The sequence below is a fragment of the Somniosus microcephalus genome, chromosome 14 (assembly GCF_052327205.1).
Source record: "Somniosus microcephalus isolate GS21.2 chromosome 14, FLI_Smic_1.0, whole genome shotgun sequence".
In the NCBI taxonomy this organism is placed as follows: Eukaryota; Metazoa; Chordata; class Chondrichthyes; order Squaliformes; family Somniosidae; genus Somniosus; species Somniosus microcephalus.
Window position 1 is genome coordinate 6962807 of NC_141000.1, and position 238685 is coordinate 7201491.

The 238685-nt window shown below is 43.7% G+C and overlaps 2 protein-coding genes across 3 annotated transcripts; one reads left to right on the forward strand and one right to left on the reverse strand.

Moving 5' to 3' along the window:
• The first annotated feature begins 17665 nt into the window (after positions 1 to 17665).
• On the forward strand, positions 17666 to 131747 carry scaf4a (SR-related CTD-associated factor 4a). The gene is made up of 20 exons (XM_086006188.1): positions 17666 to 17949; positions 62958 to 63041; positions 78732 to 78776; positions 78917 to 79078; positions 79818 to 79959; positions 81450 to 81589; positions 82237 to 82386; positions 82612 to 82706; positions 83050 to 83170; positions 85225 to 85380; positions 85465 to 85556; positions 87901 to 88091; positions 88463 to 88563; positions 91941 to 92054; positions 95094 to 95250; positions 96497 to 96612; positions 98627 to 98789; positions 107336 to 107434; positions 115887 to 115949; positions 129169 to 131747. The coding sequence occupies exons 1-20, from the start codon at positions 17920 to 17922 to the stop codon at positions 130026 to 130028; spliced, it is 3081 nt and encodes a 1026-aa protein (XP_085862314.1). The 5' UTR covers positions 17666 to 17919; the 3' UTR covers positions 130029 to 131747.
• On the reverse strand, positions 80332 to 228425 carry LOC147107301 (superoxide dismutase [Cu-Zn]-like). 2 transcript variants are annotated; one of them, XM_086006189.1, is made up of 5 exons: positions 228222 to 228406; positions 225865 to 225961; positions 198362 to 198431; positions 176970 to 177087; positions 164459 to 165304 (listed from the first exon to the last, which is right to left on the reverse strand). In XM_086006189.1, exons 1-5 carry the CDS (start codon positions 228294 to 228296, stop codon positions 165188 to 165190), a joined length of 477 nt encoding a protein of 158 aa, XP_085862315.1. In that variant the 5' UTR covers positions 228297 to 228406; the 3' UTR covers positions 164459 to 165187. The 2 variants fall into 2 exon arrangements, with proteins under 2 accessions (XP_085862316.1, XP_085862315.1); XM_086006190.1 differs by lacking the exons at positions 164459 to 165304; positions 176970 to 177087 and adding an exon at positions 80332 to 80628 and having other exon boundaries at positions 228222 to 228425.
• Between the last annotated feature and the right edge of the window lie 10260 nt (positions 228426 to 238685).

Consider the following 238685-nt stretch of genomic DNA (forward strand, 5'->3'; position numbering starts at 1 on the left):
CGGAGGATCCAACAGCCAGTCTGTGATCTCTACAATGGAGATGTCGGGGACTACGGCTCCACAGCGGCTGAAGGCTGTAGAGAGAAACAAAGGTAAGTTAGCATTTTCTAACACTTTACACTCATCTCACATACTTACCACTCCACACTTGCACCCACCACTCACCTCTACATCACACTTTCAGACCCCTCCGACCCCGGTAGACCTCCTATTCACCTCCTACACCCCGGTGGGGTTCCCCCAGGTTGGGAAGGCCGCACTTCAGAACGAAAAATGGGGATAATCCTATTTTCTGCCTGTTAGCTACCTGTTAACAGGCAGTTAATAGGCTTTAATCCCTTCCCGCCTCCAAGGAGACGGGACCCGGGGCAGGACAGCTTCCTGCCTCCTGGCAAGATGGCATGGAGGCGGGTTGGGGATGGGTTGGGCACCCACCCCCAAATTCTGCCATTTTCCTGGAAATCCTGCCTCCAAACAGGGCTGGCAAAATCCAGCCCTATGTGACAGCACTGCTATGGGATTCCTGTGATTTTCCATCACTGCTGTTTAGTAGCCTGGAGAATCCTGGGAGTTGGCAGCACTGCAGTGGAGTCTCTGGGGCTTTGTAGCATGGGGAAAGGGGTTTCTGGGGATTGGTAGTGCTGAGGATAGTCCTGAGGTTTGGCAGCATTGGGAAGGGGACCTTAGAGCTTGGATCACTGAGGGCAGGCGATGTAGTTTGGTTGCACTGTGATGGGGGAGGCCAGATTTGGCAGAATTCAAGGGTTGAATGTGGAGTCTGGTAGCATGGGGAGAGGGTTCCAGGGTCTGGGTGCACTGAAGAGAATTTGGAAACAAGTTTGTCGGAGAGATCCCCAGCTATACTGAAGTAAGTGTTTTTTGACTGGAAAATAAATTAGTGTTTTCAGACACTAACACTAAATAAGCAGATGACTGCTTTAATAAATATAAAGTATTAATACATAGTCTCCCATGAAAAAACTTGTTTTTTGTGTCAAAAATTATCTCATAAAACATTCAAAAGTTCATAATTTTTAATATTTCCATGCAAGTGCTGGGGTGTGGGAATGGAGCAGATACACACCTCTCCAGTCAAAAAATTAATTTGTTTTTTCCCTCAGGCACTATAACTATATAAACAATTTTTATGTAATGAGAATTTTTGTGCCAGAAGTTTGTCTAGCTGCTGTGTGACATCCTTCACCCTGGCACCAGGACGGCAGTAGATAATGTGGGAGTTATGGTCATGCCGCAAAGCCTGATTTTAAGCATTCTATATATGCTACTGATTATGGAATCCTCTATTACAACTTTCTTCATCTTCTCCTTTTAAATTTTCCCTTCCACGCCTTGGGTATCCCCCTTCACCACTGCCACACGGTTGAATTGGACTATTTACCCCCAAGTCACTGTTGCTGTCCTCCTCGTTGTAGTGATCAATAGCATGTCATTCTATAGTGGACACTAGGTGGAGCCGTAGAGCTGTATATAGCTGTATGTATAAGACTACACTACCCAGCTATATATATATATTAAGATTAATCTTTGAGTACAATGTAAAGCTTTGAAAATGTGTTGACTGTTTTGAAAATGTTTATGTTTATAGAGCACTAACAAAAGTGTTACTGATATTATCTTTATTGTTTTCTTGAAAGTTGATTGATATTGATTTTGTTAAACCTCAAAGAAAGGGGGATGTAGTGATCAATAGCATGTCATTCTATAGTGGACACTAGGTGGAGCCGTAGAGCTGTATATAGCTGTATGTATAAGACTACACTACCCAGCTATATATATATATTAAGACTACATTACCCATGAGGCTAGGCTACCCACAAGGCAGCAGTCAAGATGGAAGCCTCTACAAGATGCTGTACAAGTCCACATGTGCTCAATAAAAGTAACTAGCAAAAGCTAGCTGTGTTCATAATAAGAATGTCTAGTTATTAATGAACATAACACTCGTAGTCATCCAAAACCATGTAGTTGTTGGACAGCATCCAGATTCTGGGAGATCCCATACATGTTGTCTCTTTCTGCTCTCCCTGTGGCTAGGAACTGCTCCTGTTCTCTCCCTAAACTCTCTTCTATCTGTTTGTCTCTGTGTGGTGACCACCCTCTGGGGCATGTGATCCAGAAACTTGTCCTCTTGGAATGTTGCTAGGTGCGGAGAGTTGGTCCTTAAGCTCAGCAATCTTATGCTAGCGAGACTGCATCCTTTAGTGCCTGGTGCAGATATATGTCCCTCGGGTATTTAGTGGATCCAAGCTACCCTACATTTTACATTCTGCAAACATCCTGAGGGCCCCCTGCCATTCCATTGCAACTGAAAAGAAAATGTTTACTCATTGGCTTCCTATAAAATCCAAAGTCTGAAGCGGTCCAAATTCTGACTAATAAAAAGCAAAATTCAGCAAATCTGAAATATAAACAGAAAAAGATGTCACTATGGAAACCTGCATACATCCTAGCTCTGCTTGATTTTCGTGGGATACGTTGAACACTCTTTGTTCCAGTCTTACTCGGGCCTCCTTCCTCACCACTTTTTCAACAACAACAACAACTTGTATTTACATAGTGCCTTTAACACAGTAAAACATTCCAAGGCACTTCACAGGAGTGTTATCAAATAAGGTTTGACACCAAGCCACTTAAGGAGATATTAGGACAGATGGCCAAAAGTTTGGTTAAAGAGGTAGGTTTTAAGGAGTGTCTTAAAGGAGGAGAGAGAGGCAGAGAGGTTTAGGGAAGGAATTTCAGAGCTTAGGGCCTAGGCAGCTGAAGGGACAACCGCCAATGGTGGAGCGATTAAAATCGAGGATGCACAAGAGGCCAGAATTGGAGGAGCGCAGAGATCTTGGAGGGTTGTAGGGCTGGAGGAGGTTACAGAGATTGGGAGAGGCAAGACCATGGAGGGATTTGAAAACAAGGATGAGAATTTTAAAATGGAGACATTGCCGGACGGGAGCCAATGTAGGTTAGCGATGGGTGAATGGGACTTGATGCAAGTTAGGATTACATTGATGACACTGTCAGTGCTTTCACTTGCTCTTGCCTTGATCTAGAAAATATTATTAACTATGCTTCAATTTCCATTCACCCCTTGTCCTTATGTGGCCCATCTCAAACTCTTCTCTTCCCTTCCTGGACTTCCTTCTCTCTATGGACTTTCCACAGACATCTAATACAAGCCCACTGCCTGTCACAACTACCTGGATTATACTTTTTCTGATCCTATCTCCTTTAAGGACTTCATTCCTTTCTATCAGTTTCTCTGTCTTCATCACCACCGTACACATCAGAGTTTCTGAAAGGTCCCCCTTTTTTCTCAAAGATTCCTCTTTGCCATGGTAGACAGGATCCTTGACCTGCCCTGTCCCATTTCCCATGCCTCTGCTTTCAAGTCATTCCACCACTCTCACAACAGGGTCTCATTTATTCTGACGTACCACCCCATCTAGTCTCCACATTCACCAGATCATCTTCGGCCATTTCCACCACCTCCAATATGATCCCACCACCAAACACACCTACTCCTCCTCTCCCTTCCTCTTTCTGCTTTCCAAAGGACCTTGCCCTCCGTGACACCTTGGTTCACTGTTTCACCATCCCGACCGCCTGCTGTTGTTCCCTTGACCTTCCTATGCAAATGTGGAAGATGCAACTTTTGTACACTCACCTTCTCCCGCACTATTATGCAGGGTCACTGTCGCAATGAAGTTCAACACAATCTCAAGGAACAGCGCCTTATCTTTGTATTAGGCACTTTACAGTCCTCTGACATTAAAAGGTGTAGAACAGCATGTTATGTTCATAAATAAATAGACATTTTTATCATGAACAGCTAGCTTGTGCTAGTCATTTATTCAGCCATGTTGACTTGTATACAGTAGCCATGTTGACTCTCTCGACCAGTGCCTCATGTTAAACAAGACAACCCATATAGATGTAGCCCACTACTAAAACATACAGCTACACCTAGTGTACCATTCTAGAATGACATATTACTGCATATCATTACATCCCCCTTCCTTTGAGGTTAAACAAAATCAATATCAATCAACTTTCAAGAAAAACAATAAAGATGATATCAGTAACACTTTTGTTAGTGCTCTATAAACCTTCGAATGAACTTGGTTTTTTTTACATAATGACACAAACATTTTTTTAAAAATCTTCACAACAGTCAACACATCTTCAAAGCTTTACTTTATGAACTCTAAGCTTTTCATTCTTTTATTATAGTTTTCTTTGTACTCAAAGATTAAGTCTATCAGGCTTTTTTACTTCACGTGTGGATCTTCTCGGCACAGGTAAGTCTGATGTGTTTGCATGAGAGCCTGTATGTGTGTTTGTGTTAGATTGTTCTGGTGGTGAGTGACAAGATTCAGTTGCGGCATTGTCATCGATTTGCTCTTAGATAATTTCTTGTGTTTTCAGGAGGGAACGGTGGTTCCTCCTGAGAATCTGTCCTTCCTCAGTTCTAACAGTGTATGACCTTGGTCCTACTTCCTCAAGAACTGTAGCTTTCCTGTTCCATGCATTTGGATCCTCAACCTGACAACATCATCCCTTGTCAATGGTTTCAGAGTTTTGGATGACTTGTCATCGTGTGATTTCTGTTTCAGCTTTAACAGTTGAAGTCTCTTGTCTCAGTTCCTTACTCTGCTTTTCTTTTGCACAGCAGGGTAGCGTGGTACGCAACTTGCGACCCATTAGGAGTTCAGCAGGTGAAGAACCACAGTCTAAAGGGGAGGCTCGGTAGCTCAGCAGGGCGAGATAAGGATCAGACTTGCTTTCTGTTGCTTTCTTCAGTAGCTGTTTGAGAACTTGAACACCTTTCTCTGCCTTACCATTCGACTGAGCATACAGAGGACTGGATGTGATGTGCTGAAAGTCATAATGTGCTGCAAACTGTTGCCACTCCTTACAGTTGAAGCACAGACCATTGTCGCTAATGGCAATCCTGGGAATCCCATGTCTGGCGAAGATGGATTTAACATGCATTATGACACTGCTTGCTGATGTGCTTGAGAGCAGCGCCATCTCAGGATAGTTAGAATAGTAGTCAATCACTAATAGATAGTCTTTACCATTCAAATGAAAAAGGTCCATACCAACCTTTTGCCATGGTGCTGTTGGTAAGTCAGCTACTATCATTGGTTCCTTTGCTTGTTTGTTTTGGTGTTTCTGACATGTCTCACATTTGCCTATCATGTTCTCAATGTCCTTATTTATGCCAGGCCAATAAACAGTGTCTCTTGCTCTCCTTTTGCATTTTTCAATTCCGAGGTGTCCTTCATGAATCCTTTTGAGCATGTCTCGACGTATAGCCTGTGGAATGACTATTCTGTTCTGTCTTAGTAATAGTCCACTTGCGACACTCAACTCTGACCTGATGTGATAGTACTTTGGACAGGAACCTTTTGACCAACCATGATGAATGCTCTCTATTACTGTTTGTAACACTGTATCTTTTACTGTTTCTTCTGCTATTTGCTTTGATTTTGTGTCTGACACGGGCAGCGCAGCAGTGACCATACTCACATGAACATCCACGTCTTCCTCAGTAGAGCTCACATGACTCATTGTGGGTGCTCGGGATAGTGCATCTGCTAACACTATGTGTTTGCCTGGTGTGTAGATCAGTTCAAAGTCATATCTTTGCAGCTTCATCATGAGTCGTTGAATCCTTGGAGACATCTCATTCAGGTTTTTTTTTACGATGGCAACCAGTGGGCAGTGGTCTGTCTCAACTGTGAAGGTGGGAAGTCCATTTATGTAGCCATGGAACTTTTCTAGTCCAACTACCAAGCCTAGACATTCCTTTTCAATCTGGGTGTATCGACACTCAGAATCAGTCATAGACCTGGAGGCATAGGCAACAGGCTTCCAATCTTCACCCTCTGCTTGTAGCAAGACAGCGCCTAGGCCATCTTTTGATGCATCCGTTGACACTTTGATTCTCCTTGTTGGGTCAAAGAAGGTGAGTACAGGTGTGGTTGTCAGCACTGTTTTGAGGTTCATCCACTCTTGTTCATGTCTTTCTGTCCATGCAAACTCATTTGTTTTATGTAGCAGGTCTCGCAGACAGGCTGTCTTGGTTGACAAGTTAGGAATGAACTTTCCAATGAAGTTTATCATCCCCATGATGCGTAGCACTCCTTTTTTGTCAGTGGGTCGGGGCATGTTGAGTATGGCGTTTACTTTTTCCATATCTGGCTCTATTCCTTTACCAGATAGATTATCTCCTAGGAAAGTGACTTCCTGGACGCCAAACTGACACTTGGCTTTGTTGAGCTTCAGTCCATTCCGGCGTATGCTCTGTAGCACTTTAGTCAGTCTCTCATTGTGTTCTTTCAATGTGGAGCCCCAGATGATGATGTCATCAACATAGACCCGAACTCCTTCCAGACCTTCAATTATGTGTTCCATTGCTCTATGAAAGATTTCAGATGCAGATATTATCCCGAAAGGCATTCTGAGGAAACAATACCTGCCAAATGGTGTGTTGAAGGTACAGTATTTGGTGCTTTCTTCATCCAGTTTTAGTTGCCAAAATCCTTGTGAGGCATCGCGCTTTGTGAAGTATCTGGCACCTGACATTTCACTGGTGATTTCTTCTCGCTTGGGAATCTGGTAGTGTTCACGTTTTATGTTTGCATTTAAGTCCTTTGGATCCATGCATACTCTTAGATCATTGTTCTTTTTCTTTACACATAGCATGGAGTTAACCCAGTCTGTTGGCTCTTCGACTTTCCTGATGACTCGTAGTGTGGTCATTCTGTCCTGTTCTTTCTTGAGCCGGTCACGCAGGGGTGCTGGAACTCTCCGTGGAGCATGTACCACTGGCTGAGCATCCTCCTTTAGCTGGATCTTGTAAGTGAATGGTAGAACTCCAAATCTTTTGAACACATCCTGGAAATTACTCATTACAGAATCCACTGAGTCATCTGGTCTGCTTATGGCACAGTTTATACGGTAGACTCTCTTGACCAGTTCTAAGTCCTCACAAGCTTTGTCACCTAGTAGTGAATCAAGTCCTTCAGCCACAACAGAAAACATGAGATGATGCACTTTGTCTTTGACTGTCACTTTAAGTCTGCATACACCTAAGCTATCTATTTTCTGTCCATTATAGTTCTTCAGTAGTACTGACTTTTTCTGTATTTTGGGCTTTTCTTTCATATTTTTAACGTCACTCATACTGATTAAGTTTGCTTTTGCCCCAGTGTCTAGTTTCAATGTAACTAATGCTCCATTTACCTGCAGTGTCCTCTTTTACTGCATTAACCTTATGTTCAGCATTGTCCATTCCTGAGGGCTGCACATTTTCTGTATCCTTTTCTATATTGTCACATGACACCATTCCTACAAAAAATGTCTCACTTAAATCAGTGTCCTCTTTTACTGCATTAACTTTATGTTCTTTCTTTGTTTTTACTTTTGAAAAGCATTGTTTGGCAAAATGATTCTTTCCATTACATTTTGTGCACATTTTCCCAAATGCTGGGCATTGTCTTGACTGGTGCTGGTAACCACAGCATTTACAATTGAAAGTTCCATCCTCCGATTGCTTTGCATTCCTGTTCTGCCCACGTTTCTTCCCCTTGCAGGACACAGCACCGACAGCTGCACTGTCACTCACTACAGTCGCACCATTATTAATTTCACTGAAAGTCTTTGCGTGCTGCTGAGCTAGCTCACTGGCATGGCATATTTTCACAGCATCCTCCTATGTTAGTTCGGTTTCTCTCAACAGACGTTCCCTGACCTTTTTATCATGAATACCAAACACAATCTGGTCACGAATCATGGCTGATTTCAGTTCAGAGAAATTACATGTCTGTGCTTTCAGTTTCAGATCAGTCACAAAGCTAACAAAAGTCTCATTTTGCTGCTGTGTCCGTGAACGGAACACGTACCTCTCATAGGTCTCGTTCTTTTTGGGAGAACAATGTGTATCAAACTTCTTTAGCACATCGTCCATTTTTTCTCTGTCCTCCTCTTGATCAAATACAAACGTATTAAATACCTCTATCACCTGCGGGCCTGCAACCGTGAGCAGCAACGCTATTTTCCTTGCATCTGGCTTCGTACCGAACCCGATGGCGGCAATGTAGAGTTCGAATTGTTGTTTGAAAGTCCGCCAATTGCAGTCGACATTCCCCGTGAGTTTCAAACCCTCCGGTGGCTTCAAATTCTCCATGTCGCGTTTCGCAATATTCAGCAGATATTACCACTCCTTGTACCACGTTATGTTCATAAATAAATAGACGTTTTTATCATGAACAGCTAGCTTGTGCTAGTCATTTATTCAGCCATGTTGACTTGTATACAGTAGCCATGTTGACTCTTTCGACCAATGCCTCGTGTTAAACAAGACAACCCATATAGATGTAGCCCACTACTAAAACATACAGCTAAACCTAGTGTACCATTCTAGAATGACATGTTACTGCATATCATTACACAGCAGAGAGAATTAGGGGTTCAGATGCACAAATCTTTAAACGTGGGAGATAAATTGATAAAACCATTAAAAAATGCATAAAGTATCCTAGGTTTTATAAATAGGGGCAAGGAGTACAAAAGCAAAGAGGAAATTCCAAACCTGTACAAATTATTGATTAGGTTGCAGTTATAATATTGTGACCAGTTATGGGCACCTTACTTTAGGAAGGAGATGGTGCAGAAGAGATTTACTAAGATAATACTGGATGGGAGGCTTTAGTTATTAGGAAAGACTAGAGAAATCGTGCCTCTTTTCACTAAAACAGAAAAGATTGAGAGCTGATAGAGGTGTTCAAAATTATGAAGGATTTTGAGAAGGTAAATATGAATTTACCATTTCCACTGATCACTGAGTAAGTAACCAGAGGGTGTAAATTTAAGATCATCACCAAAATAATAAAGGTAAAGGTTAAGAGAAACTTCTTTATATGGGAGGTTGTTAGAACATGAAATGCTTTACCAGAAACAGCTGTCGAAGTGGAGTTCATAATAATGTTTAAAAGTGAAGTGAATATTTTAAAAGAAAAATGTAAAAGGGTGTGGGAAAAGGCTGGGAACTAAGTGGATAGCGCTTTTAGAGAGCTGCCCTTCACTGTGCTGCAGATTTTTATGGCCTGGATTTTACAGTCAGTGGCAAAGGAATGGCACTTGCCGTTCACTACGCTGACTGCTGCCCACAGAATTTTTACGGGCTTTTGAGTGGAGACTTGCTGTCATCGGGCGTCTGATCCAGCGCGGTGCCCTCTACAGGGGATCTGTGATCAGGACAAGCAACAGCGTGACTCTTCAACCAATCAGATTGAAGAATCCTCACTGAGACACACAGGGCTCAATTTTGTCAATGGGGAGCTTTTGGAGGCGGGACTCCCACTTTTTGGGTTGTAGTCCCACCTCCATTGACTTGTGGCCAACCCACGCTATTTTCCCCTGATTGACCTTGTTAAGCCCACCCAGCAGGCTCAGCAGGCCAATTAAGGGACACCTGGTTACTGGTGACGTCAGCGATAGACATTTCATCTGTCAAGAGCTTTTGACAGATGAAAAATCAGCGTTTGACAGCTCTGTGAAGCTGTCAAACACTGACAATCTGTCTTCTAACTTGAGTTCTTCTACTCAGACTCAGTTAGAGAGCTCTCATAGAAACATAGAAACATAGAAGATAGGAGCAGGAGTAGGCCATTCGGCCCCTCGAGCCTGCACCGCCATTCAATGAGGTCATGGCTGATCATCCAAACTCAGTACCCTGTCCCTGCCTTCTCCCCATATCCCTTGATCCCTTTAGCCTTAAGAAATATATCTAACTCCTTCTTGAATATATTTAATGAATTGGCCTCAACTGCCTTCTGTGGTAGAGAATTCCACAGGTTCACCACTCTCTGGGTGATGAAATTCCTCCTCATCTCTGTCCTAAATGGCTTACCCCTTATCCTTAGACTGTGACCCCTGGTTCTGGACTCCCCCGCCATCAGGAACATCCTTCCTGCATCTAGTCTGTCTAGTCCTGTTAGAATTTTATAAGTTTCAATGAGAGCCCCTCTCATTCTTCTAAACTCCAGCGACTATAAGCTCAATCGACCCAATCTCTCCTCAAACGTCATTCCTGCCATCCCAGGCATCAGTTTGGTGAATCTTCGCTGCACTCCCTCCATGGCAAGAACATCCTTCCTCAGATAAGGCGACCAAAACTGCACACAATACTCAAGGTGTGGTCTCACCAAGGCCCTGTACAACTGCAGCAAGACATCCTTGTTCCTGTACTTGAATCCTCTCGCTACGAAGGCCAACATACCATTTGCCTTCTTAACTGTCTGCTGCACCTGCATGCTTACCGTCAGCGACTGGTGCACAAGGACACTCAGATCTTGTTGCACTTCCCCTTCTCCCAATCTATTGCCAGACCAGAAAGCAGAGGCTGCAGCTTTTGGCAGTTCAGCGGCCATTCTGCTTTCTGTGCCGGTGACCTGAGGGACTCCCGAGAACTGAAGGAAGGAAGCCTGCAGGAGAAAGTAAAGGTAAGTAAAACTTATTAAAACACTTTACACTTACCTCTGCACACATGCACCTGCACAACGGACATCTCGAACCCTCCAACTCCTGCAGACTGAAGGCCCACCTCACTAACTTGGCGTGGTTCGGAGCCGTCGGACAGCCCACACATCAGGGCTAAAAATAGGGATTAGGAAAAAAAGTGCCTGTTAACTACCTGTTAACAGGCAGTTAATTGGCACTAATCGCCTTCCCGCCTCGGGGAGGCGACTCCCAGCACAGGTCGGGTACCCGCTTCCTGGGAAACGGGCATGGAGGCGGGTTGGGGGCGGGATATGTTCCTGCCCCCCGATTCTGCAATTTTCCCACCACTCCCGCCTCCAAACCCGCCTCCTCGGGGCTTGGAAAATCGAACCCACAGAGTCTAAACCAGGAATTATAAACCAGGGATTATAAATTAGATTTAAATTATGTACAGAAAGCAAAATAAAGATTGGGAAAGAAAGCTGGGATGAAGAGAGAGAGATAAAGAGACAGACAGAAAAAGTAAAAATAATTATTTTAATTTTCTTTTTAAATCTCCAACGCGAATTAAATTTTGAAGGAACAAGACTCCACACTTTTTGGGGCAGAGAGGTTGTTTGGCAGTAATTATGACTGATCACGCTGTTAAAAATTCACTTACACCTGAGTGCACCAGCCCTAGCATTTTCTGGCATGTTTAATGGGTAACTAGTGGGAAAGTATGCAACTTCACGCCCTTACATTGATTTCAATGCCAAGTCTATCGACGAGCTACTGGAGGAGCAGAGTAACTCGCACCGCAACTTCCAGATTTCTGCGTTTAACTGCACATGTGTGTACTCTGGAAGTTTCTACCTGATTTACTCCATAACAACAGTGAGCACTGTTAGCCTCACTTGTTCTCAACGTAAAACCTGGGCCTATGTTTCTATGATTCTATTGTTCTGTGATAGTACATAGTCTAAGGGTTAAGTGAATTATTTGAATGTAAAGTGTGAAACAATAAACACATTTCAGATTTCTCATTCAAATGGATTAAAGAAAACAAAGTCGTGACTAATACGAAGCGTAAGCTAAGGGCTCATACAGTTTTGAACCGCAGATTCAAGTTCTGAGGTACTAATTTTGAGGAATGGAAACCAGTTTTCAACTCCAATTGGCACTGTGTTTGGGCAAGTGCTGCTAGTGTGAAAACCAGCTAGCAATGGAACTTACATGGAAAGAATAGATAAGTTGATATTTCAGCTATATACACCCTTTCACCAGAACTGATGAAGGGTGAGCTGTACACTTAAAATGTCAACTTATTTGTTCCCTCCACAGATACGTTTGCAACTTTTGGCTTTTTTTTTTGGAACTTACCTGTTCATGTGTAATGTATTTTAAATATAAATAAGGACGGTTAAAGTCAGTTTCTATTCCAATTTAAAAACCTGGGTTCTTTTCAAGTTTTACTTTTTTGGGGGGGATGGGGGGGGAGAAGGAAATCAGTGGGGGAAAAACTGGACCCAGAAGCTAGGGTAAATTAGGAGAAAATCAGTAGAATCCAGTTTTTAAAAAAAATTTCAACATCGCTAAAACTAAATAAACTAGCAATGGACTTTAAACATAGGTACAGTTAAGCTAACTGACAACTCACAATTATTTACACAGTTCACGGGCACCACCTTTATGGGACTCACCAGGCTCTCACCTAGCCCCTAAGTCTTTTTTTTATTAAATGGAGATTCGAAGAACCTATTTTTATTGTTGTGGCTCCAAGTGTGATGTGCCAACCTGATTTTTTGGTAAGAAAACAATCGGAATTTTTCCTCCCTCAAGTTCAAGGTGAAATCGGTTCTCACTGATCCACCAGTCCAAATAAAATCCAGGAATTTATCAGTAGAAATCTGTTTTAAAAAAAATGATTTTAATGATCTCTAAATATAAAAGAAAAACATTTATTAATAAATATTTTGGAAAAACTTGTAATCCCTATTGAAAAAAATCAGCTATATTTTAGTAAAATGGGACAGAAAACCAGTTCTGATGAAGGGTCATCGACCCGAAACGTTAACTCGTAAGAACATAAGACGTAGGAGCAGGAGTAGGCCATTCGGCCCCTCGAGCCTGCTCCACCATTCAATAAGATCATGGCTGATCTGATCTTGGCCTCAACTCCACTTCCCTGCCCGCTCCCCATAACCCTTGACTCCCTTACCATTCAAAAATCTGTCTATCTCCACCTTAACTATATTCAATGACCCAGCCTCCACAGCTCTCTGGGGAAGAGAATTCCAAAGATTCACGACCCTCTGAGAGAAGAAATTCCTCCTCATTTCCGTTTTAAATGGGTGCCCCCTTATTCTGAAATTATGCCCCCTAGTTCTAGATTCCCCCACGAGGGGAAACATCCTCTCTGCATCTACCCTGTCAAGCCCCTTCAGAATCTTAGATGTTTCAATAAGATCCCCTCTCATTCTTCTAAACTCCAATGAGTATAGGCCCAACCTGCTCAACCTTTCTTCATAAGTCAACCCTTTCATCTCCGGAATCAACCTCGTGACCCTTCTCTGAACTGCCTCCAATGCAAGTATATTGTTCCTTAAATAAGGAGACCAAAACTGTACGCAGTACTTCAGGTGTGGTCTCACCAACACCCTGTATAGTTGTAACAGGACTTCCCTACTTTTATACTCTTTCCCCCTTTGCAATAAAGGCCAACATTTACCTTCCTAATTACTTGCTGTACCCGCAGGCTAACTTTTTGTGATTCATGTACAAGGACCCCTAGATCCCTCTGTACCTCAGCATTTTGTAATCTCTCCCCATTTAAAAAATAATTTGCTTTTTTATTTTTCCTACCAAAGTGGATAAACTCACATTTTCCCACATTATACTCCATCTGCCAGATTCCTGCCCACTCACTTAGCCTATCTATATCCTTTTGGAGATTCTTTGGAGATTCAAAAAAGGTGGTAGAGAGTAAACGGGGAATTACAGACCGGTAAGCCTGACATCGGTAGTGGGGAAAATGCTAGAGCCCATTATAAAAGATGTAATAGCAGAGCACTTGGAAAACAGTGACAGGATCGGACAAAGTCAACATGGATTTACAAAAGGTAAATCGTGCTTGACTAATCTACTGGAATTTTTTGAGGATGTAACTGGTAAAATAGATAAGGGAGAACCAGTGGATGTGGTGTATTTGGAATTTCAAAAGGCTTTCGATAAGGTCCCGCTTAAGAGATTAGCGTGTAAAGTTAAGGCACATGGGATTGGGGGTATTGACTTGGATAGAGAACTGGTTGGCAGACAGAAAGCAAAGAGTTGGAATAAACGGGTCTTTTTCCGAGTGGCAGGCAGTGACTAGTGGGGTACCACAGGGATCAGTCCTTGGACCCCAGCTATTCACAATATATATTAATGATCTAGATGAGGGAACTAGATGTAATATCTCCAAGTTTGCAGACGACACAAAGCTGGGTGGGCATGTGTGCTGTGAGGAGGATGCCGAGAAACTCCAGTATGATTTGGACAGGTTGGGTGATTGGGCAGAAGCAGAGCAGATGCAATATAACGTGGATAAATGCGAGGTTATTCACTTTGGTGTCAAAAACAGGAAGGCAGATTATTATCTGAATGGCAATAGATTGGGAGAAGGGGAAGTGCAACGAGACCTGGGTGTCCTTGTGCACCAGTCGCTGAAGGTAAGCATGCAGATGCAGCAGGCGGTTAAGAAGGCAAATGGTATGTTGGCCTTCATAGCGAGAGGGTTTGAGTACAGGAACAAGGATGTCTTGCTGCAGCTGTACAGGGCCTTGGTGAGACCACATCTTGAGTATTGTGTGCAGTTTTATCTGAGGAAGGATGTTCTTGCCATGGAGGGAGTGCAACGAAGATTCACCAGGCTGATACCTGGGATGGCAGGAATGACGTATGAGGAGAGATTGGGTCGATTGGGCTTATACTCGCTGGAGTTTAGAAGAATGAGAGGGGATCTCATTGAAACTTATAAAATTCTAACAGGACTAGACAGACTAGATGCAGGAAGGATGTTCCTGATGGTCGGGGAGTCCAGAACCAGGGGTCATAGTCTAGGGATAAGGGGTAAGCCATTTAGTACAGAGATGAGGAGGAATGTCTTCACCCAGAGAGTGGTGAACCTGTGGAATTCTCTACCACAGAAGGCAGTAGAGGCCAATACATTAAATATATTCAAGAAGGAGTTGGATATATTTCTTAAGGCTAAAGGGATCAAGGGATATGGAGAGTAGGCAGGAACGGGGTACTGAATTTGGATGATCAGCCATGATCTCATTGAATGGCAGAGCAGGCTCGAGGGACCAAATGGCCTACTCCTGCTCCTATCTTCCATGTTTCTATGTTTTCTATGACCTCCACACAATTTGCTTTCCCACCTATCTTTGTATCGTCAGCAAATTTGGCTACATTACACTCGGTCCCTTCATCCAAGTCATTAATATAGATTGTAAATAGTTGAGGCCCCAGCACTGATCCCTGCAGCACCCCACTAGTTACAGTTTGCCAACCTGAGCTGAAAATGACCCATTTATCCCGACTGTCTGTTTTCTGTTAGTTAGCCAATCCTCTATCCACGCTAATATATTACCCCCAACCTCGTGAGCTCTTATCTTGTGAATTAACCTTTTATGTGGCACCTTATCGAATGCTTTCTGGAAATCCAAATACACGACATCTACTGCTTCCCCTTTATCCACCCTGCTCGTTACATCCTCATAGAACTCCAGCAAATTTGTCAACATGATTTCCCTTTCATAAAACCATGCTGACTCTGCTTGACTATATTATGATTTTCTAAATGTCCTGCTATCACTTCCTTAATGATGGACTCCAGCATTTTCCCAATGACAGATGTTAGGCTAACTGGTCGATAGTTGCCTGGTTTCTGTCTCCTTCCTTTCTTAAATAGGGACGTTACATTTGCAGTTTTCCAGTCTGCTGGGACCTCTCCAGAATCCAGGGAATTTTGGTAGATTACAACCAATGCATCCACTATCTCTGCAGCCACCTCTTTTAAGACTCTAGGATGCAGGCCATCGGGTCCAGGGGACTTGTCCACCTTTAGTCCCATTAGTTTGTCTAGTACTTTCTCTCTAGTGATAGTGATTGGTTTAAGTTTACCCCCCCCCCCCCAATAGCCCCTTGATTATCCATTATTGGGGTGCTTTTAGTGTCTTCCACCGATACAAAATATTTGTTCAAAGTCTCTGCCATTTCCCTGTTTCCCATTATTAATTCCCCAGACTCTTCCTTTAGGGGACCAACGTTTAATTTAGCTACTCTCTTCCTTTTTATGTACCTGTAGAAGATCTTACTGTCTGTTTTTATATTTCTTGCTGGCTTAGGACATTTTTTTAGTTGTCCTTTGCTGGTTTTTAAAAATTTCCCAATCCTCTGGCCTTCCACTATTCTTTGCAACATTGTATGCTTTTGTTTTCAATTTAATACCATTACTTCCTTAGTTAGCCATGACTGGTTCATCCTTCTCTTAGAGTCTTTCTTTCTCTTTGGAATATATCTTTGCTGAGAGTTATGAAATATCTCCTTAAATGTTTGCCACTGCTTTTCTACAGTCTTACCCTGTAATATATTTTTCCAGTCCACTTTAATCAAATCTGCCTTCATACCTTTGTAATTACCTTTATTTAAGTTCAGGACACTGGTTTGTGACCTAGCTTTCTCACCCTCAATCTGAATTTGAAATTCTACCATGCTATGATCACTCTTCCCAAGAGGATCCTTCACTTTAAGATCATTAATTAATCCAGCCTCATTACACATTACCAGATCTAAAATGGTCTGGTTGTTTCCACAATGTATTGTTCCAAGAAACCATCCCTTATATACTCTAAGAACTCTTCCTCAAGTCTACCTTTGCCAATTTGCTTTGTCCAATCGATATGAAGATTAAAATCTCCCATGATTATAGCTGTACCTTTCTTACAAGCTTCTATTATTTCTTGATTTATACTCTGTCCTACAGTGTGGCTACTGTTTGGGGGCCTGCAGACCGCTCCCACCAGTGACTTCTTACCCTTATTATTTCTTATCTCCACCCAAACTTCTAAGCAATATAATTTCCTCATTACCGCACTGATCTCATCCCTTATTAACAGAGCTACACCACCTCCTTTTCCTTTCTGCCTGCCCTTACGAAATGGCAAAGACCCCTGAATATTCAGTCCCCAGCCTTGAAACTCTGTTTCTCTCGTACCAGATGCCTGACCTGCTGAGTATTACATAGAAACATAGAAGATAGGAGCAGGAGTAGGTCTTTTGGCCCCTCGAGCCTGCTCCGCCATTTAATGAGATCATGGCTGATCATCTGAATTCAGTACCCTGTCCCTGCCTTCTCCCCATCATTTTAGTTTCAATGAGATCCCCTCTCATTCTTCTAAACTCTAGTGAATATAAGCCTAATCGACCCAATCTCTCCTCATACGTCATTCCTGCCATCCCAGGTATCAGGTATTTCCAGCATTTTTTTTTAATTTCAGAAAGACAGTCAGTTAGAAGATTGAGAGGGGATCTCATCGAAACCTATAAAATTCTGTCAGGTCTGGATAGACTAGATGCAGGAAGGATGTTTCTGATGGCCGGGGAGTCCAGAACCAGGGGTCATAGTCTAAGGATAAGGGGTAAGCCATTTAGGACTGAAATGAGGAGGAATTTCTTCACCCAGAGAGTGGTGAACCTGTGGAATTCGCTGCCACAGAGGGCAGTGGAGGCTAGTTTGTTAAATATATTCAAGAAAGAGTTGGATATATTTCTTGAGGCTAAAGGGATCAAGGGATATGGGGAAAAGGCAGGGGCAAGGTACTGAATTTGGATGATCAGCCATGATCACATTGAATGGCGGAGCAGGCTCGAAGGGCCGAATGGCCTACTCCTGCTCCTATCTTCTATGTTTCTATGAAATCAGGAAGTTAACTGTCGGAGGCATTCTTTTTTTTAAAGTTTGGAAGGCAATTTGGAGTTATTGTGACAACAAAGTGCATATATTCTGTTTGACACAGAATGCCAATGGCAGGTTGTGCAGTGCAGGACTGAACTGGACTGGGCGTGCTCGCTCTCTCTCTCTGCGCCCGGCGGGCACGGTTGCCGGCCACGCGCACGTTTTTTTTTGGCCGGGCGCGCGCTTGCCCCGGACGTCCTCCCACAAGCCTGTGCGGCGGTGTTGTACAGCCGCCGCCATGTTGATTGAGGCGCGCGTGGAGTGGAGGTGAGCGGCGAGCGGGAGCCCAGCGAGCGAGCGAGAGGGACCGGCCTCAGCCTCAGCCCCTCAAAAAAAAAACAGCGCAGCCGACCCCCCTCCGAGGGAGAGGGAGAGAGAGAGCGAGAGAGAGCAGAGCACGGCGACACCCGGACACCATGGAAGCCGTCAACGCCTTTAACGACGAGGTGAGTGAGAGCAGAAGCGGCTCAGCTGGCCTTTTTTCCTCCACACCCCCCCCCCCCCCCCCCGCCTTCTCTTTCCTCCTCTTCCAGCTGCAAGGTCTGTAATGGAATCGGGGGCGAAAAATGTCAGTCGGCGACCGCCCGAGCCGGTCTCGCCAACAGCCCACACCAGACCCGCACTAGGCCTGGAGAACCCGCCGCTGCCGAGGAGGCTGTGCAGCCCCGATATGTGTTTAAAAAATCAGAAGATGGAGGCGGCTGGATGAGCGCGGCGCGCTATGGCGGGCCTGGGCCTGGTCTGCGGCGGTCGCGATATTCGCTTGGCGCTCCTGTGTCTCACTCCAGCCCGGCCCCTGGGGGGTGGTGTGTGTAGGGGGGGACTCGGGCTGGGACCGGGTTACGGGGCAAGGGGTGAGGTTTGCAATGCGGGATTGCAGACGAGCCGACTGCCCGCGGGGAGAGGGGGGGATTCTTTTGTGATGTCCTGGTTTTTTTTGGTGGCGAAATCCTGGGGCCAAGTTGAGTAATTGTCAGGCCTAGGAGCGAGGACAATGCCCCGGCTCCGTGTGTGTGCTCGCAGGACGCTGGATTCCGAGCCTGCCGTTTGCCCGCGGGAGCGTCGCGTCAAATCACTTCATCGGCCCTTAGTCGCATTTTTTTAAATAGCGCTTTTTTAATAAATAGTAAAACCAGCAGTGTTTTTATTCAGTTGGTTTGGTCTTCTACCATTTATACCTTTTTGTTAGTCAGTAAGGCTTCAAACGCGTCGTTGTTTGAATGCTGAATTACTGCATTATGTCCAGTAACACATTTCTGATCTCGCATTGTCATTAATCAATAGTATTTAGTCGGAATGCAAGAACCTTTTCATTAAAAAATCAGAACTTTACCGTGTAATTTTTACATTTATTTTACTGGAAAAAAACAGTTTTGACAATTGAGGAAGAGACGAAATATATTGAAATTTATAGTTTAAAATAGGGAACAACATCAAAGCATTATTTTTAAGTTGGCAATAAGTCTGCGCTTAAATGATCTGAGCAGCACTATTATTGAGGGGGAAAGGCTGGATATTCAAAAGTGCTTCTGCCAGATCATTTTTCCCTAATTGAAATTATTTTAACAGTAAGGTGGTATGGGTGGCTTACAATTATTTGTATTAGTGATCAGTGTATAGGTTTGGTAGTAAGCTGGTACAATAACATGGATGGACTAATGCATATTAAATCAGTACTTGCACTAAGCTGAGTTGAAATGCATTGGGAGGACTGATTTTTTTTTTTAAATCAATAGAAAAAGTTCTACTAGGTAAACTTATCAGTATTACCTATTTCATACTTGATATTCACTCCCACTCCAAAACATAAATTTGAATATAGTGGGTATGAAAGGAACACTCCAAATTGTATAGATAGAAAACTAAGACTTTTAAGATTACCGAATCGTCTAAATATACATTTCCTTTTTTGCTGCTCAAAATTAAGTTTTTAATTTGCTATGTTTGGATTAAGTGTGCTGTGATTATTGCTAGAACTGCTTCATCAGATGTATCTTGCTGCAAATTAAGCAGAACAATAGTAGATGAAATTTAATGCAGAAAAGTGTAAAGTGCTGCATAAGGGAAGGGAAAATAGACAACACACATACTTAATGAATGGTGTTGAAGCTAAGGAAGAAGCAGAGAGAGACCTAGGAGTCTTGGTAGACTTGACATTAAACATGTCCAACCAATGCAGAGCAGCAATCAACAAAGCCAATTGGATGTTGAACTAACTAGCCAAAACAGTAAACTATGTCAGAGGAGGTTATAATCAAATTTGATTGTGCTCCAGTCAGACTGCACCTTGATATTGCATTCCAGTCCTGATCACTAAGAAATGAGATGTTCAAGTGCTAGAGGCAGTGCAAATAAGAGCTACTAGGCTGATAACAACTGCTTGTATTTATATAGCGCCTTTAATGTAGCAAAACGTCCCAAGGTGCTTCACGGAGTGTTATCACCAAGCCACATGACCAAAAGCTTGATCAAAGAGGTAGATTTTAAAGAGCATCTTAAAGGAAGAAAGAGGGGCGGAGAGGTTTAGGGAGGGAATTTCAGCACTTTAGGGCCTTAGCAACTGAAGGGACAGCCAGCAATGGTGGAGCGATTTAAAAAGAGGCCAGAATTGAAGGAGAGCCGATATCTTGGATTGTAGGGCTGGAGAAGATAAGAGATAGGGAGGGGCGAGGCCATGGAGGGATTTGAAAACAAGGATGAGCTTAACTGGGAGCCAATGTAGGTCAGCGAGCACAGGGGGTGATGAGTGAATGGGACTGTGTGAGAGTTAGGACACAGGCAGCAGAGTTTTGGACGACCTCAAGTTTACGGAGGATAGAAAATGGGGGGCAACCAGGAGTACGTTGGAATAGTAAAGTCTAGAGGTAAGAAAGGCATGGGTTTCAGCAGCAGATGAACTGAGGCAGGGGCGAAGTCGGGCGATGTTACGGAGGTGCAAATAGGTGGTCTTAGGTTGCGAACAGTCTGGTTCAGCCTCTGACAGTTGCCAAGGAGAGTGATTGAGTCGGTGGCTAGGGAATGGAGTTTGTGGTGGGGACCGAAGACTATGGCTTCGGCTTTCCCAATATTTAGTTGGAGGAATTTTCTGTTCATCCAGTACGGGATCTCGAACGAGCCGTGTGACAATTTAGAGACAGCAGAGGGGTCGAGAGAGGTGGTGGCGAGGTAGAGCTGGATGTCATCATGCGAATACTGACGCTGTGCTTTCGGATGATGTCGTTGAGGGGCAGCATACACATGAGAAATAGGATGGGGTGAAGGATTGATCCTTGAGGGACACTCGGGAGCGGGTGATAATCTGGTGTGAGTGGCCTGGGTTATGAGGAAAGACTGGATGAGTTTGAAATGAAGCATCAGAGAGAGAATCTTTTTATAAAGGTATATTAAGAATAAGGGTATAGAAAAGGTTAACGTGAAATTTTACTTCAAATTAAATTAGGGGACTGATGTACAAAATAGTAAAAGGGAAGTTTAGATCTGATCAGAAAAAAAGTGTTCGTGGACTAACCTTCAAGATGGAGTTGTGGAGGCAAACACCATGGAAATAGTTAATTGTTTAATGTTAAAGTGGTGGGGTGTTCAGGTCCCTCTATAGAAAAACTAAGATGGGCCGAATGGCCTTCCTCATTCGTAATTGTGAAAATGGTTCTATGGTGTATTGTGCCTTGAAGTCATTCCATGTCAGTTGAAAGGATGGCAAGCCACTGGAGCATCATCGGACTGCCATTTTGAGGGTATTCAATGAGATCCCATTGCTGGTATTCACTGAAGGTGTGATCTACACTCAACTTTCTCAAACATTTTGAGCAGCTTTGTTCTTAAAGCTTTTTGACACAGGCTTGTACTGTTGCTTTAAAGTAGTGCTGATATGACTGTCATAATGAATCCTTTTTTCAATTCAGTGTCTTATAGCTCTATCCAAGGTGCCAACAACTGCCTCCTGACATTACTTTAAAGGGAGAAACTCCATGAGTTTTTCTCTGTTTTAACACTGTTTTGCTCTTGTTCGTGGTAGATCTCCTCTCATCAGTCTTAGTTTGGAGTTTCAACACTGCAGCACCACAGATGTTTTTCACCTATATCCATGCTGTGGCTTCAAGGAAATTCCTGATTTAGCGATTGGGGACGGGAGAGGGGACTTTCTATTCAGCATGTGCCATCCGTTTTCTACTGTTCATGTGCAGGAACTGCTGGGATTTCAGATTGACGCAGTTTGGCTTGCAGTTGCGCGGAGGCCTTACACTTGGGTCTGCTGTTAGGGGATTCAGACTTCCCAGAAAAAGATTAGAGAGAGAATTGTAAACAAGTGGGATTTACTATTTTGTTATCTCTCTTGTTTCTTTGTTCCTTACTAGGGCTGTAGTTTCACTGTACCTTTTATTGAGTGGTTTCATGAATGCTCTGTCTACCAATGAAACGTTAATCCGTGACAAAATTAACAGTCACTTGGCCAAGTGTGGATTAATTAAGGAAAGCCAGCACGGATTTGTTAAAGGCAAATCGTGTTTAACTTGAGTTTTTTTGAAGAGGTAACAGAGGGTTGATGAGGGCAATGCAGTTGACGTGGTGAACATGGACTTCCAAAAGGCGTTTGATAAAAGTGCCACATAATAGGCTTGCCAGCAAAGTTGAAGCCCATGGGATAAAAGGGACAGTGGTAGTATAGATATGAAATTGGCTAAGTGACAGGAAACATAGCGGTAGTGAACGGTTGTTTATCGGATTGGAGGAAGGTGCACAGTGGTGTTCCCCAGGGGTTGGAATTTGCAGATGACACAAAACTTGGAAGTATTGTGAGGATGATAGACAGGCCGGTGGAATAGGCGGACATGTGGCAGATGAAATTTTAATGCAGAAAAGTGCGAAGTGATGCATTTTGGTAGGAAGAATGAGGAGAGGCAATATAAACTAAAGGGTGCAATTCTGAAAGGGGGTGCATGAACAGTGACACCCCCGGGAGTATATGCACAAATTGTTGAAGGTGGCAGGGCAGGTTGAGAAAGCGGTTAAAAAAGCATATGGGATCCTGGGCTTCATAACTAGAGGCACAGAATACAAAAGCAAGGAAGTTATGATGCGCCTTTATAAAACACTGGTTTTGCTTCAACTGGAGTATTGTGTCCAATTCTGGGCACTGCACTTTAGGAAGGATGTGAAGGCCTTAGAGGGTGCAGAAAAGATTTACAAGAATGGTTCCAGGGATGAGGGACTTCAGTTACGTGAATAGACCGGAGAAGCTGGGGTTGTTCTCCTTAGAGGAGATTTGATCGAGGTGCTCAAAATCATGAGGGGTCTAGACAGTAGAAAGAAAGCAACTGTTCCCATTGGCGGAAGGGTTGCGAACCAGAGGACACAGATTTAAGGACATTGGCAGAAGAACCAAAGGCGACATGAGGAAAAACTTTTTACGCAGCGAGTGGTTAGGCCTGAAAGGGTGGTGGAAGCAGATTCAAATGTGGCTTTCAAACCGGAATTGGATAAGTACCTGAAGGCAAAAAAAATGACAGGGTTTTGGGAAAGGGTGAGGGAGTGAGACTAGCTGAAGTGCTCTTGCAGAGAGCCGGCACGGGCTCGATGGGCCGAATCGCCGCCTCCTGCGCTGTAACCATTCTATGATTCTATCTATGTATATAACCCATCACCTGGTGCCAGTGGTAGTGATCAAGTAGATATGAGAAACGGTGGTGGTAAGGGAGGAAAAGGCAGAAAGACTATATATCTACTCGGATGTATGCAAATCCCAGTTGTATATTAATTCCTCACAGTTGTATACCACTGGGACTTGCATGCAATCAGTAATTTAACATTGAAGATTATGTAAAGAAATTAAGGTTTGAAGGGAGTGTTTAGATAAAAGTATGAATGACTGACTGTCTTAATTGCAAATGAATTAGACATTAAGGACCTAGATGATTGCACTATTTGACAGAATTAAATTGAGTTTTGTGGTGTTTTGAAATACGATGACCACATTTTAAAATTTGTGACTGTTAGCTGAATTTTATACGCGATACTGATTTGGACACCATTGGAGAACTGCCCATTATTGGAATAATATTGGAGCTATGAAAAGGGTACAGTGAAAGTTCTATACAATTATTCCAGGAATTAGATATTGGTTGTGAAGAAATGCTTGAAAAATTGAGGCTTTTTCAATGAAAGAGGTTAAGATGATCTAATGGAGGTTTGTAAAAAAAAATTGAGATGGTAACTAGTGGAAGATTGTTTCTCCTGACTAGTGAATCTATAACACGTGAGCATAGATTTAGGATTATTGCTGGAAGAACAAAGCAGGATGTTAGACTTATTTCTCAGAACATTATTGAAACATGGACTGCTTCACTGCAAATGTCCATTGAGGCAGAGACGGGAAGAATTTAAAAGGATAAGAAAGGGCAGGGGAATGGAATTAGAATAGTCAGAGCACCAGTGTATGCATGATGGACCAAATTACTTCCTTCTGCGCTGTAAATTTATGACTTTTGTATGTGTAAACATAGGGTTGCAAAATTCTGGGAATTTTTAAAAGGAAACATTCCATGGGAATTTATGGGAATTTTGAGTTTTTTTGCACACTTATGGTTTTTGTCTCTGACCCTTATATTATCTTTGTCGTCAAAATAGACATGCTGTTCCATACAAATAAAAACAGGCTTTCAAAACTTTATTTAGGTTATAATTTTGAACTTTATTGAACCCCCACAAAAAAGACCCATCTAAAATAAAATAAAAAGAGCGTCAGCTTATTTAGCCTGTAATTTGTCCTTATTTTGTCCCTTTGAGTCTTCTACTCATGAGTCTTCTACTCCTCATTGCTCCTCCTGATTCTCTGACTCTGGCTCTGACGTGTCCATTTCCTCCTCTGTGTCAGTGTCTAGCTGTGTGGTGGACACTTCTGTATCTGGCTCAATAAGTTGTAGGTTCGCCTGGATAGCCACCAGTTTCTCCACTCTCCTTGTTAGTCAGCCTGTTGCGCACCTTTGTATGCGTATTCCCAAAAAGTGACCAGTTTCGTTCAGAGGCCGCTGATGAAGGTGGGATTTGGAGTATCACCGATGCAATAGGTGACAGGGCCTCAGATGCACAAAGTCCCTTCCACCAGGTATGTGCACTGATATGCTTACATGATTCCCATATCCCATCCCCATTCCAAAGACCTTGCTTGGTAGAGAACTTTGCCAGACTTCCCAGAACTTTGCCCACATCCAGATTGAGATGGTGTGAGGGGGTAGAAATCACACTGTAAGCGCTGTTGATCTGTTCTCCAGAAAGTATTGGTCTCCCAACATGCTTTGGGTCCAGCATGTATGCTGCAGCATGAATCGGCTTGACACAAAATTCTTGACGCGTCTGTATGAATTGAACAATTGCCTTCTCCTCTGCTTTGAGCAGCAGGGATGTGGGTAGGGCAATGCTGATTTGTTCTTTTAAATCAGTAAAAAGCCTGAGAACATCTGACAAGACAGCGTCATCTCCTTCAATCTGAGCAATTGCAGATGCTACTGGTGAGAGTAGTTTAAGGCTGCTAACCACTCTCTCCCAAAACACATCATCCAGCAGTATTTTCTTGATGGTGGTTTCCATATCCCCAGACTGGGATATTGCCATTTCTTGCAGCGACTCCTTACCCTCCAGAAGGCTGTTGTACATTATGACAACACTACCCCATCTAGTGTTGTTGGGCAGCTTCAGTGTGGTGTTCTTGTTCTTTGTCATTTGCTTGGAGTTGTAGGTTGCTGCAACTACCTGTTTTCCCCTGACATACTTAAAAACTTGCTTGGCGCTCTTGTACAGTGCTTCCATGGTTCTCAAACCCATGATGTCCTTGAGCAGGTTAAGCCCATGAGCTGCGCACCCAATAGACGTAATATGAGGGTAGGCCTCCTCCACTTGAGCCCAAGCAGCCTTCATATTCGTAGCATTGTCAGTAACTACTGCAGAGACCTTTTGTGATCCAAGATCGTTCATGGCCGCTTTCAGCTCATCAGCAATGTATGTGTCTGTTGTCCTTCGTGTCTGTGCTCTTGAAGAACACTGGGAGAGGAGTGGAGACGATGTAGTTTATGATGCCCTCCCCTCGTACATTTGACCACCCATCTGAGATAACTGCAACACAGTCTGCCATCGCTATCGTTTCTTTGAGCTTTCCTTGGACTTTGTTATACTCAGCCTCCAGCAAATAAGTAGACAAAGCATGTCTGGTGGGAGGATAGTATGCAGGGCGAATAACATTGAAAAATCTCTTCCAGTACACATTGGCTGTGAGCATGAGGGGTGAGCCTGTTGCATGTACAGCTCGAGCAAGGCACTCATCTGCATTCTTCTGGCTATGGTTATCCATTGTATCAAAGAACCTTCCAAGTGGGCCAGGAGTTGCTGATGATAAGGAGCCTGATGCTGAATGAGAACCATCATCTTCTTGAATGGAAGCAGAGGAACTCTGGGCTGACTGCTGTGAGCTTTGAGTGAAGTTGTTGCATTTGGATAAATGCTGCTGCATCTTTGTGGCATTCTTAACATATGGCTTTCTACAGTCTTTCCATCTTTAATGCCTGGGGTAAAATGCTTCCACACATCCGACGGTAAACGTGGCATTGTTCTATGCACAGAAATAAAGGGCATTCATCTCTGTGTCGAACTGCGGTCGATCAGCAGGATTGCAACAGGGTGAGTACATTTTTGCTGATGCTCCATGTGATGGAAGCATGACCTGTACACACACGACGCTACATCACCAATAGTGTATTATTTTGTATATTTTAAATTGAAGGACAACAGAGTTCAACAAGTAACTGGTTTATTTGGTATAAAGTCTGATTTACTTACTGCATCATCACAACATCAGCAGAAAACAAAATGACTTCCCTCAGGACCCCTAACCTGGTTCTTAAAAAAACTATAGCAGTCTTACAGATGCCTGCAGGCCAATCACAATTAGATATGCAAATATTGCAAATAGAGGGAGCTAATCGCTCATCCAACCAATCAGGACACATTTGTTCACAGTCACACACAAAACTTGTAATTATTAAAACAAGTCAAGTAAGAAGATAAACATATATTGATTAAGAAATTCCTTAATTAAGATTCCATCTCTGTTAGTAATTTTAAGAGAGGACCTGTGGGGGGAAAAAAAAGAAATACAAAAAAAACTATTATGCTAGCATGTGCTTTTTTGGGCAAAATTCCCAAGCTAAACTTCCCGTGGAAAATTTCTGGAAATTTACCGGAAACTTTCCACCCCTTTGCAACCCTATGTAAACATGCATCATGGCCATTGTGGGTTGCAGTTTTTAAAGGTAAGGGATGAAGACAATTGACACAGATTGCCAGTGAAAGTTTTTTAAAATAGTTTAATGACGCTGTATTTTTTTTAATTTGTTGTCGGGGTGGGGCTGATCTAGCAATACTGCATTTATTGTCCATCCGTAGTTTCCTTGAGAAGGTGATGGCGGTCCTTCTCCGTGAATCATTGCGGTCCTTTTGCTTATGGTTCTCAGCAACAATGAAGGAACAGAGATGTGTTACATCAGAATGGTGCATTTCTGCTCTTTTCGATGGTAGAGATTGCAAGGGAGGGAGGTGCTATCAAAGTAGCTTTGGGCAGTTATGTATTCTGAAGCTTGTACATACTGCAGCCACAGTGCACCGATGATGAGGGGTAAATATTGAATTCCGTGACGGGGATGCCAAGAAAGTGATCTGCTCTGCTCTTGTGTGTTGTAACTACACCCATCCGTCACACTCCTGATTTGAATCTTGTTGGTGGAGATATTTTGAGGAATTAGGAAGTGAGCCACTTGGCACAAAGTGCCCAGCATCTGTGGTGCTCTTGTAGCTACGGTAATGATATGGCTGAATCAGTTAAGCTTCTGGTAAATAGTTATCCCCAAGATGTTGATGTTGGGGGACTAGGTAATAGTGATGCTGTTGATGGTCGGGGAAAATGGTTTAGCTTTCAGTTGTTTGAGATGATCATTGGTGTTTGTGATGTGATTGTTATCTGTTGTTGTGAATTGAGCTGAACACTGGAATCATCTGCAAACAACCCCACTCATGACCTTATGGTGAAGGGGAGATCTTTGAAGCAGCTGAACATGGTTTGGCAAAGATGGGATGTGGGGGTTCTGGGGCATGAGCATCAATGTACTGAGTTCCTGATTTTCACTGTCTTGCAGTGTGCAGGTGCTGAGATCAGGTGATTCACTGCAGGGAGAGAATGCCGTTCCAACCTACTCTTTACAGATTGGCATCCCTTCCTTCCCGTTGTATTCTGACCCTCTTGTGATAAAGGCCAACATTCCATGAGCCTTTCTGGTTGATTTTTGTACCCGTGCACTAGCTTTTAGTCATTTGAGTATCTGAACACCCAAATCCCATTGCTCCTCTGCAGTTCCTAGTCTCTCGCCATTAAGAAAATATTCCAATATGTCTTTATCAGATCCAAAGTGGATGACCTCTTGCTTCCCCACAATGAGCAAGACAGTTTAGCCCACTTGCTTAATCTGTCTGTCCTTTGTAACTTTCTGCACCCATCAACACAACTTACTGTGCCTCCTAACTTAGTGTCGTCTGCAAACTTGGACATACAACTCCATTCACAGAATCACAGAAACCCCACAGTGCAGATAGAGGCCATTTCGGCCCATCGAGCCTGCACCGACACATATCCCACCCGATTCATTCAAGTCATAATATATAGTGAAAAGCTGAGACCCTGGTGCAGATCCCTGGGGAACACCACTTGTCACATTCTGCCAATCAGAGAATGTTCCCTCTCTCTACCTCCCAACCAATTACCAACCCATGTCACAAGATTACCTCTTCCCATGTGCTTTCATTTTTGAAAATTCCTCGTGCTGAACCTTATCAGGTGTTTTAGGAAAATCCATGTAGACAACATCCATAGATACTCCCCTATCATCATGCTTGTGATCTTCTCAAAAAAGATTAGTCAGACAAGACCGACCCTTCACAATCCACGCTGACTCAGGATGGTCAGCTCATACTTGTCCATGTGATCTATTCCAGTAACTTTCCAATAACTGATGTTAAACTGACTGGGCTGTAGTTACCTGATTTCTCCCCCTCCCTTCTTAAGTAATGGTGATTTTTGCAACCCATTGACACAATTCCTACAAACACACGAACAATGACGGACAGGTAAAGATCCTCTGGTCCATTGAGCCTGTCCCACACAAACTTGCGTATTACAATATATACTCTCCACCCCACCCGAAACCATGTGATCTCCTGGGAGAGGCAAAAAATCAGATAGAAAACCCAGGCCAATTTGGGGGGGGGGGGGGGGGGGGGGGGTGGAATCTGGGAAATTTCTCTCCAACTCATCAAGGCGATCGCAATTAGTCCAGGAGAGATCTCTGCCCCTGAATTCCCTGCAGTACAGGTAGGCAGGCTATCCTTTATCCGCACTTCCGAAAACCTCTTAAAAACCTAAAGTTTTTTCGTGGAGCGTAAGTCGTGTGCACAACATGACCCGAGTGGCGCCAAACATGACAGGAGTGGTCCGGGAGCTCTGCCTTTCCCTGTGAGCAGGGCAGAGGGTCACAGAGTTCCCTCCTGGGTAGGAGATTGCAGGCCGAGCCGGGCAGTGTGTAGGAGGTACCGGGAGAGTGAACCCAACAATACAGCGGCCCGTCCGATAGCTGCAGCGGCCCGTCCAATAGTCTTTTCTTTCCCCCCCCCCCCCCCCCCGACCTGATTTGCGGGCCAGCTTAGTGTAGGAGTCAGCCGATATCCGGCTTTCCCACAACTGGCGGTGCAGTCGAGCCCCAGACCCCCGCTAAGTCAAGGAATTCAGATACGGAGCAGGGGGAGCCGGAAACCTCGCTTTAACGGCAGAAATCAGCAGCCGTTTTGTTCGGTTTTTTTTCTTCCCCTAGCTTTTTTTTAAACAGTCAGGCTGTGGAAAGAGTCTCTGTAGCTTAGCAACAGCTTCAGAGAGGCTTCCAAGGCAGGGCCCGAGTGTTTACAAGCTGTTGCTAAGCAACAGTGTTTGTTGTCAGATACGGAGATGAAAACCTTCTGAAATCCGAAAACCGAAACACAGCTGGTCCCAAGGTTTTCGGATAAAGGATAGTCTACCTGTACCTACCTTCTGCAAGAGGTGATCTCCGCCCTAGCCAGAAACCGGTCCAGCTCCCGCTTGAAGGAATTCAGCGAATCAGCATCCACCGCATGAGACTGCAGCCTGTTCCAGAGGTCCACTGTTCTCTGGGAAAAGAACCACCTCCTACATCTAGCGAGCATTGGAAAAATATGACTCTGCATTTGCAATTTCTTCCCCTATTTCTTTTAATATCCTGGGGTGGAAACCAGCAGGTCACCAAATTGATTCCCTTTCAAAAGTTTGCACTAAAAGCCAAGTCCTGGGGTGCATGCACATCATTACTAATGATGCCATTGCATATGTTCCATTTTATACTTAATCATGCAATGTACATGACATTCCTAGAGTGAGGTGTGCTCATCTGGGGGGGGATCCATTGAGAGAAGGAAAATTATGTTTTTTGAAGGTGAGAAACAGGCAGAAACCTGGGAGTTCATGGGTGGAAATTTTGTTAAAACAATTTTAACGGTCTCTAACTGTATTACACACTCTGGTGTCCACACGTGACATGATGAAAATGTTCATGTCAGTATGTGAAATAAAATGGATTTGCACTTGATAGGTGATAATTTTATCAAAGCAATTTCAGTTGCACTTTCTAACTTCATTTTTTATCTTTGTATGTGTTTCTGCAGGTTTTCTTATCTTGCCCCTCTTTTCCTGAAGGCAGGGATTCATGCTGGGCGCAGTTCCATCAGTGGTAGTGGCTCTCCAGGGGCTTGGTGCCCTCCACTCCTTTGTCATAATATTCTTCATGTTTGAGTCTGAATAGTGAGCTTGGTAGGCTGATTGATCTTGAGGTATTGGAGGAGGGCGTAACTTACTGAGCTTGGCCCTGTTTCTCTCCTAGCACACGTTAATGTGCACTTCAGCAAGTGTTTTGATTAGTCTGAGGAGATCAGAGGCCAAGTGTGGCAATACACTGCAACCGTAGTTTACTGAGATTGGCTAGTTGAAGCTAGGATCTTGCTAGTGTGAATGATTGAGAATCTCATCATTGCATTTACCCACAGGCATTGGGATAGTGAATCCTTCATGTCTTTTCCCTCTACTTTAAAGCTTTCTACCAAAGTCTATTCCAATAATAGCACTTTGTTTGACAACAGAGCCTATAAGACACATCTCGCCCAATGGAAGTTTTTGTTCCACTGACATTTTTTTTTAGTATGCTTCCAATATTTGTGCTGGCATCGAATTAGGAATTCCTTAATGGAAGTAGTGCAGCAGATTCTGCTGAGACGAGAAGTGTGCTGAAATAGACCAAAGAGGACATTTGTGGCCCATTGGCTCTTGTCAGGGTGGAATCCCTAGTCACTGATGTTCGACAGGACTAGAGGCAGACAAGCAAGCATAGTTACTTAATTTTGAAAGCGGCATTAAATCTGTCCATGTCGACCAAAGGTTAAAATGGTGCAGCCTATTCTATGGGTTAGATTGGGCCATAATAACTTGATAAGAATAAATCAGCTTGGATTTAGGAGAAAATCCTGCCTGGCAAACCTTGACATCTTTGAGGACATATTAACATTCCCTTTTCAGTACAACTTAATTTCACTTTCAGAAAGCTTTTGGCAAGAATCTACATGAAAGAATTCTAATGAGCCAAAGGTAAAACATGGAACTGGGCACAAAGCCGGTTGTAAAATACTGAACTTGGGCATTTGAGATTTGTAATGTCAGATGGGAGGGTGTGGTGTTAAGTGCTTAAGTGCAGTCCTATGGAGTTCAGTAAATGCATATCGGGAAGAACTTTAATCAAAGAACAATGTGTTTGGAATAATGTGTCAAATGGGCTGACAAACATTTGGGTTGTTCAAAATACAGTTCCAGGATATGATGGGAAAATACTAGTTGAATTTTGATGGCTCATGGTTTATTCTTTTTCCTGACTTAGAGAGTGACTTACCTTACCCCCAATCCCATGTGCTTTATCTTTGCACGCTAATCTCTTATGCGGGACCTTATCGAAAGCCTTCTGAAAGTCCAAATACACCACATCCACTGGTTCTCCCTTATCTATTCTACCAGTTACATCCTCAAAATTGAGCATAATACTTACTAGTACCATCTAGCCAGTCATTGTATAGAGAGAACTGGTTGGCAGATAGGAAGCAAAGAGTTGGAATAAATGGGTCTTTTTCCTAGAGGCAGGCAGTGACTAGTGGGGTACGGCAGGGATCGGTGCAAGGACCCCAGCTTATATATATATAATCTAGACAAGGGAACTAGATGTAATATCTCCAAGTTTGCAGACGATACAAAGCTGGGTGGGCGTGTGTGCTGTGAGGAGGATACAGAGAAACTCCAGTATGATTTGGACAGGTTGGGTGATTGGGCAGATGCATGGCAAATGCAGTACAGGAAACTTTTGATTTACCGGCACCTAAATAACTGGAAATCTCGGTTAACCGGCAAAATTCAGGAGTAGGTTCAGGTAAGTTTTACTTCATATTGTACTTGCCTTCCTCGATCTGTTGCTGTGCAAGGGTGTGGCTGCAGCTGTTGCTAAGCTACAGAGACGCTTGGAACTTGTGGCCACTGTTCTGCACCTGTTGCTAAGTAACAGGGTTTATTGCTTTATATGAAGCTCTCCGCTCTCCGTATCTTTTACTATAGCTTTCGGTTATCTGGAATTTTTGATGAACCGGCACCACGTCTGTCCCGTCGGTGCCGGATTTTTAAAAAGTTTCCTGTATAATGTGGATAAATGCGAGGTTATCCACTTCGGTGGCAAAAACAGGAAGACAGATTATTATCTGAACGGCAATAGATTGGGAAAAGGGGGAAGTGCAACGAGACCTGGGTGTCCTTGTGCACCAGTTGCTGAAAGTAAGCATGCAGGTGCAGCAGGTGGTTCAGGAGGCAAATGGTATGTTGGCCTTCATAGCGAGAGGATTTGGGTACAGGAGCAAGGATGTCTTGCTGCAGTTGTACAGGGCCTTGGTGAGACCACACCTTGAGTATTGTGTGCAGTTTTGGTTGCCTTATCTGAGGAAGGATGTTCTTGCCATGGAGAGAGTGCAGCGAAGATTCACCAGACTGATGCCTGGGATGACAGGAATGACGTATGAGGAGAGATTGGGTCGATTAGGCTTATATTCGCTAGAGTTTAGAAGAATGAGAGGAGATCTCATTGAAACTTATAAAATTCTAACAGGACTAGACAGACTAGATGCAGGAAGGATGTTCCTGATGGCGGGGGAGCCCAGAACCAGGGGTCACTGTCTCAGAATAAGGGTGTGGAGATGCCGGAGTTGGACTGGGGTGGACAAATGTAAGAAGTCACACAACACCAGGTTATAGTCCAACAGCTTTATTTGAAATCACAAGCTTTCGGAGCGCTGCTCCTTCGTCAGGTGAAGTGGAGAAATGCCTAAAGACACCGCTTATATAGTCAGAGAATCATGTCAGATGTTTACAGGTAATGTTTCCAACTGCCATTTATCACACCTCGGTAGAGAGATAATCACAGCAATCAAAGGTGTGAATGGTGCCCAAACAGGTCAGTCAGGAAAACATTACATCAAAGAACAATGAGGTGGGGTCACAAGGGGTCAAATATTGCAGATGCTGGGGTCTGTATGAAAAACAAAAAAACAGACAAAAAACATTTTTTTTGCTGGAAATCACAGCAGGTCTGGCCGCATCTGTGTAGAGAGAACAAGCCAATGTCGACTCGAGTCTGGATGACCCTGCGTCAGGTGGGGTTACATGTAGCGTGACATGAACCCAAGATCTCGGTTGAGGCCGTCCTCATGGGTGCGGAACTTGGCTATCAGTTTCTGCTCGACGATTTTGCGTTGTGTGTCTCGAAGGCCGCCTTCCTGACTGACCTGTTTGGACACCATTCACACCTTTGATTGCTGTGATTCCCTCTGCCGAGGTGTGATAAATGGCAGTTGGAAACATTACCTGTAAACATCTGACATGATTCTCTGACTATATAAGCTGTGTCTTTAGGCATTTCTCAACTTCACCTGACGAAGGAGCAGCGCTTCGAAAGCTTGTGATTTCACATAAAGCTGTTGGACTATAACCTGGTGTGTGACTTCTTCCATCAGAATAAGGGGTAAGCCATTTAGGACTGAGATGAGGAGGAATTTCTTCACCGAGAGAGTGGTGAACCTGTGGAATTCTCTGCCACACAGGGCAGTTGAGGCCAATTCATTAAATATATTCAAGAAGGAGTTAGATATATTTCTTGAGGCTAAAGGGATATGGGGAGAAAGCAGGGACAGGGTGTCATGAATCTTATCATGACTCATGAAGTAACAATGGGTGGCCAGCTGGTGGCACCATCCAAGGAGTATAAATACTTGGGCGTGGGCCCAGCTTGCTCAGGGTGTTTCTCTAACCAGGAACTAGTGATGTAACTAGAAATCTCATGGGTTTGAAACAGTTGATTAAAGCCTTGAATTTGGATGCTCAGCCATGATCTCATTGAATGGCAGAACAGGTTCGAGGGGCCGAATGGCCTACTCCTGCTCCCATCTTCCATGTTTCTATGAAAGCCATTTCTGCTGGTTTTCCACTTCTAAACTTCCGAGCTTCCAGACATGATTTGGCTCTTCCCACAATCCGCCTGCCAAGTCCTCAGCCATCCAATTTTAATACATTTGAACGCGGGCCAGTGGAACTGTAGCCCCAAAGGGTACTGAATTTGGATGATCAGCCATGATCTCATTAAATGGCGGAGCAGGCTCGAGGGGCTGAATGGCCTACTCCTATCTTCTATGTTTTATGTAGTCATCTTTCCATTTAAGACATATACTGAGCAAGGTACAGAAAAGTGTACCCAGAATGATTCCAAGTTTAAAGGCAGTGACCTCTGAGGAGAGATTAACAAGTTTGGCCTTTACAGTCCAGAGAGTAGCAGTTGGGGGTGAACACAGATTATCACTTCAAACCCTGATTATTGCCTCAAATATGCCAAGGAAATAGGACCAGAGGGAGGATAAATGGAAATGTGAAAAGTAAACTTAAAAATGCATATCGGGAAGAACTTTAATCAAAGAACAATGTGTTTGAAATAATGTGTCAAATGGGCTGACAAACATTTGGGTTGTTCCAAATACAGTTACAGGATATGATGGGAAAATACGAGTTGAGTTTTGATGGCTCATATGGCTTATTCTTTTTCCTGACTTGGAGAGTGACTCTAAAGGATATTTCTTTTCACTTACAATCCAGCCTGCTAACGTCCAGTTTAAATGTTATCTACCAACGAGGCAGCAGTGTTTTCTCTTTGTAAAACTTCAAGGACCCTAACATTCAAATAGGACAATCTGGCCGTATAAACTGAGTTGTCTGTGCTTTGAGCTGAATTGCCAGTGCAGTCCTGCACGTGGCCCAAGAGCTGCAGTTTGGACATCTGAATTAAATTACAGATTTTGTTTTCACAAACCTATGTCTGGAGAGAGCATTCTGAGCTACTTAACACTAAGATGAAGTTCTGGTGACTACAGATCTGTCGGTGAAGATATTGCAGTGTTAACTAAGGCTAACTGTTCCTTAGTTTTAATTTTAGCCATGTGATATTTTGTGTATAAAATTAATGCACTGGATTAAAAATTAAAGAAACATTAACTGAAAAGATTATTTAGTGAAAATTTTGCACCAACACAATTTAGTGATGAGTGTCTTCAAACTTCATTAACATTTTTGAGCATGAAAAGTTGCTTACAATTGTCTAAAATGGATGTTGGGAGAGTGATTTTTGGCACGCAGTTTCACTTAAGTACCTACGATAACTTGATACGAGAAACCATTTATAGTATGCTATATAATTTTGGGACAAGGAAGGTAACTGATTAAGGATAAATGATGCAGGATGTGAGATGTAATATGTTGAAATTTAATTTGGTTTAATTTGAGGACGGAAAGAGCGAGGAATGGGGATCGGATTTGATTTTCTTACTGGGAAATACAACCTCTATTCTGGAGAACCCAGGGTAATTTTTAAACGATTGATTTTGTTTTCGATGAGCAGTTGGGTCAGATGATGTCGTCTGCTAGAGCTTTGATTTTGTGATTTATAACTGAAACCTAAAGTAAGATTACAGCTACGTATTGCTTGAAATACTAGCAGATCTCCTGTGACATTGCTCACAAAGCCAAAAGTTACATTGTTCCAAGAGAGTGGATGGGTGTGGGAATAGAACGATGCAGCTCTCCACTGAGGGAATTTGGAAAGATGTTTGGAAGAGATCTGCTCACAGTGAAGGAAGCGACTTTTGATTGGTTCATGGAAAACATGGGTAAGTTTTCTGACTGCTGCTTGAATTGGCAGTTGTGTTGTAGCTAATCTGTACTCCATGTGAACAGGGCTCCCCGCCACATGTGGGCATTGATGAATTTGCCCTTTAGTATTCTCCTTACCCACTGCAGGTAGATAAATAATTTTGTTCCCCCTCGTACCACAGTTACATAAATAAATCTCTAACGGGTGGGGGAGAAGATTTTTTTTTAACCTAGGGTATCAAATGGGCATTCTCTCCCATCTGTTTAAGATGCAGCTTTTTATGCTGAGTACCAAGAAATAAAAAATGTAAAAGATTAAGCTATTTTGCATCTTTACCAAATAACCCTACAACAGTGTTTGTGTCACTGAACATAAGAAAGCCTTGCATTTCTATAGCGCCTTTCACAACCTCAAGACGTCCCAAAGCGCTTTACCGCCAATGAAGTACTTTTTGACGTGTAGTCGCTGTTGTAAAGTAGGAAACACGGCAGCCAATTTGCGAACAGCAGGCACCCACAAACAGCTGTGATAATGACCAGATAATCTGTTTTAGTGATGTTGATTGAGGGATTAAATATTGGCCAGGACACTGGGGATTATTCCACTGCTCTTCTTCAAAGTAGTGTCATAGGATCTTTCACATCCACCTGAGAGCAGAATGGGTCTCGGTTTTGCATCTCATCCGAAAGACAGCACCTCCGACAGTGCAGCACTCCCTCAGTACTGCACTGGAATGTCTGCTTTGATTTTTGTACTCCAGTCTCTGGAGTGGGACTTGGACCCACAACCTTCCGATTCAGAGGAACATAAAATATAGGAGCAGGAGTAGGCCATATGACCCCTCGAGCCTGCTTCACCATTCAATAAGATCATGGCTGATTTCTACCTCACTCCACTTTCCTGCCTTATCCCCGTATCCCTTGATTTCCTTAGTGTCTAAATAGCTATCGATCTCAGTCTTGAATATACTCAACGACTGAGCAGCCACAGCCCTCCTGGGGTAGAGAATTCCAAAGATTCACAACCCACTGAGTGAAGAAATTTATCCTCATCTCGGTCCTAAATGACTGACCCCTTATTCTGAAGGTTCTGCTTACATAAATATGTTTGAATTGAAAACTAAAAATCCTGGCAATGCTCAGCAGGTCAGTTAGCATCTGTGAAGAGAACAGATATGATCCCTTTTCCCGTTTTCTCTTTCCCACACGGCAGCTGTCTCTCACTCTGCCAGCGCATTTCACACCTCATCTAGAGCCATCCTTCGTCTCTTTACTTGTCCTATCACCATCTCGTCTCGTCTTAATGTCTCTTCTTCCCTTTGGTTCTTTCATCCCCTCCCCCATTTCCCAGTCCCCGAACTGGCCTTTTAATCTGTTTCATTTCCTGCCTTTTTTCTCAGTTCTGACGAAGGGTTTCGACCTGAAACGTTGACTCGGTTTCTCTCTCCACGGATGTTGCCTGGCCTGCTGAGTTTCTCCAGCGTTTTCTGTTGTTGTTTCGGATTTCCAGCACCCGCAGTATTTTGCTTTCAGATGTAGTTCTAAACTGGACAAGGGGTCTGCATCTGACATGTTGACAAAACTGTTCTTGCCACAGGCGGTGACTGACCTGAGCGCTTCCAGCATTTTCTTTTTTTTTAGTTTTTCCAGCATCTGTGCTTTTTTTGCTTTTTGTTTGACTTCAAGGCTTTCTTTCAGAATCCCCCTACAGACTTGAATAATACAGTTCTACCTTCCCCCCCCCCCCCGAATTTAATTTTTCTGAGTCACTTATGAAATACAGATGTTATCATTTAGGATACATTGCCAGATCTATAAAATATTAAGAATTTTGCATCTGCATGCATTTCTTATCTACAAAACAGTCAGGTTTATGTCACATTTTTGTCATCTTTTCATTGTAAATTCTTGTGCCACATTTATAATAATTCCTGTAATGACACCTTCCTGCCAGTAGTGGTGCTGTAGTGTTCAGTTTTGCATCTGCCAGCTCCTCAATCTGTGTCCGCGAAACTCCTGCACTCCAACCAACTCTGCTTCCCAAGTTGCCTTCGGTTTTGCTATTTAGTTATAAGTAGTAATACAAAATCAAAGTATTATAAAAATAAGCACAATATATGGTTTAGAAATGAGAACTGAATTGTATCTGCATGCCCTGGTCCCCAATTATCTCCTACCGTTTAAGCTCACCTAGCTAAAGATGACACCTGGTCTTGACTCCCTATGTGCAATGCCATGGGAGATCAACTAGAATAAATAAAAATTAATAATGGAAAGATGTCAAACTGCACAGGTTTGTTTCTCATGTATAACACGGCAGATTTGCTAAAACAGCTCCCTGAATAGAAACATAGAAGATAGGAGCAGGAGTAGGCCATTCGGCCCCTCGAGCCTGCTCTGCCATTCAGTGAGATCATGGCTGATCATCCAAATTCAGTACCCTGTCCCTGCCTTCTCCCCATACTCCTTGATCCCTTTAGCCTTGAGAAATATATCCAGCTCCTTCTTGAATATATTTAATGAATTGGCCTCTACTGCCTTCTGTGGTAGAGAATTCCACAGGTTCACCACTCTCTGGGTGAAGAAATTCCTCCTCATTTCTGTCCTAAATGGCCTACCCCTTATCCTTAGACTGTGACCCCTGGTTCTGTCCCACTGTCTGTGTGGAGTTTGCACATTCTCCCCGTGTTTGCGCGGGTTTCCTCCGGGTGCTCCGGTTTCCTCCCACAGTCCAAAGATGTGCGGGTTAGGTTGACTGGCCATGATCAAAAAAATTGGCCCTTAGTGTTAGGGGGGATTAAATACGTGGGGTTACGGGGTTAGGGCTTGGGTGGGATGGCTGTCGGTGTAGGGACCGGGTGTTAGGGTTTGGATGATCAGCCATGATCTCGTTGAATGGCGGAGCAGGCTCGAAGGGCCGAATGGCCTACTCCTGCTCCTATCTTCTATGTTTCTTCTATGTTTCTATGTTCTGGACTCTCCGACCATCGGGAACATCCTTCCAGCATCTAGTCTGTCTAGTCCTGTCAGAATTTTATAAGTTTCAATGAGCTCCCCCCTCATTCTTCTAAACTCCAGCGAGTATAAGCCCAATCGACCCAATCTCTCCTCATACGTCATTCCTGCCATCCCAGGTATCAGCCTGGTGAATCTTCGCTGAACTCCCTCCATGGCAAGAACATCCTTCCTCAGATAAGGCGACCAAAACTGCACACAATACTCCAGATGTGGTCTCACCAAGGCCCTGTACAACTGCAGCAAGACATCCTTGTTCCTGTACTCAAACCCTCTCGCTACGAAGGCCAACATACCATTTGCCTTCTTAACCGCCTGCTGCACCTGCATGCTTACCTTCAGCGACTGGTGCACAAGGACACCCAGGTCTCGTTGCACTTCCCCTTCTCCCAATCTATTGCCATTCAGATAATAATCTGCCTTCCTGTTTGCTACCAATGTATGTTATTTTTCAGCAAAATTACTCCCAAAAAGGTGAATTCATGTTTTACCTTATTTTAATGATCTCTCTGGTAATTTTAGTTCAGTAATTTAAAGTAATAAAAAGGAAGGAACAGGGCCCACCAGTAACAAATTTTAGCACACTATGAACTGCTAGTCTTGCTATTAATCACAACACTTTTTGGACTTGCAGCTTTATTTCTTGTTGAGTCTCTTCTGTTAACAACGATAGTTGTAGAAGCCACATTAACTGAAGCCTCGAGGTTCTTGGAGAGAGACAAGCATCCAATGCAAAAAGTTTGACATTTTAAACACAGAAAATGCTGTTACATTGATTAATTTAATTGTAAATTTTGCATTTTTAATGCATTGTTACAAATAATTTCCATCAGTAAGTCCTCAGCTTAGTGAAGGAACCCAAAGGATGTTTAAAATATTTTTGAAACAACTTCAGTGGCTTGCTTTCTATTTGTTATTGATAGCTGTTTGCTGACTGCCTATTTTTGATTTGTAGTTCATAGTTTTTCATGCTCTTCCATTTTCATTTGTACATTCCCTGTTCAATTATGATTTGCTTTTAGTACAGTCTCCACCGCATATAGTGGTTTCGTGCTAACAGTTTTTCTCACTATCAGTGGCTGGTAAAACTATCTGAATGAAACTGCTCGTAGTCTCCATTTTCTGAATGCCTCTTGTAGTTAACAATGCGAATAGCTGATTGAAGCTTCCTGAAGTCTCCACTTGCAACTACCTCCCGTAGTTGTTTACAGTGCAAACAGCTGCTTTAAACTGCACGAAATAGCTGGTGCTCTTGATATTTTTTTAAGCGGCGCATTTGTAATTGCCACCTATGGTAATGACATAGTTAGTGCCATTTGTCCGATTTATAAGTGGCTGTCTGTGATGAGCGCGGATGGTGTGAGTGGTGGGCCTCTATTTGAGGCTCCTACTTTTGAAATTCTGTACCACACTCCACTTTGCTCCATCTCTGGCACCTCCCCACCCACTGTGCGCTATTCCCCAGCTTAGAACAGCTTATGCTAAATATTGTAAGCATGGTCTAGACCTAGACCTCGAGTTACTCGTGAGATTAGCTCGTATACAGTTCTCTCTTGTGTGTATCTGTTGCCCCTCAAAGGTGTCACCAATGTTATACTTGCCACCTGTGACTCTAGTATCACATTGATAATAAAATAGTGATAAATCATATCTGAACAGGTAGCAGAATTACCTATTTAACAACTAAACTGGTATGAAAACCACCTTTCAAGAACTACCAGGAACGTGACCAAGCTACCAATAAAACAACTAATGAAGAGAAATGGAACCAATGATTCTTTTGAAATTCCTTTTTAGGCATCTTGTTTGTCAGTGACCTAAGGACATATCGTAAAAATGTTTCTAGTGCAATAAACTCAGAAATTACACAATTACAACAAAATCATTAAACTGACCTATACACTTGCTTTTTCTGTGTTTGAAATCTCCAACACTTCCCTCTGTCCTCTCATGTACCTCTGACTTGAAATCATGAGAGTTACTTGAATGCAGAGGCCTGAACAGGTGGCAGATTACATGCCCTGGAATGCACCAGTCTGATTCTGTGCAAGCTTGGAAGACAATACTACCATAATGTAGCTAAAGATTGCCTTAGTGAAAGAAACGATGCCATGTTTTGGGACACAAATGTGCATAACATGCCAGTTTTATAAAATTAAGTATTTTGAACCGCAGCGTTGGAGGAGGATGATGTGGTCAACTGTATCGAAAGCTGAGGGTTGGCACTTGACTTGCTGCTTGCTTTTGTCAGTACCGGAGTAGATCATTAGTTGAATCGCCTTATTTCTTTCCAAGTGTGGTCTAACCAAGGTTCTTTCCAAGTTTAACATAACTTCTCTGCTTTGCAATTATATCCCTCTAGGAATGAACTCGTGCTTTGCTTGCTTTTTTTTAATGCCCTTATTAACCTGCGTCGCTACTTTGTGATCTGTGTATTTGTACCCCCGGATCTCTCTCTCCCTCTACCCCATTTAGATACTTATTTTCTAAGGAGTATGTGGCCTCCTTATTCCTACCAAAATGCATTACCTTGCACTCTTCTATATTGAAGTTCACTTGCCAATTACAAGCCCATTCTGCAAGTTTATTAATGTCTTCCTGTATTTTGTCTCAGTCCTCCATTAACTACACTCCCCAATTTGGTGCCATCTGCTAATTTTGAAATTGTAGTTTAACGTCTCATCCAAAAGATGGCACCTCCAACAGTGCAGCAGTCCTTCAGTGCCGCACCGGAGTGTCCGCCTAGAGTTTGTCAAATGTTTTGTAATTTCTGATGCTTCCCTGGAATCATGTCTGCCAGCTGCAACATCATCTTCCTTTTTTATAGAAAATTATTCACTCTGATAATTCAGTAATAGTTTTTCCTAAAGAAATCGAAGATCCTTTTTGTTGCTGGAAATGCTGACCAAAGCACACAAATTAAAAAGATAAATTTCCACAGTTATCTCATTCTTTGTTATATTGTTATTCATTTAGTTACAATGGACATTTCTCCAATACGTATTACTATTCTGGCTAAGGACTCTTGAGGATTATTTTGGCTGACTGGATTGACATAACCGATCTCCTGTTAACTCTTATGTGGAGATGTAGCTCTGGCTTTTCAATTCTTTTTGAACCTCGGCAGTTATAAGTTACTGGTACTTGGCGTGTATATTGTATAATTTATTACTCTCAATTTATAAGGAACCAGATCATGTTAACTCAGTGGCCTAAATATGTAACAAAGTACTCTGAATGGAGGAAGAAAAAGACCTGCGAATCATTCGTTGTAGATGAAATGAAGTATGGTTGAGGAATACAGTGAAAGGAATTGATTTATTGCAGGAGCTTGTCTTTCAACATAAAAACTATGTACAGGTCCAGAAATTGTTCCTGAAATGCAGAATACTTCACGGTAGTATGCTGGTGTTAACTGGCCTTTCACATTCTTACTAAGTGTTATTTAGAAATATATGTAAGCAGAGCATTGGGTTTATTCAATTCCTGGAAAAAGTGCAATGTTTGAGTGATTAAGTTGTGTGAGTTTAACCTTCCTTGCTGGATTGGATGAAGATTTTGAACACATCCTCTTGATTCCTATTGTGCTGTAAAATATTGGTAAGTTACTGACTATTGATCTATTATGAATACTTATGCTATACGACCATAGCTTTACATATTGCTATTTAAAACAATCATGAGAGAAAACAAGGGAAAATGCCCTGGTTTCATAGGTGTCATGACAGAAGTTTCAACTGACTTTTTTGGCCTACAACTCTCATTGTTGAAAAGTTTCAACCATCCCAAATAGAATATATGATGGCCAGCAGTGAGAGAGACTTTTCCTGATCAGTGCGCTAACCAAAACTTCACTTGTGACTTCAGTACTTGAGATTTACTTTCTCAGCTTCATTTGTGGGAATGCATGGATTGCACATCCCGCTCCATAATTTATTGTCTTCTACATTGCACTTGAAGGTCTTTGCTTCTCACAAGATTGAGAAGATCATGTAAGGTCTTGGTTCACTTCTTTGTCAGCATTACACACATGTTCTTTCTGAATGTTAAATATGATTGAGAGTCTTGCAAAGCAGTTGTTTTAATGAAAAGGGTGATTAAAAATGTGACCCAAGTGTTGAGTTCTGAAAAGGGAGATTTATTTTAATAATCACCAATCTTCTTGCTTCAGTATCCTTCTCCTAAAATTCTGTATTTATCGTGGCACACAGGGATTGAATTTGTCCCACAGTTTGATCCTTTTTGCCATTACAGGTAATGGAATTTAGACTACAGTCATCGGGGGCACAGAACAGAACTACTTTGAGGATCATTCTTGTTTACGCGATCTTGCAATGGACTTGAAGTCAAGTTATGCTATTGCTACCTGCTGATACTGCATTGGCATGCATGCACCATGCTAGCATGCTCAGATTCTTATAAGGAACAAGCACTTAATGCAATTGATAGCCATTGTAAACCATGCAGCTGCATTAACTTTGCCTGTACGGATTTAAATCCTGCTCTCATTGTTAGCATTTTTTAATTTACTTGTGGGATGTGGGCATCGCTGGCAAGGTCAGCATTTATTGTCCATTCCTATTGCTCTTGAGAAGGTGGTGTTGAGCTGCCGCCTTGAACTGCTGCAGTCCGTGTGGTGAAGGTACTCCCGCAGTGCTGTTAGGTAGGGAGTTCCAGGATTTTGACCCGGCGATGATGAATGAATGGTGATATATTTCCAAGTCAAGGTGGTGTGTCTTGGAGGCGGTGGTGTTCCCATGCGCCTGCTTTCTTTGTCCTAGGTAGTAGAGGTCACGGGTTTGGGAGGTGCTGTCGAAGAAGCCTTGGTGAGTTGCTGCAGTGCATCTTGTAGATGGTACATGGTGCGCTAGTGGTGAAAGGAATGAATGTTTAAGGTGGTGGATGGGGTGCCAATCAAGTGGGGTGCTTTGTCCTGGATGGTGTTGAGCTTCTTGTGTTGTTGGAACTGCACTCATCCAGACAAGTGGGGAGTCACACTCCTGACTTGTGCCTTGTAGATGGTGGAAAGGCTTTGGGGAGTCTGGAGCATCGTTCCCGCTAGCCATGCAGCTGTCTGCAGGTCCCATGCAGGCTGGTCACCGGCTTTTCAATGAGAGATTTCGGGCATGCGCAAAATCTTGAATGGGCCAGGCACCCCAAAAAAATAGGGGCTACATTGGTCAGGAGGTGGGTCACTCGCCGCAGAATACCCAACCTCTGACCTGCTTTTATAGCCACAGTATTTATGTGGCTGGTCCAGATAAGTTTCTAGTCAGTGGTGGTCCCCTGGATGTTGATGGGGGAATCGACAGTGGTAATGCCATTGAATATCATGAGGAGGTGGTTAGAATTTCTCTTGGAGATGGTCATTGCCTGGCACTTGTAACATGTAAATGTTACTTGCCACTTACCAGCCCAAGCCTGAATGTTGTCCAGGTCTTGCTACGGACTGCTTCATTATTTGAGGAGTTGCGAATGGAACTGAACACTGCAATCATCAGCTAACATCCCCACTTCTGACCTTATGATTGAGAATATCGGAATGCCCAAGGGGATGATTGGAGTCTACCGCTTGATGCATTACTAGTTAATCATTGGCATCTGTTAAATTACTTTCCTTGAATTTAAGTAGAAAGTATAAAATCATAGGCTTTCCTACATATTAGAGCCTTTGATCTTTTGGATTTGGATACAAGTATTTTATTGTCAGTTGAGTGAATGTTGTGGCATATAGTCAGACCGATTCCTGTTTACTACACTTAAGCTTTTTCCAACACAGAATAATGTCTGCTAAGAAAACAGTATTGCCATGTTGATTTAGGCTTAATAACATTTTCAATTTTTTTAGCTGCCATGGCTGAAATCTATGGTTGTAAGCAGCTTGCTGACCCAAGACTACAGTAAACCTGATTCTGCTTCAGTTTTGATGATCAATGAAGCAGTCACTAGTTCACTATTAAGGTGTTGAGATGTTAATCATACTTTTTTCCCATAACTTGATGAGGTAAGATATTGCCTTTTATGTTTGATAGTTAGGAGCCAATGGGACTGTTAACTCTTTTCTGATCGAGTATTTCCATCAATGTATGTGCAGGATTCTGCTTTCAGTGCAGAACAGCACCGAGCCACCGATATTCCTTGATGTTGCTAGCTTGCATTGCTCTAAAGTAGCTATTGATGTTGCCAGAATCTACAATATAAAAGCAGCAAAATGCATACATTTGAATCCAACGCATTCCTGGTGAATAACTACTTCCATTGTATCCAATTGGGAAATGCATTGAATTAGCCAGTGAGATTTCTTGAATTTTAACACATGACTGTTTTTGGACTACAAATGATTTGAAAGAAGCCCTTTGTAACTAGGTGGTTATAAATCTCACTAATCTTGCAACTACATTTTATACTGGCCAGTGATGGGTACAGCATTTGTTCAACTAAATGGTACACAAGATACGGTGAAACCATCGGTCTGTCCCTGAAAATGTGCTATTTAGATCTATCCCTTTGTTCCTCACAGCTGGTGAATAGTAATTGAGGATTGGTATTATCCCTTAAAGTTTTGCAGGTTTTTCATTAGACTATAATCAGTTGTCATTTAATACAGATAGATATTCTTGCACTAATTCACTGAAGATGTATTAGCTGGGATCCAATCTTTTCTCGCTATATGTCTCCTTTTATTTATACTAGAAGGTAAAATCCCTCTCAATCCCTGGGTTTTTAAATTGGCAATATAAACCAATTTTAATAGTTATTTACATTTATATAGAACTCAATGAAACTGTTGCGCTAAATAAATGTGTATATTTATATGTATACAAAAAGGTAGTTCTGCTTCTATCTACCTGTATAGAGTGACCATGTCAGGCCTAAAGTTTGTGGGATCTTCTGAACTGCTGCCCACTGTTCTTGGCCTGCAACACGCCATTCCTGCTCTATACTGACACTGGCGACCCCTTCATCTAAATCAATTTTGTCCTTGTCAACCCCCCACTGCTCCCTATTCCCAGCTGCACAGGACCTATTGCCAGTTTTAAAACTACTTTTCAGTACTATGCACTTGCACTGTTTTAGCCTACTGTAATAAGCATTTGAGCACGCCTTGTCAGTCACACTTCGGATGTCATGCATTCTCCAATGTAACTGTGTCTCAAAAAAGTACAAGGAAACAAAGGCAATCTTTTGCAATGTTCAAAAAAAACCTCGAGACAGAAAATACTAGAACTAACATGTCTTGCTGACTCTCAATTCATCTTCCTACAAACAAAATCAGGACTCTGCAAGTTAATTGCTATTCAGGCTGTAGATCAAAGTGTTCATTTAATATCAATTTGGCTTGTACCCATAAAGAGATATACACCTACATAACAGAATAAAACATGGCCTAGAAAGTCGATGGTGTTGCACCCTTTTTCAGGCGCAAAGTAGGTGCCTGAGCATCCAATATGGTGGGCCTTATGCATTACGTGCTGGAAGTGTGCCGACTGCTGTATTGGAAAAGACACAAAAAGAGGTATCCAGGGTCTGCCCTGAACTAGGCAGGCTGCATTCAGGAAAACGTGGTCGACATGCAGCCTAATTAGTAGTCCTTAAAGGGACTTCTGGAGCCCACCACCAAAGAAGTAAATTTAAAAAAAAAGTTGTGGAGCCAGGAGCAGCAGGTGTGCTTTTCCTGGATTCACTGCTGCACTTGAAGATCATTACTGGCCCCATCCTGATTGCTTTCTCCCTTCCCAGGACCTATCTGAAGGCTGTTGTATGTGACAGTGTCCCGAAATTGATCATCTCATCGTCGGTGAGCTGCCTGGGGGAAGCCCAGCAAGCGTGTAGATGAGCCCCACGACCCAATGTAGGGTGTGCACAGAAGCAGTTTCAATTCTAAGTGTGAATTTATAATGGCAAAGCTGGCAGGAAGCTTTTTAATATATTGTAGATAGATGCAGGTGGGGGTGGCTTGGGAGGGTTGGATGTCACATTAAATCAGCGTGGCACATTAAATCTGCTGATGGGAACAGAAAAGCGCAGAATGTTATGCTCATCATTCACTTAAATAAGCAAATTATATTCAAGTTGCTGCATTTATTTTTTTTTGATCCAACTGAATATATAGCTTGTAGAAAGTTATTTTTGGGGGGGGTGGGGGGGGAAGCTTACCCATAAAATTAGCTATTATGTGTTTGAAATGCATCTAAGACGTTTCTCTCTCACAGATCTTCACCTGTCTGAAGCCTGGATTTGAGTTCTGCTCCATTCCCAGATCCCTTTGAGAAGAGGCTTCAACATTAGACTCCCAGAATCTGTGTCACTTTGTGAATATTGTTTTAATAAACTCCATCTCCCAAATTATAATTGCTTTATTCTCAATCTAACACCGCGAGAGACAAGGAATTATAAAAGCGAAGTCATGGACAGTCTTGCTGTCCATCATAATATTCTGATGCTTTAAAGACCCACTTTGATTCTTACATTGAACAAACAAATGTATTCCAAAATTTCTGGTTGGAAATCAGACCCACGGGAATATTAATTTCAACAGCTGCCTTTGCAGTAGCCCAGTGTCCCCGCCACTATTAAAACAGGCAAGTCATATAAGGCCCTACTTCTCGAGGTCTACGGGCTATAATTTGAAAATTTTGTACCCTGCAACTCCATGTGCCCCAGCTGTACTTTACTACGCAGCACAACTCCCTCTGTGTTCTGCTCCCCTACTTGGAATAGGGCTACATCTAGGCACTGTGACCATGCCAAAGATTACCCATGAATAATGGCACAGGGGAATTGGTTGATCTACAAAAAAAAAAGCTTTGGTTTGTCCCAGCCATCACAGCCTAGCTGCTTTCTGTTCCATTGCACCGCAGAACTTCCTGAGTTTGACTGCAGCCAGCAATATATGCACAGTTGATCAATGCAAATGGGCATTTGAAATGGGAGGAAAGTAAACAATGAAACAGCTGTTAAACCCCACAACACAGTTTCATGCTAACATTGGATTAAAATATTTCATCAGATGAATTAAATTCCATCAGAAGGAAAACTGGAGCCCAGTAGTCCCAATCATAACCTTCCTGAACTGGTTGTAGGTCCAGCAACCCCTTATTATCTCCCATTTTGCATCCCCCTCCTTACTCCCAGACCCAAATATCCCTAAATCCTTCCATTTCCTCATTACCACCACCCCCTGCAACTGCATAACATCTGACTCTCTCATTGAGTGACGCCAAGAGATCCACCAGTATTTGTGTCCTAAAGATGGTCAGTGAGCACTGAGTATTAATAAACTAATGTTTAAAAATAATGGAATGAGTTTCATTTGCATATTTAGCGATTTGATACACATTGCAGCTCGATTCCCAGCAGTCCATGCAAAAAGCAATTCAGACTTGGTATTTCTGTTGCCTGTTTTGTTTTCTTACTGAATACTCATGACTATCTTCACACTTCTACTGTTGAGCAGGTTGACTGCTTAAAAAGGCCATTCTCCAAAGACAGAATTGTGACTTTTTAAAAAGGCCAAATTACAGGAAACTTTGTGCTATCCGGCACCGACGGGACCGAGCTGTTGCCGTCCCATCAAAACTGCCGGACAAACCAGCGCTAATGTTGAAACATACGGAGATTTTGAGCTCCGTATCTGGCAACAAACCCTGTTGCTTAGCAACAGCTTCTAAACAGTCGGCCGTACCTTGCAAGCGTCTCTAGCTTAGCAACAGCTTCAGCGAGACCTTGCAGAGCCTGACTGGTGGGGGAAAAAAAGCAACGAAAAGAAAAAAAACCTAACGAAGCGGCTCCTGATTTTTGCTGGTGGCTCGAGCATTCCGGACAGTTAACCTCCGGATAAACCAAAGTTTCCTGTAATTTTAAATTTGGCCTGTATATAAAGTTGTATAGTTTTATTACATGGATTTTTATTGTTCCACAGGTCTGAGACATCGAAAATCATGAAAACATTGGTTATCGCTTTTTAAATGTGTAGTTTTCTCGAGATTTTCTGCAGGTTTTTATTTCCGGTCTTGCTGATGGCTAAACATCACCCTTCACATCACCTAAATGGTCAATTTATTTGACCACGAGCTGTAATTATAGCCTAACATTGAACAAGATTGAATCTGATAGAATTGATTTAACCATGATGTTTTTTCTGCATTGCCATGAATAGAGATGGTTTTGTACATAGGTTTTGATCCCAAATGGATTTGATCTAAACAGAGTTGAATTTTAAGTGCTCTCTCCCCTCGGGTGTTTGTGCGCTGGTTGCCACGAGGCACCAGTTACTAAGTTGTTATTTTAAATATATATTGTGGAATTTTCCCTACCATTTTAAATATTATTCAATTGAAGGAAGTGCACCTGAAATTGATCAGAAGATTCCAGAAAGCCCAGATATGATCAATGGACCTTCCCAGTTTGCAGAAAGCATAAATAAAATTTACCAATGCCAAGACATGAGGCCTGTGCAGTACTGATTTTACTGTTACTAAATATGTGCAAGCTGTGCTTTCTTGAAATACCCATGTTGCTTTTGGTGTGCTCCCTATATATGGATTGTATTCATTTATATCACATTTAACATGGTTATACAATGTAAAATCCAGTTACTCTTATTTAAGGCCATGTAACACTATGAACTTTTAACATTTTTAATACAGTATAAATTTCTCATTTTAATTCATTTTGGTTAAATATATCACAAACAATAAGATGGGCACGACGGTTTGAAAATTTCACATTGAGCCCATTGTCCTTAATATAATTGCTATGGACATACTAATTTGCTCTGGCCACCCTAGCTAAATTGCTAGTTATAGTGAAATTTTACTTGTGCACTTCCAATGGCCAACTACTTACTTTCCAAGGTGTTATGGAAAATTCATGGGCTTATTGCCACTGATAATCACCTACCGCTAACTGACATAGGTAGTTAACTGAAGTTAAATTTGGCTTGAATTTTTCTTGAACTACAGCCATAATGTGTATAAGATAACCGTGACATTCTGGGGATGGGGGCTAGGGAAAGATTATTTCTGATGAGATGAAAGAATTTGCAAGAGCTTCTGGTGCATGATAGCTTTCAGTAAATGTTTGTTTTAGCCACTGCATTGAATACAAAGTTCAGATCCTAAATCTGCTCAATCCATACCAAATTACTTTAAGAGGAAATTCATTCTGCTGAATACTAGCATCTTAGATATTAAGGGATCTCCCTGTGAACCTTCTGTCATCCATTGTTGCTGTTTTGTGCTTTTAAACTGCTGCTCAGAGTGCCTAGGAGCAGACATTTTGTGTGACCGTTTCTCTGCATGGATTGAAAATGCTCACAACCCTCTATTCTCTTAAGACTGAGGTGGACATCTATAATGCAGAGTAAGGGTTTGTGCATAAAATAACTGCTTTATTGGTCTCTGTTGGATGCCTTTCCATTATTAGCCTGGTGCTACAATTCCAGCACAGCATCTTGTCACTTCTATTTGGTACTACATTCAGTTTCCTGATTGAGAACTGTAAATATCACCAAAGGTATGATTGGCAGCACTGAGATTCAGACGGTTGGGTGCTGAGCTTGAACTACCTTCACCGAACCCAGGCTGTTGACATGAAGGCCAGTAATTTAATACTAATATATTGACATTTTTAAACTTGTATGGTACTTTCTAATGTGCTTGACGTATTTTTGCATGATCTGTGTTGCTAAACAAAATTGGATTACTTAGAAAAAAACAAGAGGTGGCGGGTTGACTCTAAACTGTTAAAATGATCAGATATCTGCTTATGACTATCCATTTTACAAAATATGTGCTTGCCTAATTAGTGCCATTTGCCGGAGTTCTATGATTAATTAATTCGTTTGAATTAAATTAAGTTTGAAAAGTTGAGGAATAATCTTGCTGATGAAACTGCAGCATTGCTGCAGTCTGCTGTTTGTTGCTTCCCTTTTCAATTAAAACATCATTTGAAAAATACAAACTGAAAAATGGTTGCAGAAACAAAAGTATGTGTGAAGGACCGAGTTGTGTTGTATACCATAATTCTTGAAATTTGCGATCCCGTGCAGCTGGCCAAACTAATATTGTTGGATTTTATAAATTGTGTATGCAACAAGAGAATATCAAGTGACAGTAAAAAGGTACGGCACAAATATTTGGAAATTGCTACGAGAATAGGGTTTTTAATTGCTAGTATGTTTGCAATTTTACTCTATGGTTCGAGATACTGTATAGCCGTTAACCAGCCACTCGGGTATGAAGGACATGGCCACGAATGTGGTGACAGTGATTAATTTAGGCTCTAGGGTACCTTGGATTGACTTGCTGGATGAAGGAAGGGACCTTCTTCGCTCTGAACATGACCAAATACTCAGCTGGATGAGCATCAAAAACATGTGTTTGACAGAATATAATCTTTTACAATAAACAAATGTAAGATAACTGCAGATGAGTTTTTTTTTAAATTATGTCCTAGTGTGTTGTACAGTTCTATTACATGGCATGGTTTTTGGAGACTGATGGTTTATATTGCTATCGTTTTATATTGATTTCCTGACATTCCTGTAAATCTTTGTATGGTCTTATTTTGCATGACACTGTATGAATTGGTGGTTTAAAATAAAAAGTTAAAATCATTCTGCTGTCTTTATTTAAACAATCTACTGAAGATGCAATATACTCTTAAGCAGTTATGCCAAAAAGGTATGTCTTACGATCACATGCAAAATTAGATAGATAAGTACTTATTTTTCTTGGGGTAAGCATGTCTTGTTAGCACTATTTATTTGAGATGTGATAGTTGGTTCTAGTTGATGCTTAGTTTCACAGCAGTTCAAATGCTAGTAGGCTAAACTGCTTGACCCTATATTTCTCAACATCAAATTATATTAATGGGCTTCCTTTTTAAAAAAATTACTTTTTTTAAATTCAGCTGCATGGTAATCTAATAGATTGATTTAGCAACGCAACCACAGTTGAATTTTCTTTAAATACAATAAATTTACATTGGTGCTGAGCCACTCATGGTGCATTCTACATGGAAGTTATTGGTATCAGATTGTAAACATTTTAATCCATTTTTTATAGTTTATTATTTAACATACAAAAGAATACGGACAAGAAAATACCTACTGGTCCATCCATTAAGTGCGTTATCACTATTTCACATTGTGGTTATTAAACTGAAAAAAATGTGGTTCCCATCGGAATTGAACAACAGTAGCAATTTTCACATTTGATAACCCATATTTAAACACGTGCTGTAACAGCCTTTTCGAACCATACAAAATCATGCTATTAAAGATGTTTTTATAGTTTCTTTAAGATGAGCGATATGACTTAGCAGTTATGGCAAGTGGCTAGGAATCTTTTAGAGCTCTCTCTTATATATTTATATATAATAATGACTTGACGGTTTTGATTATCAGGCTCTAAATATCTTTATTTCCATATAAGTGTCTTAAAGGAATATTTAAGACCCATTTCTTCCTAATCGACTACTGACTTGTGTCCATTGTATATACAGTATCCTGAAGTAAATTTTGCAGCGTAAAAAATTCCAATAATTTGAATTAAACTGTAAATAGCACAGTAAAGTGGGAATTTGGTACAAAAAATTAAATTCAGATCATTTGAATTGAGTTTCAATTAAGAGTAACAGAGTAGAGTGCTGATTGCCAATCCTTTGCATGAACTTTATACATAAACATGGAATGCACTGGTCAGTGCCTGCATGAGGAGCGTCCATAATATCTTTGTGAAATTCATGTGGCCAAGTGATTGACACTGCAGTGTCATCTCTGGGTTCAGGGCAGTGATTATAAAACCACCTAGGTTTACTTCTGTTGCATTATCTGAACCTGTTGATGGGATTACTTACAATTTCTCCAAATATCCACTCATTTCTACCTGGATATTTTACAGAAATTGTGTTTTTGGGCAATGGAAAAAAGAAAATGTAATGATGTCTGCAGGATGATTTGAAAATTAGTACACTACTACATGAGCTGGTGGATATCAAGATCATTATTGAAAACTTATGGTACTGCCAACAGATGTTTAGCTGTTATTTTTCTGGTCATTGTGGTTAAACACAGATTTAAATAGTCACATGCATCACAAATGCTTGAAGTTTTGATTCTGCTGGTTAATGTATTAACTGATTTCAAGAAGGATTTCAGCACCAAAACACTGCATACTTTGCTCCCAGAATGCTGAGTTATGTGGTCTGAATGTCTACTTTCTATTTTTTATTAATGTATGCAAGTTTATTGCCCTGTATTTCTTGAACATTGTCATGTATGCAATTCATCAGAACATTTAGATAAGGATCCTGCAATGTTTTTACCAAACATTTGACTTCTAATGTCACACCCCATTGCTTTCTCACTTGTGGAGTCAACTCACCTGAATGAGATTGTGTTTATTTTGGCGAAAGAATACTTGTGCGAATATCAAAACTAGGAATATGGGGTGAATTCTAGATGAATATGGTAAGTGCACATTGCTTTTTAATGTGTATGTGCACAAGTGGTAGCTAGTGCAGGACAAACTTAGGAATACATACAGTTTTGTTAGCCCACTATAAGCACCTTCTATTCTACATATAAAGTCAGTATTTTCCGGGCAGTATCATGGGTTTGTGAAATCTTTTGAATATTGAAAGCTAAAAAGTATGTAGGTATTCTGGGAGGGGAAATTGATCACTGCAACTCACCTAAACGAAGTAGCAGCAGGCACATTCTAATATGTTGATGTTTATGATGTTGGAAGTATGAAAGATTTGCATGTAGCTTGTTGGCAAGGTATTGTAGTATGAAAAGATACCTGGAAATTTTTATGTTAAATTACTGGGGACTAAAATAATTACTTTGAAGTTAGAAACTTTTTCCTAATGTCAAGTACCATTAATTGAAGTTTTGAACTAGGGAGGCTCGCTATCAGACTTCTGCGATACAAAATGTAGAGGGCAACTGGAATGGATTTTAGATAAAAGTTGAAACCTGCAAGAAGGCCGTTGTATGGTAATAGGCACAAAACATTGTTTAAACTTTTTTTTAAAGAATCCAATACAGTAATTAACTGCTGCAGTAGTGAAAATGTTTCAATATTAATGGGTGTGTCGGTGTAAAATTTGGAACTAAATTTTGATCCTTACAAATGTTAATATTACATACTAATTAATTATATGTTTAATAGAATAATCAGTTCAGCAATGAAGTTGTAAATGTGTGTGTTTTCTGTTAAATAGAAGCTTTAATTAAAATTGAAATGGTTGCGGGATGGGCTAAGAACTTTTGGAGAACGCTGCTTTCTATGCGAAAGATGAAGTTTTAATGCCATGGACCTTTTTGAAAACAAAGTGACTACTTCAGAGTACACCTGCACTACATCATTAGTTTGGATTGTGGCTGGGGGAAAGAAAGCACACTTGAGAGCGACTACACTAATAGCATTAAGTACTATTTAATTCTCACATATCTAGAGTACTAAGCAATCCTAAATAAGTGTTTGCTCCCAGAAATACTGCTATTTAGTCCTTTATGAACTAAGTGGTGACCAAAGTTTTGTTTTGTGCATACATATTTACATACAAGATTGTCAGTGGTTATGATTACATTGAGTAACACCTATAATACTCTTAACAAGATCATCCATTTTCTTTGTTTTGAAATCTACATCACAACTTGCATGCCTAAGTCACTGCATGGATGTAATATTGTATGGGGTACTGTCAGATGCTGGGCTCCTCAGGAACCTGTAAAATAACATTTACAAAATTGTGCTTTCAGCAGCTGTTAATGGTATGCTTTGTAGGAATTGATGAGTTCTTGGCACATCAATAAAAGATGTATTTAATTTGAGATGCATTCATTGCATTTTGCACATACAATTTATATGTCTCTTTTTTTAAATGATAAAATAAAGAAAGGCATTAATTTCTGCTGGTTTCTTCTCCGTTTGGAGGAGCTGAGAATGTACATGTACCTTTCAAAATTCTTCAGCAAAAAAAAATCCTGACATTAGGATGTATATTTACAGCATTTAGATCTTGTGGCTTTATGGGACGTGCCAAAATACACCCCAGTTCACCTCAGCAGCAGACAATACATTGAGAGTTGGATGATATAATGTGACTGTGCTTATAAAATAGCATTCTCTGACTTAACTGAACAATGCCAATAGTGATGATAATATGTTCCAACTGATCTGCATTTGGAGGTGAGACTCTGGCTTAAAGCTCTCCTAAACAGTGAGATAGTGGATATGCTACATAGGCAATAAAATATTTTTGTTCCACATTTGGCAAAGCTTATGACGTGACCGACAAGTGAGTTATGATCGTCCTCATGACTAAGAACTAACTGATATTTTGCTGTTTTCAATATTGCATTCTGTTTATAAATCTTGGGTAGTCTTTGAACATTCCAGTTTAAAACTTAATTTCAATGACCGCTTGGATCAGTGCGGAGGATGTTTTAATCCTGTAGGTCAGGTATGTCCAACCTGAGCCCTGGCAATCCTGCCCTCGTAACCCAAGCAGCTTAGTCTTATTTGTGCTTAGATTTTGTATTTTCTAGTTTGTTCTGTTTGAATCTTGTGCCCTGAAGGTTTGGAACAGGCTGTTTTTAGTGCTGTTGCCCAGTTGGCTAAATGAAATTGGGTTCAAACTTTTAACCGGCTCCCAAAGCTCCATGGTACGCACCTATTTGCCCATGAAAACAAAAAGGTTGGACACCTTGCTCTAGGGTATTTCATGTGAGATGTTTCTTGATTCTTCAAAGGGTAGATGGCACTACCTTGAAAACTCCCCAACATAAATAATAAATGTATTGGTCACCAATAGTGTCACATCTTCCCTTGATTCACAAAGTTATTAGCTGTGACAGACTCCTCTGGGTGTTTAGTGATGAGTGTTGAGGTGTGGTATGGAGCCACACAGGATAAAAATTAAAGGTTTGTCACTGGTTAGCTGATCCCAATGGTGCACTATTGGAGGCTGTGGAAATGGCTTCAGTGTCTCCAGGCCAGCTCGGTGCAAAGACTGATGTTCCTGCTCATCACTATCCGGTGACCCTGGTTGAAAGTGTACACGGGTGGGCTTAACTGAAGAGGATGAAGCACAAATGTGACTTCACCCCTCCCCTGCTGGCGCACTCCCTATGCCTGTTCATGGAGAATGCCACCTTGGGTAAGAGATGGGAGAGCTGGCAGCACTTCTGAAGCAGTACCCTAGCATGAGCCATCTCTGAGGGGAGGGAGAATTCAGAATTATTAGCTGTATAAATGGAGCAGTGAAAAGCTTTTTTGTTGTTTGTCATAGACTGCTTAACATAGCAGACCATAGATGCAGCGCAAGTTGTAAAGTACCAGAAAAGTTGAACATTAGTTTTGTACATTTCATATATTGGGCAGTGTGCTAACACAGATTCAGGTTAGTGTGCTTCCTGGTGACACAGCAAGTGTGGAAATGTCATTTTATTTCTATAGTTGCCAAACTGCATAATTTTAGTGTAAAAATCCAATTTACTACAACACCGCTCAAGTTAAGGATGGATATTCATGTCGGAATTATAGGATCAGACAATTATTGGTGTCTCCCTTTTTTCGGTGGGTAAAATTACCATTTACTCCATTTGAGATATAACATGAAATTTTATGCAACATTCCTACTTTTAATATTTAATATTCATTGGGTATACAACATTTTAAAATAGCTCATTTACTCTTACAAATTAACAAACACCAATTGCAAAGATTAGAATTTAGACCCTTTGAGATATTGGAACCTGAAAGAGATTTTCAATAAAAGGAATAGCTCATTTACTCATGATGCTTCTCCATATTATCTCACCACAATAAATGTCTTGTGACTTTGTCACTTAAGTTATGTACTGTTAAGTATGGGCATAAAAACACAATCTTCCACAGTTACCATTCATTTTATCCTAACAATACTTGTATATGGAGAAATACAGGAAATATAAAACTCTAATTTCCATGGCCATGTCATCACAGGACAAATTCACCTGATTTTCTTGAGCTACAAAAATATGAAAAACCCTGATTTGGAAGGGGGGGATTAATTTGAGAGACTGATCATAACTCACCTTATCACGATCACGTGTAGCGATAGATATATTAAATGGCTTGCAATAATCGTGCATCTGAATTTACTGAAATAATTTCTACCCATGTGTGCCGACTATGAAATTTGCACTGGAAATGTAGTGCTCCAAGTTTAATGCTACAACTTTGAGAAGCTGCACGTTTAACTACAAATGGACTTCCTGCAATTCTGTACCCGAGGATGTGGTTTATACACCCTACTCTGAGACTGCTATCTGACTACTGAGCCAGTGATGGAGAAAAATGGAAATGGAGCAAAACACAGAAAACCAGAAGATGAAACACACAAAAAAAAACACAAGTAAATAAGGCACAGTAGCAAGCTATAAAACAATGCCATCTTTATATTTCTTACTTCACTATAGAATTGAAAGATGCCAGTTATTTTTATGCTGTAATTTATTACTTTAAAAAAGTTTTTGTGGGAATTAGCCACAACTCTTGGACATGGACTATACAAATACACACAAACCTTTCCAGACTTAGTTTAGGTATAACGGGCACTGCTAACTAGCTTTATTATTACATTAATGTGAAATAGCTCAGGCATTTTTGTCAAACCCTTTAATATGTTTCATGTTTTGCAACATTTCTATAATGTTTCATTTCTATAACTTTAACATTTTCATTGAATTTTTAGTCTTGTATTTCAGTCTTGTATTTCACCAAAAGTGGGGCAGAGAAGAGTAGATTTAAGTAATGGCACCCCTGTCCATGATACTGATTTATCTTCAATATATAATGCCCCATTGAATGATCTTAACCATGCTTTGTGTCTCCTTTCTACATTGTGAATTACTTTGCAAATCACCACACTATATCCATGTAACTGCAGCGTGCCCCTCAATAGCTTAAAAATCCTTTACTGGAATTTAGCTCAACAGTCCATCTGTTGAACTAAAATCCAGTGATGCATTTTTAACCTGTTGAACAGAGGATTAAAATGACCATGCTTGTATCATTCACATATCTAGATTGCACATTTAACAACTGTGCTTGATTATCTCCAAACATGCCACGAGTTTCTCAAATTATACTTTATAGTATATAAAAAAATGGTGAGGGGACATCACAATCAGACACCTGCATATCCTCACTTTCAGAACAAAATGTTTTGTGAAGTTTAATCAAACTCAGTAAAGGATATTTGGTTGGTTAATTTCAATAAATTGGAGATTTTATCAGGATTTAATCAAGTCTCGATGCAGGAATTGTTTAGCATTAGCATGGTAGGAATTGAACACAAGAAAATATAATTAATTTCGTTGTCGAAGCATATTTAACTGCACTTTCAAACTAATGATTTTTTAAAAAGCACTAGTGTGAAAGTAATTTTTTCCCGTAAGTGTAGGTAGGAAAGTACCATAAATATATTTGCAAATAACACACTGATCACAAATGCGATAGTTTTATAGGTACACTTAAGTCCAACGCAGTAGCTGTCTGCATAGCCAGTTATATTGTGATTCTGTCCAAAACTAAATTTTATCTTAAATTGAAAAAAGATTGTATTCCTGGTCCCTCTCCTCCCCCACCCCATCCAGTACCTTTTTTGATGTGAAGGGAGATAAGGGTATGCTGTATGCCACCCATCTATATAGACTTGCAGATGTTTTTCAGGTGACTTGTGGATACAGGGTCAAATGTAGTAGGATCACTTGCATCTTTTTATGATGGGGGAAAATAGTTCAGAGGTATGAGACCATCTCCACTACCCATACATCTTGATGGTAGGTTAGGCTTGGTAATGAAGCTGCATGGCATAAAGTAGAAGAGAAATATAGAAGTTGGTTGGAGGAATATTGCCAAGGGAATTGTACAGACTTATGCTGCTTGGATTCTCTTCCCCGCCGCCCGCCTTGAAAAATATGCAAGCACGTTGGCCTGTGGTGTGATGGCTGCATTGTTAGGCTATTGGCAGAGTGCAAAGCTTTTTTAAATTTACACCCCTCTAATACATTTTGACACGTACTTAACCAGCTCTCTCCAATTTGTTGATCAAACCAGCCCATCAGTCTCCCTTGGAAGACCATTACATACGTTCACCAACCTCTGCAAAGTAATTAAATCACCTTCCCTGTTTTAACTCTGAAGCTGTGCCATCTTGTTGTGGAATTTGTTATCTTCGATAAATCCTTTAGGGTCTGGAATACTTTACATTGAAAAGGCAGCTCGGGGTGATCTTAAACAGCTTCTGCAGCCTCTCCTTACAACTCGGGTGCTTAATCCCACTATCAAAGGACTATTAGTCCTTTGCATTATCTCCAAAGCATAGATGTCTTTCTCATGATACTATGACCTGACTCGGAATCACTTCTTGAGATTTATCCTATGTTCCTCTGGCTATACAGTTCCGGATCTTATTTGCTGTCTTTACTGTGGCTGTACCCCAAAATCCATCTCTTGTGTTGTGCCTGTAGAATATCATTTTGTTGTATTGTCCCTGTTTATTATACGTTATCAATCTCATGATTTTGCACATTAAATGGCACCTGTAACTTGTCCGACCCCCCCCCCCCCCCCCCCCCCCAATCTAATCAAGTACTTATGTATTTGATAAGCTTGTTCCCTGTTGCTCGCAGTCCCTCCCAGTTTGGTATAATCTGCAAACTAGGAAAATGTTCCTGTTCCCACTTCCAAGTCACTTATGTACATTGTAAGCAACAACAGCCCCAACACTGATGCCTGAAGTGACTCAAGTTGCCTCCTGTGCCAATACAACCACCGTTTGCTTCTTCTGCATCAACTAATTTTTGACCCATTTCAGAAACGTGCCACCTATGTGACATTGTAAATATATTAAAAATCTTAAAAGCCTGTGTGTGCTTACTGTCAACTTTTACATTATAAATTCCTATGACTACATCTCTGATGAAAACTTCCCATTTAAACTTGTCACGTTGTAATTACACTCTTTCCTCCAACCCAACACCCCACCCCCCTCTTCCAGCAGCAGGAAGGTGTAATTACAATGTGATCAGTTTATATTTGCAGTTTCCATTCTAAATGTGCATATGGCAATTTATAATGGAAATGTATAACCATGACAATGCATTTAAAATGGGGACTGAATTACGTCAGTACACCTTGGTCCCTTTATTCCCTGGTCTCCAACCCTGCTTCACTTGAAGATTATACATGGTCTTGACTTCTTATGTACAGTGCCTTGGGAAATTTACTTCAAAGTATTAAAAAGGCAGGGAAAAAAATGATAGTTTTGCTGGTTTTTCTGACCTTGATAACCAGACCTTTTCTCATTTAGCATCATCTGACCTCATTGTGCCCCTGTTTAATCCACTTCCCTACAAAGCATACCTGAGCAACAACCTTAAAAGGGATGGGCCAGGTTATACATAACTCCAACTCCGTAGGTAAATATTGCAACCGTTCCCTAGACCCCAGATTACCCATGAGCAAGGCCCACTTCATAATTGTAAGTTGTTGATGAAATGAAGAACATCAATAATGTCCTAATTCCAAGCAGCAGGGATCTCTCATCTTTTGACATTGCAGCAAATCCAATTCCATATCAAAAGTACCAATATAAATATATTTTAAATTTATATTTATTTGGAGAATGTATTAGGAAATGTTTAGCATTTTTATAAGAGTAGAAATTAGCAGAGGCTCTGCTGATGGCTCAATGAATAAAGGCACAGCATGGTATAGGACAAAACCCCACACGTCAGGTGGTCGCCGGGTGGACTAGTGAGCTGTATTGTTGGCCAATCTCTGCTGGGGCACCAATTGGGGCGCTACAGTTTGTCTCCACTGTGGGGCAGGAATTGGCCAGTGTTGTCATTTCTGCTTAATTTGATTGCTACTGAGATTTGGATGTTGGGTGAGAACAAGATTGGGCTCCGCTCTGATGCCCTCCATAGTCTTAAGGAATGGTCCTAGAAATATGCACATTTTGCAATTTAGTGCTTTAATCCTTGTACATATATACATTTTAATGTGTAAAACTGTTTGAATAGATTAAAAACTTTGGGTGTGATGAACTAAATGCTAAATGGTGTATACATCTAAACTAATTATCACACCTTTTGGTTATAATGGTAAATTCCTTTGCTAATGGTTCCTTGAATTACTACTTGCTCTTTAGTTTCTCTTTTGAAATTCAACACCATAATACTTCGTTTTAGTTCAATCATTTTGCTATTGATTCATTACCAATACATAGATCGGTTCAGATAGTTAATGGTTGAGTATTTAACCATTTACTGAGTGTGATTGAGTAATCTTGAGATTAATATTTGAGAACCAAGTACATTATATAGTGTAAACATGTACTTTGAAATTCATTTTGTGCTGTACATGCATATTCTATAGGTTATACAGATATCTGTTACTTGGTTAACCTGCTTGCAGAACACCAAACTGATGACAATTTACCATAAAGTATTGTCACTTGGCTTTGAGTTTTTTTCATATACAAAACCACAATGTAAAATATGTCACAATCATAATATCAGTTATGTATGGTAAAATTCTGCTTTAGAACTTAAGTCTCACATTTTAAGATTAAATTACCTGTCCTCCTTCCCTGAGATCACATGTCTTGTTTTGTCTTTGCAACTGTAAATTCAATTTCCTTTGGAGAAAATTCATTGACAATACAGTATTTTCTTACTGAAATTAGAAGGGTGTGGTTGGTTTTGCCTAATCTGTTCATTTAGTAGAATCTTAGAAATTAATTCTTGAGATCTATCTTTTTCTTTGGGAAATTTATATAAAAGTCTTAAGCTCTGCAGTTTTTACAGCCACGTGTTGGGACAATTGACCAATAATGCGGTTGATAGACTGGCTAGATTTTTGTTTTGTTATAATTGTACATGAAGGAGAGAGATTTTGGATACGACTGCCTAAGGATATGATGGAGAAGATCATTTATTATACTTTGGTTTCAATTATCTAAGTGCTTGAATTATGTCAATCTTATAAGTGACAAAGTGTAAACGTAATAGAGGTGCTTTCTTTAGAAAAACAGTTGAAGGGAACTACATGCTGCTACATGAAATCTACGCAATGGTGTTTTTTTACGTTAGCTGAAAACAAATGTTTTCAATTCCATTTAGTTAGGAGTCATAGTATTGAGGCTTGTTGCCTTTGTTTGCAACTGGCTGATTATCAACATTGTAGAGTGCTATTGGACTCTTGACCTGTCCCTAGCCATGTGATTAATGACTGCAAATGTAAATCAAGCAAACTTTATATTACTGTTAGTAAGTAAATGGTATTCCGGCCTTCATAAACCTTACTGCAAACTGAAGGATCTACTTTCATGGTAAAAAGGTGAATGCTGAGCGGGGGTTTACGAACATACGAATTAGGAGCAGGAGTAGGCCACTTGGCCCTTCGAGCCTGCTCCGCTATTCAATAAGATCATGGCTGATCCGATTGCTCCACATTCCTGCCTACCCCCGATAACTTTTCACTCCCTTGCTTACCAAGAATCTATCTACCTCTGCCTTAAAAATATTCAAAGACTCTGCTTCCACCGCCCTCTAAGGAAGAGAATTCCAAAGACTCACGACCCTCTGTGAGAAAACATTTCTCCTCATCTCTTTTAATTTTAAGCTTCCCCTACCTGTTACTTGATTTAATAACTGACCTAGTGGATATGTCTTTTGAAAGTAATGGTATTGTTCTGCAACTGAAATACTGGCTAGGTTTATGAGAATTTGCCATTTTTCACTTTGCAAGAGGTGCAGGAAGGTTGTCCTTTGATAGAAATTTTCTGAAATGTAAGCTGCTTTGCACTGTTTGTCTTTCTCACCTGTAGTATATAAATTATGGAAACAGTGGCCATGCAGTATGGTGTTAATTAACGCAGAAAGACACTATTCCTAGTGCTTGATTATGGGGTGCTCCTGTTTGTAAGGTTCTAGTGGTAACCTAAAAGGAAGTTGAGTTTAATCAACCATACTAATGGTGTTTTTCTTGTACATTTCAGCTCTTTTCTTTGATGGAACTGAAGCCACCCATTTCTCGGGCAAAGATGATCCTTATTACTAAAGCTGCCATCAAAGCTATAAAGGTAGGAAAATCACACATGTTTTGCTTCATTTTATTCCTGCCTTTGTTTTTGCTCCTCCCCTCTGTGTATCCCTTTCCAATTCTGGCGTAGACTCGGAGAAATGGATTGTGTAAACATGAGGTTCTGTTCTCTTTCCCCCCCCCCACCACAACTAATTCAACTAAGTACTCGAGGAAATTTGCTGAGGAATAGAGCATTTTTTATTACATTATACTCTGAACCTACCATGGATAAGTTAAAGAAACGGTGAAGTTTGCAACTAGGAAAAGCCCAAGAATGGTTCAGCTGGATCTTGAGAGTTTGCATTAGCGTGTTTCTAATTAACATTAATGACTTGCATGTAACTGGTCTAATTCTCAGATAATATCAAACTAGGCCATGGGTCGAGGGGCAAATCAATTTGAAGAGACAGCCAAGGATTTACAAAATGGGTTATACGCAAGTGAATGAGCCAATGCCGTTCTATATATTCCATGAATGATGTTTAAGTAGTTAAAGGTGAACTTGAACATTTTGAAGGACATTAAACCTGGTGTTTAACATGTACCATCACTGCAGAGCAGCATTCAACAAAGAAAACCTAACCTGGAGACATATAGTGAAAACAAAGTACAAGTTGGAGAAAGTTTATGTTACTACTATACATTGCTCTGATCAGACCCTACTATGAGTACTGTGTCAGTTCTGATCACAGAGCTACAATGGAAACATTCAAGCCCAAAAGCTAGTGGACAGAAGATTTGCAATGCACCAGAGGACTGAGTTGTGGGGAAGTCTAGAAAAACTTGGCGTTTTCAGCATTGAAATGACTGGTCCGATAAAGCATATAATAGGGTTATATAAATAAATAGTATATAAAAGATAAGTCCGAAACACTACATTGGTGTAGATTACAGTACGACAATTGGATACAAGTTTAAATTGTTCAAAGGGAAATTTAGAACTTATAGCAATTTTTCCTGATATTGGACTGATCAACACGTGCAATAGACTTCTGAACAGGGTCTTGGAAGCAAAAACAACATGGAAGCATTTAAGAAACCATTGGATGCTGTAGTAGGAGAAGTATCCGTACCTTCTTTCTGGATGAATAAGCTAGGGTGAGGCGCATGATCTTGATTATCAGTATTGACCTTGTGATCTCTTGCATCGTTATTGGAAATCATCTGCATTAGTTCAGTTCTTTTTTTCCTCACACTCGACCTCAGTTATGAACACACAGTCCATGCGATTAAGCATGCAAAAAACTTGCAGAATAGTTTTTAATAAACAAAATCGCCATACTTCCAGTTTCCAAGAACCTATGAAAGTTTATGGCTGATTCTCCTTTTAAGTCCTCTAGTTGGATAGATTGCAATTGCAGTAATATAAAGCGGAACCTTGATGATGGTACTGCATCACATCAGAGAGATGTGTGACAGCTTCAGCCAGAAAACATTTGATGGCGCTATCAGAACCCATCCTTTGTGCAGACATTTGAACGCTGGCTGTTACCTTGCTCACGTGTACAAATACAAAATAATTTTTCTTTATGTTTGTTCTCTGGATGTGGGCATCGCTGGCAAGGCCACATTTATCCAAAGAAGGTAACAGGCCTTATCTTTGAACTGCTGCATTCCTTTTGGTGATGGTGTTGGGCAGGGAATTCCAGAATATTGAACTGGTGACTATGAAGGAATAACGATAAATGTCCAAGTCAGGATGGTGTGTGACTTGGAAGAGAACTTGGAGGTGATGGTGTTCCCACGATGTTGCTGCTCTTGTCCTTTTCGATGGTAGACATTGCTGTGGAGCTGAACTGGACTAGTCATATCAACAGAGTGCTGTCGAAGTAATCTTGGTGAGTTGCTACAGTGCATTGTGTAGATACTGCAGCTACGTATTGCCCTGTGGCAGGTCACCAATCAAGTAAGCTGCTCTGTCCTGGGCGGCATTGAGCTTCTTGCGTGTTGTCATGACTCCGCCCATCCAGGCGAGTGATGAATATTCCATCACACTCCTAACTTGAGCCTTGTACACGGTGGCTAGGCTTTGAGGGGTCAGGGGGTGAATGTACATCAAAGAGTACCCAGCTCTACCCTGCAGTTGTAGCCATGGTATTGATATGGCTGGCCCAGTCCAGCTTCTGGTCAGTAGTGACTCTCAAGATGTTGGTGGTGGGTTTTCAGCAAAAGTGTGCTGTCAGAGTCAACAGGGACATGGCTAGACTTTCCCTTGTTCAAGGTGGTCATTAATTGGCACTTGGGTGACGCGAATGTTACCTGCTACTTGTTAGACCAAGTCTGGATGTTACCCAGGTTCTGCTGCAGACTGGCATATGCTGCTTCATTATCAGAGGAGTTGTGAATGGAGCTGAACACTGGAATTGTCACCAAGCAACTCCAAACCTGACCTAATGATAGAGGGACAGTCATTGGTGAAGCAGCTGAAGATGGTTGGGCTCAGGACGCTTCCCAGAAGAACTCCTGCAGTGATGTCCTGGGGTTGTGATGACTGGCCTGTGACAACCACAGCCATCTTCCTTTTAGTCAGATGATGCCAACCACTGGAGAGTTTTTCCTTTGAGCTCCGTGATCTTCAACTTGGCTAAGGCTCCTTGGTGCCAAACTACCTTGATGTCAAGAACAACTACTCCCTCACTTGTAGGGTTGCAAAGGGGTGGAAAGTTTCCGGTAAATTTCCGGAAATTTTCCACGGGAAGTTTAGCTTGGGAATTTTGCCCAAAAAAGCACATGCTAGCATAATATTGTTTTTTTTTGTATTTCTTTCTTTTTTTTTCCACAGGTCCTCTCTTAAAATTACTAACAGAGATGGAATCTTAATTATTAAGGAATTTCTTAATCAATATATGTTTATCTTCTTACTTGACTTGTTTTAATAATTACAAGTTTTGTGTGTGACTGTGAACAAATGTGTCCTGATTGGTTGGATGAGCGATCAGCTCCCTCTATTTGTAATATTTGCATATCGAATTGTGATTGGCCTGCAGGCATCTGTAAGACTGCTATAGTTTTTTTAAGATCCAGGTTAGGGGTCCTGAGGGAAGTCATTTTGTTTTCTGCTGATGTTGTGATGATGCAGTAAGTAAATCAGACTTTATATCAAGTAAACCAGTTACTTGTTGAACTCTGTTGTCCTTCAATTTAAAATATACAAAATAATACACTATTGGTGATGTAGCGTCGTGTGTGTACAGGTCATGCTTCCATCACATGGAGGATCAACAAAAATGTACTCGCCCTGTTGCAATCGTGCTGATAGACCGCAGTTCGACACAGAGATGAATGCCCTTTATTTCTCTGCATAGAACAATGCCACGTTTACCGTCGGATGTGTGGAAGCATTTTACCCCAGGCATTAAAGATGGAAAGACTGTAGAAAGCCATATGTTAAGAATGCCACAAAGATGCAGCAGCATTTATCCAAATGCAACAACTTCACTCAAAGCTCACAGCAGTCAGCCCAGAGTTCCTCTGCTTCCATTCAAGAAGATGATGGTTCTCATTCAGCATCAGGCTCCTTATCATCAGCAACTCCTGGCCCACTTGGAAGGTTCTTTGATACAATGGATAACCATAGCCAGAAGAATGCAGATGAGTGCCTTGCTCGAGCTGTATATGCAACAAGCTCACCCCTCATGCTCAGCCAATGTGTACTGGAAGAGATTTTTCAATGTTATTCGCCCTGCATACTGTCCTCCCACCAGACATGCTTTGTCTACTTATTTGCTGGAGGCTGAGTATAACAGAGTCCAAGGAAAGCTCAAAGAAAGGATAGCGAAGGACAACAGACACACAGGCACATACATTGCTGATGAGCTGAAAGCGGTCATCAACGATCTTGGATCACAAAAGGTCTTTGCAGTAGTTACTGACAATGCTGCGAATATGAAGGCTGCTTGGGCTCAAGTGGAGGAGGCTTACCCTCATATTACGTCTATTGGGTGCGCAGCTCATGGGCTTAACCTGCTCCTCAAGGACATCATGGGTTTGAGAACCATGGAAGCACTGTACAAGAGAGCCAAACAAGTTGTTAAGTATGTCAGGGGAAAACAGGTAGTTGCAGCAACCTACAACTCCAAGCAAATGACAAAGAACAAGAACACCACACTGAAGCTGCCCAACAACACTAGATGGGGTGGTGTCATAATGTACAACAGCCTTCTGGAGGGTAAGGAGTCGCTGCAAGAAATGGCAATATCCCAGTCTGGGGATATGGAAACCACCATCAAGAAAATACTGCTGGATGATGTGTTTTGGGAGAGAGTGGTTAGCAGCCTTAAACTACTCTCACCAGTAGCATCTGCAATTGCTCAGATTGAAGGAGATGACGCTGTCTTGTCAGATGTTCTCAGGCTTTTTACTGATTTAAAAGAACAAATCAGCATTGCCCTACCCACATCCCTGCTGCTCAAAGCAGAGGAGAAGGCAATTGTTCAATTCATACAGACGCGTCAAGAATTTTGTGTCAAGCCGATTCATGCTGCAGCATACATGCTGGACCCAAAGCATGTTGGGAGACCAATACTTTCTGGAGAACAGATCAACAGCGCTTACAGTGTGATTTCTACCCTCTCACACCATCTCAATCTGGATGTGGGCAAAGTTCTGGGAAGTCTGGCAAAGTTCTCTACCAAGCAAGGTCTTTGGAATGGGGATGGGATATGGGAATCATGCAAGCATATCAGTGCACATACCTGGTGGAAGGGACTTTGTGCGTCTGAGGCCCTGTCACCTATTGCATCGGTGATACTCCAAATCCCACCTTCATCAGCGGCCTCTGAACGAAACTGGTCACTTTTTGGGAATACGCATACAAAGGTGCGCAACAGGCTGACTAATGAGAGTGGAGAAACTGGTGGCTATCCGGGCGAACCTACAACTTATTGAGCCAGATACAGAAGTGTCCACCACACAGCTAGACACTGACACAGAGGAGGAAATGGACACGTCAGAGCCAGAGTCAGAGAATCAGGAGGAGCAATGAGGAGTAGAAGACTCAAAAGGGACAAAATAAGGACAAATTACAGGCTAAAAATAAGCTGACGCTCTTTTTATTTTATTTTAGATGGGTCTTTTTTGTGGGGGTTCAATAAAGTTCAAAATTATAACCTAAATAAAGTTTTGAAAGCCTGTTTTTATTTGTATGGAACAGTATGTCTATTTTGACGACAAAGATAATATAAGGGTCAGAGACAAAAACTCTAAATTCCCGAAAATTCCCATGGAAAGTTTCCTCTTTTAAAAATTCCCAGAATTTTGCAACCCTACTCACTTGTCCTCTGGCATTTAGCTCTTGCATCCATGTTTGGATCAAGGCTGTTAGGAGGTCTGGAGCGGAATGGTTATGACTGAATCTGAACTGAGCGTCAGTGAGAGGTTACTGGTGAGTAAGTGTCGCTTGATGGTACCATTGATGACTCTTTCCATCACTACTGATGATTGGGAGGAGGCTGATGGGGATATAATTGGTTGGGCTAGATTTATCGTTTTTTGTGCGGCTAGAACATACCTGGGCAATCTTTCACATTGTTGGGTAGATACCAATGTCATAACTGTATGGAATAACCTGGCTAAGGGAGCAGCTGGCTCTGGTGTATAGGTCTTCAGCATTACAGCCAGGGTGTTGTCAGGGCCCATAGCCTTTTCTGTGTCCAGTGCACTTAGCTACTTAATAGCATCAAGTGGCGTGAACTGAATTGGCTGGACATTGGTGTCTATGATGGTGGAGATCTCTGGAGGAGGCCAAATAGGATCATCCACTCAACTCATTTGGTTGAAGACACTTGCAAACACTTTAGCCGTATCTCTCTGCTTACATGCTGGGCTCCAGCATGCTTCATGAGCCTCGTCCTTTTGTTAGTTAGCTGCTTGTCCACCAGCATTCTTGACTGGATGTGGTAAGTTTACGGAGCTTTGCTCTGATCTATTGATTGTGGTTGTGGGGATTGCTTAGCTCTCTATAGCCTACTCCTTTTGGTGTTTAGTATGCAGGTTACCCAGTGTAGTAGTTTCACTAGCTTCCTACCTTATTCTAAGGTAGGCCTGGTGCTACTCCTGCATTGAACCAGGGTTGATGATCTGGATTGTTGGTGATCATGAAGTAAGGGATGTGCCAGGCCATGAAGTTACAGATTGTGGTGGTAACCATTTTTGTTGCTGTCCCATAGCGCTTCATGGATACCCAGTTTTGAGCTGCTAGATCTGTTCTTAGTCTGTCCCACTTAGCACAGTGTGTCACACTACACAATAGAGGATGTCCTCACAGCGGAGACAAGACTATGTGGTGGTCACTTCTACCAAGCGGACTGAAATTTCTACAACAGTTCGGTTAGTGAGGATGAGATTAAGTCAGTTACTTCCTCATGTTGGTTCTCATCACATGATGTAGTCCCAGTCTGCCAGCTTGGTCCTTCAGTGCCGACCCACTCTTGTGGTGGACATTGAAATCCCCCACCCAGAATACATTCTGTGTCCTTGCTTCCCTCAGAGCTTCTTCTAAGGGATGTTCAACATGGGATGGGTAATGAATCATAATTTGAGAGGTGATCAGCGGGTGTTTTTCTTGACCTTGTTTTACTTTAAGCCATGAGACCTCATGGGGTCCGGAGTCAATGTTAAGGGTACCCAGGGTCACTCATGTCACTGTGTCCCACCACTAGAATATTGTTGGAGAAGTTTGAGATGTTTACTGATAGATAGTCATACATACAGAATCCTATGATGGGTTGTTTCCTGGAGGACTTTGCTTTAGTCTTATCCTGATACGATGCCTGGGTCATTGCCAAAAAGAACTTTGTAGTGTAGGGCAATTCAGAGGGTATTAAAAGTCAACCATGTAGTGCAGCACTGCAGTCGCATGTAGGCCAACCTGGGTAGAGGTGAATAGACAATCTGGAAGCTTTCATGATTTTTCTAGTGCTAGTCCACAAATTACAAGATTTATTGAATTCAGTTTCATAATTAGCCATGGTGAAATTTAAACTCATGACCTCTGGGTTGCTCGTCCAGTACCATAGTCACTAGGCTACCATACCCATAGGTATCTCTACTTTCTGGATGTCTTGCATGGAGAATGAAAATAAGATCTTCAGGGAACAGTGATTTGGAAACGGCCCACTGCTTAAAAAATCCATGACACGATGTCAGCTGAAGTTGAAAACCTTTATAAACCTTAATAAAACTCCAAAAGATTGTGAGAAAGTGCTAAAGAGGCATTTTGAAAGCAAATCGGAATTTGCTTGGAGGTGATTAGCATAGCATAAAACAGGAGTTTGCATTGGTGCATCCACTAGGTCGTTAGCTGTTTACTTTAGCTATATCAGATGGACCTCCTGAGGAAGACCCAACAAGTCTGCTGTTACAAGAATGATGTCTGGCCTACAGACTCATTTCCAGAGCCATCTGCCTATATTGATTGCATGAGGCTTGTACAGATGTCAAAGGAAACTACAGAACCTTTGCGGATCTGGTATCTAATATTTCTCAACAAAGGTTCAAATAGTGAAAGGGTTAATGCATTTGATGTCTACAGGGAAGAATCTATTGAACACGTAATCGGGAAAATAAGCAATCAATTCAAGAACATAACCCACGTCACAAAGTTCAACAGGGAGGCAATTTTTTCACATGCTCTAGTGACGAGGAAATCTCATCAAATTCTAGTTTAGAGAGTGTTAGCAAGCTAATCGTAGAGGAAAACTGGGAATGATTTGTTTATATCTGACAATACCTGTTAAACGATTACCCGGCTGCACTGAGGAAGTGGAGGATATGAAAGGGACAATAACCACTACTTGCATTTATATAATGCCTTTAATATAATAAAATGTCTCAAGGCGCTTAACAGGAGTGTAATCAGACAAAAATTGACACCGAACCAAAGAAGGAGACATTGGAATGAGCGACTAAAAGTTTGATTAAAGAGGTAGATCTTAAGGAGTGTCTTAAAGGAGCAGAGAGGGAGGTGAAAAGGTTTAGGGAGGGAATTCCAGCGATTAGGGCCTAGATGGCTGAAGGCACGGCCGCCAATGGTGGGGTGAAGGGGGGGTGCATAAGAGGCTAGAGTTAGGGGAACGCAGAGTTCCAAGAGGGTTGTAGGGCTGGAAGAGGTTACAGAGATAGAGAAGTGCGAGGCCATGGTGGGATTTGAACATGAGGATGAGACTTTTAAAGTTGAGACCTTGGTGGACCAGGAGGCAATGTAGGTTGGCAAACACGGGTGATGGGTGAACGGGACATGGTGCAAGTTAGCATACAGGCAGCATCATTTTAATGAGGTCAAATTTATGAAGGTTGGAAGATGGGAGGCCGGCATGGAGAGCATTGGAATAGTCGAGTCTGGAGGTAACAAAAGCATGGATGATGGCTTAAGCAACAGATGGGCTGAGGTGGGGCGGAGACGGGCAATGTTACAGAGGTGGAAGTAGGCTGTTTTTGTGATGGAGAGGATATGGGATCGGAAGCTCACCTTGGGATCAAATAGAACACTGTGGTTATGAACAGTCTGGTATAGCCTGAGGCAGTGGCCAGGGAGTAGAGTTTGTGGCAGCAATGGCTTCTGTCTTCCTAATGTTTAATTAGGGGAAATTGTGGCTCATCCAGGACTGGAAGTCGGACAAACAGTCTGACAACACAGAGGCAATAGAGGGGTCAAGGGAGTTAGTGTTGAAATTATATCCCCTTCTGTGGTACCTGGCCTTCAGTACTAAGATTTTTTTCTCAATGTATCAGAAGTGTACAAAAGATTTGCATAAACCATTAATATTTTCACTTTTCTGCTTGGTGTGCATGTATTCACTAGATGTGAGGCAAGGAGTGTCTTTCCTGGTTGTGGATAGCTGCTTTGAAGATCCCTAAATTTGGCAAAACATACCAAGAGATAATCTAGCAGCTGCATGTGACGAGGGTTTACTTCCACAGGTGTATGAGAAGCTCCAGTCATGTACCTGCCTAATGTATAGCTCCAAATCTAGTATAGTGTCAGACTGCGTTAAGTGGTAGCACGCTCACCTCTAAGTCAAAAGCCCCACTTCACAGACTAGATCACATAATTTAGGCTTGACAGTTCAATACAGTACTTAGTGCAACACTCCCTATCAGGAGTGCCATCTTTCAGATAAGATGTTAGACCAAGGCTCTGTCTGCCCCCTCAGGTGGCCGTAGAAGATTCCATGGCACTTTTCGAAGAAACATAGAGGAGTTCTTCTGGTTTCCTGGAAACATTTATCCCTGAACCATAAAAAAAATTATCTGGTTATTTATCTCCTTGCTGTTTGTGGGACCTTACTTGCAGTGTCCATGTGTAGATAAAGACACTGAAGACAGGAGTTGGTTCATAGGTATTTACTAAGCAATTCTGGGGGGGGTTCTAAAGGATATACACAATACACAGGCTTATATAGCCCAAGTGGCAATTACCGGCATTACGCACACCTGGGGCTCTTAAAGGCACATACACCACAATTCCTCCCCTTTTAGCTAACCAGTACATCATATTTTAAGTAATTATTAATTACATGTTATATGCAAAATAATATACATTGCTGTAATTAATTAATTATAAGTTAGTCTCTCAGGAGGCTTCCTGACTTGGTCCGGATAACGCCTCGGGGGTGTAGTAGTTTCTGGTGGTGTAGTAGGTTCTTCTGGCAAGGCTGATTCGGCTTGAATGCCAGTGTCGGGTTCCAGTATCACCGGATCGGAGGTAGATATGGGTATCTCTACTTCATCGTTAGATGTATAGAGTGGTGGTGTAGGTTGTCCCTTTTCGGATGACTTTATGATTTGGTCAGCATGGCGCCTTATTATGCTTTCTCCGATGTCCACGGTATACATCAGTGGTCCTAGTCGTGTGCAGATAGTTCCAGGCTGCCATTTCTCGGTACGGTAGTCCCGGGCCAAAACCTGTTGGCCTATCTGGAAGGCCCTAGTTGGCCTTTCATTCATGCCTTGAAACTGCCGGTTCTCCACGTCCCTTCGGATGTTGGGCTTGACCAAATCCAGCCGGCATCTTAGGTTTCTATTGAAGAACATCATGGCGGGAGTTTGGTTGGTAACCATATGTGTTGCATTCCTGTATGCAAATAAGAAGTTATCCACCTTGTGCTGAAGTTTTATGTCTTCATTACCCATGGCCTTTATGGCCTTCTTGAAGGTCTGGACAAACCTTTCAGCCAATCCATTGGTGGCGGGATGGTATGGGGCGGACGTGTAGTGCTTTACCCCATTGTTCTTTAAGAACTTTCTGAATTCTTCAGACACAAATTGCGGTCCATTATCAGAACATATCTGTTCCGGCAGCCCATTCCTGGCAAATATGGTCCTTAATACTGTGATGGTTTTTTCCGTGGTGGTGGAGGACATCTTTATTACCTCCGGCCACTTGGAGTGTGCATCAACTGCGATTAAGAACATTGAGTCCACAAATGGACCAGCAAAGTCGATGTGCACCCTTTGCCAGGGAGATGAGGGCCACTCCCATGGATGTAGAGGGGCCTGTGGCGGAGCGTTTTGGACCTTCTGGCATCCTAGGCAGCTCTTGGTCATGTCTTCGATGTCTCCATCGATACCTGGCCACCATACAAACGCCCTAGCTAGGTTCTTCATTTTCACTCCACCCAGATGCCCCTCGTGAAGCTCCTTTAGCACTTTATCCTGGAGTTTGGGTGGAATCGCCACTCTGGATCCACACATCAAGGTTCCTCGGCACACTGACAGCTGTTCTCTTCTTTGCGAGAATGCTGGCAACAGTGGTTCGCCATGTGCTGGCCATCCCTTCACTGTTAAATCGTAGACCCGTGAGAGAGTCAGGTCATTTCTCGTCTCCCTTTCAATGGCAGAATTTGTCACTGGTAGACATTCCACTATGGTAGAGTGGAATATCTCTACTGGGTCTACTGTAGGTGCCTCTTCTATCGTTGGCAACGGTAGGCGCGATAAACCGTCAGCATTCCCATGCTGTTTTGACCCTTTGTATTCTATGTTGTATTGGTGTGCCCCTCGAAAAAGGGACCACCTCTGTAGCCTTTGTGCTGTCATAATGGGAACACCTTTTTTAGGGTTGAATATGGAGATGAGGGGTTGATGGTCAGTCAACAAGGTGAATTTTTGTCCGTGTAGGTAATGGTTGAATTTCTTCACTCCCCATACCAGGCTGAGTGCTTCCCTGTCTATTTGGGCATAGTTACGCTCAGCTAAGTTTAATGAGTGTGACGCAAAAGCTATCGGCCGTTCTGAGCCATCGGAATTTATGGGATAATACTGCTCCTATGCCGTAAGGGGATGCATCGCACGCCAGTCTGATTGGTAGTGATGGGTTGTAATGAGCCAAAACTTCTTCGGATGTGATTAAGTCTTTGCATTTATGGAAGGCACGTTTACAGTCTTCGTTCCATTTCCAAATCACTCCTGTCTGTAGAAGTTCATTAAGAGGGTGTAGAAGAGTTGATAAGTTCGGTAAAAATTTATGATAGTAATTTATTAATCCCAGGAATGACCTTAATTGTGCTGGGGCTTTTATAACTGCTTCAATTTTTTCAGGTGACTTATGCAACCCTTCCTTATTAATTGTGTGGCCACAATATGATATCTGATTTTGGAAAAATTCGCACTTGGGGCGATTTGCTCGTAGGCCCCGTTCTTTCAGCCTAGTGAGCACCTGCTCCAAATTGGCACGGTGCTCATTGTCGTTTTCTCCTGTTATAAGGATGTCGTCTAGGTAGCATTGAGTCCCCGGAATCCCTTGCAGGACTTGCTCCATAGCTCTTTGCCAGATAGCTGGAGCTGATGCTACTCCAAAAACCAGTCGATTGTACTGGTACAGGCCTTTGTGTGTGTTTATTGTGAGATACTTTTTAGAGGCGTCCTCAACCTCCATCTGTAGATATGCCTGTGCCAAGTCAATTTTGGTGAAACGTTTCCCTCCGGATAGTGAGGCGAAAATATCTTCTATCCTTGGAAGAGGATACTGTACTGTGTGAAGGACCGGGTTTACAGTCACCTTGAAGTCACCACAGATGCGAATTTTTCTCTGTTCTTCAGAGTTATTTTTCAATGCTTTTTTCATGACTGGAAAGATGGGTGTTGCCCATTCGCTCCAATCTATTTTGGATAATACGCCTGCTTTTTCCAAATTCTCCAGCTCTGCCTCGACTGCTGGACGTATTGCGTATGGCACCGGTCTTGCCTTAAAAAATTTGGGAATTGCTGCATCTTCCACTTTTATTGAGGCAGTGATGCCTTTCAAGGTTCCTAGTTTCTCTTGAAACTCTTCTTTGGCGTTGGCCAAGATGTCTTTTAATCGTTCAGGTATGATGTCATCATTGGTTTTTTTCCTTACTGGTCACCGTCAGTGCCTGAATGGAGTGCCAGTCTAAACGTATCTTCCTGATCCATTCGCGTCCCAACAACGGTGGACCACCATCTTGTAGAATGTATAAATACAACTTTTGTATTTCTTTGCCGTTGTATACAACAGGCACCCTTATTTTTCCTTTGGGGTATACTTTCTGCCCCGTATATGTTTTTAAGATAATGGATGTGTCTTTTAGAGGTACAGGGGGGTATATGCGAAAATAGCCCCTCGTAATCTCGTCGATTTATTACGGTTAGAGCTGATCCTGTATCTAGCTCCATTTTAACTGGGGACCCTGCTATTGTGAGGGTAACCCAAATGGTTTGGTAATCCTCTTTGGCAAGTACATTATGTAATTTGAGACAGCTTAGTCTCTTGTTTCCGGAGTCGCTATCGCTCTTCTGGTCTTCGGAGCTACTGTCCGTCATCATTTGTACCTTCCTGTACTTTATTGATTTTTTTTTTCTCTGTCAGTGGGTTTATTTTGTCCAGATTGGCATACCCGTGCAATGTGTCCAATCTTCCCGCATTGCCTGCATGCTTTGTCCTTGAATCAGCAGTCCCTCTGGTTATGGGTGGATCTGCCGCAGCGATAACATCTTCCGAACCCCTGTGTCATTTCATGGGTGCCGAAGTCCTGTGTCTTTTGTTGTATCTCTGCAGCTCCTTTTGCTGCTGTTTCGTATGATACAGCCATACTGAAAGCTTTGTCCAATGTTAAATCTTTTTCAGAAAGCAGTCTTTTTTGTGTTCCTTCACTTAAGAGACCGCAAACGAATTTGTCTCGAAGATAATCCGATAGTCCTGCCCCGAATTGGCAGTACTTTGATAGCTTTCTTAATTCGGTTAGGTAATCAGCGTTACTTTCATTCTTGTGTTGATTTCTCTTGAAGAACTTGAATCGTTCCGCTATCAGCAGCGGTGTTGGGTTTAAGTGCTCCTGTAGGGTATCAACAATTTCTTTAAAATTCTTGTCCTTTGGTTTGGCTGGAGTGATTAAGTTTCGTAACAGCCCGTATGTATTCGCGCCCATTAAGTTCAGAAGTACTGAAGCTTTTTTTTCATCTTCTATTCCATTTGCAGTGCAATATACCTCTACTCTTTCCACGTATGTGGTCCAATCCTCTATTTTGCTATCAAAAGCATTAATATTACCAGATTTAGGCATGTCAGAAAAGATATGGCGCTTTCCGCGCTTTTTTTTTCTGTAGCAAAGATATGGCGCTTCCCGCGCTTTCCCGCCGCTGCTGCCGATAACAACGCTGTTTTACTGCGGTTTCCGTTTATTCACTGTTGGAGACTCGTTCCCGCCGGAGGTCTGAACGCTGACCTGCTTGCCGCGCCGGCCGTCTCCCGAGTGCTCCCTCCCAGTCCGTTATTGCTTGCCTCCGATTTCGCTGCCCGTCTCAGCTGTAGAGCCCGCCGCTGGAGCCCCAGCCTGACGCCCAGGAAGGATTAGCGCAGTACCTGCCACCAGCTTGGCCAGCTGGTGAAACCACAGTTTCTCTTACTTCCTTGAGTCTTCTGGACGCCGGAGGAATCGATGTTCTTGAGGTGCTGCCGAATTGCAGGTAAGTCCGTTTCCACTTCGTCGCCACTGTAGTGTCCGTGTGTAGATAAAGACACTGAAGACAGGAGTTGGTTCATAGGTATTTACTAAGCAAGTCTGGGAGGGTTCTAAAGGATATACACAAGACACAGGCTTATATAGCCCAAGTGGCAATTACCGGCATTACGCACACCTGGGGCTCTTAAAGGCACATACACCACAATTTTACTGTGCGCTGCATTTCCCCACATTACAACAGTGACAACACTTCAAAGGTGAAGCACCTTGGGAGCTCCTGAGGTCATAAAAGGCGCAACATAAATGCAAGTTCTTTCTTTCTATGGGTGGCACCAACTACTTCAAGTTCTGAATGGAGGAAGCACTAGCATGTGAGACTGTACTGAAATTATCATGCAAGTGTGCAAGAACATGTAAGATGCTATTTGTTTGTACCCTGCCAATTATCTTGAGTGTATTAAATTGTATGGTAATTGGGCAAATGCAGAAAAGTGATAATGAGGTTAACACTGTATCAAATTGAGTCCTAAAATCACCATGACAACTGCAAGATACAGTACTGAATTAAACTTAACCAATAAAGTTGGTTAAGTTTGGCAGAACTATGTTCAATTCTGCCTAATATCCCAAGTAGACATGACGTGAGGTACTGCTGTCGGAATTCTCCACAGTAAATGGAGGATTACCAAACCTAGCACATGCACAGTTTTATCTCCTTTATGTGTAGTGCTGCTGTCAGGCTCGGTAACAGGAAACCAGAGTACACAGTGTGCATAACACAGCTGCATACATAAATCTGCCGACCAGCACACGGCCTAATGAGGGCTGGAGCTTTAGCCATGGTAGGTGTCATCCAGTTGGGCGGACATCATTGATATGTCCTGCTAGAGATGGCACGCATGAAGAGGAGTGAGATTTTCCAGCTCTAAATAGCACTTTTTACACTGCGTTATGGTGCTTCAAGCATAAATGTAGCTTGTAAATTGTCACATGACAGTTATATTAAACCACAAGCCTGGTGTCTCCTACAGACTAGTCGGTGGGTTTATGGTTTTATATATTTGACCATGTTATAGATCCTTTTATAGTGGGTTTATTATGGGATATAATCTGTACAGATATGTCTTGCGTCCTATGCTTCAACTTGTTTGCATGTTTAGTATGGTTGTACTAAAATTTATTTTTTCAATAGTTTTCTATTAATAAAGTACAAAACAGTTATTTGAAAGTTTATTTCTATTCCAGTATTCATCTATAGGCTTAATTACAGTGCAGTAGGATTCTCTCCCCTTCCAGTACAATACTGTTTAAAATTATTTTTTCCAGTATCCAAATGTGTTTCTAGTCAGCATAACTGATACTCCTGCACATACATTGGGTAACAAAAATAAAGGAAATGGGTAAATTAAAGACGAGAGTGAAACAGAATTCCAAACTTCAACTTCACCAGATTTTATTCTGTTTGGATAATTTGGCCTTAGATTATTTTCTCTCTTTAAAGAGAAGTACAAAGCAAAAACATCCATATTTTACAATGATGTTAAAGGGACTAAATCTAACTTAAAATTCCACTCAAGGCAAAACTTACTGTACCCAGAATAATTCAAATCTATTTTGTACATGTATTTAGCACAACATCCTTTGTCAGACTTTTGTTTTACACTGTTTATTTCCATGTGATGTAGAGCATTTCAGCATATTTAAAATAAACAAGTAAACATTTTAAATCTTGATTTAATTGTCCTACAATCATTTTTGTCATCTTTCAGCTTTACAAGCATGTTGTGCAGATTGTAGAGAAGTTTATCAAAAAGGTAAGAAACATTCTTGAATTACTATTTTTCTTGAAGTAGGATAGTTAATTAGTAGCAGTAGATATTTACATTTTTGTCTTTAAATCTGTTTGGTGGATAATTAAGCCATAATTATGCCTTTTTGACTGTTAATCTTGCAGTGCAAACCAGAATTTAAAGTTCCAGGATTGTATGTTGTCGACTCTATTGTTCGTCAATCCCGTCATCAGTTTGGAGCAGAAAAGGATGTGTTTGGGCCACGGTTCAGTAAAAATATTACCGCGACATTCCAGTATTTGTATAAATGTCCATTTGATGAGAAGGTAAGAACATTAGCCAGGCAGCAGATATTTTTAAGTTTGCTATAGTTTGATGTGGGTTGATGGTACTGTAGTAAGTTTTTCTTGGGACCGTTTTGATCGGGGTTCTTGAAAATAGATTTTCTTTAAGTTATACTTAACTCTTGTCAATAAGATTTCAGTGATATGGGAATGGTGAGTGGGTAAAATTTTCATGCTATGTCTATTGGAGCTGTGAAAAAATACCTAGCGGTACAGTCAGAGATTTTGTCTTTCCAAACTTGGGTTGAAGAGACCATTTTAAGTTGTATAAAACATTGGTTACAAGTATATCACGGGTGGGGAAGCAATTAGAGGTTATGAATTAAGAGTATCACACAATTCTGAAGCGTATTGGCATAAGTGCAGCATATTGGAAAACATTTCTTTATTCAAAGATTTCTGACAAATGATGATCAAGATTCTTAACCATTACATGACTGTGTGTAGGAATTACCACCACTCAAAGTGTTAAATTATTTTGGAAACAATAGCACCAGACATTTAGTATTCCAAAATGCTAAAAAAAAAATCACCCAGCATTAATGCAAAATGTTTCACTACCCGAATCAGAAATGACTAATTTAGCAGAATGAGGAATTTGTAAGTTGGCACAAGGATACTGTGGATGCAGCAGTGAATGCCAGCATGGTGAACGCGTTACATTATATTGCTTGGAGCTGTATGTGTCTGCCCAAAGAATCACTGTTTTTTGTTTAAACAGAGCAAGATAGTTCGTGTATTGAACCTGTGGCAAAAGAATTGTGTTTTCAAGATTGAAGTTATACAGCCATTATTAGACATGGCAGTCGGGGCAACTGCAAGTGCTGCTCCACCTGCACTGGAAAATGCTTCTAATAATACAAGTAAGTATAAGTTTGTTGTTGAATAGTTTGTTGTTTTTAAAAAAAAGTAATATAATTATGGCAGCACAGTGGAGCAAGAACTGCATTAGTTTCATAACTGACTGGTTCTTGGGCTCAATTTACAGGATAGTCAGATACCTGAATCAGCCAGCCGCCATTGTAATAAGCTTTTTCAATTCTTGACAGGGCCATTAGATGAAATCATCGTCTTGATAGATGGAAAGCTTGGCATTGACCAGTTGGCAGCACTTTTAAACCTGCCACAAAGATTGTGGTCACCCACATAGTAGCATGGATATATGGAATAGACCTTAGTCTTGCTGGATGAAACCATATGTACATTTTGTAAAGTGGAGAAAAGTATGCTATTAGTCAAGCTAATTGACAATTTATTTCTTCCATTGTTACATAACACTTGTATAGTGATGTACAAGTAAGATTATTTTAAAGTTTTCCAAAGGCTTAATGTTACAGGGTTACATGCTCACACTAATAAATGAGTGCTTTGATAGATGTAATGTTATTTTCCAAACAGTTAGAAAACATTTATTTTTTGTAATCCTGTAATTGAGGGATGTTGTAATTCCACTTTTGGTATCCAGTGTTAGTATTAAGAACATCCAATCAGGGTATAGGATAGAAAAACAAAATACTGCGAATGCTGGAAATCTGAAATAAAAACAGGAAATACTCAGCAGGTCAGCAGCATCTGTGAAGAAAGAGTTACCATTAACGTTTCAGGTTGATGACCTTTCATCAGAACTATAGGATAGGTTGGGTGCACAATTAAACTGACTTTAATGTGCCTTTATTCTTCTCCCCCTCCTCCCCCCCCCCCCCCTCAGCTTGTAAGAGCAACCTTTATTGTGCCAATGCAAATTTTAATTTACCCCCCCCCCCCCCCCAATCACGGCCCTGTCTCTCCTTCAGGAGTTTCATATATACTGGTTACCTTTTGGTACCTTGCCCAGGTGATACTTTTTCATTTGAGAGCCTAGCTAGTGAGTGCCAACAGGGCTTTATGACTGTGGGAGGTATCTCACCTAAGAGCACATCCAGCAGCAGTTATTGAATAGTTAGCTCATCTAAGCACACATCCTGCAGCAATTAGTGATTAGGAGCGAAATCCCTGGCATATTTTTTCGTTATTTAACCCAGGGATGGTGAGACCACTGTAGCAATTGTAACACCCCAACTGCCACTCTCCTTGCAATCAACTAACTCAGACACCGATTAGGGATTGAACCTGGGAACTCTGTGGTCTCTGTAGACTAGCTGCTCTGTGCCTGAACCAGAGGCCTGAGCCATTGGGAGAGGAATCTTGACTTTTTTAATGTACGGTTATTTTGTACTCTGTACAAGAACAAGATTTTATGATAAACGTTACATTTCTTTAGTCTGCTTGCTTTTCAACAATAGTATTAACTGAATGAATGCTGCAGGGGAATGTGGTTCAGTTGTATACAAGTGTGTATTTTAATCTTTTATAGGTCCCCCTGTTGCTCCTCCCACACCTGCACAAATTCCTCAGATTACTTCTGATTCTTTGTCCGCAATACAACAACAGCTACCCAACTCTGATGCATTTGTAGCTGTAGCTCAGCTTTTTCAGTCAACACAAGGAGCGCAGGTAAAAAATAAATGTTTACATTCTGGGCAATATGACAGTGTATTCAATTATGCACTGTACCATCACATTATTAAATATTGATATTCCAGAATATTGCCACTGTGTATAGAATACCAATGCACATTGCTATGGAGTGGGGAGAGCTAGGTTCAGTTTACCACATTAACTGTGCTGAGTGGTAAGGTACTGGCTTGGAGGCTATTCCTCTCCCTGCATTCACCTAATCAATAGTTGGAGAGAAAATCAAATGGTCTGTTTCGATAAGTTATGAGTAAAATCTGGAGTTTCAAAATTGGCAGTTATTACATTTGATTTGCAAGGTTTCACCTTTTGTAATCTTAATAGCAAAATGTCAGATTCCTTTAGAACAAAAGTAAGTAAAGACTTGCACTGTTTTTCAATATATTTTTGTATTGGGCTAAAAGCAGTACAAGTGCTGTTGTGTTTGCTGTTCCATTTAAAGTTTTTTAAGTTACTGCCTGAAGTTGTGCAATAACAAAAATATGTAGCTGCAGTACAAAAACAAATTGAAGAATTAACTGTGGCTTTACACTTGAGTTCCAATTTTGTTTTGGATCCTGCAATGCTAATACTGATTTTTGTTTTTGGTGTGTTTGATTATGCGGAACTTCGTTTTTTCACATTAGATACAGCAGATATTGCAGAACCTCCAGCAGGCTCCAAAACCACAGTCGCCAGTAGTAGACAACAGCATCATGTCCCAAGTGGAGGCCCTAACGGTTCAGTTGAAGCCGCCCATTGCACAGCCTACAGAGCAGAAGGCTGCTTTTGACAAGGTACGTAGAAGCAGCGCAACACTGCAGATCAAAATGTTATTGTTAGAGGACGTTAATAGATACTCAAAGAACCATATAACATTCAAAATCATCTCACAATTTAGTAGCCTGGTCACATTTCTAAAAGTGGTTGCTCAATGTACAAAAACTCTACTTTAGGAACCTTCCCCATACTTGAGAGCAAAATGAGACCCTGACAAATTGTTCCTGTTAATTTTACTGCAGAAGCTGCTTGACCGATTTGATTATGATGATGAGCCAGAACAAGTAGATGATGTGAAGAAGGAAGAATCAACTCCACCTCCTGCTCAGACTTCGTTGTAAGTAGTATTGAATCGCTTGGACTGAAGCCATTAGGCTCTTACCGACTGGTCCTGCTTCAAGATTACTTTCTACTTAAAACAATAAAAATCTGACACATTTTCTAAAATTACTTGAATTGGACTTGATGTAATTTTTGCACCATTATGGGTATTATACTACTTATTAGTATTACTGATGAAGTTTACTGGAAACAGTAGCAAGATGTTTATTTTATGAAACTGTTTAATACAGATAGTTGTGTTTCAGGAAGAATTCTATGCATTCTGTGGGTATTTTCAATGCATGCCTGAACATGCTAATTTGAACTAATTTTTAAATATTTTATCTGTTTAATGTTAGTGGCTACCCTGGAGAAGGTATACAACCACCTATGTATCAGCAGCTTGGGATTCGACTGCCAAATATGGAACAATTTCAGCAGACTTTGATGGGGCTTCAGCAGGAGACATTGCAACAGCAGGTTAGTGAATGAAAAGGAGTTTGAAATCCTGTGCAGCTCATCAACCTAGAATAAGAATGTTTTTCAGTCAAATATTTACACATATTGGCTGCCACATTAAGATGTGCAGATGTGCTAGCATTGTGAATTTTATGTGCAATGCTGAATTAAGTTTGGATTATACTAACCCAGAATAGGTAGACAAGCTTAATAGAGTTTTCCTTATTTAAAACTATATGGCCTAGAAATTCGGTGGGCTGCGCCACCAGTTAGCGCCTAAAGAGGGCACTCAGTGGTTTTAGCGCCACTGGCCGTGCCTCCCGCGATATTTAGCGGGGCGCTAATGGCGGCGTTAGCCTGTTGCGCTGCGCCACCACCGATGACGTCATCGGTGTGCGCAGTGCCCCGCTACCGCCCCGATCACGATATTTGGTCGCGCCCGCCTCTGTAACGCCGATCGCAAATCGCGCCCGGTTCACGGGGCCTACCTGTGGCAGTAGTGGCGCAAATTAAGGTGGAGGTGCGGGGCGGCCATTTTTTCGGTGGCCGCCTGCCAGCACCTCCATCCCCGGCCTCCTGATTCCCCCCCCCCCCCCCCCCCCCCCCCCGGGCAGTGCCGGCTGTGTCCCGAGAGCCCGGCACTTCTCCTCGGTGCCGGGCTCTTTTGCCGGCACTCGCGATCGGTCATCACGCTGGTGCAGGCCCCTCCCAATTAAGAAGGGGAGGAGGGCCTGCAGTACCGCAGTGCGCCGTGCCGCAGTGTGTGGTGCTGCGGTACGTTGCGCTGCGATATTCAGTTTCAGCGCTCCAAGAGGGACACGGGGCGCCTCGAGCAGCGCCCCGCGTCCCTCTTGGGGTGCTACAACTGAATTTCCGGCGGGCGCAACTGCTCCGTTCGCAGCGGTAATTCCGGCGCCCAGGCGAGCTTGGCGCTCCATTTGGGGCTCCACCGAATTTCTAGGCCTATTAACCTCCACATTCACGCGCTCTCATCTGATCAAAACCCAAATATTTAGTGGTTACAAGTATTGGTACGTAACCAAACTGTACAAACAACTTCACATACTGATCTTTTTCTGCCACTGTGAATGGAAAAAACTATGGAAATAATCCACAAGTGAGTTAGATAACATGGAAGAGAGTGGTCAGTTGGCATGTGTAAAGCATGTTGAACATAGTAACATCTTGGAGGAGAATCATTTTTATTTCCCTCCCTTGATGAAGATTTAAAGAGTGTGTGTAGAATGACATCATTTGAATAATAAGGAAGATCCTCTCGAGGCAGGCAATCTTTACTTACTTTCAGGTGTCTGAATTAGGTTGCTCTTCCTGCTCTCATGCTCTTTACAGCAGTGTTTTTTAGTAACCTCCTAGAGACTTTGATTTAGTGGGATGGTTTATATTTTTTGTAAATTAGTTATAAAAATGCTCACACAGAAAAGGGGCATTTTTGGTTTGGTGAAATAAAATATTTACCACACAAAGCAACCTTTTTCACATTTCTATTGAGTTCTTCGTGAGCCACCTAATGGTTGAAAAGAGGAGAATATTGGCATGTGGAGCTTATATTGTGAAAAGGTGAAATGTTTTGTTCCATCTCAAAAATGTCTTAAAGGATTAGGTTTATCTGCTACTTCATTGATTGATTAGCTAGGTGGCCAGTCTCTGGTGTGGGATGTATGCCATTAATTTGAGGCATGGTGCCATAGCTTAAAGGGGGACAATCTGTGGTTTTCAAAAGGATAGTTTTGTTTAACAGTGTATTTTTGCAGAGTAAAGTTTTTTTTTCTGCATGTATTGATTAATTGAAACTGACCTGTGAATAAGGTGATATTCCAGATGCAGTGAGGATAGGTCACATGGGTTCTGGCTATGGAGCCTTTACATGGGTCAGGCATCTTAATTTTCCCTCTTGCTTATCTTGTCTTACCCATCGTATGTGGGTAAGTATCTTTCATTCCAAGATCGCACTCTAAATCTGTTGAATTTTCCTTTAGTACAAAACTGGCACATTCAGAACAATTTTGCATTTTTCCTGTTAAAATTTACAGATACTAATTTACTCTTTATTTCAGATGCCTCCACCTCCCAATGGACAGTTACCAACATTTGGGATGGTTCCTGTTAATCCTTATGCAGCTATGCCTCAGCCTGCAATGCCTCCAGCACCACCTATACAGCCTGTTTTTCAGCAAGACTACCATACTCCAAGTGAACCACAACAGCAACAGGTGAGTTTTCAAATCATTAATGTTGTGACATGTGACTTACTTTGGTGGGTCATAACTTAATGGTCATATTTTTGTGTTTTGAAGGAAGTAGATATGGAGATTGAAAAGCCCGACACACATGAAACGAAACGTCGTAGTGTTGAAAATAGAAGATCACGCACTCGGTCTGGATCAAGGTTAGTAATACAGGAAAAAATAGGAGTACAGGAAACTTTCGATTTACCGGCACCTAAATAACCGGAAATCTCGGTTAACCGGCAAAATTCAGGAGTAGGTTCCGGTAAGTTTTACTTCATATTGTACTTGCCTTCCTCGATCTGTTGCTGTGCAAGGGTGTGGCTACAGCTGTTGTTAAGCTACAGAGATGCTTGGAACTTGTGGCCATTGTTCTGAACCTGTTGCTAAGCAACAGGGTTTGTTGCTTTATACGGAGCTGTCAGCGCTCCGTATCTTTTACTATAGCTTTCGGTTATCCGGAATTTTTGATGAACCGGCACCACGTCGGTCCCGTCGGTGCCGGATAAAAAAAAGTTTCATGTACAGTGCGTCATGTACTTGTAATATATGTATTTACTTGAAGCATCTTAAGTTTGTGAATTCAATAAAACTAAACAAATAGCTTTACCTTAAGTACCCATAGTTTCTCTTCCATTTGCCCTCACCTAACAAGTTAGTTCCCTGCATTCTTGTTTATCATTGTTAGATTGAGACAGCAGCTTCTCAACTAGATGATCACAAATTCAAGTCATAGGACAATGTTGCACCATTATGGTCTTGCGCATTATCTGGAGTTTCTCCTTACCCAGATGTAATCTCAATTATACTTAATCGTTTTACATTCTCTATTGGGTACCATTTAAGTAGAATTTCACAGGTTCCCCGTAGCAATGAGGTCTTAGTGAAAATTAGTTTCACACCTAATTTTCCACAGGCATTTTCCGTGTTATTCTACAATGGCCTCCATGGTGACCTAATGGAGACTGGTGAAACTTAATGTCCAGGAATTGAAATGCAAATGGTGATGCCAAAATACAAACCGTGCTATTTTCGTTGGGGGTATAGAAGTGTTTTAGCTACCAAGCTGCATCATAGCTTCAATTTTCTTGTGCACTCTGGGAAATGCACGCTGTTACACAGAATTTTATTTACTCTAAATGTGGTTTATTCTCCCATTTTAGACATAAAACTTGACATGCAGCCACATTAACTACTCTGTTCTTTATTCAAATTAATGGGATGGCAGGAATGATGTATGAAGAGAGATTGGGTCGATTGGGCTTGTATTCGCTAGAGTTTAGAAGAATGAGAGGGGATCTCATTGAAACTTATAAAATTCTAACAGGACTAGACAGACTAGACGCAGGAAGGATGTTCCCGATGGCGGGGAGTCCAGAACCAGGGGTCACAGTCTAAGGATAAGGGGTAAGCCATTTAGGACTGAGATGAAGAGGAATTTCTTCACCCAGGGAGTGGTGAACCTGTGGAATTCTCTACCACACAGGGCAGTTGAGGACAATTCATTAAATATATTCAAGAAGAAGTTAGATATATTTCTTAAGGCTAAAGGGATATGGGGAGAAAGCAGGGACAGGGTACTGAGTTTGGATGATCAGCCATGATCTCATTAAATGGCGGATCAGGCTTGAGGGGCCGAATGGCCTACTCCTGCTCCTATCTTCTATGTTTCTATTAATGTTACATGGTCATAATTTTGGCATTTCAGCATTCTGCCTTCTGGTAGCCCAAATAGGAGTGACTTGCACAGCTGAATACCAGTGATGTTGTGGATGCTTGAAATACAAAAGTATAGATTTAACCATTTAAAAAATGAAAGTGCAGTCAGAATGCAACAAAAAAGGCACTTGTTGATTGACTGTGCACAGCTTCTTTTCACCTCTGGGACCTGGGTTTGAATTCATCAAGACTGATGTCTTCTGTTTATAATAGCTATATATGGGTTTTAGGTGAAATGAGTAAGGGCAGTCTCTGTTTAGTTTCTAGTGAATGTGGGTACCCAGCACAGGCCTGTCTATAATTCACAGCACTGATGTCCAGTGTTGGCTAGTGTGTGGAAAATGGAAGAATTGACCGTGCCATAGGAAGTACTGTTTGTTCTAATGTTGAAAATTAGTGATAGCATCTAGCCTAAGCGTGTTTGTTACTAACAAGAAAAAACATTTTTAGAATTAAAAGAAACCTTTTAATAGGGGATATAAATTTAAACCGTTAGCTTGCCATTCTCATCGTCGCCATCCCGTAGGATTAGCCCAGTCTTCAATGCAAGAAACCTGTGCATTCCATCAGTGTAACAGCATGTATATTTGCATGTTAAAAAAAGACAGCAAGTGGAAACTCAGAAAAAATACTAAATTCAAAAAGTAGAGATCTATTAAAATAATTGATACTTACATATATAGACAGTTCTGGGGTTCTAAGAGCTGATGTGGAACACACTGCGTTTGTTTCATTCTTCAAAAATTATTTCAGCTACTGGATATATAAAATGCCTGTTTTCCACAGATCACCAAAGAGGAGACGTTCTCGGTCTGGCTCTAGGTCACGAAGGTCAAGACATAAACGTTCTCGATCACGATCCAGAGAAAGACGGAGACACTCTCCTCGATCCCGATCTCAAGAAAGACGTGAAAGAGAAAAGGAAAGAGAACGCCGGCAAAAAGGACTTCTGCCAATTAAGTCTAAAATTGTTAGCGGTAGGTAGTTTGTATCTGGAAGAAAATCCACTGCTACTGTACCATGTCACATCGGGTCCTATTTTTAAAGGAGTACTCTGCCGTGGGCATAATTTGTTAGAATTGTTATTCTGCCACTAATAAAAATAAGTATTGTGTATATAATTTTTACAATTAAAATATTAGTGTCTTAAATAAATTAAAAAGCGAGGGAGTGCTCATACTATATAGAATTCCTCATTCATTTATCTTAAGGGGTCCATTATCCTCCAACCAGGGAAAGTGAAGATTCTTACTGTGTTCCTTCATACCAAATCTATTATTAAAAATGTTTTCTCATACTACTAAAATCAAACATTCTGAACTTAAGCTTTTCATCATCTTGTCTCCAGTTTGCAGCACAACACTCTGGATCGGACAACTGGACAAGCGAGCAACACAGCAGGATGTTGCAAATCTTCTGGAAGAGTTCGGCCAGATAGAATCTTTGAATGTAAGTATATTTTATTCCTTGCTAAAAATTATCTTGTCACATTGGATTAAATACTTGTCTTCACAAACTAGCTCAGTGCGTAAATGCTTTGCCTGCTCTAGAATTAAGGCATTCACAACATGCAGCTCCTAGTCGATCTCAGTACCCATAGGCTAGGAAAAGGGGATAAAAATCAGCCATGGCTCCTGCCCTCAATTTCTATCCACTGACTCCTGCTAGAAGGTAGATATGTATGGACATTAAGTGAGACCAGAATTGGGCTTGACTCTGCCTGTTTTGGTGAAAAGCTTGCTGCCACACACTATCTAGATTCACATGTGTAAAATGAACACTTGACTACTGCTGGCATCTGTGCAACCACATGCACGGAATGTAATTAATTGATAGAATAGCAAAATACTGCGGATGCTGGAAATCTGAAATAACAGCAGAAAATGCTGGAAACACTCGGCAGGTCAGGCAGCATCGTGGGGAGAGAAACAGAGTTAACGTTTCAGGTCAATGACCCTTCATCAGAACTGGAAAAAGTTAGAGAAGTACAGGTAGACTATCCTTTATCCGAACACCTCTAAAAAGCGAAAGTTTTTTTGTTCAGCGTAAGTCGTGCGCACGACATGACCAGAGTGGCGCATGACTTACGCTGAGCAGGGCAGAGGGTCACAGAGTTCCCTCCTGGGTAGGAGATTGCAGGCCGAGCCGGGCAGTGTGAAGGAGGTACCAGGAGAGTGAACCCAACAATACAGCGGCCCGTCCGATAGCTGCAGCGGCCCGTCTGATATTCTTTTCTCCACCCGAACCGAACCGCGGCCTGTCTGATATTTTCTCCCCCCCCCCCCCCCCCCCCCGACCCGACCCGTCCGATATTCTTTTCTCGCCCCCCCCCCCCCCCCGACCCGAACCACGGCCTGTCCGATATTCTTTTCTCCCCCCCCCCCCCCCAACCCGACCCGAGGCCCGTCCGATATTCTTTTCTCCCCGACCCGAACCGCGGCCCGTCCGATATTCTTTGCCCCCCCCCCCAAACACCCGACCTGAACCGCGGCCCATCCGATATTCTTTTCTCCGCCACCCCCCCCCCCCCCACCCGACCCGATTTGCGGGCCAGCTTTGTAGGAGTCAGCCGATATCTGGCTTTCCAGAGGAGCAGGAAGGGGAATGAGACACGGAACAGTCACAAGAGGTAGCCTGAACTTTTAAAATATATATTAAATACAAATTTCCCAGTCTTACAATAATACCTTCTGAAATCCGAAAAATTCCGAAAACCAAAACTCAGCTGGTCCCAAGGCTTTCAGATAAGGGATAGAGGGCTGGAAATTCAGTTGGCTTTGCGCCCAGTTTTCGCCCAAAGAGGGCTTTTGCGCCAGTAGGGGTGGTAGCGCTGATATTGAGCGCCGCGGTAATGGCGGCGGTAGCCGGTAGCGCTGCGCCGGCACCGATGACGTCATCAGTGTGCGCAGTGCCCCGGTTCCGCCCCGACCCCCATATTTAGTTGCAGCCGCCTCCTCCGTGGCGGCCGCTACTAACATCCGGAGACCAGGGCCTTCCTGCAGCCTTAGTGGGGCGCATAAAGGTGGAGGTGCGGCCGGCTGCTTTTTCGGCGGCCGCCTGCCCGCACCTCCTTCCCCGGCCTCCTCCACCCCCCCCCCCCCCCCCGCGGCATTGCCGGTTGCTTTCCGCGAGCCCGGCACTTCTCCGTGGTGCCGGGCTCATTTGCCGGCACAATCCAGCAGCGATCTCCCCGTTGCAGGCACCTCCACCTTAAGAGAAGGAGGAGGCCTGCAGTACCGCAGCCTGCCGCACCGCATCGGGTGGCGCAGCGGCACCTAGAGCGCTGAAATTCAGTTTCAGCGCCCCAAGCGGAGGCGGGCACACCCTGGAACAGCGCCCGGTTCCGACTTGGGGCGCAAAAACTGAATATCTCACGGGCGCAACTGGCACCGCGCGCAGCGCTAACTTTTGGGCGCACGCCAGCTGGCGGGCCCAAACTGAATTTCTAGGCCAGTGTACCTGTAACAGATTTTTAAGCAAGTGTAGGGGCAGGGAGAGGGAGGAGGGGAGGAATGAACAAAGGGAAGGTCTGTGGTAGGATAGAAGGCAGGAGAGATTAAAAGACAAAAGGGATGATGGTGCAAGGCAAAAGGCGATGGTAATGGGACAAGTTAAGAAACAAAGGATGGCTCTAGAGAAGTGTAAATGGCAATCTTAAGGAGAGCACCCCCTGCTGCAAGAGTGTGACAGTTCAGTTTCCCATATGTTTGTGGTTTTTCTTAGTGAGATCGTCAATTTGCTGCTGAATTATGAGCAGTTTTTCTGAATTCAAAGCTTTGTACCAGCGACAATGTTGTAACTGAGAAAGGGTGCAGAGGAGATTTACTAGAATAGTTCCAGGGATGCAGGACTTCAGTTACATGGAGAGACTTGAGAAATTGGGATTGTTCTCCTTAGAGCAGAGAAGGTTAAGGGTAGACTTAATAGAGGTGTTCAAAATCGTAAGGGGTTTTGATGGAGTAAATGTGGAGAAACTGTTTCCGGGGCGGAAGGGTCGGTAACCAAAGGACACAGATTCAAGGTCTAAAGAACCGGAGGCGAGATGAGAATTTTTTACACTGCGAGTTGTTATTACTGAAATGCACTGCCTGGTGGTGGAATCAGATTCATTAATAACTTTCAAAAGGGAATTGGATAAATATTTGAAGGGGGAGAATTTGCAGGGCTATAGAGAAGAAGGAAGTGGACTAATTGGATAGCTTTCAAAGAGGCATGCTGGGACAAATGGCCTCTCTCTGTGCTGTATAATTCTATGAACTTGCTACACTATCCAGTCCCTTTGAAATCTAGTTTCTCATGTTTGCTTTCATATTTTGTATCATTTATAAATAGCTAACATTTTTATTCCATGTATAATGCATATTCAACATTTTAAAATAAAATGAATATCAAAATATGATACAACATGCAAAGTACTGCTACAGACAATATTAGTTCAGTTATTCCTTCTGATAAAAAAGCTCCTGTTATATATAGCAAGTCAGTGTGGAGATAAAACTTTGGTATTTTATTGCTAGTCGCTTTAATTGCTTATCAACATGTGATGACCCAAGTGCATGAAAAGTGTTCCTTACAGGATTCAAAGTAGCAGTATTTACTGTTGAGAACAAATTGGAACTTGGTAATGATTTGTTATAAAAAGAGAAAATGCTAGAAGGTACTCGGCAGGTCAGGCAGCATCTGTAGAAAGAGAACAGAGTTAACGTTTCAGATCGATGACCTTTCCTCACAATGTGTATATTAAATTTGATTGTATATTCTTTCATGTTGTTACCTTTATTCGGGATTCTGTTAGCTCTTTTGATCTATTTTGTGTTCTATCACAGATGATTCCTCCAAGAGGTTGTGCTTACATTGTGATGGTTCATAGGCAAGATGCATACCGAGCTTTACAGAAACTTAGCAGAGGGACGTTCAAAGTCAATCAAAAGCCTATAAAGGTATGCACTGTATGGGATGCTAAAGCAAACATTTTACTAAATTAAATTTCTCTTCTGTACCCACCATAACTATTATTGGTTTTCCAGTGATTAAACTTGTTGATGACTCGCTTTTATGTTACAACAACAATTTCCTGTATTTATATAGCGCCTTTAACATAGTAAAATTTGACACCAAGCCACATAAGGAGAAATTAGGGCAGGTGACCAAAAGATTGGTCAAAGAGGTAGATTTTAAGCAGCGTCTTAAAGGAGGAAAGAGAGGCGGAGAGGTTTAGGCAGGGAATTCCAGAGCTTGGGGCCTAGGCAACAGAAGGCACGGCCACCAATGGTTGAGCGATTATAATCGGGGATGCTCAAGAGGGCAGAATTGGAGGAGCGCTGATATCTCGGGGCTGGGGTGGAGGGTTGTGGGACTGAAGGAGATTACAGAGATAGGGAGGGGCGAGGCCATGGAGGGATTTGAAAACGAGGATGAGAATTTTGAAATTGAGGCGTTGCTTAACCGGGAGCCAGTGTAGGTCAGCGAGCAGAGGGGAGATGGGCGAACGGGACTTGATGCGAGTTAGGAGACGGGCAGCCGAGTTTTGGATGACCTCAAGTTTACGTAGGGTGGAATGTGGGAGGCCAGCCAGGAGTGTGTTGGAATAGTCAAGTCTAGAGGTAACACAGGCATGGATGAGGGTTCCAGCAGCGGGTGAGCCGAGGCAGGGGTGGAGACGGGCGATGTTACGGAGGTGGAAATAGGCAGTCTTAGTTATGCCACGGATATGTGGTCGGAAGCTCATTTCAGGGTCAAATATAACACCAAGGTTGCAAACGGTGTGGTTCAGCCTCAGACAGATGTTAGGGAGAGGGATGGAGTCAGTGGCTAGGGAACGGAGTTTGTGGCGGGGACTGAAAACAGTGGCTTCGGTCTTCTCAATATTTAATTGGAGAAAATTTCTGCTCATCCAGAACTGAAATGACAGAGGCAGCTGAACAGATAGTCTCAATTTTAGCGACAAGCAGTCTGACAATTTAGAGACCGCGGAGGGGTCGAGAGAAGTGGTGGTGAGGTAGAGCTGGGTGTTGTCAGCGTACATGTGGAAACTGAAGCTGTGTTTTCGGATGATGTTGCCAAGGGGCAGCATGTAGATGAGAAATTGGAGGGGGCCAAGGATGATCCTTGGGGGACCCCAGACGTAACGATGCGGGAGCGGGAAGAGAAGCCATTGCAGGTGATTCTCTGGTTACGATTAGATAGATAAGATGGAACCAGGTGAGTGCAGTCCCACCCAGCTGGACGACGGTGGAGAGGCGTTGGGAGAAGGATGGAGTGGTCAACCGTGTCAAAGGTTGCAGACAAGTTAAGAAGGATGAGGAGGTTTACTTTTGTCACAGTCAAAAGGGATATCATTTGTGACTTTGGGAGCCATCTCGGTACTGTGGCAGGGCCGGAAACTTGAGTGGAGGGATTCAAACATGAGTTGTGGGAAAGATGGGCATGGATTTGGGAGGCGACAACGCGTTCAATGACTTTGGAGAGGAAAGGGAGGTTGGAGATGGGGCGGTAGTTTGCAAGGACGGAGGGGTCAAGGGTTAGTTTTTGAGGAGAGGGGTGATGACAGCAGATTTGAGGGAGACACTACCCGAGGAGAGAGGACCGTTAACAATGTCAGCTAACATGGGAGCCAGAAAAGGAAGTAGGGTGGTCAGCAGTTTGGTGGGAATAGGGTCGAGGGAGCAGGAGGTGGGTCTCATGGACAAGATGAGCTTGGAGAGGTCTTGAGGGGAGATTGGAGAGAAACTGGAGAAAGATGTGAGTTCAGGGCTAGGGCAGGGGGGAACCTTGGAAGTTTGGCCCAGTGGGTTAAGGGGAGGAAGGGAAGTGACAGAGGCAGCTGAACGGATGGTCTCAATTTTAGAGACCAAGAAGTCCATGAGCTCCTCACACTTGTTGGAGGTGTGAGGGTGGAGGAGACGGGATACTTGCCTTCATTAGCCGAGGCATAGAATATAAGAGCAAGGAGGTTATGATGGAGCTGTATAAAACACTGGTTAGGCCACAGCTGGAATACTGTGTGCAGTTCTGGTCGCCACACTACAGGAAAGATGTGATCGCGTTAGAGAGGGTGCAGAGGAGGTTCACCAGGATGTTACCAGGGCTGGAGCGCTTCAGCTATGAAGAGAGACTGGGCAGATTGGGTTTGTTTTCCTTGGAGCAGAGGAGGCTGAGGGGGGACATGATTGAGGTGTACAAAATTGTGAGGGGCATAGATAGGATGGATGCTGAGGAGCTTTTCCCCTTAGTAGAGGGGTCAATAACTAGGGGGCATAGATTCAAGGTAAAGGGCGGGAGGTTTAGAGGGGATTTGAGAAAGAACTTTTTCACCCAGAGGGTGGTTGGAGTCTGGAACTCACTGCCTGAAAGGGTTGTGGAGGCAGAAACCCTCACAACATTTAAGAAGCATTTGGATGAGCATTTGAAATGCCATAGCATACAAGGCTACGGGCCAAATGCTGGAATATGGGATTAGATTAGACAGGGCTTGATGGCCGGCATGGACACGATGGGCCGAAGGGCCTCTATCCGTGCTGTATTACTCTATGACTCTATGACTCTATGAGAGGGGTTTAAGAAGACGGTTATCACGTTGTGTATAACATGTATGTAGAATGTTCATTGTTAATTTACAGCGCAGTAGAATTAGGATAGAGATACATTCCGTTTTTTGCAGAAATGATACTTTTAAGTACACTTTTGTTTATTGAATGATAGACTTCTGGGGCTTCTGCGACGAAGTATATCCTTTTTGAGGAATTACACAGAAATCTAATGCTATCCTGACTTCAGTTATATGATTGGCTGTTTCTGAAATTATTTCTCAATGTTCTTTGCAGAAGAAATATTAGTAACACTAGTAGAGGATATTTTGTAATAAAAAAAAGGGGGGGAAGAGGCCCCATAACTTTTCATAATGGGACAAATAAAGGATCCTGAGTTTTTGAGTAATTTATAAGATGATGTGTACCAAATAAAGTTCTTTACTTTTTCAGATTGCCTGGGCCTTAAACAAGGGAATGAAAGCAGAATACAAACAGTTTTGGGATGTGGAGCTTGGGGTATCTTATATTCCATGGGATAAAGTTAAACCTGAAGAACTGGAGCGTTTGTGTGAGGGAGGAATGCTGGACAATGAAACACTTTGTCCGGGTAAGTACCACCACCACTATTGTATTCTTGTCTATTCAGTCAGTTTCTTCAAAAATGAAGCTGTCTGGAATATATTTGGGTGATTTTTTTTTTTGTCCTGTGTTGCATAATAACTGTCAGAATGTTGAGGTCCTGAGAAAAACATCTCGGCTTCTGAGTATTTTACTAACGATGCTGCAGATAAGGGCTCTGACAAAAAAATTATTTCTCATTTCCATTGTTTCGGTAAGCAATGAATTAATGGGGGTAAATTTCACCTTCGGGTAAACTGGAGCCTGTTCTAGAACCTGCCTGATTACCCGATTTTCATTTCCATTGATTTCAATCAATCCGGTCTGCCAGTTTACCGCCCAAGTGGTGACGGTGACAGTTGCCTCCAATGGGTCAGATTTTGCCGCGTGGTGAGCAAACAACACCCACCTTTCGCTGGACTTACACTTATGACGGGGTTTTGCACGGCAAATTGCTGTCAGCGGGATATTCAAACGCCCTCTACTGGGCATCTGGGACCTGTGTGAACAGGGCAAGCAACGGTGTATCTCTTTAATTGTTAATGAATAGCACAGACTCTGAACCAGGAAGTGTAAGTTAGAACCGTGAATTGAATCTCAACTCGGGCACAGTAAGCGAAATAAAGAGAGGGAAAGAAAGATTGGATTAAGCGAAAGCAAGGGAAAAGAGACAAAGAAAAAGTGTTTTAAAAACTTTATTTAACCCCCAACAATAATTAAAAGCTGAAGGAATGAGACTCCACACTTGTAAAAGTTAATTTTCAGTGCCAGGGCAGTTGTTTGGCAGTATTTAAGACTTACTATGCTGTTAAAAGAGTACTTAAGAGTGGAATGATGTAACTTTTTATGGCGAGTTCAGTCTGTATATATGTCGTGAATACAGGAACTTCATGCCGTTCGATACATTTGAATGGAGAGCCAGACGGTGCGATGCCGTTTTTGCGCAACTTACGGAGGGGCAGCGCATCGTGGCCAGCGATTTTTGGGTTTAATTGCACATATGCGCTCGCCGGAAGTTGCTGTCCAATCTGCGCGTAAATAATGAATGTTGTTAGCCTCATGGTTATTTTCACGGCAATCTTTTAACCAGTCCTAATCTAAAAAAGCACTCGAAAGTTGAACCAGTGGAGTTTTAAATCCATGAAAACAAACTTAATGACAAAAGATTATGCTTTCAGTGTTCAGTCACTTGTAGAATGAATGTCAGGTTTGATTCTTACATGTGTTTGTATTAGAATGGAAGACTATCACAAAGGCACCAGCAACTGTCGTTGATTCGGCTGAAAATGGTGGCACAGCAGTGCCACAACCAGAAGAAATGCCACAAACTTCCCTGCCCATCCCTACACCGGTAAGAATGAATGATTGATATTTTCCAAATAGATTAAATGATTTTTTTTAGATAAATGAACAATCTTTCCACGAGCAAAATGAATGGTGGAATTCTGATCCCGTTACCATAGCTGCAATGCATCAAGAAATAGGGGTTTGGAATAAGTCCCCTCTTGTGTGTTTATATATCTCTTTAAGTTAATTTCATCTGTGTAGAGCGTCCCTGATTTATTGCAGGCTTTCCCTGAAGAATAATGCAACTTGCCACAGTGCTCGCGACACACACAGGTTGTTCCTGCACATCACTTCAAACCATGCATATCCTTTCAGTGAAGCATTGGTCAGCTGGGTGAGATGGTGGCTCAGTACATTTGTGTGTTGAAATTGCCATCTTAAGTCACTGATTCTCTACTGGATGCCCTGGGAAAATCAAGAATACCCCATGGGCAACCCTGCAAAAACGTTTTCAGTGGGGGAGTTCCAACACCTTATACAGCAACAAAGCCTGCCTTTTGTGCACCTCACCCTCCCTTTGTCCTATTATTGTTGGCAACATCATCAGTTGCATCAGCACTGGAACTCTCTGCCTCTCAATGATGCTCTCCACTTTTTAAATAATCTTCTCTAAACCCATCCTTTCAAATATGCTTTCCACCCCATCTCCTAACTCCTCTCTCCCACCCTCCATGCAAAGTGCCTTGGAATGTTCTCTACATTAAAGGAGCTCTCTAAATGCTTTTTGTTATTGTACATTTTATCTTTGCCTAGTATCAGCAGTGGGCTGATGATTCATCAATTTATCCGATTTATTTTACGAAGAGCACACTGCATGACTAACATTTAAAATGTATTTTGGCATTTGATCCTTGTTCCATACCAATGGCCCGTAATTTCCAATTGGAGGCTTCCTGCGTGCAGATGCCTCCGATCAGAAAAATCTACGGCCTTACCTGAGGACTCCCGAGGTCCGGACACTTCTGATCCTGGGCCTCTGCACGATGAAATGCACAGGGCCCACGTATCCCAGGGGCGCATGTGGGACAGGCCAGCCAATGGGAGAAGGGAATCCCCCTTCATACTTTTGACAGATAGACCTGTCAAATATATGAATGGGGATCACTGAAAAAAGACATCAAAACATTAAATAATTTTTTTTTATCACGTTTTTAAAATGAGTTTAATTTACATTAAATTAAATATTTTAAACAAAAATAAAATTGAAAAAAATAAAGTTTTTTTACGGGGCTAAAAATAAACACTTTTTTAAAGTATTATAAATGAGTGGAAAACATATATATATATTTTTTTTAACTTTTTTAAAACTCTGATGCTGGTAAAAGCAGGCCTTATGCCTGCATTTACCAGGCGTAAGATTTTTAAGTGATTTCAGCGGGCGGAGGTTCTGCAGAAAACTGAACTCCTCCCCCCGCAGAGGCCCTTCTCCAGGGCAGGCGCAGGATCTGTCGAGAGGATTCTTGACAGATCGGAAATACCGGTTTTCAGCGTGTGCGCTTCGCATGCCTGAAACCGGCATTTCCGATGTCCCTATGGGTGTGTACACAGCCCATACACACCCGTAGGCATCGGAAAATACGGGCCATTATTTTATACTTAACCAGATTGCACTGCATTTGCTAACTTTTTGCCCAGCTGTCTAAAATTCAAATCCGTCTCAACAAAGTATTGTTCCTCGTTATTTGTACCAATGTGATTGATACTGGCTCAGTAAATACATGTATCTCCAAAAATTGGAATTAAACCAATTTAGTTTAATGTGAATGATTATTAGTGACTTGTAGCTCTTGCTATTTTTATTTTAAGTTTTATTTGAAATGCAGCACTTGAATTATGCCATTTTCAATTTAGTCAGTAATAGACTTCATGTGGAAAAGATTGGATTTTTTTTGAGGATTTGCAGAAAAAGAGGAAGAAACGGACAATTGTCTTTTAATGCATATCTCTGCCTTCAATATGTTTTTGTGAGCTCAAAATATTTTAGAAATAAATTATTACTGTAAAATTTGTCATTGCAGATCCCTGGAGTTCAGCCAATTCCAGCTGTTAGTAGACTCCATCCACCAAACTTTTCAACAATTCCACCACCTACTTTCAATCCTGGAGTGCCACCTCCACCGCCGCCCCCACCGCCTCCTCCATTTATGCGTCCTGGTTTCAATCCAGTCCAGCCACCTCCTGGTATGTTACTTCACAGGATTCTTTATTTGTGCCAGAATGTGTTAGCATTTATAACTCGGGAAAAGATTTCAAGTTGACTACCTCAAGGTTGGACGTTTAGAGAAAAATATTTACAACTAATGTGTTGAGCATCTTACTTTCGAATCATATGCCTTTGCTCTTAAGGTGCCATCCTGTTTCTACTCACATGACATTTTTATTTATATATAAACAAGCTTTATTAGGATGAGCGATTATAGTGTTCACCATTTTTTATTTTTAAAAGCATCTTACAAATTTTTCAAATTTCCAAACTGCAATGAATGATATGTTGGTACAGGTCCACAATCCCTTATCTGCAATTCCGAAATTCGAAAAGCTCTGAAAACCGAAAGTTTTTTCGTGGAGTGTCACTCGTGTGCACGACATGACCCGAGTGGCGCCAAACATGACCCGACGCGGCCGATGCTTGACCCACGCAGGTGTGAGGCGTCCGTTGTGTCTCAGCGCTGCTACCAGTCACACGTGCGTCTGCTGCTCTCTGATGTTGTTTTGTGATTTTGAGTTTAATTTCACTGTGAAAATGTCAAAAAGAGCTGCAGATACCCCTACCGTTATGAAATCTGAAAAATTCCGAGTTCCGAAACACATCTGGCCCCAGGGGTTTCGGATAAGGGATTAATAACCTGTATTCTGTAGATTCAAAATATAGCATTTCTGAAATATAAACCAAATTTTCCTTTTGTTATTTAAATGTAATTGATCCTCAGTATACCATGTCTCCACTCTATTTCACTGTTTCTAATTCTGATTTGAAGCATTTAGATATTATTTAATTGACATTTTTCCCTCCCTGTGTTAAGCATAAGCGGTGTGAGTCCAGAAGAACTGAAGATTGTTGTGTGGTTGGGCCTTTTAGACATTATCGGAGTAGGAGAAAATGATATGATGCCAGAAAATGTTAAGTGTCCTGGAGGGATACTGTTGTACTGAGTTCCCCCAGTGAGCAATGAGCCTGAACTGAGATATGTGGATGATAAACAATGTCCAAACGACAACAATGCTGATATAAAAAGTAAACTATCTAATTTTCCCACAGTTTTACAATAAGAATGATTTCAAAGGACAATTTGATTTAGCAACACATCTGCTATATAAGAAATGAAAAACATTTCAACTGAGAATTTCTGTGAATTGATTCACAGTATAGAACATCTGAAGAAAGCCATCATTTGACCTTCATGTTTAACTTTATCTCTTTTTGGGATTTGGAGATCGTGTCATACATCTAGTATGATTATAGGGTGCACTAATCCATATATTTGCTTTCATTTTTTAAAGTTGTTCTTGGGATGTGGGCAATACTGCCAGGGCTGCATTTATTGCCCAACCCTTGTTTGCCTGCAAAGAGGTTTGGGGCTGCCTTTTTGAAGAAGAGAAAATGCAGTGACTGTACTTTCTATTGAAGTGTTTCCAGGCCATTTCACATATGTAAGCCAGACTGGGTATGGGTGGCATTTATTGAACCAGTTGGGTTTTTATCACAATCTTGTAGTTTACATGGTCATTTTTTTTCTGGTAACAACCCACAAATTGCCAGATACATTAAATTCAGTTTTGCAACTTGCCATGGTGGGATTTGAACGAACAACTTTTGGGTTGCTAGTCCAGTACCACTACCGCTACATTGCCATACTTATCATGACTTTCGACCTGAAACGTTGACTCTCTTTCTCTCTCCACGGATGTTGCCCTGGCCGGCTGAGTTTTCCCAGCGTTTTCTGTTGTTATTTCGGATTTCCAGCATCCGCAGTATTTTGCTACCATACCTATCATGTTTTTTCTAAAGATTTTAATTAAATATGTAGTAAAATACATGGTAGCTAATATTATTTAGAACAGCTGTTTTTCTACGGTCAGGTAATTTAGCACAGACTAGCGATTGAACCCAGAGTTTTCATGGTCCATATTGCTCAGTTAGAAACAAATTTTACATTCAGAAAATAAGAATGAAAAGTTTTCATCTATATAGGACCTTATTGCATCTCAAATGTCCTGAAGCAATTTACATTCAGTGGATTTCTCTGAAATGCAGTGACTGTTTTTGTGCACAGCAGGATCTCACAGAAACTCTTAAAGGATTTCTTAGGCAGTCCCTCGGAACCGAGGATGACTTGCTTCCACACTAAAAATGAGTTCTCAGGTGACTGATGAGTCCAATGCGGGACTACAGTCTCTGTCACAGGTGGGGCAGACGGTGGTTGAAGGGGCGGGTGGATGGGGTGCTTGGGTTGACGTGCGCTCCTTCCGCTGTTTGAGCTTGGCTTCCGCTTGCTCCCGGCAAAGAGACTCGAGGTGTTCAGCGCCTTCATGGATGCTTCTCCTCTACATTGTGCGGTCTTGGGCCAGGGATTCCCAGGTGTCGGTGGGGATGTTGCACTTTTTCAAGGAGGCTTTGAGGGTGTCCTTGAAGCGTTTCCTCTGCCCACCTGGGGCTCTCTTGCCGTGTCGGAGCTCCGAGTACAGTGCTTGTTTTGGGAGTCTCATATCGGGCATGCGGATGATGTGGCCCGTCCATCGGAGCTGATCGAGCGTGGTCAAAGCTTCGATGCTGGGGATGTTGGCCTGAGCGAGAACACTTGACGTTGGTGCGCCTATCCTGCCAGTGGATTTGCAGGATCTTGCGGAGGCAGCGTTGGTGGTACCTCTCCAGTGCTTTGAGGTGCCTGCTGTACATGGTCCATGTCTCTGAAGCATACAGGAGGGCGGGTATCATTACTGCTCTGTAGACCATGAGCTTGATGTTGGTTTTGAGGTCCTGGTCTTCAAACACTCTCTTCCTCAGGCGACCGAAGGCTGCACTGGCACACTGAAGGCAGTGTTGGACTTTGTCATCGACGTCTGCCCTTGTTGACAGTAGGTTCCCAAGGTATGGAAAGTAGTCCACGTTGTCCAAGGCCTCGTCATGGATTTTGACAATCGGGGAGCAGTACTGTGTGGCGGGGGCAGGTTGGTAGAGGACCTTTGTCTTACGGATGTTTAGTGTAAGACCCATGCTCTCGTACGCTTCGGTGAAGGTGTTGACGATGGTTTGGAGTTCGGCCTCAGAGTGTGCGCAGACGCAAGCGTCATCTGCATACTGTAATTCGATGACAGAGGATGGGACGACCTTGGATCTGGACTGGAGGTGACAGAGGTTGAACAGTTTCCCGTTTGTTCTGTAGATTAGCTCCACTCCAGCGGGGAGCTTACTGAGGGTGAGATGGAGCATTGCAGCCAGGAAGATCAAGAAGAGCGTTGGTGCGATGAAACAGCCTTGCTTGACCCCAGTCAGTACGTGAATTAGGTCTGTGGTGAATCCGTTGGTCAGGAACACAGCTTGCATGCCGTCGTGAAGCAGGCGGAGGATGGTGACAAACATTTGAGGAGGACACTCCATAATCCCTCGTGGTTGACGGTGTCGAAGGCCTTTGTGTTCGAGGCTAGAGTAGAATTCCTCTTTTGGTCTTGTCTGTGGCTTCCCGTGTTGGGGCATACGCACTGATGACCGTAGCACACTGGTCCCGGGCTAGGGTGAGCTGTAGCGTCATGAGGTGTTCGGTTATTCCACAAGGAGAGTCTCTGAGACGTACAACTAGCTCATTATTTATGGCGAAGCCGACCCCATGGAGCTCCTGGGCCCCGTCCTCGCCCCTGGGCCCCGTCCTCGCCCCTGGGCCCCGTCCTCGCCCCTGGGCCCCGTCCACGCCCCTGGGCCCCGTCCACGCCCCTGGGCCCCGTCCACGCCCCTGGGCCCCGTCCACGCCCCTGGGCCCCCTCCTCCTTCCTGGGCCTCGTCCTCTCCCCAGGCCCCGTCCTCCTTCCTGGGCCTCGACCTCCTTATACAGGAAACTTGCTGGTATCCGGCACTGACGGGACCGAGCTGGTGCCGTACCATCAAAACTGCCGTAGAAACCAGCGCTAATGTTAAAACATACGGAGCTTTTGAGCTCCGTGTGAATCAACAAACCCTGTTGCTTAGCAACAGCTTCAAAACAGTCGGCCGCAGCTTAAAAGCGTCTCTGTAGCTAAGCAACAGCTTCAGCTAGACCTTGCAGAGCCTGACTGGGGAAAAAAAAAAAGCAACGAGAAGTAAAAAAAACTTATAGGAAACGGCTCCTGAATTTTGCCGGTAGATAGAGCTTTCCGGACATTTAACCTCCGGTAAAACGAAAGTTTCCTGTAGTGTGTCTCCTTTTAGTGAAAGTCACAGAAACAGTGAAATGAATGATTACTTAATATGTTACAGGAGATGTGTTAGCAGGAACCTGGGAGAGCTGCCTATTGTTTAAATGGTACCATGGAATCTTTAATCTCCACTTGAATAAGTAGCTGAAGCCTTGGCTTAATGTCTCATACTAACAATGGCGGACAGGAAAAGACCGTCTGGTCCTTCCAGCCTGTCTCACACAGTTGTGATTCCTTGTGCATCGCAATATATACACTCCCCACCTCACCCAAAACCATGTGATCTCCTAGGAGGGAATTTGGAAATTCCTCTTCGAACCCCTAAGGTGATCGAAACTAGTCGAGGAGCATTGCTCAACTCCGCCCTTGCCTCAGCTCATCTGCTGCTGAAACCCTCATCCATGCCTTCGTTACCTCTAGACTTGACTATTCCAACGCACTGCTGGCCGGCCTCCCACGTTCTACCCTCCGTAAATTTGAGGTCATCCAAAACTCTGCTGCCTGTGTCCCAACTCGCATCAAGTGTCATTCGCCCATCATCACTGTGACCGCTGACCTACAATGGCTCCCTGTTAAGCAATTCGATTAAAAAATTCTCATCCTTGTTTTAAAATCTCTCCATGGCCTTGCCCCTCCCTATCTCTGTAACCCCCTCCAGCCCCACAACCCTCCGAGATATCTGTGTTCCTCTGGCCTCTTGAGCATCCCCGATTTTAACCGCTCCACCATTGGTGGCCGTGCCTTCAGCTGCCAAGGCCCTAAGCTCTGGAATTCCCTCCCTAAACCTCTCTGTCTCTACCTCTCGTTTCTCCTTTAAGATGCTCCTTAAAACCTACATTTCTGACCAAGCTTTTGGTCATCTGCCCTAATATCTCCTTGTGTGGCTCGGTGTCAAATTTTGTTTTATAATGTTCCTGTGAAGTGCCTTACTATGTTCAAGACGCGATATAAATACAGTTGTTGCGATCACTCTGGCCCTGATTAATGTTATGTGGATACCTACCTTTTGTACGAAGTGATCTCCGTCTCAGCCAGAAACCGTTCCAGCTCTTGTTTGAAGGAATCCAGCGAAAAGGCGTCCACCGCACGAGCCGACAGCCTGTTCCACAGGTCCACTATTGTCTGGGGGAAAGAACCACCTCCTGACATCTAACCTAGATTATTAATTGGAACGAACTGTCAACTCGGAACACAATCTATTTCCTTCCTGATCTTATAAACCTTGATCAAATCACCCTCAAGTCTATGCTTCTCTAAAGTGCAGAGCTCAAGCTCTTTTAGCCTATCTTGTTAACTAAGATGCTTGAAACTGGGAATTAATCTGGTGGACCAACTCTGCACCCTTTCTAAAACCTCTATCACCCACCATGTGAGGAGACCAAAACTGGACAGAGTACTCTAACTGAGGCCTGACCATCTGAAGGACGACAATTCCAACAATGCAGCTTAGATTATAAACTTGAGTCCTGGAATAAGGCTTGAAATCACATACGATAGCAAAATACTGCGGATGCTGGAAGCATTGACTCTGTTTCTCTCTCCGCGGACGTTGCCTGGCCTGCTGAGTTTTTCCAGCATTTTCTGTTATTTTGAAATCACATCGTTCTGACTCCGATGAGTGCTACCAACAGAGCAATTTGACACCGTGTAATGGGGACCACTTTACATCGATTTAACCAGCTATGCTATGGGCTTAATTTTATATTTAAACTTTTGTGGACAGAATACTTTGTGGCTACGAAGGTTGCTGTTTTTAAACCATGTTTTTGGAGACTATTACAAAATAATTGACCCATGAATGGATTTTAAAAAGTGTCTTGATTCCTCATGTGGCACTGGTTTTTAATTTTAATTTAATTCCATATTTAGACAATTAATGAATCAGTGGTCCTTTCCTCTTGTTCTGTCTCTTGGTCAAGTAGAATGAGGTAATAATGAGCATATCACATCTTCTAACTCTACCACAGATGCTTGGAAAATGGGTTAGACTGTAAAGTGGGAGAAGATGCTCAGCTACAGTTCTATTAAATGGGACCCTGTCAGGATAACTTTCAAATTATTTTTTGGTTGTATATTGTGCTTATCAAAATAAGGGATGTTGATGCTGGGAAATGGAAGGCTTTCTTATTTTGTGCATTCATTGTCAGCACCAAGTACTTTCAGATCAGGTAAAACGTGATTAGATACAGAGTAAAATTCCTATTACTCTGTCCCACCAGTATGCCTCAACACAGTCTCGGATAACTTATTTTTCCATCAGTGTGACATTTTCCTATTTCCCACATCAGGACATTTTGCAACCTCTCCGAATAAGATTGATGCTTAGCTCTAATTGTGTGCAGTGGGTCACTGCTTGCTATGAACTGAGTTGACCCTACCCAAACTCGCTTCACAAGCCATCCTTACTGTCGATAGACTTTCATATCATCATTCTGACTTGGGTCCAGAATTCAGAAGTGAAAAGCTAGTGTAGTAACCTATTGTACCACTCCCATGTGTATTTTATTTTGCATAGCTTTGTTGACAGAATTGCATTTAGTGATTTTACCACCAACGATGGCAAATTAAGACAATGTACTGTTAAAAATTTGGATCTGCGTGGACACCATTTTGGGTTCAGCCATTCCTATATGTGGTCCAAACATCTACCCAATATTGTGTTGCCCGATAATGTAACCCAGAGGTATTCCAATAATACCCCCTTGTGATCTGCACCGAATATTTGTGTCTTTCACAAGTGCGCTGCTTCAATCTCCGCAAAGGTGGATTGAGAAATTACTTGGTGACACAAGGCCAGATACGAATCATTAGCTGCTTTATTTCACAGTAAGGTGAACATGCAGCACAGCCATTATGACTGGACTCACTTAATTCAATTCATACAAATTAACTTTGCATAATAATACAAAGCAGAGAACACACCATGCTAGTTAACATCTGTGGATTGTCTTACTCAACTTGAACAAAATGGCTTCTAATTGTCCATCAGCATTTCTAACTTTTGTCTCTGCAAAAGCCCTCACAGCTTTCCATTTAACAAACCTTGCCAAAATCATAAAATGCTACAGCATAGGAGTCCATTCAGCCCATCGTGCCTGTGCCAGCTCTTTGAAAAAGCTATCCAATTAGTCCTACTCCCCTGCTCGTTCCCCATAGCCTGTGTCATAGAAACATAGAAGATAGGAGCAGGAGTAGGCCATTCGGCCCCTTGAGCCTGCTCCGCCATTCAATGAGATCATGGCTGATCATCCAAACTCAGTACCCTGTCCCTGCCTTCTCCCCATATCCCTTGATCCCCTTAGCCTTAAGAAATATATCTAACTCCTTCTTGAATATATTTAATGAATTGGCCTCAACTGCCTTCTGTGGTAGAGAATTCCCCAGGTTCACCACTCTCTGGGTGAAGAAATTCCTCCTCATATCTGTCCTAAATGGCTTACCCCTTATCTTTAGACTGTGACCCCTGGTTCTGGACTCCCCCACCATCGGGAACATCCTTCCTGCATCTAGTCTGTCTAGTCCTGTTAGAATTTTATAAGTTTCAATGAGATCCCCTCTCATTCTTCTAAACTCCAGCGAGTATAAGCCCAGTCGACCCAATCTCTCCTCATACGTCATTCCTGCCATCCCAGGTATCAGTCTGGTGAATCTTCGCTGCACTCCCTCCATGGCAAGAACGTCCTTCCTCAGATAAGGCGACCAAAACTGCACACCATACTCAAGGTGTGGTCTCGCCAAGGCCCTGTACAACTGCAGCAAGACATCCTTGTTCCTGTACTCGAATCCTCTCGCTATGAAGGCCAACATACCATTTGCCTTCTTACCCACCTGCATGCTTACCTTCAGCGACTGGTGCACAAGGACACCCAAGTCTCGTTGCACTTCCCCTTCTCCCAATCTATTGCCGTTCAGATAATCTGCCTTCCTGTTTTTGACACCAAAGTGGATAACCTCACATTTATCCACATTATACTGCATCTGCCATGCTTCTGCCCAATCACCCAACCTGTCACAGTTTCTCTCATTTTATCTCCCTCCGTTCATAAATGGGGACTGAGACTTTCCCACACAACGGTTGTGAGGTTTTTCTATTACCTAGACAAGCTAACTAATTGCTTATTGGTTGGTGTGTGGGGGAACAACTTTCATTTAGCATATTAACTACTTTTCATCTAAGTGCCTTTTTTTAAAAAAAACTTGTGAAAATATACTTTGCTTAAGAAACTTAACATTTATAGAAAGAGTGAACACATTTTGGGCTCATCATTATATGATCCATTTTTGGCTTATTATTATGTTAACAAAATAATTTTGATGATGTAAAAATTCTGTCCTTTCAGGTTATATTCCACCAGGAGCTATTCCTCCGTTGAGTGCGGCAATGCCCATTGGAAGTACAGGAACTAACATTCCAACATGCGAATCTTCCCATCTCCCCGGTTAGTCACTTTCTATTACTTCATTCTATAATTTGTGATCTCCAGAAGACACTTAACTCATCACAGTTGTTTGGTAAACAGCCAGATGTGAAAGTTAATTTGTTTGTCATTCATTGCATTCTACATACATTTGGGCAGGTCTCCTATTGAAAAAATCCTATGGTTACTTAGCTTTTGAAGAGATTTTTGAGGTAGAACTTGAAGATATTAATTAAGCTGGCATATATCAGCAGACCATACTCCTTTTTTCTCTAGTCATATTGTTTATGGCCTGCCACGAGGAATTTTCCTAAACCAAAAGTATTGTTCTATCTCTTGTAATGTAAAGGTTGTTGCTTTTCAACAGTTTCTTGTTTTGACTTTTTAAACATAATGGCACTTTTCAAGTTCTGTATTAACTGCAGAAAACCTTCCCCTATTAATTGCTGTTATATATGTTGCGCCAGCTACCTTCTCTTTGACCAGTATTATCGTGACAGTTAAAATCTGCACACTTACAAAGAAGAATGAAATGAAAATTGTTTTCAATTGCTGCTACTGTTTTTATCAGACTGAGATAATAGTTGTGAAAGGAATTTGGTCAAGTGAGCCACAAATCATTTTCTTTCCACGCTTCTGGAAATGAGCTCTCACCACCCAAATATTGTCTGTTACTATAAAATAGATTCTGCGTACATATAAACTTGGTTTCATGACGGTAAAAGGAAATAAGAACATAAGAAATAGGAGCAGGAGTAGGCCATTCGGCCCCTCGAGCCTGCCATTCAATAAGATCATGGCTGATCCGATTTTGGCCTCAACTCCACTTTCCCGCTCGCTCCCCATAACCCTTGACTTCCCTGTAGCTCAAATATCTGTCTATCTCCACCTTGAATATATTCACTGACTCCGCCTCCACAGCTCTCTGGGATAGAGAATTCCAAAGATTCACGACCCTCTGAGAGAAGAAATTCCTCCTCATCTCCGTCTTAAATGGGTGACCTCTTATCCTGAAACTATGCCCCCTAATTCTAGATACCCCCACTAGAGGAAACATCTCCTCTGTATCTACCCTGTCAAACCCCCTCAGAATCTTATATGTTTCAATAAGATCCCCTCTCATTCTTCTAAACTCCAATGAGTATAGGCTCAACCTGCTCAACCTTTCCTCATAAGACAATCCTTTCATCTCAGGAATCAACCTCGTGAACCTTCTCTGAACTGCCTCCAATGCAAGTATATCCCTCCTTAAATAAGGTGACCAAAACTGTGCGCAGTACTCCAGGTGCGGTCGAACCAGCGCACCGTACAGTTGTAGCAAGACTTCCCTACTTTTATACTCTATCCCCCTCGCAATAAAAGCCAACATTCCATTTGCCTTCCTAATTACTTGCTGTACCTGAATGTCAACTTTTTGTGTTTCGTGTACGAGGACCCCCAGATCCTTCTGTACCGCAACATTCTGTAGAGTTTCTCCATTTAAATAGTATTTTGCTTTTCTATTCTTCCTACCAAGCTCACATTTTTCCACATTTGCCAAATTTTTGCCCACTCACTTAGCCTATCTATATCCCTTTGCAGACTGTGTCCTCCTCACAACTTGCATTCCCACTTATCTTTGTATCGTCAGCAAATTAAAATTGTAAGATACTTTTTGAACTGTTCAGAAATTGAAGTTTAAAAATGATACTATGATTTTAAAACAATTATAGTGAATTTAGGTATAATGAACTCTGGGAAAGCGGTGTTTATTCGCCTGGTTTTACTCCCGTGTACCACAGATGAAGTAAGATTTACAAGAAAAGTCAGAGGAATGCCGATCGCTTTTCCAGCAGGGACCCACAAGATCATACAATAGACTTCCCATCGACATCAGTTTCAGTTCATTTTCTCCTGCTTTTGGCATTAGTAATGAGCATATACCATCCACTGTGTGATAGAAATAAGCATGCAAATAGGTTGTTTAGAAGACCTTGTTTAGAAGATCTTGCAGCTATTGTCAAATTCAAAGCAATACCCTTGGGTCATCAACTTAAGGATTTTACTGGAGCCTTTGTCCTTTTCATTTTCCCTCAGGGTTTTGCTATTTTAGATGAAGCATTTACCTCACCACTGTTTTAAAAATAGTTTGCCGTTGTTCTTAGTCTGAAATCTATTGACTTTCTCTGAAATGCCTCTTTGCCATCAGGCTGATATTGTTGAATGGCTAATTTTTGTGGAATTAACAATCCTCCTTAATCTTCAGTTTGCTGTGTTGGTTATGACTTACCGCATTAAGTTCCTAGAATTGATTGCATTTCACAAAGTGATGCTTCTCAACAGAAATAGCAACATAATGACCTTCCACCTGAAGAAATATAGGGACAAACTCCGTACCTCAAGTGTCAGCTGTGGCTCAGTTGGTAGCACCCTTGCCTGTGAGTCAGAAGGTTGTGAGTACAGGTCCCACTCCAGGGACTTGAGCACATAAAGCTAGGCTGACACTCCAGTGCAGTGCTGAGGGAGTGCGGCACTGTCGGAGGTGCCGTCTTTCGGATGAGACGTTAAACCGAGGCCCATTCTCCCCCCTCAGGTGGACATAAAAGATCCCTGGGCACCCTTTCAAAGAAGAGCAGGGGAGTTATCCCCAGTGTCCTGGCCAATATTTATCCCTCAATCAACATAACAAAAAGCAGATTATCTGGTCATTATCACATTGCTGTTTGTGGGAGCTTGCTGTGCGCAAATTGGCTGCCGCGTTTCCCACATTACAACAGTGACTGCACTTCAAAAGTACTTAATTGGCTGTAAAGTGCTTTGAGACATCCGGTGGTCATGAAATGCGCTATATAAATGCAAGTCAGTCTTTCTTTCTTAAAAGACTTGCAATTTTGAATCTGTATAACAGAGCATTACAGTTGTATTCAAGCAGCTAGCTGGCAAGAAAACCTCAGCAGGCAAAAGATCAAACCTCAACAGTGGACTCGCAAGAAACTTTTCCCCCAATTTTCTGAACATTTGTATGTCTGAAACTACTTATTTTCCTCTGTATGTGATTTAATATTTCCACATCAATGGGATAAATTCAAAGGATCACTTCTTCTGACATGTTCGTGGTATGGGTGTCAACTGACATCCTCAGTATATTTAGCACCTGCTTTATTCGTTTTGGGTTGTAGTTTCCACTCATCATTTTGAATATGAGTCTTAATCAGGGTTCTTCTTCACAAATTTCACTTGTTTAGACATGTTGATGATTCCTTGTACTAAAATCTTAGATTTATCCTGATGAGGACTTTGCTCCTTGTTACACCCACAATGTTCTTGGGTAGACTACAGCATCACCCTAATTGGAGCAGGTGTGTCAGCACTCTGAGGATCACAATAGGTCCAAAGCATGATGTCAATACCAGCTGCATGTGACAAGTTAGGGGTTACTGAAGTTGATGTTATTCTTACCAGCTGGCCCCCTGTTTCTCCCCAAAACTGAACCCCACAGATTTGAACTGAAGGAACATCAGGGCTAACTAATTGCAGATGAGGCTTTCTCTGTAGAGACCTCATCTTTTGAGATTTGATCACTTTCGAGACCAAGTACCTCAGGCTGACCATAGGTCAGAGTCAGCACTGGCTTTGCTACTGGTTGATACACCAGTGATTTTTAAGTCCAACGGTCAGCATGGAGTTACTATGATGATTTCCATCACCAAAGCAACTGCTTTCTAGATGTGCAGTGCACTGATCAATACATAGCCTTGTTGACAATTATCAGACTACTGAGTATGCTCAGTTCCAAGGACATGGAGGTGCACCACCAAGTAACCTTAGGTCACCACAAGGCTCTTGAACCCAATTTTGTATTAATTTGATGAGACTGCCAGTTCAGCAACAACAACTTCCATTTTTAGAATGATCCTTATGTTTAATAAGAGTGCTTTACAGAAAGGAGACACAGCCCCTATTTGCAGATGGTAAAGATTAAGGGTGAGGGACGAGAGCACAGTCAAAAGACTTTTGAAAGAAGCTGAGAGGCAGCAAGGTGACATGGTTTTGGGAGCGACTTCTCAAAAGTAGGGGCATAGTGATTGGCTGCTGATAATGATCAGATGAAGTCGGGCTGAATAATAACCCAGTAGTGGAAGGCGCAGGGTGGGACCTACAACTGGACAAAATCGCTTGGATAAAATGGGGCGAGAGCATGGAGGGTTTTGAAAATGAGCACCTTGAACTTAATGCACTGGAAGCCTTCATGCAAGAATGGAATTAGGTCAAGAAGTTCTAGTTTAACTGGAGTATAAGAAGGGTAGATTAGATTGCAGTGTGGGAAGGAGTGGAAATAATTGGAGAAACCCAAAACAAGGATGTTGCAGAGAAGTTTAAAAACCAATACGCACAGGAACTTTCCTTTTCAGTGTTAAGACATGTAAGCAACTGGGCTCACTGCAGGCCAGAGGCCTACCTCATACGCCTGCAAGGTGAGTGCAGATGTTTCTTGTATCTTAACTGATTTCTCCAGCAGGGGTGCAGGGCAGACAGGAGTTTGAGGTAACTGGAGGGGAATCTGTGATAGACCAAAGACCTAAATACAACATACACCAGAAAGGAACAAAGCCAGGTCTACAGTGCAAGGAGTGTTATGAGTTTAATATACACTGGGCGAGAGCAATGTCAGGGTTGCGGGACTAGCAGATATTATAATGCATATTAGGGAGAAAAACCGTATGAAACCATGCTTTTGTAAATAAAAGCTTTTTTTTAACTTGGTATCTGACTTCCGCTGTTCCTGCACAATTTTGCGGTGAAACTGGCCCAACTCCACCAGAATTTCAGATATGATCCTCCTCCTTACAGGAAATGAAGTGTAGTGACCCTGAAATCCTTGTCAGCCAAGTACAGGTAGACTATCCTTTATCCGAACTTCCGAAAACCTCTAAAAACCGAAAGTTTTTTCGTTCAGCGTAAGTCGTGCGCACGACATGACCAGAGTGGCGCACGACTTACGCTGAGCAGGGCAGAGGGTCACAGAGTTCCTTCCTGGGTAGGAGAGTGCAGGCCGAGCCGGGCAGTGTGAAGGAGGTACCGGGAGAGTGAACCCAACAATACAGCGGCTCGTCCGATAGCTGCAGCGGCCCGTCCGATATTCTTTTCTTCCCCCCCCCCCCCCCCCCCCACCCGACCCGACCCATATTCTTTTCTTCCACCCCCCCACCCGACCCGAACCGCAGCCCGTCCGATATTCTTTTCTCCTCCCCCCCCCCCCCCCCCGACCTGAACCGCAGCCCGTCCGATATTCTTTTCTCCCCGACCTGATTTGCGGGCCAGCTTAGTAGGAGTCAGCCGATATCCGGCTTTCCAGAGAAGCAGGAAGGGGAATGAGACACGGAACGAGACACAGAACAGTCGCAAGAGGTAGCCTGAACTTTTAAAATTTATATTAAATACAAATTTCCCAGTCTTATAATAATACCTTCTGAAATCCGAAAACCGAAACTCAGCTGGTCCCAAGGCTTTCGGATAAGGGAATAGTGTACCTGTACATCCTAAATGACCTTATTCAGAGTTTTCCAAGAGCCCCAATGGAGCATGTTATTCTCTGATTCTAGAGATAATGGTAAAGGTCATATCTCTGGATTTCGTCATGATGATGCTGAAATTTATCTTCATCTGCTGGTGATCTTCTGAATAGTCCCCTCCTAGAGCATGTAGCTAAACCTAGGTTCTGTAATAGCAGTGAGATGTGGTCTGTTCAGCACATAGTGTATTACAGTACATGTGTATTAACACCGTAACCGACGTGCCTATTTCTGACTTTGGTGGTTATGATGGGCCGCATAACTTCAGAGAAGATGGTCTCAGAGCTTCATCTGAATCTAAATAGTATGTCAATATATTGAAACTCCAAACCATCTGGTTACAGTTTTTCCATAAACTCTTGCAACATAAACCAGGCATCACAAGTGAACATGTCAATTTGTGTTAATGGCATTGAACCCAGAAGCACTAGAAACTTCGTTAATACTGCTTAAATGTTATAGGTGAGAAGACTTTCATTTCATCAGTCTTGATTCTTGGATTGGATCTAAAACGACATTCATTACTCAGTTTTCCCCTTGCTCCTCCATGTTAATATTTTGCCCTTGTAATAAGTGAAAATTCTCTAAATTTTAATTGTAGTTTTCAGGATAAAATACGATTGAAGTTCAGTAATTTACTGAAGTAAACTGCCCAGTGATTTGGCCTTGCATTATGACTTGCTTTTGATTCTGTGATTAAGCCTGATTTCACTCTGGGCTAATTTATTTTGTATATCACTGAGCTTTGTTGCATATCCTATGTGCAATAAGCAATTTGTTAAAATTGTAGTCTGAATATTGTGGCATTATATATGGTAACCTAGCCAATCATTTTCTAGCATGTGAACAAAATTTTACCAATTATGTAATCAGCAAATATGTTGTGCATTTTGAGTCATTGTGAAGCATTTTCAGCGAAATATTGGCCTGGATTTTGCGGTCCGCGGTGAAGAAACAGCGCTCACCGTTCACTACACTGACATTTGCCCACGGGAGTTTTTACGGGCTTTTGAGCGGAGACTTGCTGTCATCTGATCCAGTGCGGCACCCTCTACAGAATGCTCACTGAGACACGCAGAGTCTAAACTAGGAAGTATAAATTAGATTTAAATCGTGTACAGAAAGCAAAATAAAGAGAGGGAAAGAAAGATGGGATTAAGAGAGAGAGAGATAAGAGACAGACAGAAAAAGTAAAAACAAAATTTATTTCAATTTTTAAAAAAGTTTAACATTAAATTCTGAAGGAATGAGATTCCGTACATGTAAAATTAAATTTCTAGTGCCAGAGAGGTTGTATGGCAGTAATTATGATTTATCACGCCGTTAAAAATTCACTTGCACCTGAATGCACCAGCCCTAACTTTTTCTGGCATGTTTAGTGGGTAACTAGTAGGTAAATGGATGGAGTATAATGTAGGAAATGTGAGGTTATTCACTTTGGTAGGAAGAATAGAAAAACAGAATATTTTTTAAATGGTGAGAAACTTTTAAATGTTGGTGTTCAGAGAGATTTAGGTGTCCTCGTGCAAGAAACATAGAAAGCTAGCATGCAGGTACAGCAAGCAATAAGGAAGGCAAATGGCATGTTGACCTTTATTGCAAGGGGATTGGAGAGTAAGGAAGTCTTGCTACAATTGTACAGGGCCTTGGTGAGACCACACCTGGAGTACAGTGCACAGTTTTGGTCTCCTTATCTAAGGAAGTATATACTTGCCTTGGAGATGGTGCAACGAAGGTTCACTGGATTGATTCCTGGGATGAGAGGGCTGTCCTATGAGGAGAGATTGTGTAGATTGGGCCGATACTCTCTGGGGTTTAGAAGAATGAAACATACAAGATTCTGAAAGGTAGATGCTGAGAGGTTATTTCCCCTGGCTGGAGAGTCTCGAACTAGGGGGCATAAAGGGTTAGGGTTAAGGATAAAGGGGTAGGCCATTTAAGACTGAGAGGAGGAGGAGGAGGAGGAGGAATTTCTTCACTCAGGGTTGTGAACCTTTGAAATTCTCTGCCCCAAAGGACTGTGGATGCTGAGCCTTTGAGTATATTCAAGGCTGAGATCGATAGATTTTTGAACTCTAGGAGAATCAAGGGATATGGAGATTGGGCGGGAAAGTGATATTATTGAATGGCGGAGCAGGCTCGAGGGGCCGTATAGCCTACTCCTGCTTCTATTTCTTATGTTCTTAGCTTCACGCCCTTGCATTGATTTCAATGCCAAGTCTATTGGCAAGGTACTGTTGAAGCACAGCTTGTAGAGGAGCAGGTTAACTTGAACCGCGATTTCCACGTTTAATTGTGCATGTGCGTACTCGGGAATTTGCCCCATAACGGTGAGCGCTGTTAACCTCACCATTACCCTCGATGAAAAATCCGGGCCATTGTATGCAGAACAGCTGTGGAGTGAAATTACTAACTGAATTCAGTTGTGAGATCATCAAGGTTGCACAGTGGCTGCATTTTTAACTGCAACTATTATGAAGTGAAAGTGAAAAGTTTCCAGGCAATTTCTTATATCAGCAACATTTTGAACTAAGAGTTTGAACTTTTTAATATTATTGAAAAGCGAACTGATCTGTTGGCTTTTCACTAATGTTAATTTATCCCGCGTTTGGATTCTTGTAACCAGAGAGCAGTGTGAAGCTATAAGTATAATTTAGCACAAAGAGCTCCGCTTTACTCTCGCAGTTACTAGTTACACATACCTGCAGTATGCGAGTACCGTTATATAGTAACAATTGCATGGTTATGGTTGTTGCTGTACTCGTTAAGTTTAAGGCATATGTTAATCCACGTCACCCTACTACCAATTTGAGTTTAAAAAGTTTCCAGGCAGTCTGAAATGAATGTATATCTTTTCGAACATTTTAAAGAATCTTTAGTGATTGCTTGACTAACATTTGATTGGTTTCACTTGTACACAGATCAAGAGGGACCACACTCCATGATGGCTTTTACTGGTGGCCCCTTCAGACAGTACAACACAGGTCAGATGTTAATATCTATCACAAATTGCAGTCAAAACCTAATTCTATTATTATAAGCCTGCTGGTCTGCTTGAGTTTATAATAACGTAATTTGATTCTAGATTTTATAAATTACTAATATTTAGCTAATAAGCCTAACAAATATAAACTTATATATTACATTTACCAGGAAATGCAATTGTCTAAGCTTGATTCAGGAAGACCTCCAGACAAGAATGTCATCCTTAGTGTCCTGTGAATATAGTTCTGATTCTCTTAAAAAGTTACCTTCATCTCCAGGTCAGCAAGAGGATAGAATTCTCAGGATTGGTTAGTCCATGTTTCACACCTATGCAAAAGTCTAGGGAGATGGTACCAAGATCCTCTGGGGCTTATGCAGCCTTCAGCATCTCTACTGGCACGATGCTCAGTCTTGGGACTCCACAGTCATTTTGCTTCATCTAATGCTGGAGCAAATATTAAATGGTTGAAGCACCAGCACGTTACAAATGCAAGTTTTGGCATCAGAGCTGTCATCATCAATTTTCCATTATTGGCATTTGGCATCAGTCAAAGTACGAACTCTGTTAGAGGCCGATCTGAGTTGAATAACTGATATACCCATGAACAGGACAGAACCAAGTTGATTTTTGTCAATGCATGCTCCTACTGACATATTTTCCATAAGCAGCAGGAAAAGTTGTCTGCTGAGTCCCTCCTCTGTATGTGCCTGAGAGTTCTGCTGCAAGCAGAGGTACTTTTTCTGAGTTAGTGGATTTCTCTGCATCTCTCTCATTTCTAGAATGTTATCTCTTGCCACATTTGCTGTTCTGCGTGGGCCCGGCAACTCCTGTAGCAATCCCTTAACTCCGCTTGTTGCGACTCCCCCTTGTGGTGTCCACAGTCTGGCCAATTTTCAATTTGAAAAATTTCCAAACTTTGTAATCCAGAAGAATCCAAACTGGAAAATATCTGGAGTAAACAGTTTTTATGTTGAAGACATCCTGCAGATGAGGATTGGCAACCTTTCCAGACCTGCTTAAGTCTGTGTTTTGGGGACTTAATTTTCTACTTCCTTTAGAAACAGTCCCAAGTTAACATAGCTATTATCATTCACCCTTTTAAGCCAATCCAACAGTGTACGATTGCATCCTGGACATCAGGCCTGGTCTGCAGCCCAAGGTGTACTGTTTACAGACCTGTCTGGCTCAGGTTATCTGGCTTTCCTGTTGACCTACGGTCCATACTTGAGACCCACTTCACTCGAGTGCTAGTGATAATGTCCTCATTAAATAGTCATGGTGGGCACATAAATTTTTTGTAGTTTTCCACTTGAATAATATATTACAGATCGTGTTCATCCAAAATTGGGCTCCGTATGCAGTGTACGTTTTGAGCTATATATATATATAATAGGTTGAAGCAATTATGGTTATAGGTCTGTCCTTGGTGGTCGTGAGAGCAATTTGAGCTGAAGAATCCAAGAAGCATATGAAACCATTAAAATACACTGGCTTATGTGCTGTTTTCCCCTATAGTTTATTGGCATCCATATACAAAAAAATGCAAATGACCAGATTGGGAAATACTTCGCTGTCAATCAAGTGAAGCTGCTGTAAAGCTTTCAAAAAATATATAGCCAAGCTTAAGCGCAATCTTGGATATGGCTGAAAAGGTTTTACTCGTGTGCATCAGTGCCCTCCCTTCTGAGCCAGAAAGACCTGTTGTGGTAGAGCTGCTTTATGTTTGGATTTTAAATATTCAGGCAGCGACAACAATAAGGATTCGGAATGAAAATGGCTCTAAGCCCCAATGGTGGCTCCAGTGCCAGCAAATCTGCCAGTATGGATCGCAAATGGCAATTTCCTGATGAGTGCTGTATCACATTGTCTGATGAGAGAGGTCAAGGGAGAATGTCGGGGAAGGATTTGCTGTCATAGTTATACAGCACAGAAAGAGGCCCTTCGGCCCATCGTGTCTGCGCCAGCCATCAAGCCCTGTCTATTCTAATCCCATTTTACAGCACTTGGTCCATAGCCTTGTATGCTATGGCGTTTCAAGTGCTCAGCTAAATGCTTCTTGAATGTTGTGAGGGTTCCTGCCTCTACCACCCTTTCAGGCAGAGTTCCAGATTCCAACCACCCTCTGGGTGAAAATGTTTTTCCTCAAATCCCATCTAAACCTCCTGCCCTTACCTTGAAACTATGCCCCCTGGTTATTGACCCCTCTACTAAGGGGAAAAGTTCCTTTCTATCTACCCTATCTATGCCCCTCATAATTTTGTACACCTCAATCAGGTCCCCCCTCGGCCTTCTCTGCTCCAAGGAAAACAACCCCAGCCTGTCCAGTCTCTCTTCATAGCTGAAGCGCTCCAGCTCAGGTAACATCTGGTGACTCTCCTGCGCCCTCTCCAATGCAATCGCATCCTTCCTATAGTGTGGCGACCAGAACCAGTATTCCAGCTGTGGCCTAACTAGCGTTATGTACAGCTCCATCATAACCTCCCTGCTCTTATATTCTATGCCTCGGCTAATGAAGGCAAGTATCCCATTTGCCTTTTTAACCACCTTATCTACCTGTCCTGCTGCCTTTAGAGATCTATGTACATGCACACCAAGGTCCCTCTGATCCTCTGTCCTTCCTAGGGTCCTACCATTCATTGTGTATTCCCTTGCCTTGTTAGTCCTCCCAAAATGAATCACCTCACACTATTCAGGGTTAAATTCCATTTGCCACTGTTCTGCCCATCTAACCAACCCGTCTATATCGTCCTGTAGCCTGAGGCTTTACTCCTCGTTATTTACCACTCCACCAATTTTCGTGTCATCTGTGAACTTACTGATCACACCTCCTGCATTCATATCTAAATCATTAATGTACACTACAAACAGCAAAGGACCCAGCACCGATCCCTGTGGTACACCACTGGACACAGGCTTCCAGTCACAAAAACAACCTTCGACCATCACCCTCTGCCTCCTGCCACTAAGCCAATTTTGGATCCAATGTGCCAAATTGCACTGGATCCCGTGGGCTCTTACCTTCTTGACCAGTCTCCCATGCGTGACTTTGTCAAAAGCCTTACTGAAGTCCATGTAGACTACATCAACTGCACTACCCTCATCCACAAACCTAGTCACCCCCTCGAAAAATTCAATCAAATTGGCTAGACATGATCTCCCCTTGACAAAGCCATGCTGACTATCCTTGATTAATCCTTGCCTCTCCAAGTGGAGACTAATTCTGTCCCTCAGAATTTTTTCCAATAATTTCCCTACCACTGATGTTAGGCTCACTGGCCTGTAATTCCCTGGTTTATCCCTACTACCCTTCCTGAATAATGGTACTACGTTAGCTGTTCTCCAGTCCTCTGGCACCTCCCCTGTGGCCAGAGAGGTTCTGAAAATTTGTGTCGGAGACCCTGTAATCTCCTCCCTTGCCTCACACAGCAGCCTGGGATACATCTCATCTGGGCCTGGGGATTTATCCACTTCTAAGCCCGCTAAAACCGCTAGTACCTCCTCCCTCTCAATACAAATTTGTTCAAGTATATCACAATCCCCCTGCTGATTTCTATGCCTACATCGTCCTTCTCCATAGTGAACACAGATGCAAAATATTCATTTAAAATCTCACCTACATCTTCCAGCTCCACACAGATTGCCACTTTGGTCCCTAATGAGCCCTACTCTTTCCCTGGTTATCCTCTTGCCCTTAATATACTTATAAAACACCTTGGGATTTTCCTTTATTTTGTCCGCCAGTGTTTTTTCATGCCCCTTCTTTGCTCTCCTAATTTCTTTTTTAAGTACCCCCCTGCACTTTCTATACTCCTCTAGGGCTTCCACTGTTTTTAGTCCTTTGTATCTGTCAAAAGCCTCCCTTTTTTTCCTAATCCATTCTTGTATATCCCTTGACATCCAGGCTTCCCTGGGTTTGTTGGTCCCACCCTTGACCTTTACGGGAACATGTTGACGTTGTACTCTCTCTCTTTCCTTTCTGAAAGACTCCCATTGCTCCGATGTGGATTTTCCTACAAGTAGCTGATCCCAGTCCACTTTGGCCAGATCCTGCCTTATCATATTAAAATTGGCCTTCCCCCAATTTAGAACCTTTATTTCTGTTCCCTCTCTTGTAGGACTTTCTACATGCTGGCTCAAAAAGCTCTCCTGGATGCACTTTAAGAATTCCGCACCCTCTAAGCCTTTCACACTCTGATTATCCCAGTTAATATTGGGGAAGTTGAAATCCCCTACTATTATTACCCTATTATTTCTACACTTCTCTGAGATTTGCCTACATATCTGTTTCTCGATCTCCCCCTGACTGTTTGGGGGCCTATAGTACACTCCCAGCTTGCCCCCTTTTTGTTTTTAAGTTCTACCCATATGGCCTCATTAGAGGAACCTGCTAAGATATCATCCCGCCTTACAGCAGTAATTGACTCCTTGATTACTATTGCGACACCCCCTCCTCTTTTACACCCCCCCCCCCTCTGTCTCGCCTGAAGATTCTATACCCCGGAATATTGAGCTGCCAGTCCTGCCCCTCCCTCAACCATGTCTCTGTGATAGCAACAATATCATACTCCCATGTGTTCATCAACACCTTCAATTCATCTGCCTTACTCGCAAGACTCCTTGCATTAAAATAAATGCCATCCAGCCTTGCCATACTCCCTCGTGCTGTTACATATTTGCTCTGCCTTCCAGGCTGACTTGTTTTTTTCCTCTATATTTGGCTGTGCATCACCCCCTAACTATAGCTCCACTCCGTATCCCATCCCCCTGCCAAGTTAGTTTAAACCCCCCCCCCCCCCCCAAAAAAGTACTAGCAAACCTCCCCGCAAGGATGTTGGTCCAGTTCAGGTGCAACCCGTCCGACTTGTACAGGTCCTACCTTCCCCAGAAGCAGACCCAGTGATCCAGGAAACTAAAGCCCTCCCTCCTGCACCAACTCTTTAGCCACGCATTCCTCTGAACAGTGGTCATACCTAGGAACTTTTGACTCCAGTGGTGCAACCTCTGGTTTCCCAAGCATTAAAGAGTTACTTAAGCTAGGAAAATTTAGCATTCTACTTGTGTTATTCAAGGAAATTACATTGCGACACATTTGTAACTAGAGCATCTGAGCTGCTTTATCCAAAATGAAACATTCAAGCTGGTAAAGCTGCTGCATAAAATTTAGGTAGTTTTTCCAGACTTGAAGGACGTGTATTTTTACATCAGGATTTGAGCCGCAGAGGTAGAATTTGAAGCTCACTAGAGTCAACTGCTGACATAGTTTCCCAAGTAGCCTCACATGAGCATCTGTACAGTACACGAAAGAGTCTGTCATAATGTGGATTGTCTCTACAACTAGCTAATGAGGGGTCTGTCTCTGAATATTGATGAACCCTTTCCAATCCCTTTGTAGATTGTATCTTTCTCAATGCAGGTAGTGTGCTAGATATGACTCAGCATTTGACAGTGTAGCTGTTGAGAAGGCCAGCCTTAAAGTTGCTTTATTCAGTCGTTAATAGTCCGGACATCCATTAATGTGGGCTCTTATTTTGATCGGCGACTCTGGGTGTCAGCTGCAGTCAAGCTCTTCATTGGCCTGGTATGTCCCTGGTGGCCCTCCCAGTTGCTGTCTCTGGAGGAGTTTTAAGGGTCACTTCCCTCTGGATTGGTTGGTTCTTGCTTATGGCGAGCTTCAATGTAGATTGTGCTTACATTTTCCTGACCCTTGGCGTGAGGACCAAGTTTACTAAGCGCCATGGGTTTCTGAGGTGTTTTTGGAGAGAATGATGCTAAACATTTTTTGTTCGTCCTGGTGAGAAAAGGACTGCCTGAGTGAGGAGAGGCTGTTTATCTGATGGCTGCTGCAGAATTACAGGAATTTACCTGGTGGGTTCTGGATTCCTGGATCTTTGCAGATGAATGGCAGGTCCAGAGATCACTGGGGCCCCTGGCTGGATGAAGAGTCTACTGGTGCTTCTACTATTTGTTGGGGGACTGAGTACATACTGCTCGCATTTGATACTGGCAACATGCTTTTAAACTGAGATAACCGATTAGGTGTAGCGCTAGAATTAATTCTGCTGGTTGAATTTTGAGGGTCTGATTCTTCAATTCAATTCAACTTTCAATTCAATTCAATTTTATTTGTCATATATGAAATGTTGATTATTACGAGTCCTCCCAACATTGGAATAAATATGGCATATCTTAACCCTGCCTGGACGTACCAAGTGGGTTTGAACGGCAGCACTGTCCTGTGGCTGGGTCCTGTAAAGTCTGTGGATTGTGCAGTTAATAAATACACAGACTTCAGAAGTAACAAACAAACAGGTCTTTACTATTCAAAAGTCCGCACTGCTGGTTCAACAGGACGAAAGTTCAAGCTGTTACGTCAAGAAAAAGGCTATGGAGGAGTCACGCTAGCCAGGTGAACCGGCTACACCAAAGAAATGTTGTTCGGAACGAGTCAAGATCAGAGACTGAATCTATGAACTGTTTCCGCAGAGACTGAACCTGTGAACTGTTTCCACCGGGATTATATTTGTAAATTGTTTTATATGACATTGACTCCACCGAGATTATATCTGTAATTTGTTTTATAGGAAGTTGAAGATATGTATGTTTAACGGGGACTCTGTAAGTAATAAGCTAAAAAGGGAGGATTGTAGTGTATGTACCCGTCTACCTTTAAGGGAACTATTGAATGCAACCGTTCACCGACTCGTTCCGAACAACATTTCTTTGGTGTAGCCGGTTCACCTGGCTAGCGTGACTCCTCCATAGCCTTTTTCTTGACGTAACAGCTTGAACTTTCGTCCTGTTGAACCAGCAGTGCGGACTTTTACAACCAACTGGCTGTCTTGACATTTTCCAGTTTTTCAACTAATTTAGCTCCTTTCGTAATGTCCCGCCTGGAATGGTAGAAGTGCTAATATTTTAGACAGTTATTATCTTCTGCTTCTTCTTTTTCTTTTCTGCCTTTTTGAAACTCTCGGAGCTCCTTTCTCGGCTGCCAGCTGTAGCGCCACCAACTCTCTATGTTCCTTAGACCTTAAGTGCTTCATCCGGATTTCAGCGCTTTGAGAGTTTTCATCACAAGCTGGGCAGACCACATCCTCATAATATTCAGTGTCACTCAACAGGTCATGGTAATATTCAGGTTCGTCCTGAGTTAGGCCAGCGAGAGAGACTTCTTCTTCCTCCTCACCCGTCTGGACGTTAGCTGACGGTGGTTCCTTCCCTAAACATCTTTCTTGAAAAGCCTTCTTCATGCCTTCATATTCATCCCGCTCTTCCTGGGTTATCTGCCATTCCTTCACGACGGACCTCATTTGTGAGTTCAATACCTTCCTTTCCATCGGTAATTGCGTTATCAGGCTATTTAACCCTTCTACTGAAGTAACGGTTTCCACCTTCTTCTGTCCACCTTGACGTGATTCAACGTACTTTTGGCATCCTTGTAAAATTTGTGTTGCCACCTCAGCTATCTCCGTGACTTTTGAGAGCTCCGAACTCGTTCCCCCTGAAGATTGAAGCTCGTGTTCAGATTGTTCCCCTTGCAGAGTCTTGTCCTTCAGCATATGAAGGAGTTGGCCGACCGTTAACTCTTCCCTGGGAACACGGTGGATCAGAGTCTTCTCCATTTCATCCACCTCTTTCTCCAATACTTCCACCTTACGTTCCTCTTGAACTTTGGCTTTCAGCGCTCGGAAAAGTTGCGCCCTGATGCTCTCTAGTTCATGTTCAGGGACCATTCTTACAGTGTCCTGTTCTTCCACTGAAAGGATTCCCAGTTGAATCTGTTCTTCAAGTTGTTGAACCTCGGTCATTGCCGCCTCATATTTGTCTTGGGTGTCCTTCAATGTTTTTATAAGTTCTTGGACATCCTGTCTTTCATGCTCTGCCATGATTTTCACCTCTAATTGCTCATCTATGGGTGGAGCTTCTATCGATGAGTCTGTCTTGGCCTTGAGCTCATCAAGAATTTCCTGCAGCCTTTGGACTTCTTGCTCATGTTCAACCTTTAGCTGTTCATATGCTTCTACTGAAACTAGCTTTTCGGAGGCTGCCGAGTTAACCCCCTCCAAAATTGTAGCCTGGGCCTGTTCATACTGTTCTTTCAACTTCTCACACTCTGCTTGTAAGGAGTCGTAAAGAAGAACTGGAATAAAATCCTGGCTCCCTGAAGATTCCTCTTCCTTTGGTTCATTCTGTAAATATTCTAGTTCCTGAACAGCATCAGGGGAATGTGATTGGTATTTGGCCATGATGGCTCTATGGTCGCTCTCTGCTTGAGCTAGCTGTCTCTGTAGTCTTTCCAGGTTCCCCCATTCGGTGTCCCAGAACTTTTCCATATTGTTCATCTCCTGTACGAGACGGTCACTCAACTGTTCTAATTGTTGTCGTACTTTGACATAAGTTTGCGTCCGAGCTCGGTGTTCTTCCGTCATGGATGAATCCTTTGCTTGAACAGGCTCAGAATTCTCTGTCAACCTGGAGCTCTGCTCTGCAGCTTTATTCTTCTTGGTACCATAAGTCCTTCTGCATGTCTTCGTTTTCTTTCCCATCGTCGGCAAGTCCCTTTTAGCCTTGTCTTCCATTTTCGACTTGGTCTTATCATCATCCATTTCAGAATCTGAGCTAATAGCTTGCACCGAGTCCTCCCTCATTATGGCTTTTAGGTAATGCCATTCCATGTCTATTTTCTTAATCCACTCCCGTCCTAGAAGTGGTGGTCCTCCCTCAGGTAATACGTACAAGCTCATTCTTGGGTGTTCTTTACCCCTATCTCTCACCTTGACTCTTATTTTCCCCACGGGGTATACGTTATGCCCCGTGTATGTCTGTAATACGAACTTGGTATTTCTTAAAGGTATGTGAGAGAATAGCCGGTGGTAGTCCCTTCGGTTGATGACTGATAGAGCTGATCCAGTGTCCAGCTCCATTCTTACTTGGACTCCAGCTATTTTTAGTATGACCCAGATGGCCTGTAGATCCGTTTCTTTACCCACATTGTGGATTCTCAGACTACCCAGCTCCTGGTTGTTTGGGTCTGAGTCTGAATTCTGTTCGTCTGAACTCTTCTCAGCCACCTTGTGTACCTTGTTGTACTTTTCTGGTGGTGGCTTCCTTTGATTATTGGTCTTTTTCCCGGACCAGCATACCTTCGCGATGTGACCCAGTTTGCCACATTTTCCTACACTCTTGGTTCTTAAACCAGCATTGATTCTGGTCATGCGTTGTCTTCCCACAACGGTAGCATTTTGTTGTGCTTGAAGTAATTTGGTCCACCCCGAGTGCCGCCGCCTTTAGTTGCATTTCCGCCGTTCCTTTCGCTGCGGCTTCGTGCGATGCAGCTATAAGGACAGCCCTGTCCAGTGTGAGGTCGTTCTGTTCCAGTAGTCGCTTCTGCGTCCCTTCTTTGGACAATCCGCATACGAACTTGTCCGCAGCGCTTCTGTCAGATTCCCTCCGAACTGGCAGTATTTCGCTAGCCTACGCAGTTCGACCAAGTATTCCGCATTGCTTTCGTCTTTCTTCTGGGTTCTTGTGTAGAATTTGAATCGTTCAGCCAGCATCAGCGGTGTGGGGTTCAAGTGGTCCTTCAGCACAGCCACAATCTCTTCGAAGGTCTGATCCGCTGGTTTATTTGGTGCTATTAGATGCTTCAAGAGCCCGTATGTTTTTGCCCCCATCGAGTTTAGCAATGTTATCGCCTTGTCGTCTTCCTCTATTTTGTTGGCTTCGCAATAGATCTCTATGCGTTCCACGTACGTGGCCCAGTCTTCTATTTCAGAATTAAAGTCGTTAATATTCCCTCGCTTAGGCATCTTTCTTCCCTTGGGGAGTAGCACCAGTATTTCTTTAAGTATTCTTATTTATTTCTTTGTTTCTAAGATGGCGGTTTTCCCGCGAAATCGGCGGTTTCCGCTCTTTCCTTCTCTCCCCGCCCACTTCAATGGCGGTATGTCAATCAAGATGGCGGTTTTCCCGCGAAAATGGCGGTTTCCCGCTCTTCCTTTCTCGCCCCGCCCACTTCAATGGCGGTTTCCCGCTTCTGGCGTCTTCTCCGCCTAATGGCGGCTTCCCGCGTTTCTTCCCAGTGGAAGGGATACGCTTCCCCCACAGCGGACAGGTTCAGCCGCTGGCTGGCTACCGCACAGCTCCCCTTACTCGGCTATGTCTTTTCCTCCCGCCCGCACGGCTCTACCGGCGCTGGGTACACCCCGTTAACGGAGGACAGTTCAGCCGCTGGACTGGCTCTCGCGCAGTCTCTCTCTCCGTACCCGGATCTGTCGCTCTCTCACCCGCACGTTCGGTGCTACCGGCCCTGGGTACCCCGTTGGTGGAGAACAGCTCAGCCGCTGGACTGGCTCCTCGCAGTCTCTCTCTCCGCACCCGGCTCTCACCCACACGGTTCCCGTTCGCCTCCCCAGCCCTCTCGCAGACCGGTGTTTCCCTCTCCCGGCTGCGGCTGGGTTTCTCTTCCCACGCCTACTCGCAGGCTCAGCGCTTCGTGGCTGCGGTCGCTGCCCGGATTGTTCCCGCCGATCGCGGTCCGGCTGTCACCCGACGCCGTTGGACCCGACTTTTGGCCGGCACAGCTCCCCCTCGACCAAGGTCGAGTGCTCTGCCCTTATCCTCCGGATACTTCTACCCCTTCCCCTACTCACAGTCTCTTCGGCCGCCTTGTTTCTTGCTGGTCAGCTCACTCCGCACCGTGGCAGAAGGGTAGTCAGTGCCTGTTGCTGATACAGCTTTTGTTGTTAGTCTTCCTGCTTTCTGTTGTTGCAGCCTCGTGTTTTCTTTTGGTAGCACGACGAGGCGGTTGTCTCTCTTCGACGCTCTTCGTTGCTTTTGATAATCTTGCCGCAGGGTACGATCAGACTCGTCGCCACTGTAAAGTCTGTGGATTGTGCAGTTAATAAATACACAGACTTCAGAAGTAACAAACAAACAGGTCTTTACTATTCAAAGGTCCGGGCGAATCCGCCCCAGCAATCCTGCTACAACACTTATATACTGGTGTGGTCACTATCGGTATTACAGTATACAGAAGCCAAACAAATAGTGCCACACCAAAAGTAGTTCCCTTAAAGGTGAACGGTTACATTCAATAGTTCCCTTAAAGGTAGACGGGTACATACACTACAGGTCCGAGTGCTGGTACACGTTTCAGGTCTCTTAGTGCGGGCAGCTCGAGGAGAGGAAGGGGCACTGATATTTGTATTCTAATTTTCCAGTTGGAGGCAGAGATCCCTATATTTTTAGGATTAATTCTTTTAACTTGTGTGTGAGTTGGCTATGTCCTGGTCCAGAGGAAAAAACGATTTTTGGTTTCGCAGGTGGTCAAAACCACTTCTTGGGCTATTTTCTGTTGTCATGCCACTGAAGGTCCAATTGATAATAGATATATTTTTATTATTGAAAGCCTAATTTTCATTGTAACGAATTATTGAATCATATGTTGAATGATTAAGAAAACTGAGGGCGAATTACCAGGCGTATCCAGCTTTGAATGATGTGGAATGGGAAGGGAAAGTTCCTCGGTTTTAGTCTAAGATCTCTTAAATGGACTGGCTCCCCAATGGGTCTTTGAAAAACTAGTAGTTTATTCTCTCTATATCAGACCTGAGTACTTTCTGAAAGAATCATGGATCATTGTGTGAAAGTACATGTTGGTGATTTCCACAGCCACTAACGAGTCTCCCAGATATATTGCCTGAATTATCTGCAGTGTGTTACTTTTGTGCAGAAGGGAAGTCGACACCTTTGTGGTTGAGACTGAATAAAACACCTCCCATCCTGTTAGAGACTATACAATAATGTGACTAGGACACCTAGTTTTTCCAAACTATCTATGGCCTTGAAAAATAAAAACATATATATTTCTAGTGCTAAAATTTGCTTGGTGGGAACATTCTTGGCTGGCCTGAGAAAACTATTCCTTTGAATCTTTGGGCTACTCCCCAGTAAATGAAGAAGTAACGTTCCCATACAATATCCCTCACCCATCTGCCTTAAGAAGACATTAATTTCAAAAATGTCAGGCGTAGTTTCTCTACTAGCAAGTCCATTGATGTCTCAAGAAATTATGGCATAAAAGTTGTCTTTACTAACATATGCTTCTTCCTTGAAAACCAATATCCCTTTCTTACTGTCCAATTCATAATATTCTGTGAAGGTGGAACCAAGATCATATACCTACTTAGGCAATATTTCTTCAGTTTGATAACAAAATATTTATGGTGACTAAGTTAATTTTGTTTTTATTACATGGGATTCTAACTGGTGTTTTATCCATTTTTCTTCAAAAACTGCAAATCAGTGCTTTTGAAAGTGGTGTCTAGCTAAATGAGTTGTAGAATGTCTTTTACTTGTTCCTTGGATGTTCAAGTAGCAGCAGAAAAGATTAGTTATTCTCTCTACAATCTGCACAGCAGCTGAATAAAGTAATAAGCATGCTGTCTTCTAATGCCTCAAGATAAGGGCTTTGGCATTGCCCTCAACATTCAGTCATAAAAGATTCCTCTGTATTTCTAAACAACTTTAGCACAATTAAATCATGCGGGTAGGTTGAACAAATATAGGAAAGTGTTAGGTTACCCACCTTGAGTTTAGTCTCCCTCATTCAGTCTCCACATGCAAAGCTCCTTTGGTTCTCTCTCTGGCACAAATTTGGAGCTTTTTTGTATCAACATGGTCTTCCTACTGCCATCTGCTTTCAGAAGAGCTGAGGTATACTGAAAAGGGTGTGGCGATAGTTATTTTCAAAGAACGAGGAAGGCACTACTCGAGCTGTATTTTGTTACGCAGTAGTGTTCCCATATAATGCTAATGTATTGGACTAAAGGCATTAGCAAATATTTTGTAAGATCTTTTTATGTTCAATGTTTGGTACTGCTATCATTGTTCTTTGGGTTAGGAGGGTTTGGCACAGTATAAATTTATATCTTAAGAAAAGTGGGAAACTTAGAAGTTTTGGCCCTGCAATTGCACGGTAACGCTAATGCATGAATGTTTAATATTCTTGTCTGAAATGTTTACATTATTATACTGGAGACGGTAACCCATTGGGAAAATGCTTCCGCTAAAATATTGGAGTGAGGAATTTCACATGAACATGTTCAGAGTAGGTACACTAGTATCCCCTTGGGTAATTTAAGAGTCTTGATTTCCATTGCAAAAAAGAAGTTAATATTTGATTTTAATGTACTTTTTATTTGTTTGATCTTCAGGAAATCAAAGTGGAACTGCGCATGCTCCCTTAATGGGTGTACAACCACCAAGTCCTGGCCTTTTGGGTGCACGACCTGGTTTAATACCGCTACAGCGACCCCCTGGAGTTCCACCACCTCATCTACAAAGGTTTCCCGTTGCTCCACCACGTCCCCTGCTACCACATTTATTACATAGAGGTCCACCACCTCCAGGGCCAGGAGGATTTGGAGTACCTCCACCTCATGCCATGCGAGGTCCCTTTCCACCCCAGAATGTCTTTGGTCGCCCTGGAGTGGCTGAGGATAGAGATGGAAGACAGTTTAGGAATGACAGACATGGATTTCCTCCAGGAAGGGATCGAGATCAAGAACAACGCTTTGGCAGATCTGAGTTCAGGAATCGTCCTTTTGGTGGAAACCGAAGTGAAAATGATATCCGTGATCGTTATGGAAATCGTCATGAAGATAGAGATCATGATCGCCATAGTGGTGGACGTGAGAGAAGGGAATGGGGGAGAAGAAGCTCTGAACGGGAGCGACATAGAGACTCAGAGGAAAGAAATAGGCGATCAAGTGGACATAGAGATCGTGATTCTCGCGACAGGGAATCTCGCAGGGATAGAGATATGGATCAGCGTGGAAAGGAAAAGCCTGACGAAACTGATGAGGGCTATGAGAAGCACCACAAATCTAATGGAGACACGCAGGAAGAAATAATGAAACAATCGGAAGCAATCCCAGTTGCCGAATCTGCTAAAGGAGAATCTGATTCACCGAGCATGGATTTGAAAGCTGCAGAAATGGTGGAATTGAAGCCTACCTCATCTTCTAATCAACCTGATACAAAAGATTCAGGGGCAACTGATGAGGCTCAGTGATAGAAACTAATTGTAATAAAACACGTGATGTGGTGGTAATTGATGTATACACCACATTATTGTGCTATGAAGCTTTAGAGTTGTATAAAAAAATGATGTATAAAGTATTTGCTTCTGCTATCCCACAGTCCTGTCTAGTTTTAAAGGTTTTAAGCAAATTGTTTGCTTTCCCCAGTATTCAGAATGATCACACAATTTACTCCGAAGCCTGAACACCTGATGACCAGAAAAAAAAAATCAAATTTTTGCTGTACGTTTTTAAAATTTTGACATAAGGTAGAAGTGCTTTCTATTCTTTTTTAATTTAAAAAGATAACAAACGGTGAAAGCTCCTCCAAAAGTTGAGCTTAGGGATTTGTTTTTAATAAACTCTATTTTCTTAACAAACTTTAGAGCGTGTGATATTCTTCCTCGGACTTGTGGAGAAAAGAATGTCATGGGATGGAAGAATAAGGTTGTGAAACACCCTAAAGTTTGATATTTTCTATATCGGAAGCAAGTCTAAATTAGACTCATTAGTATGTGTTCTTTTTTAAAAAAAAAAAAAAAAAATGGAAATTGTTTTTGAACAACCAACCACAGAACCCAAGACAGATTGCTTTGCAAAGTGTATTATAAAATTATTAGTGTATTTCACTGGTGATGTATAGAAAAATTATAAAGTTGCCCACTCAAGATCAGGAAACAAATGGTCTGAACAGTACTTTGTTTTAGAACGTTTCTTGAAAGTTTATTTGTTCATTTCCCTTAAATACAGACTGTTTCTTAAAAGTAACAGTTTTCCTGTTTTCTTCTGTTTTGGATGCTAATGTAGTTGTAAAAAGAGTATCATATGTTTACCATTCTAAAAATAGACAATATTACAGCTGGGTTAATGAATGTTGTTTAGATTTAATATATGGCTGTGTAACTGTTAGTTTTAATCATAAAAAATTATCACAGAAATTATTCACCCACTTGTTCACACAAAAGACAACCGTTTGACTCGCTCAAAAAAGTTTGGTTATTTCCATCTAATTTTGAGACATTCCTAAAAGTAAGAGATTCCTGCACTGGATTCTGTTTGAATTGTTGATGCTTGGTTCATATTGGGAAGTAGGTTGTCTTACTTTTTTCTCACATGAAATGCCTTTTATTCTAAGCAATTAGCCATTTAGTTGGAGAGTTTCCACACTGCAAAGAACTAAGCACATGTTCATTCAGTGAAACATGTCGGTAATCACTCTTTTGGAACAGGTTTCATGTTTGTTTTGAACACAAGGTTAAAATTTGGGGTTCTGGTTTCTTCAACCCCCATAAATACTGTATAAATTATCTGTCTTTCTGTGGAAGGCTATGGTGACTTTGTACCTTTGCGAGATTGGTATTACATTGTTTTGCTCCCATTATATATAGGATCTCATTTTGGAAAGATACTGTAGCTCATTTTCTCCTGACATTGTTAGCAAGTTTGTTTTTATACAAGAAACAATTTTCTTTGTGATTTTTATATATTCACGGTGTGAGCAATGTTACTGTTGAGGAATTCAGGGACTCGCTATTAACATCAAGCAGCCCCTGATGACGTGTGGTACGTTTAGATACAGAGCAAAGCTCTCTTCTACTTTGCTCCATCAATAGGGGAATATTTCTGTTGTTTGCTGTTTATAATGAAATTGTAAAAACATGTATAAAGAATGCATTTACTATAAATAATGAACAGTGGAAATCTTCCTTCAACCTGCCTTGGTCCCAATCTCTCAAGTATATAGGTTTTCCATTTTACACAGCCTTGGCTCAGTGGTAGCACTCATGCTTCTGAGTTAAGGTTGAGATTCAAGCCCTACTCCAGGTCCTGAGCACCTAATCTAGGCTGACACTTAAGTGCAGTATTGAGAGAGTGCTATACTGTCAGAGGTGCTGTCTGGGGATTTCTCCTGGTGTACTAGCCACTTTTTTTGCCTCGGCCAACGCCACCAAAAATGGATTAAGTGGTCATTCATCTCATTGTTGCTCATTTGTTGTTTGTAAGATCTTGTGTGCAAATGGGCTGTCATGTTTCCAAACAACAGCAGTAACTACACTTCACAAGTAATTTATTGTAAAGCACTTTGGAATGCCCCGAGATGTGAAAGGCAATATATAAATGAAAGTTCTATTAGGCCGAGTGTGGCCTCTGACTGATATTGCTAGATTTATGCTGCTGTTCCATGTAAAGCTAATTACAAGTAGAATCCTTGCAGCTAGTAGAGAGTAAATTGTCACTCACCAAATGTGAAAGACTAGTTCTTAACCTGCTACACCACTCACTTCCTGCAGTAGTTTGTTCTGTTGTTTTGTTACCTGGAAAATGGAGCTTTTTGACTTTTCATATGTTTTTGGTTGTTTTGTAGTCCTAGTTTCAAATTTTGCAGGTTTTATTCAACAATTTAAAGTTTCTATTGAGTTTAGACTCTTACAAAGTCACCACCAAAAAGTCTTTCCAGTGATGTTGCACAATTTTCATAGGCACTCTGTCTGGTTTGGGTCCAACAGCAGGGCTTGACATGATTGTTTAATATTTTACAGGCTAGGATACTTCCTGCAAAGAAACTTTGGAGTCTCAGGTGTTGTGAAAACAGAGCTCCAACTTGCGGTCAGAGAAGATCAGATACCGGTTCCCGCGATCCGTCTGCCCCGGTCGGAAGCTTATAACTCTGGCGTGCCTAGTCTGATCTCCGGGCATGGCTCGCAAAAGAGCTCAGAGAGGCGTGTCCGACAGTATGCGGATTACCAAGCAAGGTGTCCCCAGGTTCAATCACATCTGGTATCGCTTGACTTTTTTTGCCTATTCCATCTGGTGTTTTGATCGGTCTGAAGCATCCTGAGCCAAGTTTATCTCTGCATGTGACTTCTGTAAGTCCACTATGAGAATTCCTAAATGTACCTTTGTTAAAAGCATCAACTGCTGTTTCAATCCCTGCCCCCGCCAGTTTATTTTGATCCTTTGCCAAAACAGTGTTTCAAAACTTTCGTGAATCCTCCTTTCACCCCTTTTCCATCTTGATGATTCAGTTGTTAGCTTTCCTAAGAGTAGTCTGACTTTGCCTTTGTCCTTCAATTCTAATCTTGAAGATTCTTGGCCATTGCTCTATTTTATTCTATCTGGCAAGTCCAGCATTTATTGCCCAGAGGAGGTGGTGGTAGGTCCTTTTGAAGCGGTTTGATGCAAACGAGTGGCTTGCTAGGCCACTACAAAGGGTAGTTAAGAGTCAACCGCGTTGGTGTGTGTGGGACTGGAGTCACATTGGCCAGACCAGGTAAAAACAGCAGGTTTCCTTCCCTAAAGGACATTGGTGAACCAGTTGGGTTTTTAACAATAATCCGACTGCTTCATGGTCACTTACTGGTACCAGCTTTTTTAAAAATTGAAATTCAAATTCTCAAACTGCCATGATGAGATTTGATCCGCACTTTATGTATTATTAGTTCAGTAATATAACCATTTAGGCTATCATACCCCTTGTGGTATTTTAGTGATTAGTTTTGTTGCCGTTATGTCTGTTAAATTCTCATCTTTCTGGCCTCAAATAAGGCCTTTGGTGCTGATGGTGGTAACCATCTTATATCTTCAGGATGTGAGCATCTTTGGCCGCTCTTCAATCTCTGTAACGGATTCATCTTTCTTTGAATTTGCTTGTGTTCATACCTCTAAGAAAGATGATCACTCCTCTTCAAACTACTTACATTATTGTCTATTTTAAAAAAATTATAGCAGCTGCTTAAAATTATCCTCATCTTGAAAGCTCTGGCCTAATCCCAGATTGCCAGTAAGACTTTCACATAACAATGTGGAATGGTTATGTACCTGTGGAGCTCTGGTCTTGAACACATTGGTAATTTGTTTGTCATTGCCCTGGACATGTCCAAGTCACTGTACGCATCTAAACAAGTGACTGTTATGCTATCTTTCACCAAAGCTATGTTCATGGACTTTGTTTTCTCTCTATTGTAGTTGAAGGATTATCCTCCAATTCCTCACACCACTCCTACCCTAACTTATTTTTTAAATGGTACAACTCCTTACCGTAATATACCCTGAGAATTTTTTTTTGTTGCATTTCCACTAACTGTTATGGAATGTTAGCTGGTTTCTGAATAAGAGATAGAAAACCAGAGAGAGAATTCATGGAAATACCCTGTCCGCAACCCTCCCCACAGACTTTCTGGAAGAATTAACAGTTATTTTATGAAACTCTTGTATATTTTGAGTGATTTGATCTTGTGGGCAAGCACGTTAGGATTTTTAACATGAATGTTGCATTGCCGGAAGTTACACTTGTTTAACGGTAGTTGCAAATTAGTCTTGGTTCCTGGTGTTCAGTTGGACAGGGTACATAGAGTCCTGCCTAAGTCCTGTTAATTATGGTCCTTACCTGGATTTATGTAGGTTGTTGTTGGCTTATCCTGTTGATGTGCTTTCCTCTTGTGGGAAATGGCATGAGCACTGGCAGGAGGGAAGGGATTTGGACTGAGTGACCCTCCTACAAGAGACCCCAAATACCTACTATTTCTGGAACTGGAAATGGAGGGCAATCGTCACTTCTAATCACATTTTGTAAGTGTTTGAGCCATTTTTGTTGTGAGGAGGGTTGTACCATTTTACAGCTAGGAGTGAGGAGTTGTGTTATTCTGCCTAATTCCCTCACAGGCTAGCACATGGTCATCTCAGTTGCAAGGTAATTGTGTTTGCTGTCCAGAATGACAAAATGTGGGGGCAGGTCCTGAACATCTTTCGAACTCCATTCTGATCACCGTTGTCTGGTAAGGAGAATTTATGTAGCTTGTATGGGATGAGGTACGTGAGATGTATGATTTTAAATTACCAAGTATTTTGCTGCTTGTGATTCTGAAGGTTTGACTTCATGTAACTCATTGTTCCTCCTCCATCTCCACATGCTGTGGAGGTGTAATGTGGTTTGTTGGAGAGTGTAAATAAAACTGTAGGACCAGGATTGTGAAGTGTAAAGGCAGTGTAAAATTAACTGTATTGGTCATGTTGGGTAAGATGGAATATGTGGGATATTACAAGGTACAACCTGGCCTTTGTTGAATGATGGCTAATAATGATGACCTTTCTTGTGCCAGGTTCTCTAAGATAAATATTTTGGCAGTCCCCTTTGCTTCAGAATGTAGAGAGATGATGGGCAAAAGGGAGCCATCTTGAGAGGGTTTGTGCTACTAGAAGCCCTATTTGGGGTTTTATTACTGAGAACATTTCCTTGGACTTGGACTTGTGAAATTGCATTATTTTCCGAGGTTTGGCTCTCCCACCACCAATATAAATATACATTAAATCAACTTAACTTGGGTTTAACCAGACTTAACAAATTATATGTACTTCCTCCAAGCCAGAGAATAGTCATAGTCATAACGGCACAGAAGGAGGCCATTCGGCCCATCGAGTCCATGCCAGCTCTCTGCAAAGCAATCCAGTCAGCCCCATTACCCCGCTCTATCCCCGTAGCCCTGCAAGTTTATTTCCCTCAAGTGCCCATCCAGTCTCCCCTTGAAAACATTGAGTGTGTCCACTTCCACCACTTCTGTCGGCAGCGAGTTCCAGGTCCTCACCATTCGCTGCGTAAAAAAGTTTTTCCTCGCATCCCCCCCGTATCTCTTGCCCTTTTACCTCAATCTGATGCAGATTCCATAGCAATATGGTTGTGGAATGTTGTAACAGCAAATGACTCGAGCAGCATTAGATCTCCAGATCTTTTTTTTTACATTACTTTGGAAAAATATATGAGCAGGACACAACAAATGAGGACTCCGCTTTAAGGCCCACCTGCAAGTGGCACATATTGGTGTCTGCTTTCTTCTAGTCTAGTGGACATCCCTTTTGCCAATGTGGATAACCTAAAACAAGCAAGACAACCTTTGCAACAATCTGTGATTAATGGTCTAGGTAATAGACTGTGATTTTGGCATTGAATTTCATAAGTTATTAATGATCCCTCTTAACAATAAACTTTGAGGAATAGTAGGAGTCAAAACTGGAGAATTTTAAGATAAATCAGCAGCAGTGCTTCAAAGTGATTAACATGGCCACATGCAGTGGAAGATATGTGCCCTTAAAGCAAGGCAAAGTTCCTTTTGTGGTACAAAAACTTCACAGGTGAGTTCAAAAGAGCATGGAGGATGGCAAGGTCCTAGAAAACAAACTTGCCTATTACCTCTGCCCCAGCAGTGATCCACTTTCATTGCCTTTTGCCATTTCCCAAATGAGATCTCAGTATCACGTGTCAGCCTTTCTTGGCTCAGTGGTACAATCTTGCCTCAGAGTCAAAAAGTCATTGGTTCAAACCCTACTCCAGAGATTTGAGCACATAACCTAAGCTGGCACTTCAGTGCAGTTCTTGGAGTGCTGCACTGTTGGAGGTGCTGTCTTTTGGATGCGATGTTAAACCAAGGCCCATATGCATTCTCTGATAGATATAACAGATCCCATGGCACTATTCAAAGAGCAAGGGAGTTCTGGCTGATATTTATCCCATGTTATTTTGTTGCTATTTGTGGGACCTTGCTGTGCATAAATTGGCTGCCACGTTTCCTACATTACAACAGTGACAACACTTCAAAAGTAATTTGTTAGCCATAAAGTGCTTTTGGAACATCCTAAGGTCACGAAAGGCATTTCCTACATTATAACAGTGACTACATTTCAAAAGTGCATCCTTGGTTATAGAGTGCTTTGGGACATCCTGAGGTTGTGATGGTGCTACATTGAATTTACAGCACAGAAACATACGATTGGGCCCAAATGGTCTGTGCCAGTATTTATGCTCCACACAACCCTCTCGCCCCTCTTCATCTAACCCTATCAGCATATCCTTCTATTTCCCTCCTTTCCACATTCTTACCACTCTTTGGGTAAAGATGTTTCTCCCAAATTCCCTATTGGATTTGTTAATGCCCATCTTATATTTATGACCTCTAGTTTTGGACTTTGCTACAAGTGGAAACATCTTCTCTACGTCTACCCTGTAAAACCCTTTCATTATCTTAAAAGACCTCTATCAGGTCACCCCTCAGTCTTCTCTTTTCTAGCGAAAAGAGCCCCCAGCCGGTTCAGCCTTTCCTGGTTAAGTATATCCTCAGTTCTGGTATCATTCTTGTGAATTGTTTTTGCACCTTCTCCAATGCCTCTATATCCTTTTTATAATATAGAGTTTTATAATATGCTTCCAGTAGTGGTTCCTGGACAGTGAGTGGATTCTTTCCCAGTGCAGTTTTCACTGAGGCCAGTTGTAGTAACAGTGCCGTAGTCTCAGCAGAGCAGGAATTGAACCGTAGACCTTTATAGTAAATGTTGATCAGCTAATCATTCTCTTCAACTGAATTGAGCAGGGGAGCTAATGGAAAAAAAAACATGTTGCCCCTAAAGATGTAGAAATGGCTTTCCCAGGGAAGCTTAGACCTGTTTTATTCCCGCTTTTTGTTTCTAAAGGACGGGCTTCACTTGGCCAGTGCTGGGACTGGAGCCCTGGCAGATCATATAACTAGGGCTGTAGAGAGGGCTTTAAACTAACTAGTGGGGGGGAGGTTCCTAGAGAGCAAATAATACAAATGACAACAGAGAAGGTCATAGACTTAGGTAGCAGTGGGGAAATTAAAAACCAGAGCATGTCAGGAAGCGGCAGAAGGTATGGAGTAAAAGGTAAAGTAATAAAAAGGGCAAAAGCAGGAACTAAGTGTCACAAAACATCTTTGAAAGTTCTCTATCTGAATGCACGTAGCATTCGTAACAAAATAGATGAGTTAATGGCACAAATAACTACATATGGGTATGATCTTGTGGCCATTACAGAAACATGGCTGCAGGGTGACAATGCCTGGGAATTAAACATACCAGGTTATTTAACAATCAGGAAGGACAGGCAGGAAGGAAGGGGAGGTGGGGTGGCTATGTTAATAAAGGAAGGAATCACTAATACAGAGAAATGATATTGGGTCAAAAGATCAGGACAATGAAACAGTTTGGGTGGAGGTAAGGAATAATAAGGGGAAAAAAACACTAGTGGGCGTAGTCTATAGGCCTCCGAACTGTGGCAACACTGTTGGATGGAGTATCAATCAGGAACTAGTTGAGGCTTGTAATAAGGGAACATCTATAATTATGGGGGATTTTAACTATCATATTAATTGGACAAATCAAATTGGGCAGGGCTGTCTTGAGGATGAGTTCATTGAGTGTATTAGGGATGGGTTTCTTGAGCAGTATGTAACTGAACCGACCAGGGGGCAGGCAACCTTAGATCTGGTCCTGTGTAACGAGACAGGATTAATTAAAAATGTCCTAGTAAAGGATCCCCTTGGAATGAGTGACCATAACATGGTTGAATTCCATATTCAATTAGAGGGTGAGAAGGTTGGATCTCAAACAAGCGTGCTAAGCTTGAATAAAGGAGACTATGAAGGTATGAGGGCGGAATTGAGTAGAGTGGACTGGGAAAATAGATTAAAGGGTAAGACGATACATGATCAGTGGTGTACATTTAAGGAGTTATTTTACAACTTCCAAAAAGTATATATTCCACTGAGAAGAAAAGGGTGTAAAAGAAAAGACAGCCATCCGTGGCTAAGTAAAGAAATTAAGGATAGTATTCGACTAAAAACAAGGGCATATAAGGTAGCCAAATCTAGTGGGAGGATAGAGGATTGGGAAAACTTTAAAAGACAGCAAAAAATAATAAAAAGATTGATTAAGAAAGGGAAGATAGATTATGAAGGTAAATTAGCCAAAAATATAAAAACAGATAGTAAGAGTTTTTATAGTTATATAAAAAGAAAAAGGGTGGCTAAAGTAAATGTTGGTCCCTTAGAGGATGAGACCGGGAAATTAATGGTGGGAAATATGGAGATGGCAAAAACACTGAATGAATATTTTACATCAGTCTTTACAGTAGAAGACACTAAGAATATCCCAACACTGGACAAACGGGGGGCTAAAGGGGGGGAGGAGCTAAACACGATCAAAATCACTAAGGAAGTGGTACTCGGTAAAATAATGGGACTCAAGGCGGATAAATCACCTGGACCTGATGGCTTACATCCTAGGGTCTTGAGGGAAGTGGCGGTAGGGATTGTGGATGCATTGGTAATAATTTTCCAAAACTCCCTGGACTCGGCAATGGTCCCGGCAGACTGGAAAACTGCTAATGTAACACCCTTATTTAAAAAGAGCAGTAGACAGAAGGCTGGAAACTATAGGATAGCAAAATACTGCAGATGTTGGAAATCCGAAATAACAACAGAAAAAGCTGGAAAAACTCAGCAGGTCAGGCAACATCCGTGGAGAGAAATTTGAGCTGACGTTTCGGGTTGGACCCTTCTTCAAAACTGGAAAGAAAAGAAACTAGATCGAAGGCAGGGCTGCGATCGGACAAAAGAATAAAAGAAACAAAAGAAGTAAAAGAGACTAGAAGCTAGACGAGATGGTAATAGGCTGGGATTAGGTGTAAAGTGTACTGGCAGGGCAAAAGATAGCTGCCAGGTGTGAGAGAGAAACAAAAGGAAAGGTGGGGGGGGGAAAGGAGTGGAACAAATACAAGAGAAAATGAAATGGGGGCCCAGCTTATGATCTGAAATTGTTGAACTCGATATTGAGTCCGGAAGGCTGCAGACTGCCTAATCGGAAGGCACCTCCGATTAGGCAGTCTGCAGCCTTCCGGACTCAATATCGAGTTCAACAATTTCAGATCATAAGCTGGGCCCCCATTTCATTTTCTCTTGTATTTGTTCCACTCCTTTTCCCCCCCCCCCTTTCCTTTTGTTTCTCTCTCACACCTGGCAGCTATCTTTTGCCCTGCCAGTACACTTTACACCTAATCCCAGCCTATTACCATCTCGTCTAGCTTCTAATCTCTTTTACTTCTTTTGTTTCTTTTATTCTTTTGTCCGATCGCAGCCCTGCCTTCGATCTAGTTTCTTTTCTTTCCAGTTTTGAAGAAGGGTCCAACCCGAAACGTCAACTCAAATTTCTCTCCACGGATGTTGCCTGACCTGCTGAGTTTTTCCAGCTTTTTCTGTTGTTATGCTGGAAACTATAGACCGGTTAGCCTAACATCTGTGGTAGGTAAAATTTTGGAGTCCATTATTAAGGAGACAGTAACAGGACATTTGGATAATAATTTAATAGGACAAAGTCAGCATGGTTTTATGAAGGGGAAGTCATGTTTGACAAATTTGCTGGAGTTCTTTGAGGAAGTAACATATAGGGTGGATAAAGGGGAACCAGTGGACGTAGTGTATTTAGACTTCCAAAAGGCATTTGACAAGGTGCCACACAAAAGATTATTGCTTAAGATAAAAAATCACAGGATTGGGGGTAATATTCTGGCATGGATAGAGGATTGGCTATGTAACAGAAGGCAGAGAGTTGGGATAAATGGTTCATTCTCAGACTGGCAATCAGTAACTAGTGGTGTTCTGCAGGGGTCAGTGCTGGGTCCCCAACTCTTTACAATCTATATTAACGATTTGGAGGAGGGGACCGAGTGTAACATATCAAAGTTTGCAGATGATACTAAGATGGGGGGGAAAGTAGTGAGTGAGGAGGACATAAAAAACCTTCAAGGGGACATAGACAGGCTAAGTAAGTGGGCAGAGATTTTGCAGATGGAATACAATACTGGAAAGTGTAAGGTTATGCACTTTGGCAGGAAAAATCGTAGAGCAAGTTATTATCTTAATGGCAAGAAACTGGAAAGTACTGAAGTACAAAGGGATCTGGGGGTCCTGGTGCACGAAACTCAAAAGGTTAGAATGCAGGTGCAGCAAGTGATTAAGAAGGCCAATGGAATGTTGGCTTTCATTGCTAGGGGGATAGAATATAAAATTAGGGAGGTACATAAGAACATAAGAAATAGGAGCAGGAGTAGGCCAATCGGCCCCTCGAGCCTGCTCCACCATTCAATAAGATCATGGCTGATCTGATCCTAACCTCAAATCTTCTATCACTCTGCATCCACCCGAACCCATGTGATCTCCCGGGAGAGGCGAAAAACCAGATAAAGACCCAATGGCCAATTTGGGAGAAAAAAATCTGGGAAATTCCTCTCCGACCCATCTAGGCGATCGAAATTCTTCCAGGAGATCACTCTGTCCCTATATTTTCTACAGTACTTACCTTCTGTAAAGGCGATCTCCACCCCAGTCAGGAACAGGAATAAAACCATCTGAAATCTAACAGAATTAGAACACAGTAGGAGCAGAACAAGGCTACACGGCCCCTGGGCCCGCTCCACTACCCACAGGGCCATGACCATTCCGAACCCAGACTCATGTCCAATTTCCTGCCCGCTCCCCGTAACCCTTTATTCCCTTTACTTCTAGGAAACTATCTATTTCTGTTTTAAATTTATTTAATGATGTAGCTTCCACAGCTTTCTGGGGCAGCAAATTCCACAAACCTACCACCCTCTGAGTGAAGAAGTTTCTCCTCATCTCAGTTTTGAATGAGCAGCCCCTTATTTTAAGATTATGCCCCCTAGTTCTAGTTTCACCCATCATTGGGAACATCCTCACCGCATCCACCCGATCAAGCCCCTTCACAATCTTATATGTTTCAATAAGATCGCCTCTCATTCTTCTGAACTCCAATGAGTAGAGTCCCAATCTACTCAACCTCTCCTCATATGACCACCCCCTCATCCCCGGGATTAACCGAGTGAACCTTCTTTGTACTGACTCGAGAGCAAGTATGTCTTTTCTTAAGTATGGACACCAAAACTGTATGCAGTATTCCAGGTGCGGCCTCACCAATACCTTGTACAACTGCAGCAATACCTCCCTGTTTTTATATTCCAACCCCCTAGCAATAAAAGCCAACATTCCATTGGCCTTCTTAATCACTTGCTGCACCTGCATACTAACTTTTTGAGTTTCGTGCACCAGGACCCCCAGATCCCTTTGTACTACAGTACTTTCCAGTTTCTTGCCATTAAGATAATAACTTGCTCTATGATTTTTCCTGCCAAAGTGCATAACCTCACACTTTCCAGTATTGTACTCCATCTGCCAAATCTCTGCCCACTTACTTAGCCTGTCTATGTCCCTTTGCAGGTTTTTTATGTCCTCCTCACTCACTACTTTCCCTCCCATCTTTGTATCATCTGCAAACTTTGATATGTTACACTCGGTCCCCTCCTCCAAATCGTTAATATAGATTGTAAAGAGTTGGGGACCCAGCACTGACCTCTGCGGAACACCACTAGTTACTGGTTGCCAATCTGAGAACGAACCATTTATCCCAACTCTCTGCTTTCTGTTAGAGAGCCAATCCTCCACCCACGCCAGAATATTACCCCCAATCCCGTGATTTTTTATCTTGAGCAATAATCTTTTGTGTGGCACCTTGTCAAATGCCTTTTGGAAGTCTAAATACACTACGTCCACTGGTTCCCCTTTATCCACCCTGTATGTTACTTCCTCAAAAAACTCAAGCAAATTTGTTAAACATGACTTCCCCTTCATGAAACCATGCTGAGTTTGCCCTATTAAATTATGTTTATCCAAATGTCCCGTTACTGTCTCCTTAATAATGGACTCGAACATTTTACCAACCACAGATGTTAGGCTAACAGGTCTATAGTTTCCAGCCTTCTGCCTACTACCCTTTTTAAATAAGGGTGTTACATTAGCAGTTTTCCAATCTGCCGGGACCTTTGCTGAGTCCAGTGAGTTTTGGAAAATTATTACCAATGCATCCACAATCCCTACCGCTACTTCCCTCAAGACCCTGGGATGCAAGCCATCAGGTCCAGGGGATTTATCCGCCTTGAGTCCCATTATTTTACCAAGTACCACTTCCTTAGTGATTTTAATTGTATTTAGTTCCTCCCCCCCCTAGAGCCCCCTGTTTGTCCAGTGTTGGGATATTCTTAGTGTCCTCTACTGTAAAGACTGATACAAAATAATTGTTCAGTGTTTTTGCCATCTCCATGTTTCCCACCATTAATTTCCCGGTCTCATCCTCTAAGGGACCAACATTTACTTTAGCCACCCTTTTTCTTTTTATATAACTATAGAAACTTTTACTGTCTGTTTTTATATTTTTTGCTAATTTACTTTCATAATCTATCTTCCCTTTCTTAATCAATCTTTTTGTTATTTTTTGCTGTCTTTTAAAGACTTCCCAATCTTCCATCCTCCCACTAGATTTGGCTACCTTATATGCCCTTGTTTTTAGTCGGATACTATCCTTAATTACTTTACTTAGCCACGGATGGCTATCTTTTCTTTTACACCCTTTTTTCCTCAGTGGAATATATTTTTTTTGGAAGTTGTAAAATAACTCCTTAAATGTACACCACTGGTCATGTACCGTCTTACCCTTTAATCTATTTTCCCAGTCCACTCTAATTAATTCCGCTCTCATACCTTCATAGTCTCCTTTATTCAAGCTCAGCACACTTGTTTGAGATCCAACCTTCTCACCCTCTAATTGAATATGGAACTCAACCATGTTATGGTCACTCATTCCAAGGGGATCCTTTACTAGGACATTTTTAATTAATCCTGTCTCATTACACAGGACCAAATCTAAGGTTGCTTGCCCCCTGGTCGGTTCAGTTACATACTGCTCAAGAAACCCATCCCTAATACACTCAATGAACTCTTCCTCAAGGCTGCTCTGCCCAATTTGATTTGTCCAGTTAATATGATAATTAAAATCCCCCATAATTATAGCTGTTCCCTTATTACAAGCCTCAACTATTTCCTGATTAATACTGCTTCAGTTGTACAAGGTATTGGTGAGACCGCACCTGGAATACTGCGTACAGTTTTGGTGTCCATACTTAAGAAAGGACATACTTGCTCTCGAGTCAGTACAAAGAAGGTTCACTCGGTTAATCCCGGGGATGAGGGGATGGACATATGAGGAGAGGTTGAGTAGATTGGGACTCTGCTCATTGGAGTTCAGAAGAATGAGAGGCGATCTTATTGAAACATATAAGATTCTGAAGGGGTTGGATCGGGTGGATGCAGGGAAGATGTTCCCGATGATGGGTGAAACTAGAACTAGGGGGCATAGTCTTAGAATAAGGGGCTGCTCTTTCAAAACTGAGATGAGGAGGAACTACTTCACTCATAGGGTGGTAGGTCCATGGAATATGCTGCCCCAAAAAACTGTAGAAGCTACATCATTACAAATTTAAAACAGAAATAGACAGTTTCCTAGAAGTAAAGGGAATTAAGGGTTACGGGGAGCGGGCAGGAATTTGGACGAGTCTAGGTTCGGATCGGTCATGGCCCTGTGGTTAGCGGAGCGGGCCCAGGGGCCGTGTAGCCTGATCCTGCTCCTATTTCGTGCGTCTAATTCTGTTAGATGCAGGAGATGGTTCTGTGATAGTGGATTGGCAGTTAGGATCAGATCAGCCATGAGCTTATTGAATGGCGGAGCAGGCTCGAGGGGCCGATTGGCCTACTCCTGCTCCTATTTCTTATGTTCTTATGTTTACCCATTTTGGAGTCAAGGGTCTTCAACTTACTCATTCTGCGAGGAAAAAGTTAAGATATTAAAAATGCCAAACTTGGGTCTTCATTCTTCAAAGGACAGCAGCTCTTACACATTGGCCCAGAAATTCCAGAACGGGGCTTGCAGCGCGTGCAAGCCCCGTATTTACACTTACCCCGCGCTACTGCCGATCAGCTCCAGGGACGCCTGGAATTGGTGTTTCCAGAAGAAGAATCCCGGGCAGCGTATGACGTCACGCCGCCCAGGAGTGCAGCCAGCGCGAAGCCTGTAGCGTGCAGTGCAAGTGAGACACGCCCCTTGAGGTCTCAGTTTCACTGGACACGCCCCCAATGTTTCTGTCAAGCTGCTAACCATTTTTACATGTAAAGCAGCAGTTTAAATAGGTTTTTGGAAGTTTTTTGAAGATTTTTGTAACTTTTATAAACTTTTTTAAATGTTTACATTATTTTGAGTAATCTGAAGTAGTTTTAAACAGAATTAAAGCAATTTAAAGACTTTTAAAAGCCCTAAAAGATTTTTTTTAATTCCATTTATTTATTTAGCAATGTCGTCGTCATACGTGTCTTCACACTGTTCCCTTTGGGGAACTGTATGAAGTGGTGGAAGGATTTATGGCCATGATTAACGCTCATTCCGTGAACGTAACCATCTTTGAACCAGCCATTAGGGCGGTTAGTCCTATGGCGGGAGGGTTTTACGGGCTCCCACAAGCTATACAAGGAGGGGGGGCCACCCACACCCACGGACGCAAATATCCCACTGGATGTCAACCCAGAATTTAGAGCCGGAGCTCCGACTCCACTTGCCGGGACTGTCTGGAGCGGGGTTCGAAACCCTACCCTGATCTGGCCCAGCGGCGGGGATCCTACCGCTATGACAAAGGCCCAATCCGATTAGCAACGTGAAATGGCAGCATAGGGCTCCAGTCATGGGGAGGGAAAAGGCGCAGGAAACGTATGGGTGTCATCTTTTGTGCGGAGTGGGCCTTTTGCGTAGCAGTAAGCATCCCCGCCGCTGGGCCAGAAGGAGTAGGGTTTTAAACCCCACTCCAGACAGTCCCGGCAAGTGGAGTCGGAGTTCCAACTTTAAATTCTGGGTGGACATCCAGCGGGATACTTGCGTCCGTGGGTGTTGGTGGCCCCCCCCCTCAGATGGGTTGTGGGAGCCCGTAAAACCCTCCCGCCATAGGACTAACCACCCTAATGGCTGGTTCAAAGATGGTTACGGTCACGGAATGAGCGTTAATCACGGCCATAAATCCTTCCACCACTTCATACAGTTCCCCAAAGGGAACAGTGTGAGGATACGTACGATGATGACCTCTTGCGCAATGCACCTCCTTGGACCCTCAGTCACAGATGCGAGCGGGCAAGTCGTGCAATTGTTAAATTTTTCATTTTATTGACATGTAAAATGTTGGCCCAGTAATTCCCTTCCAAATGCGCGAGTACGGTCGGGGTACTTACGCATCTGGCTGGATGAAATGCCGGTTTTCAGCATGCACAGTGCATGTGGGGAAAACCGGCATTTCCTGTCCTCTGAACGAAGGGGTTCAGAGGCAGAACGCGTGCGACTGCACAGGCAGCGCGTGCGCAGTATAATTCGCCGCTTTCATTAATGCTTTCAGTGAGGTCAAGTCATTACAACTTACACATGAAAAAAGCATGGGTACAGTTGCTCCAGAGGCTGCGGAGGAAGATATTTCTTATCGTGGAGCTTCTGAAAGTATGTATGTCTGTATATATTCCTTTGCGTGTTATGTATATATTCCTTTACTTATGTGTATGAATGTATTATTTAATTATGACTTTCAGAGAAAGTAACTTATTGGAAAATCATAATTAAAAACATACATTCATACAAATTAGTAAAGGAATATAAAACATACATACACATACGTAAAGGAATATATGTGGACATACATACATAACTCATTCTCACATTCCATTCACACAGCCACAATTGCTCCTTCTACCGTTCTGAAAACCCTTTTTAAAAAATAAAAAAAATAAAAAAAATTTAACTTTAAAACTTACTTAAAATTTCTTAAAATAACTTCCCTCCCTTTCCCAAACAAAAATATTGCATTTCAGAAGCTCCATGATAAAATGTTTCTTCCTCCGCAGCCAATGAACCACTTTACACTTGCTTTTTTTACGTGTAACTTCTGAGGACTTACCCTCACGGATTTCATGAATGAAATCTACGAAGTTCACTGCGCAAGCGCTGCCTGTGCAGTCGCACGCGCTCGAGGTCTGGAAATGCCGGCGTTCCCCGCATGCGCTGTTCATGCTGAACGCCGGCATTTCCAACGGCCAGATGCGTGAGTACCCCGAGCGCACTCACGCCTTTGGCCGCGAATTTCTGGCCCATTGTAGGAACTTCTCCAATCTTTGCTTTGGGGGAATGTTTTTTTTTTCCTGTACAGGTGTAATTGAGTTGCCCTTTATAATCCCCTGATTCTGTCCTGTATAAAAGCCCAGGCCTTGCACAATAGTTTTTTTTCAACTCGCACCAAGTCCTGTTCGCCCATCACCCCTCTGCTCGCTGACCTACATTGACTCCCCATTAAGCAACGCCTCAATTTCAAAATTCTCATCCTTGTTTTCAAATCCCTCCATGGCCTCGCCCCTCCCTATCTCTGTAATCTCCTTCAGCCCCACAACCCCACCGAGCTATTTGCGCTCCTCTAATTCTGCCCTCTTGAGCATCCCTGATTATAATCGCTCAACCATTGGTGGCCGTGCCTTCTGTTGCCTAGGCCCTAAGCTCTGGAACTCCCTCCCTAAACCTCTCCGCTCTCTACCTTTCTTTCCTCCTTTAAGATGCTCCTTAAAAACTACCTCTTTGACCAAGCTTTTGGTCACCTGCCCTAACTTCTCCATATGTGGCTCGGTGTCATTTTTTTGTCTTTTAATATTCCTGTGAAGCACCTTGGTAGTTTTACTATGTTAAAGGTGCTATATAAATACAAGTTGTTATTCTATCCTATTAACTTAATAATTCCCTACAAGGCAACACTACTGACCTAGGAAGGTCGTGAGGGGATGGTCGGTAGGGATTGTGGTGTGTAATAGAATTCATCATTTGAAGAATGATAAACACAAGGTAGCTAAGCTTTATTTTTTTAATTTAAGCATCCCTCGCACACTAAAGGGGCTATGCCACATAATAGCATAGGAGTGAGGTCATAATTAGGACACCCCAACCCAAACTACCAAAGCAGATCTGCCAAAAACACTTGCCTGGGTATTGACCAGAATTAAACAATAGTATTTTGCAAATGATATATTATTGCATTAGCAACCCTGTCAGTAGAAACCTGACAGAGAAGCCCAAGAGGTAGCTGTGGGACATTTATCTTAAATAGTACAATGCATGATAACACTACATTATTCACTTTGCTATACACTGCTTTGCCATTGATTTACGTTTTTCCAATAATGCAAGCTGTTGGTACATTCTTAAATACTGAAATTGGTAACCAAGAAAACAAAGCACTAGGGGGGAGAAATTCAGTATCACCCCGTTTGGGGGCGGTAACTTTTGAAAGCTGGGAAACTTAACGCCAGGCACTAATGATTCCCAGCTTTTAAAAAATTGGGTTTTAGCGCTCCAGGAAGGAAGTAGAGCGCTAAATCAATGGGCCGTGCAGCGCTGCCACGTTGGAAGGCTCCTTCCCTCCCTTAAAGGGAAGGGCCATCACTGCAGGCTCTGCAAGGGGAAAATTTACCTTTTCACCAACGGCAGTCGCGATCTGGCCCGATGCACTGCAGCAGAGTGCCAGGCTGATCGATCGCTGGCAAAGACAAAGGGTAAGAGCATTTCAGAATTTTTTTTTACGTACCTCGGCCACCTCGCCTTTAACTATCGCCCCCGAAGTGCCCGGCCTCCCGATGAACGTCTCCTGCAGCTGCCGGTGTTTTTGCCTGGTGATGCTACAAGGGGCGGATCTGAAGTTCGGGTCTGGGGCGCTGCGCATCTGGATGGCGTCACGATCTCCAGACGCCACCACAAACTGCCAGGTGGATATTGCGGGCGGTGGTAACATCGCCATGCCTGGGCGGTAAGTTGTTGGCGCCCCCGGAGGCACTAACGGGAGGCGCTAACCAACTGAGTTTTTCCCATCTGCATTAACCGTGAAACCCACGATCCTCAGCTTGAGATGACAGCTAAAGAGAGGATGCAAAAATTATCCAACCCAAATGAAAATGGGGGAGAAATCCTGTATGACCTGAAGAACCATTCTATTTTCATGCCAAATCAGAGCTGATTTATGTCTAAAGCTTGCAGCTTACTAATCTAGAGTTCAAAAACTAACGCTAACAATACCTCTAAGAAACTTCAAATCACGTGAAGAATTTCAAGTTGTAGGGCTATCACTTATTAAGGACTACATTAAAGTCCCCATTAACAACTAAGGCCGGGATGTCTTGATGCAACTTTCATATAGCTCACATAAAGTGCGGCATGAGGGGATGACCACCTACTGGACCTGGTGCTAGTATAGTGTCCAACAGAAATTGCTGCTTAGCCACAAGTGTGGCTACGGTGACACTATTTTAGCCACATGCGCTAATTTTAGTGGAAAACAACTTGCATGTACTCGCAATACAGGTAAATGTAGTTCAAATAGAAGGTTGTGGGTTCAAGGCCCACCCCAGAGACTGGAGCACAAGATCTAGGCTGACACTCCAGTGCACTACTGAGGATGTGCTACACTGTTGGGGGTGCTTTCTTCTAGAAGAGACGCTAAACCAAAGCCCCGACTGCCCCCTCAAGTGGATGTAAAAAATCCCATAGCACTATTTCGAAGAGTTCTCCCCGGTATCCCGGCCAATATTTATCCCTCGACCAACGTCACAAAAACAGATTATCTAGCCATTATCACATTGCTATTTGTGCTGCGTTTCCTCAAGCATAACCGTGACAACGCTTCATTGGCTGTAAAACGCTCTGGGACATTCTGAGGTTGTGAACAGTGCTATATAAATGTAAGTTATTTCCTTGCACGCTTCTGCTATCATTCAGTAACCAAGGAAGTAGTGCACATCAGCGATCAAAGAACTTTTTGTCTGGCAGCCTGTTCTAAAGCAGAGTGCTTAAAATTATCTAATGAAAAGAATTTGCAGTGAGATTCGAAATGGATCTAATAGTATGTCTTTTTCAATGTGGTGGAACCTTTAGTAAAGCGAAGAGAATACTGGGCTTTTTAGAAAAAGACTAAGTACTGTACACAAAAGTAACAGTACATTCATTGGTCAGACTATGCTTAGAGGGCAAAATCCCTCCAGTTGCCACACATGGTGGTATAGCATAGCTTGGTGTCCTCTGGGGAAACCATGTGCCAAACATGCACAAACTGATCATTAGTGTGGTGTCCGTGTGTTGATAAAGACACTGAAGACAGGAGTTGGTTCATAGGTGTTTACTAAGCAAAGTCTGGGGGGGTACTAACGGATATAACACAATATACAGGCTTATATAGCCCGAGTGGCCATTACTGGCATTACAGCACACATGGGGCTCTTAAAGGCACATACACTACAATTCCTCCCCTTTTAGCTAACCAGTACATCATATTTTAAGTAATTATTAATTATATGTTATAAGAAAAATAATATACACATTGCTGTAGTTAATTAATTATAAGTCAGTCTCTCAGGAGGCTTCCTGACTCGGTCCGGATAACGCCTCGGTGGTGCAGTAGTTTCTGGTGGTGTAGTAGGTTCTTTTGGCAAGGCTGATTCGGCTTGAATGCCAGTGTTGGGTTCATCGGGTTCCAGTATCACCGGATCGGAGGTAGATATGGGTATCTCTACTTCATCGTTAGGCGTATAGAGTTGTGGTGTAGGTTGTCCCTTTTCAGATGACTCTATGATTTGGTCAGCATGGCGCCTTATTATGCTTTCTCCGATGTCCACGGTATACATCAGTGGTCCTAGTCATGTGCAGATAGTTCCAGGCTGCCATTTCTCGGTACGGTAGTCCCGGGCCAAAACTTGTTGACCTATCTGGAAGGTTCTAGTTGGCCTTTCATTCATGCCTTGAAACTGCCGGTTCTCCACGTCCCTTCGGATGTTGGGCTTGACCAAATCCAGCCGGCATCTTAGGTTTCTATTGAAGAACATCATGGCGGGAGTTTGGTTGGTAACCATATGTGTTGCATTCCTGTATGCGAACAAGAAGTTATCCACCTTGTGCTGAAGTTTTATGTCTTCATTACCCATGGCCTTTATGGCCTTCTTGAAGGTCTTGTCAAACCTTTCAGCCAATCCATTGGTGGCGGGATGGTATGGGGCGGACGTGTAGTGCTTAACCCCATTGTTTTTTAAGAACTTCCTGAATTCTTCGGACACAAATTGCGGTCCTTAATACTGTGATGGTTTTTTCCGTGGTGGTGGAGGACATCTTTATTACCTCCGGCCACTTGGAGTGTGCATCAACTGCGATTAAGAACATTGAGTCCATAAATGGGCCAGCAAAGTCGATGTGCACCCTTTGCCAGGGAGATGAGGGCCACTCCCATGGATGTAGAGGGGCTTGTGGTGGAGCGTTTTGGACCTTCTGGCATCCTAGGCAGCTCTTGGTCATTTCTTCGATGTCTCCATCGATACCTGGCCACCATACAAACGCCCTGGCTAGGTTCTTCATTTTCACCCCACCCAGATGCCCCTCGTGAAGCTCCTTTCGCACTTTATCCTGGAGTTTGGGTGGAATCACCACTCTGGATCCACACATCAAGGTTCCTCGGCACACTGACAGCTGTTCTCTTCTTTGTGAGAATGCTGGCAACAGTGGTTCGCCATGTGCTGGCCATCCCTTCACTGTTAAATCGTAGACCCATGAGAGAGTTGGGTCATTTCTTGTCTCCCTTTCAATGGCAGAATTTGTTACTGGTAGACATTCCACTATGGCAGAGTGGAACATTTCCACTGGGTCTACTGTAGGTGCCTCTTCTACCGTTGGCAACGGTAGGCGCGATAAACCGTCAGCATTCCCATGCTGTTTTGATCCTTTGTATTCTATGTTGTATTGGTGTGCCCCTAGAAAAAGGGACCACCTCTGTAGCCTTTGCGCTGTCATAATGGGAACACCCTTTTTAGGGTTGAATATGGAGATGAGGGGTTGATGGTCAGTCAACAAGGTAAATTTTTGTCCGTGTAGGTAATGGTTGAATTTCTTCACTCCCCATACCAGGCTGAGTGCTTCCCTGTCGATTTGGGCATAGTTACGCTCAGCTGAGTTCAATGAGCGTGACGCAAAAGTTATCGGCCGTTCCGAGCCATCAGGGAATTTATGCAATAATACTGCTCCTATGCCGTAAGGGGATGCATCGCACACCAGTCTGATTGGCAGTGATGGGTTGTAATGAGCCAAAACTTCTTCGGATGTAATTAAGTCTTTGCATTTATGGAAGGCACGTTTACAGTCTTCGTTCCATTTCCAAATTACTCCTGTTTTTAGCAGTTCATTAAGAGGGTGTAGAAGAGTTGATAAGTTCGGTAAAAATTTATGATAGTAATTTATTAATCCCAGGAACGACCTTAATTGTGAAACATTTTCAGGTGCTGGGGCTTTTATGACCGCTTCAATTTTTTCAGGTGACTTATGCAACCCTTCCTTATTTATTATGTGGCCACAATATGATATTTGATTTTGGAAAAATTCGCACTTGGGGCGATTTGCTCGTAGGCCCCGTTCTCTCAGCCTGGTGAGCACCTGCTCCAAATTGGCACGGTGCTCGTTGTCGTTTTCTCCTGTTACAAGGATGTCGTCCAGGTAGCATTGAGTACCCGGAATCCCTTGCAGGACTTGCTCCATAGCTCTTTGCCAGATAGCTGGAGCGGATGCTACTCCGAAAACTAGTCGATTGTATTGGTACAGACCTTTGTGTGTATTTATCGTGAGATTTTTTAGAGGCCTCTTCAACCTCCATCTGTAGATATGCCTGTGCCAAGTCAATTTTGGTGAAACGTTTCCCTCCGGATAGTGAGGCGAAAATATCTTCTATCCTCGGAAGAGGATACTGTACCGTGTGAAGGACCGGGTTTACCGTCACCTTGAAGTCTCCACAGATGCAAATTTTTCTCTGTTCTTCAGATTTATTATTATTCAATGCTTTCTTCATGACTGGAACGATGGGTGTTGCCCACTCGCTCCAATCTATTTTGGATAATACGCCTGCATTTTCCAAATTCTCCAGCTCTGCCTCGACTGCTGGACGAATTGCGTATGGCACTGGTCTTGCTTTAAAAAACTTGGGAATTGCTGCATCTTCCACTTTTATTGAGGCGGTGATGCCTTTCAAGGTTCCTAGTTTCTCTTGAAACACTTCTTTGGCATTGGCCAAGATGTCTTTTAATCGTTCAAGTATGATGTCATCATCGTTTTTTTTCTTACTGGTCACCGTCAGTGCCTGAATGGAGTGCCAGTCTAAATGTATTTTCCTGATCCATTCACGTCCTAACAGCGGTGGGCCACCATCTTGTAGAATGTATAAATACAACTTTTGTATTTCCTTGCCATTGTATACAACAGGCACCCTTATTTTTCCTTTGGGGTATACTTTCTGCCCCGTATATGTTTTTAAGATAATGGATGTGTCTTTTAAAGGTATATGCGGAAATAGCCTCTCCTAATCCCGTTGATTTATTACGGTCAGAGCTGATCCTGTATCTAGCTCCATTTTAACTGGAGACCCTGCTATCGTGAGGGTAACCCAAATGGTCTGGTAATCATCTTTGGCAAGTACATTATGTAATTTGAGACAGCTTAGTCTCTTGTTTTCGGAGTCGCTATCGCTCTTCTGGTCTTCGGAGCTACTGTCCGTCATCATTTGTACCTTTCTGTACTTTTCTTTATTGATTTTTTTTCCCTGTCTGTGGATTTATTTTGTCCTTGAACCAGCAGTCCCTCTGGTTATGGGTGGATCTGCCGCAGCGATAACATCTTTCGAAACCCTGTGTCATTTCATGGGTGCTGAAGTCCTGTGTCTTTTGTTGTATCTCTGCAGCTCCTCTTGCTGCTGCTTCGTATGATACAGCCATACTGAAAGCCTTGTCCAGTGTTAAATCTTTTTCAGAAAGCAGCCTTTTTTGTGTTCCTTCACTTAAGAGACCGCAGACGAATTTGTCTCGAAGACAATCTGCTAGTCCTGCCCCGAATTGGCAGTATTTTGATAGCTTTCTTAATTCGGTGAGGTAATCAGCGTTACTTTCATTCTTGTGTTGATTTCTCTTGAAGAATTTGAATCGTTCCACTATCAGCAGTGGTGTTGGGTTTAAGTGCTCCTGCAGGTTATCAACAATTTCTTTAAAATCCTTGTCCTTTGGTTTGGCTGGAGTGATTAAATTTCGTAACAGCCCGTATGCCTTTGCGCCCATTAGATTCAGCAGTACTGAAGCTTTTTTTTCATCTTCTATTCCATTTGCAGTGCAATATACCTCTACTCTTTCAGCATATGTGGTCCAATCCTCTATTTCGCTATCAAAAGCATCAATATTGCCAGACTTAGGCATCTTAGAAAAGATATGGCGCTTCCTGCGCTTTTCTTTCTTGTCTGCAGAAAAGATATGGCGCTTCCCGCGCTTTCCCGCCGCTGCTGCCGATGACAAAGCTGTTTCCCGCGGTTTCCGTTCTTTTTTTTAAATTATTTATTTATTTATTTACATTTGGAGACTCGTTCCCGCCGGACTTTCTCTCTAGGTCTGAACGCTGACCTGCTTGCAGCGCCGGCCGTCTCCCGAGTGCTCCCTCCCCGTCTGTTATTGCTTGCCTCCGATTTCGCTGCCTGTCCCAGCTGTAGAGCCAGCCGCTGGAGCCCCAGCCTGACGCCCAGGAAGGATTAGCGCAGTACTTGCCACCAGCTTGGCCAGCTGGTGAAACCACAGCTTCTTTCACTTTTTTGAGTCTTCTGGACGCCCGAGGAATCGATGTCCTTGAGGTGCTGCCGAATTGCAGGTAAGTCCGTTTCCACTTCGTCACCACTGTGGTGTCCGTGTGTTGATAAAGACACTGAAGACAGGAGTTGGTTCATAGGTGTTTACTAAGCAAAGTCTGGGGGGGTACTAACGGATATAGCACAATATACAGGCTTATATAGCCCGAGTGGCCATTACAGCACACATGGGGCTCTTAAAGGCACATACACTACAATTAGGTGTAGCAGTTTACTTTCCAATGCTTCTCCTAAAATACTTTGTATAAGCCTACGTAATGAACAGTGAAACAATAATAGAAAATCTGGGGACACAGCCTTATTAAAGGTTAATAACGAGGACCTTTTCAAAATTATGTAACCATAAACTTTCATTGTATGCTGCGGGTACTGCGCCTAATAAAAGTTTTTGCTGAAGCAGTGGGAGGAACCTGCAACTTTTCACCAGGTAACAGAGCAACCACACAAATACTGCTAGCAGTTTTTTTTGTGTGTGTGTGTGTGTGTGTGCAACAGTATGCTCCAGCATTGGCAGATGTCTTGGAGGAAAAGCAGCAGGAAAGGTCACAAAACAGGAAACAGACCTACAGGAACTGGCATTATCCTACTTATGTATCACAACAGTTAGACACCTGGGCCTGAGGGTGCTCTGGTGCAGCAGAGAGGCTGTCGGTGATCTATCTCTGCATGCTAAACTGAAACCTGCATGCACAGTCCACTATCTGCACTGCTGTAGCAACGAAAGTCATCTTCCTTAACTGTTATGTCCCAAGGTCCTTCCATTCACCCTTAGGTGGGGGAAGTGATTTGTTAATTGCTTGGAAACCAGCTTTTTTACCGTCTCCAAGACTTTAATTGAGCAGCAAATTGCATGCGATGTAGTTTGCAGGATAGTAAACCATGCCAAAGCATTAGCCTATCCATAGGAGAGATCCAAGCAATAAACAGGTGACCGGTATCCTGGCCGCTAAATTCGATAGCCCCCTGAAAACGGACGTGGGGATCGCGATCTGAGATTAACCTTCGACCATTGATTCCAATGTAGGCAGCATGCCAACTTGGTGTTGCCTGCTCATTTAAATGATTGCCATGTCCAGCCAGCGCTAACACGTGCTGTTCCTTGGCTGGATAGATCAGCAGGGGCCAATATCATGAGACACAAGCACCAGTTAAAGCTGGCCTGCACTGCTTAAAGCTAGCCTGCACCTCTTATAGGGGAGGTGCATTGTGGCTGGCGCAGGTGCTGGGAGACGTTTGAAGAGTTGGTGACTGGGAAAGAGTGAGGAATGGCGCAACAGGGGAGAGAGCAGGCTCCAAGGTTTTCGGTCTTTGTACGGGAGGTCTTGGTGGAGGACGTGGAAAGGAGGAGAGAAGTCCTGTATCCGCGGGGGAGGAGGGAGGCTCTCCAGACACACGGTCAAAAGGCAGTGGGAGCAGATAGCCATGGAGCTCAATGCAAGAAGTCATGCTTTGAAGACCTGGATTCAGTGCTGCAAGAAGTTCAATGACCTCACACGAGTGTTCAAGGTCAGTGAATGCCACAGTACTGAAACGGCTCTCATCAGTCACAAATGGCATCCTTTGTGAGGGTGACAAAGGTAAATTATCCCTCCTCGTCCATCTGGACTTGTCTGCAGCCTTTGACAGTTGACCACTCCATCCTTCTCCAATGCCTCCACCGTCGTCCAGCTGGGTGGTACTGCACTCGCCTGGTTCCATTCTTATCTAACTAATCGTAGCCTCAGAATCACCTGCAATGGCTTCTCTTCCCGCATCATTACCTCTGGTGTCCCCCAAGGATCTATCCATAGCCCCTCCTATTTCTCATCTACATGCTGCCCCTTGGTGACATCATCCAAAAACACAGTGTCAGTTTCCACATGTACGCTGACGACACCCAGCTCTACCTCACCACTTCTCTCAACCCCATCACGGTCTCTAAATTGTCAGACTGCTTGTTCGACATCCAGTTCTGGATGAGCAGAAATTTTCTCCAATTAAATATTGGAAACACCGAAGTGATTGTTTTCAGTCCCCGCCACAAACTCCGTTCCCTAGCCACTGACTCCATCCCTCTCCCTAACATCTGTCTGAGACTGAACCACACTGTTTGCAACCTTGGTGTCATATCTGACCCTGAAATGAGCTTCCAACCACATATCCGCGGCATAACTATGACCGGCTATTTCCACCTCTATAACATCGCCCGTCTCCACCCTTGCTTCAGCTCATCCACTGCTGAAACCCTCATCCATGCCTGTGTTACCTCTAGACTTGACTATTCCAATGTACTCCTGGTTGGCCTCCCAAAATCTACCCTATGTAAACTTGGCATCATCCAAAACTTGGCTGCCCGAGTCCTAAGTTGCACCAGATCCCGTTTACCCATCACCCTTGTGCTCGCTGACCTACTTTGGCTCCCAGTTAAGCAAGGCCTCGATTTCAAAATTCTCATCCTTGTTTTCAAATCCCTTCATGACCTCAACCCTCCCTATCTCGATAATCTCCTCCAGCCACACAACCCCGAGATATCTGCGCTCCTCTAATTCTGTCCTCTTGAGCATCCCTGATTATAATCGCTCAGCCATTGGTGGTCGTGCCTTCTGTTGCCTAGGCCCTAAGCTCTCTAATTCGCTGCCTAAACCTCTCCGCCTCTTTCCTCCTTTAAGGCGCTCCTTAAAATCTACCTCTTTGACCAAGCATTTGGTCACCTATCCTAATTTCTCCTTATGTGGCTTGGTGTCAAATTCTTTGTCGCTTAATACTCCTGTGAAGTGCCTTGGGATGTTTTACTACGTTAAAGGCACTATATAAGTACAAGTTGTTGTTTTGTTTTAAAGACTTCAATTAGGTCACCCCTCAGCCTTTTTTCAAGCAAAAAGAGACGCAGCCTGTTCATCCTTTCCTGATAGGTAAACCCTCGCATGCACTTCTTACTCTGGCGCGGACACGATGGGCCGAAATGGCCTCCTTCCGTGCTGTAACTTTCTATGATTCTACTCAACCCCCCAACCTTCCCCTTATCATAATCTTGTGCTCGCCACCACCTTCTCGAGGGCAATTAGGAATAGGCAATAAATGCTGGCCTTGCTGGTGATCTGCAGCCAGGGCAGGGGGCAAAGATAGCACAGGGGTGAGGTTGCACACAAGGTTTGCTGCAGAGAACTCCGATGAGGACTTCGATGGGGCAGGCTACAGAAGAAGGTTGATGGGCATGCACAATGAAATGCTTGGTGCATTGGGAAGCCTGCCAGAAACCCTGCATGAAATATCAAGGAGCATAGAGGAGTCCAGCACCAACTTGGCACAGGACTTTGAGCAGAGCTTGGAGCCCATCCTTTCCAGCATGGAAGTGGTGGCCAACTCCATTAGCACACATGTGGACCCAACCATGATGGCATCTGATGGCCAATGTCTCAACTTCCATTGCAGCACAAGCAGCAGCCATGCAATGTTTGAGTGCTGCAGTGGATTTCTGGGCTAGAAATTCGTTATAGCCAAGGAATGGGCGGTGTCAGTAGAAAAGTTGGTGACTTAGCGCCAGGCGCAAATGCTTTAGAATGCAAATAAAATTCGTGCTCACTGCTTAATAAAATGATTGGAGTCCTAAATCAAGTCTTAAAACCCAAGCTCATTGGTGTTTGACTTAAAGGGTCGACCAATATCAGATGCAGTCTAATCACAAGTCATGATTGCTAGAGGCTTTTTTCACTACTTAAAGCAGAAATGACATGTCTTAGTGCTGCAATGCAGTCTATGCTTGGTGGCATCCAATCTAATACTACTCTCATGCAGTCTCAGCTTGATGCCACACAAGCTCTGATTGCTGCCGTCGACCGGGGCTTTCACGGTGTTGCAGGCCAGCAATCTGCTCCAACAGTTTGCAAGGAATGCTGAGGTGCTGCCCCAGGGGAGTGTCAGTGGAGCAGGAACCTGCTGTCCCCTCTCAGGATGACAGCATTCCTGCTCCCACCACTGCCCTTGTCCCTACCTGTCATCCAGCCAGCCCAGACTGCTGCCGGCCATGCTGAGGTAGTGCAGTCTGGAGCTGGCCCTTGCAGGTCAAAGGTGTCCTGCAAGGCCATCTGAAGTCTCCCGCACAGACACTCAGCAGCCTTCCACCAGCCGTGCTGCAGCCACTGGACCAACACTTCGTAGGAGCACTAGAGTAGGCAAAGGCACAGTAACAACAGCCACTAAGGGATTGCACAAGGGTTAATAATTTTGGTGTAAATATGTGTTCACTGATTTTTGATATTTATTAATTCACTTACCATTCTTTTGTGGTGTCTGTCATTTCAGCTTTGCGGTGTGATACGGCCTGTGAGATGGAAGGAATGATGGGGATGTGGTGAGCAATGGGGACGTGGGCTTTAAGTCACCCTGGTGTGAGGCTGGAGGTCTGGTTGCAGGAGGTGGCAGAGTTCTGTGACCACCTCCTTGGTGAGGCGGAGCCGTCTAATACACTGCTCCTTGCTTAATTGAAGGTAGGAGACGTGCTCTCTGAGAGTAAGGCCGCCTGGTGAGAGCCCTGATGTCTCTCCTCATCTCTCTGCACACATGTTCCCGTATTTCTCGCTTCCTACGCTCCCTCCGCCGTAGATCCTGGAGGGCGAGGTGGTGCCAGTACAGCCCCCATAAATGTTGCCAAGTGTAGCAGTTTGAATCTTTGAAGAATGTAGCTACTTTTTAGTTGCCATAAGACTCCTGATACAAAATAACTTTCAAATTACTGAATGAAACTGTTGCAGTGGGTGAAACTGACAAGAAACCACTGAAACTGCACTAACCGAACAGCTGTGAGTGATTACTGATGATCCCTTTAAATAACGGCCCTGGAGCCGGCTTCCTGGTGCTTAACGCCAGCTCTCCCTGTCTGTGTTTACTCCAGGCGCTGAGGTAAGTGGCGACAATCAATTTAGCAAATCGGGCAGTCAGTGAGCGTTGCACACTTACTGACGTTACGATCTACCTGGCATTGATTTTTCCCAGCGATAGCTCTTACCGGCAGGGAGGGGGGGGGGTGCTGAATTCGCCTCGCCCTGGCGATACTGGCACTATCGGGAGCCACTAAGGGGGCGAATTTTCCCCCTTCAGTGTTCAAAGGGGCTTGCAGGATGACACAGCAGTCCAGCAATCTATCCTCCCAACAGATTAGCACGGGCAGCACGGTGGCATAGTGGTTAGCACTGTTGCCTCACAGCGCCAGGGACCCGGGTTCGAATCCGGCCTCTGGTGACTGTCTGTGTGGAGTTTGCACATTCTCCCCGTGTTTGTGTGGGTTTCCTCCGGCTGCTCCGGTTTCCTCCCACAGTCCAAAGATGTGCGGGTTAGGTTGATTGGCCATGATAAATTGACCCTTAGTGTTAGGGGGATTAAATACGTGGGGTTACAGGGATAGGGTGGGATATGTGTTGGTGTAGGGGTTACGGGGATCGGGTGGGATATGTGTCGGTGCAGGCTCGATGGGCCGAAATGGCCTCTATCTGCACTGTGCGGTTTCTGTGATTACTTAGGTGTCGCCCTAGAGGAGTGGCAGTGGCTCCATGGAGCACAAACCTCCTGTCCTCTCAGGATGACAGCATTCATCCTCCCACCACTGCCACTCTGCCAGTGTCCTTGCTGTTGCCTGACAGCCAGCTGCTCAAGATCATCCTCCCACGCCATCTGCTGTCCCCTCCACTGAAACTCAGCAGCCTTCCACCAGCCATGTTGCAGCCACTGGGGTAGCACTGCATAGGAGCATTAGGATAGGCAAAGGCACACAGAAGACAGGCACTAAGAGAATGCACAAGGGTGACAGTTGATTTTTTTACGCAATATGTCATGATTTCATTCATAAATTTGGTTTGGCAATGTTTATTTTGTGTTGGCTTTTATTTTTGCATTGTGCCTAAGTGGATGCTGTGATGGTAAATGAAAGAGGGGAAGGTAGGTTTTGGGCCTGTTTGTGAATTGGGGTTGCAGTTACTCGTATTGCATTCGGATGAGTTCATCACAGAATGCCTGAGTAGGAATGGGCTGTCTAGGTTGCCGCTGCCTCCTGCTCCTCAGCTGGTTGCCGTATAGGTAGTGGCAAGGACTGTGCCCTCATGATGGCAAGGTTGTGTAGCATTCAGCAGACCACCACAAATCTTGACACCCACGCTGCTGAGTATTGCAGGGCTCCTCCAGAGTAATCCGGGCAGCAGAAGCATTGTTTCAGCACACCACTGGTCTACTCTATCACTTTTTGTGTGGCAGCATGGCTTTCATTGTATGCATGCTGCCCACATGTGTGTGGGTTGTGCACCGGAGTCATGAGCCATGTTGTCAGTGGATATTGGATCTTGTCACCCAGTAGCCACCCTTTGGTTTGCCATGTGGCTGAAATGCACATGAAAATGTCAAGATGTATGAAGCTGTAGAACCTGTTTCATTGTATCTGCTTATTTTGATATAAAACTGATCTGAATTGACTAACCACTCATTCCTAAATCATTAAAAAAAACTAATCCTTGCAGGGGTTGAGCGGAAGGTTGGTGTGTGCCTGATGTGTATCGTTCCAAAGACTGAAGATTTTTCATTCCACAATCCCAATACACAGTATCAGCATACCACAACAGTGCAAAATCAGTCAGAGGGAGACCCCCGTGAAGGGCAACACTCCCAAAGTTCAACCAGGCTGGCTGCCTGGCAGGCTGACCCTGCCGAATCCTGTGGGGTTTGGTCACTTAAAGGTCTGCTGCACTGAAACAGAGAGTCTTGGTTTTGAGAGATTGACTGCTGGTTCTGAAATTAAGGGAGCACTGAGAACTGCCCCTTTTACTGAAGCGTGCCTGGTCATGCTGGAGGAGGTGGCACTCAGGCAAGTGGCCATTTTTAAAGAGGGGAACATTCCTAATACAGAAACTGTACAGCAGCCATGTCATGTAGTGAGCGCAGTCTCCATGCGTGGGTCTCAGGCCTGAGGAAGAGTGGGCATTCTTTTCAATCAGCAGAAAGGAATGCCTGCACAAAGCAATGCACCAAGTACTCGGCCCACAAAATGTTTCCACATCAGCAACATGGCCTGCAAAGCAGTGGCCCAAATCTTCACATCTAAAATCCTCTCACGACCATCTCCATGAAGATGCAGGTGCACTCTGTGGCAGACGAAGGCCAAGGCTTTCTTTCATTCACAGAACTGTAGCATTTTGTTCACCCACTCACTATTGCTCCTCAAATTATTCCTATGCTTTTCAGTCCTTTCACACCAAGTGGAATGAAGACTGAGCATAAGAGTTGCACCAAATCTTTAATGCTAATGCAGAAATTCTATCTGCACTGTTTTGGTAGGTGAAGACTACACAACTATTGTGGGAGAATATGTACTGGGGGCAGACCACCTAATCTGTGCTACCTCAACTGAAGAGGAACAGGCCCTCCAAATAAGTGGTGTAGAGACCATGATGGAGTACATGTGGAACAATGATGGACTGTACCAGCCACGTTAAAGTCCCACTTCAACTTTCTCTTCTTGCTAACATTTTGTACTCATTCAGTAACTAAGGCTATCACATTTGCCCCTCTGCTGTAAGGAGTAATTTGGGCCATGTTTGCACAGCCATTGCTTGGATACTCTGTGCTAATATGTTCCTGTTTCTTGTGTAAGGCTCTCCTATGAGAAGGATGCTGGCACCAGGGAGAAGCAGGAAGCAGTGCCATCACCTCCCACATGTCAAGCACTCCAGGAACTATAAGACCATCACAGGAACATCCACTTTGGAAGGAATCACAAAAGGGAAGTCAGGAGGGAACACCAAGTGAAGCACCAAACACCACTGAGGAAGAGCAAGTGAACGTGACTGTAGATTATCAGCGAGAGGGAAATGGTTAGGGCCAGACAGGCAGTTGCTGCAGAACGCATGGATTCATACCTAACAGGAGCTGCACTGATTAAGCAACAGAAGCTCATCATGCAGTCCTTCAAGAGTCTTCAGAGTTCAGTCCATGTAATGGCAGAGACCATGCAGCAGTGCTGCTCTGACCTCTGTAGGCATGCGGGTGCTTTCTGCGAACCTTCAGAATAAGAGGGAGCAAGTTGCTATCAGGAGTCTTATGGCAACTACTTGAGGGAACAAGCAAGAATGGATGGATGGCTGTTGAGGACAAAGGGTAGCCTTTTCTACCCTGGCTGTTAACACCTGTCAGGACGCCACGTCAACAACCCCACTTTCCCCGATCCAGATCAAAAATACTACAAGACTAATGCCTCCATCCAATTCCTAAAGCCCCACCATTTGCAGTGCTCCAATACTCAACTAATATCTGAACTTTTATATTTCCTTACTTCTAAAAGTTCTCACTGTGCCTAGGCCCCTTTAACTAGATTTTTTTTAATGTTTGATTTCCTATGCTTACACTTTTCCTTCAATGCAACCCCTATAACAGGAGCTGGGCCAGAGGCTAACAACTAACTTCCAAAGATAACTACTGAAACTGAGTTGGCTCTTGACCTGCATGTGCTTGAGACCCAGGGGTCTGAGCCTCAGCCTGTGACACCTCCTCAGGGGGTCAATAGTCTGGCCCTGCATACTCTCTGATTCAGCTGCAGTCAATGGGGGGAGGAAACAACCTTGGCAGTGGTACCACAGACCAGAGAGCACTTGACGGCCACCAATGAGGACACCAACTCGTTCCATTTATGGCTTCAATCCTGCCAAGTGAACTGGTTAGTGTGGGAACTGCCACAACAGCAATGGTGACATTTCCAACACCTGTCATCATCTCCCTCTTTATTTGTCCCAGCCCTTCTGCGAGATGGTCTACTCAGTAAACACTGCAACAGTCTGGACAATCACAAGGCATATCCATACTGGCATCATGGTAAGGGGCTTGCTATCGACTGACCAAGAGCTGTCGCTCATTCCAAGCTCTCTCTGCCTTCCAGTAATGACCCAAGCACATGGTTATTAGACTTCTCTAAACAATGCAATATGTCATAAGCTGCAAGGTACATCGCCTCAGGATAGCAGCAATCTCTTATGGCCAGAGGACACTCTGGGTTTAAAAAGCAGGGCACCATAGATCAGGATCCCTTTGTCGACATACTTAGGAGACCCCTCAAATAAGGGGTCTCCTATTCCTCATCTATGCCAGGTGGGGAAACAAATGCAGGACTCGCCCGCTGGTTATGGGTGAAGCTGGCAGGGCCAGCTGAAGACTTCAGTATAAACTTGAAATCAGCCCTTTTCTGGAAGGATGATTTCACTGGAGCCAATTCTGTTTTTTTGGAGGTATTCGGGCCATGAAATTGGCTTGAAATACTCTTAATGGGCCTCACTTACACCGCTAGTGGTAATGTATACCTGCCTCTTAATGGCGTACAGTATGTTGAAGGCACTGAAGCTCGGACTAGGAAAGAAAGAACTTCTATTTCTACTGTGCCTTTCGCACCCTCAGGATGTCTCAAAGGACTTCACAGCCAATGAATCATTTTTGAAGTGTTGTTACTTGTTTTGTCGGCAAATCCAGCAACTAATTTGTACAATGCAAAGTCCCACAAACAGCAATGAAATAAATGACCAGTTAAAGACTAGCAGGTGTTCTGGTAGGTGGTGCCATTTCACCAGTCCTGCCTCCAGTAATGACATTAGGCTGCAAGGCAGCAGGTGCAAAAAACAGCCAGCCCCACAGGAAATCCCAGCATAACCAGGTTCCCACTCCCCTTCTACCACTGCAGGTCTTCACCTGGCCCGGATGCTCCCCGAATCCAACAGAATGTGGATTTTTGGAGCCAGAGTGGAGAAACAAGTGCATATTGCTTTGTTGATTCACACAACTTACCTATGTCAAAGGCAGGAGGAAAGTGGTCAATGCCCATCAAAACTTCAAAGTAACTACTGTAGTTTCTTGTGCTCACCCACCAATTCAATGTTGGGCTCACTCAAAGTATGTAGAGAATGCTATTGATTTGAGGAATGAAGAAATGTCACAATTCATGCACCTAAATTACAATTATGTGGCTCAAACTGTACTGATTAACTTTTATTTTGACTGGTATCGGGAAATAACAGGCTTTGTTGGTGTTAAAATCACATGCATGAAAAATGTCTGACATTTTCAAATACATTACAATAAAATGCTTGGTAAACACTGTAATATCAGTTTAAGAAATTAAAATGAACTGCACATGGCTTTTCCAAATAGATTTAACAGGGAGTATCACCATGAGGCACCCCCCTTTAAAAAAAAATTAGAAATATGATTAATTTGAACAGTTGACTTTTTCCTTTTATTGTTCAAAAACAGTGAATCCTTGAGATGTTGAGTTACTGGCTTGGAAGTCACTTATTCTGACAGTATAAAGAAATTAAATTACCAATTGATACCATTATTAATCTAGGTTGCTTCAGTTTTAGCTTTGTTTTGTCAATTCAAATCTCTTGCACTGCTAGGCTCAGTAACTCATCCAAGTTATTCTTTGATGTCAATATTCAATGTTTAAAGAAAAAAAATAAAACCTGCTGGAAAACATGAAAAGGATGTTGAAGTTGACCCCAATTTTTTTTAAACTTACTGACTTTTAAAACAGGCCCCGATGAAGTTCCTGACATACAGTGTACAATTGCATGCATGTTACTATAAACAATGCAAAATTAATTTTATGTAATTTTGAATCAATTGCTGTTCAATAAGAAGGACTGCAGATTTAGGACTACAAAATCAATAGTCTCTCAAATTAGAATTTTTGCTACATATTTACTTGGGGTCTTCATCTACTCCAATTATACCCCAAGCTACACCTCCTCCATTGTTTCCTGTTTCAAGACTCTCCTTATCAGTACCTTTGCCCAGGTCATCTTCCTTGTCATGAACCTTTATTAAGGGAAAGACACATCATTATCAGTTTATTCCATTAGTAAATGCACAAGACATTAAATTCCAATAGGTTAGCATTGGAAGATTTTAATTGCTCTCCTGGTCCCAGATGTCTCAACAGTTTTGAGATTCTAGTTCTCAGTTAAAACATGTTCACCTGCAAAAGCACGATTTTGATTAATAAACATTACTTCAAATTAATTTATGTTGTAATGTGAGTGTCTATATATGGATACAGTTCTTAATGTTTAGAATTATGAATGTACATTTGGGGAAGCGTAATGGATGAAACATACTTAAGTTATAGCTTTTCAATGCAGCTTACATTACATGTAGATACTAAGGATAACTACCCTTTCTTAGGTATCTTTGAAATAAATCAAATGCCACATGGAAATATAAAATGATTTCCTCCCATTGGGGTTTGAAAAAAATTCACAAAAGGCACCATTTAGTCAAACTTTGACACCAAGTTAGATGATCTTTCCCTAGTTCTGCTGGCTGAGGTCTTATTTTGGGGCTTTTGCCTACAGAATCAACAGGTAGGGATCCTTGCACCTAGCAAGAGCACTTAAAAATATCCCAGTCAAATTTTAATGCACAAGATTAATCGACTAGTAACAATTTTGAAAATCAACAATCATACATGAAGTACAATGTGAGAGATATAAATTGCAAGGTGTACAACATTAAAGATTTTTTTTTAATTATATAAAAGTATGAAACTACCCATCCCCCAAAAATGCAGTAAGTTGCAGCTCCAGGTCTTGTCAGGTTATAAAGGCAGACAAAATGCTAGAAGGAGGGTAATTAGTATATGGAAGTTTAACTTCTTTGAATGAAATGAAGGAGGTTACCTAATAGAACCTACCATCTAACCTTAACATACAATGACAAAGTATACCAGTTATATAAAACATTGGAGGTAGGTCTCTAAGCCCCTACGCCTTCAGACTAGCTTGAGTACTCCAGGTCAGAAAAAATAATGGCACTAAAGACTGACAAATCCCCAGGACCTGATGGTTTCTGCCTCAGGATTTTAAAGTAGGTGAGGAAATTGAAGATGATTTAGCCATAATCTTCCAAAGCACCCTTGATTCAGGAATCGTCACTTCAGATTGGAAAATTGCAAATGTAACTCCATTATTTAAAAGAGAGAGAGAAACCAGAGAATTATAGACCCGTTAGTCTAATTATCTGTTGTGGGGAAGTTATTGGAATCTATAATTAAGGACAGAGTGACTGAGCACTTAAGAGAAATTTGGCCTGATTAGAGAGAGCCCACATGGATTTGTAACGGGTAGGTCATGTCTAACAAGCCTAATTGAATTTTTTGAGGAAGTAACTAAACTAGTAGACAGGGGAATGTCTATGGATGTAGTTTACATGAATTTCCAGAAGGCATTCGCTAAGGTTCCACATAAGAGACTGTTAGTTCATGGAATTTGTAGTGTATGTACCTTGAAGAAGGAACTATATTCTGCAGCCCCTGTATACTGCAGTACCAGTAGTGACCACCCCTGTATATAAGCCTGTGTAGTAACTTTGTATAGTCGTTCCAGTTTTGTCTCCATTCAGTAAACACCTGTTATAACCAACTTCTGCAGTCCGTGTCTCAATTACACACGGACGTTACACTGGCGATGAACAGATCCGAACTTACCTACAGTTCTGCACCACCTCACGGGGATCCATCCCTGAAGCGAAGTTGTTAGAGGTCGAGGCCAGAAGGAAGAAATCCAAAAAGAAAAAAAAACAAACAGACGAAATGGGCGTCGACCGTGGGCAACCGCCTCTGATTCATCGAATTCGAAGATTTGCAGGAGAGGCTGTCGAGAGCTGGGCTTGGTTATCCAGTCTATGGTGTTCCAGCTAATCGGGCTGGTGGCAGATAGTACACTGATCCGTCCTGGGCTGCGGCGGGCTAGAGCTCGATCGGGTGGCTTTTCAACGGGGCCGAGCAGCGTTGTCGGGAAGAGGAGAGAGAGAGAGGGTGGAACACACAGCCGGTGCTACGAAGCCGGGCAGCGTACTGACCCGCGAAGAGGGAGGAAAGTGTCCCATAGGGTCTGCTCTGACGACTGGAACAGTAATTAAAATAAAAGAAATTAGAAGCGCAGAAAGCCGCAAGGAGCTGCAGTTTGCCACGGGGACCGCGGAGAGCGGCGTTGGCAGCAACGCAGGGGGGAAGTGCGCGAAGACCATAGGGCGTCGCCATCAAGGCATAAAAACGCCAGCAACAGCGCTAGCAGCAGCGGAAAAGACAGAAAGCGCGGGAGGCGCCATCTTAATCCAGCGGGGAGGTGCCATTTTGTTCAATCGGGGAAGAAGGCAAAGCGTGGGAGGCGCCATCTTAGATCTCCAAGATGCCGAAGACTGGCAATATCACTGCCTTCGATAATGCAATAGAAGACTGGACCACATATGTGGAAAGAGTCGAAGTATATTGCAAGGCAAATGAAGTAGCCGATGAGAAAAAGGCATCGGTACTACTAAACTTAATGGGCGCAAGAACGTACGACCTATTGCGGAACCTGATCACTCCAGTCAAACCGATGGCGAAGAGTTTTAACGAAATTGTTGATATCCTACAGGAACACCTAAATCCTACACCGCTGCTGATAGCAGAAAGATTTAAATTCCACAAGAGAAATCAGCATAAAGATGAAAGCAATGCTGATTACCTTACGGAACTACGCAAGCTATCAAAGCACTGCCAGTTCAGAGCAGGACTGGCAGATACCCTACGGGACAAATTTGTCTGTGGACTCCTGAGTGAAGGAACCCAGAAGAGGTTACTCTCAGAGAAAGAGCTGACGCTAGATAAGGCTTTCAGCGTGGCAGTATCGTACGAAGCAGCAGCAAGGGGAGCTGCAGAAATACAGCAAAAGCCACAGGAATACGGCACCCATGAAATTACACGGGGATTTGAAAAATGTTATCGCTGCGGCAGAACCCATGACCAGAAGGACTGCTGGTTCAAGGACAAAACATGCAGGCAATGCGGAAAGATGGGACACATTGCACGAGTTTGCAGGTCCGGGAAGAAGACTAACGACAACAAAAAGACTACTAAGGAACCGTACAGGAAAGTACAAAAGATGACGGACAGTAGTTCCGAAGACCAGAAGAGCAATAGTGAATCCGGGAACAAGAGACTAAGCTGTCTCAAACTACACAACGTAATCACAAAAGAGGATCACCGAACCATTTGGGTCACCCTCACGATAGCAGGGTCCCAAGTCAAAATGGAATTGGATACAGGATCAGCCCTGACCGTCATGAATTGACGAGACTACGAGCGGCTATTCTCACACATACCCTTGAAAGACACATCCATTGTCTTGAAGACATATACGGGGCAGAAAGTATACCCCAGAGGGAAAATAAGGGTGCCTGTCGAATACAACGGCAAGGAAATACAGAAATTGTATCTGTACATACTGCAAGATGGTGGACCACCGTTATTGGGACGTGAATGGATCAGAAAGATAAGTTTAGACTGGCACTCCATTCAGGCACTGACGATGGCTGGTAAAAAGGATGACGACGTCACACCTGGACGATTGTCAAAAATCTTGGCTAACGCTAAAGAGGTATTTCAGCAAGAACTGGGAACTCTTAAAGGCATAACCGCCTCAATAAAAATAGAAGAGAATGCAATTCCCAAGTTTTTCAAAGCAAGACCGGTACCGTATGCAATTCGCCCAGCCGTCGAGGCAGAGCTGGAGAATCTGGAGAATGCAGGCGTGTTAACTAAGGTAGACTGGAGCGAGTGGGCGACACCCATCGTTCCTGTCATGAAGAAAACGTTAAACAATAAGTCTGAGGAGCCAAGGAAGGTTCGCATCTGTGGGGACTTCAAGGTGACTGTGAACCCAGTCCTTCACACAGTACAGTATCCTCTTCCGAGGATAGAAGATATTTTCGCCTCACTATCTGGAGGGAAACGTTTTACAAAAATTGACCTAGCGCAAGCATATTTGCAGATGGAGGTTGAAGAATCCTCTAGGAAATATCTCACGATAAACACTCACAAAGGTCTTTACCAGTATAATCGACTGGTATTCGGAGTAGCATCAACTCCAGCTATATGGCAAAGAGGCGTTATCCGGACAGAATCAGGAAGCCTCCTCAAAGACTGAATTTATAATTGATTAACTTCAGCTAATGTATATAGCAACTGTAATTGTAAATATGTTATTTAATTATTAATCGAATGTTATGTACTGTTTAGCTAAAAGGGGAGGAATTGTAGTGTATGTACCTTGAAGAAGGAACTATATTCTGCAGTCCCTGTATACTGCAGTACCAGTAGTGACCACCCCTGTATATAAGCCTGTGTAGTAACTTTGTATAGTCGTTCCAGTTTTGTCTCCATTCAGTAAACACCTGTTATAACCAACTTCTGCAGTCCGTTTCTCAATTACACACGGACGTTACAGAATTGAAGCCAAATTATTGTCCTAGTTAGGAGATTCGTTAGGTGGTAGAAGACAGAGAGTAAGGATAATGGGTATGTACTCAAACTGGAAGGAAGTGACTAGTGGTGTCCCACAAGGATCTGTGCTGGGACCGCAAATAATCACCACTATATTCATTAATCACCAAGCTAACACAATATAGAGCTATATATGCAAGTTTTCCAATGACACAAAGATTGATGGCATAATAAGTAGTGTAGACGGGAGCATAAAATTACAAAGAGACATTGATAGATTAAATGAGTGTGCAAAACTGTGGCAGATGGATTTCAACGCAGGTAAGTGTGAGGTCATCAATTTTGAACCAAAAAAGGATAGATCCGAGTATTTTTTAAATGGTGAAAAGCTAGGAACAGTAGAGGTCCAAAAAGATTTAGGAGTCCATGTACACAGATCATTAAAATGTAGTGGTCAGATACAAAAAATAATCAAAAAGGCTAATGGAAAATTAGTCTCTATATCTAAAGGGTTAGAATGTAATGGGGAGGAAGTTTTGCTTTGATATATTGGCCTTGGAAGGAATGCAACACAGATTCACCAGACTATTACCAGGGTGCCAAGGGTTAAATTATGAGGAGATTTTCCATAAACTAGGCTTGTATTCCCTGGACTATAGAAGGTTAAGGGGTGATTTGATTGAGGTTTTTAGCATTTTGAAAGGAACTGATAGGGTAGATAAAGAGCTTTCTCCACTGGCGGTGGAGTCTAGGATAAGGAGACACAACCTTAAAATCAGAGCCAGTCCATGCAGGAGAGAAGTTAGGAAACACTTCTTCACGCAAAGGGTGGTAGAGGTGTGGAACGCTCTCCCACAAGAAACAGTAGATGCTACCTCAATTAATAATTTAAAATCTGAGATCGCTAAGATTTTTGCTACCCAAGGGTATTAAGGGATATGGAGCCAAGGAGAGTAAATGGAGTTGGGATACAGATCAGCCATGATCTCACTGAATGGCAGAATAGGCTTGAGAGGTTCAATGGCCTACTCCCATTCATATGTTCCTAAATTGCTTATTCTACGGAGCAAAAAGGTCAAAAAGCATGAAGATTGCTTTAGTTGTTATCTTACAGGAACCCTCTACACATTGGCTCAGGAGATTGTCACCTCATATGGAAATACATTCCAAAACCCAATGTGTTCACCTCTATTTAGTAATGGGAAAATCATTCCAGTGTTTTGATTCCATACACAATAAATACAGTTTGGATAGATGAAGATTCTTTCTCTGGTCCACATATTGGCTAATGATCTATGTACATTGACCAAATAGTACCCTCCCTTGATGGAGATGAAGGTTAAAATCTCTCACTCCTGGGATATTTAGGCATAAGAGAGTGTGGTCTGTATACAACTACCTGTATGCCAAGTTAAGTATGGTGCATCCATCAACATAAGAAATTTATTGAGAATGTTTATGTGCACAGTTTTAAATGACAGAAGCTTGACATTATTAGTACACAGTAGTTTAGTGATTATGGTACTAGACTAGCAACCCAGAGATCATGGAGTTCAAATCCCACCACAGCAAGTTGTGACATTGAAAATCAATAAATCTGTTATTTGTGGGCTGGCACTAAATCACAGAAACTGCTGCACTGTCATTAAAAACCCACGAATGTTCTGTAGGGAAGGGAACCTGCCACACCTACCTGGCTTGACTTACAGGTGACTCCGTGCCACTGTACTCTTAAATGCCCTTAGGGCAACTAAGGATGGGCAATAAATACTAGCTTGCCAGTGTCAACCACATCCCAACAACAAATGTAAAAATTGTGGGGGTATCAGGCTTTTTATAATTAATATTTCTATCTAGCACAAGAGATGAGACACATCATCATTGAGAATAGTGATTAAAAGCCTCTGCACTTTTTAATTTTCACTATGGGTAGGTAAAGAACATCTTAAAACTATATACAGCAGCTCAAATGTCATTATTTCAGTCCTTACTACAGTGCGTAAGCAGTTTGATTCTAGCAGGAGTTAAAAGTAACACTATTCCCATATTTAAGTTAGTCACCTAGACACAAAAGAATAGTAGTGCAGGGAACCCTCTTGATATGTGTGGAGTGCACTGTGTGGGCTATCATGGATCCTCAGTGTGCCCAGGACAGAATATTTGCACAAAATATTTGAAATTTGAATCTCCGGTTCAGAGAACCAACGATGAAATGTGGCCAACTGTTTCCCTACCACATTGAGCAGGAGTGTCAAACTCAATTTACATGGTAGGCCTGATTTGACATGCCATCACATTCAGCAAAAGCTATTTGGACACACTGAGGTAGAAATTAATATGTGTTTCGCCCATCTTTTGGATGTAAAAGCAGCAACCACAACAGCAGCCTTCTCAACGACCTGATGTTCTGCAGAAGAGGGGATCAGCACAGGGTTGCACCACGCCGGAGGCGATAACCCCAACACAGGCTATACAGGCAGAGGATGAGCTTCCTAGACATGACTGAGCAGCAGTGCTTCAGGCAGCTCAGGCTATCGCGCCAGGTCGTCGCAGATATTTGTAGCTTACTGGAACAAGACTTGCTGCCCAGAGGACCTGGTGGACACAGAAATATAACATAGAAGATAGGAGCAGGAGTAGGCCATTCGGCCCCTTGAGCCTGCTCCACCATTCAATGAGATCATGGCTGATCATCCAAACTCAGTACCCTGTCCCTGCCTTCTCCCCATATCCCTTTAGCCTTAAGAAATATATCCAACTCCTTCTTGAATATATTTAATGAATTGGCCTCAACTGCCTTCTGTGGTAGAGAATTCCACAGGTTCACCACTCTCTGGGTGAAGAAATTCCTCCTCATCTCAGTCCTAAATGGCTTACCCCTTATCTTTAGACTGTGACCCCTGGTTCTGGACTCCCCCGCCATTGGGAACATCCTTCCTGCATCTAGTCGGTCTAGTCCTGTTAGAATTTTATACGTTTCAATGAGATCCCCTCTCATTCTTCTAAACTCCAGCGAATATAAGCCCAATCGAACCAATCTCTCCTCATACGTCATTCCTGCCATCCCAGGTATCAGTCTGGTGAATCTTCACTGCACTCCCTCCATGGCAAGAACATCCTTCCTCAGCTAAGGCGACCAAAACTGCACACAATAATCAGTGGCTGTCAAAGTTACCACCGCCCTCAACAACTTCGCCTCAGGCTCCTTCCAGGGATCTGCAGCAGACATTTACAGGATTTTGTAGTCGGCTGCCCACAGATGCATCCCCCAGGTGACTGATGCCATGTTTCACAAGTCTGCCACTTATGTGCACTTTGCCACTGATGAAGCCAGTGTTACTGAGTGGGCGCTCGGCTGGCTTCCCACAGGTGCAGGGCGTCACTGACTGCACACATGTGGCCATCAAGGCACCCCCACATCACCCAGAAGTGTTTGTGAACTGCAAGGGCTTCCACTCCCTCAATGTGCAGCTCTTCTGCAACCATAAAAAGATCTTGCATGTGTGCGCCAGATTCCCTGGCAGCTGTCGTGACTCTTTCGTGCTGCGCCAGTCCACCCTCCCTCAGCTCTTCATCCCTCCAAACAAACTTACTGGCTGGCTGCTTAGAGACAAGGGCTACCCACTGAAGACATGGCTGATGACACCCTTGAGGAGGCCAAGTAATGAGGCCGAGGTGTGCTATAATGACAGCCACATATCCACCAGATGTGTAATAGAGCAAGCAATCGGCTTGAAGGTGATGCACTTCAGATGCCTTGACAGATCTGGAGGAGCCCTTTAGCAGGCATCAGCCAGGGGCTCCAGAATCATTGTCATATGCTGCGAGCTACACAACATAACACAGCAGCGAGGATTGGAGGTGCAGGAGGAGGAAGCGCAGAGCGCACAGCCTCTTCGGAGAAGGACAAGGAGGAATAGGTGGAACACGAGCTGGAGGAGGAGGAACCGGACATGGAAATGGCATCAGCAGTGGCGCACATTGCTGCCCGGGATGGCCTCATAATGGCCAGATTTACTTAACTTGCACCAATATGGCTACCAGATGCTGTACCAACATCCCCACCCCCCCCCCCCACCAACACCACCACAAAGCAGTCCTACAATGACCAAACCATTCCTGTCATCCAAACCCCTGTTGCTCTAGGTTAAGCCATGCCTCACCATTCACTCCGAACGACAAAGCCTCTTCCCAGGTAGCAGGCAAGAATGGACAAGATGGGAAAGTTGTGCAAAGAAATAAATTTATGTGCATCATAAATATAACAAACATAACTAACATTTTTTCATACACCCATGTGCTTCTACAAGGTGCAACCCCTGTGGCTTCAGCAGAGGTAGAGGCAGGTTGCTCACTTCCCTGCTGCGACTGCTTTGACAGTTTTGGTGGATGTCCTCTGGGTTTTGAAGCATGTGAGGGCCTCGCTAAAGTCTGCTCCTCCTGCAACTGTGCAGGGGCAGACTCAGCCAGCGGAATCGGAGGCAGCATGTGGGGCTCTGACTGAGGGAAAGGCAACGGGGGAGAAGTGGGAGCGCTTTGAGAAGAGCCCCCACTTCCATGTCCCCTCTCACCATCATCCCTCTCATGGGTCACCCACACTTCCTTGCTACACATCAGTGGGGCGATGAACGCCCAATTCTACAGTAATATCCTTCCTCGAGATGAGGTCAATGAGGGTCCTGCAATCTGTTATGGACTGTGGCATTTGCTGCTCCATGCAGGTGGCCATCCTGTCCATGGAACAGCACATCATCACCATCACTTGCGAGATGGTGGTGCTCATGTTGGAGATGGACTCCTCCATTCTCTCTACATTTGCACACATCACGGCTGCAAAAGCTGCCAGAGCCTCATGCAATTGTTGCTGCCCCTCCAAGATCACCCTTTTTCTCGATGGTCCCCGAGGTTCAGCATCTGTATGCAGCTCAGCAGAGCTTGGAGTGTTCTCCCCCCTCCGGTGAGGAGTCTCCACTGCTGACCCTGTCGACACTATTTGCTCTTGCTCACTTGTGAAGTGAGAGACACCAGGGGACAACACTATTCTATCTCGCACAGGACCCACCGATGTGTGCGTATCTGCGTTGGTGCTGGATGCGCATGGTTCTGCTGACGGTGCAACCTCAGAAGCTGGAGCTTTTTCTGAGTCGTCGTCTTCCTCCTGTGGCTGGACAGTTGGGCAGGGGCACTTGATAGACCTGTGGGCGAATAAAGAGATGAATTAGAAATGTTATGATATGAATGAGTAACGTTCCCATTGTGCAGATGACATTTCACTGGCTGCTGACATCAGTACATGTGGCCATATGAGATGTACTGTAATTGTCACCAAGTTGCTGGGAGGTCCTCCTCTCTCCATCTCCCTCCGCCAGCAGTTCTGTAACCCCAGAGATCTCTAGGGCCTCCTCCTCTGCTGAAATTAAATTGGTGAAGACTGGAGGGCCACCTCCGGTTCTCTGCTTCTCCCAATTGTTGTGGGCTCTCTTCTCCTGCAAGGAGGGAAAGAAGAGAACTTTGAGTGAGAGTGATAGAATGAGTGTAAGGAATGGATGGGCTACATCTGTAGAGGGTGACTATGAGGGAGTGGCGTGACATTGCCAAATGATCCCCTTCTGTGGTGTTACTTGCTATGATTGCATTAGGATGAGGGTGAGCGTCAGTGGTGGTTAGTCAGATAGGGACGTGAGCTCCATAGAGAGGGATGGGTGGATCTGCAAAGTAGGTTGGTGTGAGGAGTGATGTACAGGTGTAGGCTTGGGAAGGCAGAGTGATGGGGTTGGCGTGACAATGTAGGTGAGTGTGGCATAGTATTCACCTTTCCTGACCTCATGCGATCATTGAATCTCTTGCGGCACTGGATCCACGTTCTCCTCACCACATGTCTACTGCTGACCTACTCTGCGAGGTCTAGCCATGCCCTCTTTGTCTCTTTTGCTGGTCTTTTTCTGCCATCCGCAGGGAAGAGGACCTCCCAGCGTGCTCTTACTCCCTGGACTAGCAGTGCCAGGGAGGCATCTGGGAATCTTGGGGCTGGCTTCTGCCTTTGTGTCTCCATGACCCAAAGATTTGTCAATGCTATTCAGCAATTTATAGCTCTGGAAATCACCTTCAACACTCCTACAGCAACCGTCAAAGGCTGCTTTAAATATCCACACTGAAAACGAGTCATCGGTGATGTCATCAGACCACTCCATTTAATTGGGCCAGGACACGCACATGACTCTTTTAATTGGGGCCACTGAGTTAAACGTGCAGTGCAGAACTCGCTGTTCAAATCTTCCGAGTTCCCGACCCGCTACACAGCCCACACGCACCTGACCCGACTCCAAGGTAAAGTTTCCGGCCTTTGTATCTGTATTCCCAGATCTCTTTGCTCCTCCTCTTCATTTAATTTCTTACCTTCCGCGGATTAAGAGGCCTCCTTGTTCCTCACACCAAAATGAACCACCTCACATTTTGCTATGATGAAATTCACTTTCCTTTCATCTGCCCACTCTGCAAGCATGTTTATGTCTTCCTGTATTTTGGTGCAGTACCCCATATCAGCTACACCCCGCCCCCGCCTGAGTTTGGTATCATCTGCAAATGTTGACACCATACCTATAATTTCTGCGTCCAAATTGCTTATATATATATATATATATATATAATATATATATGAGTTGAACAGTAGTCCCAGGACAGATCCCTTCGGGTCACCACTTCCCAGTTTCTGTAAATCAGAGAAACTTCTTGTAACTGTGCCTTCGGTTTTCTGTTTTGTAGCCATCTTTCATACCATTCTGCTACTTGGTACATAACTCCACACGGCCTGAGCTTTGTCTTGAGTCTCTATTGTGGAACTTTATCAAAGATCTTCTGAAAATCTATCTATCTATATATATATATCTATATCTATATATCACAATTCACTGCATTGCACTAATCTATTCTTTGTTATTTCTTCAAAGAATTCAATATGGTTCGTGGGTAGGTTAGTATGGCCTTTTTAGAAATCCATGCTATTTTTATTATATTCTCTGACTCCATGTATTTTGTTATCTGATCTTTCAGTAGTGTCAGTGAAGAATGGAATTAGGTCTACTTGAAAATCCTCAACCAATTTACCTCCCCTCTGTTCGGTTGAGATCAGAAACTCTGGAAGAAAAAGTGGTGAATCTTTTTCCCACCGCTCTGTAGCCTGTGTCTTGGTACACTGCTTGACAGTACAATTTTAACACTTACCACCATAGTACGTCCAATAATTGAATACTTTCCTGCCAGGCGAAGAAGTCGGTCCTCCATTTCAAAACGAGCTGTGCCATTTTCATCAGCTTCTATGTTGCCCAGGTCGCCTACATGTCTATATGTATTGGAATATTAGGATTTAACCACAAAGAAAAATGTGTGTACACTATTTATGCACTTTTAATAAAGTCCTGTAGCCACCATGTCTTGTACTTAAGTTAGCCCAGGCATCATGACTAGTTTCAGTATTCCAGTACTCCAGACTTTTCCACAGCACATTTTCTTCGGAAAGCAAAGTTATGAAGTGAGAAATAAAATTCAGTCCATAATATCTAAAATAGTTAAGTTTTCACACCTTCATCTTGCCATTATGGATATAATTTTAGATAGTTTGATACAGCAGTAGTCCCTTTCAAGCTGAATCTAGTTGTTCAGTGGTTAGGGTACTGGTCCAGAACCCAGAGGTTGAGAGTTTAAATCCTTTCATGACAAATTTTGAAACTAAATTTGATAAATCTGGTTCACTAATGTCTTTCAGGGAAGGGAACATTTTACCCCTACCTGGTCTGGTCTACACATGACTACAGTTCCACACTATGTCGATGGCTTTTAATGGCCTCCAAAGTGGCTTACCAAGTCACTCAGTTATAAGCAGTCTTCAGGCCTGGTATTGAAGGAATCAAATATTTTAATAGAGGATTGTGTATGGGTTTAAAGATGAGGTATAGTCATACACTTCATGGTCAGACACAGACTCATCCTGAGTAATCAAAATGTTCTCTAAGGCAGGCAGCTTTGGCCTGTCCAACAGGGAAGGATAGGAAAAGTTCCCAGTTATGTTATTGGTCATTTTCCATTCTTACTCTAGATTATTTCAGCTCTTGTGAGTCTCAACTCCCCGTACCTTTATAGTGTTTATTCTACCCTTGAGGTTGAGGAAAACTTTTGGTAAAGTATCTGTCAGGTAATAATTTTTACACTACTGGAATTTATTCTATGTCCTCATACACCTCTCTCCAGTCTTCAATGTGAATAGAGTATCACACCTTCAGAGCTTTCTTTAAGTTTAAAGTATGAAGCAAATTATCAAATAAGCTATGAACAAGAAAATAAGCTAAGTGATATAATACATTCTCAACTGTAAATGTAGTATCTAATTCTTCAAGTGGGGAAAAAAATAAGAATTGCAATCTAATACTAAGCTATTCCTTTCTGGATAACTTTAATACATACGCAGTGCTGATCTTTCTTGTTATCTTTCCTGACTAAAGGTGAGAGCTAGTCTACCTTATCATATCCTGTGAAGATGCCAACACCCAGTATACAGCTATCCCTTTCCGGAGTTCAAACACCTTCGACACTTGCACTGCGGTCAGTAACTGTAGGAAATGGAAGGAGGGAGGGAAATCCCCAAATCTTCTGGTCACTGGGAATCTCAGCCTCAAAGAGAAGCCAATTCTGTATCTCTAGTAGCAGCAGTGCCCCAAAACATTGTGCAGCCAGGGAGAAACAATATTCCTTTCTCAGAAGCAATTGAATATATATATTAGATGACACCAACTAAAACCAGATAGCAAATATTGCCAGACATTAACATAGGAAATCTTAATGTATTTTGATCATTTGAGTTCTGCAATTAGTTATGTTCACCTGGCTGGTTCCTGGGAGACTACAACTGGGATTTTTTTGTTTAATTATCTAAGTTTTGCCCCATCCTCTTTCTCATCTACTTGCTACCCCTTGGCGACATCATCCGCAGACATGGAGTAAGCTTCCACATATACTATGATGACATCCAGCTGTACCTTTCCACTTCTTTCTCAATCCCTCCACGGCCTCTGTGTTATCAGACTGATTGTCCAATATCCAGTCTTGGATGAGCCGCAATTTCTTCCTGTTGAACACTGGGAAGATTGAAGCCATTGTCTTCAGCCCCCTCCATACATTCACCACAGATTTCAGCCCCTTTGCTTGTTACTGTCTCAGGTTGAACTGGGCGGTTTGCAGTTGGACCCCAAATTGAGTTTAAGACCTTATATACTCTCCATCTTCTTAGGCAGTCCCTCGGAACTGAGGATGACTTGTTTCCACAGTAAAAAATGAGTTCGCAGGTGAACTGATGAGTCCAATGCGGGACCTGCAGTCTCTGTCACAGGTGGGGCAGACGGTGGTTGAAGGGGCGGGTGGGTGGAGTGCTAGGGTTGACGTGCGCTCCTTGCGCTTGGCTTCCGCTTGCTCCTGGCGAAGAGGCTCGAGGTGTTCGGCGCCTTCCCGGATGCTTCTCCTCCACTTTGTGCGGTCTTGGGCCAGGGATTCCCAGGTGTCGGTGGGGATGTTACACTTTTTCAAGGAGGCTTTGAGGGTGTCCTTGAAGCGTTTCCTCTGCCCATCTGGGGCTCTCCTGCCGTGCCAGAGCTCCGAGTAGAGCGCTGGTTTTGAGAGTCTCGTATCGGGCATGCGGACAATGTGTCCCGTCCATCGGGGCTGATCGAGCGTGGTCAAAATTAAGATGACTCTCCATCGCAAATCCCTTCATAGCCTTACCCCTCGCTTTCTCTGTAACCTCCTCGAGCAACACAAACCCTCCCAAACACTCTCTTCCTCTGCTTTTGAGCCACTCCCTCCCTTTGCTCCACCATTGGCAGCCATGCCTTCAGCCATCTAGGCCCCACACTCTGGCATTCCCCCCCTAAACCCCTCCATCTCTATATCTCCCTCACTTTCTTTAAGACCCTCTTTAAAACCCACATCCACCCTGGCAAATATTTGGTTCGGTATTTAATTTTGCCAGATTACGCCTCTGTGAAGTGCACTGGGACATTTTTCTATGTTAATGGTGCTGTATATATGGAAGTTGTTGTTGTAATGAGGGATTGCCGAGAGTGCTTTTTGAGGTGTCATATAACGTTGGATGCTGCTCCATTGCGATCAATTAGTCATGGTGTGTTACATTCACAGCACTATTTACACATGCATTAACTTTGGAATTCTCAGACCACTTACCGTTTGAACAAGAGGCCCAGAATAAATCCCAACAGAGCCCCTAGACAGTGCGTTTTCCATGCATTACCATCAACTTCAGATGACCAAATTGGGTTTCTGAGCCATACAGAGGGATTTTAACTCTCTTCGATTGGAAGGAAAGGAGCAAGGGACAGTTAAAATGGAAAGGTTACATTGCCTGTCGATCTGAGATTTTATCACTGCTGGCTTTGGCAGTGGATGAGGATCCCTCTAGGTTCTGGTGGGAGCCTAATTAATAAATACAAATTGGGGTCCAATGACCTAGAGTCCTGCCACATCCAGTCGTGAATTGTGGTGAGCCATTAAACTACTAACGGGAGGAGGAGGCTTCATGAATATCCCCATCCTCAATGATGGTGATGCCCAGCACGTGAATGCAAAAGACAAAGTAACCATCTTCAGCCAGAAGGGCCGAGTAGATGATCCATATCGGCCTTCTCCTGAGGTCCCCACCATCACAGAAGCCAGTCTTCAGCCAATTCGATTCACTCCACGTGATATCAAGAAATGGCTGAGTGCACTGGATACAGCAAAGGCTGGGGCCCTGACAATATCCCGGCTGTCGTGCTGAAGACTTGTGCTGCAGAACTAGCCGTGCCTCTAGCCAAGCTGTTCCAGTACAGCTTTAACACTGGCATCTACCCAACAATGTGGAAAACTGCCCAGGTGTGTGTTGTCCACAAAAAGCAGGACAAATCCAATCCAGCCAATTAACGCTCCATCAGTCTACTCTCAATCATCAGCAAAGTGACGGACGGTGTCGTTGACAGTGCTATCAAGTGGCACTTACCAATAACCTGATCACTGATGCCCAGTTTGGGTTCCGCCAGGACCACTCGGCTCCAGACCTCATTACAGCCTTGGTCCAAACATGGACAAAAGAGCTGAATTCCAGAGGTGAGGGGAGAGTGACTGCCCTTGACATCAAGGCAGCATTTCACCGAGTGTGGCATCAAGGAGCTCTGGTAAAACTGAAGTCAATGGGAATCGGGGGGGGGTTGGGGGAAAGCTCCGCTAGCTGGAGTCATACCTAGCACAAAGGAAGATGGTTCTGGTGGTTGGAGGTCAATCATCACAGCCCCAGGACATCGCTGCAGGAGTTCCTCAGAGCAGTGTCCTAGGCCCAACCATCTTCAGCTGCTTCATCAATGACCTTCCCTCCAATATAAAGGTCAGAAGTGGGGATGTTCACCGATGACTGCACAGTGTTCAGTGCCATTCGCAATTCCTCAGGTAATGAAGCAGTCCGTGCCTGCATTCAGCAAGATCTGGACAACATTCAGGCTTGGGCTGATAAGTGGCAGGTAACATTCACGCCACACAAGTGCCAGGCAATGACTATCTCCAACAAGCGAGAGTCTAACCACCGCCCCTTGACATTACCATCGCCGAATCCCCCATCATCAACATCCTGGGGGTCACCATTGACCAGAAACTTAACTGGACCAGCCACATAAATACTGTGACAAGAGCAGGTCAGAGGCTAGGTATCCTGCGGCGAGTGTCTCACCTCCTGACTCCCCAAAGCCTTTCCACCATCTACAAGGCACAAGTCAGGACTGTGATGGAATACTCTCCGCTTGCCTGGATGAGTGTAGCTCCAACAACACTCAAGAAGCTCGACACCATCCCAGACAAAGCAGCCCGCTTGATTGGCACCCCATCCACCACCTTAAACATTCACTCCCTCCACCACCAGCATACCGTGGCTGCAGTGTGTACCATCTACAAGATGCACTGCAGCAACTCACCAAGGCTTCTTCGGCAATACGTTCCAAACCCGCGACCTCTAACACCTAGAAAGACAAGGGCAACAGGCGCATGGGAACACCAACACTTCCAAGTTCCCCTCCAAGTCACACAACATCCTGACTTGGAAATATATCGCCACTCCTTCATTGTCGCTGGATCAAAATCGTGGAACTCCCTCCCTAACAGCACCGTGGGAGTACCTTCACCACACAGACTGCAGCAGTTCAAGGCGGCGGCTCACCACCACCTCCTCGAGGGCAACTAGGGATGGGCAATAAATGCTAGCCTTGCCAGCGACGCCCACATCCCATGAACGAATTTTTAAAAAAAAGGTCAATCAGACAGGAAGCCGGTGAGGCATGCTGGTAAGTAAAAACTTTCTTTAGTGGGGCCGGAGGAGCAGGGTGGTCCTCTGAGCCCCACAAGGGCCTCTGCTGACCTGGGTTCTCCCTCCTTCCCAGCTGTGAGATCCTTGGAATACCCTGCCCTCCAGCACTTGCCTTTCTGCAGGCAGCCTTTTTCTGTTGCTGGTGGGTGGCCTCTGTGCCTATTTTCTTCCTCCCCTGCTTGCCAGCTAACACTTTCCAATGAAATAGCTGTGCAGCTGACCGTCAGCATTCAAATGTGGTCCAATAATTAAAATCTGCCAGGCCTCCCACTCCCACACAGAATTGCTGTCCACTCCTGCTGGGAGTTAAAATTGATCATTTTTCCTTTAAGGAACTTGACTGTCAAGTGTATTTTGTAAACCTACACAAATTATAGCCACTTGATAATCCACATCCAAAGTTTAGTGACCTCCATAGAAGTGGAAGCCATTATGTATTATTTGTAAAACCATGATAATGCCTGCTTATACCTCCATGAGGTTAGGTTCCTTTGGTTTGATATTAATAGCAAAAACATAAATGTTGGTATCAGGAACACAGATAGGATTTTGAAGAGAGAAATTATGAATTGGAGCCAGTATATAATTTTGCTACAAATAGGGAGAAAATCTTCCCTGCACATTTAGATTAACACCGTTAAGATCCTACATAATGCTCTCAGTCATTTTCCCTTCGACTATTGATGTTCAGCTAATTGGTCTATAATCCCTAGACTCATCTCTCCCTTTTTGAATATTAGAATAACATTCACTATTCTATAATCTTGCTAGGATTACAATACAAGTAAGGGGAAATCGTTCACATAAATTCAACAAATAGGTAGAATGTACTTGCTACCTGTGATAAGGATGCAGGCTGCAGGATGGGCAGCCAAAATGCTAACCATGGCACCATGAAGCAGGGGGCAGTCCAAGGGTGGAGCAGGGGTGGGGTAGAATAGAAAGGTTGTAGTCATAGGGGATTCAATAATTAGGGGGATAAATAGCGTCCTCTGTAGTCATGACCGAGAGTCCAGAAGGGTGTGTTGCCTACCTGGTGCAAAGATAAATGATATCTCGGAGCAACTGGAAAGGAACTTGGAAAGGGAGAGGGCAGATCCAATTATTGTGGTCCATGTTGGGACCAATGACATAGGGAAGAAAAAGGAGTATCAGAAGTTAGGAACAAAATTTAAAAACAGGACCTCACAGGTGGCAACCTTGGGATTACTACCCAAGCCACATGCTAATTGGCATAGGGATAGGCAGATCAGGAAGGTGAATGCATGGCTGAAAGACTGGTGTGGGAAGAAGGGGATCCATTTCATGGGGCACTCTCTCCAGTACTGGGACAGGAAGGAGTTGGGATGGGCTCCACCTGAACCGGGGTGGGACCAGTGTCATAGCGGAATGGATAAATAGGGCGGTCGATAGGACTTTAAACTAGTAAGACGGAGGGCGGGATCTAGTGAAAATAGCATGTCTGAAGATAAAAGAAATAGGAGATGAGAGTCATCGTCAGACCAAGGTAAGGAACAAGGGTAACATAAACGGTCAGGGAACAAATGCAGTTATAAAACAGAAGTATAAAAGAACTGTTAAAAATAAAGTAAAAGGAACAACTATCGAAGGCAAATTAAACTGGCTGTACAACAATGTACACAGCATCCAAAATAAAAGGGGGGAACTGGAGGTAATAATCCGTAGCGAGGAACCAAATGTAGTACAAATACGGCTACATAAAGAACAGGATCGGCAACTAATTATTGCAGATTATAACATAATCAGAAAGGTTAGGAAAGGAAGGGGTGGGGGTAGCTGTACAAATTAGAGATAACACAATGGCAGGAGAAAAGAGGCATAACTAACAGAAGGTTAGAAACAGAATCCATATGGATTGAAATACAAGATAAGGGATCGATCACGCAAATAGGGGTATACTGTAGACCACCTAATGGTGGAAACAAAGTGGAGGAAGAAATATGTAACCAAATATGTAAAATGAATAAAGGACATAGAATAATAATCATGGGAGATTTTAACTACCCCAAATAAACTGGCAAGAGGAGGTAGCGAAAGGGGTGGAGGGAATGGAGTTTTTACAATGTGTGCCGGACTCCTTTTTTACTCAGTATGTGTAACGCCCAATAAGAAAGGGAGCGCTGCCCACTCACTTAACCTGTCTATATCCCTTTGCAGACTCTTTGTCCTCCTCACAGCTTACTTTCCCACCTAGCTTTGTATCATCAGCAAACTTGGATACAACTTCATCAGTCATGCAGCAACTGTACATTAGATTTGTTGCTTAAGTGGTCCTCAAGGTAGAATGATATATTACTATGTAGCTTCTTGACAGGAATCTGGATCATCTAGAAACAAGGAACACAATGCACAGTACACTGCACCAGAAATAGACAGCAGAAGCACTTTCATGAGGATAGTACAGGCACTTATAATCTACATATTCTACTGCACCACAGTGTCCTAGGCCCAACCTACTTCAGCTGCTTCATCAATGACCTTCCCTCCATCATAAGGTCAGAAGTAGGGATGTTTGCTGATAATTACAGTGTTCAGTTCCATTCGCAATTCCTCAGATTATGAAGCATGCAGCAAGACCTGGACAACTTCCAAGCTTGGGCTGATAAGTGGCAAGTAACATTCGTGCCGCACAAGTGCCAGGCAATGACCATCTCCAGCAAGAGAGAGTCTTACTACCTCCCCTTGACATTCAATGGCATTACCATCGTCAAATCCCTCACCATCAACATCCTGGGGGTCACCACTGACCAGAAACTTAACTGGACCAGCCACATATATACTGTGGCTACAAGAGCAGGTCAGAGGCTCAGTATTCTGTAGCAAGTGAATCACCTCCTGACTCCCCAACATCTTTTCACCACCTACAAGGCACAAGTCAGGAGTGTGATGGAATACTCTCCACTTGCCTGGTTGCGTGCAGCTCCAACAACACTCAAGAAGCTCGACACCATCCAGGACAAAGCAGCCCGCTTGATTGGCACCCCATCCACCACCTTAAACATTCACTCCCTCCACCACCGGCGTACCGTGGCTGCAGTGTGTACCATCTCCAAGATGCACTGCAGCAACTCGCCAAGGCTTCTTCGACAGCACCTCCCAAACCGCAACCTCTACCACCTAGGACAAGGGCAGCAGGCACATGGGAACTTCAAGTTCCCCTCCAAGTCACACACCATTCTGACCTGGAAATATATCGACGTTCCTACATCGTCGCTGGGTCAAAATCCTGGAACTCCTTACCTAACAACACTGTGGGAGTACCTTCACCACACGGACTGCAGCGGTTCATGAAGGCGGCTCACCACCACCTTCGCACGGCCAATTAGGGATGGGCAATAAATGATGGGGCTGGATTTTCTTGGGGGGAGGGTGGGGGCAGGGCGCAATCGGTGGTGGGTCGGATGGGAAAGTTTTTTTTCCCCCCACAGCGGGTCGAGACCCCGCTGTCAACCCGCCACATGCCTTTACCAAATGTTGGGTCTGTCAGCACTGAGCAGACCCGACAAGCAGCAGCAGGGGGGGGACGTGGAGGGGGATTTAGGTCATTATGACCTTGTTAACAGAGGATGAACAACAATTTTTTGCTCACCGTTAGAATTTATCAGCTCGCCCAAAGGGTCCACACTGCTCGGGGATCATGTCTGTTAAGCTGGGCGGGAGTTGAATGGCCACGGAATCATCTCATTACTTGGCAGCTTGAAATGTGCTATAAAAGCTCCCATCTCACAGCTGTTCACTTTCCAAGCTCAGAAGCTGTTTCTTACTGCATTTGGAAGACAGATTGAGCTTTATGCAGGTTGCAAGTGTTTGGAGTAAACTCTCTATCCAGTGTCACCTCATTGGAACAACCTCTCTCACCATTCACAGATTGCTTCGGTCATCTCAAGTTCACCTGCCATCTATTCCATCAGCGTGGGTACAGTTTATACTCTCTCACCTTGATGCTCAGAATCCCACCACGATCAGCCCCAACACCAGCATCACCAGGTACACCAGCAGCACCAACAACCACACCAACCTTCTCCGCAATCACCTGATGCTGCACAGGGTAGAGGGCATCAGCACCCGACCACACTGCTGCCTGGGACGCCAGGGATGGCCTCACCATGGCCAGATTTACTTCACTTGACACTGCACACCCTGGCTGCCACATGATGTGCCCGGTTGACACCACCCCACACCAACAACATAAAGCATCCCTACAATGCCCAAGCCATTCCTTTCACACTCATCAGCATTGCAGGGGGTACCGTTATGTCTCACCAATCACTGCAACTCACTAAGCCACTTCCAAAGGTGCACACAAATCTGTCCAAGAATGCAAAGTGCTGAAAATAAAGATTTCAATGTTTGACAGCACATTAACAGAAAATTGACATGAACATTGGCTAAAACACACAAATGCCTACCCATGTGTGTTGTTAGTTGGTATGATTGGATTAGGATGAGGGTGAGTGTGAGGGGTGGCTAGTGAGATGGGGAAGTGATAATGTAGATAGAGAAGGATGGGTGGAGGTGCAAGGTAAGTTAGTGTGAGTAAGGATGTGCAGAAGTAGGGCAGGGAAGGCAGAGTGATGGGGATGTGATGAGTGGCACAGCAGAATGAGGCTGAGTGTGGCTTTGCAGTAACGTTTCGTGATCTACTGAGATAATTGAAAGGTTTGTGCCACTGCAGCCTGGTCCTCCTGATATCCCTGCTTGTGTCCTCCTGTGCAATGTGCAACCAGGCTGCGTTGGTCTCCTGGGGAGGTCTCTTCTGCCCATTGGAAGGGAAGAGAACCTCCCTGCGTGCTGCGGCTCCCATAGCATATAAGCAAATGGAGGGAGTCATGGAAGAGCCACAAACTGGCTAGCTCCCAATCCATCGGCACAGCCATGAGCTTGTCCAGAATATTCTGCAAACATTAGCAGAACCAGCACTGGTACAGTTGGGCATGCAGAAATTCTGCTCTGCCTGAATTCTAGAGGCAATTGTGCCACAGTGAAACTTCTGGGCTTGTCTTTCCAGAATACCTGCTATACTGGAGCAGAAAATGGCAACACTCCAATTACGGGAATTATGAACATATAAGAACATAAGAAACAGGAGCAGGAGTAGGCCATTCGGCTCTTCGAGCCTGCCCCGCCATTCAATAAGATCATGGCTGATCTGATCTTGGCCTCAACACCACTTTCCCGCTTGCTCCCCATAACCCTCGACTCCCCTGTAGTTAAAATATATGTCTATCTCCGCCTTGAATATATTCAATGACTCCGCCTCCACAGCTCTCTGGGGTAGAGAATTCTGAAGATTCACGACCCTCCGAGAGAAGAAATTCCGCCTCATCTCCGTTTTAAATGGATGGCCCCTTATCCTAAAACTGTGCCCCCTAGTTCTAGATTCCCCCCGTGAGGGGAACATCCTCCCTGCATCTACCCTGTCAAGCACCCTCAGAATCTTATATGTTTCAATAAGATCACCTCTCATTCTTCTAAACTCCAATGAGTATAGGCCCAACCTGCTCAACCTTTCCTCATAAGACAACCCCTTTATCTCAGGAATTAACCTGGTGAACCTTCTCTGAACTACCTCCAACGCAAGTATATCCCTCCTTAAATAAGGAGACCAAAACTGCACGGTTATCCAGGTGTGATCTCACCAGCACCCTGTACAGTTGTAGCAAGACTTCCCTACTTTTATACTCCACCCCCCCTTGTAATAAAGGCCAACATTCCATTTGCCTTCTTAATTACTTGCTGTAACTGCATGCTAACTTTTTGTGTTTCATGTACAAGGACTCCCAGATCCCTCTGTACCGCAGCATTATGTAGTCTCCATTTAAATAATAATTTACTTTTTTATTTTTCCTACCAAAGTGGATAACCTCACATTTTCCCACATTATACTCCATCTGCCAGATTTTTGCCCACTCACTTAACTGATCCCTGTGGCACCCCACTAGTTACAGTTTGCCAACCGGAAAATGACCCATTTATCCTTACTCTTTGTTTTCTGTTAGTTAGCCAATCCTCTATCCATGCTAATATATTACCCCCAACCCCGTAAGCTCTTATCTTGTGCAGCAACCTTAACGAATGCCTTCTGGAAATCCAAATACACTACATCTACTGGTTCCCCTTTATTCACCCTGCTCGTTACATCCTCAAAGAACTCTAGTAAATTTGTCAAACACGATTTCCCTTTCATAAAACTATGTTGACTCTGCTTGATTGTATTACGATTTTCTAAATGTCCTGCTATTACTTCCTTAATAATGTATTCCAGCATTTTCGCAATGACAGCCGTTAGACTAACTAGCCTATAGTTTCCTGCTTTTTGCCTCCCTCCTTTCTTGAATAGGGGCGTTACATTTGCAGTTTTCCAATCCGCTGGGACGTCTCTGTAATGGCTATCAGATCATACCCATTTATTTCTATTTGTGCTGTCAACTCATCTATCTTTATCTGAATGCACGCAGCATTCGTAACAAGAGCTTTTAATTTTTCTTTATACCATTTTTACCTACTCTGAAACTATTCGCTGGTGCACGCTTATTTCGTATGCTCTGTCTCCTCCTGTCACACTCTGGTTATCATTACCCCTATCCCTACCCTGCACTTTTGCCTTCACTTTTCTCTTTGACTTTCTAAATTCCCCTTCACATGAACCCTCCACCCCCCCCCCCCCCCCCAACGTTTAGTTTAAAGCCCTATATACCGCCCTAGTTATTCGATTCGCCAGGACACTGGTCCCGGCATGGTTCAAGTGAAGCCCGTCCCAACAGAACTGCTCCCTCTTTCCCCAGTACTGGTGCCAGTGCCCCATGAATCGAAACCCATTTCTCCCACACCAATCTTTGAGCCACGCATTCAACTCTCTGATCTTATTGACCCAATGCCAATTTGCTTGTGGCTCAGGTAGTAATCCAGAGATTATTACCTTTGTGGTTCTGCTTTTTAATTTGGCCCCCAGCTGCTCATACTCCCTCAACAGAACCTCTTTCTTAGTCTTACCTATGTCATTGGTTCCTACATGGACCACGACAACTGGATTTTTCCCCTCCCACTCCAAGTTCCACTCCAGCCCCGAGGAGATGTCCTTAACCCTGGCACCAGGCAGTTAACCCAGCCTTCGGGACTCATGCTCTTAGCTGCAGAGAACAGTATCTATCCCCCTAATTATACTGTCCCCTATCACAACTACATTCCTTTTTACTCCCCCAACTTGAATGGCCCCCTGTACCACAGTGCTGTGGCCAGTTTGCTCATCCTCCCTGCAGTTCCTGCTCTCGTCCACACAGGCTACAAGAACCTCGTACCTGGACAAGTGCAAGGGCTGGGGCTCCTCCAATGCTAACTCCTGGATCCCCATAACTGCCTCACTTGCAGTCACACCCTCCTGTCCCTGACCACGGACCAGATGTGAAGTACTTATCCTAAGGGGTGTGACTGCCTCCTGGAACAAAGTATCCAGGTAACTTTCTCCCTCCCTGATGTATCGCAGTGTCTGAAGCTCGGGCTCCAGCTCATCAACTCGAAGTTCCTCGAGCTGCCAACACTTACTGCAGATGTGGTCGCTGTGGATCACACTGGTGTCCACCAGCTCCCACATGCTACAGCTGCAACACATATGGGACTATGAACTTTATCACCTTGTGTACCTGGTTGTATTTAGCAGTACTGGACTAGCATTTGTGGTGGAAGGAGTGGTGTTAACGGATTAAGCCATAATTTAGGCCAAAGATATGATCCCACAATAACCAGTTTTCCAGATGGTTGTCCCATTCAGACTGAGGTACACAGGACAAGCTATGGATCAAGTCACTGAATCCTAGAATAGTTACAGCACAGACATATTTACCCTGGAAATCTGGGTATATACTGGGCATATTATTCTCTGGACAATGCAGTTCATCATCACATTGAGGGGACAGAATTCCTTAGTTGATGCCAGTAAATTGATGGGCAATGTTTGTATTCCACATGGCTGTCAAACATGCCTAGCATTCTTGGACTGCTAGTAATGACAGATGAGGGCAGGCACATGGGATAACGACTACTGCTTGTGTGGAGGATGAATCCCACCATGGACTTTAGGCCAAATGGGTTATTTCCGTGTTGTAATTTCTATGTAATTTTTACTGTTTAGCCAACAAAGTTTTCACATTTTTAAAGAAAGCAAAGAGCTTGTCCAACTTTTAAGTGCAAGAGTGTTTTCAATCTTAACCACTGTAATCTCCTCCTGATGCCTGGAAAAACCCAGTAACAAAAAATACTGTTAGTTTAAAAAACAGAGCCAGTACAATTGGAACTCTCTAAATGAGGAGCCGGCAATTATCTTCTTGTTGAGCCTAAACAACCATATTAATTTAATTGTTCCTCTATTACCAGGAAAATGGTTTGTTTATGCTTTTCATATGGGAACAATCATTTTACTGCCCTCTTTCTGTATGCCAGCACCTTATTTTAATTACCCTGCCTCAGACAGCATAATCATTATAGCAACTAGTAACATTCTGCACTTTTTGAAACACAGCCTTTGGTCTGCTGGTATTAAAATGTAGGCTAACTATGAGGTTTAGTGTTGCGGTTGCAGTTTGGTTGAACCCACCACCTAACCTCCCAATAAATCACTCAATTGGCACTTTTAGTTCACCAGCTGTAATCATTTACCATTATGTTAACCTAGTGGAATGTAATATGACTTAAAGTACGCTGAACACCTGAGCCGACATAATTAGCCACCTATAATCACCGATAAATCAAGACCCATTAATGAAACTAATCTAAATTTTGTACGGTTGTTTATCTGAAGCCTGAAAATTCTCCCTCAATTAAGTCTTAGAGTGATTAATTTTTATTTATGGATAATTTCCCAAGTTGAGGGCTATAGTTTAAACAGAAACATAGAAGATAGGAGCAGGAGTAGGCCATTCGGCCCCTCGAGCCTGCTCTGCCATTCAATGAGATCATGGCTGATCATCCAAATTCAGTACCCTGTCCCTGCCTTTTCCCCATATCCCTTGATCCCTTTAGCCTTCAACTCCTTCTTGAATATATTTAATGAACTGACCTCCACCGCCCTCTGTGGCAGAGAATTCCACAGGTTCACCACGCTGTGGGTGAAGAAATTCCTCCTCATTTCAGTCCTAAATGGCTTACCCCTTATCCTTAGACTATGGCCCCTGGTTCTGGACTTCCCGGCCATCGGTAACATCCTTCCTGCATCTAGTCTGTCCAGGCCTGACAGAATTTTATAGGTTTCGATGAGATCCCCTCTCAATCTTCTAAACTCCAGTGAGTATAAGCCCAATCGACACAATCACTCCTCATACATCATTCCTGCCATCCCAGGTATCAGCCTGGTGAATCTTCGCTGCACTCCCTCCATGGCAAGAACGTCCTTCCTCAGATAAGGCGACCAAAACTGCACACAATACTCAAGGTGTGGTCTCACCAAGGCCCTGTACAACTGCAGCAAGACATCCTTGTTCTTGTACTCAAACCCTCGCTACGAAGGCCAACATACCATTTGCCTTCTTAACCGCCTGCTGCACCTGCATGCTTACCTTCAGCGACTGGTGCACCAGAACACCCAGGTCTCTTTGCACTTCCCCTTCTCCCAATCTATTACCATTCAAATAATAATCTGCCTTCCTGTTTTTGCCACCAAAGTAGATAACCTCATATTTATCCACATTATACTGCATTTGCCATGTTTCTGCCCAATCACCCAACCTGTCCAAATCGTACTGGAGTTTTACGACATCCTCCTCACAGCATACCCTCCCACCCAGCTTTGTGTCGTCTGCAAATTTGGAGATATTACATCCAATTCCCTCGTCCAGATCATTAATATATATTGTGAACAGCTGGGGTCCTAGGACCGATCCTTGCGGTACCCCACTAGTCACTGCCTGCCACTCGGAAAACGACCCATTTATTCCAACTCTTTGCTTTCTGTCCGCCAACCAGTTCTCTATCCAAGTCAATACCTTGCCCCCAATCCCATGTGCCTTAATTTTGCACGCTAATCTCTTATGCGGGACCTTATCGAAAGCCTTCTGAAAGTCCAAATACACCACATCCACTGGTTCTCCCTTATCTATTTTACCAGTTACATCCTCATAAAATTCCAGTAGATTAGTCAAGCACGATTTACCTTTTGTAAATCCATGTTGACTTTGTCCGATCCTGTCACTGCTTTCCAAGTGCTCTGCTATTACATCTTTTATAATGGACTCTAGCATTTTCCCCACTACCGATGTCAGGCTTACCGGTCTATAATTCCCCGCTTTTTCTCTACCACCTTTTTTGAATAGTGGGGTAACATTAGCTACCCTCCAATCCATGGGTACTGTTCCAGAGTCTATCGAGTTCTGGAAGATGACCAGCAATGCATCTATTATTTCTAGGGGCACTTCCTTAAGTACCCTAGGATGTAGATTATCAAGCACTGGGGATTTATCGGCCTTCAGTCCCATCAATTTTCCTAACACCATTTCCCTACAAATACTTGTTTCTTTCAGTTCCACCCTTTCATCAGACCCTCTGTTCCCCGGCATCTCTGGGAGGTTATTTGTGTCCTCCTTTGTGAAGACAGAACCAAAATATGTATTTAGTTGGTCTGCCATATCTTTGTTCCCCATTATAAATTCCCCTGATTCTGACTGCAAGGGACCTACGTTTGACTTCACCAATCTTTTTCTCTTCACATATCTATAAAAGCTTTTACAGTCAGTTTTTATGTTCCCTGCAAGCTTACTCTCATATTCTATTTTCCCCTTCTTAATTAATCCCTTTGTCTTCCTTTGTTGAATCCTAAACTGCTCCCAATCCTCAGGATTATTGCTTTTTCTGGCCAATTTATATGTCCTCTCCTTGGATCTTATGCTATCCCTAATTTCCCTTGTTAGCCACGGTTGAGTCACCTTTTTTGTTTTATTTTTATGCCAAACTGGGATGAACAAATTCTGCAGTTCATCCATTCGGTCTTGATGCGCTATCAACAATACCAAAGGCTACGAGATGGACTTGAAGTAGGCTTTTATTGACTAAGAACTAGAGCATGCCTCTGCTAGTGAATCCATCCTAAGAGCTCCCGGGGGAAGGGTGGTGAGTCACCTTTATACCCGGGCTTAGGGGTGGAGCCAGGGGCTGAGACATGCCTGGACTTGTACAGGGTTAACAGTGGTTTACCACACAGGCATGTACAGGTTAACAGTGGTTTACCACATTCACCCCTCGTTTAAAAAAGAGTCCGGCGGGGTGAAGTGTTTCAAAAGTTCGTATACGAAAGTCTCTCCGGGGGTCTTGTCTGCCGTAATGATCTTCGTGGTGCCGGTTGCGGCGGTTCTTTGCCCGCGGCCGCTTCTCGCATGGGACGGAGCACTGGCGTGTCGTCCTCTCGGGGTAGGGATGGCACCGGCATGTCGTCAGTTCGTGGTAGACACCCCGGTGGTGCGTCATGGGTAGTGGTGGTGGGTGGAGGTAGTGGATGGTGATCGATGGTGTTTCGGGTGGTACCTGAGGGTGCGAGGTCTCGAATTGAGACTGTGTCCTCCCGCCCGTCAGGATACGCCACATAGGCGTACTGTGGGTTGGCGTGGAGGAGGTGAACCTTTTCGACCAGGGGGTCCATCTTATGGCTCCTCACGTGTTTCCTGAGCAGGACGGGACCCGGAGACGTCAGCCATGGCGGTAGTGATGTCCCCGAGGTGGATTTCCTGGGGAAGACGAACATCTTCTCGTGAGGGGTGGCGTTTGTGGCAGTACAGAGCAGTGATCGTATGGAGTGGAGCACATCGGGGAGGACATCTTACCAGCGGGAGATTGGGAGGCCCTTGGATTTTAGGGCGAGCATGGCGGTCTTCCACACCGTTGCGTTCTCCCTCTCTACCTGTCCGTTACCCCGGGGGCTGTAGCTGGTAGTCCTACTCGTGGCTATGCCCTTCTCGAGCAGGTACTGGCGCAGCTCATCGCTCATGAACGACGAGCCCCTGTCGCTGTGGATGTAATTGGGGAAGCCAAATATGGCGAACAGGTCGTGGAGGCACCTGATGACTGTGGCGCTGGTCATGTCCGGGCAGGGGATGGCGAAGGGGAAACGGGAGTACTCGTCAATAATATTGAGGAAGTACGTGTTGCGGTCAGAGGAGGGAAGGGGCCCCTTGAAATCGACGCTGAGACGTTCGAAGGGGCGGGTGGCTTTAATCAGGTGTGCCCTGTCTGGCCTATAAAAATGCGGTTTGCATTCGGCGCAGACCTGGCAGTTCCTGGTCATGGTCCTGACCTCCTCGATGGAGTAAGGCAGGTTGCGAGCTTTAATAAAGTGGAAGAACCTGGTGACCCCCGGGTGGCAGAGATCATTGTGGAGGGTCCGTAGCCTATCGACTTGTGCGTTGGCACATGTCCCACGGGATAGGGCGTCTGGGGGCTCATTAAGTTTCCCGGGCCGGTATAAGATATCGTAGTTGTAGGTGGATAACTCGATCCTCCACCGCAATATCTTATCATTTTTGATTTTCCCCCTTTGTCTGTTGTTAAACATAAATGCTACTGACCGTTGGTCAGTGAGCAGGGTGAAACGTTTACCGGCCAGGTAATGCCTCCAGTGCCGTACAGCCTCCACTATCGCCTGGGCCTCCTTCTCGACAGAGGAGTGTCGAATTTCGGGGCCCTGGAGGGTCCGTGAAAAGAAGGCCACGGGTCTCCCCGCCTGGTTAAGGGTTGCGGCTAGGGCGAAGTCGGATGCATCACTCTCCACTTGGAAAGGGATGGACTCATCCACTGCGTGCATTGTGGCCTTCGCAATGTCCTCTTTTATGAGGGTGAAGGCCGCACGGGCCTCTGCCGTCAGGGGGAAGGAGGTTGACTTGATGAGGGGCCGGGCTTTGTCCGCATAGTTGGGCACCCACTGGGCGTAGTAAGAGAAGAACCCTAGGCATCTCATCAGGGCTTTTAGGCAGTTGGGGGGGGGGGGGGCGGGGGTAGTTCCAGGAGGGGGCGCATTCGGTCGGGGTCGGGGCCGATGACTCCGTTTTCCACCACGCAGCCAAGAATAGCGAGGCGCGCGGTGCGGAACATACATTTTTCTCTGTTGTATGTCAGATTCAGCTGTTGGGCCGTACGGAGGAATTTTTCTCGGTTGGCGTCGTGGTCCTGCCGGTCATGGCCACAGATGGTGACGTTGTCTAGATAGGGGAAGGTGGCCTGCAGCGCGTTCTGGTCAACCATCCGGTCCATCTCCCTTTGGAAGACCGAGACCCCGTTGGTGACGCCGAAGGGGACTCGGAGGAAGTGGTAGAGGCGACCGTCAGCCTCGAAGGCCGTGTACTGGCGGTCCTCAGGCCTGATGGGGAGCTGGTGGTATGCCGACTTCAGATCAATCGTCGAGAATACCCGGTATTGTGCTATCTGGTTGACCATGTCAGATATGCGGGGAAGTGGGTATGCGTCTAATTGCGTGTATCGATTGATCGTCTGGCTGTAATCAATAACCAGGCGCTGTTTTTCGCCGGTCTTTACTACCACCACTTGGGCTCGCCATGGGCTGGTGCTGCCCTCGATAATCCCTTCCCTCAGGAGTCTTTGTACTTCTGATTTAATAAAGCTCCTATCCCCGGCACTGTACCGCCTGCTTTTAGTAGCAATTGGCTTGCAGTCTTTGGCGAGATTAGCGAACAACAGGGGGGGGATTTGACCTTCAGGGTGGACAGCCTGCATACTTTGCGCGGCGCCGTGTTTAAATTCTGCTGGCTGCAGACTAAGTGGGGGCAGGGGCCCGCCATATGCCATCGTGACGCTCTCCAGATGGCACTGGAAGTCTAATCCTAGCAGTACGGGAGCGCAGAGCTGTGGCAGAACGAGGAATTTAAACTCTCTGTACTCCACGCCGTTCACTGTCAGAGTCGCTACACAGTAGCCGCCGACGTCCGCCGTATGGGACTTTGAGGCCATAAAGACCTGGTGGCGTGTGCGCATAACCGATAGGGAGTAGCGTCGCACCGTGTCGGGGTGGATGAAGCTCTCCGTGCTTCCGCAGTCGAAAAGGCAATTTGTGGCATGGCCATTTACCTTTACGTTCATCATGGACCTGGCTAGTTGATGGGGCCTAGATTGGTCCAGGGTGATGGAGGCCATCGTCGAGGTCGGTGGGTCGCTGTAGCATTCGCCCGCGCCGAGGGCCTGGTCCCGAGATGGTGTCCAAGATGGCGGCTCCCCCATGGCTGGTGGTGTCCAAAACGGCAGCCCGCACGGCTCACACGTGGTTGGTGGGGTCCAAAATGGCGGCCTGTACGGTTCACACGCGGCGCTGCTGGAATTGGGGGTCGATTTCGCCTTGCACACTCTCGCGTAGTGGCCTTTCTTGCCGCATTTGGAGCAGGTCGCGTCCTTTGCTGGGCACTGCTGTCTGGGGTGCTTGGCCTGGCTGCAGAAGTAGCATTTCTGGCCTCTGGTCATTGCAGCTGTAGTTGGGCTGCTGGCGGCTTGTGGCCTTACCGGGTCCCAAGATGGCTGCTCCCGTGGCATCCACGTGGCCATCCGGTCAGGGGGGTAGGCGTCCATGTTCTGGAGGGCCACGTCTAACGAGTTAGCGAGGGCCACCGTCTTCTGCAGGTCGAGCCCCCTCTGTTCCAGCAGCCTCTGCCGAGTATAGTTGGACCTGATGCCGGCTACGTAGGCGTCTCGGATCAGGTCTTCCGTGCATTCCTTGGCCGTCACCGCTTTGCAATTACAGTCCTGGCCGAGGACTCAGTGCCAGTAAATATTCAGTGCCCGATTCCCCGGGGCGCTGTTTTCGGGTAGCCAGGAGGTGTCTGGCGTAGACCTCGTTAACAGGCCTCACGTATTGTTCCTTTAGCGTCGCGATGGCGGCCGCGTAAGTAGTGGCATCTCGGATGATCGAGTAGACTCGGTGGCTCACCCGTGAGTTCAAGACAAGCCGTTTCGCATCATCTGTAGTGACAGTAGTGCTGGAGGCCTCCAGGACGGCTTCGAAACAGCTCAGCCAGTGTTCAAAGTTATTGGCTGCATCTGCTGCTGGAGGATCCAGGTCTAAACGTTCCGGCTTCAAGATTTGCTCCATGTTGAAAATTAGTCAATAAAATTGATGCGCTATCAACAATACCAAAGGCTACGAGATGGACTTGAAGTAGGCTTTTATTGACTAAGAACTAGAGCATGCCTCTGCTAGTGAATCCATCCTAAGAGCTCCTGGGGGAAGGGTGTTGAGTCACCTTTATACCCGGGCTTAGGGGTGGAGCCAGGGGCTGAGACATGCCTGGACTTGTACAAGGTTAACAGTGGTTTACCACACAGGCATGTACAGGTTAACAGTGGTTTACCACAGGTCTTTGAATATTTGCCATTGCCTATCCACCGTCAACCCTTTGAGTGACATTCCCCAATCAATCCTACCCAACTCGCGCCTCAGACCATCGTAGTTTCCTTTATTTAAATTGAGGACCCTAGTCTCTGAGTCAACTACTTCATTCTCCATCTTAATGAAGAATTCGATATTATGATCGCTCCGACCCAAGGGGCCTCATACAACAAGATTGCTAATTAATCCTTTCTCGTTACATAATACCCAGTCTAAGATGGCCTGATCTCTGGTTGGTTCCTCAACATATTGGTCCAGGAAACCATCCCGTAAACACTCCAGGAATTCCTCCTCCACAGTATTGTTACTAATTTGGTTAGCCCAATCTATATGTAGATTAAAGTCACCCATGATGACTGCTGTGCTCTTATTGCACGCTTCTTTAATTTCCCTTTTAATGCCATCCCCAACCTCCGCCTTACAGTTTGGAGGTCTATATACCACTCCCACTAACGTTTTCTGCTCCTTAGTATTTCTCAATTCTATCCATACAGATTCCACATCATCAGAGCTAATATCCTTCCTTACAATTGTGTTAATCCCTTCTTTAACCAGTAATGCTACCCCACCTCCCTTTCCTTTTTGCCTATCTTTCCTGAATATCGAATACCCCTGGATGTTGAGTTCCCAGCCTTGGCCATCCTTGAGCCACGTTTCCATAATCCCAACCAAATCATATTCGTTTACCTCTATTTGCGCAGCCAATTCATCCACCTTATTAAGATTAAAAGTCAGCTGTACAAGGTATACTTAGTTAAAGAGTCATTAATAGGATAATACAAAGTAAGCTTGTCTAAAATTTTTCAGCATTTTGGACATTACCGTTTAGGTAAAACTCACCTCTTTTTATCTTGTGGTGCTCCATGCGTTTCGTTACAGGGGTTGAAATGAGGTCCAGTACTGGCACAGCCTAAAAACAAACATTTAACTGGTTTTGTATCACTAGAAAACTAGTCCACTATACTTAAGACTAGTAATATCAGAAATGTTTGCAACATACCAGAACTCCAGTGAAGACTAGCGCCCTATATACAGTAGTTCTTTGAGGAGAAGGGTTATAGAGAGGCACTAGAATTAAAAAGTTTCAGTTACTGGTGACTGCCTTTTCAGTCTTTCATTAGAGGTTAGTATGAGAAACTGGCTCCCCCTCGCCCAAATTGTACCAATTCATGCTGGATTATAGTTCATTTAGTTGGCTGTTTTTTTATGCATGAACCTAGATACATAAGCAGATTTTCCATAGTATTGCGCACAGTAAATCTATTCATATGCTGTTTATAAGGATAGGAATGCTATACCATGTAACGCACAGGGTAGTTGTCTGCTGGTAATTGGAGCAGTGTCCCTTTATGGCTATAATAAAGTCTAATTGTGAAGTAAATAGACTCTCAGGTTATTCATAGCTTAATTCTTATTTTCTCAGGCAACTTTGCAAATTAGAATGTTCTCGCCAGCTTCAGGCTCCAGCTCAGAAGCACATAGGAATAGAAGGTTCTTCGACCCAATGAGTTTGCTCTGTCATTTTGTTAACCAGGGCAGCTCTAACTTTTGAATCCCAATTCCCTGCCTTTTCTCAATATCCCTTAATAACTTTACTTCCCATCTGTATTTATCTTGCTTTTAAACATTACAATTGATTTTGCATTTATGACCTTCTGGGGCAGTGTATTCCACATTCGCACAACCTTAGCTTGATTTCTAAGGTTATGCATTTTAAGATTGTTTATAGAATACATGTATACACACACACACACACACACATAAGCAGGCAGAGCTCCCATGGTGCTGCTATAGGTGAATCAAAAGGTATGCTGTGGTTTGAGCAATATAACAATGTATTATTATGTAATAAAGCTTCTTGTGCTGTTGCTCCAGGAGAAAAACAACAACATTCCTGCAATTGTAACTTATTATTTTCTACTCTGTAATTCCTGCTGTTGTTCTCTGGTTTTTTATTCCACATCAGAGAACCCATGGCATTTTTCAAAGAGCATGGAGTTGTCCTGAGCAACATTCTTCTTGCAATTACAACCACCCAAAAACAGATTGAATTACTCATTTCCTTTCTTTTCATGGAATCTTGCTGTGTGCAAATTGGCTGCTGTGTCTTTCTACTGTTACAGTGACTGCCCTTCAAATAGTCATGTACGTAAAGAGCTTTGCGATGTTTCTCAGCAAAACAAAGGCACTAAATAGATGCAAGTCTTTTTCTTTTTTCTGCTCATTGTACAACTCTCAAACACTTCACAATTCTGTCTCTATAAACCTTTATTTCACTTTCTGACTATTCAAGTAAATAAATTTGCCTTTGCTGTATCTGCTCTCTCCAAATCTGTCTGCATGACCAGGACCACATACAGAAAATGGTCATGTCCATACCAGGAGCACAGGTGGTGGCCATGACTGTTGCAGAAGTGCAGAAAGCAACTGCATCAGGAGCTCAGATAGACAGTTGTTACCCTTCAGTAGAAGGTGCTAAGAGCAGCAGACGGAACAGGGAAAATGAGGTCATGCATGCATAGTGACCTGAGAAATGTCAAAAGGCATGGCACAACTGAACAATGCAAATTCCAGGAAAGGAATAAATCCAAGGTTCAAACATTTGAGGGGTTAGGTCTCTGGAAGAAAACATTATTGGATGGATTTCAATAGGAACTGACAATTTTATGGGTATGTAAATTATTTAAGTTTTTATGTATCTTGCGTCGTAAATACATTATACACACACAAGTAAAGAATACAGTCAGTTGGCTGAATAAACAAAATTGCTAGTGAAAGAAATCAGAAAAGTTTTCAACAATTTGATTTGTTTGTTTTACTGCAACTTTTGGTTCTAGATTGTTAGTTTTAAAAAAAAGTAATTTTATTGGCTTGTTTTGTGAGTTGGTGTGTCGTGATTGGTTGCAGTTCCTCCTGTCTAAAGGTTGTGTGTTTGAGAGATTTTTGTCTCTATCTATATTTTTTATTGAATCAGCATAGTTAACTTAATTATTTTGAGCCAAACAAGTCAAACTATGACATACACTATTCCCATGCACTACGGCTATGTGCCAGTCTGAAAAATGTTATTAAAAAAGTCTTGCGTCTGGCGCAAGTCCTTCACACCTCACCTTTCAAAGGTGATAAAGGGGTGGCTTGAGAGATGTCACACCTCAAAAGGTCAACAACTCTGTAGGGTGAAAGCTCAAGTAAGCACCATCAACAACAACAACTTGTATTTATATAGCACCTTCAACGTAATAAAACGTCCCAAGGCGCTTCACAGGAGTGTTATAAGACAAAACATTTGACACCGAGCCACATAAGGAGAAATTAGGATACGTGACCAAAAGCTTGGTCAGAGGTAGGTTTTAAGAAGTCTCTTAAAGGAGGAAAGAGGAGACAGGGAATTCCAGAGCTTAGGGCCTAGGCAACAGAAGGCACGGCCACCAATGGTTGAGCGATTATAATCAGGGATGCTCAAGAGGGCAGAATTAGAGGAGCGCAGATATCTCGGGGGGTTGTGGGGCTGGAGGAGGTTACAGAGATAGGGAGGGGCGAGGCCATGGAGGGATTTGAAAACAAGGATGAGATTTTTGAAATCGAGGCGTTGCTTAACCGGAAGCCAATGTAGGTCAGTGGGCACAGGGGTGATGGGCGAACGGGACCTGGTGCGAGTTAGGACACGGGCAGCTGAGTTTTGGATGACCTAAAGTTTACACAGGGTAGAATGTGGGAGACCAGCCAGGAGTGTGTTGGAATAGTGATTAAATATTAATTAAAAGTATCAAAACAACAATGAGGAACAAATAAGCATCAGAAAGCAGTGATGGACAACCTCACTTATTTTCAAAGTCATTAGTGAAGCAGGAATTACCACAAATCTGACCAACTGAATTGCTCAAATATTTTTTCTTCAATTTTATTAATGTATACAATTAGAAATAGCATTTATAACAAACACAATTATCAAAAAAATTAAGCTTATCCATCAAGTTGGCTTAGACCAGGGTTAACCTGGGCAAAGTGCTGTTGATTTCCAACTGCCACGAACAATTCAGTGAGAGGTACATCATGAAAGCTGCAGTTGTCACTTTGCTATTATGAACTACAATACTCAGATGCACCATGTGACAAGACAACTAGGTAGCAAAGCTCCAAGGAGGTTGTGCTCCAGTAGAAGTTGAGATGATTAGTGGCAATTGTATTTTTCACCCTACTCCTATGGAACCTACATACCCAGAGCATACCATGATAGTGAAGTCAATGGAAATAAAAATCGAGACAGATGTAAAACAGGCTGCCAACCCGCTATCGCACAAAGCCAAGATTTACCCTACTGTCTCTATCAGATTAATATGCTTTTTAAAGTTTATTAAAACACACAAGCTACAACAGGTGTGTAATTGCTGGCTGGCTTCAGGACAGAAAGTAGAGAGTAGGGGTAAAGGATAGCTATTCACAGGGGCAGACAGTGGGTAGTGGTGTTTCACAAGGATCAGTGCTGGGACCACTTCAGTTCACAATTTACATTAACGGTTTAGGAGGGGAAAATTAGGTTGCTTTGCGCCTCCCGTTAGCGCCCTGGTGTGCGCTGCGCTAGGCCCCTCTCCTGTAATCAGGGGAGGGAGGCCTGTAGTACTGCGGTGTTACGTGCCGACGCGCATGGCGCTGCTGCATGTAGCGCTGTGGTATTGAACGGGAGCGCCCCAAGAGGGAGGGGGGAGTGCTTCCCGTAGCGCCCCGCCTTCTGCTTGGGGCACTACCATTCAATTTTGGGTGCGGGGGTGCTAACTTTTTCAGGGTGCGAAGTTAGCGCCCCAAAGGAGGCATGACCCAATTTTTCCCCCTTAGACTTTGGAATCAAAAACTAAATTTCTAAATTTGCGGATGACACCAAATTGGGAGGAATAGTCAATACTGAGGAGGACTGCAACAAATTACAGGAGGACATTAATAAACTTGCAGAATGGGCAAATGAAGTTCAACACAGATAGGTGTGAGGTATTACATTTTGGTAGGAAGAATAGGGAGGTCACATCACTTGGAGGGTGCGAGTCTGGGTGGGGTAGAGGAACAAAGGGATCTCGGAGTACAAATACACAAAGCACTGAAAGTTGCGACACAGGTTAGCAAGGCCATAAAAAAAGCAAACCAAGCACTAGGGTTTATTTCTAGAGGGATAGAATTGAAAAGTAGGGAAGTTATGCTAAACCTGTATTGAACCTTGGTTAGACCACAATTGGAGCACTGCGTTTTGGTCGCCATATTATAAAAAGGATATCGAGGCACTGGAGAGGGTGCAGAGAAGATTTACAGGAAACTTTCGTTTAACCGGAGGTTAAATGTCCAGAAAGCTCTATCTACCGGCAAAATTCAGGAGCCGTTTCCTATAAGTTTTTTTACTTCTCGTTGCTTTTTTTTCCAGTCAGGCTCTGCAAGGTCTAGCTGAAGCTGTTGCTTAGCTACAGAGACGCTTTTAAGCTGCGGCCGACTATTTTGAAGCTGTTGCTAAGCAACAGGGTTTGTTGATTCACACGGAAGTCAAAAGCTCCGTATGTTTTAACATTAGCGCTGGTTTCTACGGCAGTTTTGATGGTACGGCACCAGCTCGGTCCCGTCAGTGCCGGATACCAGCAAGTTTCCTGTACAAGGATGATACCAGGAATGCGAGGGTATACGTCTCAGGAAAGGATGCACAGGCTGGGAATCTTTTCTCTTTAAAAAAGGCTGAGGGGTGACCCAATAGAGGCCTTTAAAATGATGAAAAGTTTTGATAGAGTAGACACAGAGAGAGTGTTTCCACTTGTGGGGAACAGAATAACTAGAGGCCATCAATATAAGATAGTCACCAAGAAATCCAATAGGGAATTCAGAAGAAACTTCTTTACCCAGAGTGGTGAGAATGTGGAACTCGCTACCATAGAGAATGGTTGAAGCGAAAAGTATAGATGCATTTAAGGGGAGGCTAGACAAGCATATGAGGGAGAAGGGAATAGAGGGTTACGCTGATAGAGTTAGATAAGGAAAGACAGGAGGAGGCTCCAGTAGAGCATAAACGTCGGCATGGACTGATTGGGCCGAATGGCCTGTTTCTGTGCCGTATATCCTCTGTATGTATGTAGTACTCTGACATTTTATTCTCCTGCAAATGACACACACACACACACGTTTTTAAAAAGTCAATATAAATTTTAAGGAGCAATAGCACATTCTTTTACAACATATTAGAAACATCAACATTGTGAAATGGCTTACAAGAAGTCAAGGCCAAAATGCAGTCTTTAGATGAAGCAGGATTTGAGGGCAAGAGATAATTGGACCAGATGACACAGATGTAATTCAGCCCTCATTTTAAAGCCCTACATTCTGATCTTATTTTATATAACTGGACGATCTCCTATGGCATTGCACACATAGTCAGTCAAGACCAAATGTAGTTTTTAGGTGAAGAAGGTCTAGCATGCGAATAATTTGGTAAGGGTGCACAGACACAATTCAGTCCCCATTTTAAAGTTATACATTCTGTCCTTATTTTGATATATTACTTTGATTTGATATTATTTATACAGTAGTTAAATAACAAACTATGGCAATGGAAGCTAAGTCGAGTCACTTGGAGCGAGGGAGTTTCTCTGCTGTACCAGGCGTCCGTGAAACATTGACCAATTATTCAGTGGAAAAGATCTCTGAAAAATTGCAGGCTGTAAAAATGAACCAATGAGGATCGGGATCAGAGTGTTCATGTTCAGGTTCCTTCCAATCACAGGTTCTCAATTGGGGGTGCGCGGCCCCCCAAGAGTCCGTGAGAAGATTTCAAGGGGTCCGCCAAAATAAGTCTTAGATGTTAGCAGGCAGAGCAGTGTTGCTCCCTGCCATTAATCCGGGGAATCCCAGTGGCGAGTCAGCTTGCCTCTTGTGACGGGTGGCACAGGCCGATCTGTGAGTGACAGTAAGAAACAGGATTGTTCCCCACGTTACAAGGGTCGCACTCTGTTACTGAGTAAACTCCGCTCTATTCAGGACACAGCTCTGACAGCGCGGGTGTTCAGCTCTAATATTTTATATACAACAAGGAGTCAGGGAGTGACTTTAAAGTGTAACAGTAACAGTTCTTAACTCAGCAGAGAGTAGGACCAAGTTCTGCAGGGCGGAGATTGGAGTCTTCTGTCCGTTTAATGTTCACTCATCAGCCCTATTTTACCATCTGTGCTCCTGTTCCAGATTCTAGAGTCATTTACTTTCAGTTTCACCGGGGGCCGTTTAGTTCATTAAACCGGGACCGACAGGAACATGGAAGGCTATTATTGCTAGCAACAGATCCCGGGGAATGTACTGAACTGGGTCATAATACAGGGGTTGGTCTGGGATATGCGAATGTACTGAACCGGGTCAGAATACAGGGGAAGGTCTGGGGTATAAGCAAAATAAAAATAAAAATAAATTTACATGTTCAATTGTATAACTAATTCTTACAGAAAAAATGCTTGTGTTGTGTTACAGGGGGTCCGTGGAATTTTTATAGCACGGGAAGAAGGCCGCGCTTCATATTATGAGTATTATATGGTATTATCATTTAGATGGTGGTCCGTGATTACTAATTGACTTGAAAAGGGGTCCTTCAACCAAAAACGTTTGAGAACCACTGCATTAGAAATGTAGGGCTGGATATTAACTTGGAGGAGGGGAAGGAGTAGCTTAGAGGTCGGGAAACCCAGAAGAATGGGTTTCCCGCAGGTCCAGACAAAGTTAATGGCAGGACCTGATTAGCATTTCTTATCTCCATTTCCCGGCCACAGCCAGCGTCTCTCTCTCCCTCCCCCTCCCGCAGTCTCTCTCTCTCTCTCTCCCTCCCTCCCCCCCGCACCACCCCCAGTCTCTCTCCCTCTTTCTTCCCCAAGGCAGGCTGGCTGTCGGGCAGGTTGGCCTTCGGCACCAGGCCGTAGCCAGGGAGTGGAAAGGCAGGTGGGGTGGGGGTGGTGATTGGAGGGCAGAGGCAAGTTTGGGGAGATTGGAGGCCAGGGCCAGGGGAAATCAGTGGCCTCGTGCAGGAGATCAGAAAAGTCGGGGGGTGGGGGGTGAGGAGGAGATCGTAAGGGTCGGGGGTGGGGATCTGATCATAGGGCTTTGGTGTAGCAAGTAAACTGGTTCCAACAGGTAAGTGGAAGGGCAAGCAGCCTCATATATTAAAAACAATTTCAGATCATAACCTCGGCCCCTATTACATTTTTACTTATATTTTTTATCCACACCTTTGTTTTGGCCACCCCCCCTTTTTTTTTTCCTCTCTCCCGCATGGCAGCTGTCTCATTCTGCCAGCGCATTTCACACCTAATCCAGAGCCGTCTTTTGTCTCCACTAGTCCTGTCACCATCTCGTCTCGTTTTGAATACCTCAATGTCTCTTCTCTTTTGTTCTCTCCCAGCCAGGCCTCTTAATCTATTTCATTTCCTGTGCTTCTTTAGTCTTGACAAAGGGTTTTCACCCGAAACGTTGACTCTATTTTCTCTCCACGGATGTTGCCTGGCCTGCTGAGTTTTTCCAGCATTTTCTGTTGTTATTTTGGATTTCCAGCATCTGCAGTATTTTGCTATCGAGCCTCATACATGAAACACTTTTTTATCCGGCACCGATGTGGTGCCGGTTTATCAAAAAGTCCAGATTACAGAGTTATAGTTAAACGGTACGAGAGCTCCGTACACAGCAACAAATCCAGGCTTCCCTGTTGCTTAGCAACAGCTGCAGGAACCCTGGCCCCAGACCAAGCGTCCCTGTTGCTTAGCAACAAGTGCAGAAACCCCCAATTACACAGCCACAGATCCAGGAACGGCCAATAATATGAAGAAAAACTTAACTGAACCTACTCCTGAATTTTTCCGTTTAACCGCAATTTCCGGTTGTTTGGGTGCCGGTAAATCGAGAGTTTCCTGTATATTATATTGCCTGCCCTCCCAGCCTCCGTTAACACCGGATGTGGGAGGGTTGGAGGCGGGTTAGGGTCGGGATTCAGACTTTTAGCATTGTAACATCCCACCCAACCCAAACCTGCCCGTTTTTGGAGGTTAAAATCCTCCCTGCAGACACAGGAATTTATAATGGAAAAAATCTGACACAAAAATATAACAAAAACAAGAAATATGATTTTGCAGACAGGGAGGTTCACAGACTCAAGATTTTAAAAATGTAACTAGTTGATCTTCTATGGCATTGCACACAGTAAGTTGGTGAATATGGCCTCTACCTTACCTATCCCTGCTCTCTTCATGATTCTATTTTCTATCTTTCGTCTTCTGCTTCTCTCTCTGTCCTCTACTAGTATTTTTTCTTTCCTTCTGGGAGTGAGATAGTAGGTTGTATGGTGTCCTGGTAGCAAAGAGAGCCACCAACAGCTGCAGGTTACATTCAAGTGAAGGATGCAGGGAAAATGCAGCCCTCAGTTGCTCCCTTCTTATGCCCTCCTACCGCCCCCCCAACTCCCTCATACTCTCATCGCATCTCCTACCTGTTCAGCTTCCCACTAATCATTTTCCTTCCTACCATGCCTCATTTACCTCACCATTGCATATGATTCCCTTTGAACTAGCCCCTCAACTCCTGTATCCTCCCTTCTCCCTTGCTCTGTTGTAATTTATCACATCCTTAACCCTCCATTTACCGCCCCCCCCCCCACCAGAGAGGTGGCAAGAGGCCCCCTGACCCTCAAACAGTTTCCCTCCTCCCCTGTCTTGTTTCTCTCAAAATGATTTTGTTTACTTTCAAAATTCAACTTGTTTTTTATATATATAAAGAAATCAAATTAGAACGAGGAATGAAACTGTCTGCCTTTCTCTCTATTTGTGTCTTTCTCTGTCCCTATGTTGCTCTCTCTCTTCCTCATGTTAAAAATCGGAATCTTTGTCTCACAGGTGTCAGCCATTAGCATTGACCTTTTCTAACCGTCAACAAAACAAAGGTGAGATATTGGCCCAGAAATTCCGTTTGCAGGCCTCCCGCGGGCGGAGGGCTGCAATCTGGAAAAATCTGCGCCTGGACCGGAGGAGCTCCCGGGAGGCGCAGAGTTCCGTTGCTGGGCCTCTCCAAACTGCCGGTGCGCAGGGCCCACGTATCCCAGAGGCGCAAGCGGTTCGCAGCGTCCCTGGGATCACGTGGGCCATGGGGAGCCAATCAGAGAAGGGAATCTCCGTTCATATATCTGACAGGAAGACCTGTCAAATATATGAATAGAGATCACCCCCAAAACATAGTAAAACTTCAAATAATTTTTTTTTAAAACATCACATTTTTAAAATGACTTTAAATTACATAAATTAAGTATTTTAAACAAAAATTTTATTTTTTGAAAAATAAAATTAAAGTTTTTAACGGGGCTAAAAATAATCTTACCTTTCTTTAAAGTATTTTTAAATGATAAATCAGTGGAATTTTTTTTTTTTTTTTTACTTTTTTCAACTCTTATCCTGATACAATTTTTGTGCCTGGTAAAAGGCCTGCCTGGTAAAAGGCCTGCTTTTAAGTGTTTACTGCGGGCGGAGGGTCTCCAAAAAACGGAACTCTCCACCCGCAGAGCTCTGCCCCAGCACAGCCGGAGGATCTGTGAAGAGTTTTCTTGACAGATCGGAAATGCCGGTTTCCAGCGCATGCACAGTGCATGCCTAAAACCGGCTTTTCTGTTGGCCCTACGGGTGAGTACACAGCGCGTACCCACCCGTAGGGATTGGAATTTCTGCCGATAAAATTCAACTGGTGTTTTTTAAAAAACTGAAATACCAGTACATCAAGAAAATACACTCGTTCACCCACCCCCCAACCATACCTACTTTTTTTCCTCTGACACCTCTTTCTCTCTCACCAGCTCCTTTTCTCTCTTTTATCCCCCTCTCTAACCCCAGTGTCTCTGACCCATCTCTCTCGGCCCCTTTCTCAGCTTCTTACTGACCTCTGTCTCTCTCTCTCTCTCTCTTTCTCTTTCTCTGTTTAATATACTTTCAACACAAAACAAAAGCTACAACAGATGTGTAATCTGAAGTTATTTTTCTCTGTCTTATACATACTTTTTTTTGTAAACACTCAATTTGAAATTTGCCTCAGTAAAGCTTTGAAAATTTTGCTTCTAGATTTTCTTCAAATAATTTTGAAAAAGTTGAGCAAAAACTGCTAAAGAAAAAAATATTGTTCAGACCACTGATTGAACGGTACTGATGTATATGGGAAATTAGGTACACTGCACATGCGCTGATTACACGACCCAAATTCAGCTCAGAGCACTACAACTCTAGGCAAGTATATTCAGCCCAAGCTCACCCCGTGGCAGAGACAGGGGAGTGAAATTGGATTAGGCCCAAAAACGGACATGGGATCACGCACAATTCGTGCTGCCTGCTCATTAGCATGATTGCAGCGCTGAGCCCAGCACTAAACGGCTGCTGGTTGGCTCAGCGCTCAACAGGAAGACCAATATCGGGTGCAGTCTGATGTCCAATTAAAGTTTGTCTGCAGAGTGAAAGGATGTCTGCACTTCTTAAAGGGGAGGTGCTTTGTTGCAGAAGTACTGAATTGTCACTGTAGCTGCAGCAATGGTACCACAGGGGAGAGAAAGGGCACCTCGCTTCTGATGCAGTGTTCAGGGGGTATATAGGAGACAGGTCCTCTACCTGCAAGGTGGGGGGCGGGCAAAGAGGCCTTTGAGACACACCGTCAGAAGGCAGTGGAAGGAGACTGCACAAGCCGTCAGTGCCACCAGGACCTGGATCCAGTGCCGCAAGAAGTTTAATGAACTCACACGAGTGGTCAAGTTGAGTGAAAGCATCTTCAAATGCCATATCCCACCAACTGCAGCACTAGCCTCAAACACTGATCAATGCACCACACCCCCATCACTCACCTACCAACAATCTCTACCAATCACGACTCATACCTCACAATCATAGTTTCACCTCACCCTCACACACTTACCACTGCTGCAAGCCTTAAACCCACATCTCACAACTTGCACACAATGTCAGCTATTCACCCATGAAAGGCACATCACCCAAGCACATTACACCACACTCATTGAAACACTTCCCTTTCTCTTGCAGGCCAAAGTGGCTCACAACCAGCGTGAGCAGCAACAGACAGGCGGGGGGGGGGGGGGTGGGTGGGGGCAAGCTCGGCAGCACAACCTTACTGCGCTGGAGGAGACTGTGCTGCAGATAATTGGAGGGGCTGTCTTGAGGCTGTGGCGATTGGCGAGGTTGAAAGCATTGATGATGGCAGTATGTTCATGCCTAATCCTTTTTCTCACGTCCCACTTCCCCCTAATCACACAATCGCTTCTCACTTACAAGCTGCTGATGGTGTAAGCATGCACATCTTGATTTCCCCGCCACCCCTCATCACAACTCGACCCATGTGCCTTTCTCCTTTCAGATACCAAAGAACTGCCAGCAGCCCAGCCTGTGCATGAAGAACTAGAGAGTGGTGGAGAAGAAGAGGCACTGTCACTCAATCTGACACTCGCAGGCACCAGCTTACAAAATGGCACTGTGCCAACTTTAGAGTGCAGTATAGAGGCGGGATCTTCACGTGGGGAGTAACTGCGCACGAGTGGGCTGCAGCCAGACCAGGGGAAAGGGTAGTGCGGGTGCTAGCTCCCCGGAGAGCTAGTTCTCACACGAGTTCTGCTGCACAGCACTCAAGATGAGGATTTCGATGGGCGGCCTTAAGAAGGGCGATGGGCATGCACACAGAACTGCTTGATGCAATGACAGGCCTGCCAGAGAGCCTCTTGTCACGGTCAAGGAGCATGGAGGAGTCTGGCTCCAACATTGCACGGGGCTTTGCGTGGAACTTGGAGCCCATAATTTCCACGATGGAAGTGATGGGCAACTCCATTAGAGCACTTGTGGACCCAAACATGAAGCTGGCTGTGATAGGCGGTGTCGCAGCTTCCATTACAGCACAAGCTGAATCGACCCAACATCTGAGTGCTGCACTGGAAGCTCAGACTGCTCTCATACAGGCTCAGACTGCTGCCATCATAGTTGGGTTTACGAGTGTGGAAAGGGGCTTGCGGGGTCCAGCAATCTGTCCTCCAACAGATAGAATCATAGAATAGAATCATAGAATGGGGTTACAGCACAGAAGGAGGCCATTCGGCCAGTCGAGCCCGTGCCGGCTCTCTGCAAGAGCACTTCAGCTAGTCTCACTCCCCCGCCCTTTCTCCATAGCCCTGCCAATTTTTTTCCTTCAGGTACTTATCCAATTCCCTTTTGAAAGCCACGATCGAGTCTGCATCCACCACCCTTTCAGGCAGTGCATTCCAGATCCGAACTACTCGCCGCGTAAAAAAGTTTTTCCTCGTGTCGTCTTTGGTTCTTCTGCCAATCACATTAAATCTGTGTCCTCTGGTTCTCGACCCTTCCGCTAATGGGAACAGTTTCTCTATCTACTATGTCTAGACCCTTCATGATTTTGAACACCTCTATCAAATCTCCTCTCAACCTTCTCTGCTCTAAGGAGAACAACCCCAGCTTCTCCAGTCTATCCACGTCACTGAAGTGCCTCATCCCTGGAATCATTCTCGTCAATCTTTTCTGCACCCTCTCTAAGGCTTCACATCCTTCCTAAAGTGTGGTGCCCAGAATTAGTCACAGTACTCCAGTTGAGGCTGAACCAGTGTTTTATAAAGGTTCATCATAACTTCTTTGCTCATGTACTCTATGCCTCTATTTATGAAGCCCAGGATTCTGTATATTTTTTTAACTGCTTTCTCAACCTGCCCTGCCGCCTTCAACGTTTTGTGCGCATATACCTCCAGGTATCTCTGTTCATTCACCCCCTTTAGAATTGTACCCTATAGTTTATACTGCCTCTCCTCGTTCTTCCTACCAAAATGTATCACTTCGCACTTTTCTGCATTAAATTTCATCTGTGTACGCCCATTCCACCAGCCTGTCTATGTCCTCTTGAAGTCTATCACGATCCTCCTCACTGTTCACTATACTTCCAAGTTTTGTGTCATCTGCAAATTTTGAAATGGCGCCCTGTACACCCAAGTCTAAGTCATTAACATAGATCAAGAAAAGCAGTGGTCCTAGTACTGACCCCTGGGGAACCCCACTGTGTACCTTCCTCCAGTCCAATAAACAACCATTCACCACTACTCTCTGTTTCCTGTCACTTAGCCAATTTTGGATCCATGCTGCCACTGTCCGTTTAATTCCACGGGCTTCAACTTTGCTGGCAGGCCTATTATGTGGCACTTTATCAAACACTTTTTGGAAGTCCATGTACACCACATCAATCACATTGCCCTCATGAACCCTCTCTGTTACATCAAAAAACTCAATCAAGTTATTTAAACACGATTTGCCTTTAACAAATCCGTGCTGGCTTTCCTTAATTAATCCACACTTGTTCAAGTGACTGTTAATTTTGTCCCTGATTATCATTTCTAAAAGCTTCCCCACTACTGAGGTTAAACTGACTGACCTGTAGTTGCTGGGTTTATCCATACACCCTTTTTTGAACAAGGGTGTAACATTTGCAATTCTCCAGTCCTCTGGCACCACCTCCCATATCCAAGGAAGATTGGAAGATTATGGCCAGTACCTCTGCAATTTCCACCTTTACTTCCCTCAGCATCCTAGGATGCATCCCATCAGGTCCTGGTGACTTAGCTACTTTAAGTACAGCCAACCTTTCTAGTACCTCCTCTTTATCAATTTGTATCCCATCCAGTATCTCAACTACCTCCTCTTTCACTATGGCTTTGGCAGCATCTTCTTCCTTGGTAAAGACAGATGCAAATTACTCATTTAGCACCTCAGCCATGCCCTCTGCCTCCATGTGTAGGTCTCCATTTTGGTCCCGAATCAGCTCCACCCTTCCTACTACCCGTTTACTATTTATATGCCTATAGAAGACTTTTGGATTCCCTTTTATGTTAGCTGCCAATCTATTCTCATACTCTCTCTTCGCCACTCTTAATTCCTTTTTCACTTCCCCTCTGAACTTTCTATATTCAGCCTGGTTCTCACTTGTATTCTCAACCTGACATGTCATAACCCCTCTTTTTCTGCTTCATCTTACTCTCTTATCTCTTTCGTCATCCAGGGAGCTCGGGCTTTGGTTGTCCTACCTTTCCCCCTCGTGGGAATGTATCTAGACTGTACCCAAACCATCTCCTCTTTAAAGGCAGCCCATTGTTTGATTACAGTTTTGCCCGCCAATCTTTGATTCCAATTTACCCGGGCCAGATCCATTCTCAACCCGCTGAAATTGGCCTCCCTCCAATTAAGTATTTTTACTCTAGATTGCTCCCTGTCCTTTTCCATAGCTAATCTAAACCTTATGATAATGTGATCACTGTTCCCTAAATGTTCCCCGACTGACCCTTACTCCACTTGACCCACCTCATTCCCGAGAACCATATCCAGCAATGCCTCCTTCCTCTTTGGGCCAGAAACGTACTGATCAGGAAAGTTCTCCTAAACACACTTCAGAAACTCTTCCCCCCCCTCTCTGCCCTTTACACTATTACTATCCCAGTAATATTAGGATAATTGAAGTCCCCCATTATCACTACTCTATAGTTCTTGCACCTCTCTCTAATTTTCCTGCAAGTTTGCTCCTCTATATCCTTTCCACTAGTTGGCAGCCTATAGAATACACCTAGTAGTGTAATGGCACCTCTATTGTTTCTCAAGTCTAACCAAATAGATTGTGTCCTTGACCCCTCCAGGACATCCTCTCTCTCCAGCACTAATATTCTCCTTAATCAATACTGCCACCCCACCTTCTTTCTTTCCTTCCCTATCTTTCCTGAACACCTTATATCCAGGAATATTTAGTACTCAATTGTGCCCTTTTTTGAGCCAGGTCTCCGTTATCGCCACAACATCATATTTCCATGTGTCTATTTGCGCCTGCAGCTCACCAACCTTATTTACCACACTTCATGCATTCACACACATGCACTGTAAACCTATCTTAGACCTTCTTATATTTTCCTAGTCTGACCCCACCTAATACCATACTATTTCTTACTCTAGTGCTACCTGTCTCTCGCAATCCTTTGTGCACCTTGTTTCTCCTTTCTAATGCTACATCCTAGTCCCCAGCCCCCTGCCAAAATTAGTTTAAACCCTCAACCCGCGAGGACATTGGTTCTGGCTCTGTTGAGGTGCAACCCGTCCGGCCTGTACAGGTCCCACCTCCCCCAGAGCCAGTCCCAATGTCCCAGGAATCTAAAGCCCTCCTTCCTGCATCATCTCTCCAGCCACACATTCATCTGCTCTATCCTCCTATTTCTATACTCACTAGCTCATGGCACCAGGAGTAATCCAAAGATTACTACCTTTGAAGTCCTGTTTTTAAATCTTTCCTAGCTCCCTAAAATCTGCCTGCAGGATCTCATCCCTCTTTCTACCTGTGTCGTTGATACGGATATGGACCACGACCTCTGGCTGTTCACCCTCCTCCCTCAATGTTCTGCAGCCGCTCATTGACATCCTTGACCCGGGCACCAGGGAGGCAACGTACCATCCTGGAATCACGTCTGCAGCCACAGAAACGTCTGTCTGTTCCCCTAACTATCGAATCTCCTATCACAGATGGCTAGGAATGCTGAGGCACCACCCCGGGGGAGTGGCAGTGGCTCTGTGGAGCAAGAACCTGCTGTCCTCTCTCAGGATGACAGCATTCATACTCCCACCACTGCCACTCTGCCAGTACCATTGCAGTTGCCCATCAGCCAACCAGCCCAGACTGCTGCCGCTCATGCCAAGGTGGTGCAGTCTACAGCCGGGCCTTCTAGGCCCAGAGCTGCACGAGGTCCTCCAGCAAGGCCATCTGCAGTGTCCCCCACGAAAAGTCAGTAGCCTTCCACCAGCCAAGCTGCAGTCACTGGGGTAGCACTGCATACGAGCAGTAGAATAGGCAAAGGAACACGAAAGACAGACACTAAGGGAATGCACAATGGTGATTAGTTGACTGTTATGCAAGATTCAAAATAATAATTTATTAATTATGTTTGGAATGTTTGTTTTGTGGTGGTTTTCATTTCAGCCAAGAGGACGCTGTGATGTTCCGTTAGAGGGATGCTAAAGTGGGGAACTGTTGAGCAACGGGGATCTGGGGTTTCATTCATTGGAACCAGAGTCTGATGATGTGCTCACGGACAGCGCGTCCGGAACAAGGATTTGCAGGTTGCCTCCTCCCTTCCTCCTCCTCCTGAGGTGCTCGCGGAACCCATGGTGGCAAGGGCTGCACCCTCATGATGGCCAAGTTGTGGAGGATGCACCACGAAATGGGACACTCGCTCCGGCGTGTAGCCGAGGGCTACCCCAAGCAGTGAAGGCAGCTGAACCGTTGCTTCAGCACCCCAATGATCTGTTCGATGACATTCCTTGTGGCAGCCATTATATGATTGCTGGCCACAAGTGGTGGGGTTGCAGAGGGGCGGCATCAGCCAGGTGTAGAACAGATAGCCACCTTCAGGTTCGACATAGTGCTGGAAGATTGCTGGCAGAGCAGACTAGCGCAGGATGAAGGCATCATAACTGCTGCCAGGAAACCGGGCATTCACCATCATGATGTACAGGCCGTGGTCCCAAACCAACTACACATTAAGAGAGTGGTAGCCTTTGCGGTTGTGCTACATCTCAGGATTGATATGCGGCTCCTACAAAGCCATATGTCGATGCCGTACTGACCCATGAAGAAGCCAGATATCCTGGCAAAGCCACATGTGCGCTCCTCCTGCTTCTCTCTGTTGAGAGAAGACAACGACGTCTCTTCTCCTGGAGTAGAGCCTCTGTGACCTCCTGGATGCAGTGATGGATGGCAAACTGGTAAATGTTAGCTATGTCGTCTACTCAAGCCTGGAAGGATCCAGTGACGAAAAATTAAAGGCCACGATCACCTCGAGAGCCTCTGGCAGTGCTGTTGTCGCCCTGCTCTGATGCTGCAGATCTGGTTCCAAGAGGTGGCACGAGTTCTGTGATCACCTCCTTTGTGAAGCGGAGCCTCCGAAGACACTGCGCTCCTGGTTTAAGCGCAGGTAAGAGAAGTGCTCCCTGAAGACCCTAGGTGGAAAAGGTCTCCTGCTGAGAGCCCTCCTCCTCCTTCTGCGAGCAGTTTGTCTTTGCTGCCTCTGTTCCATCTCCTTGTCATGTTGCAGTGTGAGGGGGACTGCAAGTAGAGCGGCCATGACTGGGTGCAAGTCGTGTAGTCAGAGATGTTCCAGTTGTAGCCAACACCTTCCCAACGTCCAGCAGCATTCCCTGCACACTTTACCAACTTCATAAATGTGTTCCAGCAAGCCAGTATATCGATAAACGCTACAAGAGCCAGTACAACAGAAAAAAAATCAACTTTCCTGCAAGTTAGAGTCATAGAGTCATAGAGTTAGACAGCACAGAAAGAGGCCCTTTGGCCCATCGCGTTCACGCCGGCCATCAAGCCCTGTCTAATCTAATCCCATTTTCCAGCACTTGGTCCGTAGCCTTGTATGCTATGGCCTTTCAAGTGCTCATCCAAATGCTTCTTGAATGTTGTGAGGGTTCCTGCCTCTACCACCCTTTCAGGCAGTGAGTTCCAGATTCCAACCACCCTCTGGGTGAAAAAGTTTTTCCTCAAATCCCGTCTAAACCTCCTGCCCCTTACCTTGAATCTATGCCCCCTTGTTATTGACCCCTCTACTAAGGGGAAAAGTTCCTTTCTATCTACCCTATCTATGCCCCTCATAATTTTGTACACCTCAATCAGGTCCCCCCTCAGCCTTCTCTGCTCCAAGGAAAACAACCCCAGCCTGTCCAGTCTTTCTTCATAGCTGAAGCGCTCCAGCCCAGGTAACATCCTGGTAAATCTCCTCTGCACCCTCTCCAAAGCAATCACATCCTTCCTATAGTGTGGCGACCAGAATTGCACACAGTACTCCAGCTGTGGCCTGTTGGATGAATCCCTTTAAATAGCGCTGATGGGGGGGGGGGGGGGGTCCCTTGTGCAGCTGAACACATGTTCAGCTGTGCATGTTTAGGAGAGGGCGTTGATTGGAACGGCGACGTCCATAATGGCAGGTCGTGCGTCAAGTCAGCGTATCATAAGCTGCCTCATTTGAATTCTACCACCACATGCAGGCAACAGCCACGCTAGCAACTTGCCCAAAATGGCATCCGCCGCAGCCCGCGCCAGAAGTGGCTGGAATCAAGGCGGCCGACATTTTTTTGCAGAAACCAGCCTTAACTGCCGGCACTAAGCAGGGGAATGGCTTTCAAGTAGAAACATTAATGAAGGCATTAAATAATACAAAAGACCATTCAATTGATAAATGTAATCATGTTACAGGAAACCTTTTTTTATCCGGCACCGACAGGACCGGCGTGGTGCCGGTTTATCAAAAAGTCCGGATTACAGAGAGGTATAGTAAAAGGTACAAGAGCTTCATACACAGCAACAAATCCAGGCTTCCCTGTTGCATAGCAACAGGTGCAGGAACCCCGGTTACACGGCCACAGATCCAGGAACGGCCACTAATATGAAGTAAAACTTACCTGAACCTACTCCTGAATTTTGCCGGTTAACAGAGATTTCTGGTTATTTAGGTGCTGGTAAATCGAGAGTTTCCTGTATTGTGAAATATGTAACTCTTATTTTTATTTTGTTTAAACCCTTATTTTCGACATTGGAATTTTTAGTTACTGAGGAAAAAGATGGTGGCTGAAAAATATTTCAGAAAGCATTGAGAGAATATGGGGAATCCAATAGCCAGATAATGCAGAATGATAAGTTTAAATAGGCAAAATGCATTACAAATGTGGTCACAGAAATTCTAATGGTAAACGGTTGCCTCAAAAGTGACAACACGATGTCAATAGGCACCGAGAGGAAGTGCACCTAGACACAAGATTTGATATATATATAGCGTACATTATTTATAGAAATCTAAAATAGCATTAAATTTGCTATGTATGTTACGCACTCCTTATTTGGATCTTACTATATGTCTCCAGATGACATCTCGATAGGAGTTTGCATTATTGAGCAACTACTAGTGTGTTACGCCCCCAGTCACACCTGCACAATTCTACCACTAGATAGAGCTTCATATGCTACAGAACCAGTATTCAGAGAACTTCACATCTCCAGGACACTGAAAATATTCATATCCCTCTTCATGGATAACAGTGAGTTTGGAACAACTACTCACCATTTTCTTCTTCCCTTGCTTCAGTTTCCACTCTTTCTGAGATCTACTAGTATTTTAAAAGTTCAAGAACCCCCGCTTTGTGTCACCACTGAAAAGCATCAATCTCTAAAATAGTGCATGTCCATCGGAAAGAATCATAGTTGACGCCAATAACCACTATTAAGTTAACTATGCTGATTGGTTGGCTCCAATACTCCATTGACTAAATGTGAAGTTTCTACACAGATACACTTCAAAACAGCAATAAGCAGTCCAAGACCTGGACGACGTACAGGCTTGGGCTGATAAGTGGCAGGTAACATTCGTGCCACACAAGTACCAGGCAATGACTATCTCCAACAAGCGAGAGTCTAACCACCTCCCCTTGACATTCAACGGCATTAACATTGCCGAATCCCCCACCATCAACATCCTGGGGGTCACCATTGACCAGAAACTTAACTGGACCAGCCACATAAATACTGTGACAACAAGAGCAGGTCAGAGGCTAGGTATTCTGCGGCGAGTGTCTCACCTCCTGACTCCCCAAAGCCTTTCCACCATCTACAAGGCACAAGTAAGGAGTGTGATGGAATACTCTCCACTTGCCTGGATGAGTGCAGCTCCAACAACACTCAAGAAGCTCGACACCATCCAGGACAAAGAAGCCCGTTTGATTGGCATCCCGTCTGTTGTGTATGTAACCTGTTCCACCTTAAGAGAGCTTAAGCCTGTTCCACCTTAAGAGATGTACTACTTTCTCAGGCTGCTATAGACGTAATACCGGGGGTGAACACACCGGTATATAAGCACTGTGCAGTAATCTTGTATTCAGTATAGTCCCTACCTCCAACCAGTAAAGACCTGTTTTTATTGTTACTCATTAGTCTGTGTCTTAATTAACTAAATAATTCACAGACTTAACACTGGCGACGAGTCAGGTTCTTACCCTGCGGCAGTTATTCCACGGCGGTTGAAGAGAGGTTTCAAACCTCACCACCCCACTGGAAGTGACAGGCATTAGGACCCTGAAGCCTCCATCAGCTTGTGAACCGGAGTAGAAGACAGGGCTGGGGAAGACAGAGGTACAGGGCGATAGCGATCGGCAGATAAGGGCCGGGCCGCTTTCAAATCGATCGCATCTGCGATAAGGGCGCGAGAGCCGCTTCGAGCGGGAGGCGTTTCAAGCCAGCGATCGCACTCCAGATAAGGGCCGAGAGCCGCTTCGGTCGGGAGCCGCTTCGCGATCAGCGATCGCATAAAAGATAAGGGCCGCACTCGGGCTTACAGACAGCGTCGGGGGACGGGTGAAGACCGCCAAACGCGGGAAAACCGCCATCTTGGGAGCGGAGGACGACGACAAAGAGCGGGAAGCCGCCATCTTGTGTAACATAAAATTCCAACAAAATTGTAACAATGCCTAAACACGGGAATATTGGCACCTTTGATAGTGACATCGAGGATTGGGCCATATATGTAGAACGAGTAAAAAATTATTGTAAGGCCAATAAAATTCGTGAGCAAGATAAAGCACTAACATTATTAAATTTAATGGGTGCGAAGACATACGGGCAATTGAAACACCTGTTATCACCAGATGAACCGGCGGATAAGACGTTCGATGAGATTGTTACTGTCCTGAAAGATCATCTAAACCCCACGCCGCTGATGCTAGCGGAACGATTTAAATTTTGCAACAGAAGGCAACTACAGAATGAAAGCAATGCTGAATATTTGCTGGAATTGCGTAAATTAGCGAAATATTGTCAGTTTGGAACGGGACTGACAGATGCACTACGAGACAAATTTGTGTGTGGTTTATTTAAACAGGATACACAAAAGCGACTGCTCGAGGAGAATGAGCTGACGCTTGAGAAGGCGGTCACTATGGCAGCAGCACACGAAGCCGCAGCGAGAGGCACGGCAGTAATGCAGCTACGGTCACCGGAGCTCAGTGCACACAAATTGGGTGTGGGTTCTGTTAAATGTTATCGTTGTGGAAAGACAACGCATGATCAGAACCAGTGTTGGTTTAAAAACCAAGAATGCAGAACATGTGGTAGGCTTGGACATATAGCTAGAGTATGCAGGTCAGGGAAGAAGACCAGCAACAAGAAGTCACCGCAAGGGAAATACGCAAAGGTACACAAGGTGGCCGAACAGGAGTCCGATTCAGACGCTAGCAGTAATGAACTGGCTGGCTTAAGCAGTATTGAACTGGCTAGCTTAAGGGTACTCAACGTTGGTAAGGGTGCAGACCTCCAGACAATTTGGGTTACTCTTCAGATAGAAGGAGTCCAAGTAAAAATGGAATTGGACACTGGATCGGCATTGTCGGTCATGAATAAGAAAGATTACAGAAGGTTATTCCAACATATTCCCCTACAGGATACGGAGATTATATTGACAACCTACACGGGGCAGAGAGTGTACCCCATCGGGACAATAAAGGTTGCAGTGGCCAACAAGGGCGAAGGAAGTCAAATAATGGACTTATATGTGCTACCGGAGGGAGGTCCACCACTACTAGGCCGGGAGTGGTTTAGAAACATAAATATGGACTGGCATTCGCTAAAAGCCATAAAGAGTGAGAACTCGGTGCAGATAATCAGCCCAGACTCTAGAACTGATGATGGTAAGACCAACCCATGTGCAAAAGACAAAGTTTCAGCACAGAATTCCACTGAGCAACAACAACATAGTTTAACAGAGAATTCTGAGTCTGTCAAGTCTACTGATATGCACATTTTTGAGGGACACTGGGCTCGAACTCAACTCCATTTCAAACTACAACAGCAATTAGAACAAATGATTCGCCGTTTTGAGCAAGAGATGAATGAAATAAAAAAGTTCTTTGTTACAGAGTGGGAGAATCTGGAAAGGCAACAGAAGCAACTGATGGAGAAAATGGAACAGGAGCACACCAACCATCTGCGCGAGGAGGCCGAACGAATCAAAGCTGATTCAGGTTCTGAAGGTGCGTGCCATAATCTGGTGTCAGAAGAGTTAACGGTCAGCCAACTCCTTCATATGCTGAGGGACAAGACTCTGAAATGGGAAAAACTTGAACACGAGCTGCGATCTTCAAAGGAAAAGGGTTCGGAGCTCTCAAAAGTCATTGAGATGGCTGATGTGACGACACAGGCTGAAACGACTGCAACAGAGCAGCCATTGGATGCCAAAAGTACGCTGACTCACGTCAATGTAGAACAACAGACCGCTGAAACAGCTGCTCCGGTAGAGGGATTGCATAGTCCGATCAATCAATCTCCAAAGGAAGTTGAAGTATTAAAATCACAAATGAGGTCACTAGTAAACGACTTGCTGAAAGCCCAGAAAAAGCTGGATGCAGAGGTACACATGAAGAAGTCTCTTCAGGAAAGATGTCTGGATTTGGAACAAGAGCTGGCTAACGTCCAGCTGGGTATGGAGGAAATAGACGACCCTCTCACTGGTCTAGCTCAGGACGACACCGAATATTACCATGACCTGGTGGACGACACCGAATATTACGATGTCCTGTCCTGCCCAGCTTGTAACTTCGACTCCCAAAGTGCAGAAATCATGGAGGAGCACCAAAAGTCTACAGAACATCGGGAGAAGCTGGCTCTACGACGGAAACAGGAGGAAGAGAAGGAGGAACTGCGCATGCAGCTGGCAGCTGTGGCAGCTGACAATGGAGCCCAGAGAGTCTCCAAGAAGCAGAAAAGGAAAAGTAAAAACAGAAGATGACCCATCTGAACCATTATCACCTCTACCAGATCACACACGTGGTCCCTCCGAACGGAGCCAAATCAGTTCGGAAGTTCAAGCTGTTAAATCCATGAAAGGACTATTGAATGAGTAACGTGAACCGACTACACCACAGAGATTGAATCTGTGAACTGTTTTCCGCAGAGACTGAATCTGTGATATGTTACGTTAAACATGAAGTTATATATGTATATATGTTATTACGTTATGTTAAATGGGGGGATGACTATAAAGCTAAGAAGGGAGGAGTGTTGTGTATGTAACCTGTTCCACCTTAAGAGAGCTTAAGCCTGTTCCACCTTAAGAGATGTACTACTTTCTCAGGCTGCTGTAGACGTAATACCGGGGGTGAACACACCGGTATATAAGCACTGTGCAGTAATCTTGTATTCAGTATAGTCCCTACCTCCAACCAGTAAAGACCTGTTTTTATTGTTACTCATTAGTCTGTCTTAATTAACTAAATAATTCACAGACTTAACACCGTCCACCACCTTAAACATTCACTCCCTCCACCACCAGCGTACTGTGGCTGCAGTGTGTACCATCTACAAGATGCACTGCAGCAACTCGCCAAGGGTTTTTCGGCAGCACCTCCCAAACCCGCGACCTCTTCCACCTAGAAGGACAAAGGCAGCAGGCATATGGGAACACCACCACCTCCAAGTTCCCCTCCAAGTCACACACCATCCTGATTTAGAAGTAGATCACCGATTTTTCATCGTCGCTGGGTCAAAATCCTGGGGCTCTCTACCTAACAGCACTGTGGGAGTACCCTCATCACACGGACTGCAGCGATTCAGGAAGGCGGCTCACCACCACCTTCTCAAGGGCAACTAGGGATGGGCAATAAATGCTGGCCTTGCCAGCGACGCCCAGATCCTATACTGTCTCAAACCTTGTTACATAACAAGCAGGTATAAACAGGACCATATTAGCAATAGCTCCTGCAAAAACTGCTGCAATGGCGGCAAACAACGTAATTTGGATGTTTATGCTCACCATTGACATCGCACTATACTTGTGCTGCAAATTGCTGGAATGTCGATCTGATAACGGCGAACGATGTCAATGTTGTATCTGGGACCTCGTGAACATTGTGCCCAATGACTTGTCTCCTTGACCAATGCAAAAAAAGATAGAGAAAGAAACAGAGCGAAAGACAGAGAAGGAAATAGGGTGAATTAGAGTCAAACTAAATTTAGCAACAGAAAGAGGATAAAGAGAGGGAGAGTGGAATAAGAGAGTGGGGAAAAAAAGAAAAAAATAAGATTTTTTTAAAAACGAACAAGCAGAGGAGGTCATTGTAACCCAGTTGCGTTTGGAAATTGATGTATTGGTCCTCGAGAAGTGAATGAGTGAATGGCAGGGAAGGTGTGCAAAATGCACAAACATTCTTGGCCCATCAATATAGAATCATCATGATCAGGAACAGTGAAGCACCCAGTGGGTATACCATTGCACTGCTCTCAAAGGAACAGCTAGACGAAAAAAGACCATGGTCCTTCTACAAAAAGAAAATACTGCAGATGCTGGAAATCTGAAATCCACGGTCCTTCTGGTTTGACTTCTACCATCCTGATAGCCGTGTGCTACAACAATGGAGTTGTTGACTAATCATAGCAATCAATATCTAACAATTAGTTTACAACAGGCCCAGAAATGACATGAGGAAAACCCCAGTGGTGGAAAGCTTTCGGAAACATAGGTCTAATACAGGGTTGTCAAACGTATGGCCCGCGGGCCGGGTCCAGTCCACGTCTAAGTCTACTGGAATAGGACACAAATCTCTCAGGCACTGCATCTAACAGCCCGGGAGAACTGACTTTTAAATTTCACGCAGCAGCGACCTTCCCACTCCACGAAGTCACCGCCCCCTCCAACCCTGCCTGCCGAACAGAGAGCCGGGCTCACCCAGGGGTGACTGGAAATGGGACTAGACAGTAGAAGAGAAAGATTTGTGGTTAGGCTGGGCTGGACTGGAGGAGGGTGAACAGGGATTAGGTGCCAGGAGATTGTGACTCAGTGAGGGGGGGGGGGGGGGGGGGTGTTCTGGAGACTGGGACTCGGGGGTGGGGGTGGGTTCAGGAGACTGGGATCGGGGTTTGGGGGGAAAGAGTTCAGGAGATTGGGACGGTGGAGGGGGAAAGAGTTCAGGAGATTGGGAAACGGGGGGGAAGGTTTGGTGACATTGGTACTCAGGAGCGGGGGGGTTTGGGACTCGGGGAGGGGGCGATTGGTGAATTTGGGACGGGGGGGTTGGTGAGATTGGGCCTCAAAGAGGGCGAGGTTCAGGCGATTGTACTCGTGGGGGGGGGGGCGTGGCGCGTGTAGTGGGGGGGGGGGTTAGTAAAATTGAGACTCAGGGGGGTGGGGTTGGTGAGATTGGGATTCGGGAAGGGGGGTTGGTGAGATTGAGGCCTAAAAATTAGAGTAGGCCGGAAACCTGCCAGTAACAGCGTCGGCCAAGGCTGACGGTCACCCGCAGATAGAGCGCAGGCAGCACCGGTATTTTGGTGCTGCCTTAGACTTTACAACAGCGGAGCGGAGAATCTGTGCTGCAAGCCACGCTTTCCAGCGCTATGCTCAGCAGGAGGCCGAAGGTCGGGTCTGTTACTGCTTGGATTTAAGAAGAACGAGGAGCAAACGAGTGAACCTGTAGCCCATCTACGGAACAGTTGCCTTATTTATTACAGCAATTTACCTGCCACCCACTCACCAATCCGTCAATGTTACAGTTTTGCATTCAGCAGTATTGTGGAGAAAGCTCGTCATTTAAAGCACAGCAAAGTGATACAAGCAAAGCTCCATACCTGTGGAAGTGTGTTATCTTTTAGATCAGCTCAGGCTCCAGCTCGCAACATTTCTACAGATCAAAAAAGGGTTCAGCAACTTGTTTATTCATTTGTGGGGAATCTGTTGACTGCGCCGGGAAAGTCTGTGGTTTGATCAATCTCGGTTACAGGTGATGAATTATTCAGTGGCTATCATCATTTATAATGACCTGTCGGCGCTAGCCGTTCGATGACCGTTTTAGTTTCATTCACAAATTGTTACGGATAAGTCTGCTCTCATCTCACCCAGCTGCAATCATCCGTGTACCATTATAACCAGAGGTGCCTCTAGTAGACTTTGTCCACAGAACTAGATCCTTTCCATCAAATTAAACACCCACAGCCATGTGTACCTGAGAGCAGGTATAGCATCTTGCAATGCATAATTATTCCAGATTAATAGCTTTCCCCCCTACGTCGGGTTTTATGGAATCCTCCTTTCATTTATAGAAGGGGGGAGGGTGTGGATATAAAACGGCAAATTCATTATTTTGTTTGTACTGTAGTCTGTACCTCTCATTGCACTGAAAGAAGGCATGCAGCATTCAGTGTTGTTTAAGGAGAAACCGTTCCCTGCGGACGCCATAGCTAACAGGGAACACTGTTCATTTTTTTTTTTAAAACACTGAGCCACGATGGTCCAGTTAATGCTTTAAAGGGCTCTCCCCATCACTCTACCCACACATCTCATTCAAAAAGGAATAGAGACTAAGCAAAGCTTTTTATTTTAAATGTTTGTTTAAATTTTCATGAAACAGGAAGAAAAAGATATAGCACAGGAACGATCAAATCCAACATTTGTAGTTTTTGAAACCATTATACTGTAGTCATAATTTCATTGATATGCTGAGGTCACTTTAGTCACAGGTTTAGGAGGGTCTGACAACTGAGGGCTTTTTTACTAATCCATGGTGAGGAGAGAGTACTCAAAGCTAATAACTTAAAAGAAGTTGAATTCACACTTCAGATTTCAGAGATCAAAACATTGAACATCCATAGGTGATTCCTAATCCAAACCTCAAGCTTACTCTTATAGTCATTCAGAAGTAATCAATTGCAATATTCTGCATCTTCCCATTTGTTACACATTCAGAATTACAATCTCAGCCAGAACAGTTTAGAATTGCGGTCAAGACTGCCAAGACGGATAAGAGAATAAAAAACCGCTCCACAGCTTCATTCATCCCTTTATTGGCCTCCAAGATTGCGTGTCATGTCAGGACAATAAATCTACAACATTCATTATTAGCCCTAAATGGCTGTGGCGGGAGTAATTTGTAATAATGTCATAAATCCAGCAATTTCGTGATTGCCATTAAGTTCAAGGGGGAGCCTCATGCGAGATCAAATTTTTAATCGGCTTTGGCGAGTCAAATGGCGGAGCAGCGCAATTCGGCCAGCAATTTGCAAAGGATCGGAACTCATGACAAATATTTTTTATCTGCAAAGTCCTGGATATTTTACAAATTAATAAAGGCTTGTGACATTAATCCGTCATTCTAATGGCGCGACGTCCCAACAATTTCTGGCCCAATATCTTTTCCCTCGGTCCTTTCAGCATCGATACAAGACTCTTCTACTTAAAATTGACAAGTAACTGTCCATACCATTAGAAATGTCTCCAAAAGTGTGCACAAGCAACCCATGTTTTCCAGGAGTCAATCCGGAAATTTCTCCCGTTACAATAGTCGTATGTCCACCTTCCTACAAAATAATCACATATGTAAGTTATTAGGTGTGCTCCTTCCAGTTCCAAGATTAACATTTAAAAAAAAAAGAAAAAACGGCAAATGCTGTCCATCTGAAATAAAAACTGAAAATGCGCAGCAGGTGAGTCAGTATTTGCAGTGCAGTATTTGCAGGGAGATAAGGCAGATGATGACATTTCAGATGTGCGTGTTTCATCAAAACACCAGTTCTGATGAGGGGTGCACACCCGAAACACGATACGAAGTGACTTGACCTGCAGCACCGATGATGCCACAATGACTGGGGTTCATTCGGCTTAGAAACCACGATTGACAACGCGGGTGGCACTGGGCGCAGTCAACAATAACCTGGTCTTTTGCCTTGGCTGTGCGTGCCAAGCATAGAAACATAGAAGATAGGAGCAGGAGTAGGCTATTCGGCCCCTCGAGCCTGCTCCGCCATTCAATGAGATCATGGCTGATCATCTAAACTCAGTACCCTGTCCCTGCCTTCTCCCCATACCCCTTGATCCCTTTAGCCTTAAGAAATATATCTAACTCCTTCTTGAATATATTTAATGAATTGGCCTCCACTGCCTTCTGTGGTAGAGAATTCCACAGGTTCACCACTCTCTGGGTGAAGAAATTCCTCCTCATCTCTGTCCTAAATAGCTTACCCCTTAATCCTTAGACTGTGACCCCTGGTTCTGGACTCCCCCGCCATCGGGAACATCCTTCCTGCAAATAGTCTGTCTAGTCCTGTTAGAATTTTATACGTTTTCCAAAGCTGTTAGAAAACATGAACCACTTTTACAACATAACATTTTGCCAGTAATTAAATGAAAAGGCACCGAGAATTTCAGCAATAATGTTTTTATTAAACTGCAGTGACACATCCCGTCAAGTACGGCCATGGTAATAGGGCTAAAAGATACTTGATCAAAACATCCCCCTCAATCGGTTGGCTTCTACTCCAAGAGTGCCCCACGTGTCCGACAGACACACCAATTTTTGCTGCTGCTGCCGGCCCGACTCACTCCCGACCATTAGCAGGAGCGCGAGGCCCGGCAGTCGTTAAATGGATAGCAAAATATTGTGGATGCTGGAAATCCGAAATAACAACAGAGAACGCTGGGGGAAAACTCAGCAGGCCAGGGCAGCGTCCGTGGAGAGAGAAACAGAGTCAACGTTTCAGGTGGAAACCCTTCGTCAGAACTGAGAACCATTAAAATGGCCTCCTACACACACACACAGTTAAAGAAAGCCGCCTGTTCCAAACCAGGAAAAGCCATGGGGTAGATTTTCCCGAACCTGTCGGGAAAAAGGCAGGACTTCAACTTTCGGGTTTTCGACCCGCCTACATCGACGTCTGGCCAATCCACGCGATTTTCCCTTGATTGACCTTGTTGAGCCCGCCCAGCGGGCTCAGCAGGCCAATTAAGGACCACCCGGCAACAGGTGACGTCACAGACTGCAATTTTATCTGTCAAGAGTTCTTGACAGATGAAATATCGGTGTTTTACAGCTGTTTGAAGCTGTCAAACACTGACAGTCTGAGTTCTACCATGAGTCATTCTGCACAGACTCAGTTAGAACTCTTAGGGCACTCAAAGCTGAAGGCTGTCACTTTTGACAGATCGCAGCCATTCAGATTTAAGTGCCGGCTGAGTGATGCGCTCCCGACGGCTACAGGAAGAAAGGCTGTTAAGGTAAGTACAGGTGAGTAAAAGTTCTTTACACACTTTACACACACCACACTTACCTTTGCACTCATGCACCCATCACTCACCTGAACACCAACATCGCGACCCCCTGCTCTACCTGGCCTGGTTTGGAGCCGTCGGGAATCCCACACGAAACTCCTCAAAATAGGGATTAGGCTAAAAACTGCCTGTTAACAGGCAGTTAATTGGCACTTATCCCTTCCCGCCTGGTTTCGGCGGGTCCCAGTGCGGGGCGGGTACCCGCCGCCTCTGAAACTTAGGTGGGGCGGGGTTTTGGGCGGGATGGTGTCGGGACCCCCAAATTCGGGATTTCCCCCGCCTGACGGCTCCCCGAAAATCTAGCCCCATGTGTGTGGTAGACGGGCTTCATAAAGTGCCCAGCTCCCCTACACCACACACATCTTGTACAATTCACATGGGCGGCGACGATGACGACGACACGCGCTTCATTCAAAAACCGCACACGCGGCCACCTGTCCGTCCCGCCCAACCGCCACCCGGGGGGGAAATTTAAAAAAACACCTCAAGTTTTAAAATAAATTTCTGACTCACGCCTGCTTTCAAACTAATGATTCCGGTGACGGTCCCGGGACCCTTCAGCACACAAATGGCCTTGGTCACCTCCATAACTTCGGCCCCTTTTTTCCCACCGCTGGACAACCTCGCTCGGAACTGGCGGGGAAGCGACTGCGCAGCCGCCGTGCAGCGTCCTCGCGCACGCGCAGCGCCAGTTTTGGGGGGGACTCTACGTTTTGACTTGACTTCAGAGTTAACATTTACGCCCCGCTCAATTGTTAAACTATAGAGAGAGAGCTCTGTAGCCTTGCAATAGGTCTGTCGGCAACAGTAATCGTTGGCATGTTATTAAGTAAGGGGAGGGTAATCCAGCTGCAGGCAACTGTTAGAAAAGCACAAATAAAACAAGAACATTGAAAAGGTGAAACAAAAAAATAGAAACTGCTGCAAAATTAATAGCAAGTAGTCAATCTATAAAGAGAAAGGGCAATTTAGAATATTAGGAAAGTAACACCTGTCTTTCTCTAGTTTTCCACCATCAAGTCTTGCCCTCTCCAAGCTAATTTTGTCCATGATACTCAACTCCTGCTTTTTCAACACCATTCCCACTAAACTCCCAACCACCTAACTTCACTACCTCCCCCACCCGTGCTAGCTGGCATTGTATATGATTCCCCCTGATCAAGCATGGCCCTGCTTCCTTTCAAAACAGGCATCATTATCCCCTTTCTCAAAACTATGCCCTGCCCTTGACCTCCCTATCCTCTTCAAAGTCTTTGAACAGACTCCTACTTGACCACTCTACTGCCGTTGTGCCCATTCTCCCGTAACTCCCTTCCACCCCTCTCACAGTACCAAAAAGGCCCTAATCAAAGTCACAAACAACATTGGTGTGACTATATAAGCTGTGTCTTTATGCATCTCTCCACTCCACCTGACGAAGGAGCAGCGCTCCGAAAGCTTGTGACTTCAAATAAAGCTGTTGGACTATAACCTGGTGTTGTGACTTCTTACAAACAACATTCTCTAAGACTATGACTGGCACGTTATCCCTACTTGTGCTCAACTTCTCTGCAGCCTTCAACATCGTGAACCATACGATTCTCCTCCAATGCTTGTTCAGCTTCATGGGACTGCCTTCGTTTGGTTTCCATTCTTACCTATTCAATTGTAGCCAGAACATAGGAACAGGTGCAGGCCATTCAGCCCTCGAGCTTATTCCGCCATACCTTAACTCCATCTACCTGCTTTGGTTCCATAACCCTTAATTTCCTCGCCCAACAAAAATCTATCAATCTCAGTTTTAACATTTTCTATTGACCTTGCCTCAACAACTTTTTAGGGAGAGTTCCAGATTTCCACTACACTTTGTATGAAAAGGTGCTTTCTGACATCACCCCTTAATGGCCTAGCTCTAATTTTAAGGTTATGCCCCCCTCGTGGACTCTCCCAGCAGAGGAAATAGTTTCTCTATCTACAGTATCAAATCCTTTAAACACCTTAAAAACTTCAATTAGATCACCACTTAATCTTCTATATTCATTGGAATACAAGCCTAGTCTATGCAACCTGTCCTCATAGTTTAACCCTTTTAGCCCCAGTATCATTCTGAAAATCTGTGCTGAACCCCCACCAAGGCCAATATATCCTTCCTCGGGTGTGTTGCCCAGAACTGAATGCACTACGCCAGATAGGGTCAAACCAGAGTTCTGTACAGCTGTAACGTAAATTCCACCCTCTTGAGATTGCTGTTTGATAACGGCACGAAACTAGGTGGGATTGTGAGTTGTGAGGAGGATGCAAAGAGGCTTCAAGGCAATTTAGACAAGTTGAGTGAGCGGGCAAATACACAGCAGATGCAGTATAACGTGGATAAATGTGAAGTTATCCACCTCGGTAGAAAAAACAGAAAGGCAGAGTATTATTTAAATGGCGATAGATTGGGAAATGTTGATATACAGAAGGACCTGGGTGTCCTTGTATACCAGTCATTGAAAGCAAACATGCAGGTGCAGCAAGCAGTTAGGAAGGCAAATGGTATGTTGGCCTTCATTGCAAGAGGATTTCAGTATAGGAGCAAGGATGTCTTACTACAGTTATACAGGGCCTTCCACCTCCTCTTCCTCAGATTCTGATTCCTTGCTCCATTCACCTGTTTCTGGGGACATTATTTTGGGTTAAATTGGCAAAGAAGGAATAGTTCTAGCAGCAGAAAAACAGTGGCTCAATCATAAAAAGCATTCATAACATTGTAACAAGTTGAAGCAGGCAGTGGTCCTTTAGACACACAGATCAGAGCTTAATGGTTAAAACAAGTTATGTTTATTCACCCATGGCAGTTGTGTCTTTTAAGTTCAGCGATGAACAAAACAGTAAGAAGTCACACAACACCAGGTTATAGTCCAACAGCTTTATTTGAAATCACAAGCTTTTGGAGCGCTGCTCCTTCGTCAGGTGAAGTGGAGAAATGCATAAAGACACAGCTTATATAGTCAGAGAATAATGTCAGATGTTTACAGGTAATCTTTCCAACTGCCATTTATCACACCTCGGCAGAGAGATAATCACAGCAATCAAAGGTGTGAATGGTGTCCAAACAGGTCAGTCAGGAAAACATTACATCAAAGAACAATGCGGTGGGGTCACAAGGGGTCAAATATTGCAGATGCTGGGGTCTGTATGAAAAACAAAAAAAGACAATTTTTTTTTTTTGGTGGAAATCACAGCAGGTCTGGCTACATCTGTGTAGAGAGAACAAGCCAACGATGACTCGAGTCTGGATAACCCTACGTCAGGTGGGGTTACATGTAGCGTGACATGAACCCAAGATCCCAGTTGAGGCCGTCCTCATGAGTGCGGAACTTGGCTATCAGTTTCTGCTCAACGATTTTGCATTGTCGTGTGTCTCGAAGGCCGCCTTGGAGAATGCTTACCCGAAGATTGTCCTTGACTGCTGAAGTGTTCCCCGACTGGGAGGGAACACTCCTGCCTGGCGATTGTTGCGCGGTGTCCGTTCATCCGTTGTCGCAGTGTCTGCATGGTTTCGCCGATGTACCATGCTCCGTGAACAAAACAGTAACAGGGACAACTTTCCAGCACTCCGTTTCTTCATCCATAAACTCCTCTCCACAACTGAACTGTTTCCCTGCCCTTTATCTTTACAGGCTGAGAATTGTTCCTGAATAAAGGCAATTAAGGTCAATGATTTCTTAAAGCTATACCGCCTTGTGTTGGTCATTATGAAATTTTATATAACTTCTTAAAGTTGTATCATCTTACTGCAATTATATAGGGCCCTGGTGAGACCACACCTGGAGTATTGTGTACAGTTTTGGTCTCCTTACCTAAGGAAGGATATACTTGCCATAGAGGGAGTGCAACGAAGGTTCACCAGACTGGTTCCTGGGATGGGGGGGGGATTGTCCTATGAGGGGAGATTGAGTAGACTAGGCCTTTACTCTCTAGAGTTTCAAAGAATGAGAGGTGATCTCATTGAAACATACAAAATTCTTACAGGGCTTGACACGGCAGATGCATTGAGAATATTTTCCCTGGCTGGGGAGTCTAGAACCAGGGGTCACAGTCTCAGAATAAGGCGTCGGCCATTTAGGACTGAGATGAGGAGAAATTTCTTCACTGAGGTTGGTGAATCTTTGGGACTCTCGACCCCAGAGGGCTATGGAGGCTCAGTTGTTGAGTATATTCAAGACAGAGATCAATTGATTTTTGAATATTAAGGGAATCAAGGGGAATTATGGGGATAGTGCAGGAAAGTGGAGTTGAGGTAGAAGATCAGCCATGATCTTATTGAATGGGGGAGCAGGCTTGAAGGGCCAAATGGCCGACTGCTCCTAGTTCTTATGTATCCCTATCACGTATACAGAGCTCTCAAAAGCCTATGGCTCGCATGTCGTCCCGCTCTCACTCTGACGTCGAAACTACTATTCTTGATCTGCTAATTACATGGGGTACCAGAAATACTCTTAAATTCTTTGGGTGTGGAAACCTTTGGTTGTTGGATATCTCCCAGGAATTGTGAGCGAACAGATGGAGGTGGTCCCAATGAATTAAGGGGAGGGAAAAGGCCCAAACCTGCAGTTCAGTGATGATGACTGGAACTCCCTTCACACTGAAGGCATTCCCCTACCTCACCATTTTAGGACCTGCTGAAGTGCATGTTCAAACACTTGAAGGATGTTGCTTCCAAACTGCGAGGCACAGAAAGATATTAGCATCCTGTGTCCAGTCTGATGATACCTGAAAACATTAGTAAAGGTGGTTTGGGACTTCCTGGCATTGTATGGCATCTTATGGGGGACCTAGTTCATTTAACCTTCAGCAGTGCCAAAGGGTGGCTCTTCCTAATTGATGCTAACAAGTGAGACCAGAGAAAAACCTCTCGTATTTTCATTTTCTCTTGCAGCATGTTTGATACTTATTAAAGACTGTCATAGTGGTTATGGACTAACAGCCCTAGATAAATTTGGCACTTAGAAATTCTGTGCTTTGATGAGAAACACTGTAAATACTCGTGTCTCAATTGATTATGACGATCCAGATGTACGTCTCCGTACTTAAAACCTTTTTAGGAGTTAGCAATTAACAACTCAATATTTGGACAAGGAGCACGGTTGGACAGCAGCCAGAAGTCTCCGAAGTTGGTGGCCAGTACTGCTGCTGCTGACCTCCAAGGTCTACGACAGTGGCTGGATTTTCATCGTCATTTACAGATGCAAGACAGTTTCTGGGATACACTGGGCCAATTTAAATGATCCAAACTGAAAAATACTTGCACACAGGTAGCGGGGAGGATTGGTCCAATAACTATTATTCATCTCTGTCACACAGAACTTTTCCATTTGGGCTATTGCTCCTTGATATTTTTCTACTTCGTTTTCATGTAACTTGAGTTGCCATGGTACACTCTGGGTATTGTAGTTCCACAACAGCAGGGTGAATAAACAATTACCATGATGTATCTTTCTCACATAGAAATTTTCCAACAGCAGTTTGAACATCCTGGCACAAAGTCAAGGTGGCACTTCAGAATTGTGTAACTTTTCATAGATTATGTTAAAAGCATTCTCTCTAATTGAATGCACTCATCTGAGTAAAGAAGATAAATTTGAGAAATCTGATTGGTTGTTTTCGTGGTACTTGCTGTTTAGTGAATGGTGGCTTTGAAAAAAATTGAAGATTTGATTGCTTGATTTTCTGCTGGTTACTTCTTCTTCATTGCTACTTTTTGATTTGTTTACATTTAGCCAATTGGATATTTGATTTGGCAACTAAACAGATTGGATAGTTGATGCGGTTACTTCAAGCAATCATGATATTTTGCCCTATAGATATTTCATGCTTTGAAGGCTACTTTCAGGATTGAAACCTTTGAAAGACATGATATTAGGACATATATTAAATACAATTTTTCAACATTAAATAGATGTCAATCTTAGGATAAACATTTTCAGAATGTGAAAAAGCAAAAAATATCTTCACACTTTATTTAAAAATATCAAAAGTAGTTTACAGCCTGCCCATTAGTTTTAAGAGGAATAAAAAGGAAAAAATAAGTAAACAATCAGAAGACAACAAAGAACATAAAGTAAAATTTGTGTTTCACTGCTCTTACAGATGCTATTCTCAGAAGTAACAAAAGCTACTGAGGTGAGTAGTTAAATAATACAAAAACACTATGATGCTAAAGCAAGTATAACTGTAAATTAATAAAACATTGCCTGTGTAACTCCAATTACAGGCAGGTAATGTCACTAAAATAGTAAGTTAATCATTTGAATTAACTAAGTTGCTTCTAGCCTGGATTTCCAGCCTTGTTTCTGTAGCAATTCATATTATATAGAATGTAAAGCACAGAAACTGGCCATTTGTCAAACTGGTTCAGGCCGGTGTTTATCCTCTACACAAGCTACCCACTGCTTTTTATCTAACCTTATCAGCATAACCTTCCATTCTTTTCTCCCTCATGTGTTTATCTAGCTTCTACTTAAATGCATCGATACTATTCACCTCAACTACACTTTGTAGTGGAGTTCTACTTTCAAACCACTCTCTGGGTAAAGAAGTTTCTCTTGGATTCCCTATTGGATTTATTAGTGACTATCTTATATTTATGGCCTCTAGTTTTGAGGTCTCCCACAAATGGAAACATTTTCTCTACGTCTACCCTATCTAAACTTTCCATAATCTTAAAGACCTCTATCAGGTCACCCCTGTCTTCTCTTTTCCAGAGAAAGATCCCCAGCCTGGTCAATCTTTCCTGCTAAGAATGATACCAGAACTGATAGGTTCTACCCAAGTGATGACACCTGCTATCAAGTGGGAACAATCAATTTGGCTGCAACAAAGTTCTTCTGATATTTAACAGCTCACATCAGCACTTGGGACTGTATTTTCAGGCCACCTGCCCAGTGGAAATGAGGCGGAAGCATCTCGAAAATTGTAGGTAAAGTCCTACCGCCCCATCGCTGTGGCTGCGGCAATGTTCCCCATGGTAAACATAGAAGATAGGAGCAGGAGTAGGCCATTCAGCCCCTCGAGCCTGCTCCGCCATTCAATGCGATCATGGCTGATCATCCAAGTTCAGTACCCGGTCCCTGCCTTCTCCCCATACCCCTTGATCCCTTTAGCCTTAAGAAATATATCCAACTCCTTCTTGAATATATTTAATGTATTGGCCTCTACTGCCTTCTGTGGTAGAGAATTCCACAGGTTCACCACTCTCTGGGTGAAGAAATTCCTCCTCATTTCTGTCCTAAATGGCCTACCCCTTATCCTTAGGCTGTGACCCCTGGTTCTGGACTCCCCGACCATCGGGAACATCCTTCCTGCATCTAGTCTGTCCAGTCCTGTCAGAATTTTATAAGTTTCAATGAGATCCCCTCTCATTCTTCTAAACTCCAGCGAGTACAAGCCCATTCGACCCAATCTCTCCTCATACATCATTCCTGCCATCCCAGGTATCAGCCTGGTGAATCTTCGCTGAACTCCTTCCATGGCAAGATCATCCTTCCTCAGATAAGGCGACCAAAACTGCACACAATACTCAAGGTGTGGTCTCACCAAGGCCCTGTACAACTGCAGCAAGACATCCTTGTTCCTGTACACAAACCCTCTCGCTACGAAGGCCAACATGCCATTTGCCTTCTTAACCGCCTGCTGCACCTGCATACTTACCTTCAGCGACTGGTGCACAAGGACACCCAGGTCTCGTTGCACTTCCCCTTCTCCCAATCCATTGCCATTCAGATAATAGTCTGCCTTCCTGTTTTTGCCACCAAAGGGGATAACCTCGCATTTATTCACGTTATATTGCATCTGCTATGCTTTTGCCCAATCACCCAACCTGTCCAAATCATACTGGAGTTTCTCGGCATCCTCCTCACAGCACACACGCCCACCCAGCTTTGTGTCGTCTGCAAATTTGGAGATATTACATCTAGTTCCCTTGTCTAGATCATTAATATATAATGTGAATAGCTGGGGCCCAAGGACCGATCCCTGCGGTACCCCACTAGTCACTGCTTGCCACTCGGAAAAAGACCCGTTTATTCCAACTCTTTCCTTTCTGTCTGCCAGCTAGTTCTCTATCCAAGTCAATACCTTGCCCCCAATCCCATGTGCCTTAACTTTACACGCTAATCTCTTATGCGGGACCTTATCAAAAGCCTTCTGAAAGTCCAAATACACCACATCCACTGGTTCTCCCTTATCTATTCTACCAGTTACATCCTCAAAAAATTCCAGTAGATTAGTCAAGCACGATTTACCTTTTGTAAATCTATGTTGACTTTGTCCGATCCTGTCACTGTTTTCCAAGTGCTCTGCTATTCCATCTTTTATAATGGACTCTAGCATTTTCCCCACTACCAATGTCAGGCTTACCGGTCTGTAATTCCCCGTTTTCTCTCTACCACCTTTTGTGAATAGTGGGGTAACATTAGCTACCCTCCAATCCATGGGTACTGTTCCAGATTCCATCGAATGCTGGAAGATGATCAGCAAAACATCAACTATTTCTAGGGCCACTTCCTTAAGTACCTTAGGATGTAGATTATCAGGCCCTGGGGATTTATCAGCCTTCAATCCCATCAATTTCCCTAACACCATTTCCCTACAAATACTGATTCCTTTCAGTTCCTCTCTTTCATCAGACCCTATGTTCCCCGACATCTCTGGGAGGTTGTGTCCTCCTTTGTGAAGACAGAACCAAAATATGTATTTAATTGGTCTGCCATTTCTTTGTTCCCCATTATAAATTCCCCTAATTCTGACTGCAAGGGACCTACGCATGACTTCACCAATCTTTTTCTCTTCACATATCTATAAAAGCTTTTAGTCAGTTTTTATGTTCCCTGCAAGCTTACTCTCATTCTATTTTCCCTTTCTTAATTAATCCCTTTGTCCTCCTTTGTTGAATCCTAAACTGCTCCCAATCCTCAGGTTTACTGCTTTTTCTGGCCAATTTATATGTCCTCTCCTTGGATCTTATGCTATCCCTAATTTCCCTTGTTAGCCACGGTTGAGTCACCTTTTTTGTTTTATTTTTATGCCAAACTGGGATGAACAAATTCTGTAGTTCATCCATGCGGTCTTTGAATGTTTGCCATTGCCTATCCACCGTCGTAGTTTCCTTTATTTAAATTTAGGACCCTAGTCTCTGAGTCGACTACTTCATTCTCCATCTTAATGAAGAATTCGATCATATTATGATCGCTCCGACCCAAGGGGCCTTGTACAACAAGATTGCTAATTAATCCTTTCTCGTTACATAATACCCAGTCTAAGATGGCCTGATCTCTGGTTGGTTCCTCGACATATTGGTCCAGGAAACCATCCTTTAAACACTCCAGGAATTCCTCCTCCACAGTATGGTTACTAATTTGGTTAGCCCAATCTATATGTAGATTAAAGTCACCCATGATGACTGTTGTGCCCTTATTGCACACTTCTCTAACTTCCCTTTTAATGCCATCCCCAACCTCCGCATTACTGTTTGGAGGTCTATATACCACTCCCACTAACGTTTTCTGCCCCTTGGTAGTTCTCAGTTCTACCCATACAGATTCCACATCATCAGAGCTAATATCCTTCCTTACAATTGTGTTAATCCCTTCTTTAACCAGCAATACTACCCCACCTCCCTTTCCTTTTTGCCTATCTTTCCTGAATATTGAATACCCCTGGATGTTGAGTTCCCAGCCTTGGCCACCCTGGAGCCATGTTTCCGTAATCCCAATCAAATCATATTCGTTTACCTCTATTTGCGCAGCTAATTCATCCATCTTATTACGAATGCTCCTCGCATTAAGACACAAAGCCTTCAGGCTTGTTTTTTTAACGCTCTTACACCTATTAGAATTATTATTTACTGTGGCCATGTTTGATTTAAACCCTTGATTTCTCTGACTGCCACTTTTGTTTTTCTCCTTCCTATCTTTTGCTTTTATCCTTGCTTCCCTTTCCTCTGTCCCCTTGCTCAGGTTCCCAACCCCCTGCCATTTTAGTTTAAACTCTCCCCCAGAGCACTAGCAAACACTCCCCCTAGGACATCGGTCCTGGCTCTGCCCAGGTGCAAACCGTCCGGTTTGAACTGGTCCCACCTCCCCCAGAACTGCTTCCAATGTCCCAAGAATTTGAATCCCTCCCCCTTGCACCATTCCTCTAGCCACGTATTCATCTGAAATGTCCTTCTATTTCTACTCTGACTAGCACGTGGCACTGGTAGCAATCCTGAGATTACTACCTTTGAGGTCCTATTTTTTAAATTTACCTCCTAACTCCCTATATTCCGCTTTTAGGACCTCATCCCGCTTTTTACCTATATCGTTGGTACCTATATGTACGACAACTGGCTGTTCACCCTCCCCTTCCAAGATGTTCTGCAGCCGCTCTGAGACATCCTTGACCCTTGCACCAGGGAGGCAACACACCATCCTGGAGTCTCGTTTGCGGCCGCAGAAACGCCTATCTATTCCCCTTACAACAGAATCCCCTATTACTGTAGCTCTCCCCCTCTTTTTCCTCCCGTCCTGTGCAGCAGAGCCACCCCTGGTGCCAGGAAGTTGGCTGCTGCTCCCTTCCTCTGGTAAGCCATTCCCCCCAACAGTACTCAAAGTGGTGTATCTGTTTGAGAGGGGGATGTCCACAGGGGACCCCTGCACTACCTGCCTGTGCCTAGTACTCTGTCTGTTGGTCACCTATTCCCTTTCTGCCTGTCCAACCTTTGCCTGCGGTGTGACCAACTGATCAAACGTGCTATTCACGACCTCCTCAGCCTCACGAATGGTCCAGTATGAATCCAATCACAGCTCCAGCGCCACAATGCGGTCTGCCAGTAGCTGCAGCTGGACACACTTCCTGCACACATAGTTGTCAGGGACACAGGAAGTGTCCCTGAGTTCCCACATAGCGCAGGAGGAGCATACAACGGGGCCGGGCTGTCCTGCCATGACTTACCCTTTAATTAATTGCAATTAAATT

Excerpts from the sequence above, each read along its gene's own strand:
- scaf4a (XM_086006188.1), top strand. The coding sequence starts at position 17,920 with ATGGAAGCCGTCAACGCCTTTAACGACGAG. Across the intron at positions 81,590-82,236 it reads AGTCAACACAAGGAGCGCAG|ATACAGCAGATATTGCAGAA; the intron begins GTAAAAAATAAA and ends TTTTCACATTAG. Across the intron at positions 98,790-107,335 it reads TCCAGTCCAGCCACCTCCTG|GTTATATTCCACCAGGAGCT; the intron begins GTATGTTACTTC and ends CTGTCCTTTCAG.
- LOC147107301 (XM_086006189.1), bottom strand. The coding sequence starts at position 228,296 with ATGGAGGTGACCAAGGCCATTTGTGTGCTGAAGGGTCCCGGGACCGTC. Across the intron at positions 198,432-225,864 it reads TTTTGGAGACATTTCTAATG|GCTGTGCCAGTACTGGACCT; the intron begins GTATGGACAGTT and ends GTTTGTTTTTAG. Across the intron at positions 165,305-176,969 it reads TTATTGGACGTACTATGGTG|GTTCATGACAAGGAAGATGA; the intron begins GTAAGTGTTAAA and ends CCCTTAATAAAG.